Below are 288,358 nucleotides of genomic sequence, written 5' to 3' on the forward strand. Positions count from 1 at the left end.
AATGGACTGTATTTCAGCACTCAAAGTGCTTTACTGCACTTTACTCATGTGCACCCATTCACACCCATTCATACAGCGCTTCTATACACAGTGCTTATCGCACAGCATTCATACGCCCAGCACAGGCAGGGATTCAGTGTCTTGCCAAAGGACACTTCGGCACGTGGACTGTGGGAGCAGGGGATCAAACGACCAATTGAATAACATTTCTGTCATGTAACCTTGTGATTCACCAGTAATTAATGCAAAATACTATGGTGCGGACCTCAGTGACCTTGATGTCAGGCCATGGGGATGGAGATAGAGGATGGCGAGTTAAGGCTTTTGTAGAATGAAATATTTGTTTTATTCACATTTATTACAAACCAGCTAGATAACATAGTTTTTAAGACAGGTTAATGTTAGCTTGATAGCCTAGCTAGCTATAACTGATAGAATTGAAAGATTGTTGAGTGTATTAGGCCTGAACGCAAATAAATAGTTTGCTGGGGTCCACTATGATCCTCATGATAAATGCCATCATCCACCCAGGTCTGCTAGGTTATGCATGGACCCCTATGTGAACATCCTAAACAAGCCGAAATTTGCAACCGTACTGAATTCACGCGCCAACTGTGCATGCCCCAGGTACAATATATCCACTCACTGGAATGGAATGTGTGAGCATGTACGTGTGCCCGGAACAAGACCCAACTCTCAGTCGACACAGAAGACGAAAGATATAGTCAACCATTAATGGTTAGTCCACTTCATAAAAGCCTTTCCTACTGAAACAGTCAAATTAAAAACGTACTAATTAAAAGTTAGAGTGAAATAATAGTCTGATCTTAGCTTTAACACACGTCGACTGGAGAACAGCCTTTTTACTCATGACAATGATATTAGCTTGATTAGTTTTCGACAGCAGATAGAACTAGTCTTAGTGGATAAACAGTATTTAGCGGCTGTTTGTCTGTCACGGAAAAGATGATGGCGCATCAGAGGTTGGGTGTTGATAATAAACAAGATGTTGTATCTTTCCCCCTTTTTTTCTTGAGTTTTGCTTGGTGTTGATTGCAGAAATGTTGTTTATGGTGTTAACGTCAGCCTGTTTGTGTAATTTCTCTTGTTGATTTTTTATCATTGCTTGAAAATAATGATGTTTTGCTTATTTTGTGTTTGATGCGGAAAAACGCTGATTGGATGGAAGAGCAGATGTGTGTTGGCTGGCCAGTGTAGCTCATTGTGCAGTCTGTTGCAGTGGAGTCTATTAGGAGTCGTTTATTGGAGCTGCATGGCAGATTAATGCTAATTGTACCTCTGAATCCATTTACCGTCAGACAGACAGACAGGTGGAGAGAGACGGAGAAGGGAGAAGTCTAATTTAGATGCACAGCAGCTCAGCAATTTTACGGGGCCTATCGTACATTTAGACTTTAAAAAATGTATGAAGATAACATATTTTAACTGAATACACATCTAGAACTCAAAATACACCAAAGTTTGAAAGCAATATTGACGATAGAGAAGTTGCTTCGTTACATCTTGACACTATGAGCTATTTTGTAACATGTGCCCTTTAAAAACTTTTCATTTTTGACCTTTACCAACAGTATAACCGAGACAGTTGGAGCCTGAAGGGACTTTGGGAGTCACAAAGAGAAATGACACCTTTCTGGTATGTATGTATATCATAGGAGATGAGAAGTCGTAATTAAAAAATGACATTGACTGATTAAAGTATTAATATAAGCTTAAATTTACAATAGATGTGTCTCAGATGAGTATTCCTGTTATGTGCACAATAGAGATGCGCGGATTATCTCTGGCGATATCGGAATCCGCACGTATGCTTGACTCATCCGCCCATCACCACCCGCAGGAATTATTTTGTCCAATTTAGAGACCTGCACCCGCATGAGAATTCCACTGCTCAGCTGGTGATAATGTGGTAACATATCACACTTAAGAGGGCTGGTTTTAATTAAATTCACATTTATTCAAAGTAAAGTTGTTCTATTTTTTTAATTTGAAATGGTATTTGCCTGATTATGGAGCCCCTCTGGTGACATTTGACTCCACTCGACTTCATATGTTGAAAGGAGCCGACGTTATCACAAGCAGTGTGCTTGACAAGACTCTGAACCACTCAACAAAAAGCTAACTACTAGACCCTCGTGTGCATTGTTTGTTTAAAGACGATGTGCAGTGAACAGATCACAGTTCACGGGCCATGCAACGGATCATCGCCAGGTCTTACATCTGCATTTTCAAGTGCCAGCTCTGTTTATAAAAGTAATTAAGTAATTAAGACTGGCACCACTTCCAGCAGCTCCGACAGGAAAATGCTGATTACACCCTTTTACCTCATCTAAACAACATCTAATGATGTCATATCTAAAACACATCAGTCAGAGGGACCACACCAGGTCATTTACTGTAATACTTTATTATATTTTGCTGTTAATATAATAAGTTTGGTCTTGAATTTCATTTAAAGTGATATTCAGAGGGTCTTTAAGAAAAATAACAAAAAAATCAAAGTGTAAGTGCGGAACCTAAACATTCACGAAACAGATCTATAATATTATAGTAATGACAAGTTAACTAATGTTATCAGGCCTACTTTAGCCCCATCGAGCAGAAGAAAAGCCAGTTCCAAGTCGCCTTGGAGCCCCTCAGCAGCTTGCAGGGCTCTCCATCTCAGAAAAGCCAGACCAATATTGACTCTGACCATAAATCTTTCTTTGTCTGAGACCTTTTTGAGCTGAAGGAAGCCCCACCAGTGGTTTTATTTTATGTCTGAACATTGATTTATTCACTGTCAGTTGAGGCCTTGTTGTACTCACTAAAAATGCAAAATTGGCTTTTGCAGTATGCTAAAGCCGTGCATAACATGAGCAGAGCCTGTGCTTATAGTACATGTTATGAATGATTTTTCTACCTGATTACAATTTGATACCATTTTCACTGTAGCAGATTTTCATTCGCCTTTATCTGCCAATACATAGGAGGACACATCCAGCACAGGTTTGCAAAGGCAGGGCCAACCACAGGGCGCTGGATGATCAACCCACTGACTGACAGCATGGTGGCACCAAGGGATCCCTCGTCTTTGTGTCACTTGACTGACAGCAGCATCTGTGGTTTCAGGGGTTCACTGTTTCTAGTGGTGACCAAAAATGACAAAGAGCATATTGATAAAGAGCACCATCAATCAATCATTTACAGCCAATGACACCACTACTGACACACACACCCTTTAAGTGTCTTGTATGGTACAGATTTTGTTTGTGAAATTTAGTTGTTTTTTTTACAATACCGGTGCTGGTTCCTTAATAGTGCCAGGCAAGCTGGATGTTGAAATTTAACATATTAAATATTAAAAACGGTTTAAAATATACTTAACTTAAATTACCTTAAATAACCTTTCAATACACATGAAGATACCTGGTCCGCAATACAGATTAACAACAATTGAGTTAAACATTAATTTTGACAAATCAAGTCCCCCATAATTAGAACTTGACATTTTACTTTTATGATAATAAGGGTGGGTTAATAAATAATCTCTTAGATTTTGAGCTCAAATAGTGATTCATAAGTATCTCTAACGTCCTCTGCCACACAGACAGCACTTGATATGGACAGAATTAGACTTGATAACTTTTTGGCCGGTCTCTAAGGAGGACGAATTTAAATGCAGCTGCCTGGGAATTATTTATCTCAACTCCTGGGTCACTGCCATCATTCTGACTTCTGCATTTTAAATAACGCTGTGTGTGTGTGTGTGTGTGTGTGTGTGTGTGTGCCCGTGTCCTTGTAAATAAAACAGCAAATGGCTTCAGCTCTCCTTTCAGCAGGGAGGAGCTTGGAAATAGCAATACCTATTATAATAATAAATTGCCCATATCCGGACCTGTTGGGGCCCGTATATTAGGTTCTTCTAAGACGCAACACCCCATCTATTTTTCCAAAACTGAAAAATATATGAATAAGTAACCTGTCTGACAAACTGAGTTGAAGTTTTATTGGCATGACAATTACATTTCCTTGGCCCTGGTTGTATTTCATCATTTTCCTGTTGCCTGTGTAAACTTGAAATATTGTAGAAAGAGCCGTTTGAGCTATGCCTCCTTCAGCTGCCGTTGGCAGAGGGCATACATCTGCAAGTCAGTGTGTGGATGCATCCAATCATCAAAATGCTTGAGGCAAGAGATCCATAATGTGCTGGCAATGAAGATAAATGGTTCTTATAAACTCTCCAAGTCGCATCTTTCAGTTAAGGATTAGTCCCTGAAGTCAAGTCTGCGAGCTGAGAGTCCATCCCTCTCCTGCACAAAAGGCACTCATGGGCTTTAGACCACAAGTGTGTGGAAGTGTGCCCCTCCTGCTGGGCTACAATTCTGGTTTGATGAGGATTTCTACAGAGACACTTTCAGAAAAACACCCATAACAATCTCCTTCAGGTTCATCATGTCCTCTGTGCTTGTTTGTACTCAGGATCACGAGGGACTGACAGCTCCATCATTAGGGCCTGTCCTTCCCTCTTCTGCTAGGGTAAGATATTTCCAACACTTTGGTTTCACCTTGTTGTCATGTGTGTCCTTTCAGCTTTTTTTAGGCCATATGCTAATTATTCTTCAAACCTCCACCTTGCTACTGTCTCTGTCCTTGCCTAAATTCTCTCTCTCATGTTGTGATGGATGCGGCTTCTCCTCAGTAAGTTTACCCAGTCCAGGCTGCACGCTCAGGTGGTGCCATTCATTTCAGCGAGGTTGACTTGATTCACCCAGACAGAATGATTTGGGAGGCCAGCACTGTTGCTTTTTTCTTTTTTGCCTACCCAAATACATTTTACAAACATTTACTCAGACACTAATATACTGTTAAAGCCAACACAAAGATTTGAAATAAAGAGAAAATACTGTGCTGAAAATATCGACTTCCAAGAAACTTGTCATAACACAGTGTAATTGTTAAGCAATCAATAGAGACTCCAGGGACTCACTGTCCCTGGCAAAGAAGTAGTCTAGCGAACAGCACCCGTAAAAACCCAATATGTCATTTTTTTTCCACTGCACTTTTTGTATGGATTAAACAGACAAGATGCTTTGTGTTCGTGAGCAGAGAAGCACTGGTAGGATTTATCAGATGTTTGTTACTTTTGGACCAGAGAGAGACAAAGTCTATAATGATGGTGGTTGCATGACACAAATCCTGCTCCTTCACCCAATAAGCTGATTGGGTAATGGAAACAGAAAAAAACATATTGCGCCAATAGTGTTGGCGCACTGGCACAAACTAAAGATTGTGCATGTTTGATAGAAGTGTAACCCTTGGGGGGAAAAAAATGATATTGACTGGTGATTCACTACGTGCAGTGTTTGTGCTGGTGACCACTAAAAATACAAGTTGGGGCTCTTACACCATTAAGTTAGATGGGGCCGTGCCTCATCCAAAAAAAAACTTCCTTGAGGTATGGCCAAGTAGTGATGGGCATCACAATTCTTATCAGTGTACTGAATCACCTGCTGGGACTGCAGAGCCCCATTCACTGACCTGAAACTCAGACGAACGTTCTTCAGCTGTACACTAGCAAACTGAGAACAGAGAATTTAATTGGAAAAACTAAAACCGGTCACATATATTTTTGGAACACCTAATTATTAAATAAAACATCAAGTACGTCTTTGTTCTAGATGTCGAGGGGAAGAGAGTGGAGGATTCTTAAGTTTCACTTTCACTCAGGGCGTACATTCACTTCGTGATTCAGTCAGTGATACTGATCAACTGACTGCAGAGCCACTCACTGTACAGAAACACCGCTGATTGTTCACTTCAACTAGGGAACTGATTATGGACAATGGGATTGAATATACAGTTACAGATACAGTTCCTTTAACAGATTAAAAGCTCTCACCAATTTTGTATATCAACTATATTTCTGTGACACCTAATAATGAATAATAAAATATCTTACTTGTTCAAGAGGAGAAGAGGGAGAGCAGCAGATTGGAGGAATCTTATGCCCTGGCTGCATTTCTGGTGCGGAGCAGCTGCACCGTGGTTCTGCTGCGTGTCGCGGTTGTGTGTTGTTCACACTGGCAGTGTGTCTGCTGCAGCGTAGCTGCTGGTATTGCCTCGAATAAAAGTCGGGTTATGTACTCAACTAAATGCCAGGACACTATGGTATGAAGTCGTGCATCTTCCGGTCTTGCAATAACAATCAAAGCCTTGTTAAAACAAATGAATGGATTCAGTCAACAGAAACGCTGAAGTGCTTTTACTTTGAAATGGGTGCATGAAATGTTACAAACAGTGATGTTTGTGACATAATCGACAGACAAACATTGAAACATAATTGTCATATTCATTACCCTGGCTGAACTGCAGGCAGTCTGGCTGCTCTACTCTGTTAACACGAGGCAAAGATGAATAGCAAGCCTATCCACAGCCAGTGTGGCCCGGGCGTTAAGATGTGGGTTAAATAAGGACTCATGTTTGCTGTGTATTGTGTTCAGTGAACGTACTGAATGAACCATGGTGGGACACAGAGAAGGAGAGGCGCCCTTGTGCGACTCTGTGACTGAGGGCTGTGGAGTATGTGAACGTACTGAAAGGGTTTACTCCCAGTCAAAGATATGAGACCGTCTTTCATGTTGCAAGGCAGATTCCATCAGGCATTATAAACTGCTGCTATGGCCCCCTCGGTGGGGGTATCCTTATACTTGTCTACTTATCCAAACAGTAATGTCCCGTGTGTGGCTGACTGACTGAAAGCTCAACTGACCAGATCATTTTGGGAAGTGATTCAGTTCAGATTGTTCACCCAAATGATTTTTTTTTTTGAACAAAACATTTGCAAAAGACAAGACACTATTTCCAAGATTTCTCTGCTCTCCTGTCTCTGCTTTGATCATCTGGTCACCCTCTTGTTCTCAATGCAAAAGCAGTTTGTTAGGAATTGTTTAGACACTCTTGTAACCAAAACAGCTTTCAGTCTTAGTATCTGGAACTTCATTTTAGAAAAATTAAACAAGTTTATAAGAAGCTTCAGAGAAACCACGCAGTTAGCTGGACTGATGTGGCTGTACTACTGAACACTCAAACTATCCACTAAGTTATTGCTGAAAGGAAATCTCAGATTTTTTGTCACTCGAACAAAAGAGTAGGCGGTCAGTAGAATAAAAAATGTCTGTCCATCTGTGACAACAATGTGTTGGTTAGTTTCCACACAACTATCTGGGTCCGTCTGCAGCCGTCAAGGGCAGAGTGAGGCAGACAAAGAACAAGTGACAGCCGCGTCGGATTTTTAAAAGGAAAGCACAAAGGCTGAAATTCCTCGTCCGTGTTTTGAGGGATATATGGAGGCAGCTCTCTAAAAATAACAAGCATATTAAACATCGAGTCTTAAAACCCTGCTCATGAGAGACATTAATGATGGACTTCTTCTTAGCATAACATTGTAGATGTTTTATGTTGTGCACAAACAGACGATACCGGAGATCAACATTGCGATCAATTGGAGGAATACAGATTTTTTTTTTGAATGAAATCCACATGCTTGTTCTGTGTCGATGCAACCATGTGCTTAGTTGCAGATGTGCTTTATTTAGATTCAGGCACCATACAAATTGAACGGAAACTCAAAATTAGCTCTGTGGATTTATTTCTCACCCAAACCATATTAATAGTTTCAGTGACTATTACAAACTTTCCGCGAACACATTTTTTATGTATGAAATTTAACTTGGAACTCAAAAATGCTTCTGCTACGACACCAACATGCAGTAAATCTCATATGTACAAAAATATGTATATATGGAAACTAATTGGATGATAGACAATGTTCCAAATCTAAGAGACCCATGGACTGTATACAGCTGTGGACATGACTCTCGGTACAGAGAGTGAGACCATTGCCTTGCCATTGTATTATCTCACATGCCCAGCTGAGTCCCTGCTCCTCACTTGATTTTATAATGTCTCAATCGCTAGTTTCAAGTCTTCTTCAACCCAATATGATGTCTATTTTACACCAAATGGTGCCATTTGGTGTAAAATAGACCATAAAGCACGGAATGTATTTCAACGAGGATGCCATGTGATTGACAGCTCGTATTGCCCAATGGCTGCCGGTGATTGTGCAGTGTCCTCGAGCTCTCAGTCAGGCTCCACCTCCTGCTCCTCCAAATATGGTTACTTCTGGTTTAAAAAAAACAAAATGCCAAGCAATGAGTGACATCATGGTGGGTGGACAATATTATATTATATTAAATAATGAAACTCTATTTAAACTGTAGCTAATGTAGCTACACCACCTACATTAGCAGTCACTATTTGTAATGAGCTGACAACTATCAGTGAATTATTTTAACACAGAAGAAACTAACAAATGTCAAAGTTATCAGGCAGTTGCAGAAAATGCAAGACCCCCTTTGAGTTCTATCGATGTGTGTTCAGAGTGGGAGAGCAATTTCTTAAATTGAATTCACCTCATGCGGTATCATGGCCTGTCCTTCAACTCCCTCTCACCCCCGTGGAGGCCTTTTGGCTTTGTCCTGCAGATCGTCCATGTCTCTGACCACATCCTGTGATTTCCTGATGGTTGAAACGACATCCGGAACGACAAGTTGAATTACCAACGAGCCCTGTTTTGTCTGCTCACGTACACTGTAGACTGGTGTCTGCGTGTGTTTCCACAATGCTGTAGAGCTCATCACACTATCAACGCTGAAGAGTGGGAATGTGGCGTGTTTCACGTAATATGTATGAGCTGGCAGTGCTGACAAAAAGGAATTACAAGTGATGAAAAGAACAGTTATTAAAAAGGAAGGTTTCACAAAATACATTCATGAGAGCTCAGCCCTCCTGTCACTCAGCGTGCACATTTCTAAAGCGTTTCCTTTCCCTATTTGAATGACAAAAACAATGTCGCTTCCTGAAAGCCACGACCGAACTGCCCCCTTGTTCACCGCAAAGCCTCACCCGGCCATGCCCTCAAAACATCTCTGACCAACATAACATCCGAGATAATAAATCAATCAACCAAGCAAGCAGCTTTTTAACAGCGGGCACTTGCAGTTGTGCTGTGTACTCAGCTCCCAAACTGCTAAAACTCAATGTGAGAGGAAAGCTACCACTTCCCTGTCAGAGAGGGGGTTGAAATGGATAAAAGTAAAGTTGAGGGCAGAAGAGGTGAACAGGAAAGAGATTAGAAGTGAAGTTCTTCTGGTTTAATTTACTATCTCCCTTATCCTGTAATGACCCCGCTCCTTCTCTTAGCTCTGCCGGTTCAGTTATGAATATAGACGGACCTTTAATCACTTGCCTTATGTATTAAACAGCAGATAATGTTCATCCAGCCCCAGTGTAGTGATAACTGTGGCGGGGCAGCAGGTCGCACTAAAAGGCTCCCACTTAAAGCTTTAGCGGCAATATGTTTACTTCACAGTGCAGTTCAGGTGTGATTAACGCTCATTCTGTAGCGGAAGGTTTGAATCGCGGGTGCGTAAGTGTGATGTTTGCTGAGCACGCCAGCTGTTGTCCTCTGATAAAAAGCATGGAAGCAGCCGACAGCTTCTATAGACAGAGGTGTATTGGTTCTCCAAATCCACAGTTACCACACTTCTGACTTGTCCAATCACAGCGTTCCTTCAGTTTAACAGGAACAGCCTTAGTCCATGTTTAATCAGAAACATAGCAGGGGGGCAGACTGAAACTCTGGACGTCCTAAGGATTGAAATCGTCTGCAGACATTATCGAAGCTCAGCGAATGAATTCCAATGACTTTGATCAACACATTTTTCACGTACCCATGTGAAACACCTTGCAATCTTTAATGCACGTGTTCATAGTTCACAGATGTTGTTTACCGATGGCTTGTGTGACCCCATGACTTTTCCTACTGTGCCAAAAGGAAGTGTGTGTGCAGATGTAGGTGAAATTGCTCCACATGTATTGGTTGGATCGCCATGAACCCAGGATCGACTATGATACACTTTCATCACTGGTTTAATGCCAAAGTCTTTGCTCGCATTCTCTTTCACTAAATTCAAAATGTTTGCAGACATGAACTCCAGATAATGTCTGGACAGTAGTAGTCAGGCGTGTTCACAACAACAGGAAAGTCCCCAGAGCCTTCAGGGGATGGACCACCTGGTGCCGCGATGCGTTCTCTGCGGCCGTTTGAGGATGAAGCCGACATCTGCTGCGTAGACCGGGTTCTCCATCGGTGGGGCCGCTGAATTGAGACACAGCTCTTGTGTCAGCCTGTTGGTGATCATTTATCCCAAAGGAGCCCCTGTGCCCGAGTACATCCTGTGAGAGCTCTCAGTATCGCTGTAAACTCTTCGATAGACGGACGGATCTGTAGAGCCTTGTTGACCTGTTGCATGCACGGCCACACAAGCTTGACATAAAGTAGTGTTCAATTAAATTCAAATCATATTTACTTTCATTGTACCAGATCAAAACATGCATTATCTCAAGGCATTTTACATAGTAATGCCGAGACCTGTCCTGAAAGCCATTCCGCGGTTGGCTCGAAACTTGAACCAGGAGTGGAGAAATGTTTTCCTCACATATCCACTTTTCAGTATTGCTGCACATAGACCGGGGCTCAGAATTTCCTTTCACTCATTTTCTGGGCTCTATTTCTTGCCTACAGTGTCTGAAAAGCAGGGAGCACCCCTTCTAAGTCAATTACTACAACCACAGAACTCCCCCTGGTATTGATAGGTTTACTGTGGCCTGTCAAACAGATTTTCACAGCAACTTTGCTGCAAAGACATCCCTGCTTTCGGTAGGGCACCATAGTCAAACACTCTGCACTGATGTGATGGTAAACACTTCCTGTGACACTGTGACTTCTCATTCTTCTCCTGCCTGTCAGCGCAAGGAGCTGTTTTTTTTTACTTTGCGCACCGCAAGGTAAAATAAATTAACTGGGAGCAGAGAGCGGTGGCTAACAGTGAAGATGAGCAAAGAGAATCACGTAGTCTGTGAAAAACCAGCAATGGAATCACCAGAGTCCGTCATGAATGAAAAATAACATATGAATGTATTCATGTAGTAGAGAAATGGCCTTTTCTTCTCACTGTGTCTTTGCTGTTTATTAAGGTCTTATTCCAGGAGCGTAGTGAGCTGACTCCCTCCTCCTCTTCTTCTTCTCCCACTCACTGACTCCTCTGTATTGTCTGTGACGTCTTTCTATTGTGGTGTCCAGTGGAGACTATCAGAGGCAATGAATCTCTCTGTAGCATCACCATATCAGAAAAATAAAGGTTTTCCTGTAGTTTCCAATATCGAGCAGTGTGCCACATCACATTGTAGATAATTCTGGTGGCAAATCACTATTCAAGGTTTATTTGCCTGAAGAACCTCCTGGGTTTTACAGCCACGTCACTCCGCCTTATCACAATGATGTCGACTTTCAATACTCAATATTTCAATTTCAAAGTCCCAACAGCAGCCAAGCATCGCTAGTAGTTCCAAGGTCAAGGCTGGTAACTACCGAGCTTTTGCCATTAGGGCCCCGAGGCTGTGAAACTCCTTGCCTGAGGAGATTGGATTTGCACTTCACTTGTTTTTAAATGATTGCTTAAAACATATTCTTTTATAGGAAAGACTTTTAATGCCTGATTTAACTGGTTTTAATGGATGTTTAGTTTTTTCTAAATATTGTCCCTTGTGGTATCTTTCTTTCTTATCTTTGTTTTGTATTGTTTTATTCTGGTATTTTGGGAAGCCTTCTTTTCATATTTTATTTGTATTATTATTTAATTAGTCCTTAACCCATTTAATTAGTTAGAATGGGTTGCCAATACAAAAACAAGTTTTTTTCAGGCTGCAGCTACACAGGCAATGCTATTTAGTATGATGTTGATTTTCTTTGCATACAAAATATAGATCATAAAACAACCAGCCTCATCATGTGAATGGGTTTGTGTTAAGACATCCCTTCCATAAAAACAGTTTTGCAAAACCAAACTGCATCTTCTTCAGTTTTATGGGCCTGATACTGTGACACTGTGTTCTCGCTTGTTATGCTTGCATCAATAACAGGAAGTGTTATTAACAGGAGTTGGAACTGTCGACTGACTCTCAGGAGTCACGCAATTTGGAATTGATTCTAAAATGAGAATCAGCTCTTCCGCAGCACCTCTAACAACCATCCTCATTATAGCGGAGAGACAACATTTTGATGCTGTTTGCTGTTTCCAAATGTGATAATTGAAGATTCAAAAAGAAGGACAAACAATTATCTTACAGCTTAAATGAATCGCAAAGTGAGGGCACATCCTGCATTAGTCATGAGGCGCACTGTCTTAACTTTTTCTCCTGTGCAGCCTCACTCAGACATGGTTTAAAGCTGCCTTTATGCTCTATGTTTAGGCCACATTTGCAGAATCATGTCAATAGTCTGTTTATCACACACTCTGCATGGGGCCATGTAAAGACTCAAGTGAATTCCCTCACTCTCTTTCTTTAATCTTGTCTTTCTCACCCCTCTGCCTCTCTGGGAATGTTTCGGGGGCTTACAGCGCGTCAGTCTTGCCCGCGTCTCGGAGAAACTCTGAATTCGTTGCTCATATCGGAGCACAGACGCTGAGTTTATTAGTAATGCCAGCCTTGTCGTTGTTCTGTGCTGAACGAATAAGAGGCTTGCGAGGGAGGCTTATCTGTGAGAGTGCACACACACACACACACACACACTCGCAGGCGAACGGCACAATGCAGAAACACACAATCAATACAAAAAGTCTACACACGCGTAAAGCCCATGTGAGCATGCATGTAAGCACAGATAGGAACAGAACCTTTGACACACTTTTTAACACGTATTAACGTGGGCAAACTCATTAACATATGTACACACAAGCTCTCTTTGGTCACGCTGGAGTGTAAACAAGTAAAAGATGGTTTCAGAGTGATTGCGGCCTTGTCTTGTTAGGTGCTGCATGAATAAGGGGCTTGGCAGGGGAGACTTATCTGTTGGCACTGCGCTCTCTCCCGCACACATGCACAAACACACATCTACACGCTTTTGAGGCCTTATCGGAGTCAGGGTCGATAACATTGCGATGCGAAAGGGTAAGGAACTGATCTCGGCATGAATGGAGCATGTACCTGGCTGAGGAAGGTACTCATACAGGCAGATACACCCAGGAGCAGTTCCCTAGGTTACAGAGCAGATGTTGTGACCTGAAGCACAGTTCCCCCGACAAGGCGAACATGACTAACAACGCCCTCAGCTCTGTGATACGTACGTGGTGTGAGAGGCACAATGGCAGTGCACTGTGCAATATGCTTATGGCAGCGCACACCGAGGGCTGTTTGGAGGAAAACGAATGAACGCTCACATGATAGCAATCTGTTTACAAAACTGGAGGCAGTTAGAGCTCATTCGATCAACTACCACTGGTTATGATAAAAAAAGAGGACAGAAAAATATGTTCATGGTTTATGTGTTAATGTACAACAGAGTATTAGGGATTTTTGAGAATAAAGTTGCAACATTGTAACATGAAGTTGTAACCTTACGAAAATTAAGTCTTAATATTATGAGAATAAAGTTTCAATGGAGAAGAAACTCGTTACATTCATTTTACAATAATAAAGTTGTAATTATACAAAAAATATAGTCTGACTTTTATTACACTGAAGTCGTAATATTACTACAATGAAGTTTTAATTGAGAAGACATTATGAGTGAAATAATTTTAAGCGATTAAATAAATAGGCGGCAAGGTGAACCTTTGCTGTGCAGAGTTTCACTCCTTGTGCATCCAAAAATAATGAACCAATCTCATTTCAATATCAAGCAGATGTAACCAATGATAAACAATAGGCCACGGCCAAACATTTCCTGTGTGTGGCTTATTTTTCAGAATACTTTTCTTACACTATCTTTTCATAGTCCTGATACGTGTTGCTGATGTGCCAAAATAAGTATTTCATTACATATTTGTGAAACCTATATTAAAGTATAACTGAACATTTTAACGCAGGCAACAAACTGATCTTCTGATAATCCCCCTCTAACATGATATGTAGCCTTTATTCTTGAAAAATTACATATTTTTCTTGTAATATTATGACTTTACTCTTTTTCTCATAAAACTACGATTTTATTTTTGAAAAAAACTTTTTTTAATAATATCTTTGCATCATACAATTGTTACAAAAGTTTTATTTATATTACTGTGGTGACTGTGCCCTTTCCAAAAGTTTTTTCGCCAGGTTACCGACAAAAGATGTCAGGTTGGCGTAATATTTTGTGTGGGCAGGCACTTAAGGCGTCTGTAATGTCACTTCAAGTGAGATTTGCGAAGTGGAATAATCTATTTCGCATGACTTTGGTCCCAGACATAAGAGTCACCATTTATTTTTTTCCCATAGACAGTAAGCATGTTTGAGATTAACTGTGCCTTTCCTGAAAAGCTGACACAAGAAGGCGGCGGAAGCAGGAGGCAGCGACAAAAATTTGCATTCAAGACTGACAGTTTCCAGCAGCTTTCGGTGGCAACACTAAGTCAATGGAATATTTACATCCTGTTACAGCCAATCTCGATTTAATAAAATTTTATTGGACCAAGCACTCAGCGCTGAAGTTTACAAAGCATCTACTGGAAACGCTGATTTTCAGTTATCACTCAAATGCTATCAGAGGAAATCATGTTTCCTTACAGTTGGGTCTGAAAGTGCAGGTTTACGTCCACAAACACGTTTTGTAAAACGGAAAAATAAAAATACACAGAAAAATATACAGTACCTGCAATAATATGTAACTTTATATTCCCATGCACTGAAAAATCATAATTTCGTTTAGATTTTTAAAGTGTAACGTTCATATTGAAAGTGGGTGTTGTATAATGGAGTATTTTAGATTTCTGTTTCACTGTGCGGATGGAAAAAAAATAGATAACTTTAGGTTGTCACTGTGTGTGTGTGTGTGTGTGTGTGTGTGTGTGTGTGTGTGTGTGTGTGTGTGTGTGTGTGTGTGTGTGTGTGAGTGCATGCTTTGGAAAGAAAATGTTTCTCAGCCTTATTATTCCAGAACAAAGCTTACTGTGTCAGAGCTGTCAAAACTTGGTCTGCTAATGAACCTCATACTGTATCTGTAGATGCTTCATGCACTATAGATGATTCAACAGCAGAATAAAAGGCCAACTTTAGTGTTAAAGTGCTTCAGCAATGGACTTTTTTTCCCCCATGAAATTGCAATTGAACATTTAACAGTTTTCTTTTGCCGTTAATCATTGCAGTTTGAACATAGTGATTTGTTATAGTTAGAAGTCAAACTCATCTAAAGACTATAGATTAGTTCTTGACCTTTGAGAACGATATGTAATGACGACAATCCCATCCACTTCCTTAGCATTGAAGCTTGCAGGTCTTTACTCAGTAAATATAGAGCTGGTTCACAAATAATTGGAATCATTCAGTGTAAGTGTAATGCTCAATGGTTTAATTGCCCAGGAAGCTGCCAAAGTTATTAGGCATAAGTTTGAACAAGATTGCAGTTCGTTAATGAAGTGGGAAGAGAATGGAATGATATAATTCTTGGCCCCTTCCAACTATGTAGATGAAGATGTAAATCCCGAAAACCAGTGTACAGGAAGTCACCACACTGGAACCAATACCCTCACTACCAGCCATCATCTGCAACACGAACGTTCAGTGGTGAGATTGCATAGAGAAAACCTTTTAATATCGCCCTCCTGACCAATGACTACAAGAGATGGGTATTCAAGACCCGATCCATCCCACTGGTCTTTTAACATCTCCCCCTAGTCTTGGGCACAGGGCTTACCATAAACCTCACTGTGAGGTGTCTGCTGGTTCATCCAGAGGACACCACGTTTCCTGAGTTGAAGCTGTGGAGAACACCACACTGGGGAAACATAATGAGCCTCAGGGAAGCTGTGAGAAGACCAGAAGCAAGAAGCATCTTTGGCAAGGAGCACTATTCCCAACACCGCCAACAAGAATGACCCGGAAAGGAATTAAGGTCATCAGGCAAGAAACTGGCATCAGAAAGAAGATCAAAGAGGACATTCACATCACACAGCAGCCACTACCCTTAACAACCATGTGACCTTAGGCACGTGAAGCATGCTTCACGTGCCTGAGCCAGCTCTAGTTGCTGACTTAAAACCCATGAGATATGGTTGAAAGCTTTAATGTTAATTAAGAGAACCCATGTGCTTAAATTATCTTCATCAAATAATGAACGTTTGACTTTTACTCCCTTTGTCTTAGGGTCAAACTTTATTAAAAACTGGTCATAGACTCACTGGTGTACTGACAATATAAAAAAACATTATACTATTGTTTCAGAGGTGTGACAATTATATTTCGGTCTTTTTGGAGTAATGTTAATATATACTGCATGTAGCATAATGTCATCATTAAACATATTGCAGTGCAGAAACTCATAAAGGAACAGATCTATTTCTAGGCCCACACCAATGTTAACCATTAAGAACAACAGTTTTCCTGAAAAGCAGACACCCTGATGTGTTAAAAGCATTATTTGTTAAAACTATAGTAAATAACAATTATTCATATTTCATATCATTTGTAAGATTCAAGTAATTCTACTCAGTAAACAGCTCTTCTCCTTCAGTCTTTGGGTAAGCTGCTGCATATTTTGACTGCAGTTAGAAACCCTCACTCATCCTTTGCACAGCAGGTCTTTCTGTGCTGGCATATTGTCCTGGGTGCTTAAATTATCTCTAGTTAGCAGCTACTCTGAAACAGGGCGAACTCGCATTAACTTAAATTCCTCAACAGGATCAAATAAGGCCAGTGAGGGATTTGTCTGCTTCCTGTGGTAATAACAAGCAGTTTCACCGCAAATGCCAAAATATGTTCTTTTCTTTCTTGTTGTCAATTTCTCAAATATTGGATAATAACACAAATTTAATTACCACCACAAATGTATCATGACTACAGATGTGGTCAGAATGACCCTGAATAAAATGTTCCCATTTCCTCTCACCCTGTCTTGTATGCATGCGAGTGTGTTATAATCACTAAGGAGGTTTACTATAGATCCAGTTAACAGCTTCAGGACCTATTACATCTCACCACGAGTCAGTTCAATTCAGTAAATGATGTCGTATAATGTAGTGATGCATGCGAACCAATGAGATTAGAGACGTGATCTACAGTTAATGAATCATCATATGGCCTAATCAACGTCATGATGCTTTCATTATGAAATCATCATTACGACATTATATTTGTGAACAATGACTGATTGGGACACATGCAGCACCTGCATCATACAATAATATAACACCAGTTGTGGGTATCGCAACTTTAATAGTTTGCAGTCTATATCTTTGTTATGTGCCACCTTTGGTATTTGTTTATAGTTTATACACAATCCGGTTTAGGGACAGTCTTCTTGATTATATTTGATCTTTTTAGGATTTTATTCTTTAATTTTATTTTAACTATGCCACTTAGATAGCACCTTCTGAATTTTCTCTCATCAAATTGGACACTGAGACATTATTCATCTATTGATTGACTTTCTGACATTCCTTAGATTTATAATCTTTCCATTCACACATGTAGGTTTATGCTTTATACTGAGATTAATCGGTGTGTCTGACTTGTTTATTGTTTGGTTATTTGTGGCTGTGGCTCAGGAGATACAGCGGGTCGCCCACTAACTGGAATGTTGCTAGTATGATCCCTGTATCCTACAGTCCTCATGCCAAAGTGTCCTTGGGCAGGACACTGAACCCTGTCAGCAGTGATAGATAGAAAAAGCACTGTGTAAAGAAGCACTGTATAAAATGATGAATGTGACTTGTGGTGGATAAACTAGAAAGTGCTATATGATAATTTTATAAGAAGTCTTATAGTCTTATATCTTCTTATAGAAGACCCTAGAATATAATACTCAATATGTAGATTCTAACAATGTATGAGCTCAGTTAGCGTTTATATGGATTTCTTTAAGGTCGCAATTGTCATTTCTACATGGAGTGGAAGCTATTTAGGTGTTCTGTATATACGATTTGAGCTTTGTGTCTATCCACTCCTGCCTCTTTGCCAGTATCTATGGTTGTTTGCAGCCTGCAGCCATCAAAGTGTCTTGTGCCATATCTTCCTACAGTTTTCAGTGTGTTAGCAACACAACTGATAATTCTGACTTCAGGACAATTCAGATAATGTCATAGATTTAGACCCTAAATAAAAAAAAAAAAGATCTACACAGCACTAATGTAACAGCTCATATTTTGCATTCTTATGGGTGCACTTGTGTTTTCGCGAACAGCTCGGAACTATTCCATTCTCTAAATGCCATGTCCAAGGCCATCACTTCTCACTAAAGGAAACAGTCTGAGCAGGGAATAGAGGCGGTGGAAGAATTCCTGGATTGAGGCTTTAAGTCACTGCTGAGTTTGTGCTTTTCCTGACCACTCACCTGTGCGCAAACGGATTTCAGCCAATAAAACCTGCCACTGTCTGCAATAGCCATAACAGCTAATCAATAGCTTGATTCATAATGACAGAAGGCTGAAGCTGTAGCAGCTTACGTTGATACTGACAGTGCCTTTGTGCTTCCGATCTCCAGCCTTTGCCTGAGTGGATTGAGTGTGACACAAATACTACCAGGTTTGGGGATTTTACAGCTTTAGTGGCAGCTCGTTTTTGTGACAACAGTGCCTGACCCAGTCAAATTCTGGCAAGTGGAGAGAATTTAAAAGATAAGCTCGAAAGAATTGCAGGTTGATAAACACAATTCATTGGATGGCGGTAATGGAAAGTCAGGAATTGGTGAAGTTCTGACATTATAAGTTAAAGGTAATGTGTTGAAGTGATAGCACAAATATCTATATCTGTACCTTCAGTCCATCAAGCCTCATCTCGAGTTGGCTTGTTGGGGATCAGGAACGTTTCTGATCACTGATCCAAGCCTTACTGAGAGGATTTCTATCCAGCCATCCAATTATTTCAGTCTTACCACCGTTTCCAGCATGGTCCCCTGATGATCGGGCAATCAATGCACTGATCAGCACCACTGGAAGCCGACAATTTTAGTGGCTTAGAATGTCAAGAGCATTGGTCGGTGACCGGAAATAACAGTGCAGTGCTTGTTAGGAGAAAGCCCTCTTGTTTCAAATTTGTATCAACTATAGGTAAGAATGATGGTCTCTGTGTTCCTGATGTTCATTTTGGCTGATCTCCAGCAGTCCCAAGGAATCGTTGTGCCAAGACGCCATTACATTTACCACTGTCTATGGAAAGGGTGGCATAGTTCAGAGGGAAGATATGGTCTGAGGATTTTGTGCTGAGAGTCTACTTTGGATTCAGCCGTCATCCTCAGCAGAAGCTGTGAGCCAGTCATAATATATAATGTATTATAACTGATACATGCATATATTTTTGAACAGAATTCAAAAGAATAAAATCCTGGTTCATACCTTGAACCTCCACTTATTTATCCAGCCCAGAACTCACTCTTAAACTCTCTATACCTGTATTGTTTTACAAGATTCTTGGAGAGGAAGTAAGAGGTCAGCAGTATTTCGAGTTGTGGGGACTGGTCTGTGACATCATTTGCAATGTGGCCTATAGTTTCCAGGTACTGAGTTTTCAAACCACATTCGTGCAACAGACGCAGCCCCGCTCTTATATACAAGCTCCTTGTTTTGTCTCGGCTGGTTAGAGTCCTTCAGAATCACCCCGTTCTGTGTCACATCCACTCTCCTCCACGTTTGATCTTGTTGCCTTCAGGCAAATTTCCTGCCTGCATTTGTGCCATGTGGAAGAACATAAATCGCCGTCTGAATGATGAAAAACATCGCTGTAAAGAGTGATTTATGGCGCAATGAAATAAACCAGAGGGATAAATACAAAACGACTGACACATTTATGTACTGAGCACCTTGCATTATTATACAATTATTTTCCTTCAATATGTTTTTTTTTTTTAAAAGTGCAATATAAGCATAAATACTGGAGTAGTGATTTCCAGCTCTTTGTTAATGTGATCCTTCTACGCAGTCTGTGGGGCCTTCATGTAAATTAAATGACTTATTCGTGCCAGTAACCTGTGTCACATGATCTGAGTGTCTGAAGACCTGCTGTGAAACAATTAGCGCGAACGCCTTATGTGGAACAGTGTCAGTGTATCAGTTCATATTTGTATAAACATGGCAACATCACACGTATTGTCTGTGCAACCCTTTGCTGCCGTGGCAGGTTCCCTGCAAAGTAGACTGGATAAATCCTTAACACCGATTTGAATACAAACGAAATATATAACCGTGATCACAGGTTGATGCAGTGAGCGAGGAACGTTGTTGTGTGTCACCAAAGCTTACGTCTAGCTTCCCTTCCAATCTCTCACAAGGAAATTTGTGAGAGATTGGAAGGGAAATTCAATTTTTGTCACCAAAACTGATATCACATGGTTGAAATGTTTATATTTATAGCAAATTACTGAAGATGTGCCGTATGTTTTGGTTTTTAATCAATTGAATAATGATTTGAAATGTGATAGAAAGTGATTAGCTGACAGATGAATGTAATAACGTGTGTGTGTGTGTGTGTGGGAGTGTGTTACTGTACTTATATCTTTGTGAGGACCATTTTAAGCATAGACCCTACAGAGTGAGGACATTTTGACCGGTCCTCACTTTTTGGGGCTTTTTGAGGGTTAGGACTTGGTTTTAGGATTAGGGTTAGAATTAGCTTTAGGTTAAGGTTAGGGTAAGAGTTAGGCTTATTAGGCATTTAGTTTGGATGGTTAAGGTTAGGGTAAGGGGCTAGGAAATGTATTATGTCATTGAGTGTCCTCAATAAGAAAGAAGAACAAACGTGTGTGTGTGTGTGTGTGAAAGTTATCTATAGAATATAAATATTATGATTGAATATAATAAAATAGTGATGTTGTATATGCATTATATATCATATTATTATATTATATTATGTACCTGGCTGCATTTGGCAAGTCAGTTTAGAAGCAAACATTGTAGTGTCCTTCAGAAACTTTATACAGAAACACAATGCTGTCTCTGTAAACCTGTCAGGGTATATTGGCTGTTGATAGCTCCACTCTCTGTGTTTTATGTTCACCATATCCACCTTTTCCAAAGGCAAATCAATAACTTCATAAGCAGTGCATGTGGGAGGTCACAGCAGTGCATGTACACCGGAAAAGTCCTTCATTAAACCAAGACTAACTATTTTATATCATAACACATATACTGCGGCTGTGCAGCAGCCTGTGCGCTACCTTCGGTAACACATGTTTCGATTCCCAACGAGTGGATCCAGTTTGTCCGTAAAACGTCCCTCAACCATAACAAAGTGGTATTTCAGGACTGGTTTTTGAATGAGGACAAAAAAAGATTAGGCTTTAAATGGTTAACCAATTTTCGATCAGTCGCCTTTATGAGCGCCCAGCTTGCAAATGAATTGTGATATTCAGCGGGGAGCAATGCCATCAGCCCCCAGTCAATGTCTCAGGGACTTTAACAACCATTAAGAGCTAATCAATAAACTGATAGGGCAGGAGCCACGGCCCGAAGGTGAGATTACACCGCTTTATTGTCATGAGCAATCATTCTGAAGCGCTGATGTAACACTGCTCACATGTCGCACGATTCCCAATTGTTTTTTAGCTCGTTCAGGGAAGAAGTAATTATTCAAAATTAGTTGAAAAAAACCTGCTCTAACAAAGTCATTTTTATTGATCATATCGCATCGCCGCCGTCCGTTAGCCTCTCTGCTAACTATTGTGTATGTTCTGTCTGTGTTCACAAAACAATAACATCAAATATATATGAAATCTATAGGTAATGGGATAACGGCCTCTTCAGAATAACATGCAGCTCATTCTGTGCCTCTTGTAGGATTCTCTTTATTCTTTTACTTGAGCAACACTAATGCTTTTTACGCTCTGACATCCCCTCTGGGTTACACGTCATGTATTTATATTAAAATGCAATTAAACATTATTGGGGTTGAGGTCACATGGCATTGTCCCATACTGGATAAACCCTATTTCATTATTTCTTGCCATTGAAACATAGCTTGATTTACCTTAGATATAATCACCTACTTGATATAACTCAATAATTATCATTCAGGGTTTTGATAAATGAAGGGGATGCAACCCCTCCACCATTGGTTCGCTCATCCTGCTTCTACACCCCTTACCTTCCCCGGGACCCAAACCACAGACCTCCCAGTCTGTGCTCCCACAGATCACAATCAGGCTTATCAGCGGCCCACAGGAAACCTCATATCTCCAGTGTCGTCTCGTATGGCACAGAGAGATGATACGCTCCTCTAGATGTTAACAGAGGCATCAGTGCAATACACCCCCATCCTGCATCTTACAGCAGTGGCCACATGAACACAAAAACCCACTTTATAATAATCCAAATATTATCAGCCATCACTTGACTGTATTGTTGTTGTACCAAAGTTGTTATTATGAAAAGAATTATGTGTCACACCTTGTTATACCCCTTTCGATGCACGATCATATGTCGCAAATTGAAAACCACGTTTTTCGTCCATAACCTTGTCTGTAGATGAAATGGGCCATGTTCTTTAGAGTCCACAATCTATTTGGATTTACTCCTTCTCCTCCGCTTTTCGTCTCCTCTCTCTATCGACCTGTTTCTAATATTATGTATGAGAGCGAGGAGAGCTGCCATCACTCCCTTTCTCCAAAATATCAAAACGTCAGAGAAAAGAGGAGAGCTGGTTGAGAAGCGGTGTCTCTGGGAGTGATGTATATCTGGTGTTGAGGTTCCACACCTGTGGGCCAGAGAAGGGTGTCTGTCACTTCCTCTCCTCAGTGTCTCCCACTTTTAACAACGATGAGAGGGATGGTAGGAAAACAGCCTCTCTGACAAACGACAGCAGAGTTGTGCGAGTGCAAGAGAGAAGAGAGAGAGAGAGAGAGAGAGAGAGAGAGAGAGAGAGAGAGAGAGGCTTTCTACAACTTCCATGCAGCTGCGTAAAGCTACACAGGATTATCATGGCGCAGTCTGGAAATAAGTGGATCTGTACTTCAAAATAAAAGCCAGTGTTGGGTAATATTTGATTTGAAACCTGGTTGAAGCGCAGGATAATAGAAGTGTACGTGGTTTGGTAAAGTTGGTCAAACCACATACAACATTACTTTGTCATATTATTTATACTTTATATCAAAGCAAGTGAGAGGGACGGACTCATGCATTGTTTTTGATGACACGACCTCTGGATTTAACATGGTGACATTTTCTACAGGCTACACTTATCATGTGGTATCTGATAAACCTTTCTATTGTCACATTCAATTGTGGCACTGATAAGTTTCCTAAGATGTCACCAATATGAACGTACTGTTCCAATTCAAATGATGACAGGTCACTGATTATAATAGTTTACTTACAACGTGACATTTTATATATGAATAGGAATGCCCAGTTTTGTATACTTTTGTATGTAGATGTAACTCCACCACTTGTAAAGCCTGAGTAAAGTGCAAGACAATAGACACTTAAAAGTTCATGAAAAATACAAGGGGAAGCATGGTGGTGTGGTTCCTGGTTCCGATACCTGTTTGGCTGAGGTCTTTCTGAGTGGAGGTTGCCTGATCTTCTTGTGTGTGCGTCGGTTTTCCTTGGACAAGCTGGCTTCCTCACACAGTCTAGAGACATGCAGATTGGGGTGTGGTGGTTTGTCTGTATGTTGGTCCTGTGACAGGCTGGCAACCGGTCCAGGGTGGACCTCGCCTCACGCCCCAATGTCAACTTGGATTGGCTGCAGCTCCCCCTGCAACCCTCAGAGTACGATAAGCTTTATAGGTACTGGATTAACAAAAATACAGGCCTCTCCTTATTTAAATTAGGTTTAAGGTAAGTAAAATGCATTTCTGGATTACTAGACCTTCCCCAAGGGTAATAATCGAGCCACAAGCCTTTTGCCCATAAGCCCTGATATCATTATCTGCAATGTGTATGTGGTCACTTTAAGGTGCTTGAATTAAACATACTCATAAAGTCTATGGAGGGATTACAAAAAATCAAAAGAGAGAGAGAGAGCGAAAGAGAGAGAACTGGACTTTGCATGTTACACTCGTAAATATAACCTCTTTGCAAAGACAATGGGTGAAGGACACAACACACATCACTTATCTTATAGGGTTAGGGTTAGGGTTAGTGTACAAATCTAGAATTGTTGACGGAATGGCCGAAACACAGTTCTTATTGTGAAAAGCCTCAGAGGAAGTGTGGTGGTGGTGTTGTCTGCGAGCTGCCGGCGTGCTGCCCGCTGCGCTGTGTGGATTAGCGGAGCAGGAGAGAGGAGACCGGAGAGGACCGAGGATCAGCGGGGCTGCGCCGTTACGCGGGTTTATTACGGTGCGACTGACCGGGACACAGCCTTACCGGAACTATACAGACATATCCATATATATCCTCTTTTAATCTTTCCCTCTATTTTTTTTTTCAAATTTATTTTCTATTCGCTTCATCCGCAGAGGAGACGCACTGAGTCGAGTTAACGGAGGGTGAGCGAGGTATGCACAGACCGGGAGAGAGAGACTGAAGTGAAAACCCCCCCAAAATCTTCTCAGAAGAGGTTGAGCGGTGTCTCACACAGCAGGGGAGCGAGCACACGGGATTGTATCAGTGTTTTAAAAACACTACAAGTCGGACTCCCCTCTTCTCTCTGGGATCTGCAGACTTTTCCACCCTTTTTTCTTGGATATATTTGTTTTTCTTGTGGTGGAATTTTTTTTTTTTTTGTCTTCTTCTTCCTATTGCACCTGCACCGGGGCAGCGAGGAGAGGAAGAGGAGGAGAGGGAGGGAGGGAGGGAAGGAAGAAGCGAAAGAGGGAGAGAAAAGAGGCAAAGAGGGGAGGGAAATCATTTCAGGTCCTCTCGGATGGGATTCTTGGATGGAGGGATGAAACCGGGGGGGAACCGCGGGGAGGGAGAGAGCCAGAGAGGAGGGAGAAGAAGTGGAGGATGGAGCCGTCGGGCGCTGTGAGAATGCAAAGCGGACGCACCCTTCTGGAAGAGCGGATTGAACTGTAGAAACATCCGCGAGGATTTTACACCCAGCAGAAGGATAATACACACATTTACCTCAACACACACACACACACACATACAGGGCTTGTTGTGTTGTCTGGATCGAATCTGTGTGGAGTTACATCTGCGCTTTAATTATGGGATGTGGAAAGTTAATTGCGCCCTGACAGCCGGTGAACCAAAGGACCCGCATCCGGAGAGAGGTAAAGTTTCATCCGTTCATAATGATGGCTCGCTCCTGTCTCTCTCTCTCTCTCTCTCTCTCTCTCTCTCTCTCTCTCTCTCTCTCTCTCTCTCTTTATATATATATATATATATATATATATATATATATATATATATATATATATATATATATATATCTTCTGATTCTCTCTATCTATCTGTGTCTGTTGGATGGAGGGATGGAGGTGGCGGATCAGGGTGAAAGAGGTGCAAAGGTATAGAGTTATTTCTAGATCTTGGGCTGTACTGCTGAAATGGGGCGGTGTGTGTGTGTGTGTGTGTGTGTGTGTGTTGGGGTGGGTGGGGAGTGGATACAAGGTGCTATACTGTATGTTGGAGAAGCAGCAGTGAGAACATTGCAAGGTCAAAATTGAGCCTGGTTTAAGTTACAGAAGCTGTGTGTGTGTGTGTGTGTGTGTGTGTGTGTGTGTGTGTGTGAGAGAGAGAGAGAGAGAGAGAGAGAGGGAGAGAGGGGGACTTGTGCTTGCGTGCGTGCGTGCGTGCTCACGTTGTGTGTCTCCTGTCCAAGGTGGAGGCTCCTGGATGATTTTAGTAGCCTGTGTGAGAAGCTGGTCATGAATGCACACACGCACATCACACTGCGCCTCGGCTCTACTGTGTGCGCCACATGCTGCGCCTGTACCACGAGATATATATGGAGAAAGCGAGAAGCAGTGTATGTGTGCGTGCGTGTGTGCGTGCGTGCACAGTGTGTTCCTTCTTCTTAAACCCGCTCAAATGATAATTTAGACTCCAGGATGATTTCAGCAGCCTGTGCAGGGATGGTTGTTACAAAAGCACACACGCACAACACAATGCACCTCGGTTCATGCGCCACATAATGCACCTGTACCATGAGAGGGGGCAGTGTGCTCGGTTTGTGTGTCTCTGTTGTGTGTCTGTTTTCATATTTTTATGTGTGCAAATGGTACAAATAACTGGGCCTGTGGGTGCGCGCAACCGAACCTCTGCCCTAAACCGTGGTGACACTGGATAGTGTTATCGCGTCTGAGTTAAGTGCACGTGTAGGTCCCACCTCACTTAACAGCTTCATGGGGTGTGTGTGTGTGTGTGTGTGTGTGTGTGTCTGTGTGTCACCAGTGAATGGAGAGCAGGAGTTAATCCTATAGAGTCCGGGACATTACAATTGGAATGAACTCTACTATATGGGGGGGAGAAACATGGTCAAAATTCTATGTTATTATATTATATGTTAAAAATAATGTGTGGCAGCAGAGGTAGGCTGCTGGTGTCAGGGAACGCCAACATCCATGAATTTCAATGGCGCATGTGTATCTCCTTTCCCACCGACTGCCTGCCAGACTTGTCCAACCTACATGCAGTGTAGGATATGGCTGAGAGAAACGACACTGATACCAACAATCTCCATTCCCCGAAAAGAAAATTGCGTCGGATCACTTGGGATATCCTGAAAAACTGACGTATGGTTGTCCTTATGGATGGATTATCCAGTTCATGGAAAAAAACGTCAAGCTGCCAAAAGAGGAAACACACCAAACTTGTTCGCTCATCTTCAAATCATCCAAATCTGCATTGAAATGATTTTCTCCACATCTGGTCCCACAGCTACATCTGCTTTGTCTGTCCGACCAGTAATCTCTAATTTAAACACACACTGACCCTGATCTGACCCCATGAAGAAACACACACACACACAGTAAGGGTGGTAACAAAAGTGTGTGTGTGTGTGTGTGTGTGTGTGTGTGTGTGTGTGTGTGACTAAAGGTACAGAGAGTAAATTTCAGATAATCATTTCTCACGCCTTTGTTGTAATTTTTCATTATTTTCCTACTTTTTTTACAAACCAAACAATCCATTGATTTATGTAGAACAATAAACAACCAGTTAATGAATTCTTGAAAATAATCATTAGTAGCTGATGGCTACAAAGAGCTCTACCTCAACCAACTACAACAATAATATTCTTCTTTTATGTAAATGTTTGTGATAACATGTTTTTTTTTTTCAATTTCCAATGCATTTTCACTTGGAAGAGTAACTTTTACAGTTTGATATTGGTGTTTTTACTTAAATCAAGGATGTGATACTTCCCCAGTTTGTAACTGATAATAATGATAATTCAAGTCGTAGTAGTTAGAATAATTGTGAAATACCACAAATCGTGATATCATGATATTGTCAAAAATGTTAATCAAAGTATGAAATTGTTACAGTTGCATCACTTATTCACATGTTTCAGTGGAACTTATGAGGATTGCATTATAACTACTAGCATGAAAACGTTGCCTGAACAAACTCTGTTTTAACCGTGCACAAAACTGTAAAATCTAAAAAGTCTCTGCCTGTGAAAGTTTCTACAAAACAAAATTCTCTTCTTTATAAATACATGTTTTTCATATCGTATTGAAAGGTTGGTTTCTCCAGCCCACAGAAAGAGATCTGAAAAAAACTGGAGCTTTACAGAAACATAGAACAATAAGAATCTCTCTGGACACAGCGAATCCACCAAGGCCCAACAGTCCCCTTAAATCACACTGCACCAAACTTCCAACATTCATAGATATCTGTTGCCTAAATGTGCCTGATCATTTTTAAGACTGCATATGCTTATGTACAACATTTCCACCTAATGGAATGGAACGTGGAATCAGATGTGCCTGCATCTTATCTTAGTACAAATGAAACTGCGGGGATGGAAGTGTGGCTGGAACCTTTATGCAACTCTCAGCAGAAACAGAATTAGTAAAGTATGGTCAACCCTTAATAAAGATAAGAGGAGGCGAATGTTCCGTTTCCTCAGGTTCCAGAAGATGCATGTGTGGGACTTTAATAGTAGGTTGGAAATGACTAATGCAACAGCTGTATGCAGCATCACCGACCTCTATCAAATCTAATTCCACCTTAAGATGTGTTTTCCTGAGCTGCACTTGCCCTGAAAACACTTGAGTCTGCTTTTATATGAGTGGACATCACCGTGCACTCTGTCGGCACCTTGCTAACTGGTCTGTGAGGCCCTCAGCCAATGAGAAGTTGTACAGTTTTATTATAATGTGCAGTAAATCAGTGGAAATGATTATTTTAATCAAAGCTTTTCCCAAAGAGGGTCTCTGCAGTTTAATGCCTCTGTAATTTAGGTCCGTGACATGTCAACATTTGAAAATTGCCCTCCTCTCTTTCTTTCCCGTGGCTCCGTCTTTCGGCAGAGTGGAGTTACATCGGTCTGCACCGGTACAGTAGCTCGCATTGATTGATCAAGGCAATACATTTATGCACACGAGCCACTCATGCTGGCGCTAATGGCCCGTGGATATGGAGGCATTATGCAAATGGCCTCCCTGGCTCCAGAAAAAGGAGTGTGGGTGAATGAGCGAGAGAGCGAGCGAGAGAAACTGGTGATTTTCAGTCCATTTTAGTTGTGTTTAGCCCTCTATTTATGTCTGAAAGCAATGGTTGGCTGTGCCATTAGGCCCAGGATGAATCGCAACGCATTCGTGTTACTGATTGTTTCTGAGTTTCTCTGGGGAAAGTAAGACAGCGAAGAAAGAGTTTGTATTTTTCAGCTACATCTGAAATATCACCCAGTTCTTTTCCTTTTCATTTAATTTGCCTCAATGGCCTCAATGCTGTATGAGAAACATTTAAAGTTGTGCACGACTGAAGAATAAACATCTGGCCTGCTAGTATGACTTGCGGTTGTTTGTTTATGTGCATATGCGTTGCATTTTTATAATGAAAGCTCACTTCTCCGCTCCATAATGACATGTACAGTATAGGGCAGACTGAGATGAAGCAGAAGCAGCAGCCCTCTCGTCCTCTGTTTGCCTGTTCTCTCCCATTATTTCTGTCTCTCTTTCACCTCGTCAACCTACAAAACGAGAAAAAAATGGGAGGACTCTTATCATTCGGTAATACAGGGGAGTAAAGAGGCTGTGAGGAGTGTTCTTTATTCTTTATAGGGGCAGGGGGGAGTTTTATTATGCCCGTCTTTCTTCTTGCCCTCTGTTTATCTCGCTGCAACTCTCTCCTCTGTCTTCCTCTCTCCCTGTTTAGCTATCTGACAGAGGGCTGCAGGATCCTGCGGAGTGGGTGGTGGAGCTCTAATTCAATTTATTCTCCTGCTCAGAGACAGACAGGGAGCAGGGAGAGAGAGAGAGAGAGAGAGAGAGAGAGAGAGAAGACAGAGTGAGACGGGGGGAGAAGGATGGAGACCACAGATGTTAGGGAACATTTCCTATTAGCAGTGGAGAGGTAGGCTTTGTAGGGAGCTGGCCTGACGCTGTGACATCTGGACTGATTCTGCGTGCGACTGGAATTATGTGTGTGTGTGTGTGTGTGTGTGTGTGAGCCTGTGGTCGTTATCAGCTACAACAATATGTCCAAAAACTGACATCAGTGAGTCTGAAGAGAGAAAACAAAGACAAAACATCTCCCCCTTTCCCATTACTCACCCAGCCATTGGTTGAAACACAAACGATTTGACTTGACGTTTTCAAATGACCTCAGTTTGTGAAATGCCCACGGCTCAATTCTTACACAGCCAAGTACAGAGAGGGAACAGTTATATTATTATTAAATACATGTTCTATCACACCTGCATTTCATATGATATGAAATGTTAAAGTACCTTGGTTTGCCACATTTTCATTTTGCATACCTGTCACGGTACTGTACTGTGCCTGAGCATTTTATCCACTCACCCATACCATTCTATTCTTTCAGCCTGTGTGACTGGGCCTATGTTTTGACTTGACTGGTTTAGGTCTTGCCTCTCAAATCAAACTTGCTTGACCGAATAGAAAATTCCGTATCAGTATGATGTGCCTCAGGGTTCGATCTCGTGTCCTCATCTTTGTTTGTTGGGATTTGCCTCCCCTGGACTTTAGCAACCCCCGACCCTTTGACCTCAGTTTTTTGCAACTGGATGAAATCAAGTCCAAGGTCTGTCCTCCAGAAACTAAAGGTCAGGCAGACCTTGGGGGACCACACATAGGATTTTAAGCGGTATACAAAGTCATGGTGTTATTCGTACTTGGCCCGGTGCCCCATAACGTTTTTACCATCCTCAGTAGGCAGGCATAAGAACACTGATAGTTTCTGCTTTACTTGTGCACATTTCTGCAATGGGCAGACCATTTTCTAAATTTTTCCCGATGTATTCAATTTCTACATGCTCTCTCAATGCAAGTACACCTAAGAAATATGTATATTTAATTTAATTTACAGGCACTTGCACCCTACTATTCTGAATTAACAGTAAGGTATTCCTTTATTAACATGCAGAAACCAGGGCTGCTATAGTGTGTTAAAACGCTATTGCCTTAAGTAAATAGCCTGTTGTTGTCAGGGCGGGATTAGTCTTTGGCTGGCTGGTAGCTCTAATGTAATTCCTCCTTAAATTCCATTACAGAGTCTTTAATTACATTAGAAAGATTTGAATGCATTTGTTGTTGTTGTGTGTGTTTGTGTGGTGTTCTCTTGGAAATTCTTACTGTAACTACAGCTGCCGCCTAATCTTTTTAAAGGAGTTTATGAGGTTAACACATGAAATAGGGTTAGGCGGTATCCAATGTTTGATACAGTTAAGCTGTCCCCAAAGGTTCTGGCAGTATACAATATTACCAGCTGGTTCAACTTCAACTGTGATTATTTATCTTATGTTACATACATATTTTTAACTTTTATATGAAGCGCATATAATTTCTTTGTTGAACTGCATGTCTTGAAAGGTGCTATCCAAATAAAGTTGACTATGTTGCTGTTGCACTATCTATCTATCTATCTATCTATCTATCTATCTATCTATCTATCTATCCATCTATCTATCTATCTATCTATCTATCTATCTATCTATCTATCTATCTATCTATCTATCTATCTATCTATCTATCTATCTATCTATCTATCTATCTATCTATCCATCTATGTGTGTTTTCCATTTTTTAGCTATGTTTCTTTCTTTCTGTCTTTCTTTCTGACACTGACACTGGATCCTGCTTGAGGAGGCCGGTGGGAGGATGTGCGTGCGTGTGTGTGTGTGTGTGTGTGTGTGTGTGTGTGTGTGTGTGTGTGTGCGTGCGTGCGTGCGTGTGTGTGTGTGATGGCGTGAGCATGAGGAGTGGGTGACATGACAGATGTGAGACACCTTGGGAGATAATGAGCTGTGTTCAGGTCAGATAACTGTGGGCGAACGACAGAAAACTTCTGGCTCAGTGCCTGCAATTCCCGCTACCCCGTCTGTCTCTCTCTTTGTCTATCTATCTTTACATTATGGTAATCGACAAGTTCAAGCATGTTCATAGCTGATAGACATTCATGTCATTTTCTGTCTAATAAGCTCGACATGAAGACATAAAGAGCACAAGAACCCCCAAAAAAACCCCAATATTTTTTCTTTTCCCCTCTTATAAAGCATCTCACTGTCCTTTGGATTTATCTCACCCCGAACCACAGATGGGGAACCACTGTTTTAAATCATTGTCATTTTGGTTTGGTTATGGCTTCACTAATGAGTCACACAAAAATAAACTTCATCTCAGGTAACACTGAGAGTAATTTACAGTTTTTCAGTTGTGACTCGAGATCACCAGCAGATCCTGGACCCGTTTTCACCATCAGTATTAGGCTAATTATAAATATTGCAACACATATTTTCACCGGGGGATTTCCAGCACCAGACGTGGCGCTCAGTCTATGAAACTGGCCAACACTTCATAAAACAGGTTTTTAGACAAAACAGTCAAACGGTAGCTCCTCTGACAAAATCCCGAGGGTGACATATGTGAAACATCAGTGCACCACAAAGCTTTTTATAAACTGAGAGATGATTTGTAGTAATGCCATTTGAAAGAATTGTGAAATTGCCTTTGTAGCGAGGCAGAGCAGGACCAGAGCGAGGCAGTAACATTTAATAACTCCTCTTTCATACTCTGTGAAAACACTATGAGGATTACAACATATCGAATGAGATGGAAGAATGCAGTCAGATACGACCTGTGCTTCTTGGCCTTCTGGTTAGCCGTTATCATATGCATCCATTCTTTTTACCTTCAGTTAAGCTCCCTGACTTGTTGAGTTTGTGCAACTCTGTAGTCCCCAGGCTCTGCTAGCTAAGCATGTTGACAGTGTGTGTGCGGTCTGTGTTTACTTTAGAGCTGCATTTGTATGTTGAGCTAAACCGAGATGACGTGTCCAGGGTTCATTTAGTGTTGTCTCGGGATTACAGGCTTTCTCCGTTTCTAGCAAGGATTGTGCAAACATTGTTTTCTTCATGTTGTGCTGAATAAAGTCTCCCCTGCATGTATTCAATTGCTTGATGTGAAATCATGAAAAACAGCCAGAGAGAGCAAACAACAACACACATTCCCTGGAATACAAACCACAATCAACTGCCAGAGTCGATGCTGGAGAGAGATGGAGTGTGTTGGAGGAACAAAACAGGAGAGTCCAAGTTAGAGGTTGACTGATATATTGGTTTGCTTTACCTTTACTTTAAAGGACTAAAAATGCAAAAATGATACATTTAGGTTTCAATTGTATTTTAAATTATTATTTTCTTTTTCAAGTTCTATATATTTGGTTGTCCTTGTGTTTTGTTTTATTTGTGGATTGTGGTGAAGTTGTGGTGAAACTGCAAAATAGCATGCCTCAAATATGTTTATCATAAAAGACATTTTATGAATAATTGCTAAATATATATATTTAAATATATAGTGGCCAAAATATTGGTATTGAAAAATGTCACAGCAATTTCCTGACATTTAAAATAAGATATTCCGCTGGATGTAAACAATCTTTCATGGTTATGTGCCAGATTTCATACTTACATTAGAGCATTTTACCCGCAGTGGTCACCATGCTGATTTTCTTGGTCCGTTCGTAAACCAGTCAGGAATTTACATTTACCCCTTCACTAAACCTGAAGGGGTGTTTGAAGGGCTAGATGGCCACTACCCCTACATCACAGAGAGAAATGGGGCAACACTTCCCCTTCACGGCCACATGAGTAGGGCTAAGGGGTGAATTGAGACGGGGCCTTACTCTGAAACAGTGTCTACCTTCTATTTCCCCTTTCCACAAGGCCCTCTTTAAGAAAATTATGATATGTGCAGCCAGCTTAACATACAGTTTACAACACTGTACTGCTGGGCCAACTGTAGGTGCAGTTTATTATTAGTGAAATATATGTTTGTTTGTAGAAAAACACTCCTCTAAGGCCATTTCCATAAATAACAGGGCTTTCCCATGTGTCAAGTTACGACTTTAAGTTTTGGTTGTAAGAGCTTTATTAGGCAAGAAATATGACAAGGTTTGTATGGTGTGGTGGATCTTTCAAGACATCAATCAGATTCTTTCTATTCACAGACACATTTGTCACGCTGACATTAAAGTAGATGTAAGGCTCAGCTCATAGTGCTCGGCTGGACATGGAGATTATGGACAGTAAATCAGAGAATCTAAACATTTCCACTGGGGAAAATAGGTCAGTGCAGCAGCAGAGAAAAAAGCCTACAGCCCGTCATAGCACCATATATCAGGGGCTCAACGGCAAATATTTGAATTGTGGAGTTCTTTATGAGAAATAAATAACTAAACAATATACAGCTCTGTCTCCATTCGCTGTCAATCTCACTTGTCGCCTCTGTCAGAGCTGGTTGCTGTCCTCCTCCTCTCCTCCTACATCGCTCTCCTCATAACTACAGCTGTCTCTCTGACCCTCTCCTGCTGATTTAGCCGACAAAGAAGCACTGGTTAAAGCCTGGAAATGTTCAGAATAAATTCATAGGGTAACAAATGACAGACTGCTCAGCTTTCACACGTTTGTTTTCTCAGGTTTCTGGGTTTGCTGACATGAATGTGCGTGAGGCCAGACGTGATCACTCAGTCATGATATGCCCAAAATAGTCATGTGACATGTGTAGTTGGAAGTAATATTATCAAAAAACGCAGGTTTCCCTAACATCAGTTGAGTAATGAGAGCTCAACCTGCAGCAGTGGCAGCAGGTTAGGGTCATGTAACAAGATTGTGGAGCAATGCATCACAGTTTCAGTTTAAGAAACCATTACAACCTCAGTGACAAACAGTATGATACTTTATGGCAGGCAAAAGAAAATAGGGGGAAAACACTAAGTGGTAGTTATTTATTGTAGTATTACAGTTGGAATATGTAATTCACACATTGTAAAATTCAGTGAAAAACCCCCCGATGGGCCACTAGCTGTCGCTCTATGTGAGTGGGCTGAAATATAAGTGTGATGCTCCTAAAGAGCCCTGGCTCTGTAAATGAAAAAGAAACAAAATTGCCTCGGACCAAGTCCCACAACACTATTCCAGCCAGTCAGCAACAAGGGGGTGTGCCTTTATCTTCTGCGCAGAAGAAGAGAATAAGAGAAGGGGGGGGGGGGACGGTGGAGAGAGGCAGTGGAAGCGAGATGTTCTTAAGAACCATGGAAAGCTCCACCATGCAGCTACAAGTTGAAGTGGACACTTCAGGACCACGGACAGCTCAGTTGAAGCAGATGTTTCAGGACCATGGACAGCTCAGTGCAGCAGTTGGTGATGATTTGAGTTCAGTACCACAGACAGCTCTCTGTACTCACTAACATTTCCCTAATGTCAGTTAAGCTGTCAACTGACAGCAACATTGTTTTGTATTGCTCTTATTAGCTAACCTAAGGCTATCGATTTAATACACACTCAATCAAGCTGCTCACTTTGTATTACAGCAGAAATAAGTCATCTCCAGTTGACACTTTCATCAATGTGGACTTTGATTTTGAAATTATATAAAGTCAATGTCTTTTTATCTTTGCTACACCTTACATTGGTTGTATTATATATATATTGTGTGTGTATATATATATATAAACTGTATATTGTAGTGGCAGTCATCTCTCCATTACACTGACTGGATTTTCTTGATTGACTTTAAACTTAACCACTGTTACAACTTGCCTAACCTTAGCGTTAATCTAATCCTAACCAAAACATGAACAGATTTGTGTCCACACAACATGAGTAATATGTGGGCCACACACACACACACACACACACACACACACACACACACACACACACACACACACAGTATATTATATAAGTATTCAGCATAGACACCACTGTGACACATAATATTTGGAGACTGGTTAGTTGTTTCTCTTCTTCTATTGCACCTTGTCCACTACTTCATGTGACAGTGTGTTAGTGAGATGAACTGCTGCTTATGGCTGATACTCAGCAGAGATTTTTCTTATTTTGAAAGATTGTAAGGAAATGTCCCAGGGTTTGCCTCTGGATGGACGTGTTGGTGCGGGAAATGTTGCATGATGCAGTACAGTGCAGTGACTTCTGGGTCGTGGACACTGCAAATTACAGTATATGCATCTCTGGCAGACTTCACTGTACGTTTATGAACCATCCATGTGTTCATATTCATTGCATCTCTTTATCCTCCATTAGTCAACAGGGCCATCGAATGATTGGCACTGTTAAAACCCAGGTTGTTTTAGACGCATATTATGTTTTAGAAAAATTCAATGTGAAAAAATAATTACACACTTCTCACAGTTATTATCAACAACAATATAATTGGTCAGGATAATGATCATTTAAAAAAAAAAAACGGGGACCTGTAGAAAGTGAGGCTTTCTGTCATTGTAACTGCTGCAGTGCTGTGATGTTCTAATCAGCAGGACGAGGAGGTCATCAGTGATGAACGCTGTTGTTTTTTGGAGCAGAGGGACTGAAAACTGAGTAGATTAAATGGTGCATTTAATTAAGAGGCTTGGGATCAGGAAGTCAGAGATCAGTCTTGGCTCATGCCAGCAGTAGCTACATTTAGCCTAGCTTGTTAGCGAGTGCCATCTGTTCACACACAGATTAGCACTCCACAGCAGGCACTAGCATTGGGTGCATTTTTCTGGTTCAGGTCTGCATAGGCTGCTTTTCAGAAGACCTGTTCCCTTTCTTTCCTCCTTTTCATTTCTAAACTACATTTTCACTGTAGGTCAGGGGCAGTCCTGATCCACATATGTGTATTTTAAAAAGTTGGGTGGGCAAATATTAGAGAACTGAAAATAGCTTGGGCAGTAGGACAGATCATTTGTCAAGCAATAATGTTTGAGAATTAGGTTAAGTGTTGCAGTTAGTTCGAGCCTGTAGGTTCCACAGTAATTATTCAAGAACTCCTATCTCTGTGGTAATTTAGTTCACATAGTTCGAATGTGATCATGGCAGTTTTTATTGTTATTGAATAGCACGGGGACGTATCGCTGATTCTATCTGACATTCTCTTCCTTCCTCTCTCTCTCTCTCTCTGCTTCATCACCTGCTCTCTTTCTTTTCCTCTCAATCTCCTCATCCTGTCCTGTGTCTCTTCCCTCCTGAACTTTGACTGATGCAGCGTTTTCATTTCCTCTGTGTCAGTGAACACAGGATCAGTTGATATTCGTGCATACATGTTCCCACCCTCCACCGGGATCATCTTGCAGTGAAAAGCACATGTAGGGTACCACAGTTGAAGATGCATCTCAACCCTTCATACAAACTAAATTGAAAGTTTAATGTTTTGACTTTGGTTGAAAACTCAATCTGACGTGGAATGGAAGGAATCACCTTTAGCTAACTAGTTAATTCACCCAAATAAAACTAACTAGCCAGGGTCAGGATAAAATGTTCAATTTACCTGGATCATGCAGATGTAGCTGCATTTTATATTCCTTGAAAAAGTGAATTAACTACTATGCTAAGTAAAGATTCTGTAGTTACACAAGCCATGACGCCATTGACCAGATGTGAAACCAGGTCACCTACGTGTTGTATAATATTCTGACATCACCAAAGTAAAGTTATTGTTAGGCAGTTATATCATGATTCACATTATCTACTCCTCCGAAAAAATACAGAAGTCCGGACCTCAGTGACCTCAACAGTGAGTGTGGCCATTTGAATCACTGTTTTTTTTGTTTCTGAATTAAAACCACAAGGGTCGGCGTGACTTTTTGTGGTGGTGGACTAGAGAGCCTCCGGTGTGGGAATGTTCCCAGCGGGTAATAAACAAATGACAAGACAGGTGTTACGGATTACAGCAGAAAATGTATAAAAAAAAGTTGTGTCGGCTCGGTAACTGTGGAGCTCTTCCTTTGCAGTATAGCGTTAGCTGCCTCACTCTGGTGCTGCCCTTGAAGGAGGAGTGTTGCCACCAGCTGCTGCCTCCCCCATCAGACAACGTTTGCAGTCTCATTAATGTCACCAGGTTTAATCTGAAATATTTCCGAATAGGCGCATATGCTTTGACACCAAATCCTCCATGTTGCCGTTTAACTCTCTCCTCATTAGGTGATAAGTCTCTGCTACTCTGAGATGTGACTCGGCCATCTTGCTGCACAGAGCAGACACTTTCAGTTTATAATTGTAGCGTCGGCCTAAGTACTAAAAGTATTTTACAAAGTGGAGTTTATTTGATGGACGTGGACACTACCGCTGACACAATGAAATGAGCCAAATGGGGTTTGATGTCTATAAATAGAGAGTGGGTCCGGTGAGGAAGTAACGTAAACGCTGTGTGTCTGAATATTCCACCCTGTATGTCCGAGTTCCTGTGTCTCATTAAAGGGGAATTTTAGTACTTTTCAACTCTGGGCCTATATTTATGACTGTAGATGTGTAAATGAATCGTACAGATAAAAATTAAATAAATAAACAGCGGCAGTGGCTACAATGTTCTGGAGCAGCTGTGACACGTCGCAAAATGTCCACTAAAATACTTTTTGTTCCCGAATAAAATGGGCGAAAACGCCTAATTTTCTCTGCATTTTCTTTCATTTTTAATCTGATGATCCTCTTTCAGTACTTGCTGACAATTTTCTGTCTTTCTCCACATCGTTTAATGTAAAAAAAAAAAGCAATGACACTGTCGACGTTTACTGTTAAGGTCACTTGGAGGATTTGTGTTTGCTTTTCTATTTGGGAATGATCATTCTCTACACTTTGCAGTGACCTCACTTACTTAAGTCTGATTTGAGGGCATTTTCTTTGTTGTTTGCATCCAAATGTGTTTGTTCATTTTCAAAGATTCTTGTAAAGTGTTTTTGCATCATATCTACCGTAGGCTGCCCGCACTGGCTACTTAAGGTTTAGCCATCTGCTTTATAAGCAGGGATGACTTCCAAATCACTGCATCCCACTTAGCTAGCTTTTACACCAAATACTATAAATAGCAGCCCCGCTAATCCTGGCTGTTGGCTGCATTTTTATTTATTTGTTTTATTTATTCTTTCTACTTGGAACTAACCAAAGCTCAGAAAGCTGCTACTCACCAAAAACACTGAACTATCTGATGCCTTGATGTATTTGGCTGAAGGATTTGGATATGACTTGAGGCAGTTTCCAGTAAATTTGTGAAAAATTGGAGGATACTGTTTTGATGTTTAGCATCCGAGTTCATTATTTCTTGAGCAGTAATGAAAAACTGCACAGCGGGGGGGGGCAGAAAGCCCTGAGCAGACTGGCAGCGAGGGAGATTGATGAACTTGTTTGAAGATGTACTTGATCAGAAGCAACACGCTGCAACAAGCCTGCAGATAAGAGTTTGGATTTCAGAATAAGACCCTGTGAGTAGGTCCAGTGATGGATGACTTTAATCCTGCACTGGTAGTAACTTGGCTGTAATGCTCCGGCTGCTCAGGGTTCATGATTAAGCCCCTGGCACTTGATGACCAGATAACAGCAGATACCCTGGATTCCTCCTCTGGCGGTTTACAGGAAAAGGGAGTTTGACCGTTGACCTATTTTTTAGTATAGACTAAATTGTTCTATTTAATCCCTATAAGCTGTGATGAAGTCGGTTCCTGTAAAGACAAAACGTACATATTTGTGAAGACTTTGTGCATCGTAGTATTTAAGAATTAAGAATTAAATGTATCTTGCAACAGTTTTTTGTCAACTTTTAACCAAAACACACTGTTGTATCTTAGCCCTGTGGCTCAGGACTGTGGCTCAGGGGGAAGAGCAGGTTGTCTATTAGCCAGAGGGTCAGTAGTTCAATCCCAGATTTCCCCATCCTGTGTGCCGAAGTGTCCTTGGGCAAGATACTGAACCCCAATTGGCCCCACATGATGTGCGGTAGTGAAAGTGCTGCACATTGATGTGTGCACGAACGGGTGAATGACAAATCTGGACTTTCAATCCGTACTAATCCACGGGTTACCTTTGATACATGGACTGACCCAATTTCTTGCCAAGATTTTCTACTCTCACCACCACATTATCTTTGTGCCGACAGTATGACGTTGGTTAGTTCAAAAGACCAGTTCTTCTAATTTAGTATGGAATGTGATTAAAAACAACACGTGTGGTCAGTTGTGTGTTGCTGTATAATGTAATCAAACAATCAATGTTGTAATCAATCAATAAATCATTCACTTTTTATTTGTATAGCCCATAATCACAAATCACAATTTGTCTCATAGGGTTTAACAAGGTACCACATGCTCTGTTCTTAGCCCTCAGCAAGAGTGAGGACAAACTTTGAACAGGGACAAAGCGTAGGAACCTCAGAGAGAGTCACATGTGAGGGATCTAGTTTTAATCATAATCCACGATCAGTTGCCACCACAATCACGATCCGTGACATGGCTTCAGCCCTGATCCTGGGTCTGTAATTACAAAGTGATCATATGAGTTTGTTTCAATGTTGTGATATTTGCACAAGAACAGTGAAAAGTTACATATTGGACGGCTCTGCTTCTGGTCTGATGAATTAGTTCAACACTCCTCTGTATAATACAATGGGATAAAGCTAATGAAACTGTGTGTGTGTGTGTGTGTGTGTGTGTGTGTGTGTGTCCATACCCTTAAGGGCTGTTTGTCCCCAATAATGAGCTGTCATTTTGACTGTCTGTCAGGATGGCTTGACCTCCCAGCCACCCTGCTGACACACACACACACACACACACACACACACACACACACACACACACACACACACACACACACACACACACACACACACACACACACACACACACACACGATAAACGGGCTGCATTTAAAGTCCTTCTACCTCTTAACTACACCTCTGCTGTTAGTCCTCCTTTACAAAATGTGTTTTCTCTTGCTCCATTCTGTGAAGGATTTAATCAGAAAGAAAAAAACATCACAGAAAACACGGTTGTGATTGATCTCCGTGTCAGTAGCTAAACTTAGTTTTTTGGTTTTGAAATATTGCTGGTGATAAAAAATGATACCTTGGAAAAAGACTGAAGCACAGTGACGGGTTGGGTTTGAGAGTTGTGTGCGTTCAACCTAATGACCCTTAATATGTCAAACATGTACTTACTGTATGTTACTTATTATGATAATTCCGCCTCAAGCAGTTTAAAGTTAGCAGATTATTTCCCTCTCCATTAGATCTGACTACATTTCTTTCTTTGCAGCTTGTATAACATGATGTTCCCACAGCAAATGCAGAAGATCTTACACAGAGATGTTCATGATTGTGACTTTCAATCAGCCTTAGTGTTGTTATTGCTTTTGTCCATATGCTGTATGTAGTAAAAACTGCCTTTAGGCTACATTAGCCTCCACATCTTATGTGCAAACAGAGTTTGACATTTTTCTGAGCAGTGAGTTGCACTGGAGTCTGAATGGAAAAGAAGAAAATGCAGTAAAGGGAGAATTTTATGACAACCCCCCGTCCCCCTTGTCCTTTATTCAAGACACTCCAAAATACCCTGCTAATTCTTGGATGCCGTGCGCTCCAGCTTCAGCTCCTTGTGCCCACGCTGCTTCTGTGCCCGTGTGAAACGGCTGCTCTTGAAGTTTCTCTTCAGTTCTTTGATCTTTTTTGTGCAACAAGTTTGTCAAAATTCCCCAACCAATAGAATTCCAGGTGTAGGGTGTTAGGTTTGTCTTGGAGAGTCCTGTACGGGTGGTTACTTTAACATGAGCTCCTGCCCTCCACGGCTTTATACACAGCTTCCCATCAGAGTGCTTGAAGAAAAACAAGTGACACCTTGATGGAGCAGGAGTCCAGCAGATCTCTGGTCAACGTGGAGTGGCAAAATCAAGGATCTCAAGTTGTTTACCCTGTGGGAGCTATTCTGTGAGCACTCACAGATACAAAGTACAGCACGGATGGACACAAAACCTCTCCATATGTAGGCAACTATCTAACCTGGCACAAAGTGGGCTGATAAAAAGATGTACAACATTACCCTAGCTGCCCTCTGGGAGTTGAAGCGAAAGCATGACTCAACCATTTACCGGCAGCGCAGAGTGAGTCAGCACGTTTACGAGAGATGTAGTAGGCTCCTGAGACATTTTACCTCACCTTTGCACACGTATTTGGACACGCTGTGCATATGCTACAGTTTTCAGGATATGCTCGAGGATGCATCATCTAATTAATTTATAGTAGGGCTGTTATTCTGATGCCTTGCTCCCGGGCAGGTGATTCACTTTGGTGTCTGCGTTTCAGAGTGCACAACTTGAAAGGGTAACTCCAGTCTAGATGTTACATGGAGAAGCCTTGCTGCGCTGACCCCTACAGGTTGAAATGTACAACTTGATCTCACACTTGGATCGCAGTTGGGTGTGGTCGGTGTGCAGTGCAAGCATGATTATTACCTCTGCTAAAAGTTCATGTTTTCATTTGTATTCAGATGTTTGTTAGCAGGATTATGCAAAAACTACTTGATGGATTACCATGAAACATGGTGGAAGGTAGATATGGGCCAGGGAAGAACCCATTTCATTTTGGTGCACATCCAGATCAGGGGGCGGGTCCAGGAATTTTCTTTTACTTTCTTTAATATTGCGAGATAAGCTGTCTTCAAAATGTCCCTAGCTTTCTGAGAGGTGAATTCAAGGATATTGATGAAAACTATCTAGCACAATATCAAAATATAAATCAGGATCTAGTGAATTTAAATGTGATTTATATAAGGGGACTGTTGGGCCTTGTCTACTGAGTGCCATTCTATTTAATATAAATATATACCCTGGGCAAATGAACACAAGCTGAAACTCTGTTTTCTGACCTGCGGTATTTTGACTCCTCACCTTGCTGCAGTGACACAGCAGGAGCTTAATCCAGGGCGTCTCTGCCTGTAACCAGGCTGATTAGCAGTGTTTCACTGGAGCGCAGCCTCTCCAATCTCCTGGATTGTTTTCCAGTGCAGAAGAATCTTTACTGGTGCAATAAAAAACATAAAAGTTGTGTAAAACTGATTGTACATGTAATGTAACAACTAAAAATCTATAAATCTGCAGAAGAAAAAAGAAAGGGTATTGCGCTGCTAAGCCATAATTGAAAGGACATATTAAACAAACAATCCAACCATGCTTCAAACACCCTCGATGGGATTCATCAGTCTATTGTGGATTAGTTCACATTGTGGCATTGTTGTCTTGTGTGTGTTTGCTGTCTTAAACTGAGTTCTGTGACTGGTCTCGTAAAAACAATGTTTTCACGCTGGGAAATCAATTCAGCCCTTGAAGGAAATTCAGTGCTTTAAAGGCTAAAGGAATGCTTACTGGGTTGTATAGAAACCACCGATATAACGTTAAAGACTAGCAGTGTGTTTTTATTGCTCGACATATTGAGTCAACACACCAGCCGCTGCCATTTTAAAGACATAAATGAAGATGTGAATGCACAGCAGCACGAGTCAGTGAGAGCACCACGCTAATGCCTCTCTGCCAGGTGGGGGGGGGGTTGACCAGGTCCAGGTACACAGCATCACACAGTGAGTAACAGCCTGTGACCCAGTTGAGCTTTGTTTGCTCCACATGACCTCATTCTGACAGCATTAAAAAGAAACTGTCAATGCTACTGCAACTGTTTTCATCAGACACAACACAGCAAAAACTTATTAGTGCATTTTCAGTGGATTTATTACTGCTGCATTTCTATGTGCTCTTTAAAAGATATGCTGCTTTCCAGGAATGGATTCAGTCCTGTGAGGCAGGGTAATTAACTACCTGCCTGTCCCCTACCAGGAAGACACTGAGGTGATCATTCCAGAGAACTGACAGTGACACAGCAAAGATTGTATTTTCTGTGTGTGTGTGTGTGTGTGTGTGTGTGTGTGTGTGTGTGTGTGCGTGTGCATGGTCACAGGTGATGTTAAGCTTAGAGACAACTGGCTAGTTGACCTTAATCCTGCATCAGAACACAAGTACTGTTATCTCTCTCTCTCTCTCTCTCTCTCTCTCTCTCTCTCTCTCTCTCACTTTGTGTGTGTGTGTGTGTGCCAGTGTGTGTGTGCGTGTGTGTATGTTTGGTCGTATTAGATGTGTCATCTGCAGCACGTTAACCTACGCTCAGAAGACCCCACATACACAGTTTACACACAGTATGTGGTGAGATAAGCCTGTTAGCAATGCTTTGGCTCAAAGGAAATATCTGATTCTGTTCAGTGTATCTAGGCAGTTTCTCTCTCTCTCTCTCTCTCTCTCTCTCTCTCTCTCTCTCAGGAAGGGAAGAGGTGTGCATTAATGAGGATTACACAGAATCAGAAAAGAGAAATCCTAAAATGACGTTAACCTCGAAGAAACACATTTAGTTGCAGGATTTAGTGAGAGTTCAAATGTTAACACGCTTGAGTTAGTTGCTGAAGATGGTAAACTACATATAACTGCCAAAAAATGGACATGCTACTGTCATGAATGTAAACATGTTAGCATGAATTTGTTTTGGCTTATTGAAACTTGCACATTGTCTCTATTAGCTCTGGGTTTGTATGAGAGTCTGAGTGTGTTTTGTTTGTATGTATGTTCATATTCAAATTTGTCCCGCCACTGTTTCATTATTACCCAAATGTCTTTTTCCACTTCTGACAACATAAAAACATCTCTAACTTTGTGTGTGCAGCACTATTTCCTGCATCTTGCGCTACTGCATGCTCATGCTATGGTCCATAACATTTTTACCATCCACCCATACAGTCAGACATAGTTTATTTTACATGAGAATTTATATTAATTTCACTCTTAAGGCTGTGTACTTGTCCCCTGGATTCTGTTTCGTGTGACAGTGACCTTCGTGCATGTGCACCCCGTTACCACCTTAGACCTAATTCATTATGTGTGAAACGCTGGTATGTGTTCTAGTGAAGTTGTTTTCATTTTCCATATTTGTCCTGGGTTGTTGTGTTTGTGTGAGTGTCTCTGAGTTGAATATGTCACAGCCCTCATTGGCAGGTCTGTGTTTACAGCAGTTAAGTGTTTCTTGTTCCAACTCAACCTCTGCTTATATTGACCCAGTTTGAATTCGGAGACAGTGTTTCACAGTGCTTTGTAGACAACACTATCACTAATGACTAATCTCCCCTGTGTATGTGGCATTAAGCTTTATTCTTATCTTTCCTATCATCCTACCTTGTAGACTTGAGGAACCTGGGTACGTTTTTGGCAGGCACTTCACCGCCAGCCGTCCTCGAGGACCAGCTTTAATCTCGCAATAAGCCACTGTTGATCACCGACACCAGACAGCTAAATATATGGATTAGAAAATATTTATTTACCCCGATTTCTTCCCTTTCCTGGCGCGTCAGCACGTGTTTGTTGACTGAACTTGTCGGGGCACATCTTGTTGGTGTCAATATCACGTCCCCACTTCACTGGTTTGGCAGCTGAATTCTGCAGCCATTTCTAATCTCTCTCCATTTTGTCTCCGCTTTTCCTTTCCGATGGGAAGCGTGTTGTCTTTTCCTCTCGGAAGGAAGACATCACAGTGTGTTTGCTTGCTTCTTGACGAGTGTGATTCTGCATCCGTGTGTGTGTGTGATCATTATGTCGTGATCTGAAGCCATCTGGGTTGGCGGGCTCATTTGCATATCTGGTGTTAACCAATATAAATATTCATGTCTGGGGTCTAAACTGGTATGAATATTCATTTTGCCTTCCGGACGTAGATGGGTGGAGCGGCTGCGATTCCAATCAGCAAAACAGAAATCAACTCAACCTTTTGTGTGGTGGACGAGAACACTAGCCGATTGCCGCAGGCCTCTTGGTGTGCTCGGCGAGCGCCATATGTACGAGGATTATCACATTTGCTTTAGTCACATGGCGGCCATATTTGATGTGCATGATGCTTGGGAAACGGTGCCTGCAAGACAGAGGGACAGATGGAAGCAGAAACAAACTCAACTTATCTTCGGACAAAAACAGTGACAGGCTGAGATGACGCTGTTAAACGAGCGAGGAGCTGCAGGGCAGACTATCCACCATAGTCCAATTGAGAAGCTGCAGCAGCAGGATTCACACACAGAATCACATCATTGAGCATTAAGCTGCTTTCTGAATGTTTTCCTTAAAATATTTCCAAAGAGGCTGAATGTGAGAACGCAGCCAACCGAGTCAGCTGCTGCTGACATTTTCAGGAACCTTTCCTGACAGCTTCCCTGTGCAATGTGCAGAAAATGTTAACTTGGAAAGATAATTAAATTCCAAAGATTTGTTGGTGTTAATAGTCGATGCGTGTGAATGTTGTGCCTTCTGCATGTTCCACCCAGGCCCCACCCTTCGCCTAAATATTCCATTTTCCTGTTGTTGTGAACACGTCTGAACCCAAACAATCCCCTGCTGTGTTCTTTATATGTGAAAGGCAAACTCCGCAATAATGTCTGGATGATATATCCCAGATTTCCTGGCGCTCAAGTCTGAAAACAGCTTTTGTGTTATCACTAAAGAAACAAGTTGAATATTAGCGCAAAGACATTCAGAGTAAATTCTAATGCGTCATTCCTCTTGTTGTGTCCTTGGATTTGGTCCTTGAACAGCTCCGCTCTTCTTTACAATGTAAAAGAAAAAAAGTTGGGTCTGTATTTCATTTTCTTTGATTTCTATCCGGTCTGATGTGGATGTCTTTGATGTGTTGACTCCGTTCGGTGGATCTGCCTTGTGTTTGCCTTCTGTGAAGTAGGAGATGACTAATGTCATGGTGATTACGAGGAAGATAAATGGTGTATGAAAATTATAAGTAACGCCGGCTGGGTTGACAGCACAAAGGCACACGTCTTTAATTACGAAAAAGAAAACATGTGGCTTCACCCCCCGAAATATCACTTTGAAGTCTGAACCTGGGCCCACGAGTACAGTAGCTGTGCAGGCCCCAGGAGGCACGGGAATGTTACTTTAGCAAAGGAGTACAAAGACCCTGCATGAATAATATTAACATTAAATAGATCTTACCACAAAAGCCAAACTGATGAAAGGCAAGGAATCCTGGGTGGAGCCGAGGTGACGAGCTGAGTGCAACCACAATCACTGACACACCTGTCAATCAAACAACCACATTACTTGCACTCATTATCCCGTATGATATTCATCATTTCATACAAAATATTAGTTGGTGTTTATTCTACTACAACCATAAAATATTCAGTATCTACACAGATAAGCCGAGCTGGTTTCAAATTGGGTTAGTGTGCAGAAGGAAGGGAAAGGACACTGGATGCTCTCATGTTTGTACTTTGTACTTCTAAGACTTTGTGCTGAAAAATAGAAGCACCTTTTCAATTTGTGTTTGTCTTGTAAGTGCAGGATGGGACAGGGTGTAAGGGCTGGTTGCGGATATGAAACTGAGGTTTCAATCGACTGGAGTGAGCTATTGTAATCTTATGGCACGTTAAAATGATGTATGACCTACTTACAATGCAATGAAAAATGAAAAATACAGATGAGCTGATTGTTACATGTTCTAATCAAGTCATTGCACGTACTCATTGAAAACATATTTGTGTCAGTACAGCGATTTATGAAAAAGATATCACGTTTTTTATCATGCGCACTAATATAATAGTTACTCATCGTCTTTATTGCTATATATAAATATGTAATATGTTTCATCACTCATTAAGGCAATATCTCTCCTTATTTGGATAACTCTGCGTTCTGGCACAACAAGGATGCAACCATGAAATCTGCCTGAAGGCAACACAATCAAGCGTGGAGGCGAGTAGTGTTGTGACGTTTGTGAACGACCAGATTCGTTTTCAACGTCTGAGAGCCGTTCTTTTTATCAGTGTGCCCGGATTTCATCCACTGCCTGCCCTAAATTATTAAAACCCACGCCAGTGACGCTCCTCCCCTTTACCTGAACAGCGAAAAAACATCCCCCTCTCCGAGAAGGACAAGGGGGAGGGGACTTCTCACCCTCCATGCACTACATTGATAGCAGAGTAAGCGTTTGCCCTTTAATAATGTCCCATTGTTTCCCTCAGGATTGTTTCATGTGAAGCCATTTAACATCATCAGCAAGTGGTTGTGATCACTGTTAACCCCCAGGCAGTCTTTTATTTGTGAGCTGATTTTGAGAAATTAAACTGTCCTCCAGGCTATGTGCCAGTGATGTGTGGTTGTCTGCTATAAGGAAACTTTTGAATAACCATTTACTGTTTAAATTACCAAGTTGAATGAATAGCTAAATGACAGCTAGGTATCTGGCTGACGAATTAGTCTCCTTAATTCTGTTTGAATACTGCTGAAGCGCACGCTACTTCCTTGTGTCTGCTCTGTGTGTGTGTGTGTGTGTGTGTGTGTGTGTGTGTGTGTGTGTGTGTGTGTGTGTGTGTGTGTGTAAGCATATCTGGCTCAGCCCCACCCATTGTAAAACAGACACATGTGCATGAATTGCATTCAAGGCAAGGCAACCTTACTTGCATAACACATTTCATACAGAGGGTAAATTCAAAGTAAAGTTAAATCACCGGCAAAGCAGAGGGATAAGGTTTCACCTTGTGTATTTTTTGCAATGCAGATTATTGCAGGTCTGGCAATACCAGTGATTTAGTGTTGCTAAACCACACATGCAAGAAGAAATTCTATCGGTGGGATATCTAGTTTGAATCCAGATCTATTATATCGTCATCATTATCCTAGTGGTTACCTGCAGATCGACTGAGTAAACCCCTGTCCCATTTGAAAAGCAGAAAGGAACAGAGCCATAAGATCCGGCTCCCTTCAAAGAGCCATAATTCCCTACACTAGAGGCAAGTGACCGTGTGACACAGAACTGGGGAACGACACTTAACAGGGACCACAAATCCTCCCTTTTCAAATAATGCCGTAGTATGTGTGTGTGTGTGTGTGTGTGTGTGTGTGTGTGTGTGTGTGTGTGTGTGTGTGTGTGTGAGAGAGTGTGAAAAAGGGAGAGAGAAAAACATTATTTTGCTCTGCAGTGGGTTGAGTAAGTTCCATTTCATCTTCAGTAGCACACACACACACACACACAGCGGCTTTGGCTCAGGGGTTAGAGCGTTAGAGTGTTCTCTAACCAGACGGTTGGCGGTTCGATCCCAGTCTTCCCCATCCCTTGGTCAAGATACTGAACCCCAAAATTGCCCCTTCTCATAGAGAAAAGTGCTGTTTGGATGTGTGTGTGAATGGGTGGATGTAAAAATGTAGTGTACCGTGGTTTGATTGGTCAATAAGACCAGAAAAGCACAATATAAATACAGACCATTTACCAATTATCACACAATGCATTGTTCTCATGCGCTGTGGATACTGATTGGTATCTCACACATACACAGAGAAACTCAGATGCACAGCACTCTAACTTTGACACAATGCTCCACACAATGCCATATGCTCTCACACGTCCACTTAGATCCGGTACAGTACACAACCATATGTGAGAACATACAACACAGGCAAACACATTTTAGGACACCATAAATAAAAGACATGCACTTACTGGCAAGAGGATTTTACACAAAGAACAAATTGTGTTTGTCGGCATGGGCGTGGACGTGGACGTGTGTGTGTGTGTGTGCGTGTGTGTGTGCGTGCGTGCGTGCGTGCGTGCGTGCGTTGTGTGCGTGCGCGCGTATAAGCATGCACATATTTGTGGATGGAATGAAAGTACCTGGGAATCTGGGGGTGAGTTCAGCTTCATTCAGCCACACAAATGCTGCCCAGATCTGCACACTCACCCTGTCCCGAGTGCTTTAAATGAATACACTGTGGTGTGGGATGTGAGGTGGGGGGGCTCCTTGAAGAATGGAAATGAATTATTTAGTACATCAGACAAGAGGAAAGAGATGGCACATGAGAGAGAGGGAGAGAGAGAGAGAGAGAGAGAGAGACAAATGGACTGATGAGGACAGAGGGGTATTTTATTGTATTAGCAGTAACGATGATGAGTCCTCAAGAGATTGTTGAATAAAAGAAAACAGCTTGCCATCATCTTCCAAACCGAGGCTGAGAACACAGTGTGTAAATTTATTGAACCGATTTAACTCCCTCCCTAAATCGTGTTACCTATCAGTGGAAATCCAGATACGCGGAAATTCTGCATCTCTCCATCTTTGCACACATTTACGCTGTTTTCAGCTCGATTCGTGACTTCAGTCCCTCCAATGCTGCTCATTCACCCTGAATGTGGTAACGCCGTGGGCTGCTGAGCTGCATTTTGGTATCTGCTGGTAGAAGTTGAGAACAGCTCCTCTTTTCTAGTGATCTTTTCTAGTGGCAGTGCAGGCACCAGCCGAACAAATATCAAGTGCAGGTTTTAGCCAATCAAATCTGGTTGTTATTATCCTGTTCCTCTCCCTTAAGCATCACATGGACAGCTAGCATGGCATGACAGCTTTGTGTGTGGAATCCAGAAGTCCCTGTAGTAGTTGTGTTACTGTGAATGGGATCGTCATCATTTTAGAGCCTTGCAATAATTTTAATTAATAATAAACCTGCAAACCAATGAAGTTGAAATACTAGAGGAAGGAAGCGTTGTAGGTATTAACTGATCTACTCCAAAGCAGTTTAGTTTACATATGTAGTGTTGTGCCAGTTCACACTTAACATGAACTAGTTTAAAGGTCAGGTCATGCAGATGAAAATGAACTATTTCCCGTTCATAGTTCATTTTTTTTTTATTTTGAACTAAGTTCAAGGTTCTAAAAATGAACTAGTTCAGATTAGTTGTTCCATTTTTATTGGGATGATTTGGGATCATGTGTTTAATTATCAATCGATGGTGTCGGATCATGTCTGCATGTTGCTCCGGTCACCTTAACACTGTGTGTGTGTGTGTGTGTGTGTGTGTGTGTGTGTGTGTGTGTGCACTGTCTAGGAGCACACAAACACAGATTTTCGGCCGCCCCTGGTATTTCACATGAACTTGAACTTTCACTCTCGCTGGAGTGAACATAGCTCATGTTCACGTTCATCATATGTAAATGGTTCAGTTTATCGTTCACAAAAAAAATGAACGGCATTCATTGAACACGTTATACTGTAATATGTATACTGTAATGACAATGTACTGTTATCTGTATCTGTACTGTGTATTTACCACCTTGTTAGATACAAAGGAACGATGTTTGAATTGCTGGTAGTTTTTCTTATTTACTGAGAGAATGATTTTGCTGCTTTCATCTGTGTTTTCCTGACCTTGCTTTGGTACTGATACTTTTGTTTAGCAGTACCCTCATAAGTAAGGCTGTGCTCTAAACTGCCAACACTGCAGTTTAGCAGACGGACTGAAGATGCATTATCTCTCTGTGCAGTGTATGTTGCACCTTTAATCGGGTAAATAACTCGGGGTATGAAAAGTTTTGGGAAAAAAGCCACGTAATCCTGTAGTACTGTCACCAGGAGCGGGATAGAGAACGGATGAATGAAATAAAAGAAGAGGAACGCAGGATAAACAATGACAGGAAAACACTCTTTCATCCTGAATGAGAAAATAGAGAATGTAACCCAGGCTGGAATAGGTAGGGAAACAGAATACTGGAGTGTTTGTGGAGCCAGATTGAATTACATCATTTATTCAGCACTTCAGGAGAAAGAAGGGGGGGGGGGGTAAAGTGAGAACGAGAGGCCCTAAGAGGCTTTAAAATACCCTATAAGAAGTTTAATATCAGGTTTCCTAATCTTCTTTCTCCATTTCATCTCTCAACCATCAGCTCCACGGCTGCCAGCCGGTCACAGGGGAAGCCGGGCCCTACTGTACTACAATGAGGTAATTTACATTACATTTGTGCCATTTTTGTGCAGAGAAAACATTAAAGCTGATCCTCTCTTGGAGGAGGGCGCAAACATTCACCAAACAACTACGTCATAATGGAAGTTTGGCATCGAGTCACACAAAGAGGTTCATGTTTACTGTGAGATTGCAAGTGATGGAGGAGTATCACAGCAGGAGTGATCGGCTTTGTCTCGGTTTACAACCAGTAAGGACACATACACATATGTTTTACAGTCTTGATCTATTTTTTCCAATTATTTCAATTCATAAATGAACAATTCTCACCTGCCTGGTAGCTGTTCAACTGAATAACAATTTGAGGATTAAAAAAACACTATCAATACAATTTGAGATGAGTTACAATAGCCCAAGACTAAGTGATAGGATTGCGCTGGAAGTGCCAGCTGAAGTATTAGCAAGGGAAGGGAAATATGATCAGTATTATAAACTAATAGTTGTAACCTGGAGGATGTGTGGCTCAGGAGAACTTGAGGAGGTTTCTCTCTCTATTTGTATTCAGTAAAAAAAACAATAACAGAGAAAGGGAAGCAGTTAAACTGTTAATGCTGCAAGGAGCTGATTTTACTTCTTTTTTTGTTCTGTTATCAGACAACAGGACGAGTATGTAATAATAAATAAGTCATGATGTACTCATATAATTACTATGAGTACATTTTCTGTATTTATAAAGTTCTTTTCTAGTCTTAATGACCACTCAAAGCTCTTTTAGTACAGTTTTGCCATTCACACACACACACACACACACACACACACACACACACACACACACACACACACACATACACACACATACAGCACTTTCTCTGTCACACACAGTCACACACTGACACACGCTGCGACGGGCAATCAGGAGTCCAGTGTCTTGCCCAAGGACACTTCGGCACACAGAGGGATGAGCCGGGGTTCGACTACTTTCCTCTTTGTTAGTGGACGTCACACCCTAACTCCTGAGCCACAGCTGCCCCCAGCTACCAGACAGTCATACCTAAGTTGCTTCTAACAATGGAAAGAGAAATACACTTTGACACATTGAGCTGTTTGGTGTAGGTGTAGGTTACATGTTGGCTGATCCCCAAACTATCGTTAGAAATGTGGATGCATAGGAAAAACTTTAAACAAAAATAAATGGCTAATCAATGTAAACATCAACTTCTGAATTGGTGAACAGTTTTATTCAGTTGTTAGTGGACACTTGGCAGTTCATGGTATGTTTTTTTCAGTTTACTGTCAGATGTTTTGATTGCTTAAGTTTGTTTACTGGACAGAATCCTCAGTCCTGCAGTGACCTTCACAAGGTCACTCAGTTCACTGTGAACCTGAGGTGCAGTTGTGGATTTTGTGAGATTTGTCATATGAATGCTCAGCTGTCTCACTTGCTCCTTTTTTCAAGTCAGAAACTCTCTCTCAGACGCAGAGCGACGCTGCTACTGGGCAGAAGCAACGCGCCCCAAATGGAAAGGTGCATCGTTCATAGTTATGTTACGTTGGAGAGTAATATTGGTTTGGCTGTGAGCAGATTCATGCTGAGTCTACCTCACAGAAAAATGATGATGAGGCAACTTAACCTAATGAAACAGCAGGATGGAGTTTCTGCTCAATCATCCGTCAGAGATATAAATAAGTGGCTGCTGATTGGCAGAAGCTTCTTGGCGTTTCAGGAGAGGGCATAGATACAGCAGCTCCTCGTGGCTGAACTGGCCTGGACCACAGCGAGGCTTGTTCCTCTCCAATCAACGCAAGCAAAGGGGTGAATTGAACATTAGATTCCTGTGGTGAAGCAAATCTGCAGCGTAGCTTTGAGTAGAATTCAACTTTGGTGAACTTTGACCAGCGATGATTGATTCATATTTGCGTATTGTGTGACCACGCCCGAGAGATTGGACTTTACTGGGAGAAGGTTCTTAAAGAGACAGGAGCTAAAACAAGTGTTTCAGACAGAGGCTGAAAAGAGGAGCTGCAGCGATGGATATTTGCTGAACATTAGAATATTTAAAGCTTTCCAGAAACTAAATTAAAATCATGGACCTCAATATGAGCATTACATGTCTCCTTTAATCCAAAACACGGGTCATATGATGATCAATAAGTCAGATTTTCTCTTTTTAAACTGGCTGATTAGATAAGATGGTGATAATTTGCTCACATGCAGCCATTTGTTTCAGTCAGAGCCCAGAGTGACACAGAGAAGGTCCTGACAGAATAATGGGACTGCATTTCTAATTTGTCTCCAAACCTGCAGGGGAAGCCAGCGACTTGTTATCTGTTAGCATCTGTTCCATTCAGAATGACAAGAACCCAGGACAACACTGCCTAGACACCTGGTCACCTACACACACACACACACTGGGCCAGATGCTGTCCAGACACAGTAATTGAAAGGAGGAGGGGATGGACAAAAGGAGAGAAAACAATGAGGGGGAAAAGAGAGAAAAGAAAGTGTAAAAAAATGAGCAAAAAGATGCTTGTTAAGTCACAGGGGAGAAGAGGGGGGAGTTGGGACATGTGAGGAGGAGAGGTAACAGGAGACACATGAAAGAATGGATGGAGTCTCGGAGGGAATGGTGGGATATGCACATGGGATAGAGAGGGTGGCAGAAACAGCACAGCAGAGGTCAGAGTGGAAACTGTGACAGTTTGCATCACAGCACAGCACTGAGGACGAATGGAGACGCAGAGGGTCCATGGGGGAGAAGAGAGAGAGGTGGAGTGAAGAAAAGGAGAGGAAAGATGAAGGAGAAAAATCATTCAATCATTCATTCAGTTATTTGTCAGGCAAGGAAACTGTGTGTTTTGGGGGCTTTTTATGTTTTTTATGATGATGACAGGACAGTGTTTAGTGGTATAGCTGGGAAACCACGCAGAGGGGCGGGGGTTGTAATTGAACCTGCGGCCTTTTCAGGAGGTAAGCCCCGTGTGACATCACTTTGACATCGTAGCTAGAGAGAGAAAACCGAAGCAGTTACCAGGAGGGTTTACCACTGTAGAAATCCTGGCGGCTCTAAAATGGAGCGACACTTGTGAGCTAGCTCAGGCAGCCAACTTGAGCTGGGCTGCTCTAATCATGTGACATACCCCACCCTCCACATCCTCTGTGATACACACCATCCCAGTTTGTCTGTCTATTTAAACTGCCATGAGTTCTCATCGCTCCCTTTTGCTCGTCAAAGCCTCTGATGCTTCTGTATTGCTAGCTGTTGATTCAGCCCCCCCCCCCCAACACCCACCGGTAGACTCTGATCGTGGGGTTAAATATAATTTCTCATCACTAATGTAATCATAAGAAATAAACATCGCAAATGTGAGTCATCTGACTGAACTAATGCTACTCCTATAGATGGCTATGTTTCAGGGTCGAGCAGTTTTTGAACACATAAACCATTTTATAAATGTACATTCATTCAGAATGAGTTAAACTTAAACAATACTATGATGATTTGTGTGTATATATATATATATATATTTTTATATATTCATTGATTTACTGCTGCTTTACCAGACTGGCATGGACACGGTTCTGCTGCTTGAGCTCAGTGATTATTTTAAAGATTGTTTGCTGCTGGTAACACACAGTTTGATTGCTTCATTTGTCTTTGCCAAACCCCCCCCCCTTTCTCCCTCAACTCTCAGCTCAGTTTGAATTATCTCTCTCTCACTTCGATTCATTTTTCCATTTTCCCACCTGATGGCCACGCCAATAAAACGTGTAGAGAAGAACTAAGTCTCTCTCATTCGCTGTCTCTCTTTCTCACATACACACCCACACACACTACCCCTATGGCAGACTATCAGTGACATATGTAATGCATTCCCTTGCCCCCCACCCTAACCCTAAACCAAGCAGGCTACACACACACACACAAGCGCACACACACACACACACACATTCATGTATTAGCCTGTGTACTGCCTGTACAGTTAAATTCAGTTCACAGTGGGCAAGCTGGGAACTGCTTCGAAACCAATTCTCTAAATACCCCTCCTGTGCGTGTGTGTGTGTGTTCACAATGGGAATAACACAGCCGTAGGCTAACTTTGCCAGCAAGCCTCTTCATTAGGTTTATAATGATGTGAACAGAGACACAGACGGACACACGCTGAGAGTACAGACACACAGACACAACAGTGGTTTTGGTCTTATTGTGCTTCTCGGTACATAGAGAGAGAGAGAGAAGGGAGTGTGTGATGCCAGTAATTGCCAGAGGAATGACTGTGAAGTAACAACACACACTACTTGACAAGGTAAATTGTTACCTCCCTCATTAGTCACCTATTAAAAGTACCCCTGTTAATGTCATTATGCGTTTGGGGGGAAATCGGATAGAAAACAATAAACTGCCAGAATTTATTTCCCACTGAGTGGTGCACACATGCATTTGATAGGTCTCAGTCTCCCTGGCTGTGAGCCCTGCCGCTGTGTTCGTTGACAAACCAGGGCATAATGGATCCCACATAGCACACACACACACACACACACACACACACACACACACACACACACACACACACACACACACACACACACACACACACACACACATACACACAGACACAGACACACACGGGGGAAAACATTAAAGTGCAGAGGTATAATTGAGATGTTTCAACATGAGACAGAGGGAATCTGCGCACCATGGCACATATGCAAATTCAGACTAACAGTTCACAAACACACAACACGCCCAGGCACACAAAAGAAAGCAGTATCAGCCCGACCATTGGTCTCCCCAACAAAAGAGACGGAAGCTTAATGTGCAGAGGCTTTTAGTGATGATGACCAGGGGGAAATGTCCAGTGGATTGTATGGGCGGCCACTGTTACAAATATGCAAATGCTGCTACATTTACAAAATGTCTTGTCTGTCATTTACCAAATGGAAGAGTTTTTGTTTATTTAGCTATTTTGAAAATGTCCCACTTCATCCCCTGCATCCTGTCCCAGTAATTTAGAAAATTAAAGGATCTGTCGCTCGATTTAAAGTGAGATAATGTAGCGGCCACAAATGGTAATCTAATTACTGTGACCATAAAAAAAAAAAATCTAAACCAATTGCCATTGGGTACTAAACTGTAGCTACTGGGAGCTACTTTACACTGAAGCCATAGAGAAGCACCTGTCCCTCAGCGTTAGGCATGTGGTGGGTTGTTGACATGTGAATATGCTCCCACTGATTCAAACTCTAACAGAAGACAACTTTCAAACGTTAGAGTGTTGAATCCTCGTCACTGATAGCAGTAACAGAAAAAGTGTTGATCCCACATCACACTTTCACCTCAGCTACAGTAGCCAGTGCACAGTGTTAGACGTTATGCTACTTTTCAAGTAAAGCAGATGCCATCACAGTCTGGTCTTCTCACCTCTGACACACTAGTTAGTGTTAGTGTTTTTCTTTTACTCTACATAGGGCCCTCTGTTCAGACCTCGCTGCTTGTGAACTCACATACTGTACAAGAGCTGGTGCATTTAGCCTCACACAACCATTCTCGAAAATGTAGTAAAAGAGGGATTTTAGCTGCCAAAAAAAAGTAATGGTTGGTTTAGTAAATTTCGTACACATGATCAATTTATTATCATGAGGAGTCCATGTCTCTTCTGTCTGCAGATGTGGACATTATGCACAGAATTGCTGGTGAAGCCCTTTAAGGTCAGTAGTGTACAGGTGAATATGAAGGGGACCACACCCGGAACACATGGGAGCACATTTTATATGAACTGCAGGGATATTATTATAACTCCCCCTTCCTGACAAGGTCAGTGCCTGGAAGTCGCGTTATGATCTCTTAAATGAATGAGCTGAAAGTGTCAAATAAGGTGATATCTATTTACATGTTTTCACAGGATCCAGTGGGAGGTTAATTTGATTCCTTTGGTGACTCAAAATGCACAAGCACACCCTGATCATCACGATTCCTCTCATTAGATCATCATCAATAGAGGCCAGATTGGACACAAGATGTCAGTCGCCTCTGAATGCGACAGTGGATCGTGCAGCACCTCTGTTTGAACACGTTCTTGTCGGCTTTTACTTGTCACTGCACTGCAACTTTAGCTGTCACTTCATTTGTCATTTGTCCGAGGAGGGTGTTTTTCCTGAGCACAGTGTTCTTTTCCAGCAGAGACGTGCCTCACATTCATTCACAGTCACACCGATTTCTTGCTGTCAGGTACTGTGAGTTCCCCAATAATACGGCTCCAATCTAAGACTTGAAAAGCATTGTGGCACTTTCTAGAGGCAGATTTCTTTTCTATCCAATTCCACTTTTGCAACTTATTGCAGACTGTGGATTTTTTTTGTTTTGTATTTAATTCCCATGATAAACCCCAAAGTTACTTATGCTGCTTTCCAGCACCGATGTCCTGAAATCATCAGTAGGGGCTGTATGTGAGAACACAAATGTCAGTGTCGGATGCTGCGAACATTCTCCGTAATTTCTCCTACCAGACTCTCTGTAGTAAAATGTCTGGATGATGTCCAAGTGAGAATACAGCAGGACATTTTCCAGAGGATTCACCAAATACAAATGGCCGTATTGATGACGTTCCAAATGCGTGACGGAAAACAAAAGTAAAGAAGGACGAAAAGAGGAACCCTCCGGAGCTCATCTCTGAAAACAGCTGTCTTAATACATGAAGACCTGAGTCGTACTATAAACAAGCATCTAAAACCAAAGCACAGTTTGACAACAACCCCTTAAAACCTGAGGGTTTTCTGAACAGCTTAACCTTCACTAAAACCTTTATTTCTCAGCCTCTGAAGCCGATAGGAACATAAAACCACCTGAGAGCGTAAATCCTTGGCTTTTATTGCAAATCATTTCCACTGCCCTGAAAAAATGGATATGGCTGAAAACACCGAGCACATTTAACAGTTTAGTTCATTTTCGTTTTGTTTTGTAATTAATGAACATTAGGGCAAAGGCAGTGATTTACAATCAAAGCCAAAGGTTTAAGCTGTCAATTTGTTGTATTTGATTTTTCTATCTGGGAAGCAAAGCTTTTATTGACCCTGTTACAGCGTTACATCAGGTCAATCTTTATGTCTGGCTTTCGGTGATGCCGGCTCCTACTCTTCGAAATCCTCCCTCCTCCGCCTCAAGCACATCTCTCACCCCGGGCCTTGGCTGGCGACTCAGCAGGCGCGTCGACATCCGTGTCTAAATCTTCTTAGTCATGTTGGTTTCATCCTTGTAGCTGCAGTTACTCAATATACCTTCTCCCGCAAGGGTCTCCTGCCATTGTCTGAAACATTGTCACATGCTTGTGGTCAGCGACTGCACAGTAAACAATAAAGTAAATCTTTCTCATATTGCGTTTTTTTCTTTACCGACTTTAAATTCCAGCAAGTCAGGATGCATTTCACAAGTCATGGTGTCTTAAAAAACGATAGCATCATATTAAACATGCTAATGTCTGTAAAGGGAGCAGCTCTCCCTTGCTTTCTGCAACATGTATAATATTTAGCAAATTAAAGTAATGAGAGTTTACTTCTTTTATTTACAAGAGACCCGTGGACCCTCTTAAAAAGACCCCTGTGAAGCCCCAGACCCTTATATAGTGATCTCGGTCACCACCCCTCACTCTAAAGGATAGAGAAATAGAGAGTAAGGAGGGTAGTGAAACAGTGTGTATGTGAAGTTGACAGGTGTTAGAGTTACGGGGTCATTACCGCCGTAATCACCCAGTAATGACACACTGGGAGAGATGGGATCAAATCACTCCTCCTCTCCTTCTCTCTGCCTCTCTCTCCCTCTCTGTTTGACCTTGCAGCAATCAATCAGTAGGCAGACGATTCCTCGCCGTCGCAAGCTGCGCGCACCGCGCACATCTCAGTGTGGAGCTGAAAAGAGCGTTTGGCCGTTGTGAGCTTGATTTTGAGCTGTGCGTGAGGGGGACTGTTTGAAGGTGTGCGTTTCAGCCCCTGCGTGGCTTGGAGAGGAAAGTGGTTGTGACATGTGGCATGCTTAGTGGGCAGCAGTGTGACAGCGTGTTGCAGGGAAGGTGAACACACACACACACACACACACACACAGGTGCAACACATTGCAGCATCTGACAACACATTGTATTCACGATGGAAAGTAATAACATATCATAGACATGACAGAATCGTCCAACGTACCTTAGGGACCTGGAGGAATAATCACACGAGGTTTAGCTGGTGTTTCCACAACAGTAGCTTTACTCGAATGAATACAAACACTGCAGCTTCCCAGGTATGTGGGCAGAAACAGAAACATTCTTTTTCACCTTCAAAATAAGAGCATGTTTTGGTTTACAGATTGATCCTGTCACTTTATGAATCTAACCCTTGTTAAATCATGATGGTATTCATGTACAAACAATGTGAACAAACGTCTTCTTAACATTTTAACCCGTTTTTAACCATATGAATGATATGTAAGTGCTTTTAACAGTTTTGCATTACTTTCTTATCACACTACGAATGTTCTTACTTTGCAGGTTTAAATACCTCTGCAGCTTCCTCGCATAGGTGTAATCCTGATTTAAGCGTCATTAGTGGTCATGAGTTTCCATGAATTTACTGTTATTTCATACTGTGATCAACTTAAAGTGCATCGTTAGTAACTTGCCACAAAGGCACTGAGCAACCTGTCACCGGTGCATTAAGAGCTTTTAGCACTTAGCAGCAGAGAGACACAAAAACAAGTTGCTGTGCGGAGGAGAAGCGTAGAGCTATAGTTCTGCTGAGAGCTTCCTCCAGCCTTTTCCGGCTTTTATGGGATCCATACAGAAACAGATTTTCAAAAACAAACCCACATCCAGTTCTGAATTCGTCAGCTAATCTTTTTTAGTAGCTTGTTTGGTGGGAAATAAAGAAAGCTTTCTCTTCCACTACACGATGGATTGTTAATACTATTAGGAGAGTAAATATTTAAGCAGGGACTCGTCGTCTTGAGTCCCCTCCAGCAAACACTTGGCAGGTAGTTTTGTTGACTTGTGTATCCAGAGAGAGGAGTCTGTCTCTGAGCCTATCCTCACTGATAGAAATCAGCTGAACAAAGTTATATGGTGATGAGGTGCGAAGACAATGTGAAATCTGTGCTCGAACCAATGTGAGAAAAGGAGTAACAACCCCAGTAGGTCAGATTCCGGTGCCAGAAAGACCATTCAAGCATCAAGTCGTTGACAACCAGTGATAATTTACCGTTTTAGCCATTGGGTCTGAAATTGTTGTCAAATTCCCAACGAGATAATAAGTCATTCCACATTTTGTCACACACTCCGAAACAAGTTTAGATAATGGGTCAGTATTTGTACAAAAAGTAGCTAAAGGAATCTTACAGCCATCGAGGTCTTCTTTATGTCACTCATAATAAACTGCCAGCTATAAGTGTATGCTCATTTTCAAGGCATGGCTTTTTGAAATCAGCAATCAAAAGTCAAGCTGCAGTTTTAAGCACTTACAGTAGCTGTAGCTTAGTTATTATGGTGCTGGAGAAGAATTGCTCGTCTTTACGTCCGCTCACACTTTCTCATTAACGCTGATTCTTTTTTAACTACAACACAATGACGAGTTTTAGTTTGTTTGATTACAATCCATCCATCCAGGACACTGAAAGATAAAATGTCTTTAACTGTGGAGACATGCAGCTCTGTGGATGGGCTGAGTTTATGGTTGGTATTTTTATATTGGGGAGGAAGCAGACCGTCTTTAATTACTTGAATATATAAAGAGAATGAGGAGAAGTCAGGAAAGCAGCCTTTAAGTGATACTGCACACTATGTCTTTTTTGAGCTGTAAACTAAAGTGGACATGATTGTTCTTTGATGAAACACATTAATGCTGGTTTTAAATATTACATTTATTACCACATTTATATATATATATAAAAAAAAAATCTACATTTATGGGTTGACTATAGTTAAAAACACCACCCTGCGTTTCAAACCATCTTGGTCTTTTCACGACCAATGTTTACATAGAGTCAACCATCTGCCAATCACATTGACATATATTTGAAAAAGAAGAAGGTGGGCAGCTCTTCCTGTGAGTGGGAATCTGGAAAGCTGCGCTCATTTTCATATGAGACACTAAACCTCTAAACCACCACATCGTCGACCATTCAGAGACGTCCCCCAGGCTCTCCTGTCTCTCTCACATACTCAGACACTCACCATTTGAACCACTGGCTCAGACAGCCGCCTGTCCCAGTGGTTCAAACAGCTTGGGACGACTGTGGTTTAGGCCACCAGGAAACTCTGTAGGCGAGAAGCTTCTACTTCTTACAACATTTACTCACTTACACTCATTAGGGTGAATGTCTTATTTGCTTGATTAAAAGGCAAAAAATAGGGCAAGGAACTAAAGAACTCTAAGGATTGAGTGTGTATTTGTGCTGCTGTGCACCCAGTTAGTCAGCAAGTTGCACAGCCCCCCCCCACACACACACACACACACACACACACACACACACACACACACACACACACACACAGACTGTGGTCTCCGTGTCAAGTTTTAATCTGCACAGAGCAAAAAATGAAAACAAAGAGAAGCTGACAACCCCCCAAAGCATCAACCCAGAGGAATAACTGGAAAATAATATTTATTAGTTATAAATGGTGCGTGTCTCTGTGTGTTTGTGCAAGTAATTGTCAAGTGATTGTTAAATAATGTGCAATTATGCTGCAAACAGTTTTACACAATATGGTTTACAATATGCCCAAATTGTGAGTTTGTTTTGGACCTGATGGGTTTGAATGTGTAATGGAGTGTGTGGTGTGTGTGTGTGTGTGTGTGTGTGTGTGTGTGTGTGTGTGTGTGTGTGTGTGTGTGTGTGCGTATTGCCATGAGAGGCTGACCAAAAAATAGCAATAAGTTTTAAACCATAATTCACAGGACCAAAGCTCTCAATTAAAAGAAGTTCACTTCATCTGTTAAAGTTACTGCAGGTGTAAGCATTCTTTATGTGTGTGTGTGTGTGTGTGTGTGTGTGTGTGTGTGTGTGTGTGTGCGTGTGTGTGTGTGTAACCTGTGCTTTTGATTGTGTATGCAATTTTGTGTGTTTTCAGCTCTCATGTATCACCTCCTGGCTGACATTGCTGAAGATGCTGGTCTGATTAATCACCTCACACACACACACAAACACACACACACACACACACACAGAAAAAATAAAGTACACACACTCCAGAGTGCAGTGTAATTCAAGGTTATGGTCTTTACCTCTGAGAACACCAGAAGGTTGTTTTTGGCAGAGTAAGAGTGTTTCCACTTCAGGATCTTGGTGTGAGTGAGTGTGTGTCCATATGTGAATATGTATTTGCTTATTGTTCGCCCTGTGTTTGAAATAATCTGCTCAAACAATTAAAAGCTACGGAAAAACAGTATTTAAACTACAAGTCCAGGTGAGAGCACAGAGAGAAATAGGGTCAAAGAAGGAAGAAAAGTTGTAATCTCTTACATTTAAAATGGAGACAAAGAATAAAAGAAGGATGATGAATTTTCAGGGACAAGAATCCTTAAGTGTTTTAGCGAGCGGGAACAGGAACATGGTGACCTATTTTAAACAGAACACATCCTGTCACTAGTGTTAGCTCTTTTTTTCTTCTTAACGACAGGGAGGTGGCTGCCATCAAAGCTACTTCCACAAATCACAGTAAAGTGGAGGAGGCAAATGTAACAGAACACCTAAATGGGATTTCAAAATCCTCAGCATCAAAAACACCCACAGCTCTGAAGGAGGTCTTAGCGGCTTAAACCTTTGAATGTTGCGGCGAGATAACCCTGTTGAGAGTACGGTCGTTATTTTACATTTTCATCTCTGAACGCAAGGTTTTTCGGACAGACCGAGGAGACACGCATAAGAGAAGAAGAATTTAATTGCCCCAGTAGAACTGGCCTCTTAATGAGCCACGCGTATCAGCCAGAGGTGACTGGAGGATTAAATGTTAATACTGTTGAAACCAGTTTTAAGCAGTGTGGAATAAAAATAATTAAAGCTGCTGTAATCAGCAATTTCATATCAGCAATGACTGAATGAAGGAAAATGTATATGTGCTGAAAGTGATGGGTCCACAGATAATTACCACCTGACTCTGAAGTGCACCTTAAGGAGGACATACAGTGTGTGAGAGTAGAGATGTTAACTCCCTCTGACACTGTATGAGTAAATCATCTGAGATGGGAAACCAAAGCTCATCATTAATGTGCTCACACTGTACGGTCCGATTGTCTGACACGACTTTCTTTCTTGCTTTAAAATTGCTTCCAGCCATAAACTTCATTTGCCGATCGTTGTGTTTTGACATTTTGCACAGATGCGACGAGGGAATCGACACCGAGATTTGGGAATCGACTCCTGACTTTGTTCTAACTGTGCAGAGCATTCAGTGTCAGGAATTCATCTGACTATCCTCAGAGCGTCTGATCACTCCTCAGACCCCCTGTGCACTGCACGACAAACGAAGCAGGACAAAACTTTGTTCCGACTCTATAATGGGTTTGCGTGTCTCAGAAATCGGGTCAAGATAGGGCTCAAATCGTGTGTATGCCTGGCTTTAGCTGCAGTAGCTCATTTTAGCTTGTAAGTGTTGTTTTCAGCTGCAGCAATGTGTCTCTACAATTGCTTCTCCCTCAGGACACAAAGGGCGTCTCTACTGCTAATGTGCGATGCTAGCTATCCATGGAATGCTGAAGGGCCCAGGTTCATTATGACGGCTGATGTCAGCCAGTTCCTGTATTTGCATGTTTAATCTGAGTTGATTGGCTCGTGCCTGCAATTGAGTATTTGTTTAAATGCGATTTGATTAGCTGTTGCCTGGCTAGGGTTTGAGCTGGTTTTACAACACAGTTTATCACTTGTTAGTTATATTACCTAATCTCCTACATCTAACTCTTTGTTTTCCTTTTTTATTTAGAAGTCTTAATTTTGTTCTCGGGTTTCTGTGACTTTTACCCCCTCTCTTGTAGTTTGCCCAGGATGTAACCTAACTTACTGGTATCTGTTCTCAGGTATGCTTCAACTCCAGTGACCCGCTAAGAAAACAGGAATAGCCAAACCAAAGTAGATTCACACACACATCTTAGATTATCGTCTGCAGGTTTTACTCTGAACTCTTTTTTCTTTCATTCCCCCCAGTTGGATCTCATGAAATGAATCATCCAAACTTGTTCACTATCTGATTCAACGCTACATGTTCATCTCTCGTCCCCCAAGTTTGACCTAGCACAGTATCTAATGGTCTGAACTGTCTCTTCCCTACTTCTGAGCCTCCTTTTGTTTGTAGGTCTCTATAAGGTTCAGTGCTTCTTGCTTTATATTAGCTGAAGACACATTGCATTTACGTTGATCAGTCATGTCTCTGATCACCTCTCCAGATTCCAGTCTCTTGGCAGCTGTGACAACTTTGAGTTTATTTCTTGTCAATGCCAGCAGCTCTGAAAGAAAGAGACATTTAGAAAAAATAGCACAACAGAAATATGGTTAGAATGAAATCAGATGTACTGCTACCATACGTTGAAAGGGAGGGATAGCCTAGTAGTCCCTCAGGATAGTTCCCTGTGGTTAAAGAGAAAGGATAGGTGTTGCATTATAGAGAGGTGAACGAAGCGACAAAAGTAAAGGCAAATTTAACATCAGCAAGACAAAGAGATGCCCAGATAGGTCGAATATAGTCAAATGCATTTTAAGCAGCGGCGCAATCTCTGTCTCCTTCGCGAGCCTTCAGTGTCCGCCCTGATGACAGAGCGAGACTGTGAGAGCGAGAGAGACGGAGCAAGGCAGAGCAAGTGTAATGTCATCTCGGAAAGTGAGGGAGGTAAAGGCTACGACCTGTGTATAGCTCACAGTGCCTGACACAAAGACTGTTAACAATGTAATTGCATCACTGTCTGGCAGACAGCCCAGCTCCGCCGAACTCAATATAATACAAGCAGCTTGGTCAAAGTCCTACAAGAGAAAAGACAGAAAAGACATGAGCACATGTCCCAGCACCTCCTAAACTAATACAGACACAGGCTGTTCTGAGAGGCCCTGGATCTGGAGGTCTGTAGCTTTGTACCGGGCTCAGAGTATTACCTGGTCCTTGAACAAATTCAGACAAAACCTTCTTAGCTGAGTTGTATTATTGGTATTTTGAAAATCTTGTTCATCTAACTCAATGGATTTCGCAATTATGTAAAATCCATTATCTTGTTGAAATCTTGAGGAATTCAACACTATTGAGGTTTTGTTTCTGAGCTGGCATGTAATGTTTCACCCCGTTTTTATAGCATCAAATAAACAACTAAAAGCAGACTGACAGGAAAATGAACACTTGGACAAATGTGATAGGAACAACTTAAAGTGACAGAAACCATCTTTGTGTACATTGTGTGTGAACTTTGACGTTTTAGTTTGGTCCATGTCCCAGCCACTAACATGGAGGATGCAGGATTTTGACCTATACTGCAGCCAGCCACCAGGTGTGATCAAGATGCTTTGGCTGTCATGGCGTACATCTTAATATACAGTCTATTGCTATGTCCAATAGCTTTTGGTGGCTAATGTTAGCTCACGTTAATAAAGACAGATATGACTGTGTTAAGACAGTACTGAGTCACTTTTCTCACTTTAAAAGTTGTCTCTTTATTTGCTTAACCATTTAACATGTCAGAAATTATATCGTCTTAAAAGTGCGTGACTTGGGAATCTTGGGAACTAAAGGCGGATTTAATGACGTGATCAAATGTGCTGCTGTTCATCCGTAGTAACATTGTATCGCTTTAAGTCTGCAAAAGGATGAAAACTGTTTTTTGCCTCCAAGTGATGCTCTCTCTGTGTTTGTTTAAATCAGAGGCCTGGGTAGATTAACTCACAAGCGAGGCTAGAGGCAGAAATTAGCAGCAGGCCCCTGATGACTTCCTGTTTATGGTAATTTTATCACACACAAATGTATGTAGGCACTATTTATATTTTGACACGGGCCAGGCAAGGGAGGAAGACAAGATATCAAAAATACAGGACCTGACTTGGAGCATTTAACATGTAAGGTCTTAGATTATTGTGTTCTATTATGTCTGGGAGATTATTTTCTTTGTGCACTTTGTTATCCCAAAGGATTATCAAAAGTCCAGTTATCGATTGTAGACCTGATTACCTCAGTTATCGTCATATTGTCAATAATACCCTGTTTTCTCTGGGGTGTTTTCTTCCCAACGGTGTTACAGTGTTGTGCGTGACAACGGGTTTAAAGTTTAAAGAACCCTTTGAATCACCAGGTTTTAAAATAATACTCTGTTAAACTGTTAAAATTCTGTATTATTCTGTTCTATTTCTTTCACTGTACATTGTGATTTTGTTATTTAATATTTTAATGGCAAAGTAAAAATTAGTACAAGGCTCCATAATCTGTTGCGTGCAATAGCTGGGGTGAAAAGTAAGGTCGGCTGTTATTCATACAGAGGGTCACAAACATCATAGTAACCAGATGGTAAGTGTTTCCATTATGATCTTATGTAATACACATATAGGTAGCGTGGACCTACATTATTATGCAATATTAGTACATGGATTAGACTAATCCCTCCGTGGATGTATCATACTGAGGTTTATGAAAGGCATGATGTTGGCTTAAAGGTGGGTCATGGGCAACAGGCACAGATATCAGATCAGAGGAACCGTCGGTTATGCACACAATCAGCATTTAAAGCAGCTTAGTGCTGGGAGTATTATCCATTCGCAAAAGAGACAATGGATAGAAGGCATCAGAAGCTGGTATATCCCTGTTTTGTATTTATTTTGCTCAATAAAGAGCTTGAGATCCAGTGGAAAAGCTCTCAAGATAGGATGTGGACCTTTGCGCTGAGAATCTCTCCACCGTGTATTCTGTCATGTTCAAAAGAGACAAATCATATGTTGTTTGTAACAACATATGATTTTGTATAGCATATGAAATAGTTGCATTGGCCTGTAACTTCAGCACACATGAATTACATGGATCATACACATGACTTGAAATTATATGATGCATATATACTGCATAGGCATGTGATTATTGCTCTGTCACTGTCTATATGTTGAGTTGTGAGTGTGTGTGCATACATAATGTATAAATAGACTGTATGCAGCTCAAAAGGCAGAGCAGAGAACCAACCCTGCCAGTTCAGTGGCTTCCGATCCACTGGGGCCAGCCGTCCACAGAAGATGTACAGTAACCAGTGAACCTTGACAGGCTGTGGACAGAATGCCTTCCATAAACCAAAACACACTCTTCTCTATTTTTTTTCCAAAGCCCCCTGGTACTGGGATGCATGAAATACACATCATGTTTGTACAATCAATTTGGAGATAATAAATCCCCTTCAATCCATTCGTGCAATCATTCAATTCAAGTAGAACTCTAATGCAGTGATGCAACGACTTAGAAGTAACATGTACAGTCGTCAGTGTGTGTTACTGTTTCCCCCCCATAGGCTTGAAGTAAACACAGCAGAAGTAAACATATGAGGGACATATGGGTGTTAATTGGCTCAGGAACCACCCACACAGGCTGAACAGGCCACAGATTGTGCACCAGGACTGTGGGAACAACAAATCAGATATTCAACCGTTTAGCTTGCCGGTTTGGGAAACTGTTTTGGGTTTCTCTACAACTATTATGGTCTTGACATTACTATGTGAGGTGCCTTAAGATAATGCCAGTATAATGCTAACCCCTAATTTATAATAAAATACAATACAGTGAATACAACAATGAGGAATTAAGTCTAAAAATTAAAAAAGCGAAAAAAAAGTGTAACTGTATTGTAAATGAAATAAAGATATAAAGTGTGCACCGAGTAATGCAGAACCAGTGCCTAAGAGTAAATATGAATAGAAATGAGATTAAGACAAGTATGAGCATAAATTAGGCAAGTTACATTAGACGACGGTACTAAACAGTGGCAGTCAGTAGAAGTTGAATAATGAAGGAGTAAGTAAAATGGGATATTGCATTACATATTGAAATGGAGCGACGCCTGCGAGCTAGTTCAGGCAGCCAACTCGAGCTGCGCTGCTCCAATCATGTGACACACATCATGTGACATACCTCACTCTCCACAACCATCTATAATACACACCCACCTTATCAGGTGGTCTATTTAAGCAGAGAGAAATTTCCCATCATCCCCTTTGCTCGCACTGCTGCTGCAGTATTGCTACCAGTTGCTTCAGCCCCTCCACCACCCCAGCATCCACCTGTAGGCTCCGACGGGGGTTACAAGTATTTGCTCATCACTCCCATCATTCCTGTGTAATCATATGGGGGAGTGATTAAGTTGGAGCCTAGACGCCAAACACTAAACCTGTTCTACTGCTGCAATAAACGTTTGAACGTGAGTTGTCTGACTGAACTACAGTTTAATTGAAATATTGCACATATATTAAAATCAATTGAAATATGAAAAAAAACTGTAATATTACATATATTTCATGTGCATGTATGTTATGATTTATCCATACAAATACAATTGATATGAATTGATTGAAAATTGCATAAGCCACTCCTAAAACTGTTGTGCAATGTTTGCAAATCTCAGTCTGGTTTTACTCCGATCATTAAATGGCAGTTAAATGTCTTATAGCTGATTGGGTTGTCATCAGGTAGAGCTTGACCACATGAAAATACAGGTGTAAATGCACCCAAGATGTCCTGAGAACAATCAGCCCAACAACCTCCGGAAGTGGTCAGGGACACATTGTGATCACACTGAACACGAGTGTACATGCAGTTGTGTGAGTGGAACAATCACAATTGACTGTTTCCAACCAGTCAGGTAGTCAGCTAGCAGCTATTAGCCAGTAAACACATCAGTCCCTAACTATGGACGTTCTTCAAGACCGAAATGGAAGTGAAGACGAGACCAAGTGTCTGTCTTCTTTTTGATCCAATGAAAGTAAACAAGTTAAACTTGGCAATTAGTATCACAATCAGCTTCTGCCCCAGCATCGCAAAGCTTCACAAATGGCTGACATCTTCTTGTACTCTTCCTCTTTTATTTCTCTTTTGTTTTGTTACTTGGTTTTGCGGACACCCACGAGTGAGAGGAGGATTTGTCAGAGAGAGAGAGAGAGAGAGAGAGAGAGAGAGAGAGAGAGAGAGAGAGACATCAGATCTCTATTATTTGAATGGAGTCATCTTTCAACTGCTTCCTCGAAAACCTCTTTCTGACTGTCTGTATTTGGAACGCATTACTGGAGAGCCATTCATCTGATCGGCTTCGCACTTGGCACATGTATTGTTAATGGCACGAGGATTGCCTTGTTAAATTTGGTATTATTTGCACTCATTATATGTCAATCATTTATAAACTTCAAATAAACAGGCAACCAGCGCTTTGTAGCAGTGGTGGCTGGGACTCATTAAGTTAATTGATGTTGTCGATCACGACAACGGATTCTCCAGTTTGGGGTTGTGAGCGTCACTGAGTCGAGTTGAACAGCTCTTTTACAGTTTCAGAGAGAAAGCTCCAACATGCATTGCCACAGCCCAGGCACACAGCCCATTCCAAACAGACAGGTTTGGAATGGGCACTGTACTAGTTATGACTTAATGGCTCGGCCCGGTTTATCAGGCGAGATGTGGAAAAGCAAATGTGTGTGGATAAGCAGTCACAAGCGCTTTAACTGCTAATGAGACTTGTGGGTTTTGGTACTGATCTCAAAGGCTTGAAATTGATTCTGGCCCTATAAGTTCAACATCAATTTTTCATTTTTCAGGGTTTAGAAAATTATTTTCTAACTGAGGCCAATAACTCATAGATCAGGTCAATAGCTTGTGAATTACAGCATTGAATTAAGGTGGAAGAAATGAGTCAATATGTGAGGAACACTGTTCAGCTGTTGGTTTACATCAGCAATCAAATGCACATTTTACATATAATTAATTCCAATCAGACAGCGTGTGTGTGTGTGTGTGTGTGTGTGTGTGTGTGTGTGTGTGTGATTTTGATCTTAACCTATAGCAATGCAAGGTGATGTATCTGTTTATCTTTTCTTTTATTGATCTGCAAACAAACAATAGCTGTCAAATTAATGAAGTGAAGTACGTCACTATTTAGTGTAAAATTAAAGTAGCAAAACCATTACTCAAATAAAGTACAAGTACCTCAAAACTGTACTTAATCACAGTAATTAAGTAATTACTATATGTACTTCAGTTACTTGCCACCACCTATATGTGTCTGGTTTAATGCATGTGTTTTCCTCTTCATCTGGGATAATATTACCAAGTGAACTGACACAAATGACCAACAGTTCAGGGAAGTGTAAGAAAGAGTATCCAGACTTTTATCAGGGGGGGTCTGAAACATGTGACCATTTTAGAGCGTATAAATGTGGACAACCAAAGAACCATCACTCAGTAAAATTTGTTTCAGTGAATAAATAATGATAAAATAACAAACAACCTGAGTGGGTTTCACCAAAAATGCATCTCAGAGTTATTTTCAGTTCATTATTTGAAAATATCAGAAAACAATTCAAGATATTCATCAAAATGTCACAGGGCACTTGGTCACCTTACAACATATGTGTTGTTTTTGACAAATCAATCACTAATCAACATGTACATGTATTCAGAAAAGCACTTTTAAAGATAAAAATGTATAACTGGTTCACAATGTGATGCAAATAAGGCTCTACTAGACTGCTCTTACTTCCTCTATTCCTCTATTTATCCTCAGTTGACAGCATAACTGTTCTACCAATATGGTCAAACTCTCATTATTATTTCCCTGTGGGTGCTCAGGGTTTTCCATGCGTGGCAGAACACCTCACGCTGATGAAGTTCTCTCCTCCACTTCTCTTGGTTGAGTTTACAGTCTGTGTTACCTTATTAGCGTTTTACCTCAGGTCCTTTCCCTTTTTTTCATTTTTGGTTTTTGATACAGGAAGATATGGGAATTTCAGCAGTTGCCCAGAAATGGGACTGTTGTCTTGGGAGTCATTATTGCTGAATGTGTGCTCATTGTAACACGTTTTGGAGTATCTATCTGCTGAGAAAGAGAAAAGAAGAAAACATTCTAATTGCTATTATCAATAACTGTCTTAATCTTTTATCATATCCCTCTTATTTTCAAAACTGCTCTAGTTGAACCACTCAAAATAATTACAGACATGTTTCAAAACTCTCTTTCTTATCCAAGATCCTTGAAAAAGCTGTGTTCAAACAATTAGTAGCGCACGTGACAGACAACAACTTATTTGAAACCTTCAAACATTTTGGTCCCTCCACAGTAAAAGAAATGCTCTTCTGAAAATCTGCAATGACCTTCTGTTGACTGAAGATGCTGGAAAAAAATGCTGGTAAATCCTCCATCCTTGTTCTCTCAGCGTTGTTTTCAATTCTGTAGACCACCACATACTCAGTGACAGACTGGAGAAGTGGACAGGAATCACCCACGTGCCTTTAAACTGGTTCAGGTCATACATTTCCAACCAAGTCTATGACTGGTGTTTGACCAAACTCAATTAACGTAACTCACTTTATAGTGGTCTAGTAGTCTTACTCAGAAGTCAATCCCCCGCTACAGTTAGTCAAGAATGCTGTCGCTCGGCTGTTAACACAATCGAAAAACTTTAACCATATCACGCCTGTTTCAGCATCCTTGCACTGGTTGCCCTTTTACTTTAGGATTGAGTCTTTTAATCACTTTTAAAGGCAGGCATGGGCTGACCCCTCCCTATATTTCAGACCTTTTATCTCCCTGCGAGCCAGGACGCAGTCTGAGATTCTCTGGTAAGGCATTGCAAAATCTAAGCTTAAAACCAAAGGAGATAAAGCCTTTGCCGTGAGGGATAGATTAGACTAGCAGAATCAGTTACCTTTTTTATTCGCATGATGTCTATGATGTTTAATATCTGTATCTTTTTCTTTATTTTTTAATCCGTGAATTTTAAATTGTTTGTTGTAAAGCACTTTGTTACTTGTATTAAAAAGTGCTATACAAATAAAGTTACTATTATTATTTTCATTATTATCTTACTCTCCCTCTCAGTTTTGCCACACCGACTCTCCATCCTTCAAAACTTGTATTGCTCTTTGGTCAAAGATGAAAACGTGGCTGGAATAAAGACACAACTTTTGTCCCAGATAGACAAACATAGCTCTCACTAGCCCTCACACACACACACACACACACACACACACACACACACACACACACACACACACACACACACACAGTGTGTGCATAATTATGTATTTCTCAACCAAATGTCAGTGGACTTCAAAAGGACATCAGGCAAGTACATAGACACGCACTGCATATCCCATTATTTTCAGAAATAGGCCAGAATATATTCTGGAGCTGTGTGTGTGTGTGTGTGTGTGTGTGTGTTGGCCGGTTTCACAGGGCTGTAGATCAAAGACATTTGTGTCTCTGTGGTGGTCTGTCTTCTCCCTCTTTCTTCTCCGACTATTTGCTGTTTCTTTTTTCAAGGTTTGCAGAAAAGATTCTGGTTGAAATCCAGCGCTGCCTCTGTAGCCTCCACCAGATAGCATCAAATCATCTTTAACTGAAATCAAATAAACAGCATTCACATGGGAGAGGGTCAGGAAAATCACCGTCTCTCTGTTTGGTCTCACCAACAGAGTTTCCAGAAGCATGGAAAAGTCTGGCTGCACACCACCTAACTACCGGTTTGGCAGCAAACAGCAGACATACAAAGTTAGCAGCCAGCTGGCAAACATAGTGGACTGTTAGGTTGTGAAAGACCCACATATTTCCCACAGCAACTCAGGTGAGCGCAGAGCCAAAGAGAGTAAATATTGGAATTGCAGCCGTTGAATGGTCAGAAACACGACTCCAAGCGAGCCCTAATGTTGCTGTGTGTCAACTCTATAGGCAGCTGTATGTGCTTACACTTTTACCATTTGAAGTTTATGAGGCGGTGATATATGAATGTTGTTTACAGCTTGATCCATTGTCCACGGTCGAAAATATCCATTTGTTGGAGTCAACATTTTATGCAGTCCTGTTGTCCTTGTCAAAATGTTGGTCCGTGGTATAATTTATGCTCAACTTTTCCGTTTCCATCACAAACACACTTTTCCATTTCTAGAACAATGAGTTGTGCACCTTTTTTTGAAGATACTTCTGCATTATGACAAGCCACACACGGAGGCATGCAGTCAGTGACAGTATTAAAATGTGCAGATGCTTTTAAATGCATGTGACCTGCACACTACTGTTTGCAGCATAAACAATTTGAACAGCATTGCATTTTCTTCCTCCTTCCAGACCTCAACATTCACAAATATATCAAATGCTTTGCAATCAAATTTATATGGCTCGCACAAACTACTGGTTTGGCATTTTATTTTACTGACTACACAAATAACCCCTTGTCCAGGATCTGCAGCCTCACTGTTGTTGTCTAGAAAACAAACCGAAACCTGCGTCATTGTTGTACTGTTTTACTCTCTGGTGTTTAAAGTTAGGGTTAGGCTTAGCCCTAATGCACACCTACCAGCCAATCAGAATCCAGAATACTCAGTGTAAGTGCAAGTGTAGTTGACCCATACTTCCCTTCCATAGTAAAACATAAGTAAATGCATATTCACAGTCATTTAGGCCTAGTTAGAAATAAATACCCCACTGGACAATTAACTAATAAAATACTGTGCTCACCTTTGTTGGAGGTAAATAATTCCTCTTTTGCTTTCAACCAGAAAATGTGTCTATTTTCAGAAAATATAATCTCACCCTTTCTGCATGCAGACATCTGTAAACTGCCTTTACATCACACCGTCATCCACCTCATTCTTATTCCTCTCTCTCGCTTTATCTATTTGTATGTTTATTTATTTATAAAGAAAAAACATCTGCTTGGCCGTCCTGTGAAAATATATCCAGCCTGACGTATCACCAAAATGCAGCTCAATGGATTTAATGGTCTGGAACAAATAACAGCATTATTCTGAGTGGATTACACTCACGCATGCCTGGAACACCTGTTTCCTGAAATCAGAAAGGCATAAATCCCAAATCCCAAATGAAATAAATAAAGTGAAATGAAATGAATAAATAAAACTTTTGTTTTTTATTTTACCATGGGAGAATAAGCCTAAGAGCTAAAAAAATAGCTTCCTTCCTCACTGGCAGGTCGGATGTTGCCCTCATCATTTCAGAGGGGGGGGGGGGCGCTGCCTTCAGGATAACCTGACCTGCTGCTCCCTTCCCAGACTACCTGGTAAGAGAGCTGCAGGTCTGACCAGATGGAATTTTCCGCCTGCAATCGCTGCTCTGACTCATCCTTGCCTCAAATGAGCGTGCAGCAGTTCAAAGAGCAGCAGAAGTGTCCTCCTGAAAGAAATATAAAGGAGGCTGTGGTCAGGTTGACCTGCTTCCTGTAAGATTAGAATCTAATTATGTGCATATTATTTTATTGTCCGATGTAGATATCTCCAAAATGAGTGGACCATGTGTCACCTTTTTTAGAGCTCAATAATAAGCTATTTGAAATGTAATAGACTTATGCAATCAGTAGAATCTCCAACAACAACACTAAAATTGTGTTATCTCAGCTTGTAACCGACTGAAGTCCCATAAATAAAGTATTTCCGCACAGAAAGCGAGCAAAGGGCATTTCACACAGCAGTGTAACACGAGGACCCGTTCGCAGGATTCTCTGGTCTGTTTCACCAGATTTGCGACATGAAAGTTGCAATTTGCCACACGAGAAAATCCCCTCCAGCTTGTGTTGATGCATTAGACTGATGAAAGCAAATGTCGTATTTGTAACCCAGGCATGAGCATGCAAATGTCCTATAGGATGTGCAAAATGATCTGCAAATTAAAGATCAATCATTTTTCCGACAAGGAACCCAGGAACAAATGTGGTGAAAAGCATTCTGAGAAAATGTTCCACTTTGCTGCAAAATATAAAGATGTGTCTAGGAAGAAAGTTGTTCAGCAAGTCAAGTTCCTGCAACTGAGTATTATTATCTTTGTTTAGCCTGCTCCTTGTCTTTTGGATTAGTTTATAAAACATTTTCAACAAAATAGTTCATTGAGACATCTTTGAAAAGTCTTTGGTTTGTCCAACGTGTATGAAAGATTTTTGTCACGCAATGTTTTCGCTACATAAAAAAATCGAATCAAAAACAATTAGTATTCAAAGATGTTGCAGATCATTTTTTCTGTCTAATCAATTCATTGAAGTATTTTGCAGTATTTTAAAAGCAGTGTTTGGCAGTCAACTTGAAATCTGATCATCTGATACAAGTTTATACTCTGCACAACAACACATTTGATTGTCTCAAAATATAAAATTATGCAGTTGGCAACAGCATTGATAATTGATTGTTTGTTTAAGTCATTTAATCAAGCAGAAATACCATCTATTGATTGAAATGTCTGTGTTGTGTATAAATTTAAATTAAATTGAGTCTTTGGGTTTATGATCATGAAAATAACCAACCGATCTATGACCTTTGATCTTTTGTCATGTCATACAAACGCAATTCTATCAAACTGAGTGGATCTATTTATTTAAAAAAAAAATCATTATAATGTGAATATGGAGCTAAAAGCTAATCTGAGACTTGTCCTGAATCAGATGCGATTGGATGAACCCTTCTTTCTGCAAACGTAAATCCACAGCGAATATGAATTCATACAAATATTTCTGTGTGAAAAGGCTCAAAGTGAGGTGGCTAATTCAGGCAGAGATCTTGGGAATTGACGTGTCTTGTTATTCTGCTGAGAGGGACGTTATTGTTCCAAAACAGTGAATATGTATTAGAAAATTAAAATGAGACGTCTCAGCACTTGGCCAAGAGAGTGTTGAGTCACAGGTATCGATCGACAAGCCTCAATCCTCCCACAGTTTATTGCGGCCATTCTAAGCTACGGAGCATCTGTGAATGCAATGTGCATCTCTGTCGGCAATAGATTAACAGAAACCCAAAAATGGAGGATTTGACTCAGGAGATTTAGTTTTTTCAATCTTCTTGCATCAGCATCAAGATGAAAAATCCATGTTGTGGATCCCACTGCTGATAGAAATCTGCAACATGACAGGATTTCTCTTTTTTTCTGACTCCAATTAGCCAGTAGCTAATAAATAAATGAAAGACAAATCTGGGCTCCAGCTGTAGTCCAAGTTATTTTGAATTAACCGCCCCATCTAAAGTTTCACTATAATAAATGACATGTTGAAATCGTATACAATATTTTCTATAGATGCAGATGATCAAATGAATATATAGAAGTTGTTTGATACAAATAAACCAGATACTCTGGAGTTCTGTTATTGGATCTCAAACAACCCCACATTTCTTTCATCAATCGTTAACAATAAGAGGTGGAGCAGAGATCCACTACATTATGTTTAGCCAGAAATCGTCTCTGATCCACTGTAATCCCAAGTCAACCCGTGTTCAATGACGAACGACCCTTGGAAACAGTTGCTGAGGCGATATGAATCTCATGTTCATTAGAAGTGGCGAGTCTGTCTGTGCTATGCTTGGACTGTTCTGGAGCAGCAGACTTGCTTTGATAAAAACATGACTCAGGGAAGGAGGTGCTGTGAAGTCCAGAGACACAACAGGCTATACTTGAGTATCACTTGTGATTTGCGTGTTGAAGAAGAGCAAAAGCAGACATTGGGAGGGAGAAAGAAACTAAATGTCTTTCTTCTGGGTCCGAAACATTACAGTCTTCTGTAGAATACTATTTGGACTATTCATCCAAAAGATATAACACCTTTTTGCTGTGTTAGTTGGTATTGCTGGTGGTATTAGGACACAGATAGAGCTCTAAAATCAGTAAGCTAGCCTTTTGCAGTGTGTGTTTTTTTTTTTGCTGCTTCTGTTAGTGTGAAAAGAGCTTAAATGGAGCTAAGTCTCAGCCAACTGGATTTTATATGAAACCCTGCGTGCACTCAGGCCCTACACTTCGCTGTGTTCTGAATGTGCAGCCCTGTGGGAGTGATGCTTGAAGTTTAAAAGAATTGGGTGCCCACTTTCGTTGCCCTGCTTTCTTACTTTCTCTGCCTCTGTGTTTACTGTTTTATGGAGGTATTTGCGGCGAGTCTTCTTTATCATTCAGGTGGAGTGCACGGCCTGTCAGGTGCTTAAGGAAACCAAAGCATGGCTGTGTGGCTTAGACTCCTCAGGTAGAGGATCACTTTTGTGTTTTTCATCGTCTATATAACATAGAAAAATGTGCTTTAAGGTCCAGTGTGTAGGATTTAGGGGATCTATTGGCAGAAATTTTATATAATATTGTAATTGTATTTCCATTAGTGTGTAATCACCCAAAACTAAGAATTGATGTATTGTCTTATACCTTAGAATGAGCCCTTTATTTAGTCAAAAATGAGTTAAGATTACTCTGACTAATCTGCCTTATCATTTTTTTTACATTATTATACCGTAGAAATGTATCATTCCAATAAAAATAACAGATGTCTTCCAGTTTTAATCTTTAATTGATATAGTACATATACAAACTTCTTAAAAATGATGATCGTTTTCTTAAACAAAAAGGATTTTAATGTGTAGAAGAAAGAAACAATAAACATTGTGGATACTGCTTTTTAGTTCCCTTACTTTTACCTAAAGGTATTTTATATATAAAGCTTTATCAATACAGATTTTTTAGTATTTTTTTTTATTTCTTTAAAAGAAATATATATTTACCAATCATAACCAAAACCTTGGTCAGGAAGTTGTACTTGTCTCTACTTTCTTGTGGACAAACTACAGACGAGTGACACTGTTTTCAAACGTACAGCATCTTTATCTTTGGCACGACTCATTTACTGGCTGATATATAGATGCTGATAGTAACAAATCAGTCATGTTGGTCAGGCTCTATATTCTAATGCTCATGTGTTTCTTCAGGTAGAACAGTAAGCCTTAAGTGATTTCATTAAAACGTGTCTATATAACAAAATGTATTAGCCAGCCTGAATACATTGAAAAGAACTGAGTTTGTTAAGCATGAATATGAAGGTAAAGTTTACAAGCAGTTTTTTAACCTTGTAGCATGGAATACAAAGGAGTTTGATCTTGATTCCTCCGAGACAGTTTTGGGTTTTCGCCATGACGAGGCCGCTGTGGGGGTGGATCGAGTCAGATGCACTGAGGGATGATGGGAAGGGAGAGGGAGTCGGGTGGGCAGAGATGGATGGATATAGAGATAGGCGAAGGGAGAGACAGAGACAGCAGTCCCAGAGATGGAGGGATGAGGTGGTAAAGGATATGACAGATGTGGAGATGAAAGATAGTCCAGCTGGAGAAACACCCCCCCCACTCATCCCCACACTACTCAACACAGATAGATATACACACTCTCACACACACATGGTAAGGTGTCATCTGGTGTTTACATTTGTACAGGGAGCTATGTGATATAGAATAAAAGGCTGCGGATAATGGAAAATTACTCTAGGATTGCTGCCTTGTGTACCGTTTAAAAAAAAAGAAATACAAAATGCTCGTTGTTATTGTAAGAGAAGGATGCCAAAAACAAAGTACCAGTCCAACTTGTTTTCTGCATTTAAAAATGTCGACCTGTGAAGAGTCCAATATGACGGGGCCGTCTTGAGAGTGTATTCTTCTGGTTAACGCTAAAGGTTTTAGAACCAATATGGCAGACATCTCACTTCTATTCTTGCCAGATGCATTTGTAGAGGTGAATCAATTTTTCCTCAGGGGATGTGTAGTTCTCAGTGCTGCTGAAATGATCAGTTAATATATTGGTTCCTTCATAGACACCATTTTTTAAATAATTACTTGTTTGAGTGATCTGTGGCTTTATGGCTGTAAACCCTTAAAAAATAAGGATTTGAGATCTGTCGGCTCATCTTGGGTATTTATGATTACATTTAGACATTTCATAGGCATTAAGATAACTTAATAACGAATCAGAATTATCAATATGATGGCACAATAGTGATTGTTACAACCCCAGTTGTTCACAATCATATGTTAAGCCAATGTACTTAAGGCTTTGTATGCAAATGAAGTTGATGCCATGGTGACTACAGCTGGTGAACATATTGAAATGAAGAATGAGTGCAGAGCAGTTCAGTGTAAATATCACTTGAAGCAAAACAAAGAAGCCATGCCAATGTTTTGGGTTCACTTCGGGAATGAAAATAGTCCCATTACGAAATACCAGAAGCGTGCAGCCAAAACTAAAGTCAGTCCAAAGCTGTTGGTATCTTTCTTCTAAACTCACAGCAAGGCCCCGTACACACCGAGTATTTACATGTTTTTTTGGGATCTGATCACAAGTGGACAGCTTTAAGTACAGGTGTGAACACACTTAGATCGGATCGCGCTCCGATCACGCCAGACAACATTCAGAGGTGGCATATAGCAGTGTGAACGGAAACCCAGGGCCACATATGAAGGACCTCCTGCTCAGCTGACCTCCTCTCAGCCGCTGCAGTTTCACTATGAATCAAACATATTTTTTTCTGGTATTTGGTTTGTGACCTTCCATATCAACACTGATCCCCACATCATGATCGATACGTTCCTTAAATTGGAAAAATCGTTATTCACAGCACAGCTGCACAAGATTCATTTAGCTCCTCTCTCACCACTCTCTGTCTCTACCTCTCTCTCTTGCTTGCTCGCTTTTGCAGACACACACACACACACACACACACACACACACACACACACACACACACACACACACACAGGGTAGTCAGACTGAGTCAAAATGTAATGTTAATACCAGGTGTGAACAGGGATGGGTTAGAGATGAGTTGTCCAACACTATGCAAATAAGCACTTAGTCAGTTCCTGGGTAACTGAGCTGCATTTGAACATAGTCACAGCTGGTGTTTGTTGTGCTGTCTTCACTGTTGTCATCGTTTTTTGTTCGTGTGTGTGTGTGTGTGCGTGTGCGTGTTGGCGATGAGTAGTTTCACAGCTAATGCAAGTTGTTACTTTGCAACAGTGAGCGATATAACATTCCTACTCAATGTGCCTGCTAAAATGCACTATGCCTATTCAGATACACACTCACGCACGGAGTTGTGTAACCACCAGTGATTGACCACACCTCGGTTATGTAAGTGCTCTCAGTAGTACTCTACCAGCTCTGTGGTGTTTCACAGTGACTGGATGAGTTAATGTGAGTGAACGCGTGGGAGCGTCCGCGCTGTGCTCCATTACAACTGAGTGGGTTTGAGTCAAGGATACTGCTGCACTAATTAGACTGATCCTCCAGTTCACTGTGTTCACTTGTCCATACCTGCCGCCTTCTCTTGCCCTGCAAAGATAACATGGCGCGTTCGTAAGATCATCTTGTCGCCAAACAATTAGCGTCTTCTTCATCTTCTCTATGATTCTTTATGATTAGGTGCAACTCTTATTGCAGTATCAACAATGAGAGAAGACCCAAACAGAGATGTGACAAACTAATTATACAACTAGAATAGCACTCATACCTCCGTCAACCCCCCTTCAATTAAATTATGCTGCACTACCTTTTACCTTCCTCGATATCAGTCCCCAAGTCTGACAATGGTATGGAAAGTGAAAAAAATTATAATTTAAGTAGTTTTTGCTTAATTCTACTAACTATTGAACAAGGCCCATCAGTCTCCTTATGAAACCACATTTCAATTTACAAGATCTATATATGTATTTGGATCTGCATCAAATTGTACACACTCGTAAAAATGTGTCCCCTAAATATTATTCTCTGAGAAAACACAGAAAGGTTGAAAAAACGCCCGATCTCACAATATTAAAGAAAGTGCATCACAATTCTTGGATCGTCCCTCTGATCTGGATCCACACTGAAATTTAGCACTGTCATACTTGGGTCATGCACCATCCCTCCACAGCATTTCATAGATAACGCTACTTTTTGCGGTGAGGTTATATAATAAAATGGAATCAACTCACAAGGAGGTGATGCAGGCAAAAAGTTTGTAATCTGATCAAGCAAACAAATCAAAGCGGAGCAGGCAACAGATCAGGGGTCCAGACAGCAGTCCAAAGTATCATACACAAAAATCAGCTGCAAACTGGCAACCCAAACTAGTCGAGGAGCAGGCAATCATCAGCAATCCAACATAGGGAAGCAAGGTTCATACATGAAGAGGCACACTTGTTAGAACACGAGAGTGCATGTGTTTACAGAGGTAGTAAAGACAAGCTGGTACTGGAGAATGGGCAAAAGCAGAGTATGGGTGAAGCAAGATGAACTGGAAACTGAAATAATTGACCCGATATAAACAAGGAAGTCCAGTGAGGAAAATCCACACAAAAAAAAGTCATTAGGAAGCAGATCATAGGTTGATGAGAATCTTGTATAACCAAGACGGTTTTTAATTATAACAGTCGTGTGGTGGCTTTATGAATTAATGTCGGCTCTTCCTCCAGAGCCTGTTTCTATTGCCCCTGTTAACATGAGCTGCAGTCACTGTTTTGAATCTGTACTTAACAAATTGTATTTTCAACCTAATTTTTATGTTTGTTTGTTTTTCATAACCAATGCCTTATAACATTTGTTTTAAGTCTCATTTGTTGTTTTATTTAAAATCCGCGCTTATTTTCTTCGGGCACCAAAAAGACTCCAACGAGCAGTTTGTGCGTAGACATCCCAGCTCTCAGAAGCTCTGCCTGCTGCTGTTATATTTATCTCATGGAGGAGCAGTGGTTGCCCTTGGTTCTTATTCTAGCTGCTGTTCTGTTAAAAGAAGGAAACAGCTCAGGACAGAGGAGAAGCGGAACACAGCGAGAACACAGCGTTGCTCTGGAGCTTTTTGCAAACTGCAAAGTCAGAGAGGCTTTTATTATTAACTATTCAATGTGAATGCATTCATTACTGGGTCTTGTTTTAGCACAGCTGTTTCAAACACACATAATCCACTATTTGCGATATACAACCTTTGTTCAAATATCTACTTGACGCGGCTTCCGTTTTATATTTATAAGATTAGAAATGAATAGAGGGCGCAGCCATTAATTCCCTCTGTACAGTCCTGAAAAGACCGAAAGCTTAAGCCGTGAATCTGCACTGCAGTGCTGTATGCACACAGACAAACGGCAAAGACACACACAAACATACAGATGCTCTCTTCCTGCTTACTGACCTGTTTCAATAATTCAGAGGAGCGATGTGCTGGCTGGATGGCAATAGGCTCTATCCATGGACTCGGTCAACCGTTGCACACAAACACTCGCACAAATACAGTGTTTGTTATGTTTGGCAGTTTTTACATCTGTGGAGCTCCACACACCAAGCAAGCCTCAGAGATTTGATTCCATAAGGATATGACACCTGGGTTCACTCACAGAAAAGAAATGTTGCTACTACTTTGTCTTTTTCAATTATTTATATAGTAAAGCAGTGAAAGAAGGGAACGTTTTAGTTACTCACTCATGCAACAAAAGATTTTTAGCTGCACATGTTAGCTCCAAAAAATTCAAACCAGTAGGAACGTGTTGTTTTTAAAACAACATAGGGTTGTTGCAAAGAAAGCATAGCTGCCACATTCAGGAGCTAATCTCATCAGGATGTAAATATATATATATATATGGTTCAAAAAGCAGATCTCAACTAGAGCTTTTTTCAATAATCCAAACATTATTTGGCAATAAATAATTTATCTTGTGCCGATATTTTACAAAATTAACTTTTTCCTCCGTGTTTGGGCCACTGCATCTTAAATCACTAAAAGTGAGAATTTTAGAATTGCCTTCCAAAGTGCAAATTGTCAAATACTCCAGTTACCTGTCCGTACATAAAAAACAGAAAGTTTAGATAGAGATATTTTGTAAAACGTCGGCCGTGTGAGTGAATATTTTTTTTAAAAGACTACGAAAAATAAACTATTTTAAAAGAAAACTATGAATTCCTAAGAAATTCCATCTGTACACTACTATAATAATAGAGCCTGTCTCACTCCACAAATACTCCCAAGGCCAACCAACAGCACATTGTAGTGTCTACACTCATGGACTTTCATATCTTATTCAGATGCCCCAGACAGAGAGGCACCAAACTCCGACTCATTTGCGTATTACACCAGTGGTAAGACGTAAGGACACAGTGTGGGGACAATTGCTCATGTTGCTCTGATAGCGTTTGTATATTGTTTCACCTTCTGGTCTCCTTGATGCATCAAGTCTACAATAAAATCTTCTGCATAAGACATCCGCTGCTGCCTGAGTTCTCCTTTCACCAGCTTCCAGAACACTTCCAGTATGAAACCCAGTAATGACATAAGTGAAACCTTTCCCAGTGAACCTCAGTTGGTTTGAAATGTTTCCTGTTGGCTTGTTTGCTGTCTCACTGTACGTTTTATGGACATCAGCTGTGTCTCTGCGTTCAGATGACAGATTGGACGTAATAGCCTGATGCAGGGACAGGATGTGTAGCCTCTATAAAAGCAGACGACACTGTGTGCGTCAGCATGACCAGGTTTCCAACCAGATGTCATCGGGGGTAAACTAAAACAAACCTCTAACCTTGTTAAACAATAGTCCCGTTACTTCCGCCAAGGAGATTATGTTTTCATCAGCGTTTGTTTGTCTGCTGAACAGATTGACATGAAATTTTTATGGAGCAGCGGGGCCTGACCCGAGGATAAAACCATTAGGCTTTTATGCGGATCTGGATAAACGGGTGTAACCAATAACTTTTTGGCGAGATAGGGCGTTAGCCTTGGCAGAGCTCTGTGCACTCCCCGAGCACCGTTCTAGTTTTTATTTGTTTATCTTATTGTAACGAAAGGCACGTTACAAGTAATGCAACTATTTACTTTTGCTGTTGAGTCAAAAATATATGTAGTGTAGTTACTTTTTTTAATGAATAGTACAGTGTGGAATAAGTAATAAATTGTACATTTAAAGTAACCATTTTGTCATATTTGTGATGTTACCATCTTGGTTAAGATCATTTGGGGTTTTAACTTGAATATCTATGCAAATCAAACAAATTAGTTTCGAGAAGTCAACACTTTCAGCCCCATGTGTCACAAAACCAGACATCTGAGAACTCAGTGGCTCGACATGAAACACTTTGTAATTTCTCAGTAAAATGATTTATTCACGTACATGTTCTCTGTACCGCTTCCTTCACATATCGCTCCACTACCTTTAGGCTACTCAAGCAGAGGTCTATGTAATTAAGTGAAATATGGCACCATGTGGTAAAATATGGGCCAGCATGCACCTCGTGTTACTGTCAAATTGTTAAAGCACTGTGCGATGGCCGGCTGGTACGTACAGTGCGTCCTCACTGTGACTGCATGAACCATAAATAAATGATGTCTGTGGCGTCTCTGTGCTCTACCCATGCTATGAACTCTAAGATAAAGAATAAACAAGCAGATATATCACAGACTTCCTGCACACTAGTTAAGCCTTTTTCCTAGGTTGGAGTTATATAAGATCTTGAATAATTGAAAGTAATTATATTTAGGAGACGTTTTTTCCTTGGACAGATTTTTTGGTTCTCGTCTCATGCGGGTGGGGGGGGGGTTCAGCAAGCCATGTAAAGTGACTGTGGCATTTCACTCCAGGTACCTGGTCTCATTAAAGGATTAATGCTCTCTTCTCAAGATCCAGGCCCCAAAACTGAGGGAACGCTTGTCTCACCCCGGGGGGGCAGGCTCATTAGGCTGCACCAGTTGTCTTCTCACACTGGGTATCTTACGAGAAGCAAACCACTGACCCAAGGATTTTGTAGAAGGGGTTGTCTGGTGCAACTTTAATGCTTTGTGCCGTTATGGATCACATCAAAGTTTAATGCTCGGATTGCTGAAAAATGTATTTGATGGCAGCAGACATGGTTTTTTTGGGACTAATATTTCACAAGGACACAAAAGCTTTTATCATAAAAGCAGGAGTGTGTTTTTGACAGGTGATATGGATCAGATTAGGTGAATGACTTTTATTTGCCTGTTTGTTTCTATAAATAGGTGCTGCAACAAAGTTTGTTGCGGAGTTATATAAGAGCCTTGGACTAGATTGAGCTGTGCACACAAATTGGTTGCACAAAACAGACAGTGATTAATTCATTAAATCAACCATGTGCACGGTTAAATTTACTGCAATTCAAGGTACTGCACCGCTTGCACTACTCTAACTCCAAACTTTCAAAAATATACCCTAATGCTGTCAATAGCTGCAATAGATGCCATAATTCACCAGCAGATCTCACTCACATGTTTTGGACCTGTCCACATCTCACAACTTACTGGGACAAAGTTTTCAAAGTATTATCAGACTCCCTCAGTCTTAATCTCCTACCCAATCCCTGGATGTGCATCTTTGGTGTTCAGGGCGACGGAGACAAAACTTTAATAAATAAACACAAAAACATAATCGCTTTCTCAACCCTCTTGGCACGAAGGGGAATTTCAATGGACTGGAAGTCACACCACCCCCCAAATTGTTCTATGTGGCTGAGGGATTTGGTGTTCTTCTTAAATTTGGAGAAAATTAAATTCTCGCTGCTGGGCCACCCTGAGACATTCAAATCCACTTGGGGTCCGATCATAAAATACTTTGATGAATTGAAAACTCTCTCTCTAGAATTATGAACCTTTTCCGTTTCCCTTAGACTTTCCTTCCCTTTTTTGCACTTTTTATAAATTATTATTATTACACATTACACATTGCTGTGGGTGTGTGTATGTTTTTTCTTATTACATTCTTGTTTCTTTTTTCTTTTTATTTTCTTTCTTAAAAACAATATCATCTTGTAATTTGTAAACTATTTTGCTTAGACTTCTTGAGTTACTAATATTGCAATGTACTTTCTGCATTGAGGCAGTGTGATCTGTTTTGGGGTGGGGGGAGAAAATGGAAAAATGACATGCACATTGTATCATTGCATTCCTTGTGCTGTTGAGAATAAAAATAATATACAAAAAAAACAAAAAAATCAACCATGAAGTCATTTGTGTTATTTAGCTGCAGTGCTTAATATAAACCTAAACCAGCGCACGTAGCATCTGCAATGCAAAGCATCTCTTAGCATTTGTCCTTTTGAGGTGCCCGTAGATTTAAAAGCTCATGCCCTTGCATTAAAGGTGTGGTCCTGCATATTAAAACAGAGTCAATCACATCTGCCGCTGTCGGCAGATTAGCTGACAAAGGGGCACTATTTTACCACCGTATAATTTTCACTATGGGCTTCTGTGTATTCCCAAGGTCATAGTCAGTAGAGGGGTAGAATAAATAAATTACAACCCTATGCATCATTCAGCTCATGTTACCAGTCTATCTCGTGTGTCCACCTGCATCCAGCTTTTTAAAGTGCAATATGTTTTCCTGATAAGCTCTTAGATAAGTGTGTTATACCTCCGCCGCTGTGCATCACGTCAGTTGTGATCACAGTAGTAAGTAAATGAATAACTTTTGCATCGACAGGCAAAGCCGCGATAGCAAACCAATGTCAGATTTAGGGAAGGTAGATATTCTTTATGTGATAAAACGGAGAGCGTGCGTTTGTGCTGCTGTCGGCAGATTTAATTATAGTTCGACTGTGATAACTCTTTGTGTGTGTGTGTGAGATCCTGCTGATACCAGACACCGCCACACTATTGATGTGAGAACAATCTCCAACTCTCCTCTCCGCATCTATCTTTATCTCCTTCCGTTTCTCTGCTCTTCACTTTCACATTCATCCCCGTTGTCCTGTTTCTCTATTTTTCTACGTTCCTTCACACTCCACCGCTTTTTTTGTAACATCACTCTCTATCTTTAACCTTTTTTTCCACCATTGCCATCCCTATGCCCCTGCTCTTCATTTTCTTTTTAGCCCTGTCCGACTCCTCACCCTCCCTTTCACCTTACTCTTTGCCCTCATTCTCTTCCTCCTTTGCCTCGTTTTGATCCGTTCCCCTCCCTCCCTCCATCCCTCCCTCCGTCCTGCTGGCTCAGCTGGTACAGAAGCAGCCTTTGTTTCGGCTGTGCCCTCTATCCTTTGAAGGAGGAGTGCTGACAAGCGAGAGGGATGGGAGGGAGAGAGGGAGGGGGTACAGGGAAGAAGTGAAACCTGGATGTGCAGGAGAGGAGAGAAAAATCCAAATGGGAAAATGGGATAAAAAGAAGAGGAGGCGTGGGAGGATGAAGAGAGGCAAAGGGGGAAAAGAGGGGGCGGAAGGTTGAAGGGAGGAGAGGAAGGAAGAGGGATATCTTTGGATCAATGGTCGGTGTTGTTCAAGTCATTGATACCCAGTAGCAACAGCATGTGAGGGCAGATTTACTGTGTGTGTGTGTGTGTGTGGTGTGTGTGTGTGTGTGTGTGTGTGTGTGTGCGTGTGTGTATGCTCTCAACTTTTCCCACTTTTACTTGGTTCAGTAGTTCAAAGTTGCAAAGTAAGCAGTTTCTGACCACACTGGAGGAAACTGTACACCTCATACTGTGCTTTCAGCCAACAAAATAAATTAAAAAACAATAAAGTGGACAACAAATGCACTATATAAGATGTTGCAGGCCCAGAAAATATGGTGTCGAGACACAGGTCAGATTTTATTTTAGTAGACCTATTGAAGACTAATTTCTTCTTCTTTATTTCCTGTTCTCTTCAGTGAGTGAGACCTGAGAGAAGATTTTGGACCTGCACCCTCATCCAGGATGTTATAGCGGTGGTAACATGTGATACCTGAAGCAGAGTGTTAACCGCTTTTACGTCTCTGAAGGTAAGTGTTGTTTTCAGCATGATTTTACTGAAAGGACTAGTTATGAAATACACTCATTCTTGTTGAGAGTTAGATGAGATGGTTGACAGCTTTCTGGTCTGTTAAACGTGACGCTGCAACTAGAGCATGAATAACTTAAGGTTACCATAAACACTGGAAACTGATAGAAACAACTAGTCTTACCTCACCAGCTTCAAGTCAAGGTGACCCCCACCTCTGGTATCATGCTAGCACACTTGGGTTTGCCTTGGGTCACTGTCAGCCATAAAAACTGATTGCTAACATTGGTGATGGAGCAACTTTATGCGTGACTGCAGCTAAAAAAAACAAACTTACAACACTGAGGCAATGTCTCAAGCCTTCCTAAAGGGCTAGTAACATCTGTTTTTTATCCAAAAGCATCAAACTCTACTTACAAGCACCTTTAAAGCTCAGTAGGTACTATAGGTTAGTTACATCACCAGCTTTATGGCTCCAAATCAAAGTAAGGAGCCTTCTAGTATTACGCTTTCACACTTAGCTTAGCCTTGAAGGTTTATGGTAGCATTAGAACAGTCTGGACCCACTCTGCAGAACTATGGAGAACATTCGTAGCCTTGAAACTCAGTGCTCCCTGCTCATAAAACAGGTAACTAGCGGGGATGGAGGTGACGGAGCAACTTTTTCTGTGGCTGTAGCTCCAAAAAAAACGTTGCACTCTCCACAATGCCACCCTCCTAAAGGGCCTGGCTTGGTTTGTTACACCGAACTCTGTCACAAAAGTTACAAAATCTACTTACAAGCACTTAAAGCTAAATTGATAGTCAGCTACAATTTTTAGTACAGATATTACAAACGAGACAAAAGGTGCTGGTTGGTGAATTTTGGTGTTTGGTTGCATGCACGGCTGCATGCAGTCTTAAAGCTTATCGTGAGCTGACATAAGAGAGGAGTGACGATCTTTTCATCTCAAAACCCTTATTACTCAAAATGTTTACTGACATGTATTCCTCTGACAGTTCTGCTGTGGAAGCTTGTTAGACGAATTGTGCTCCACTTAGGAGCTGTTTGCTAAACAGAGGGAGACTTTATGTGGGTCAGAGCAACTGGCCTCGGATGTGTTACCTTTGGCCTTGTAGTGGAAAAGGAGATCTAGTGGAGAGTACGTAGTTGTGTGTGTGAGATCACCGTGGAAAGTGTTAGCCCTGCCTTGCCCTGTAGTGGAAGCTAGTCTTGTTTTAACTAAGTGTGAATGTGTATTGGATACTGAGCTCGCCCTGCATTGGCTGTTTCAGGAAGAATACGCAATACCTTTCGTCTTAACCGATGCTGTTATGGTTTTCCTCTTCAAACGTTATCTCCTCACTAATGGTTTCATGCCACCCTGTCATCTTCATATCGGCTTCCTTAGTCAGAAAACCATGTCTATCCTCCTTACCCCCTGAGACTCCGCCGATAATCCCCGCTCCTCCGTGCCCTCTCACTTTCTCTTTTCCCTTTCTTCACTCGGCTGTTAGATCTACACTCCCAACCTCGATGCGTCCCGGTGGGATGTGGCTGACTGCTGAACTCAGCTAGAAAGGGGCAGGGGTAGAGGAGAGAGGGGAGACGTGTGGAGAGGAAGGAGGGAGGGGGGGGTAGAAGGTAGAGAAAGTCAACACTCTGTTCTATCCGTCCATCAGTGACACGAGGATGAGATATAGAGGATAGTGTGTTTACATCTGTGTGTGTGTGTGGGAGCTATACATTCCCCACAATGCCTGAGGCAGATGTGAAATCTGCTCTGACCAGAACAAATTGCACACACATGAATTTGAAGGGTGTTTGTGGAGATATATTCATAGCCAGAAGGTAGAAGATATTCACAGCATGCTATTCAGAGCTCTTAACTTGGACCAATGCATGGTTTTGTTGTGTCTCTGTGGTGTCTTCATCATTTCCCATCATCATCATCCTCTAAAATGTTGCATTTAAAGTAGGAGTGTTCTTTCCACTCATGGTAGCACACTGGAATTCTTTGTTGACATTTATTACATCTCATTACAAAATCTGGATCTCTTCATTAAATGCTCACATGGGAAATTATAAATTTCTGACTTATGTGGAATTTGTATTCACACTTTAGAGCACCGTAGTTTGAACCCTTTCATTACTTCTAACATATATAGACTCTGTGTTGGTTTGTTACCTCAGCCAGGGAGATTATGTTTTCATCTTCCCTAATGTTTGTCTGTTAGCAGGATAACACAAAAACACCTTGGTAGATTACCACACAATTCTATGCAATGATGCGATATGTATCAGGGATGAACTATTTCTTTTTCATTCTCTTTAACACTGCAAAATTGTGATTTTATTTTTTTTTTCTACTTAGTCACCAATTTCCTAGGGAATGATTTATGGATCTAGATGAATTAAATCACTTAGGGGGAATGTTGGGCCTTCACAGTTCTCTACTGAGCCATTCTACTTTGTTTATTGGTCAAGGAAAATGTCAGATATTATGATGTGACCTGTTTGAACGGGTTCTAGTTGCTGTTTTTTATCACGTCCCTTTACGTTGTAAAATAATTTTTCCACATTTTCATCAGTTTCTCAAGAAGTAATGTTTGGATCCTTATGAGACTGGTTTATGGTTTTGAGTTCAGTGGGTTTGTACAGTCTGGTGCAGATGATCAAACTCTTTTGTTCTCCTTTTATTTTTCTATTACAGGAGCTCCACTGACATGTTGTATTTTGACTGTGGCAGAGGCGGATGGCCCTGAGTGGCGTTCTAGTTTCAGACAGTTTGTGTTCATCTGTCTTTCTCTATACAGGGCTAAGTATTATTCTATTGTCACAACCTGTCTAGACTTTAGACATGTTATATGCTTTTATAAAGAGGTTAGGCTGCTAGAAATATTATAAATTGGCATTGGTCATGAACATTTTCAAGAGCATATTTCAGATTTTTATCAAACCACATGAATGTATAGAGAAATATCTATGTTCCAGCAACTATGTACCTTTACTCAATTACTGTATGCAAGTACAGTTTTGCAGTAATTCTACTTGACTTGAGTATATCTATTTCCTGTCACTTTATACTTCTTCATATTACATTACACACATTCAAATATTGGAAATATTGTGATTCACTCCAAAACATTTAAACTTTAGATACCACTTACTTTGCAAATACAAAATATGAACACAAACAATTGATTAAAAAGTTGTCAAATTGTATTATATATTACTGGAAGCTACAGAGAAGCTTAGAAAGTAGGTACAATTTGCTTTGCTTTCACCAGCTGCAAAGATATAAATGAAAAGCATCTAAATAATTATAATAAAGTGATACATGTCATTGACTAATATTAATTGCAGTCAGCAGATTAATCGAACATAAAAACAATTGTTAGCTGCAGCCCTGAAGGCATCATCAGCTGATTCTTTTGAAGTTAGAAAGCTGATACATCAAACAGACCAAGCTGTACTCAATACTGATGAAGAAGTCTTTAATAATTCATTTTATATTGTTCTGTGGCAGAAGTATAAGTGACAGTGTTCGAGAATTCAAATAGATACGAGCAGCATGCAGACTGTTAAGATATATATATATATAGCACAAACTCTTTTGTTTATTTGTTTGTTTGTTTTGCTTGCTCTTATTGCTTCGGGGAGATAGAGGGAGAGAGAGAGAGCGAGAGAGATGCACAGACAGACAGACAGAGAGAGACGAGAGATCACACAGCAGCCTCTGTTTGTTTTACCATTTTAATGAACATCGTTCCACACGTCAGAGTTCACTCAGAGGCCTGTACACTGATGAGGGAATGCAACCCGCAACCCTCCAGCTCCTGACAGCAAATAATGCCTCTCTCTCTCTCTCTGTTTTTAGCATGATTGTGTATGTGCTGCTCAGCCATACATATCAAAGTAGGTTCTCTGTCCTCTACTCACTTTGATGTGGATGGATTGGAGGGGTTAAGTATGTGAGGTGGAAGTAAACTGAGGAAAGGAGGTGGGTGGCTGGGTGTGACCTTTCCATTACCTTCTTCACATTTGACCCTATCAGGAACATACTTTCGCTCTTCCATTATTTTACCTTTCACTATAATCGCTTTTTAACATTTTGAAGATGAACCTAGTGTTATTATTATTTAGGATATCTCTTTTTTTGTTGCCTCCTTTACATGTTCCCTCTCTGCTTCTCTCCTGATTCTCTACTCCTATTTCCTTTTCCTTCATATTTGTTTTCCTCTTCCTTAAATCTTTTTTGAAATACGACACACAATCATTATTCATCTCGTCGTTACCCCCTAATCTTCCTTTTTGAAATCAGACGACCTACCTCAGAGTCCTCTTTTTGTCATTTCTTTCCTATAAAATAGCTTTTAATTAGAGTTTTCCTTTTTGTTGCTTTTACTCATGTATCTATCCTCAACGACCATGATCTCCGGTCCTTGATTGTACTGAAACTACCTCATGTGTAGCCTAATGTGTAATTACACTCTGTTTTTACATCTGTAAAAACTTTGTTATAAATGCTACTATTATTAATATTTTCTTCTTTTTTCTTAATCACACACTGTCCTTCTTCTCTCCTCCGTTTACCTCCTCTTTACCTTTTTCTCTGGCAGCATAAGTGTGTGTGTGTGCGTGTATGTGTGTGTGTGTGTGTGTGTGTGTGTGTGTGTGTGTGTGTGTGTGTGTGTGCTTGTGTACTGTCTCCCAAAGAGTTGAAAGGCTGCCTGGATCCCTCGGGGCAGGCGGGGGGGGGTTGGCAGCCAAGACCTGCCAAGGGCCAGCCAAGCCTGGGTCACCATGCTAACCTGCGTCGCTTCTGTCCCCCGTGGGATAATATGTGTTAGGAGGTGTTAAGGAGGACTAGGAGAGGAGAGGAGAGGAGAGGAGAGGAGAGGAGAGATAAAAGGGAAAGGAACCCAAAGCAAGGGGGATAATTCATACATGAGAGGAAATGCAAATACATAAGACACACACCCTGAGGTAGTTAGTTAGTCATGCTTAAGACTCCCTCTCCCGCTCTTTCCCTCTGTTGCTTTTGCGTACAGTTGTTAGTCATGGTGAACACTTCTAAAGTGGTCTTTACTTTCCTTTTCAGTTTTTCCCCCCCATCAGCAGCAGCAGACAAACACTCTCAGTATGACACCGACACAACAACCACAGCAATTTACCACGGTATTATACATCTACACTATTACTTTGAAACAAACAAAAAACAATAGTATGAACACAGCTGACTGGAAGTTTGTGGACGTTGAACGTAAGAAGGTGTCAGGTTGACCAAGCAGCTGCAGCATAGAGGTCTCTGACGTAATGTCACGGTCAGAGTATGAAGGCAGAAATGAGGGGTAGATCTTCAAAGGAACTTTTGCCAAAGCTTCAGTAATACAGCAGCTAGTCAGCCATAAGCAGATAACGTCGCATCAAGGGACATCTGGGTGATGTCTACAAAGTTAAGCTGGGTATAGGCTGGGCGAAATGTTAAAGGGATAGTTCACCCAGAAAAGTGTTTGAGTCCACATAACACTTTTGGAGTTTCAGGGGTAAACAGTGTAGCTGATTAGTGACCTATCTTTAGACGTAATAAAACCACAGAAAAACCATAACATGCCCTCCATACTGCTCGTGTGGTGTCCGCAAGCCCCGACATTCATGTTTGACTCGAAACAAGGTCATTTCCACCCTGTTTTAAGATCAAAAGTCCACAAGAAGTGGCTAAGCTAGCGGACGTTAGCATTAGTGAAGGTCCCCGAATGCACCTCGTCGGAAGATATCAGCGGACATTAAGGCTTAAAAATCACGACGTAAATGACCTCGTTTCGAGTCGAACTTGAATGTCTTGGATGATACCACACGAGCAGAATGGAGGCATGTTCTGTTTTTTTCTCTGTTCTGTTACGTCTGAAGAATCGGTCACCATTGACCTCAATTGTATTGGATTCTGCTCTAACACTGTTTACCCCTGAGACGCGATAATGAGTGAATTTTCATTTCTGGGTGAACTATCCCTTTGATGTGAAACTCCAGCTCACAGTGTACAAGTAAATCGTCTATGATGAGAAGCCAGAAACACACTGTTCGGTCTGGTCGAATTCATCAAGCCACAACCTGACTGCTCAAACTGTCTGACTAATGTTAAAGTAGAACAAGAAGAAGTCGACATGTGCCATTCTGCATGCAAAAACATTTCTCTTGAGCATATGATGTGTGAGACATCACATCCTGATGTGCTCGTCAACATGAAGATCACTGTCAGCCATTGGTTATGGAGCTAGCATCGTGCAACCCTAATACAGTCGTATTTATATCAATACCTAGTGCACCAAGCAGCCTCCCTGCAGACTGGAAGAGTGACGTGTCTTTGTTTGGTTTGTGCAGCCCTTGGTGTCATGGAAGAGATTTTATTTCTCAGTATGAGCACAGCCATCAACTGCTGAGAAATTCCATTGTCTTGATTATAATTTTATTATTCTCGCACACCAATAAACTGCGAATATACTTAGTTTAACAAAAGAATAAAACAAAATATTACACCTTGAAATAGTTGATAAGTGATTAATCTCAAATGCAGTAGATACAGACCATTAGTGTAACTGCTGCTGTTTCACTTTGGTGCTTAGCAACACCATTTTCTGTTTTCTGTTTGCCCACACATCAAAGTGTGATAGGGTGATGTATGTTTACATCAAATAAATAAGCTGTAAACTGTGAATTAATCTCTGTAAATTAGTACCAGACACACATTTTAAATGTATTTACACTGTTGTATACCAACAAACACTGCATATATGCCACCGGCTTCAACAGCACACAGCAAACACTTTATCTACTCTCCTGATATTTGCTTAAAACACGTACATTTGTCATCTTCACTGAAGCATAGTGATAGAAAATTGATTTGCAACATGTTTCAACATTTACAGAAAATACCTGGATATGGGGGGATGGACAGGAAGTAATAAACCTGTATCACTATGATAGTAACTTCCATTCAGCATGACCACATCTTCATATGTTCACAGCAGTGATACTAAGATGTGATGGTACCACTTATTACTGATTTTACAGGTAGAACTCAGTAGTAGTAGTAGTAGTTGTACTTGTTTTGCTGAATATGCTACTACAACAAAGGGATATTGTAGATAACACAGACAAAGCCTCTTATTTCTGAAGCATTAAGGCCATTTCTGCTTGTTTGTGAGATTTGGAGATGCAATACAACTTCACAAACAATTCCCCTCCCTTTCATTTTGTTATCCGTGGTATAGTAAGTGAGTTTCCGTCTGTATCATTGCCTCATCACACTGCAAACGGCTGTATTATCTCTGACTTCCTCTCCAAATTACTTAGCTATTCTCTCTGTCTCTACGCTGTTCTTTCACCGTAGGCAGTGGCAGGAAATGGAGTGTGTGAAACAGGATGTGAGGGTAGCCATACTTGTTTATTTTCTACATGGAGCCCCGAGCCTGGCTGGAAACCACTGACAGAAGACAACAATGGACAGAGACAGTGAGGCCCGGCAGAAGCTGGACTTCACTCTGTGCTTTTTTTGGGTCCGTGATGACATTTTAAATTAAAAAAAGTTGAAGAAAATGGAAAAAGTTATAAGTCATAAGCAAGAATGTAATAGCTTTTCAGTTAAGGAGCACAGATACATACTTTCTGACACTGGAGCGTGCTTGTATTTAATATTAGGATTTATAGTTGTTATTTTTTATGTGACTTTGACTTCTAAGAACAAAGATATTAAATAAACCGACAACTCCACACAAATTATAATAATTTCCTTTCCATAAATGATGTTGATGCTGTCCACTGATTTTAGCAGTGGCAGGAAAAATAACACTTGATTTTATGTCGGATAAGGTTTATTGTCTTGAGCCAACCTGGATGTGTGAAGAGTGAGTCTTTTCCTAAATGGTTCACATACTATAGGCCAGGACACCACTGATTCATGGTGAAAATTAGGTTAAATGTTTTACTTTGAAAAACTTAAAATGTAAATCAATCATTTTTTCACCTAAAATCACAATTGTAAGCTTAAGGTGGCACTAGAAAGAAAGTCAGGAAGTCGCCGTATAGTCAGCAGTATTTATCCAATGGAGACCATGAATACCAGGATGAAGAAGTGCACTAATCCTGATGTTCAGTCAGACGAGCCAAGAATCTTAGATTGCAGACAGATATATATTTCACGTAAAACTATTCCAACAATATAGATTCTGTTGTACTTACATTGAACATTAACAGTCAATACTGATTACATTTTGCTGTTCAGTTTTCAGTTGTTAATAAAATTCAAATTGTTATAATAGAAATGCATGAAGACAAACACAGTGTACACACACACACACACACACACAATCAACTATTGTGTGTGGTATTCAGGATACAGTTTCTGTCGTCTAGCACATTTCAAACTATGATATTGTCAGAGTTTATCTTCTCTTTCCAGTCACCTCTCTTCAACTCTGCTCTCTTCTCTCTATTCTGTCTGAATCATTTCAACTTTATCTCCCTCTGTTTCCATCAGTGTCAGCTCCATCACTCTTCCTTCTCTGCAGCCCTCACACATTTAACACTCTATTGTGAGACGATGTGCTGCTGGTGTTGGGATTACATCTGTACATCTGTCTCTATCAGCACTGCAACCTTTGTGTGAACACATTAGTGTATGTGTGTAATATGTGCATGTAATAGATGTGTGTGTGACTGCTCTTGCATCTTGTGAAGGTACAGACAGGGTGAAGAAAATGTAAACTCTGGAATCGCTGCCATTTATACAATTAACTAATAGACCCCCCCACACATCTGTTCTCTATTTCATGACATGACAACAGTGAAGCAGGGGGTATTTCTCTAGTTACCAGGGAGTACTGTTACCATCAGATACAATCGGCTGGCTGGCTTTCACCAGTAGGTGAGCGGTGACATCGGGATAGTTGCACAGTAAGGGACATGGTTTAAATGTCCAGCCACCACCTCTTAAAGTGATAGCAGTATGAATGCAAACCTGACTTAGTTTGAACTGGCCAGGTCCATGGTGTTGGCAACCACTCGACGCCACAAATCTGATTAATTCAATAAGATATTAATTAAAGGCCCAAAAAACCATACAAATATTTAAAAAAATATAGAAAATGGCAGACTTCCTGTTGGGTTTAGGGCACAAGGAATAATTATAAACAGATCAAATAATAATAGCAATAATAATAATAGTAATAATAATACTATTAATAATAATAAACAGTATTTTTATAGGATCCTTGCACTGGTCGGTTCTCGGGTCCTACTTATATGCTGTGAAAAATTGTATGAGGTTTGGTGGAATGCATTCAGCAGAAATGATCTCACGTGAATATATGAACATAATTATCGCACAGCTCAGGTTGTGTCACATCCACGCTTTAAATGCTGCATGAGTTGGTGTGAAACTTGTGCAACATTACTGGTTATATATTCCCTGTTGAGCTTTTTATGGAGGTCTTTCATTAATGCGCGTCAGATGCTGCACATTTACGTTCCCTCAGATGCTCCCTTTTCCCTTTTAAAACCCAGTGTGTTCAGTCAGACAGTTTGCAGATGCTGCTCTTCCTCCCCTCAAGCTAAATGTGTCTCTACCGACATGTCTGGCTCCTTTTCACAGTTCTGGCCTCTGTTGTGCTCTGCTCCTTTTTATCTCCTCTCAGATGTTCCTCCTTTTTCTTCCTGATACGTTGATCCTATCTCATTTTCTTAGTCTCTCAGGCAGTCATTATCATCCACCCATTTCTGCCTTTGTCTTTCTAAATAATTTCTTATCGGGTACTGTCTTCTTTCTTCTTAATCTTATTCTGTCTTTGCATTCGGTGTCTCGGCTCGCTGTTTACTTCGCTGTCGGCCTATCTGCATACCTTCCTCTTTATATCTTCAACGTCTCACATCGGTATCTTTCCAGTGGTAAAAATAGATGCCCAGAACACATTGAATTCTTCACAGAAAGACGGTTTATTCAGTTTTTACCTTGCATACTGCAACATGTTTTGCTCTTGATTCCTAGAGTTATTTACTTTGGTTTTCAGTAAAGAGCGGCAGTGCCCCGTGAAGCTTTAAAAGCCGTTCCAGAGGCTTTTGCACACCTCCAATGTGTGAAGCCTGAGCCGACTAGATAATACTGTATCCATATCCATGTCCAGAGGCCACCCCTCAGTACACAATCACATGGTCTCTTGAAAATATAAAATAAAATGCTCGAAGACGAATATTTTGCACAGATTCAGACAGAGCCATCGAACCATCAGGTCGCTTTATTTTGTGATGTTGTCCACGGAGAGTCTTATTTCCTAAACTATAAACCAAACAGTCCAATCATAGCTTAGCAACTGTAACTAAGCAGTCAAAATCAGCGGTCAACAACTAAAATGGAGTGGTCTGCTTCACAACATTGACATTTGTCTTACTTTCTGTTTGGATATTCTGTTCTTTGAGTATTTGGTTGATGTTTTCGAGAGCACGGGCAAACTTTGTTTGTTCACAATGTATTGGGTGCAGTTTTGGACAGGTCTATAGATGTTGTCTGTGTAGATGTGATGATATCTCACCAATGATTGGTATGTCACTATATTGTCAGCTCAATGGTTACTTCATATTAATGAATAGACTAGCCAGGTTTCCATCCAACTGGAGCACAATTTTAACCAAATTGTAGGAAAAACTGTCAGAATAAAATGCAAATTAAAGCCTGTTTCCACACACTAGCGTTACTACCGTCATTAAACAGTTGCAGAACAAGAGTGATGGAAATATGGAATTTCTGTTTGTTTCATGTATTTATGATGTTTTCCTCATCCGTTCCACACATATCTGATGTGTTTTGTTCCCTGTGATATTCCATATAACTAGTGGAGGAGTCACATGCTTTATTGTGGAAAGAAACAGATGTACTGATAACAATGAAGGAATTGTAGGCGGCAGGGTCTAACCAGCATTTGTTTACATTTGTGTGAAAGACAATGTAGTTTCTGGTCTTGGGTTCAAGCTTTTCTCTGACAACATTTTTGTTATCACACATAGATTTGAATTTGCACACAGTGGTTGTGTGTTCCAAAAAGAAAGTGTTCAAAATTAACAAAATCTGATCTTAACACAGACAGCAGCTGTATGATTCAAAACGAGATGAGTTGGGTTTGTTCTCCTCTTCATCCCTGTTTCCTCCTCATTCTCGCTCTCTGCTGTTTTATCTCCATCTATCTGTCCCACGTTGCCGTTGTTAACTGCTGATGTATGTGGAACACGAGAGAGAGAGGAAGTGCTCTGTGGTTGTCCAAATATGGACGGAGATGACTGTAATCACTGGAGAAATATGTTGTCAACTCCCTTAGCAGGAAATGCACTGCCTACGCTTTCTTAATGACTCGTGCTTGTGTGTGTGCGTGTGCGTGTGTGTGCGTGTGTGTGTGTGTGTGTGTGTCAGCACAGGCTGTAGACTTAAGTACAACTTACAGCGTCATATGGGCTGATCAATGTAACCGGCATAAAAATATCAACAAAAGAATAATCTGCCCTTGCGTCTCCTGCCTGATGCTGAAGCAGATAAACAAACAGTATAATGATGAAGAGCTGCTCATATTTCATCTTACTTTGACTCAGCGAAGCCGAACTGAACTGTTGAGTTAAGAGGTGACCATCTTTCAAATATTATGTTCAGCCTTTGGCTCAGACCTGTCTCTTCTACTTCATAGCCGTGCAGCAAACGTGTTATCACTCTGTGTGTGTATATTGACTGGCTTATTAATTCCAGCAACATTTTCTGATGTGCAATGATACAGCAACGCATTCTGTTTACTGTTTCTCATCTGGTTGGCAAGCAAAACAGATAGTGGGTGGTGAGGGCCCCGTGTCAGGTTTTCATTGGTAATTAGAGTTAATATCACACTATTTTGTTTTGAAACAGCGTCACTTTGGATGCTGCTCAGGAATCATAATGAGGAAAAGCTATTACAGTATTGACGTGTGCTTTTGCTCTGACAATTCCCTCTTTGCGCTCCAATCAGCATAGGGCTTACCATAACCGCCTGAAAGCAAACATTGTTGCCGCCACGGAAAGGGCCGGTGGCGCTCAGTCCCAGGTCCCAGAGGCACATTTGCAGTAGGGTCCGGAGTAAATGATAACATGAGGCTCAGGAGACAGAGACACAGCCTTAATGGTATCTTGACCCTCCAACCTGAACTGTGAGTCTCTGAGTGCCTTTTCAGCTCAGCCCTGGGAATTCATCACAAGGCCCAGGAGCTGCATCCTCTGAAAAGTCTCCAGCCTCACCTTAGTGCAGCTGGAGCAGGGAGCTGATAGTGAGTGGAACAATAGTTCCAAAGACAGATGGACCCCTGTCAAAATAGTCATTTGAAAGAAGCACAGTTTCAGTTTATTAGCTCCACACATTTTAACTGCAGCAAGTTATTGTGCCATTGATGGTTGCTTCTTACTTTTGGCGATCCATACAGCCACCATATGAGAAGCCTTCTTTGCTTTCTCTGAAGTTGTGGCCAAGTTCATCATCCCTGTTTTCTTGCGGTTGTATTCCTTGCTCTTGTGCCAGGAAAAACTTGCTCTTGAACTCTGGGTTCTCTGTGATCACATATCACTTCACCTTGGCTGGATATATGGCTTCATTCGCTAGAACCTGAAGGCACATGGCGCATTTTGGTCTTCTGTGGATTTTCTCAATAAAACCAAACTCAAGATATCTGTTGTCATATTTTCTCTGTTAAGCTGGTCTGGGCTTCAAATCAGTTGAAGATGTGGACTGACTTAAATATCTATTCATGCTCACGAGCCGATAGGTTAATAAGCAAGGCTGCAGCACTATGAACAGTGCGCCACATGCATCCTGAGCGTTGTGAGTGATTCATGACAGATTTGTGTCTTTGTAACAATCATATAAGAGTTTCTATTGGCTATCTATATATGTTTTTTTTATTGGTGCAATGGTCCCCATCTGTAGATATACACTATGAAACATAATTGTCTTTTGATTTATTGCAAATCAATAAGAAAACTCATGCGAGTCCTCGGAACCCACTGAGATGCACTGGTCAAAATTTGTCGACAACTGGACTCCGATCTGGATGGTCTCTCTAAATCAGGGGCCATCATGCAAGAATTTGGCCATAAACATTGTTAACTTACAGTCAATGTAGAGAAGTGACACTTCCATACTTCTTGAAGATGTGAAAATAGAACCTTGCCTGTTTTGATGCCTGATGGACGTGGAAATGAAGTATTTTCTTTGGATCAAGATCATTGGTTTCCTAGATGTTTTTACAAGATGAAAAAAGTGAATCTAACACTCACAGTAAGTTAAGTGGTTAGCATCAAATACAGGATGTGATGAGCAAATGTCAGGCAGTACAGAATTAGGCCATTTTTAAATGCAATAATTAACAGGGCATACACTCTATATGACATTTACATTACCTCTAAGTGACATGTCTGTCTATTGCCTTGCAGGTGTTTAGGTGTTTTGCGTTTCATGATTGTAATGATTTTTACCTCCACCAAGGAGGTTATGTTTTCACCCCGTTCATTTGTTTATTTTCTTTGTTTGTAAGCAAGATGACACAAAAACTGCAGCACGGCTTAGCGTGAACCACGGTGAAAGGATGCAGTACGGGTCAGAGAAGAAGACATTACTGTCTTTCAACATTTTCTTTGATTTCTCAAAGAATAATTCATGGATCTTGATGAAAACGAATCAGGCATGTTTACGAGACTTATATTTATGAGTGTGGATCTGAATCTGGATCTGGTAAATTTAAATGTGGTTTTATAGGGGGACTTCGGACCTTGGTGGAAGTTTGCTCATATCAGTGTGTTTCCATTGCACTTTGTCACATTTTACTGTCATTCTTGTTGTTTCCAAGCTATCAAACGTATATGTTATCACTCACCACATCTCTTATATCAGCTGGTTTGTCTAAAACGCTATTATCCATGTCACCTGATGCCCACCAGCCAGCCTGCATTCATATCGATTTTGAGACAGGGTGGCGAGATGGTCTTACAGTGACAGAGATCACCTTGTTCTTCTGCTTTTAAGTAAATGCAACTACGTATGCTTTCTGACACATTCAGTGGTTTGACGTCCCTGTGCTGAGCATTAAGCTGCATATTCAGCACCACGGAGAGCTCCTCCCTGCTCCTGTTCAACATGAACAGGCGACTCAGCCTCGGTGGCTGAGGATGATATTCAAGCAGCACTGTCCCTCAGTCAGACACTCAGCTTCTTTACACATCACGGCCGCAGTAATACTACACTAGTTATCTTCAATTCAAGCACCATCAAAAATAACTGTGCTGTGACTTTTACAACACTCACATTTCCATTGGGCAGCACAGATACTTTTAACTCGTTTTTTAGGGCAGGTGAATCCAGTGAGCAGCTTTTGGAGACGTGTGTTGATAATTGCGGTCGACAGATTGAGTTTTAGGCTCCACTTGAACCGGCATTACATTGGAAATTCAAATTTCATCCATTTTCCACCATTCTCGTCACATGGGAATCTGTCTCATGTCGGCACAGCTCATATTTAAACCTGGCTGTGTTGTTCAATCAACATAAAGTGAGTATGAGCTGATTTTAGGCAAAAAAAACTCCTTGAAGATGACATATGATAATTAATAAATTGAGATGTTCCAGAAAAGTGTTACACGTCATATAATGTTACAACTATGTTAATATTTAACACTTAAACACTTGCTACTGAGTTATCTTACAAGTAAAAAATGTCACCTCTTATAATTATGGGGATGTCTGTTGCTAAAATCCCTAATTATTCATGCTACAATGGAATCTTTTTAAAAGATTTAAACAAGAGTATGTATAGATAAAATGACATTTCAGAGGAATCACAGGATATAATTCACACACACACACACACACACACACACACACACACACACACACACACACACACACACACACACACACAAACACACACACCTCATCTTTCACAGTAGCCCGTGAATGATTCTGATACTGTGAAGTGACAGGTAGCTTTTGATGGATAAATTTAGATTAGTCACACTTCCAGGTATTAGGAAGTGATCATACACGGCTATTGGAATGTGATGGGCTAATACACACACACATGCACACACACACGTGAACACACAGGTGCAAGCTGTATTTAGCCTAGTTATTGTGTTGGTTATTTTTGTATGCTTGTATTGTGCACACATGCAAACAAATTGCATAACCACACACACACACACACCCCCACACACACACTCGGTAGTGATCTGTATTTAACCTACATACTATGGTGATTAGTCATTGGCTACAAAGTCCCTGACACATCAAAAGCAACATGGCATTTAGATACACGCACTCACCATGAGGTTGGCATGACACTACTTAAGACATTTTGTAACTTCCCATCTATGTGAAGAGTTTTCAGGGGGTCAAATTCAGGTACAGAAGTGCAGCTGAATGACTGAACATATCCACATAGTTTTCCAGAACTCAACTTTGAACGAATTTGACACACAATCGACACACAATTTAAAATATTTGAATAAAAAAAAACATGTTTACTTTTTAAAAAATCCACCACAAAGATCCACCACTTGAAAGAGTCAGAATCTGTAGAAAAAGAAATAAGACTCGGATTCTGAACTTTTTGATGGTTCATGAACCCCCATAACCCTGCCAGGAAAAATAAGCAAATTTAAGCTGAAATCATGATTATGTCATTAAAATCGACATGTTTATTTGAAAAAAATTAAAATTCTTTATTTAAATAGTTTTATTTAAACAAACATTTTAAGAAGGGATTTAAAAGAGGAAACTACTTGTCATCTCGGAGACGAGTTCAAGTTAAACTGTCAAATCAAAACAACCTAAGGCCAGTTGCAGAGCTGTGTGAGTTAATGTGAGGAAGTGATTAAATCAGTGTGTCGGTCCGGATGCGTCGTCCCGACTGACACTATTTGTTCTTTCTACTGTCGACTGTATGAGATCCAGAGGTGACACATCTGCTGACTGACCCATCCATCTTGTACAGTGAAGGCCTCCAACAGAACATGTGCTGATAACAATGTGGAAAAAGCTTCACTTCTTTGCTTTAGTAACATATTCTGCAGGTCTTAAGGAAAGGAACTCACATGGAAATGACAATGTTTTTCAAAGTTGAGGATATTTTGGTATCACGCATTGTCAGACCAGAATATTGTGGAAGAGGAGGTCAGTCTACACCAATAGTAAATCTTAATAATCATTTTTTTTTTAATTATTTCTCAAATGGATTATTTTGTGTGTGTTTTTTATTAGAATTATCGTTGTTTCTTTTATTCCATTTGTTGATATCATCCTCACGTCCTGAAAGCCATCAATAAATAAAGTTGTCTGGGGAAAAAAAGAAAAATGCTGGTTGTCTGTGCCCCCCCCCCCGCAGGACGGCAGAACCACTTTTCCACTAACACTCACTGACATCGGGCTTTTGTCTGCAATGGGAATGGATGCAATCATCATTCACTCCCGAGTCAAATGATTCTGCAGTGGACGCAGCTTTTTATCATATATGGAAACGCGACACCTGGGTGAACACGCCAATTTCCCGACGACAACGTTTATGATGGTAAACATGACGCACCGGGGTGAAAAAAGCTGAAAGGTTAACTCCTCTGCTGACAATGGGAAACAAGTCAATCACCTTTGTGAAAAAGAGATACAATAAACATGACCAATCATTCCTCTCAGACCGTATGAAATGATTGGCTGGCGTACCTCTCTATCACTTACCAATCCTACCTGGGCTCTCACTGTGCATGACCGGCGAGACATACTCTACTGAAGCAGAGACAAGAGCCAGAAACAGCGGATGTCATGGAAAAGTCGTCTTCTAGCAGTTATGGGTGTGCGTACGACGAGGGGGCCAAGAGGAGGTGGTGGGATGTTTTGGTTGCATGATTTCAAAGTGCAGCCTGCTCTTGTCAGCTCCTCCACCACTACCAACCCTAGCGTCAACAGCTTCCACCCACACAACAAAGACTACCCGCACTTTTCAAAGCATTTAACATAAAACAAAACAGAAAAGGTACATATTCCGAGCCAATGTGGTTAAAATGGTTTGTTGTTGCTGTTTCCAGCTTCCATTGTTCTTGCTGCTGATTTACTCTGTTTTGAAGTATTTTTTCAAGTGCGCTGTAGTTTGAAGAATGGCTACATAAATAAAGATGTTTTTTTTATTATTGTCATAAATAAATGCATGTAGTCTGTCTTCTTCCAGAAGCTGTTTTACATTTATACAACTGAGCACACACACACACACACACACACACACACACACACACCCAGGAGCTGCTTAGTACAACTTCACACTGCTGGAAGGGAGGAGAGGACGAGTGCAACACTCACTTGCATGGAGCGAATAAACGGCGTTTGATTTAAAGTAATGGCACGTGTGTGTATCTGCTTTGGGGAAATAAAGCGCTGGAAACAAAGCACTTGACCCCCTCTGTTCACTTTTAAGTACTCAGTCTATTTGTATTGCCATGACACGATGGGACACAGGGAGCAAAGTAAACACAGAGAAAAAATCTTTATGCAAGTTTAATATTTCCATCCTCCGCTCTCTCTTACCCGCCGTGTCTCTTGCTGTGATTTACCTTTACTTTCTGGTTATGCATTAAATTTGGCATTTGTGTGTGTGTGTGATTGTGTGTGTTAAATGTGCGGTGTGTAAATAATGAAAGAGTGTGCTCATGTTTGGATCAGTGTAAATTATTTAACCCAGGCCACACACACACAAGCTCATGAATACACTTCATCCCCTGCGACGTCCTGCCCGCACGCCACAGCTCTACCTGTCTCTTTCTGTCCGCCTGTCCCTCCGCACGCTCGCTCGCTCGCTCTCTGTATCTCATTTCTTATTGAGGATCCTCGTTTGAAAATTACACGCTCAAGACGACTTTTTCTTTTTTTGCAGGCAGTAAACATCTCAGCGGGCTGGCTCGGGACCAGCAGTTACCATAGTCGCTTTCAAACTTGACCGTGTCTGAAGCACATCCTCCAGCTGGACTCGCACGGGGGAAGGAAAAGTCTTTATTTAGTAACTTTGATAACAGCACGATGCAGGAACATTAAGAGCAGGTCCCAGGGAGGAGTCCACGGTTTATTCAAGTACATACTCCTGCTCTGTTTTATTTTGGCTCTGCCTTGTCATTTATATTTTACAAGTTTAGTTTGCAGAGCCACTTTGCTTCTTTTTCTTTGAGCCTTGTTTCCTGAAAATCAATCAATCTCAGAAGTTCTTTTTTTTAAGATTTTAAAAAGCGACACTGTCACAATAGGCTGTTAGTAGGCTGTCTGTCAGCCGTGCTATATATATATATATATATCTGTGTATATGAAAGTCATCAATGAGAGTTCTTACTTTTCATGTACAAAATCAGTTGTCAATGCAATTCTCTGATCACAGTGAAACAGTTAGCACTGTCGCCTCACAGAGAAAAGGTTCCTGTTTCTGTGTGGAGAAACCTCACGACCCATCACCCATTTGTCATTCTTTGCCTACAAATACACAGCGGATGATAAAGAAATGTCAAATGGGCAAAGTGTGTGGGGGGGTCTATATTTTTCCTCTAGCAAATGCCTTTATAAAATAAAAGATAAACACAACATCCCCTTTATACGTTTTCAGTCTGTCTGTGTGTTTATCGGGCAGAACAGAGAGAGTAGAGAAGGTGAAATACTAATTAAACAAACGTTTGTAATCAGCCTCTCTGTTGATGGCCATTGATAATGAGCTCTGACTATTGATGAACCCGCCAATATTGTGTTCTGACTGACACACACACACACACACACACACACGCACACACACACACACACACACACACACACGCACACAAAAAGGGATTTTAGGTAAATTAGGCTACTGCTCATTAATTACAAAGTAATGACTATAAATGAAAAAATAAAGAAGGTAATTACTGAGTCAAATTGCCAATGAGAAAAAGTCAACCTCAACAGGAACCAAAGAAATATATCGAAGCAAAAAAAGTGGATATCAGTAAAGACTGCTCTTTTATAGGCTCTGATATTTCTAATCTTGAGAGTTTTCGATTTAAGTTTGTGTCTCCACAAAGACAATGTGACTGAGCACAATAGTGAAATGTTCTGCCAAAATATTTGTCCTCTCAGTACAAGATGCACTCGTAGTGTTGACAGCTTTATTAAACTTGTTGTGGTTATGTGCAGAGTCTCACATCACTCTGGTGGGTGGAGATGATGCTTTGGTTTGATACAGAAAAAGCTCCCAGTGACACGACATGTGTATTTACACTTAATGAAACCCAGAGTCTTCCCCTCACGTTAACCAAAGAGCTTTTGTTGCAGTAACCTTAACCACAGAGTGGCCTGTGGATGTGAGAATCCTGCAACATTATTTATTTATTGCTGTTATTTAATGTAGTGCTCTGGAAAACAATAGAATTTCCATGAGACAGTGCGGGTGGGTTGTTGGGGGGGGGGGGTTAATACCATCAGCTTCAGGAGTCCTTGTTGTCTCTGCTGCTAAAGATAGTTCTTCGCTGCAGAATGTGTTCTTGTTACATTCAACACCTACAGTTAAGGACTTTAGACAGGTAATATAAACAAGTGACAGAATAAGTTATGAAGAGACAAGACTTCAGAATAGAAGTCTCTCTCTCTCTCTCTCTCTCACACATATTGACAAACGTCAGAAAAAACATAGTCGAATGGTCAACGACATTTTGGGAAATACCAAATGCAGTAGTCGTGAATGCCTGTACTGACTGTGGAAAAAGCTAACTCCCTTATTTTGAGAACTATCCCGATCTATATCTAGTTTGTTTTTCTGTGTTGTAAGGGGATTTTAAAGATGCTGTAGTTACAAGCTTTGGTGCAGTTTCAAATTTCTACACTGCCCAAAGAGCGTTGCCCTGATCTGTACAAATTAAATGTCTGGTTGGATCCTCTTTCAAGTGGAAATCTAGTTTGACAAGAAAATTGAACATTCAAGTAATTGACATTCAACGTAACAGCCAGAACTAGAGGGGCTGTTGGGGATTATCTTGGCTGCATGTTAGCTGTTTGATTGCCCCTGCACCAACACAGGGAAAAAGTCAATAGTGGAGCTGTGAGGTGCGAGGAGGCGGGCGGGGCGGGGAGGTGTTTCGGAAGAAGGATCAGCTCCTCCTGTAGGAAATATCCTTTCAGTGAGATTTTCCATTCCCTGTGAGAATTTCCCCCTTTATTTATAATTGTTTGGGAAATAAAAGATGGCTGCTTCCTGATTATCATTTCAACCGCGATACCGCTCGCTCTCTCGCTCGCCGCCTCGTATCTCTGCTGTCAAAGGCGCCGGTGCAGTACAGTAGAAAATAAGATGAGAGGGAGACGGGCACAGAGATGAGAGCGAGAAAAAGATTTATGTTTCCACGTCCCGTGTGGCTCTCACTCCGGCTATTTTCAGACACAACGCACAAACACACACGTGAAGGAACAATATGTCATTACAAGCTAATACCATTATGTGTTTGCCATGGCCTCCCACCACTCTTTGCTCCGCAGGCAAACCCCATTTACTGATCTGCATACAAACAAACAAAAGCAAGTGTGTGTGTGTGTGTGTGTGTGTGTGTGTGTGTGTGTGTGTGTGTGTGTGCCTGTTTTGTTACGTCTTTGGAGCCTTTTCTGGTATAAAGACCAATCTTGTCAGGACCAGACTGTTTCTGAGGTCGTGGTTAAGGTGGTTTGGGCCGTCCACAGTGAATATATTCAATGCAAGGATAGCTGCACAAATTGTGTGTGTGTGTGTGTGTGTGTGTGTGTGTGTGTGTGTGTGTGTGTGTGTGTGTGTGTGTATTCTTATGTAAGCACGCAGCCTCCTCTTGCCTCGAGGATGATGATGGAAAGTGTGTGTCATCCTCCCACTTCTCTCCATCTCGCTCTTTCCCGCTCTCTTTCTCCACCCATTCAAACCCAAGTGCTTTATTGGCACAGCGGAGACAGTTCCAGGGTAACATAACCGTGCCAACATACACAAACTCCCAATTAATTATGAATTTCAAACGCATATCAACAATGATGTGCGCCTTGGGTTTGTTCCTCAAACAGTGACACAGTGTCACAGTGTGCGATGATTGCATTGTTGTGCAGGACTGCAGAGTGGAGGCGAGGGAATGATCCTGAGGGCTGTCTGGAGACACTGCAGTTCCTCTAAACAGCCACTATGAGAGAATGAGGCTAGGTGTCAGTGAAGCAATGAATGATTAATGTCAAAAAAGGAAAAGCTTCACTGGTCCCTGTTAGACTATTTTCAGATGATACTTTTGCATGAATCACATATAATGTGACGTCTCAAACTGAAATGCTTTAAGCTGTTACAGTTATGGGAGAGGAAATAGTCCCTCTCAGTGAAAGTCAATCGTTGGGTGTCCATTAGGCATCCTCTTCAGAGCACTTAGCCTTATTTAGTGCAGCAACTTGCGAGCAATTTGGTCTCACTGTTCCCAAATTGACCAATCACAGACGAAGAGAACAGACGAAGAGAGGCACGTTAAACTGATCGTTTATGGGAGGACAGTGTGTAATGGGAAAAGCATTGTTTGTAATGATGAAGCAACAAAGAACGGTCACATATCTAAAGCTCGGCATAGCTTCATTGAGATTTAAAGCTGTTTCACTGTCCATCCCACATATCAGCGGCAGCAGGCAACTGCTCTCTGCTAAAGTCTAGAAGTCACTCTGCAATACCTTAAGCAATAGCTGCTCAGCATCAAACAGCAGTCATCCACAGTTAGCCATTAGCATTTAGCAGCCAAAGAGTCAGAAATGTCCCTTATTGGATGGTAGAGACCAAAAACTGAGCTAAAACAGATGTTGGACTTAAATTCATCCAGCAGCTAAATTAATGCTTACACTTCTCGATGTATATAAGCAACTGATGCCAAACAAATTGACGTTATTAACAAAAAATGAAACAATATTACTGGTTTCACTGCCCCTTGGTGGCCTGCAAATCAGTTAGTAGGTTTCAGGTTTGAAAATATAAAAAGTAACTTAATTTCCATTAATCTTGAAGTTTAAAAATCTCAGTGTTATCGATTATCTTCTAAGAGAGGAAAGTACACAAAACAGTGTTATTTCCCCATGCACGTTTCACTTTGCATTAATTTTGTAAATCATTCCTCTCAACTCAACTTTCATATTACAGAGCAATCTACAAACCTCTTGGGCACTAGCTGTTAGAAAATCCAGCTACATTTGAGCTTCTACAGGTAAACTGGTATTTACTGGTACTTACTTTTAATCATGCCCTTTAATCATGCCCTTGCTAAACAAACTATTTTGAACAAAATAAATTACCAAATAATAAACAGATAAAGTAAGCAACTATAGCTAGTGAACTTAAATGAATTTAGCAACTGAACCCTAAAGCTCCAGCCTCCTTCACTGGTGGTGGAGACCAAAACACAAACAAAAGGAGAATACTTCACCAAAAACATGAAAGAGGCATATCTATCAGTCATTGAATAATTACTTTTTTTTGGTACATGTTCTTGGTTTTCTATTATGTTTTAAAGTAGTTCTGTGCTGATATGCACTTTATTGAGCTGTACAGCTGCTAATAGTGACATTTCAAAAGTTTGTCTGTAATATTCTGGATGTTTGAATGGAAACATCACCCCTTGTCCTGGTCTCTTTTTCTCTTTGTGTCAGTCATATGTGATCTCTTTCCCTTCTACTGTATTTCAGTCCATTACTGTCACTATATGTCTCCCTAATATGAAACAGCCTGACCTAATTTAGACTGCTTAAATATAATATTCATTTCCCCTTCCCAGTCCATGATTAATACTTTTTTTCACTCTAGAGAGCCTGTTATGAAAAGGTCCTTTTTCTGTGTACCTCTCGTAGTCTTTTATTCTGATTTCCTTTTTAGTCATCTCAGTTTAGCCAACTTATATTTCTTCACATTTTCATGAATTTTCCGAAGTATTTTTTCACTGGAACTTCAGTAGATTCTGATAATCAAATATTTATACTTACTGAGGCTATCATCCCTTATGGTTTTGCATAGTTTTTTATAATTGGACCCTTACTTCCCAAATGAGTTCAAACTGCTTAAAATAGGTTGAATCCGCATACATTTAGAGTACACGGTATTTGTAGCGCAGAATATGTGGGAAGGAAAACAGTCTCTTACTGCCGGAAGTCACTCAATTCAATTTATTGAATTTGTAGAGCGGTAAATCACAGTGTACGACACAATTTTGTTGTTTAAATGACAGTATATTGTAGAAGTGTCTGAGTAGGACTCACTAGCTCCGGAGCATTAACACAGGTCAAGAGAACAACCCTTTCCATACAGGCAGGCACTGTACTGGATTGTAATATGGTTATGAACCCCCAGACATGCTGTACGTCGGCTATCCTTTCCAAATAGTCTGCCCAGAATTCCTATGCCTGAAATAATGTGGTTAAAATATCCTGGGACTTTGCGAGGGAGTGAATGTGTGGGTATATGTGGGTGTTCGCTTGTGTGAATGAGACAGGAAGAGGCAGAACTGTGAAGCTGAGTATATTTGGCAGGTTTGGTCTCAGAAGGGACTTAAGCCTGATTGTTTAAAGCAAAATATGAGTTGCCATCTATATGCATGAGTATAATAAAAAACTGCAAATCTGCCTTGTGCTTCCTGAAGCATAAATGTCTTTAAGAACAATATGTGTTTGCAATGACTGGATGTGTTATTTTCTTGCACGCATCCCAGCCTCACCTTAATTCTTCTGGTGTGAATTCAGTGCTGTGGCAGTTTGGGTGACAGAGTAAAAAAAATTAACATATTAATATGTTTATTTAACATCAAACACATCTGTGCCTCTGAGCGGATGAAAACACCGACAGCAAAGAAAATTAGTGATTTGGAGTAAGTGCTCACTGTGTTCCATATGTTGCTGCATTCTGTTAAGATACGAGATAGGAAAAAGACAATCACAGTGTTTGCAGTAAAAAGACAATGTTGCATTGTACAACCGACACATGCTCGAGGCTCTTTCACACCTATTTGGTTTGCAGAAGTCCTTTTAACCCTGGAGTCGTTTGTTTTGGTGTGTGAGAGAACTGTAATCACAGTGGGACCTTGCAGAGGGGCTGGTGTGTCAGTGCATTTCAGAGCAGACCTTGCAGCTTTGAAAGTGTAATCCACCGCAGCTGCGGAGAGGAGCTAAGCATCACGTGCGTCGTCTACTCTGAGTTAATGACACACTCGCGGATTTTGTTGTCGCACCTCATAGTGTATTCAAAAATTTGCTTTGTTTTCCCACATTTTCTTTCGTCCACAAGCATAAGTTGTAGGTTGTTGAAATTCAAACATTTGTTTAAATGAGGGGGACATTTTGACCTGTAATGTCCTGTTTGAATTCAGAATAAGACCGTCTGAAGTACTTTGTGTCCTGATCCAGCAGAGGGAGTTTACTATCAGCGTGCCCTCTTGATCAGTAATATATCTTGTTGTTTTGCTTTGAAAATCGAGGCCGCTAGGATGCAAGGCCGTCGTGAGCCTACAATAATGACACCAGAGCATTTGAGAGGCAGCGTGTGGAAGTAATTTGGATTTACACCTTAGACGGCAAAGTAACGATCCAAAGTGAGGCTGTTTGTCTCCTTTTTACCACGCAACTGCTGCATAACTAAACAGTGGACTCACAGAGCAGCAGAGGGAGCAGCACAGATGAGCGGAGCAACAGCGAGTGTTCAATCTTGTCTGACTGTATGTGTGTGTGTGTTGGGGGTTTCGAATATATTCCAACAAATAGTGTCAAGGCGAATTTGTTCGAACTTGATTATTGGAAAACCGACAGCCCTTGTAGCGTGTGTATGAATGACTTTAAACTTTCAGGAGCTCTACCAGTTCCTGCTTCCCCAGATCCTCCTCTTTTTGCTGAGCCAACACAAGATAACCATTAATATTTTGCTCAAGATAAAACGTTATCAATCGAAGTAGACCCCTGCAACCTTTAAGAGTAAAACCAGGAGTCAGAAATCAATGGTTGAAATGGAAGTTGACCTGGACCTTCTATCCATGTCTTTCCACTGATCTTTACATGCATTCATTCCACCTCCATTTTTTATTTCACTTTCCTTTTGAATACGAGAACCTTTAGGCTTTAGTCAGAAGATCCTTCTTGGTTCTTCTGTCCGTTTCTAAACGAATATTGCCAAAACACGATCCATCAATAGTGCACAGCATTTCAAAAGGGATTCAGTCGTTTCACACTGTACTGTAGCAACGGCTGAAGCTGTGGCCAACGCTTCTTTCATCCTTTTGTGCTGTGCACCCAGCTAAAACACAGATGCCCCAACAAGCCCAAAGCCTATTAACCTGAAGAGAGAGTTGCAGAGGATCAATGCTCTGCCCTAGAGCTGTACTTATGGCTCCACATGATGCCTATTACTTACCTGCTACACATTGAATATGCGACAGCTGAGCTAACGCTGCTGTATGTCATAGCATTACAGCTCAAATTTCTACTGTGAAAAAAGTGACCTGAATCCTTTCACCCTGTGCATCTTTTATTTATCTACTCCTCATGGTCATCCAGTATTTTTTTCAATGTGTAGGGATTGCGCAAAGATTTTGTTGTTGTCAGAATTTTATACCTGTGTAGTTTGATGGGGATGTATAGCGATGTAAGGGCATAGACACAAGACTAACTGGAAATCCTCTTAATCCATTCACTTAATGCACAGTAGCTCAGACTGGAAACACATTCAAAGGTTCAACCGATGCCATAGTAATTGCAGTATGGGTCATAGAAGAACCCATTGAATTTATTAAATTCTGAAAAAAAATCCCTTTCTTTAACATTACGAGTGTTTATCAACATTTATGTTGTTTTCTCGGGAAATAATTCATGGATCTTGAAAAAACATTTAGGGGACTGATATGTGAGTGAGTGTGATTTGGTGCAGATCCAAATGAAAATCTAGATCTGGTCAATTTAAATGTGGTTTCATCAGGGAATTGTAAGGCCTCGGTGGAGGTATGCGCCCTACTGAGTGTCATTCTAGCTGCTTTAACAATAAGCAGTAATGCAGCACTATTATTCATGCATTAATATTTATTATTATCAGTTCTTCTTCTTAGAAAAGGACATTCAATCTTATAGATCGTTTTGTGCGTCATAGCTCTCATGTGTTTTGCAGCACTTTATGTCGCAAGTTATGTCAAAGGAAAAAAAGTACCAGAAACAACTGAAATGTTTTTGTCAGCTGAATGTTAAAAACTACTAAAAGTGTTTCCCTTTAGATGGCTTTTCATTAGACATTGACCCTGTGAGCCTGCACATTGGTTCTTTGGGCTAAACAGCTAAACGCTAACACCAGCAGGGCAACATACCAAATTTAATGGCAATCCATCATCAGGGAATCAATAACGTTAAATTACTGTTTGTGCAAAATTTTAAAATCACAGAATCACAAAGGTCAGTCGGATTTATCCTCTGGGAACCATGTGTGTTTGTACAAACTGTCTTGAAGTCCATCCAATATATATTTAGCTTCTGCACTCTGTACAGAAGCAGGGCAACCGCCACCCAGGCACTCTCTGATCCACTAATGTGGCTAAAAGGTATTTTACATTAGTTATTCCCCTCAGTTCTATGACATGCACTCCACTGCCAAAGCATATCTCACATGGTGTAATGCTGTTGAAACAGCTTCATGCTTGAGATTTTATCCCAATTCAGTGATGAATGGACTTCTATACGTCTTAAAATATAGGTGTTGTATTTTAATGTCCTTTATCTTCAATAAAACAATGAGATGAGACGCCATTTCACATCAGATACTCTTCAGCGGCACTGATGTATGCACTCGTGTGCCTTTTGAGGGATACTGATAGGAATGTTATGGCTTTGAAATTGTCTTGTGAACACGATATCATCTGATAGCCAGTGATGGATGCACTCTGGTGTGTTGTGAAAAATAGTTCTGTGCTGTAATGGTGCGGAAATAGCTTTGTAGACCAGATATTACACAGCCCCATCATGAATCAGGCACTTAGAGCACCACTGTTAGACTCTCAGTGCCAAGATCTCCCATTACACATCCTTCTCTCCCGTTTTCTTTTGTCTTTCAGTGCTTCTCCCACTTCTCCCAGTTGTAAACATAATGCATAAACTCCTAAAATCAATACTTAAGTACTCCATGTATGTTTGATGCACATCCAGGGTTTACTGCTTTGTGTGCATTATATGTATAGAATGTTTGCATTTGTATTCAAGAGTTCCAGGAGTAAGTGGGTAAATGCATGTGCACGCGGATGTGCACGTCCATCTGTGCGTTCTCTCATTCCACTGCTATCAGACTGACCTTGGCAGGAGCGGCTCGTATTCCTGGCAGCTTGTGTGCTCCAACAAATCATCCGTCTGGCTGTATCTGCCTCTGATTGGTTTGATTCCATCCGTTAAGTCCAATTCAGTCCTGATGGGCGAGACGGAGTGATGTAGGAGGAGGAGGAGGCAGGTGAGAGAAGGATTTCTCAGCCTTGATGCAGTAAAAAAAAAAACATACATGTGCTAAACCACTCGCAGGTCTCCGTGAGTGAAGTGGATGAATTGGAAGTGACTGATCGCTAAAGAGTTAGCGGGTGCAACGAGGGAGACTTTCCACAACCACGCACAGAATATAATTTGCTCCTGATTTGAATGCAAAGCACTGATGAGTCATTGTGTTATAGGGTTTTGTTTTACTTGTCTGTTTACTGTGTGTGTGTGTGTGTGTGTGCGCGCATTTGTTTGTTGGTGGTAGGTTGCTCATTTGCTCATATGGGCCTGGTGTGGGTTTGCAGGGTTTGCCTGTGTTTGATTTGCGTGTCCATGGTGTGTGTGTGTGTGTGTGTGTGTCTGAGAGTGTGTGGGTGTGCTCAGTGCAGCGGTCTCAGAGTGAGCTAATTGAATAAAGAGTAATTGTGATGTATTTAGGCAGCTGCTGACCCCTGTTGTTCAAGTGGGTAAAGCCATTAGCTTAAGCATAAGGTTTACTCCAATGGACACACCGGAAAAAAGAGTGGAAGCTGGAGAACATGGAGGCAGCGGGCTGGTTAAGTGGCTTGGGCATCGATGCTTTTTTGTTATGCATTAGATGATGGTGCAAACAAGAGAGGTACAAGCCTGAAGGCACAGTAGACCACATCAAAATTATTAATTCAATTGAGAAATATAAAAAAAACAGCAGCTAAAAGCTTTTCCAGTAGCAACAGTAATATACTATAATGTCCCAGCTTTAAATGTGTAGAAGACCGAAACTAAGTGTTTGTCCATGTCTGTCTGGACTTTACTCTCAAAACATTTTTTTAATGTGTGCAGTACATATCCCGTTATTACTGAGGAGGATTCATGAGTGAAATCAACAAGGGATTTTAATATTTTTACCTAATGCTGTGTTTTGTATCATAATAACAGTGAAAACACACAAACACTCTAATAATACCATGTTAATGTCCCCTGGCTATTATTTGACCTCATACATCAGGCTACATACATAATGGATGTTTTTAATCTCACAATACAAATGAATTTAATCTCATTTGTTTATGTTCAGTTGAGAAACTCTCACCACAGCGTCCATTATGAGCTGCTCTAGAGCTTTCAACCACATCACATTGTTTGCCACTGATCTGCAGATGTTTACATTTCGTCTTTGGTTGAATTAATTTATTCCATCCATCCATCCATCCATCCAGCTTATCCTTTTAGAGTCATGATGGTTACTTGGAACCACTCCCAGCTGAAACAGGGAAAGAGGCCAGAGTACCCGGAGGAAACCCAGACGCAGGGAGAATATGTCAACTTGAAAAAAAGCAGAAAGACATGATTTGAACCAGGAATGTTCTTGCTGTGAGGAGACAGGGTTAAACTTAATTTTCCACAATCAAAAAAAATAAAAACTTAACCAATGTATGGCTACATAGAAGGACAAAAAACATCAAGATAACATTTTAGCAAACAGTAGAAACACTGTGTCGTTAAATGTTTGAGGCTTTGTAAAAAGCTACTAAATGGATGTTGTGGTGAAACCGGCCAAGGTCAAGAGTCAGCTCTGAAACTCAGCTCTTCCCCTGGGCCCTTCACAATACATAGGCCCAGTGTGAAGCTGATAAGGTGGATAATTCTGGAGATATGTGAGCTTTTTACAGACAGAGAGGCAGAGGTTTCTGGGTTATACGGTAGATGATTCAATGCCAAACATGGTAAGTGAGACCAAATTACCAGTTTTGTAATTCAGGTGAACTGAACCTTGCGTTATTATTTTTTTTCCCATTTAATCCCAAACCTAGCGTATGACAATTCAAATGAGACAAATGCACATCCACATTCTGCAACAATTCAGTCACCAATTTTACAAATATATCCAATATTAAATTCAAGTATAAATATTATCTTAATCTCTCCATAAGAGCTGAGTACAGCACAACAGAAGCATCAAGTGATGCATCGGAATAATCTCGTATTATTCTGCTACAACCAGCAGGAATGTGAAGGAGAAATCTGCATAAGCCTCTGTATTTGCATCAGCATTATAATATCTGTACAGTAATCTAAAGGGAGAGATCGGATGTTCTCACCGACTTGAATGTGTGGAGGTTGTGGTTGTGCCTGGATTCAGCTGCATCTGTAGCAGTAAACAACGTCGCTCTCCACCACAAGAGCCTGGTCCTCCGAGACTGTTGGAGAACACTTTGACGCATTGGAGTGTTTTCCTAACTCCGACATGACTAATCTGTTTTAACGGCACAAGTACGCTATAGGAAACGACCTGACACTCCTCAAGCAGAGAGCCCTGCAAACCACTGCATGGCACTTTAGGAAGGCAGTGCTGTCCCCTGCTGCTAATGGCACATCTGCATCATGTCGTCATCAGTCCCAATATAATTAAAAAAGACCCTTCATCTCAGATTTCTTACTATGAAAATGTTTTATTTTTATTTTTACTGAGACCTACTTAAAGGTAGGGTTGGTAAGTTTTGTTTGTGTCCTCTCTTTACGTCCCGACAGACATCCATAAATAGTCGTATGGAAAAAAGAAGAATAAGAGCTGGTGTCTGTTGCCCTCACAGGACTGTAAAGAATGAAATGTGTGGCTCGTCTTCTTGCAGTTGTTAGTGAATGTTTACATGTTTTGGAGGCGTGGCTTTGACAGGAGGGCTGATGGGAGGTGGTGGGATGCATTGTTTTTGAACATGCATCTTGCTAGGTGTTCCAGGATCACCAACCCTAACTTGAACACCTTAATATTGACATTAAATAGCTTTAATGTAAAAAACACAATCTTTGTAACAACATATATCCCATTTGGCCTGTTCCATTTCTTAAATGATGTTTACATAACATGAGCAGTGACAGCCTCGGTCCAGGTCACACAGTTCGACTTACAGCTCCACGTCTGAGAGGTGCATTGTGGGACTTCACATTTATAAGGTTTCACCAAACCATCAAATGGAAATATCCCACATCTTGAGAATCCATTAATACACATTTCATCAAAATTCATCCTGACACATTTATTTTCTTATGACTTGACATACCAGCGGGCTACTTCTTAATTATTTAACCAAAAAGATTGGTGAAGCGTAGCTGCCATAGAGAACAGAGAAGAACTTCAAAATTCAAAAAGACTTATTTTCTTTCAAAGCTATACAACAAACAAGTGCCAATTTGAGCAAGTAATCATAATCTTGACTATAAATAGGTAAAAATAGAATGACTTTAAAAGCAGCATTAAGTGTAATGTAAAAAATGCTTCAGTAACGATAAATGTAAGTATATGCACATGAAAAAAACTGTGTGTAGTGCACCCTAGCATTTTTTATTAAGGCAGAAACAGTGGGTTCGTTTGAAATACAGAAATATGTCTAGAAATAAGCTGATTATTCAGTCAAACTGAATCTGTGAAACTCAGTTAAACGTCAGGTAAAGTTACCTTATAACCACATCAGCCCGGCAGGCGGTTCAGAGGAACATCGTCTAATTCTGATGCTGTTCATGCACTGGGAAAAAAAGAGCAAAATTGGTTTCAGCTTTCTGATTTTCCAGTTCACCTGACCGTATCACAAACTGATGAGGAATACATGCATATACAGTATATATATGTATTTTCATTACAAAGAATATGTAAATCTCTCACTCTGTCCTCTTATAACTTGCAGTATCAACACACAGTCAGATCCAATTTCATTTCACATTCCGTCGGTAATTAGTCTCTTTTTTCTGTGTTGTAGCCTCAGGTAACGGAGTCAGTCACTAACCCCATCTCTGAAGTCAGAAATGAATCAAGGCTCATTTCACACCTTTCACATGTAATTACACAAGGACATTAGTGTGACATTTACAAGATCGTACATGATGAATGATTTCCACCTGACCTTCAACCTGCAGTTTACAGGGATTTCCGAGTGAAAACACAGCAGTGAGGTTTATCAGATTATGGATTATGCAATTTCATTCAAGACAACACATGTTTGAAGCAGCCGAGATAATAACACAGCAACAGCCTTCATAACGTTTTACCTCAGCTTCTAGTGTGAAAATAAGGGTCAGGATAAAAGGGGAAATTTAAATTTAACTTGCTCTTACATTGTAAACTGTATGGTTTGCTGTAAAACAGATGAGCCTGAATGTCTCCCTGGCTAAATGAATGTGTATTAAGTGTGAAAAAGCTGATCGGTTGCAACAAGTGAACAGTAATCTTAAATCGCAGCTTCTTGGCAGCTTCAAAAGACTTTGACTGTGCGAGCGCTTCCAAGCCATCTCTTTCAGCTGCCAAGTCGTTCCACTGGTTATCCCCCGTGAGATTTGAATGCAGCCTAAGATCAGTTTCAGTATGTGGAGCGTGCAGAGAATCCCGTTGAGCTGTCCAAGAAGCCGGTTGTTCATCGCCCAGCGAGCCGGGGGTGAAGCTGGCTCCGTGGGACCTTCCGGGGGACTGGGGTGTCCGGGTGGAAGGCTTTCAAAGAAGTGGATAAAGCAGGCTGCACACGTGTGGAACAGAATCGTATTTTACACACCCCGCCGCCACGAACAGAGCTTAAATTTGTCTTCCTTACCCATACTCCCTTTGGTTAATTCGCCATTCCATTTGATCCCAGTGGTGCCGCATGTCAGTTTGTGTGAAATCTGATCTCAGGATTAGTGGAATATTCATTTGTACAGCCCAACCATCTTCTCCTCTATGGTTGAATGTGGTTTTCGTGTGAAATATACATGTAATAGTGCGACTGCGGCATCATCTATCCTTCCTCGTCTCCTCGCGCTAAATGAAATTCGTCCCTCTTCCCGTTTTCCCTTCACACCTCAGCACTCATTTTAATTAGCTCCCTCTCTGATCTCTCTTTTTTTCCCTCCTCTCTCCCTCTCTGATAACTCTCCCTTGTTTCCTTTTCCATTTCTCTGTCTCTCTCACTCATTCACCCTCATTACAGTCATTTCTCAGTCTAATTAATGAGCTGATATCTGCTTTGGGGTTACAAAGGTCATGAGCTCTCTCTCACTCCCTCTTTTTTTTTCTCTCTCCCTGTGTATAGTGCGAGTGCGTATGAGTCATCCAGCGCTCCATTTAGCCGCCGCTCTGTCTTTATCCTCGTCTTTGTTTGCGCTCAAATGGAGAGCGAAAAGGAAAACAGGGATTGTGTGACCTCCGACATCGCAGCAGATTTCAGCTCCAGTAATTACACACAGACGTTAGACGTGATTCGATTTAACGTAATGTACATGTCCCATGATGCAAAGCTCCAGTTATCTCACACTCAACCAAGACAGCTGATGAAGCTGAAATTGCGGCCGCAGGTTTGATTCCGACCTGGCTCTCTGTCCCTATTTCTCTAAATAAGGAAAAATGCCCTAAAAATCTGTTTTCAAAAAGACCAAATCCAACAATGCATCAATAAATGGATGCATTATGAGACAAAGGGCCCCTGGGCACAGACGTGTCACCACCACACCATCTATTTTTTCCCTATTTCTAGTCATTTTGTGTCTTCTCAGTCAGTAGGAGTCTTTTTTGACGTTGCACCTTGTACAGATTGTTGAGCCCTACGAGGCAAGCTGTGTGTGTCTGCACCTGATTGGCCTGTTCAATAATCCATGCATGATTTCTAATAACATGTGTTGCCTGTGTATTACACTCCTCATGTAGCTTGTTCCTTCTGCCAGAGAGCTGTGTTACTGGCCCAAATCTATAAAACCATATTTGCAAACTAATTTGCAAATCATTAATTTATGTATTAACGAATAAACTATTCAGAGTTTTCCCAAAATATCATCTTCTCAAGTAGAGTTTACTTTAAAAATTTGAGGAAATAGGTTGCCCTAAAATTTTTTAAGTAATGGAACAAGAAAACTTGAGTTGATTTAACTTAAAAGCTTTAAAGGCTAGAATTGTTATTTTAAGTTCAATACACTAAATGCCAAATTGATTTAACTTAAAAACAGTTGTAGTCAGTAGTTTTATATACTTAAAATATTTGGGCAAATATGCCTGAAAATGTTAAGTTGTGTGCAATGAAAAATGAGTTGATTAAACTTGAAATCATTTGTAATATCAAATACTCTGCCTTATTACTCTACTTAGTTTTGTTAAGTTAAAGTGAGACATTTTTCCTTTTCTTTTATAATTTGTTAAACTACAATAAAAAAATGTAATGACAAAAATGCATCATTTTTCAGTTGTATTTGTTTGATCATACAATATGAAAATGAAGGCACATTACACCAGTTTTTAGACAACTTTTGACTTGTGAATGAGTGTTTTTCATATACTTAGGGTAATCGAGGTGCAGGGCATAAATTAGGCCAAAAAGAAGGCAGAAGGCCTGAGGTACGTTTGCCAGGTTGTCCATCACCACGCTCCCTTCCAAGATGATCCCTACTGTGGATGGGTTGAGTTGAGGATTGTCTTCATCCATGCAGAGGATTCCCACTGCAGTTTGACTGTATGATCCGTTCTCGTTTACATCCTAACAGAGAAAGAAACAAATGGACAAGCAGAGGACATAATTATGCAACCTAGATTATGTAGACTATTATGAAAAGTGTTGCACAAAAATAAACAGCACAGACAGTAACTGGTTAAACTGACTTCACACACCTTATTAGTTTTTTGTTGCTAGTCAGCTCAGGCAAGTTTACCCACTTTCAGTCCCAGTCATACTGAAAAGATGTCAAATACTGCTCCCAGAAATTTACTCGAACTCCTTAACAACAAGCACACTCAGAACTCCTCACTTAAAAACAATTTAAGTCAAATATAGAAGGACTAATAGGACTTAAATTTCTGGGAGCAGTTTTTCCACAACTTTTAAGCATGATGGAGACTAAAAGCAGCACTGCAAATTGTTTAGCCAATTGGGAGTCCAAGTCTGATGCTATTCAAATGATTAAAAAAATTAGTAGTTAGAAACTAACCCGTGAAATGGTAAAAACAAATGTCCCAAGTACGATTCAAAATTAACAGGAATCCACACGCACGAAGAGAATAGCTTCACCTTCTTCAGTAGCACGACACGTACAGGCGGGAAGGTACCTTCTTCTTCGTTGTCGTTTTCGTCCTTACAGGTGCATCGCCACCTACGTCGCAGGGTGTGTAACAGCATGACTTTGACCTCGAAGTCAAAATGAGGATATTAAACCTACCTGTATTTGGTTTAAATAATGCTCTGTGAACCTGTAACTGTTTGTTTGACAGGAAAATATTAACTTTTGAGAAATATAATGAAATTACTTAAGGTGATACAATTTGGTGTGTCATTCATTTATCCACAAAACTCTTAATATTATCATTATTAATAAGTCACTAATAGTTCATATTTAATTTCAATTAGTAAAGTATTCTGAATACTGCAGCTTCTCCTTGATATAAAGATGTGTGGTCATGAAATAAAAAAACTTTATACAGCCAAAACTTAAAAATGTTTGTATATTTCACTTAAAAGTTATCCACCCACTGCATTACTAACAAATGCAAGTATATTCTACTTCAAATTCGTACAATATACTTACATTTGATAATAATGGTATCATACTTACATTTTTTGTGTACATTCAAATTAAATTTTCCAGTTCATTTGTTATCCGGGTTTACAGTGTACTGCTTTCATCCTGGTGGTGTCTGAGTGTGGTAATGTGATCTTGTACTGTGAGCACAGCACATAGCAGATAGCACAATCCAATCATTCTTTACAACACAAGTTATACAGGATGCTTTTAATCGTAATTGTGGTTAAACTATCGTGAAACTATATACATGTCTTCAGTAGAGGTAACTTGATCCACCAACAGAAAAGTTGAACACACATCTGATAAAATATCTAAACCACCAACCATAACATGAGCAGTGATGGCCTCAGTCCAGGTACCACAGTTTGACTGACAGCTCCATGTCTGAGAGGTGCATTGTGGGAACGCTGTGTTCACACCACAGATCAGAGCAAACTTCTCATCTTAACACCTTCACTGTTTGTTGCTCAGTGCGGAGGAATTACAGCTCTATGACATTATCTATTCCTCTATTAGGCATTTATTATACGCCTTTTCCACCAAGGCAGTTCCAGGGCCGGTTCGGAGCCAGAACCTAATCTGGAACCAGTTAGTAGTGTGTCGACATCCAAAAAACTGGCTTTCGGCCACAAAAACAGGTTCAAGAGTGGCACCAACTTGTTGCTGATCTAGAAGAAGGCACCGCCTACGTTAGAGGCTGGGGGCGGGATCATCATGACCAACAAGACCAACCCAAAAAATTGTTGTGGCCCAATGGGTTCGGATCTCACTTCCCTGCTCTGTATGCAGATAAACACGACATATGTGTTGGTGGAGACCAAAATATGTTGTTTTTACTCTCTCTGAGTAATGTCCATATGTCCGATGAAATGGCGTGTATGTGTGTCCGCTCAAGACAAAGAGGAGGAGAGCGAGAGGAGTCAGTTGCAGCTATGAAGAAAGATTTTACTGATTTGAGAAAAGTATCAATCGTTATGTGATGATCAGTGTTGATAATGAGGTACAAACAAATCAATGTTCGTGGGTTCATTTATACAGTTGAGGTGTAGAGACATAAACAGTGACATAAGGGTTGACGCGGCTCTAACCCTTGAAAAGCAAACTCTTTCTTAAAACCAAGCTCCGAACCAGCACCAGCAGTCAGTTCACTTTGGTGGAGAAGGGTTAATTTAATTTCATGTTTCTCGAAATTGCTGCATTTTATTTTGAGTTTTTTTTGTCACTGATTCTCTGCTTGTATTGCTGTGACAGATTGTAGTTTTAATCGTCACGGTCTAATAACACCCTTTATAAAGGGTTTATAAGCCACAACTAATGGTTTTATTAGTGGTTGATGAATCGTATACCAATAATATATTGAAAGCTCTTACTCAGAAACACCTCTGTGTTACCACCTTGTAAATGACATCCCTCTTGCTAGGGTTTAAGCTTATTTGGTAATTATACCTTTTAAATGTTGTTAATTATCATTGGTTTCCTCTAGAATTATAAATGCTACAGAGTCATTCATATTTTTTTTCATTGACCCTTTGTGATAATCAATATAAGAGCTAAAGAGATAAAGTAAGTGCCATGCCAAGAAAGTCTGCATTCATCATTCACAACTTGAAAGTTGTGCTCATCAATGGGTAATAATGTTCTATGAAGCACTAATAGATTGCTATTATCAGTTAAGCTATTAATTACAACATAAACCTTTTAGAAAGGTTGACTGACTGGAGAGCGGTGAAGGAATCACACATCTCTCTGCTCTCCTCACCATTCTGCAGCTCACACCTCTGTTTACATGAGACAGTGTGAGAAAGGTTCAAAGAGGTGAAAACCTCATGTTGTTTCACTCTCACGTGTGTACGTGAGAGTGTGTGCATGTGTGTGTCTGCGTGTGTGTGTGTGTCAGCATGCATTTGCACTGTGATCCCTTTAATCCTGATTCTCCCACGTCCTTCAAACACCACTCAAGGTTGCCATTAATGAGCATTTTCTCTCTCCCTGCGTCATCCTGTTCTCTCTCCCTCTTTCTGTCTCTCTCTTTTTCTCTGTAAACCTTTCCTAATTAACTACAACACTGATGCTTACTAATGATGTCCAGTGTGTGTGTGTGTGTTGTTAACGTATGAATATATTGTTAAGATTTGTGTAAGGGGCCAGGGAATGCATTATGTCAATGAATATCCTCACAATGTGTGTGTGTGTGTGTGTGTGTGTGTGTGTGTGTGTGTGTGTGTGTGTGTCTGTCTTAGACGCTGCTGGGCAATGACTAATAAAGATCTCCTGTGGTTTGATTAGTGATGCCTGAAAGTCAGCGGTGTGGTCTTTGGGTTCATGTAGTCAAGTCTGGTCATTAATATTTTTATCTTCATCAAAATCAGATTCACTGCAGTTGCCAAGTGTAATTAGTCTGAGATAATGAGCTATATTGATATGCACACATATTTAAAGTGACTCCTGATGCATACTAACAGAGTACCTTAAACTAATCCTCTCTACACTGCCCTTATCTTATCTACTACACTGTATAAACATTCAACTCGCATTAATGAGACGGGCATATAGTTTATTCGATTCAGTGGAGGGTACAGAGGATGACAGGAAGTTTATTAGTTCAGCACAGCATGTTTGAGTTATAGAGAACTGAAGCAGAGTTTTTCTTGTACTGCAGACTGACGACATAAACACTAGGGAGATATACGTTTATTGCTTTACTTCTACTACCTAGTGCTAGTGCAGTGCCTGTTCTAAACCAAGCTGTCTATGTGAATGGGCTGTTTGCTTGACCTGTGTTGATGCTCTGGAGCTACGTCAGAATTATTCCTCAGTGAGTCCTCCTCAAACAGTTCTACAATATACGGTCACGTTTTATTGTTTGTGTGCTGGACGTTGTGTGTGCAGAGCTTTTTATAAACAGTCTGTGGTGCAGAGTGAAGTTAGAAAACTCTGTGTTCATCCTACCTGGTTTATCAGCAGTGGACATTTTCAAGTCAGTGTTTTTCATAAAATGATGTTCCATATAAAGGATTTCAGCAACAAAACTTTTACTTTACTGAAGCAAATCACCAAACAAGAAGGTATTCGATGAATGTTGTTGCCATGACGTAGATCTGTACCTGTTGCAGCTCAGTCCTTGTGCTGGCGATTTTGGGCTGAGGTTTGACCCAATTGTCGACAGCCGCTGTAGTTTATCACATAGACAGGACATGGAAGAAGACATGTTCAACTAGGTCCACAGACTGTTAACATGTTAGCCCGCCCCCAATGTCTGCTGCAGAGCACTGGTCACCTGGTTATTAAATGTTTCTTACTATTGAATGTATCACGTGTCCAAACTGCACCAAATTGGCACTGAGCTGAGTTCCACAAACCGACAAATACAGAGACGTTTGTGGAATTAGTAGGTAGACGGCATAACTGTCAAAAGACAAAAGTCCGGTGATGTTAATTTGTGCTTTTCTCCCTCTGTCTCATGTTACAGGTGTTGTGTCCAGGTGGGGTGGTAACCATGGAGAGGCTGTTGCTGTGTGTGATGCTGGCGGTTGCCATGGCGGTGCGGGCACAGATCTGCCCAAAGCGCTGCGTGTGTCAGATCCTGTCGCCCAACCTGGCAACCCTGTGTGCCAAGAAAGGCCTCCTGTTTGTACCGCCCAACGTTGATAGGCACACAGTGGAGCTCCGGCTGGCTGACAACTTTGTCACCAGGTAACAGCAACAAAAGTGACACATTCAAAACCACATCATTTTAATGTTTTATACTCTGCAGGTGCTGCTTCTGTTAACACCCGACTACGATTTTTGATACTGAGGCTATCCACATAATGCCTTTTAGTTTTAAAACATCAATTTTGCTATGTCAACGCCTTCCGTTCACACTGTAGAAAGAAATTCCCAGCCGCTAAAACAGAGACTTCAGGAAAAAGTGCTGGACCCATTTTCTCTCAAAATCACGTTTTAATCTGGATGAACAATAAATGGAGACTTTTGAAAAACAATTATGCAGATTTCCAGGTTTCAGTCTGAACACCGGCTAATGCTATACCGCTCTTAACAAATTATGTCCAGTGCTAATTGCATTACAATGTACAATGGTTAGTTCTGCTGGGAGAGCAAGTTACAATTCAAATCCATTGATACTTTCTACAAAGTCTACTGCTGCCACTAGAACTTCTGCTTTTGTTAATGTTATTAACCTTGGCAGAACAATCATGAACAGTTAAAAAAATACTTACTCTTTAATATTGATATTCAAAATACTTTTCTATTCTATTATGACTAAATCTGCATTTAAGAAAAAAAACACTGAAGTTTAAACTGCATGTTTGCTTCCATGTAAGTGCAGTACTGTATACTGTGTCTTAAACAAACCAGTGTGTAGGATTTAGTGGCAACTTGTGCAAATGGCAACCAACTGAATACGCCTCCCCTCACCCCTAACTTTCTAAGCCTTAAGGTCCGTTCTGGTTCTACTGTAGAAATATGGCAGCCTCCATGGAGGAGGACCCGCTCTTCATTTTAATATTAACAGCTCATTCTACAGTAATGCAAACACAATAATTCTTAATTCAGATGATGTACACAAATCAAAACAACACTAATAATATTATCTTTAATTTATGCCAACAGAGCCTCATAAATCCTACTCATAGGACATTTAAGCTGCTTTCAGGCAGGCACTGACATGCATATATTCCTGAAGGGATGTATGTGAGGACGCAAATGTTCAAGTCAATTACTTGCCATTGTTTGCAGCATCAAGCAATTGACGGCAAAAATGTCTGGAAAAAGGCTGAGTGAGCCCATCTGAGAATACACAGGAAACAATTCAATTCAAACAGCAGAAGCAAGTGGGGTGTGTTGATGAAGTTTCTACAACGCGAAGGACCAAAAACTGAAAAAATAAGAAGAATTCAATTTAACAAGACGAACCATAGAAGGAGAAGATGAAGATGTGAAATTGGAAAGACAACGGTGGGGCTGACACAATTTATTTCATGTGCCTCCTGCAAGATCTGTCCAGGTGCCACCCCTCGCCTTACTTTTCCAGACTTTTTCATTTTGTTGTGAACGTCTGACCCGGAGATCCTCCGTGTACAAAGTCAGAAATGTCTGAAAATGGCTTAAAAGTGCTACGTTTATCCTGCTCAGGTTTCTCTGATGCTGTACATCCATGAAATTGGTCCCTCTTTTTCCTGTCTTCTTAAAATGTTTACACTAACTTCTGACATCTGTGGGAATAAATCTCTAAAACTTAAACAGAATAAATATTTGGTTAAATGAAAGTAGTCAGAAAGTCTCTACTAAGACGTTGAACCTTGAAGTAAAAGATGAAGAAAATGTGTTGGCGTGTGTACAGTTTTTCTTTAATGTGATAATTAATACTTCACTGACATTCAATTATTAACAACCAGTACTACTTAGTGAATACTTGAAGAAATAAGTGTACTAGTTCGGGAAAGTTCAGTCTAAACATGAGAGAATGCTCGGCTTCAGAGTCTGATCTGTGAAGTTATCGGGCGACAAGTTTCTGCGCTACAGACAAATAGATCTTAGAGTATTTGGACAGTGCAACATCACGCAGGGTCCTTATCCGCTGGCACCAGAGAGAAATGAAACTCATTTGAGGGTTTAACAAGAAAAGAAGCACATTCTTGAAAAGGCTGCAGAGTATGTTACGCTTGATTCGTCATTGGAGCGGCTCAAGGCTGTGTCCTGATGGCGTTGCAGTTTCGGGATCGTAGTCTTTGGAGAGAGACATTCACGCTCACACATATTGAATGAGCTGAAAAGATAAAAAAGGAATAGCAAATGTGACTTCTGTTTTAGAATGAATTCCTATTTTGAATGTTGAAAGACTTTCTCCCCTTTCAAGTCGGCTGTGTATGTGAACACTATTAACGTGAGTGACAAACATGAAGCAGGAAGCTCAAAAGGAATAGTTGTGTGGATTTTTCATCCATAATTTGACTCCGGCATCTTCAGCGATTCTGGGGAATGACTGTTGATATATGAACGAAAGACAGAAAACAAATACACCCGTCCCTCCACTGTTCCTCCAGGGGCTCCACCGCCCACGTTCATGCACGGGTATTGTCAGGGTGCGCCGCTGATCTCAAACTGTTTGACTAAGCACCCACAGTCATTAGCAAACAGGACAACACGATGCTGACCGAATGTGAGCCAAAGAGAAGGAATGTTACCCGACTTTCATGCAGAAACTGAGCAGCCATCCCTTTTCATCCCTTTCAACTCCCAGTGGTCTATCCCCTGTTCAAACGGCTCGCTGTTCTTCATGCGGGTTCATTAAAGGGAGGAAGTTCTATGTCAGCGTTGGAGATTACGTGTCGGACAAACATGACAGCTGTTCTTTGGGTTGCACAGGGGAGTTGCCTTGGACCGTTATTATTCTCAGTGTACATGCTGCCACTGGGTGATATCATCAGAGGGCACAATGTTTGTTTCCATAGTTACACAGATGATACACAACTGTACATTGGTTCTGAGCCAACGTACTGCGCTCCATCACTAAATTTCTTTGTGCAAAAATACATGGATGAGCAATAATTTCCTTAAGATTAATGAGGGTAAAATTGAAATAGACAAATGCTGGAAAGATATTTTGGGTCAGCTAACTCCTTGGATTTACTCAGAATTGACAAGACTAGGTGTTATCTTAGACTCTGATCTAAGTTTCAAGGCCCACATTAACAAGGTGATCAAAACTACATTTTTCCACCTTAGAAACATAGCAAAGGTTCGGCCATTAATATATCAGACAGATGCTGAAGAGCTGATTCATGATTTCAGTTCTAGCTGACTGGATTACTGTAGTGCACTCTTTACAGGCCTCCCAAAGAAAACAATAGAGAGACTCCAGCTCATTGAGAACTCGGCTGCTCGGCTGTTAACCAGAACCAAGAGGAGAGAGCATATTAGTATTAGTTGACTTTAAGGTTCTCCCGCTCACATACAAGGCTCTGAATGGGCGAGGACTGAGTTACATAGCTCACTCTCTAGTCAACTAAATATATTCCCTCCAGAACACTGAGATCATCTGCAGCAAGTGTATGAGAGATGCAGCTTTTAAACTATTCTCCAAAGTTATGGAACAGCTACGTATATATCAGAGAAGCTAGTTCAGTAAACACCTTTAAAAGAAAACTTATAACATTTCTCTATACTTCAGCCTTTAACTAGATCTTAAACTTGCCCGCACTTATGCGCCCTTTATAATTTGAATAATAATCACTTTCTAACTATTCTGTTTTTATGCATTTTTGTTATTTTATTTCATTTATTTTTTATTTACTTTTCTTTTATATATCATTTCAACATGTTCTTTTGTTACTTAAAATATGTTGTTTTTTATGGATTACATTGTAACGTGTTTTTATCTATATTGTATGTAAAGCACCCTGAGCTGCATTTCCTGTATGAAAGGTGCTATACAAATAAAGTTTAATATTGTATTATTATTATTATTATTAGAATTGTTGGTGTTACTGTAAACCTAGATAGTCATAGTGCTGGAGGAAATATCCCCATTGATAAACAGTGTGTCTGTCCTTTTGCTGATTTAACTGTTCTCATCTATGTCCATAGTGTGAAGAGGAAAGACTTTGCAAACATGACACGACTGGTCGACCTCACATTATCCAGAAACACCATCTCCTTCATCACACCTCATGCCTTTGCTGATCTGGAAAACCTCAGAGCCCTACACCTCAACAGGTTTGACCTAGCACAGGCTCATTCCACTTTATCGCCATAGCTGCAGAGGCCTGCGGGTTATAAAAAAAGTTTTCATTTCTTTGACCTCTTTCAGTAACCGCCTGACGAGGATAGGCAACGACACGTTCAGCGGGATGTCGAAGCTCCACCACCTGATTCTGAACAACAACCAGCTGATGGTGATCCACCAGGGAGCGTTCAACGACCTGCTGGCGCTGGAAGAACTGGACCTGAGTTACAATAATCTGGACTCTATTCCTTGGGAAGCCATCCAGGTCAGGATCTCTTTAATCTGCAGCATCCTTTTCAAACCTGTTTATATCTGGAGGGGTTTGTAATGAGCCAATCCCAAGCACAATAAAAAGGCCATAAAACATTTTTGGCCATTTCTTTGAAATAAAATAGAAAAAAAGTTTTTATGGGCTTTTGGACAGAACAGAGGCCATTAATAGACAATTCAATAAGACTGCATGCACTTTGCTATTGATTGTTTCACTTGAGATTCTTTCGTTCCTATGTTTTTTCATGGCTGACAGTAAACATTTTATTAGCGCTCTTTGTCAACAGACAATTTTTATGTGATCTAAATGTCACAGCCTCTGTGGGTCATCATCCTGAAGTATTCTGCAATCTGAAAAAGAATAGGGAGCTGCTGTAACACTGAAAGTTTCCACCCACAGTCAGACATGTTAATAATAATATAACGTAATATAGCTTTACATTTATACCTCCACTGTAGATCAAGGAAAGATGCTTTTCAGACAAATGTCACATGTATAGCACCAAATCAAAACATACATTTTCTCAAGGTCAATATCTTATAATATTAAAGAGAGAAACAGTTCCCACAATAAGCAAAAACTTACTAACCTGAGCAAAGTCTGAAAACCATCTCCTCAAACCTGAGGGTTTCACTCAAACTTTAGTTTCTCAGCCTGTGAAGCAGAAACATGAAATAAAAACCATTAGCTGCATATTGTAAATAATGCCTTGGAAACTGGATATGACTGAAACACATTTGTCACCATTTTCAGGTCATTTGTTATGTTTTTATTGATTTTGTATGTTTCGAGTGATTTTTGATGTGGTTTTTATTTCCTGTTTCTGCCACAGAGGCTGAGAAATAAAAACAGGTTCAATTACATCAGTCTTTACTTCTGGTTTGATGTGACAGTGGCTCTCACTCGCCTACTGTTGTTCTTGTATATGTAATATAATGTAATGTAGAATAAAATGTGTAACACATCATGCTCAGATGTTGTGCTATGGATTGCTAGAAGTTTGGGGCTACAACTGCAACAATTGTGTTTGCCCGAAATTAAATCTATTAATTTGTGATGCCGTAAAACGTGAGCGTTGTTCAGCAGTTGCAGCTGATACATTCGGTTCCCCGTTCACCGAATATATGAGCATGTTTAATGAAAGCTCTCCTTTAGCATGTTCATGGCTGTGGGAGTGGAGAGAGAAAGTTACGTAACTGTTGTATTCAAGCACTGTCAGACTGATTGTTATAAGTATAATAATAAGTGAAACGTAGAGCTTGTTTGCTGTGATGGGCTGATGACACTTGAAGGATAGGCGATATAGATAATGGATGGATGAGTCTGAGTGGCAGTTAGTTATCTGCAGACTGAAGACAGAGCGGAAAGCACAAACTAAGGGAGAGAAAAGACACAAAGTTTATAACATCTTCAACAACTAAAATGAGAAAATATCCAAATGTGTGAAGGTAATAAAATTCTTTGTCTTTCTCTTTCCAACAGAGAATGACGAGCCTCCACACGCTGAGTTTAGACCACAACATGTTGGACTATATTCCTGAGGGAACCTTCTCGCTGCTACAGAAACTCAACCGGCTGGACGTCACCTCAAACAAACTGCAAAAGCTTCCACCGGACCCTCTTTTCCAACGAGCACAGGTAGCTACCCTACACAAATTATTCAAAAGCAACAGAGCTTTGGAATGATGATAGAAAAACAACAAACTGCAGAAATGCAACTCGCCAATAAGTTGACATGGCGGAAAAAAGAGCAAGTCAGTCAGTGGGGGAAATTATAGGAGGGACAACTCTCTCTAAATGTTGATAATTTGAAACTGCTTCTAAAAAATTCTTATTTAGTTTCTGGTCCTGGTGATGTAGCCACTCATCCATCATTAGGGTTAAGGTTCCACAGCAAAGGTGGAAATTTGAACTGAAAATTTACTTTTTCTTTGACAGCTAAAGTTTTTAAAAATGCAATTATTGTTTTACACGACCAGGTCCTGGCCACGTCGGGGTTCATGACGTCCACTTCTTTCGCGCTGTCATTCGGTGGGAACCCTCTCCACTGCAACTGTGAGTTACTGTGGCTGAGGAGGTTGAACAGGGAGGACGACCTGGAGACGTGCGCCTCACCGCAGCACCTCGCTGGTCGATACTTCTGGTCCGTCCCCGAGGAGGAGTTCCTGTGTGAGCCCCCCCTCATCACCAGATTCTCCCATGAGATGAGGGTGCTCGAAGGGCAGCGAGTCGCACTAAGGTATCAGTATTAATACTTAATTCCTACAACCACTCTGCACTCATACGCACGCACACACACACACACACACACACACACTCACACACACAGAATGACTTTCTCTTTTAATTTCTGTTGTTGTCCATTGTGTTTTAAGCTGCTCAAGAATATATGAAAAGTCTTCTGTTCACTGAACCACAAAACAAGGGCATTACATTAAAATTAAATGTAACACAAGAGGACAAAACAACAACGGGACTGAGAGATGAAGACAGCCCCATTTGCATATATATTAGTTGCATGCTTCCAATCATGACACATGTTATGTTTTCAAATATGGAGATTTGATGAAAATGAGAAAAAGAGGGCAAAGAAAATCAATGGGAGGACATTACTCTGTCTTTTATTGTGTCGTCTTCATAAGTAGAGATCATCAGAGTCAACGTATCTCATATTTTTAATCTTCAACATTAAAATGCAGAGAACTTGCAAAAAACAAGGACGTCTTGACAATGATTTCTTAATGCAGATACCTTTTTTTTTAAATGCCTCTGATATATATGGACAGGCTCTGTTGCTTGTGTGCAGAGCCTACGCACAATGTGACCCTGCAGCAACCAGGAAAACTACAACATTTCCTACATTTTCCTCAGCGTGTATCCTGTTTTACTTAATTAGACCTCGCTGTTGTTACAGGAAATTACCTCGACATTTCTGCACAATAGACTTATAATTTAATGGCTTAAAAATTATAAATTACTGCAGCCATGTGAATTCAGTCAGACACCTACAGAGGATCATTGTTAGAATTTACCTAACCTCCAATATTTAACCAAATTGACAATAGTTCCTTTTTGCACAATGAACTAAATGGACTGCGTCAATATTTATGACTGAGCCACATGTGTCCTTGGTTTATTTTACTGCATAATAATCAAATTAAACCATTCAGCCAATCTTAATGATTTGTCAAACTCATTTACAGTCAGTCACTCACTCAAATAAATTACTTTAACAAAAATATTCTTCAATTCTCAAATGTAATATTAAATCTCATCTTATTAACTGTAAATATACATATCTTTTGTAATATCTTATAATTTTGGGGGTTTTGGGACAGCTGGTCTGGGTATTAAAAAAAACATTTTGAAATGTCATCAGAGGTTGTTTTTATTTTTCTCTTTGCCAAGATCTACATACAACTGTACCTTTAACTCATGATTGATTAATAAAACAAATACTTAGTTATAATTTATTTTGACAGCTTTGCTGCAGTGCATTATAACATAGAGTATGTGCTGTGTCGACACAGTTCAGATTTTCTTCCCACTTTAGGTCTGAGAGGGAAAGAATGTGAGGGATTCCAGAAACCACCATCAAGCATTTACCCTACTGTTGACCCCATTCTGTCATGTTTCTAATAAGTTCCACTCCACCGGTTTTCATTCCTTAAAGGTGTAAGGCAAGAGGCGATCCGGAGCCAGCCATCCACTGGATCTCTCCAGAGGGCAAGCTGGTGTCCAACTCCTCCAGAACGTTGGTGTACTCCAACGGGACCCTGGACATCATCATCAGTACTGTGAAAGACACTGGCTCCTTCACCTGCATCTCCTCTAACCCCGCCGGTGAGGCCCACCAAACGGTCGACCTGGTCATTATCAAACTCCCGCATATCTCCAACAACACCAACAACATCCAGGAACCGGACCCAGGATCTTCAGACATTTCCACGTCGAGCCGGGGCGGGGCCAACGGGAGCAACGTGACGGGCGACGTGAAGGGCGGGGTGGACAAGAGGGTGGTGACGGCCGAGGCCACGTCGTCGACAGCGCTGATTAAGTTCAACTTCCAGAGGAATATTCCGGGCATCAGGATGTTCCAGATACAGTACAATGGAAGCCAGGACGACTCGCTGGTGTACAGGTAAGACTGACAGGACCACTACGTCATGGTCAGACTGTTTGCACAATGTGGAGGTAGACGATTACCTAAGTCTGAGCTCTGCAGATTAGATTACAGTAGATTAAATGTATCTTTAATGATCCTGATGGAAAATCTGATCACAGGTATTAGAAACTTAACACAGGCTAACAGCAGTGATAGGAGGGATCAACAAGCAGGCCTCAAGTTCACAACCAGGGCACCGCACGAGTGCTACAAGGGCACTACACAGGGACTACACGGGTACTACGAGAACTCTACGAGGACGCTACAATCCTCCGATCCTACAAATGAAATACATACAAAAAGGACAGCATGCACCCAGCCTTTACAATTGGAAATAACTGTGGTAACACACTGAAAAGAAAAGGCAAGTAAAAAAAGTGGTACGTAATGGAGCAAACAGGAGCCAAATTGCAGACCCCAGACTAGATAGAAAAGAGGTTTACAGTCTTTAGTAGGCAGGTTGGCAGGTAAGAGAAATCCATATCTCCAAAAGAACAAAGTAGAGACAGGAGGAATGACCAGGGAGCAGAACAGAAGCACTTAACTAGATGGGGTAAACAGAACTCTCTTGGCCCGTCCCGCACCCTTTCACCAAGTTTCCGTAGAATCTGTCCTGAAGTTTTGGTGTAATCCTGCTAACAGTTACATGGAGGCATACAGCCAGTAAATCAAGACACACAAGGCAAATCATTTCAAAGTTACAATCTCAGAGTCCATCCATTCTCCAATTTAGGGCCTATCCCAGCCGACATTGGGTGAGAGGTGGGTTGCACCCTGAACAGGTTGTTTCTGTATGTCGGCCCTGAGACACACTGCCTAACAGCTGTTCACGCCTACGGGGTACAGGATTGTCCTCTAACCAGAAGGTGGGCGGTTCATCCCCATTCAGCATGCCGAAGTGTCCTTAGGCAAGATACTGAAATGAAGTCTATAAATTCAAAAAGAAGTGTAACACCATAGGATAAATCAAAAGAGCAGATTCTAACACAAAGAGAAATATGAAATAATGAAGTGTGAATTATTCATTAGCGTACCCTTATAAACACTTTCTTCTTGTCACCCTGGTGAAGCTGAAGACAGTGCATTGTCTCATCAGAGCATAGGTGCAGACTTTATGTCACAGTCTATGACACATCAGTTCAAAGTAGAACAACATGAGGATGAAAAAAACAAAGACTTGCGGAGACGTGAGAAAGTTGGTGATGGAAGAGAAGACGTCGTCTCACCCTCGCCTGCTGACTCACAGGCTCACCTGCCCTCCCTTGTCAACGGTGTTGACAGGGAGGGCGCCGCTCGTCTTTCTTGACTTTTGCCATTTGCTCAAGATAACAGAGATAAGATGGATCTCGCTGGGGATGATTGTTATTTGAGCTAAATATTTACTCCGGCGAAATGGGGGGAGTTAACAAACACAAAGAGCCTTCGTAGGGAAATCTGCCTGTATTATCTGCCTTTCATATCGCTGATAATCCCCCAAGCATACTGCATCGGTACGCATCATCATCATCATCATCATCATCATCATCACAGAGAGCTGGCAGAACATAGGGACTGACCGTCTGGGTCACAACGATGACAATTCCCAATGGCTGTTATAAAATGCATCTCCGAAGGCTGATTCTTTTTAATTATTTAACTGCAAGCTATGAATTGTAATCTTTAATCTCTTGCAGTCTTTATCTCTGTGCCTGTAATTAACACACAGAGATCACCCACATAAGAATCTGCTGGTATTATCCGCCTTCCACATTATTCCTAATCTCTGTTCATAATTCATCAGCACTTAACCCTGTTCAGAGGAAGCATCGCTGAGAGACGGCGCCGATAGGTTTGTAGCCGACATTCTTCTCATCAAGATAACGTCGTCGATCACATCCATCCATCTCTTTCTCTTACTCCCCTGTTCATTCACCAAGCACACTAAAGCCTTTGTGTGTTTGACGGATTTTCACCCTACAAAAGGCCACGTTTGTACTTTTAGCCCCAGACTTTAAAACACTTGTGCGAAGTATTTAGTTAGAAAGCACAGAACAAAACAGCTTCCTGCGGAGGGGACATACGGAGGAGATGTGATTAGAAAGGCTTTCACCACCCACCCCACATCAATCAGCGTCTTTCTCTCTTTCTTCCTGTCTTTTTACCCTCCCTCTCTTCCTCCAGCTCTACCATCCTCCTCTTTCTTTAAGTGGTGAAGTCGTTTGTGTGTGTCCGTGTTGTTTTGCAGCTTTCTTGTCTTTAGATACCCAATTGATTTCCATTCAACACCTCTGCTGGCGCACAACAGCCGCCCATTGATTGTGCTTTTTTCTTTTCATTACCCAAACACAGTGAAGACAAAGAAGAGGGCCAGGGAGGGAGAAAAGAGAATAGAAAAGAGGGGTGAAGGGAGAAGAGGAGTGGAAAATGAAAGGGAATGACAGAGGTGTCAAAGCGAGAGTGGGAGGAAAAGCGGGTGACAGACGGGAAGACTGATCTTGTTGTCACAGACACAACTTTTAGTTTTCAGCTTCAGTGAGAGATAATTGATTTGCGGCACATCGACATTTGTGCACTTAACTCTGCACCTCCTCGACATAATGTTGTTGGGCGGAGGAGGAGGTTCTGTACGTTTCCTCCAAACTCTCTGCTTAAACTGATGAAAACCTGATTGATAGTTTAATGCGCGTACGGACACATCCTTCCTGTTCTGGACGTACTTGCTGCACTTCTGGAATGTTGTAGCGCCTGATTGTGTATTGATCCCTCGCAGGGAAACCCCACCCACGGCTGCTTCCACAGGGAGGTCAGGGTCAGCTGCAGAAAAGCACTTGCGGAGCTGACAGGGATTCAGTGTCTTTCTCGAGGACACTGGAGACAGACAGGAACACAGTTCCGCTGTGTTAATGTCACTCCTCCAGCTCCAGTATTATATTTCTATTCCAGAGGGAGGCCTGTCGGTCACAGGAGTAAAACCCCTGCAGAGCAGCAGGCTCACTGCAGCTCAGGTTTTCTTCAGAATCGAAACAAGTTCTTCAAGCAATGATGAGCATTTCCTTATAATTACTATTAAAAACGCTGACGCATCAATCATCTTTATATCTAAATTGCATTTTAATCAAAGTGCCATTTTCAAAGAGCCAGTTTTAATTATATCATGCATAATTAATACAATCTTATCAAGCTGCAGTAAGTGAATGATGTACTCTGCTCTTAGTTATTGTGAGTTGGTGAAACAATAAATATGAAACCTTGGCTGTTCTCTAGTCAACTAGTCAATGAGCTTCCTGTGTGCAACTGGCAAAAAATGTTTTTTTGTGAAAGAGAAATGCCATTCTGAATTATTACTGATGTTTAAAATGATTACTGATGGGGTTTTTTTACACATGAGATCAACATATCTACAAGATTGCAAATAATTGCGTAAATGATAACAGGTGCAAACATGGTAGAGGCAGTAGTATTTAAATGAGTTTTTTGTGCGTGCGTTACTGGTTTCCGCCATGGAGCATTACGGAGAGCAGAGTGACCACAAGCGCAAAGTGAAATTGAATGCCATGGAATTGGAGGTGTTAGTGGAAGAGGCAAACAAACATGTTGTTGAGCTACAGCAAAGAAATATTATTGTAAATTAAAAGAAACTCGATATCTGGAGAGTATCTGCGAGAAAGTAAATGCTGTGGGTAGAACAAAAACCAATGAAATCAAGAGAAGATGGCAGGACATAAGAGGTAATAAAAATTGCTCATATTAAGACAAATTAAACAGGTGGGGGTGCCGGTGGAAGAGATGCGTCTGACCAATATTGAGCAGGAGGTGAGAGCTGTGTCCTCTGTGGCACGAGCGCTCAGGCTCCACACTCTGATGGCCGTTAGTGCCATGGCAGGAGATGGATTAGTTTTGCTTCTGTCAATCCAAACATGTTTACACGAGCAGAAAAAAACAGTTCTCTCCGTCTTCTTCCGCTGTGGCGGTCAGCAACGTACTAAGTATAGACGCAGTCACAACCACCGCAATTATTTTCAGGCTTTGTAAATCACATTGCTACATTAAAGTATTCAGCATCTACTCCTCCGGGCAAATGTACTAAATGGACAGCGCCTGTTATTCTTCACGCAGTCCTCAGTGCGCACTGATAGTAGATCAGCTTGCATGTTTTTTTGCGGGTGAAATCAAGTTTGCACATGTTTTTACATGTGCAAACGTTTAGTAGATCAGGCCCTATACCTTTCTGTAATCCTTGACATGTTTTCTAACCACACCAGAAGAAACAATTGAGATGTCATATTTAGAAGAGACATGGCACAGCTTTTGGGGTTTTTTGTGCCAAAAATGAAATATGAAATGCTGAGTTTTAAAATCTGGTACGGATCACTTTATAATCTGGCACACTTGTATTATGCTTTAAAAAAGCCTAGATCACGTTGCATTATGCATGTCAAGCTCAACATTAAACATTTTTTAAAGCATTATGAAAAAATGTATATTATTCATAGAAATGTCATTATTTCATATTACCGTTATATCTTTTCATAACCCTTTGATACACAACATCGGTCAAAGGTGAACAGACTCCGTTTTTATTTTCTAAATCTTTGCAGTAAATTAATTTCCTCTTTCAGTATTCCAGCTATTCCTCAATAATTTGTTTTTGATCATCACAAATCCTTATTACATTTTTTCCTTTCTTACTTTTTGCATAAAAATCCTTTTTGATCACTACCCTTCTAATGCACAACATGGGTCAAAATTTACCCATATTCATTTCCTGTGTAATTTCATGCATGGGTGAGTGTTTCTTTGCTATATCTTTGAAATAAATGTATTTTATTATTTAATATTCCAGATATTCATTAAATAGCTTGTTTTTGATTACCAGAAATCATTACAAAACCTGCACTGTATCTTTCCAGCATGTGGATCCATTGAGGTTTTTAATAAAACTCATTTACATGTAGCATGACAATTCTCTGCTACGTCTACTCATTAACTCCAATATATTTTTTTCTTTGTCCTTTAACGTGAAACCTTTTATATTAACCTTCGTAAATGGAAGCTATAAGGAACTAAATTGAGTCGTCCCTTTTCTGAGCCTCGGCTGTTAACTCCTGATTTCATGGTCAGGTCAAGGTAAGGCTGATGTCGCTGACATAATGTGCCGACCTTTTACACATGACCTACCACGGCAATCTTTGGCCTTTACACCTCGCTGGGTTTATTGAACAATTCACAGCCGTTGTCGATGATGATAGTGAAACTCACGGCGAGCACTAATGTCGACGTCCATAAAACCGCCACAGAGTGGAAGTGTGCTCTAGTTCACATGAAGAGGAGATAATTGAGGGTTCTGATGATTGCGAGCCATTGTGAGATCATAGAAAACATGAATTCCCCAATTATGAGATGAACAGATCTATTGTTTTGCTGAAGAAAATAATGATGGTTAAAAAGGCTATTAAAAATATGTGAGCCTTGAACAGAGAAAGTAAGTTAGAGGGATGGAAATAGCTTTTTAATGAAGTTGTACTTGATTTGACATGATAATTGCATGTTTTATTGTTTTTTGATTAATAGGACCTCTTTAATAAGGTGCCAGCATTTTCCTTCTATTGTGGAGCAGCCCCCTCGTCGTAGCTCGCAGGTCTGTGAGGTTTGAGAGGCATGAATGGCTCTCCTTTGTCCCACTGCAGAGTGAAGCAACCTGATTTTTATTTTAGAAAAGATTAACAGATAATTAAACATGTGGCAAAATGTATTTATTTTAGTTATTTTCTGTTCCTTCAGGGATGAACGCTCATCTTCACCCCTGTGAAAGTCCACATGACCCACTGCTCTTAATGGTGTTTAAAAGCCTTTATCCACACCTACTGCGATAAATACCCTGAACTGTAATATATACATAATTGTTGTATCATTTTGTCAGGTTTAAAGTATATGAAAAATGTTAAAACTTGGAAAATCCGCTAATGGAATTTAAATTCACAAAAAGGATGTGATCTGAGTTTGTAGTTTTCCAGACTTTTAATCTCTCACATGCTTATGAGAGAGTCAAATACAGGGTGGCTGTGTTATAAGGCCAACACAGGATGTAATCATAGCAATTACAAAAAGATAAACAATTATACTATATCATTATACATTTTTTTAGTAATGCAAGCATTACATGCGTATAGATAGATAGATAGATAGATAGATAGATGGATAGATAGAGCATCATTCACTATGATTGCATGAACACCAAAAACCTTTCCTGAATAAGTCATTATTTTATTTATTTATAAACCACTAACATCTTGCTTTTGTCTGAAATGAGAATGGATTCAATCGGCATTCACTCCTTGGTCATAGAAACTCTACAGTAGACACAGGTTAGTTACGTCTTCAATCAGTAGTGTTTGAAACATGACGCCCGCATGAACACAATAATATTAATTTCTGCTTTACTATGGCAGTGTAGACGCTGACTCTGCACCTTTTTGGCCGCAACATGATGCCGTGCATTGAACCTCCAAGCGATCTGAAATCGTTGCCACTGAGTTCGACCGGGGGAGTGAACCAAAAGATAACAGAAAACTCCTTTAATGGCAACAGGAGAGGAGACAATTGCCTTTCTTAGTGGGTTTATGTATATTCACTAACTCAGGGCATGTATTGGCAACTGCTCTGAAAATATGACCTTATTCAGGTTAAGAAAAATGCTGTTTATATGACAGTGTCGTACTCAGACTATTGTCTTAATCAGGTTGTTATCTGAACATTGGTGTCAATGTAAACATCTCTATGGTGAGTGAGCTGCTATACAAAGATTGTGAAAGTTGACAGTGTCACTAAAAGATAAACCAATCAAGCTAAATCAATAGAATACTGAAGCACTGTTTGTCATGCTGTAAGAATAGAATCAGGTTCCTCCACAACAGGCCTGCAGACATCACGGCTCCAAAATACTGTGTGTTTGTGCAGAATCTCAGAGTCTTTCTCAGGACACAAACTCTCCTCTGACATTTACTAAGTTACATGAGAACTCGCACGCAAAAACCCCATCCGCCCTCCATCCTCCAGCCCTCGTCTGCTCCGCCTGTTGTTGTGTTTTATTCCTTTTTCCGCTGTGTTCTTTCAGCAGTTGTTTTCCACTCCAGCACACCCATCGAGCTACAGGCGCTGGTGGCCATTTGCCAAAAAAAATACACATCAAGCAAATTGTGTGGCAAGCTTTTTTTTATGAGGCTACACACGGTGGGGTTGGGGATGAATCCAGTCTTTAAAAAAAAAAGCCACCCACCCTCACACACACACACACACACACACACACACACACACACACACACACACACACACACACACACACACACACACACACACCCAATGGTCCCTGCAGGTAAAACACCTAGCTCAGCTGTGCTTAAGGCGTGAAAGAACCTCTGCCTTTATCATGCTGCAATGTTCCAATTCTGATTTTATAGCACCATAAACATATCGCGGGCCTAATGTAAGAGTGTTATGGTTATAAGTAGTCTATGGGGTTTTAAACGCGGCTAAGTCGTACAGCGGGAACTACCACAGCAGCGAGGAGGAGGAATGGGGAAGCAAAGAGATGGGAGGAAAAATGGAAAATGAGATTGAAAGGAAGGCAAGAAAAGGAAGGGAGTATTAAGTGAGTATAGATGAGTGAATAAAAGATGGTGGAGCGTGAGAACGCACGGGAGGAGCCAACCACAGCATTAAGAATAGATGTAGATGAGTCAACTAAACTGGAGGAATGGAGCTGAGGTGGGCAGATGGAGCTCTACACCCGGCTGCAGATAGTGCTGAGAAGTCTTCCCCGCATCTGGGACAGCTCCTCGCCGCTCGGCACTTTGACATCTACTCTGCGGTGCGCGTGTTTGCACTGAGCTCAGCAGTAACGAGATCTCGCCGAGCGTCGAGCATCCTCGCTTTTTTTTACCAGAACCCCTGCTAGTCCCTTTCATTCCTTAGAAAACCTCAGACTTACCCTCCCAGCTCCTAATTAAAACTTTTTTTATGATTAATTGCATGTTTGCTTTACCACAATGGCCAGCATAATACCCAAATCCTTCTCAGCTCCACATTCAGCAGTACATAGATGGCGATGTAGACACTGACTGGGTTTTATATGAATGAAAGCAGGTCTGCCCTTCATAATGTTCACTTGACATTGTAAATAACTTCAAATTAAATCCGGCATTACATTGAGGGAGTCTAATGTGACCTGATAAGGGCCAAACAAACAGCGCTGATGTCTCTGTGCTCTGTTTTCATAATTAAGAGAGTTCTCACAGGGAATATTTCAACATAAAAGAGCTTCTCTTTTTTTTTTCCTCCTAAGCTATTTCAGTGTGCGAGGATGATTATGAGCAAAGCAAATCTAAGGGTGGGGGATAATTAAAGTTTTTAAATAATTATGCAAAACTCTGGCATTTCAGTGAGCTGGCAATGTGTGTTACCGGAAACTATAATATTGTGACTGTAAACTGTTTACTGGTGGAAAAATTACCCTGATCAGTGTTTCCCAAAGAATTTATTCTATGGTGGTAGCGGGGGTTCGACTGCTCGCATTCAAATGTTGCTGTGACAGATACACAGACTAAAGTGTAAGAGACAAATTTTCACATAAGAGAGAGAATTTTATTCCATGCTCCTTGGGGATATGTACACAACTGCAGCTGAAACTATGAGGTCGGACTGTCTTCGTGTACGGTAAAAACATTTATGGACAGTAGCAAGCACGCCGCAAATAGCGCTGCCCACAGCTGCACAATGCAGCAATGCCCAAAACACCAAGTGTTATGTTATTATTACAAGTGTAAAAACATTAATTCATTATTAAACCAGCAGGAATATGGCTGGCCGTCACAGTCTAGATAAATAATGGGAGACACTGATCTTCTAGGTAAGTTATTACCACCAGTGGGAGCTGTTCTTTTTCTTTATCAGTGCAAAACTTTCCCCCCCGAGTCTAACTTTGTGTGAACTTTAAACATGGTTGAATGAATACAAATGTACGGGGGGGGGGTTGTTAGCAAAGCCCCACCCGCCCTGAGCCCACTACCCCTGGTCCGCTTCGGACTACGAGCTGTGTGGATGCTTGTTAACCATTAGCTCCGGCATCAGGGGCATTATGCATGGTAACACAGAGAGAAGAAGCTAGCTGTGTGCAAGTGCAATGTTTTCTGTCTGCCTCAGAGACTCAGACCTATTAGCATGGCGTTGTGCCATCTGCTGTGTAAGCCACATTAGCTTTAAGGTCAGCAGTAATGGAGCAGAAGTTGAGCTACCATTAATCCTCTTCACTTTGTGCTCAGAAACCAGTTATTCTTTCACTGGTTTGATTGCATTGGTGTGCTTTACAGAGGGCTGTGCTGTCATGTGCGAGCGTTTGCTTGATCGCTGATGAAATGAACATGAAAAATGAAATGAAAATGTCATGTCGCTCTTTAGCGTATGCATTATGTAAAAGCTAAAGGAAGCAGGTGGGAGCGTGGGGATAACAGATGTTAAGTGCAGTGTAAAGAAACTTTTTTTTTTTTGTCTTAAACTCAATATGGCTTTTTCGTGCTATTTTGATGCAGTATCTGACTAAGTTTTCCATGATGCAGGCTATTTGATTTAGATTTGCATTTGTATGGGAGCCTTTTGCCAGAAGCACTGAATACCATTTTCTGAAATAATTGGACAACCTACTTTTGGATATCTGTGACCCACATTCTGGTCCCTTCACTGTTTGAGCAAAACTGCAGAGGAGTGTTTTTCCATTCAAACACCTCGAACAAGAGTGGGTAGAAATAATGCGCTACTTATATTACTGAATTTACTTTACTCCTTTAGTTTCACAGATACATTTAAGGGACGCAAACAGCCTTCTGATCAGGGTGTTCTGGCGCTCTCAATCAAATCACATGATCCTCATCAGCAGGTTGAGTTTCCTTTGTTGTTGTGGATTAAAAGCAAAAGCTGTTTCACCGTGAGGTCATTTTTTTGAGTGGAGCTTTTTTTTCACATTATATGATCTTCAACAGCAGATAGAATTAGGAATAATAGAAATTTCCTCTAATTTTGGTTAGAATACACAAGATTTGAATAAAACATACGTGTCAGATACGAAATGATGACACATTTTGTGATATTGGCAGGGTTTTTTTGGTTTCCTCTTTGTGGAATAGTTTTTAATTTTGAGAAATATGCTTATTTGCTCTGTAGTGATTTAGATTAGAAGATCAATACCACTCTTACGTCTCTATGGATAATATTATGCCTCAGTCAGCTTTTAGGTGAGCTTAGCTTTGCAAAAAGGCAATACCAGGTGACACTTAGCATGGCTCTGTGCAAAGGATGACAAATTCACATAGCAGCACTTCCAAAACTCAATCGTTAATGTTAAATTTGTATTCTGGGAAGTTACTCGACTCAACCAAGAAATCGTCCAGTATAGAGCCCACTGTAAAATGTTGTTTTTACTCGTCTGTGTTTAATAACCTTTAGAGGTTGTGCGCTTGCAACACTTGTCCTAGCAGGCACTTTCTATTGGGAAATGTCTGTCTTGCTTAGGCCTACACATGAGGTGTCTCAAGATTTTGGAAAATACAATTGTATTGGGCACCATAAAAGATCACTTAACATGAATTATTTACATTTATTGGACCACAAACATTATATTAGTTCACTGTTTGTCATTTATTCCTCCAATTTCACTCTTTGCTGTGTTTTTATCCAGAATTGAGTTGCAAATAGGGGAAATTGCACTACTTTATATTTTCTATGCAGACTGAAAAGTATTTTAAATGTATAATTATTGTAACCATAATATCTACCATTATTCTAATATCTATGATTATTATGTAAGGGTCACCAAACGTTCAAAAGCCGACAACTTCCACTCCACTTAGGAAATGTTTAAAAAAAATAAACATTCCCCTGCATTTTTAGCCTAGAGCAGTGAAATCCATTTAAATTGAAAGTTGTTCACCCAGTGTTACACATGGTCAGACTGGGCTCTGCTATGTGGAAGCCACTGACTGAAGACTACGGCTGAGTTATTAGTAGCTCTGGCCCCTTATCGCAGCGCTCCAGGTCGACCTGGAAGCTCTGGTCTTGTGTGTTGAATCATTGCCACGATTGCCTTTTTTTCCTTCCTGGAAAAATGCACATTTGTGGCCTGTAGCCTTTGTCCAATATTTAATCAAGTGCAATGGCCTGAATAGAACAATCTGGTATCATAGTTCACTGTTCTGTGCATGCAGGCGATCATTTGTCCTGAGACAAAAAGCTGAGAGCGACTAATGGAGATCACACTGGCCTCCTGGCTTTGTCCTGGCTGGAGTGAGGGGAGCAGATTAACACACGCACAATCACACGTGCACGCAACACATCCGTGCACATGCACACCCAATGCGAGGTCGGGTTTTAGCAGCTTGTAGTGCTGTATCGGTGATGACTGTGGGCAGGAGGCCAGACACAGTGACAGCCACTGGGAAGAGGAGGCTGACATGGGAGGAGACGATTACTGTAATGGAACTCGCACTCGCACATACACACACACACACAAACACACACTCACACACTCAGTATGTACTGCAGACACATGTAGACATAAGCACACAAATGCAAACTCATAGAGGACCATGCACACAGACAATGAAACCCAGAGACACACACACACACACACAGGCGCCCTGGGCTGAGGGTTTGGCAGAGTGGAGTAGATAGATTAGTGTAATAGTCTCAGCCAAGGAAATCATCTGCCCACTGTGGGGCTTCAAATACTGGCAGCAAGATCCAGCTCAGACACAAAGAATTTTGCCACAATGAATGAGTCAGTTTGGATGAGTTCACAGTGCTAACGGCTCACACCGTCAAGAAGCAATCATATGCAAGACCCAAAAAATAAGAACAACGCAGATTTGCATGAAAATGTATTTTGTGTAGTCAGCGTAGAGCGGAACAGAGTCCAACTATGCCACACATTGTCAGTATGATGATTGTTCCATGTGTCTATGAATTATAAATGATGACAGCTTGGCCTTACACATTGACAATGAAAGCTAACCATGCAATAAGAGTTTCATTGGCGGGAGCAGCTACTAACTTGGGTTTCGCTGAGAGACGGTCCAAGTGGGTCCAGGAGGAGGCAGCGAGTTGACGGTTTCTTGGAAGCAGGTTTCGTGTCATCTATTCATGTGGAATCATGGTTAAGCAGTAAACAAGCAAGCACACATAATCAGTTTTGGTTTTTAACTCGCCTTGTTACGGTTTTCAGTATCGTTCACTGTGAACAAAGCTTACTGATCCGTATCCAGATATTGTAAGATTCATCCAGACTAATCACTATACTATCTGTATTCTCACTACAATGGAGCTATAGGATATTCTAAGAAACATAATAGCAAGTATGTTCTTACACTGATGTAAGGAGAGGAAGCTGCAGCAGCGAGTGATAACGTATCACTGTGAAGGGGTTGGAATGCACTGGTTGTTATCTATGGGGGAGTGTTTTGTACGTCCTCAGAAATTAACGCAACGTGTATGCAAGATGCAATACAGACATATTGGAGGAGGAGGCAGCAGGGAGTCGTCAACAGGGTCAATGGGCACGTCATCAGGGGCCCGACAGCTACTAACATGGTGGAGAGTTTTGAAGACAAGCTTTCCCCGACACGTCTGACTAAGGGGTCTGTCATACCACCTTCCTTTTTTTTTTCTTCTCCTGGATAATACAGTAAAGTCTCTGTACTGTATCTGGCTGTCAAGTTAATTGCTGGACATTCACATAAACTCTCTCGTCCTCTTGAGTTCGAGTCACCCACAGGATGGATGACGAGAAAAACTCCCGCCAAACCGATTTAAGCTGGGTGGGCGGGACAAGCAGTCAGACACTTAGATCCGTCTTCTCTGACAGCCTGAAAAAAAATTGATTTTCTATTTCTTCCTTTTCTATTTTTCCATCAAACCATTCAAAAATGGAAACTTGGAAGAACTGCTTCAAAATCTTATTTTACATTGTTCTAACAAAAGAAAATTGGAAAATTTAATTCAGTTTTCCAATTTAAATTTTTTAATTTTGAACTTTAATCTAGTAAGTGTTACAGGGAGTTCTGAAATATTTCCTATAACAATCCTCCAATTATATTGTAGAATTTGGCAATTTTTTACTGAATAGAATTGCTCCGTTTGGGATTGAGATCATTGTCTCACTTTTTAAGATAAATACAACATTTATAACACCCACCGGCGTTTCACATTAGAATCCATTACAAATTTTAAAAATCTCATTTTGTCTATCGTTAATAAAGTTATTTTGATGGACTGACCCCCGGTGAGGCACAGCATTTCCCCTGCTACATTTATCTTGTAGTTCACGTTGAAAACAGTTTAGTGCTTGGTCATTTTTTGCATTCATTAACTCAGTAATTGGCTTTACACGATGAAAGTGAAGCATTATGCAGATTCTGTGGGGATTTCGTACCCATCACCACAGAGACCAGCTAACATTAGGGGAGCAGAGCACTGAATGTTTCTGCCATATGGTCTCATATGTCATATTTCAGTGGAGCAACAGCCTGAAAATAACTCACCCTCTGACCATTTATCCAACCGAGGATCTGGTTTTGAATCGGAGGTTGTTGATTGATCAGATGATGTCAGTGAGATAGGAGCTGTCGGGCTGTGCAGCCACAAGAGGCTTTCTGGGTAATGGAGAGATTTGATTGTCACAGGTCTGACTGCAGCGCTTATTTGCTAAGGCTTGGAACCAGAGGTCTTCAGGGTGGTTTTTACATTTCGATAACCGTTTTACTTTTTTTTTTGAGATAATAAGGAATCATCAAATCTGCTTTGTTTTTGATATTTACAGCTCTTCATTATACAATATTTTCAACCTTAGTAGATTGTTAGGTTCTTATGTATTGTATGTTTCAGCAGGGATTTACTTCATGTCCCTTCCAATTAGTTTTATTCTCTGTTGGAAGATGACATTTTACAGTTCATAGTAATCAAGGTGGTTTATATTATATTGATATTTAGCATTATTGTTTCCTATTGAGACTACAGGCAATTGAACAAAAAATAAAATGCAAAGTCCTAACAAGGACAGCTGAGTAAATCTGTGTAATGTCCCTTTTAAGCATGATTTTGGTATTTTGGTGTTTGTGCGTAAATGCCTCATCTGCCTTGTGTGTGCATCTAGTGGTTAAGGTCTTGCTCCCAAAATGTCCAAATCATGAGCGAATCAAGAGGTAGCGTTGTTTAACTTCAAGAAATGTCCCCACTAACCAATGAATATTCATGCACTTATATAAATGCACATCTCAGACACATGCAGTATTAATGCATCAGTGAACAATGGTCTCTGTTGGAGAACATAATGGAGAGCAGGAGTTATAAAACAAACACAAAGATATGAATGCTTTACTAGTTGGTGTGACACACGACCACACACACAATCGTGAACACAAATGAGGCCAAAGGCCACGGCAATAATGTGGAAATTAATCTCTGTCTGTGTATGTATGTGTAGCTGCTTGTATGTGAGCTTGTAATTACTGGTGACATTCACCCCTATCATTAACCTGCACACTCCGATGTCACTGTGCGTGTGTGTGTAAATGTGTGTGTGTGTGTGTGTGTGTGTGTAGCCAAGGTTTACCACCATACTGATGAAAGCATAAAGAGCAGCATAGGGGTGAACTCTCATGGTCACCCAGTGTTCGCGTGGCCCTCTTAGTATTCATGATGTCATATAGATGCTCACACACACACTCTCCTGCGGCCTTGTGCCACTGAGGACACACTGATGACCTACAGCTAAATCCATCCCCTCGCTCTTAATACTAACCATTAAACCTCAACATGTCTCAACTCAAACCCTAAACCTGAGGCTTAACCTAGGCACAAATAGCCCTCTGCTCCTCGAGAGGCCGCGCGCTGTGAACCAACCGCCCTCAGTGGTTCTAATGAGGAACTCCATTAGCATTTTAAAGAGGAAATCCAGGAAAGCTGACAAGCAGTTTTGGGGAGGCTGAAGGACAAATGTGCAAATCCTTTAATCAATGTGACAAGTGTCCAGTGAAGAATAACCTACATTAGCTCCGGGTGAAACTTTGTGCTTGGCCAAATTAATTTAAGGATTTCCCTTTGCGTGTTTTGCTGTGGATTCTGACACCAAAAGAGGATGTTATAAAGCAGAGTGTTACTTGGTTGGAGCACAGTTTGCACGCTGAGCAGGAAGGGGCCAGCGCAGTGATAAATCATGTAATTGGACTCGTGTCCTGCTGATGACTTTTGGGGTTTCAGTTTCTGAGGGCTCAGCAGCCATCAATACACAGTAGAGCTGAGTGCGTTGATTCTTTATCAATTTAATTTAATACCTCATTGTTAAGTATTGTTTCTTTTGTTTTGTTTTTTCTAAATTCCTCTCTTTAAAAAATATATATATTTTGTTGTCCTTTTTCCTCAGGGCAAATTGTTTATTTAGGTTGTGCAGAAGGAACAGGAAACAAATCATACAACATATCTGCTGTGACCACATATCATCTTTTATCCTGTCAGTGCCCCCAAATGACAATAATCGGGAGAGACAGGGTTGAAGAGATCTGTTTAAAGTGGCTATAATAAAATAATAAATATTACCTTCAACTCCACAGAGCACTTCACTATCTGTTAGCTCATTGTTTTGGTAATAGGGCTTCAAGCTTTAACGTTTTGGTTCAGTCTCTGTTCTCCTCACTGTTGTTTCCAGTCGCAAACCCACTGTAGGCTAACTGTTCAGCCACAAACAGCAAACAAACACAATTAGCATCTAGCAACAACTAGATGATTGACATTGTGCGACATTTAGCAGCTATAGAGGCAGGTATTTCCCTCAGGAGTAGGTGGAGACTAAAGCAGAGCTCAAAGACAGTGAACATTGATGTTTAAATAGTCAAACGTTTGCTAAAAGATTCACCACACTGATATCTACAGTACATAACATTAACTGAAAAGGTTGTACTATGTCGTGTTGAGTTTTTTATGCTGGTGATTGTTGTTGTAAATTTAATATTTGAACCAAGGGCAACTTAAAAGAATGAGCAAGAAGTTATTTGAGGACATTTAGGGATATCACATGGGCTGTAAGACAGATTTTAGTTTCTTAGGATGTTAAGTCCAGCTATGGAAATTTCCAGAATTGTAATATTTGATGTCAGGCCATATAAATTAATATTTCCAACATTATAAGTCTAGACAAAAATCCTAACTGTGTCTCCCTTCCCCCTTTTGTATTCCACAGAATGATCCCCCCATCGAGCAAGAACTTCCTGGTCAACAACCTGGCAGCAGGGACCCAGTACGACCTCTGCGTGCTGGCCATCTACGATGACATCATCACCTCCCTGACGGCAACACGAGTGGTCGGCTGTGTGCAGTTCAGCACTGAGACGGAGTACATGAGGTGTCATTTCATGCAGTCGCAGTTCCTCGGCGGGACCATGATCATCATCATAGGAGGGATAATAGTGGCCTCGGTGCTCGTTTTCATCATCATCCTGATGATACGGTACAAGGTGGGTCGCCCTCTGTCGCTCATAATCCTCCCTGGCCACAAATGAGAGAGAACGAGAGGAGGCAGCTTTTCATTATGTGAGCCAGTTGGCGTTGCTGTACTGCTGTTAACACAAGCCATTCATGGTGTTCACTACCAAGATACAACACAGCAGCCAACAAATTCCATTGATTCTCTATCGTTCTCATGAAAGTTTTCATTTGCCCCTGTTTGTTTACTTTTCATGGTGAAAAATGGCAACAATCAGACACTTCTATATGCTGTCAATGATTGATTTACTAAACAAACAATTACATCACAGAACAGAAGCTAATTCCAACCAATAACATGTCATAATACTGACGCAACACATTAATCCAGATCCCTGGCTGCACATTTTGCTCTGCAGGATTTACAGGGATTTGGAAGAAGTTCATTTTGGTATCATTTTTTTTGTTTAAATCGATTTTCCGTTTGCAACTCATGTAATTCTTAGTCATGTTTTCAGTTTTTCAGTTGAGTCATGATGTAAAACTAATTTGTTTTCATACTTTTTACCATTTTACCCAGTCACAAGTGAAGGGGTTGACCCATGGGGTTTTATTAGGGCTGATACTAATTATTAGTCTTCAAAGAGACTGACAACCAATATGTGGGACCAACATACAATTGCGGTACAAATACAAATCTTGATGTTAAAATAAAAAATAAGATAGTCCAATATAAAACAACTGCCACATCAATGTCTATGGACACCATGGAGTCAGGTAGTTTCTATTATTGTGTCCTACTTATACCAGTGAAGGTCATCTAAATAACTCAGCTCTCCAGCACCACAAGCTGCGTCCTACAAAATGATCATGTAGTTCAACAACTGTTTGTTGACATTGAAACCTGTGTGAGGAAGAATTTAATGAATTATTGGACTTCATCAGTTTTAGCTTGGCGTATCTGATACACTGCCAAAAAAGGTGTAGTCAAAGTACATGTTAACTGACATACTTCGTACTTTAAGCTGATTGCACTTTTTGCACACACAATTTTATTCTCTAATCACGTATAAATATTGACTTTAGCTTCGCAGTTAGCGATGCTTCTCTCTCAGTCTGTCAGAATTCTCCTCCTCAGTATCTTGGATCAACAAATGAAATTGTTGTTAAGATTGAGTTGTGTTTGGAACTTCATCGTAGAGGAATGTGATGTTTACTGAAACTTTGCCATTATCTGCTGCATCACCGTCGACACAGCTCAGCTCACTCCCCAGAGCTGCTCCAGTTTATTTCCTATATGCCCATCTGTGTATGTTCACAGTATTCGTCGGTGTTGATAGGGTATTATTACTAACATGTAACCAATCAGATGGGACGGAAATTGCTGCTGACCACAGAGTGGTGACTTTGGACAGGGAGACATCAGAGCCAAAGTAGCATATTATTTAATGAATATGTTTTAATATTGGTGTGATTATCATACCAAGTAAATACACTGTGCAATATTAATGTTGTTCATAATATTTATTATAGTTATCTAAATCACTTTACTATGTTATGCTCTTCGCACCATGTTGTATTGACTGTACTTCTATTGCTTATAATAATATTTGTATTGTATAGTTGCTTATTCTTTTCCATTTGTATATTTCCTTTGTAAATCTATTTAACAGGCACATTTTGATTCTAGAATGACACTCGTTATTTAGTTGTGCTTGCGCAATGACGATAAAATTCTCGAATTTTTCATCTTAACTACTACATAAAAATGCTGAATATGCAAACATTTCAGTCTGGAAAGGATGATAACCTCCCTTTTCCCTTCTGTTCTTTCCTCAGGTGTGTAACCCTGGCGAGGGTGGAAAAGGTGTTTCTATGTCTATGACCAACGTCCACTCACAGACCAACGGGCAGCAGTCGCAGGGATGCACTGTGACTCCCAGCGTCTCTAAACACGGCTCAATCGGATTAGACGACCTCTCTGGAGGCACAAAGAAAAGGAGCGGAGCAGCAGGAGAAGGAGTCGGAGGCAAAGATACAGTGACTCAGTTGTCCGACTCCTCCCTGCCTGACTGCTCCACGGCCACGTCAGTTCTCAGCCAGCCTTGGGCGGCCAGAAGCCCGACTGCAGGAGTTGAGGAACGGGAGAAAGCAGGTGAAGATCGAGCTCAAGCTAGCGCCTTGACGCCAACCGGCACCACTGGTTCTCTGCCCAAGCCAAAGCGGAAGCCCGCTCCGAGTAAGCCGGTCTCGGTTTGCTCGAATACCTCGGCTGTCCCTGAAAATCTTGCCTCCCCTCGACCTGCCTCCTCCTCCTCCTCCTCCACTGCTTGCTCTGTGCTCCTCCCTCCCTCCCTCGGTCTGGAGAACCTCAACACCAACCGCAACAACTCCACCTCCCTCAACCAAACCCCACCTCCCTTTGCCCCTACCCCTTTCTCCAGCTCTCTCAACACGCCGAGCCCCGTCCCTTCAATAAGATTCAGAGAGACACCCATTCTGCGTCGGGCTCCACGCGCCTCCTCCACCACCACCACAACTTCCTCCTCCGCCAAGTACCAGACTCTCCCTGTTGAGGAGGGAGGGAGGAGCAGGGCAAGGAGGAGGAATTCTCTCAGTGAAGGAGGCTCAAAGACTCGATCTAACCCTAACTCCCATCAGGGAGGAGCAGCACCCAAGTTGGGCCGCATAGTGCGTAACAAAAGGAGCCAATCAATGAGCGGGATGCTGCTCCTTAAAGATGGGGATGGAGACTCGGACAAAGGGCGGTGTGATTCAGACTGGATCTTAGAAAGCACAGTTTGAACGGGAACACGATGGAACATGAAATAAACTTTGGTTTACCCATTATTGTTTTGTATGAGTGTGTGTGTGTGTGTGTGTGTGTGTGTGTGTGTGTGGGCGTGGGCGTGTCTGTGTGTGTGTTCGTTTGGATTTGTTAATAGACGTGTGAGTGAAGTTAAGGTGTGTGTGTGTCAGACACGTTTTTGCCGTTTAGAATGTGTGTTTTTGGTGTGTGTTCATGTTAGTTACGGCTGGATGAGTGTCTTCTGCGTCCAAACTGTTGGGCATTTTTCAACCTGTTTTTTTAATTATAATTTTTCATACTCTTCACGACTGTTTGTATGCAGTTTACAGTTGTTGTTTTTTTCACTCTGAGACAGTTTCCTAACTGTTTCGCAGTCGGTCATCCAGCGAGTGGATCACTTGCCTTGTCTCGTAGCGTCCTCGAGTCGTCTCATCGGTTCCACTTTATAGCACAAAAAGAAAACTAGACAATGGGCTCGCCACGTCTTACCCAGATTCACACTCACCTTATCTGAAAATACCACGAAAAGGGAATATTACAGGAAAGAAAAAGAAAAAAGCAACAAAGGATAAATAACACAATACAAGAACTGAGCAGCGCACCTATCTCAATGTTCACGCGGCCACAGGAAGTGTGCGTCCACGCGGTGGCAAGAGAATAGCAGTCGGTGCCTTCTTTTGCACTAACAGACCCTCTGACACATGATACAACCGGATCTATGACTCCACCAAGGCTCCATGAAGAAGGGATCGAGGAAAGAGGGGGACAAACAAAGGAATAGAGTGATTTCACACATAGCCTTTCTTACCCACTGAGGAGTACGGACGTTTTATTGACTTACGGTGAGACACAAACTGGGACAACAAGTATCAGACGGACAAAGACTTTAAACGGACCTCTTATGAAATTGATATTTTTTAAAGCGAAGAATTACAAAAAAAGAACATAAAAACCTTGCGAGCTTTTCACAGACTGTGGTTTACTACGCCCTGGGTTGGTCACGAGCTCCTGGAAAGCTTCTGTACAGAAAAAGGCAACATGTACTGTGTTGTTATGTTGTGTAAAATAAAAAGGGATAAAATGAAAACTGGAAATGGGACATGTGGTTTTTTATCGTGTCGTAGTTGCAGCATTCTTCCTGAAACTGTAAAAGTGACCTGTGTTTAACAGAGTTCTGTTTCTTCGCACCGATTTTTCTAGTCTGTGTTTTTCATAAGGTTCATCAGATTTTGCGTTATTGCTGATCACGTTTGTGTCGCAAATATAACTGATTTATTACCATGATTTACTTCACTGGTAAACGTTAACTTAATTTTTTCATACATAACATGTCGACTATTTTAGTTTACATCTTTTCAAAAGGAAAGTTCTGTAATTCAGCTTAAAATAAAGCATTGCAGCAGCAGAACAAACGACAAATTGCCAAGCAGGAACTGATTCTATGAATGTAGTTGCCAGGTCAGAGATCAGTACCTACTACCCCCTTGAATGTCTGTGTCAGTCCAATATGGTGAGATAAAAATAATCAAATCATCAAAATGATGTGGTGGCTATTGAGCTGCAGTCCGACCCAGTTGCCTACTGCTGCTGAAGTTTATCCGAGGAGGTAGAAGAAGACACACAACTTGGTCCACAAACTGCAAGTTAGCACGGTGCCCCGCCCCACTGACTTCTACAGAACACTAATCGCCTGTTTATTCAAATGTTAATATTGAAGTATTGCATGTTCACATCGCACCAAACTCGATTTTATTTGAGTTTCACTCTACAATATTGTAATCACTGGCGGACTGAAACAATAATACAGGCCGGGAATTGGACTCCATCCCAGGCCACTGCCACCCTCTTCACTTAAACCACCAGACCACTAATCCTGTGGGCTAAACCTATTTGTTGATGTAACAGGTACCAGACTAGTTATGAATTTGGCTTCTATGTTCATCTAGGAGGAAATTTATCCTGATCACAAAATACCCCCAAAAATGTGACTGACGAACAAGTAATCTGTGCTAGCCTGCTATTCAAATTCACCTGATGCCTATTTTTATATGCTTAAGACAACAGACAATAACATTGATATTGTAGTTTAGGGTGCACTAAGACCTAACATACATCACAGTCCATAAAACTGACAATCTGAATTCCTGGTCAATTTTGGGACTAGAAAAATATTGTATCTCCATCTCTAAATGAGATGTGTTATCTTGTCATATTCTAAGATTTTGCTTTATTGCTTTTTTAAAACTGAAAATGCTATTTTTCAAATCATTTTTGGATCCCCATTAGCTTCCACAAAGTGGAACTTATTTAATGATAGCTAGCTAGCCATACTGAGTATGTCGTGTTTTATTAAGTGTTTTTATCTGACCTGCTGCTCCCTTACTGGCGAACATTTCCGTAATTTTTTGCTGCTTCTGCAGCCAAGGCTTTTCTTTTTCTCATCCTCTCTCTCTCTGCTCCACCTTTCCTCTTCTGGTGCTGACTGCGGTCAATTTTGACTGACGTCACTTTCAGAACGCGGCTCACGCTGAGATCTCCGCTGGGTTCAGTGCACGGGCGCACTGGGCTTTCCACTATGTGGTGCGGCAGAGGTTCATGCGGCACCACTGCGCTCTGAACACTAACACTAATTCTAACCCTACAACCAAGTCTTAACCCCCAAACAGACCTTTGAAAAAGTGAGGACCAGACAAAATGTCCTCAATACGTAAGGTCAAGTCAGAATGGTCCTCACAAATATATCTGTACAAGAACACACACACATGAATAAACTGCTTTATTTAGAGCAGATAATCTAATTTCCATTCCTCCCACATTTTCCTGAGTGCAAACACGTTCATTGGAGTGTAACAGCTTTTTAAAAAGTGCTCCCATGAGCCTTCTACAGTGTGTCAATGACTAAGACTCATGGGAGATGTTGTTTTTGAGTGCTGACAAAAATAGTCATTGCATTATCTTTCTCAATATGATGAGGTGTAAATATGAAATGTGCAGCGCAGTAGTACATTTGACTGAAAACCCAGGATCACAGCTAAAAACACAAAGTAAAGACCCCAGGTTACAGAAAGCTGCTGAGTAACTAAAGTGAGACAGAAGAGGAGGCAAGACTTTATCTCACTTTTACTCTCACTCTCTTACACAACACTCAATCTATATAACAAGTGCTGATTCTCACTACTTTTCAATGGAACGTATAGTTGTGAACGTGTGAATGACTAATCCTTAAAAATAACTGTTTTACACTCAGACCAGTATGATATTCAACAGCAACTAAACCAGGAAGTTAGTAGAAGTAGCCACATGAGGTCGTTTTCACACTTGTGGTTCAGTTCAGAGAAGAAAGGCTCCAATAAAGAGGCCAAAGATTCACATTTGAGGATCTGACTGAAGACATCCAGGTAGAAACTGGATTAGAAAGGAGACTGGTATAGTTATTGTGTGGTAGCTTTTTAAAAGCAAATGTATACTTGCGTCCACATGATGATAAGTCTCCGTGTAATTCATTCACGTACGGCTTCATTTAACCCACAGGATGAAAAGAGTAATTCTGTCACATGCACTAGTCTGCTTCACATCTACTAGACATGTGTCAGTAACACTGCTCTCAGATGCACTGGTCCAGCTCACAGTAATAAAATAACCTAGTGTGTGCAGAGTTAATTACCTCACTTTGGAGTGTCATATTATTGAATTTACAATACCCATGGTGTAATAAGCATCTGACTCATGGGTGATGATGTTGGCGGTGACGCGTTTGTTCAGCCTCGGTGTGGAAGAGACTGGGTGGGTCTCACAAGCTTTAAATCCGGACTTCAACCCACCTTTCCGTCTTAAACACATCCAGGAGTAAATACTGTAAAAAGAGTGAGGTGGCTCACATGCACAGCTCATCATAAACACCTTCAGGTCTGTTAACATACATCAGCACCTACAGTAATAAGGCGAGCTGGGGGGCCACAGCCAGGGGGGGGGGAAGTCACTTTCAGTCAACATCAACGCAGGAAATTGATTCACTTTGCAATTAAATTACTGAAAATTGTTTGACATGAAACTGTTCTGACAGGCAACTGCAAATGGATGTTCTCACTTCAATTATTAGGCCTCGCTGTTTTAATAAAGCTGATGGAATTGACTGAGCTCATGGTGAATCATTCCTGACCTTCGTGGGAATATTCAGTATTTATCCTGTGTTCTCAGAAGAACACTTTGGGCAAAACTCTTAGTAAGGAAGTCACGTGTTTTTACCCTGACAAAGTTGTTTAATTAAAGAGAGTGAGATACAAATCCAAACAGCAGCAGGATTAAAGCCAGAATTACCCCCACTATCGTTCTCCTATCACATTCAGCCTGTCTCCTGGGTTTTACATTTCTAAAGCCGATGACGCCAGTAGACATCAGGTGAATGTTTAAAGAGGAACCCGAGTGGCTGGAGAGTCATACGAGAAGACGGGCAGGGAAACAAATGACCTCCCCCATAACTCCCCTTGTTTCATTTACGTAAAAAGGCAGTTGCCTCCGCGGTACAGCTGTTACACAGCCACAGTCCTCCACTTGCCTTAAAAGTGTGTCAGCAACGTCCTGCCTCACACCTCCTTGACTGACCTTCCAATGCCGTTCTTAAACTGTAAATGCTTAATGTTAAGAGGCTTTAGAGGAGAATATCCCTCTCTATCCCCCTCCGTCGTTTGCTCTTCCTTTCTGCCCCCTATCTTTACCCCCCCTCTCTCTCTCTCTCTCTCTCTTTCTCTCTCCATCTTTCCCTCATTTATCTTTTTATATTTTGCGGATTTAGCAGCAGCTTATAAACACTGCGTGAAAGTTTGTTGAACAGGGGAAGAGGCTTAGAATAATAATGTGGGACGGCTATAGGCCCGTACCTGACTCAGGATTTTGTCAGTGGAATTTGATTTGGCCGTTTAACACAAATATTTGAAGATTTGAAGACTGCCTTCCCTCAGCCTTACTATGTGCTTTGAATTAATGTATGTTATGATTTATATACAAAGGAAATTGAACTGAATTGAACTGTCGAGCTCAGTTGAACTTTGACTCTCAAAACTGCTGCACCTGTAGCAAACTGTCAATGTAAACAAACCTGTTGTCACTTTATTCGGTTTAATTTGTTTCTCCAATGTTGGCCTACAAACTGCTTGAAAGCAGTTTAATGTTTGATGACAGTGGAGTCTGTGCTACAAATAGCTGACAGGTGATGCTAATTAACTCGTGGTTAACAACCTAGCTGGCTCAGAAAGCTTTTTCTCTTTCCCCGTTTCTTTATTGAATGAAATGAGCACAGAGAAAAGCTGTTGGCACATGGATAATAACTGTTAACTCACTGGGTACCATAGTTCACCAACTAGGCCTTTGAGTAGACCAAAGGCTACCAAGCCTGTAGCAGGAGCCTTAACACATCCATGTTTCAGGTTCACTTTTTACTTAGAGCATTGAGAGCGATCCAACTCAATAAGTTTTATTGTTGAACGACAGCAAATATGCCTAAATAAATAAATCTGTATTATTGCTGCTCTGTATTGCTGGGTTGTATCGTAGCACTGACTGCATTTTCCCTCTTTCACTATGGCAACCCGAAGTCAATACATCTGCAAACCATCCAAGAATATTCAAGAAACACAGCAACACAGCACAGAGGTAAAAAAATCTTCATCGGTTATCTATCTTATGTATATAACCGATGGTTTCCATCCATCGGTTATATACATATATATATATATACATCTATACATATATATACTGTACATCCTACCCAGTGAGGGTCGCAGGGGGAGTTGGAGCCAATCCCAGCTGACATTGGGAGAGAGTAGAGTAGCAGAGTATCACAGGGCTGCCATTTTCAGACATGTTCCTTACACACATACAGCGGGGGGGGTTCTCTGGCCACAACAACAACAAATGCTCAGCAGGATTCAGGTGAGGGGTGGGGCAGCAGGTAGAGGTAGGAAGTAAAATATGAACTACGCTGCGCTACTATGTTTTTGTTTACAGCACTTTGACACTGGCGTTGGCTCTTATCACCACAAACTCTCTTGACATCTTCGTCTGCGTCTTCTACGTGTATGACGCTGCTTTTTCAACTGGATTTTTGCCTCTGTCGCGTGTTAGAAGCCTCATCAACAGGTCACGTGGAGAAAAAAACGCTTGCACTCTGACATTTGCTTTCACACATACAGTATATCCCCTCCGGAGAAAATGGGGAGGAACTCAGGAGTTCAGTGCATGTCTGAAAGCAGCTTTAGAGAGACAAACAACCATTCACACATTCAAATCTACAGACAATTTAAAGTTTCCAATCAACCTGAGCTGCATGTCTCGGGAGGAAACAGGAGTACCCAGAGAAAACCCAGAGAGACAAAGAAAACCCACGCAGATATGGGTAGAACATGTAAACTCCACACAGAGCCTTCTTGCTGTGAGGTGACAGTGCTAACCACATCACTACCATACCAACCCGGGATCAAATTGAAGGTAAGAAAAAAAAGAACAGTGTGGATTACACAGGACGGATGGAAAGTAAGCAACACAAGGCCAGGGTTACATGTGTGACCTAATCTTTTCATTTGAGCCCAATAATCTTGTAAAAGAGAAGTGCTGGTGTCAGGAAGAGAATCTGAGCAGCATCCCGCATATCCAATCCCCGGGTTGAGACCTAATAGAGGGCTGGGTACGTTGCAGAGGCTGTTGGGAGCTGAGCCCAAGAACAGTAATTTAATGGAATTGGAAAAAAAAGTATTTGTCTACAGTGTGGCTTGTAGCAGTAACCTTAGCCTGGGAAACAAGGACGAACTTGGAAAGCTGTCAAACTGTTAAATGAGATCAGAGGGGTGGATCAGGCCCAGGGTACACACATTTACAGCAGAGTAATCAAGTCTGAAGGAGGGTGACTGTCACTCGAGCCTGCCTGACCATCCCTTTAAAGTGAGCTTCAAAAGCACATTTGTGAGTGTGGGCTTTATGTTCTAAGTCTCATAGTTTCCATGTAATGTACTAATCACAAAATAGATGAATTAGTTGAGGTTCTGAGAAGCTGCTGATTTCCAGGAACTAAGATTAGAGCTCAATTTAAAGCCAAGTTAATAATAATTTTAATGTTCATATATGAATGGGAACGTTACTAGTTACTTAGTGCATGTGTTGTTATGGTTGGTGGTGCAAGTTATAATTTATAGCCAAGACATTATTAAAGTCAACAAAAATGAATTCTGTTTTCTCCCTCTCTCCCTGTGTATGTTATCTATCTGTGTGAGAGAGAGAGAGAGAGAGAGAGTGAGAAGAGAGAGAGAGAGAGAGAGAGAGAGATCCAGGTTGCTGCATATTAAGTTCCACCAACACAGTATCAGATGGTCGTCTCGCTTTCAGCATGCCCCCCCTACCTTCTTATGCCACCCATATGGTTATATGAGCATCTGTGTAGATGTATCTCATCAACATAAAGAAATATAAACACACACACGGGTTTCTTTGTAAAGTTGTGTGGAAACTCACTGACATAACGCATTCTTTTGCCTACCCTGCCCTAAGCTGGTTATTGACCATCTAAGTATATGAGCACGCACACACACACACACACACACACACACACACACACACACACACATCAGAACAGTTAGTGTGTACTTGGGTCAGTACACAACACCATAGTTCCAGGAGGCACATATAATTCAGATTGGGAAACCTACCGCTAAGCCACAGGACATTGTGTGTGTGTGTGTGTGTGTGTGTGTGTGTGTGTGTACGACAGACATTATCTTTTGCTCATGATGCCAGAAGGAATGCTTAATGAGTGTGTCAGCATGTGCCGGACCAACTGTGGTGATGTGTTTGTGTACAGGGAGAAATGAGCGTCAGTGTGTACGAGAGGCAGGAAGCGTGTGTGAATGTGTGCACGTGGAGGGACCAAGTGAAGCAAACATCACCTCAGCATCACCTCAAAGGAAAATAATGAGGTTTATTTTTAAGCGTTTCCCTGTTAAGTAAGTGTCAAGTGAGCAGCATTATTCTCATATTAAGAAAATGGAATGCACAGAGAACAAATGAGGCTCTACAGCAGGAATTTGAAAAGCTGCTGGCGAAGAGCTTCAGGTTCAAACTCTGCTACAGCAGAACAGTTACTCAACTAATCACCTAAAAAAGGTCAGCAATTTACTTTGCAAAAACGATCTCACTATGTTAAAGGGAGGGAAATAAAATCCTCGAAAAAAACCTTCATGATTTCTTCTTTAGGTCCTGCCCCATCCCTCAATAAAATATTATGGAAATCAATTCAGGAGTTTTTGAGTAGCTGCTGACAGACAAACCAATAACAAATAAAAAGTAACTTTGACATATATAGAAATGTTATTAAAATACAGAGTATTAAGGCCACTTATAGGGGGAAAAACCTGAGATTTGACAAAGTCAGCATATTAACAGAAAAGAGTTGCAATTTGACGAATAAAATCGTAATATTATAAGATCAACTCATCATTTGGGGCTTGGTGTTATTTTAGAGGGAGAATACCAGAAGATCCTGTCGTCTGGGTTAAAGTGAGGAATCGGAAGCAATTTTTTTAATCTTTCTTTTTCTCTTAAATTACGGTTTTATTCTTTAAATATTTTTTCTTGAATGTGGCCTCAATACTCCGCCGTACTTTTCAATTCCCCTCCACCACCACTATCAGCCTGAAACAACCAAAAGGCCACTTCCAACTAACCCAGAGCTCAGTGCTATGATGAAAACACCAGGTTTTATATATCGTAGGCAGTTACGGATTACTTACTGATCTAACCCTTGTTTCTAAAACAACAGCTCTCTTTATTGTGAGGTTAAATACCCTCTGTTACTCCAGTTGTCCCATCGTGCGCCATTTTCACTGCCTGGGTAAAGCTAACGATAGCTACCAGGGAAAACAAAGTGCTATCCTCTTGCTGTTTTGGTTGCACAGCGGCAGACACGCTTCCTGAGTGGTGTAAATCAAGCCTTCATTTTTCTGTGAAATTTCACGCTTGGTGTCAAGACAAGAAAATAGTGTTAGTGAGGCTTGAAGAGAACCAATCTAAAGGGAGGTTGTGTCATAACTCTATCATCTTTACATTGTGCAATCTGCGTTTACTTCATAATGATAAGTTCAAAAAAACGTGATGTCGACACGTTCGACATCATAAAAAACTCATTCTCTCCTGGTATTTAGTTAACTCGTGTTTGAAATGCTTTTCACGACAGATGGGAGAAACAACACCAAGATCATCCACTGAATAAATCAAAGGTCTGTGAGATGAGGCAGTTTACATAAACGGTTGTGAGAGTGGGTCTGACATCAGTTATTGTCAAGGACTTTGTGACAGTGTGTCGCCTTGAGTGATTTCTGTATAATAGGATTCTACACCTATGCTTTAACAGGTGAAATAAACACTGATGCTCTGCAGGGGAAGAAGCAAATGAAGGATCCTGAATGGGAGGAAATAAAAGTATCACAGGGAAAGATGTCGAAATGACACGAGTACAAGGCAGAATCATAATTCTTAGATAACGGCCTAGATTATACACACCACGTATAAATCTGAATGTCCTCTTCTGTCATTGATGGTTTTAGCTTCATTGTGTAAAATCTCAAGGTGACTTGCCAACTCAACTGAAGATATCGAGGTCGTTTTTTCAGATTAAAGTACATTTTGCAATTGCTATAGAAACAAGGAAGAACAGGGATATTTATAGCAGCCTACCTACACAGACCGAATTATTTCAAAGAGGAGGAAAGTTGGTATGAAATGCATCCACCTGTTTTACAGCACAATTTGGAAATTCGAAAAAATAAATAAATGTGAGTCCGATAGAAACAGACAGTTTGCCTTTCACATATGAGAAACACATTCTGTGGTCACACTAACACACAAACCTCCAGGTGACGGGTGGCGCTGCAGGCAGGAGGGAGGACAAAGAGTCGAAATTCAGCTGCGTAAATCATGTAATTTAAACTTCGACACTGGTTTAGGCCCATATCACCTAGAGCTCTATCTTTCCAAATTGACATCTTCTTTGGCGTCTTACGTGACACCTACTTTTCATTCTGAGATATTTGTATTGTTTTTTTTTTACATCTTTTTTACATCAACACGGCCACCCGCTCGCAGTGAATCCTCCAAATAATCTCCTGCTGTGTCCTCGGATGGACTCATTTGAACATTATCCAAAGCTTTTACTGGGAGGGTGGCAGGAAGAACCTCTGCAGCAACTGACTTGGACATTTGTATTCTCAAATACAGCCCCTCTTGATAATTTCAGGAGATTGTCTGGAGTTCGGTGCATGTCTAAAAGCAGCTTCATGGGTATGTACTGTATGTACCATCTTCCCCTGATGACACCAACACATATGCAGCTCATCCGCTGATCGACAGCAGAATATCTACCCTGGTCGTGCTCCCAGTCATCGCCAGTTCGTCCTCGATACCACAGTGGTTTCCAGTACAGCTACACTGCAACAGAAATTAGACACCAATTTCTATGCCTTTTTTATTCAGACTAGTTTCACATTTTCATGTCAAATGATTAGTTATACATTCTTACCATAGAGACGCTGCAGAATCCTATTGAAACACCTCTGAGTTACATCCAACGAGTTTCCAAGGAGCCTCTGTGCAGGTAGGTGGTCCTCACCAGCTCAAACAGGCCAGACCTAGAAAACACATTCATCGGATTTAATTTAAGCTGTAGCCTACTGCACAAGGTTAATAGTCAACACAGTAAAAAGTAGCACACATGTGGACAGATGTTATTTCACTTTCTACTTTCTTCTCCCTTTCTGTTGATTCCCATTTGTTCCCAGCAAGTACTGGTCAATGCACATTTTGCTCCATTAAAAATAAAACTTTAGCCCGAAAGATTCAAGTATTTGACACAGTCCCAGAAATAACATTCAGCAAAGACACTGACATATAAATATATACTTTAGATTTTTCATTTATTTCACTGCCTGTTATTTGAAACCATCTCCTCCTCTGCACGTCTTCTTACTCCTACTCCCAAACAGTCTTAGTAAACAGCTCTAAGTGTGTGGACCGACTATTGCCCACAACTGGATGAAAGTATTAAGAAGTGACTGGCTCAGCAGCAGATTGTGTTCGCCTGAAATTCTGCTCTGTCCCTGAAAACAAAATACACACTATTGCTCTTCATCACCGCTACCCATTGAATTTGACTTGCCAACCAATTAGTCACGCAGCTCAAGCTTTAAACAGAGGCTGAATGGGTGAAAGGAGAGCACAAACACCTTTGTGCGGCACCACGCTGTGTGGAGGATGTCTGGCTTGCTCATGCATCACGTACTGTTAAAACCTGAGACAGGAGCCGAGCGCCAAATACACCAGAGAGGCTTTGGGAAGGGGGATATGGGACTTGACGGAGGAATGAAAAGACTAGGCAAGTGTTGGTACAACCGGAACTCTCTCATCTATTTCTCCACCATTTCCTCCCAAATCGCCCTAAGTGTACACTCTCCTGCAGCCCTCTCCTGGGGGCTCAGACTGATTTAAAATACTCCATGCTGTCTGACTTTTTTCCATGCAGTCGCTCCCTCTTTCAATTCGAGGGTGGAATGAAAACATAAAGATGGGTGGCACAAAAAAAAGGAGGGATTGTAACAGGGCAGAGGGGAAAGTGGGGTGAGGAATAAAGAAGGGAGGAAATAAGGAGGTTTGAGTCCATATCTATTAACCAGGGGATTGGATCATAGTGAATTGAAATATGGTCTGCACGGCTGAAAAGGATTAATCACAAGCATCTTTGGTAAATGTAGTGTCGTCAACACAGCATGTTTCAAATACGCAGGATTACCAATGCATTGCAAACCTAGACTGTATATATAGATGGACAACATGACAGATCCATAAAGTGAAGTCAAATCATTTGATCGCCCTCTGATGGCTGGATGCAGTATAGGTCATAAAACTCAATCTAGACTAAAAAGTATTATTGTACATCTGAAATGCATTTTTGTCAAAGATGTTTTTTTGGCATTTTTGGTAGTTCTTAACACATTGATGTGTGTTGAAGTGTAAATTTGGGTTTAATTAGTTATTTGATAGTATAAAAACAGGTAGAAACATCAACATTGACAACTGAGACTGACCTTGATACAACTCCTGAATCCTACGGCACATACTCTCGCCCCAAATTGTGTCCAAAATGCAAGATGGCAGGAAGTGGAGACGTGTTGTCCATCTTTATACAGTCTGTGATTACAACCAGGAGAGCTTAGCCTGTTGGCATAACAACTTGAAGCAAGGAAGGAAAGCCCGTTCTAAAGTTATCTTTAGTATTTTTGTAAAGTTTTGTCAGGTTTGTTTAACCATAATGTAAAAACAACCAGTTTTTACCTTACAGAGCTCAGCTTCCCTCATTCCCACTCTTTATGCTAATCTAAGTCAAACGTCTCCATGCTCTAGCTTCATATTTAGCTTACAATACGTCTCTTAATCCTCCCAATATCCAGAAATAAAGGCAAAATATCTGTCATCTTGTGCATTTGGAGCCATAGCAAACGAGGAATGGGGCCGCGGTGAAGCGGCCCCACCGATACGTGCGCTTGACCAATCGTGAGTCAGTCACAGCTATCAATCACGACATGTCACCTCGTTATTATAACTAATTAAACCTAAACTTAGCAGACAAATTAGCACTTAAACATATATCAGTGTGATAAGAGCTACCTAAAATGCCAGAAATGTTGAGATCCATGTACAGTGTTCTTTTTCTATTTAGATGGTCCATGTCCCATCCACTAACATAGAGGAGGAACGATGTATGGCCTATACTGCAGCCAGCCACCAGGTGGCCATTAAGACTCTAGCTTCATTGTTGGGGAGACATTATGTCATCCATCATTATCTACAGTTAATGGTACAGACAAGAGAGTGTTATCAACCCTCTGTTCAACTCTGCAAACAGTTCATAAATGTATGCCAACATTTCTAAAAACACATTTTCTATATTCTTTCAAAATGGGGTTTTATAACTACGACATTGGGCACGATGTACCAAACCAATGTTTCACAACTTGTGTACTGTATATACACTCATGTATAAATATGTGCATTTTGACGTCTTAAGTGAGTAAAAGTCAGTGCAGAAATGCACACAGCCTTGAAGGCCTATTCATGGTGTCAAGTTTATCATCATGATGAAATGAAAAGAAAAACATGTTTACCGTTCATATGGGCTAAGCTTTGTGACTAACAGAATGAAGCTCCATAATGGGCTACCATTGAGTGCACTGATGATTAAAGGGGACATAGCATGCAAATTCCACTTTGTTAGTGCTTCTACAGGTTAATGTGGGTATCTGGCATGTCTACCAACCCAAAAACTCTGGGGAAAAAACACTCGCGCGTTTTGTTATAGTTCCTCTAAGTCAGAAACGTCATGCTTGAGCGACTCGATTGAGCTTCCTGGGTTTTGTGTCGTAACAAGGAACTGGAAGTCTCCCTACATGGTCTTGGCCCACCCCCACCTCACCCCCACCTCAACCCCCCCGTCCCCCCACACTCGTCAAACCGGGTTTACACCGGAGGCAGCGAGGCTGCGAGGCAGCGCAGCGCCGTTCCCAAGCACGCAGCCGGGCTGTTCACACGGGACGAGCATTTCTCCGCTGGTCAGCTCGCGATTCACTCACATGTGGCATTTGTCTGGATCGTTGGGACTGGGAGGCTGCAGCAGCTGCTCGGGAGCGACCGCTCGCTCTCCCGTGCGTGAGCTGGAGTTTGTGTCAGCGCCACACAGCCAACAGTGTGGAAGACTTCCGCAGTGTTCAGCGCTACTGCTTGAACCCCGACATTCAACGGGTACAACAACAAGCGGAGAAAGCAGAATCACGGGCTGACCTTATATACAGTCTAGGGGCTGACCAGCGCGGAGAAATGCACGTCCCGTGTGAACAGCCAGGCGGCTTGAGAACGGCGCTGCGCTGCCTCGCAGCGGTCTTCCACACAGCCAGCAGTGTGGAAGACTTCCGCAGTGTTCAGCACTACTCAGCACGCCGGGTTACAGTAATTACGCCGGGTTACAGTAGTTACGCCGGGCGTGGACGGAGGTTACACGGACGCGGAGCGCCGCTGCGAGGCAGCGCAGCGCCGTTCTCCAGCACGCAGCCGCCTGGCTGTTCACGGGACGAGCATTTCTCCGCGCTGGTCAGCCCCATAGACTGTATATATAAGGTCAGCCCGCGATTCTGCTTTCTCCGCTTGTTGTTGTACCCGTTGAATGTCGGGGTTCGGGGGTAAATGATGGTCTTCATAGCCCCCCCCTCTCTTTCTCTCTCTGTCTGTCTGCTTGTGTGCTTGTAGTGGATGGGCAGAGGGGGACATTTAATTATGTGATTGGGAAAATTAAAACTCCAGGACAACAGAAGGGAATACAAAGTATGGGATGCATATTTGATAATTTATATCATATAAAATATGTAATTTATATCGTTTAAAATCATGGGGGAGAGGAGGAGGAGCTGGCTCATTAGCATTTAAAGGAACAGGCACTCAAAACAGGTCACTCTGTGGAGGGCTGTTTTAGACAGGGTAAAAAGGGTGCTGTTTTATATGATCCTTGTGGTATTTTGACCAAAGTATGTTACAGACATTTCATTAAGACCCCAAGGAACCATATCAACTTGTGGTAAAATGGGCATGCTATGTCCCCTTTAAGTGTTGAATGATACTGGCCTATATGGGGTGAGCCATTATATCTAGAGGATTATTTTGCAGATGAATATGTAAACGAAATGTCCAAATGCAGGCAACATAGAATAAAGGTGAATGGCCCGTAATTATATAACGCCATTTTAGTCTTGTGGATAACTCAAAGTGCTTTCCACTTCAGGTGTCATTCACCCATTCACACATACATTCATACAGTGATACTATAGGCTGCACTTTTTCTATCACACATTCACACACTGCCAGGATGGTCATCAAGGGCAATTTGGTGTTCAGTCTCTTGCCCGAGGACAACGCCTGAGCCACAGCCTCTCCTAATGTAACACGATTCATATGTTTCTACTACAGATACAATACATTGCTATTCAATTACTGCAGCATTATTGACAGACATGGCAACAAGAGTACTCAAATGGTACACTCAAAATGGTCAAACAGTTGAGTTTGAAACGCTGCTCATGTCAAATGCTGCCGTGGATTCAGCAAGTTATGATCTAAGCTAAAAGCACTTCTGTCTCAGTGTGTGTTTCTGGAGGTTTATTTGTAATGGGCATTTGTAAACGTCACACTTTATACTGACACATGACTGAGTAATGACTCCAATTTTTGACGCCAGTTGGATGCTCCAGGTTTTGAAGAAGCCTTAACTGCCTTCCCAAGCTGCATGTCACCACCGCCGCTGCTACTGCTGCTACTGCTGCTACCGCTGCTACTGCTGCCGTTGGTGAGCGGGCCTGAGTACAATACCTTACTTCCTGCTGTTTTTACAACCTCCTGCAGTATCTTTGCCTCGTGTCCCCCGTGGCACTTTTATATTACATGGGACTGATGTTCAATAATTTCTGGCTGTTGGTGCGTAAGCTCTCTGTTTTGGATGGTTCTCTCTCTGCAGATGAAAAAGAAATAATGCAAAGAGACACAACAGAAAATTGAAGTCACAAGCAGACTTTGACGCCCTGCTGCTAAAGTGTTTGTGTTCTGAATCAATTAGCTGTCGGCTGAATGTTAACACGTCCGCCCTCACTCCCTGAGCCTGCTTGTTTACAGCCCCCTTGTTGTGGCTGTTTAGAGGCATGACATGGAGGGGAAACTGTACAGATTTGACAAAAGGAAGCAAGAGACGAGATGATGGAGGGATGGAAGAAGAGAAACGTACTTTACTTAAAGCCAAGTGAATTCTTTTTTATTGGGGTGAAGATAATTCCTCTTGTTTCCGATGCACTTTCATGTGTCAGTATTTATTAGAATCAAGCTCTGGTGCCTGAAAAGAAAGCAGCCAAAAAAGAATCACGTTCTAAGGAAGTTAACCCATAACTCTGGCTGGTTTTTGCAACATTTATATTCCAACTTCACAGGGAATAGTGGATGAGTGAGTTTGATAGATGAAGAGTGGGTGCGTGGAAGAGGTGGAGGGAGGAAACACGGGTAAACACCCTGAGCTGTGGACCTAATATAGCGTGAAAAGGGGAGAAATTAATGGATAGAGGGCGATGAAGGAATACAAAAATGTGGGAAAGGTAAACAGAGGCTCTCTCTCAGGTTCCATTCCAACAGCTCTCCGTTCTGCTGTGATTTCCTCTCCTCCCCTCCCAGTCCTTCTCCTCGCCTATTCCCTCCATCCCAGTAGTGCTGGCAGCATTTGCCAATTTACTCCACTCTGCACTGTGGCCGTGCTCCTCAATCCCTCTCTGCTGGGGGACGAATGAATGGTTAATGGAAAGATGTTTAAATGGACTCTGGGAGGGGAGGAGGGTGGACACGTTTTAGACTGACAGGGAGGAGAAAAGAGGGGTGAAAAAAGATAAATGAATACATGTTTTTTTAAGTAGAAGGGGGTGGTGGTAGAGCAGGGAGTGGTGGATGTGAGGAGGGAAAGATGAAAGAAGGAATACATGTTTTTTTAACGCTCAGCAAAGGAGGTGGAGAGAGGGAGAGGAGGCGAGTTAAAAGTTCTTCAGGGGCTATAAGTAACATCCAATTGAGCCACAAAGCTAAAGATTCCAATTAAGACATTTTTTGACTATTGTTATTAAACTTTAATACTCCGAAAAAGCTGTGGCCTTGCCTGAAATCTCTGTGAGTTAACTTATGCTAAAGCTCGATAATAAAACTGCGAGCGTGATCTCTAATTCAATATCCTGATAAGGTGGAATTAAATTGAATTAAACTTTAGGCCACTTCTTCTTATGTTGGTGTACGTAAATGAGTAATCCACCAATTTAACCTTATGTACACATATATGTAGCCAGGTGGGAACATTTTTGCCTCGCTGAACTCACAATGGACAGCAACAGAAAATGCTGCAGAACCAGAGTGTTGTCTTTTTTATCCCACACATTTTCCTTCCTTGACAAAAGCCGACGCCTGCATTTCCCACAATGCAAGTGGACTGCCAACAGTGTGAGTCAATTTGTCAGCTCCCTCTGGAGCTACAAAGGGCTTTGTAGAAACTTTCTCCACATACAGTTTGCAGTAGCACTCCCAGAGACCTGTAAACACATTCCCCCTTTAAACCATCAATACTCTGTCGCTGCCACGCCTGCTGCTGCTGCTGCTGCTCATACAGTATCAGAAGTTGCACCCCCGCACCCACTCCCCTCTTCATGCTGTGTGAGCTTGATGTTTGCTCGTGGGGTGATGCCAATTATCAGTGCTGTACAGATTCTAGAGCACATTCCCATAATAATAAAGCCCATGTGGGTTGGATGACTGAACTTGTAAGGTTTGTGTTGGTGCACTGCTCTGTTAAATAAAAACAACACGCCTAACGTCACGTCTTCACCCTCAGGTCACAGATAAGTGCACTGGCCATGTGCGTGCTGGTGTAAACAGAAAGCAGATCATCTACTCTGCCTACTTTAGCTGTTTTCAGACAAGAACTGCGGAGACAATAGTTTGCCTTTCAAACACCAATTACAAAGCAGGACATTCTCCTGTCAGACGTGCTCACAACAACACAGGAATCTCTGCGAAATGCTCAGCTTACTAAACCAGATCCAGATCAGACACAAATTGCCGTTCAATGGGCACTCACCGATTGCTGTGTGTGAACTCTTCGAAAAACAAGACTTGAAGGCCAAAATTACATTAAACATTACCTGCATAGGGCTAGTGTCAGGTCCAGATAAATTAAAAACAGTATCTCTCGGATTCTGGTCGGGCTCGGTTCGTGTTGAATGGGTTCAGACACAAAAATGTGGCCCGAGCTGTGTCCGATACCATTATGATGTCCAAAGAAGTGCTTCACCTCTCCACAAGCTTGATGTGTCATTTTGTGATCAGGATGACACAGAAGAGCAGGAGTCACCATGTCTGTTCCCATGTGTGTTCCTGTGATCAAACATGGTGTAGATTGGTTTGGACACCAGACATACGAGTCGAGGCTTTCTCCAGGTGAAAGATCATGGAGTGCGTGTGACCCCCTGTCGTCAGTGAGTCGTGTAGTATGAACTCACATCAACTGCAAGGCTCCTAATCATATGGGAGTGGTGTGGAGTGAACTTGGCTTCAGGGAGCTGTGGTGGGGAACTACTCAGAAATGAGGCCGGGCTTCTGTAAAGCACACTTCAGGAGAGTGAAGAATGGAGGGAGAGGAGAGAGCGTGTGCTGGGAGAACAAATGTGAGGAAATAGAAAAAAAAGAGTTGGCAAGAGTGAAAAAGGATGGCGGGAAGATGTGTGGCAGCGAGAGAAAGTAGGGAAGGAAATGGACCGGGGTGGTTGCAAAGATCAAAGTGTGTTGAGTTGGCTTTTTGTTTTATTAGTCTAATATTTCCTAGTGCAGGGCAAGAGGAAGTGATGAAGGGAAGGAGGAAGAGAGGAGGAATTTGCAGGATCAAAGCGGGGGGGGGTTGTTTACTGTGTTTTGTTGGGTGTGCGCTGTTTGAGTGTGTACTTAGAGTGTGTGTTTGTGTTTTTAATGATAAGTCAGTGTGTTACCAGTGTTAATGTGGCAGACCTGGCTTACAGTTTTTCTCGATTGCTTAAGCACGATTTTTAAAACAGGGCCCGGTGTTTCAAAACACTACACACAATTAGCAGAACACCTCAGATCCTTTGCAAAATTAAACACTCTTGTAAAAACTATACACTAATTTATCAAAACCATATTTTGTTACCATATGAAACACACACGTTTCATATGACTTAATTCTGTTTGAACCAGTTACACACTGCTGTTGCTAACCTAAAACACTTTTAGCAATTCTACTTCTCAGTGATTAGAGTACTGTAAGTGAAGTACACAGAGAAAGTGCAAATATACAATAAATTCCAAACCAAACACTACACAGACTGCTGAGTGGAAATTATAATTAATTTCTCTCCATATTCCCAAATCAGTCAACATGTCAACATGGAAAATCACAACAAAACATGTCCCAGTTTTCATGCTACTACAGTAGTGTGCATAACACTGTAAGCTCAGCAAATATCAGACAAACAGAAAACTCTGTATCCAGTACAGGTTACAATGACAGATTTCACTGTATATCTGCTAAGATTTGGCTGAACTCTTAGTCCAGCCTCCCTCAGCGTCAATCCGTGGTTCACAACATGGTCAACTAGTGTTGCGCGAATTTAATTTGATAAATTTGGTCCTCTTCGTCTTTGAGCACGTTCTCCTCCTGCTTCATGTCTTCCTGCTTCTCTTCCTCTCTAACTCCACCTCGGCCTCTACCTCTGTACGGCCTCTGCCTCTTCCTCTTCCTCTTCCTCTACTCTACACCTCGGCCTCTACCTCTGGCACGGCCTCCGCCTCTTCCTCCTTCTCCTCCTCCTCCTCCGTGGATTCCCCCTTTCACCCTCACTCTTCTTCTTCTTCTGACTCCTTCCATTTTGGTTGAAGACAGGTGAACTCACCTGCTGCATTTGTATAGTGCTTAAACCTGATTGGTGTGTCTACAATTTAGCAATCATGTGTTTGCGCACCTGATGGCTGTGTTGAACCAATTGGCTCATAGGGGGCGTCATTTGACAGTCAGTGCTTTGGAATTGCAAGGAAGTGACATCATGATATACTTCTGTGTCCAATGTATACAAGTGTGTTTAGTGTTTTGCAAATCACTGTGTGTATTGTTTTGCAAAAAGTGTGAAGCTGACATTGTGCTTATAGTGGTGCAGAGCTGGGCCGATGTTTTGCTCCTTGAGTGTAAGGTTTTGATAATTGTGTAATACTTTTGATTTTAGTGTTTATGCAATCGAGAAAAACTATAACATTCGTCCTGAGGGATCTGATCACAAGAGGACAGCTCTAAGAACGTCAGTTAGCACCTGGTAGCCTATTAAAATCCACATGTCCCCAGGGACACACGTGTGTCCTTTTTGTTTCGCAAAGACTAGATGATGCTACTTTTAGCCAGTCTACATATATGTCTGTTGTCAATGTAGTTGTGTAAGAGTGTGTGTGTGTGTGTGTCGTGCATGTGTGCGTTTGTGTGTGAGAGAGAAATGGAGATATCAGAACTAGGAGGGGCCGAGTGATTTTACCCATTTGAAAATCTAATGAATTGTGGTGATTAATATTCATATTGTAACCATATAATGTGAAATATTGAGAGTTGTAAAAATGCTTTTGATTCATTGTGAAACGGTTGCGGGTCAGAGGACGTCTGCTGAGTAGACGGTCCTTCAAAGTGACCCGGGACACATTCACGTTCACACTGCGAAAGGAAAGTTAGCACGTGTGTCCCAGACCACTCCCCAATGTGGTCCCAATTGGATCTCAAATGCATCCTCAATGTGTTTCACCCTGTGTTTAGAGCTGTCCACTTGTGATCAGGTCATTTAGTCCAGGTCTGAACAGGGTCGTTGAATGACAGAACATTACGACTGATTATAGATTTAGGTGGATTAGTTATTTTGTGTGGATTTGTTTCCTTTTTATCTATCTGCACATGTACTGTGTATGGATTAATGTATACCTCTATATTGCTTTTTACAAATATATATAACATATCTTCAGTTTACCACCATGAAGCAAAACCTTATTGAATTGCCTTTATCATGTGGTTTATCTCTTCTGTTGTGTTTGTGCCCAATTGTATTTGCTGCATTATCAGCTGGTACCTTACCAATCTATCAGAAACACACATTGTGAGTTCAGCATCAAACTATCAACACATAATTCTTATGTAGAGTACCTGAAATCTGCACTACTTCATATTTTTATATTGACTCTGGATTTAATGTCTGTTATAAGAATGGTCCCTAACAACCCATGCACTCCGTACTTCCCCCTATGCTGACAGTAGCATTTTAGCATCTTTCGGCTCACATTTTCTTTTGATGTTGCAATTGTGTTAGAGTTTTTTAATCACTCTATTTATAACATCCTATAAAAGCATCGGCTGATTTTGCAAGCAGCTAATTAAGACCCCAAGTTATATTTTTTGATGAGAAACATTTTGCGGTTGTGTGAGACACCACCAGCCAGTTATTCAAGCAAATGAGTCCAAATCTTCAAAGTTGAATTTGTGCCTAAATCAAACCAAACCTTTACTACAGCAATTTCACAATGTAAACGATTGTATTTCTATATTTTCTTTCAGTATTTTGTCATTTATTTATTTAGTTTTTTACTATTATGGACCTATAAGTCTGGCACACAAGTGTATTGCTGTCACACCAGAAAAAGGAAAAAAATATCTGTATCATGTTATGACGAGAAAGGTCATGAAAAGTATCTGATCATCATATTATCAGGACTTTTTGGATCAATAAATAATAAACTAGTATGACAAGGAAGAGACCATTCATATGTCTATTGATTCTGGTGACCCTACACTGCACAGGAGTGAACCCATCAAATATTTTTGCAATATGTGGTTTTCGGTGTTGCATTTTGTACACAATCCCTGCCCTGTCTCACTGCCTCCTGTGCATACAGTCTAATGGTTTACCTCCCGATCGGATTTGGGCCTGTTTTGGTAAAAATAATGCTTTAGCTGGTTGTTTACATTACTCTGATTGGCAGAAGGCTTCGCTTGTGTTTTAACGACATTTCCTTTATTAGTTATTCCAACTTTACCGCAGTGTTTCGAGCCAGCGCATGTAATGTGGAGTGTACCTCCACCTGAGAACGGGATGATCTGATAACTGGAAACTTTTTATATTATAACAGGAAAGATTACCACGTTATAACGTCATCATTTTTCACATTATAACGTTATATGGATTGTTTTATTTTTTCAAAAACAACATAAAAGGCTTGATTATCATTTTTTCTGCACAATTTTTTGCAGTTCATTTGTGGCATATCTCCGGCTGTTGATTGGGCATTTATTCAGTAAACGTGTCTTTCGATCCTATCAGAGAGTACAGATCGATTACCTGTTGTTCAAAATGGAGGAATCGTTAAAATGTATCAACCCCATTTGGCAGTTTTTATGTTTGTGAAACGTGCTCATCACTAAAAAGCACATACGCATATGGTGGGTTTAGCATTTAGCAGAAAACAGAAAAGGAGAGTGAATGTTGGACGGCACATTCATCAGCTGAACATAAACATGACTCCAAATTAATGTTGTTTCATGTCTGCTAGATCTTTTTTTCGCTAACACAGTCACAATAACGTGCCACAATGTGCAAGTGTTGTGTTAACAGCCAGATACGCTGACCCCAAGCAAAAAAAATCAATTAATGCAGGTTTAATAATAGATAACAACTAGATTTATAGTGCTCAGCAAAATCTCTCAGACTGTAGCTTTTCTTGAATGACTCTCTCAGACATACCATTATCGTTGAGGTAATCTTGTCCCTGTAATTATCACAGAAACGCAAGTTGAACAGTTACACATTTGTCCAATTACTGACAAAACATGATAGGGAAATAGATATTGTGTTTTCATTATGGCTTGTGAAGATAAACAGGCTTACACTGTGCTTTCTTTACTGAGCAGAAAATGCAACATTTTCCAGGGAAAGGTAACACTTGTCTACATTTCTATTCTCTTGGCACTAATGTCCATGAAATTTTCAAAATAAGTCTATTTGGAGGAAGGAGAAGCAGCACTGCAGCCTTGACAAACTCAATCTGTCACCGCAAATCAGATAAATCTAGTAACAGACTTATGTATATGACTTGTGGATGCCACAGTGCATTCAGAAACCACATAGAAGTGTTTCTATTTCTGCAGAACGGAATATAAAGAATGACTAGAGAAAATAATCTCCTGTCTTCTTCCCGTCACAGTCACCACACAGGCCTTCATGTAACAGTACACCCTAATGAGAAAAACAAAAAAAACCATGAGCAGGGCTAAGTTAGGAAACCTGCGGCACACTCTGTGCAACACGATATGTTGTGTGCCGTGCTACAGCGTGTCTGAGCTGTTTCAGGGATTTTTGAAAATAATAGGAGCCTATGATGCCTGTGAGGTAACTTAATCCTGCAGCAGCTGCAGTCAGTTGCAGTGTTGTGGTGAAATCCAGGAGGGGTTTAGACTTGGGCTTTATTAGCTGTATGAAAAAACATAGGTAGATCCGTTAGATGCTTCAAACCAGGTCATGTATTCGGTATCTGTGTGTGCTTGTTTGTGTGTCTGTGTTTGCATGAGTGCAGCGACAGTGATGTAATTAATGCTGTTGGCAAACGAAAAGAGAAAAACAGAGGACAGACAGATGCACGCACACACAACAGACACACACACACACACACACAGACACACAAGAGAAGAAAGCAGAAGAAAACCAAAGCAGGGCTTGGCAGTGAAACCGTCACTAACACTTAGCAAACACAGCAGACGCTCCAACACCTACTGACCCAACACTGAACCCACTGTTTGTGTATGTGTTTGTGTGTGTGCATGTGTGTGACTGTCCCCATTGACTGTAACTAAATCAGTCTGATTCTAAAGCTTATGCAGAATTTACTTAAGTTTAAAAACAGAATTTATTTTAATCTAGTTACCTTCTGAGGCTTCGACTAGATTGCTACTGTTATATTTTTCTTTTACGTTTTCCTTTTTTTGCACATTTTGAACATTATGTCTCAAGTTTTCTGCATCTAGGTTTGTCAGAGACTATGGAAAGCAGAGCTTTGTTGACAGACTTTTCATATTCCTCAATTAGAAATCTTTCAAGGAGGAACATCACAAGATGAAATTGAATGAGCTGTAAGATGATGGCCTCTTGCTGTGGTTTGGGCAAACCAGGGTATCTGCAACATGTCATTTCATGAGCATTCAAATTTATATATTACTTTAACATGTTATGTTGTGTAAAAATACTTGAATGGTTGAGGTTAAGTAGCCACACAAACAAAAATGGCTCATAGCTCTTTAAATGTTTCAGTTTCTGGGCCCTTGGGTAAATATGCCAAATTCTACCCAAATGTGGAAATCTAAATTAATGTAGTCACACACGACAGTACCTTGACCTCTGAGTTTCAAATCAACTAATAAGATTATAGCAGATTTATTACATATAGTATGTGCTGTAAAAGAAGCATTACATGAGGCCCTGTATGTAACTCAAAGTGCTTTACACGATAGAAAGAGATCAGGCAATTACAACAACAGTGAAAATACATCTTTCTATGTTTGAAAAAATAATAGAGGATATTTCAGATGCTCATTTTCAACATGGACTACAAGAGAAACTACTTCATATCCAACTTTATCCAGTCCTGTATGTTTTATACTGTGCCATGCTTTGGAAACCTGACTCTGGGAGACAGGAGTAAGCTTGGTCAGCTAGTCAAAGTTACCAGCTAAATTTTTGAGATAAATTAAGTTCAGCTCTCTAACCTCTATGACCTTCATGTTTTAAGGTCTTAAGGTCCAGACCATATAGAATTGTAATGACCTCAGTTATACAGCGTTACTACAGGACTAAAATATTTAAACTCTTCTAATATGCGGAATTTGCACAAATTATTCCACTAGTTCACCTTCTCTTGCAAACTAGACTTTGGCTCATCTTATGTAGGGATCCTGTGTTGTACTGTATTTAGTCCCTGACATTGTGACAGGTTTGATGGTTTGCATGCGTTTTGAGCAGTGATTTGTTTTAATGCCTGGCTGCCACACCACTATGCCTCCCAGAGCAGTGCAGTTTCAATTTTCTTTTTTTCCCAGACTCATATGAGTTCACCATGACCTTTGAACATGGAAATCTAATCAGTTCATCTGTGAGTCCAAGTGACAACTGATCAACATTTGAAGAAAGAAATGTTTAAGAAGCCAAAAACATGTTATGTGTGACCACCAGGACATTGACCCTTGTCTGGTCAAATCTGATCAGTATGTCCATGAGTCTATTGTTCATGAGGCCAAAAAAGGTTCTTTCATTTGTGAGTGCAATTGGACATTTGTACCAATTTGAAAGGATTCCCTGAAGGTTTTTTAGAAGATACTGCATTCATATGACAAAAAAATGGGATTTGTAAGGTCACAGTGACCTTGACCTCTGACCACAAAAATCGATTCCGTTTACTCTTCAGTAAAACGGAACACTTTTACAAAATTTGAAGAAATTCCCTGGAAGGCATTCTTGAGATATCATGTTTGAAAGAATGGACTGAATTTATGAATGTATCAACATAATGCCTCTGGCCACTGGCTGTCCCCAGTGTGGAGGCTTAAAAATCCTAAGAAAAGTCTTGGGTGTATATAAATTCAACCAACCGTGCTTATGTCTTTATATTTTGTGTGGGCAATGCCTTTCAGACAACCCGTCTCTTCTTTGAATCACAGGAATAAGTATTTACACGCTTGCCAGAACATGTAAGTGGGTACGACACTTTCCTCTTACCCCGAAGTTTGCATCTATCTTTTTCCAGTAGTTGAAATGTTTGTCCCACCTTTTTGTTTGAAGTCCTCAGTCCTACGCTCATGCTTTTCAGATGGCATCAGGAATATGGCAGATGGAGCAGTGTCACAGATTAGGGGATTAAAAATGAGGGATTAGAGTAATGCTGATTATTATGTGGATTATTTAAAAAAAAAACATTTTTCAGTACCTGATGAAAACAAGATTGAAATAATCAGTAGGATTTATTTTTTTAAATTGTCACATTAAATAGAATCTCAAAGAAAAGGCAGAGGTGTGTATTAGTGCCTAATGAAGAACTGGTACCTTCCATCTAGATGGGCAGACATTGTGGTTTTCCAACTGTCAACCAAGAACAACCCCCTCCATTGTTTTCTCTTTAAAAGGACACGTCTGTAAAGTAAACTGAATCTTTTGAAATGTTATCTCTTGTGGAACTGCCGATTGTGATCATATTAGTTGGTATTGCTGTCTTGTGTCTTGTTAGCCCACATGGACTTGTGATTCATCATTTCAGTCATATTTCAAGCGAAAGTGCCCCAAAAAAATCCCTTCAGTTGTAGCTCCTCCGTTGAGGTTTTGCTGTTGTTCACTCTCTGATATCCTGTGTGTCTACAACAGAGAGGCAACAACATACTCAAAGATTGTGCCCTAAATTTGTCTGATTTCTCATATTCTTTTCTTTTTCTTCATTTTCTTCTCTTTTCCCCACATCCACAGACAGACATTTTTAACGCATAATTAATTATTTAATTATATTGTCAATCTGGTATGTTTTATTTAGGTATTTAACTATGATAATTGTATATCAATTAAGTTTACTATATACCAATACAAAAACTCAATGTGATATGACACTGCGAATGAAAAACAGAGTGTTAAAACAGATTGATCAGTTAACGTTTTCAGTCTTCTATCATGTTATTCCATGCAACTGTGTAAAATGAATACTGGCTCAGACCTGCACTTGAACTGCATCAAAACACACCAGCTGAAATACCGTGATGTGACTTGTAGCACTCGATGTTCGGACGTAAGTGAGACTTCTTCTCATTCTTTTCTCAGTTTGCTCACTGACACATGGCCACACCAGACAGGGGCAAGTGTCTGAAACCTCCCCATCACTTGAGGTTTTTTTCCCTCCACTGTTAAGCAGGTTTGGAGGGGTGCAGCTGGAACTGCAGCTTACTGATGCTTATTTCCCCCCCACAAGGACATTAGAAGTTGAAAGGTGGCCCTCAGAGCTCAGCGTTACTGCAACTTAAAGATATAAAATGTAACATTTCTTCATAAAAATTCCTTAAACGAATTTTTAAGGAATTTTGGAGAATGTTGGTTTGAGCTACATTTAAGCTCTAAGAACCGTTTGAACGTTTTGAGGATGCATTTGAGATTTTACATGAACTAAAATTACAGCAGGGCACAGCATGTTAACAGTATCTCTAAGCTGGTTCTTCCTTCATGTCGATGTATGTGTCACTAATTCTGCACCAACTAAGCCAACACTTTTATTCTATCTTTACTAGCCCAGAGAATACAACCCATCCTGCTGGTCAGCCAAGGTCCCCTGGCAGGAGCTTGTGAAGGAACCCGCTGTTTGGTGGGGTGTCTGTGACATGTCCACCCCAGGCCTCTTGGTTTGGTTTGGTGGTCTGATTTTTTATGAGTCATGGTTCAGTACAAGCAGCGAATGCAAAGTGTTTCTAACTTGCTATGCAGTTCCACCTCGTCATCTCTCCAAAGAGCAAAGAAATGACCTGCTCTTACTTTTCACCATTGTTGTTTTTCCTATCAAAATATTTTCTGTAACTAAGCAACCAACTGCAGAGACAACAATCTGCTTCCTGTTTACACCAGAACATATGTTATCTGGTTTGTTAGCAAGGACAGAGATTACCTCTGGTATGAAGCTAAAACGCCCGTCTGATCAAATGAGACATCTGCGAGTATGGACGTGTGCAAATTGAGACAAAGTAAAACTGATGTCACAAATATTTATTCCTTTTAGCATTAACAGAGGCCATCACTGCTCAATGATGGTCGTTATTGAGATTTAGTATTGACTATCAATGCACACATTCGTGGTTATGTTCAAATGTTCATCATACATAATTACTGACATGATGTGTGCCAAGGAAGATGATTTAAGGATTTATCCCAAGACAAAGGTAACACTGGACATTTATACCTAAGGATATCACCTCATGCAGAACTTGTAGAGTTATGTCTCATGTTTTGTTTGAACTATGTAAACTTCATCCGTGTGGATTTCTTCTTGAATACATGCTGAGAACGAACATTTACACAGAACTTCAGTGTCTCAACTGAGAATCATTGTCTCGCATGTGTGAATTCAACTTTCCTCAGGGAGTAAAAACGTCTCCATCATCTCCAAGAAATAGCTCTGACCCTCAAAGCTAATGAAGCTGGACTGTATTAACTAAATGTCTGTGTTATCCAGAAATACAAGCGTCAATCTGTGGAGAGGCATGTGGAGGGCAGGGTGCCACTGTAAATGACTGAATATACTTCAAAACCATGACTATCTGGCTAACTTTGCAGCTCGGCCTAATGTTTGAATAAATCCTCTATTTAAGGCATAAAGGCCAAGTCTCAACAGAAAGTAAAAACACAGTAGACTTGGTGATTTGGTTGCATAATGTTAAGGAGCCAAGACACAAGAAACCAATTTTGCTTAGAAGAGGGTACACCACGAAATTTCCAAGCGTCAAATAACCTGAATACCATTTAAGAAATGTTAGGACAACACATTATGTAGAAAATTGTAGAAACCTGCAACGTGGACTAATAATTAGTTCTTCAGGCTTTTTAGGACCCCTCTACACTATACATCAGTTAACAGCATCAATAATTTTTCACTGCAAGATACATCTGATGACATTATCCCCTACCTTTTATGACTGGAAAGAGAAGATCCTAGATACAGCTAGAACAAGGGGCATTTCCAATGTTCTCTGTATTAGGCACTCAAAAACTTTGGAATAGAGTGGACAGGAGGCATAAACGTACAGCAACAAAACATACAGAAACGTGTCAATGTGGCTGTAGCCCAAGTGCACATCGACTAGTCTATCGGAATTCACGCACTAGCCTCAGTGAGTGTACGCACAGTGTACTACATGTGAGTGGACTGACTGAAGTATCCAATTAGAAAAACAGCATCTGATTTTCCCCGTCTCTGCCTCCGGTCTTGACAGGTGTCAGCATAGCAACATTCCACTTCCTCTAAATTACAGTGTGGCAGCCAATCAAACACCAGCAGTGACCCTGGAGAGGAAGTGATAACAAATCCGTTTAAAAGAGGAAGTTTGAATGTCTGTGTGTGTGTGTGTGTGTGGTCGTGTCAGTGCCACTGTTTGGTGATGCAGCATTGAACACTCCTGGCATACTCCTGTCTTGTTAAGCCGAGACCTTTGACTTGAGGCTGTCTGATCTATTTTTCATACTTCTGATAGCCCACAGCCTCCTCCATTTTCTCATCCCCCTTTTCTTTACCTCTTCTTCTCCTAGTGCCATTTATACTGTCTACTAACATTTAGCAAAGTATCTCTTCTGCACTAATGGCTTAATGAGACCTCTCCCTTAAAGGATTTAATGTACATTCTGTTTGTCTATGAGCCTTTACAATACAGCATGCCACCTCTTTTGTCTGACACATGCAGAGAATATGCAGAGTTTAATGGGCTACCAATGAGCACATGTTTTTCCGTGACAACTAGTGTACATTAGTTTAAGCCAAGCTTTTATCATATTTATTCAGTTATTTGAATATACAGTTTCAATAGGGAAAATGGATGGAAATTCAGAGCTGGGAAAGAATGTTGTCATTAACATTGTTAACACTGTGCTACATTACAGAGAACATAACAACCTTAACAACAAGTCTTTAAAATATAGGCCTGAATTTCATAAGCACATCAAAGCAAGCTGTCTGTTGATTTTGAATGTGTCGGCAGAATTAGCAAGACTGAACATTGTGTTGATGAATTTCATAACATCACAACACCACTTGTTTTAATGTTGTGGCTGATTTGGTGTATAGAGAAAAGCATATTGCGCACAAATGCACAAACATGCGGTGATATAAAATAGCTTGTCCATGCAGTCATCACAAGTACTTGGAAGCTCTGCAGCCTAAATGAAGAAACAAGTTACAGAGTCGCTTCACAACTTCGCCAAACAGACATGTGAGCAGAAACAGACATAAGCGAAAACAAGATCTGGCCAACAGGACAAGTGTAGCAAGAGGGTAAATCTAATAAGAATTGTACAAATGATGCACTCCTCCAACCTTTTTTTTTTTCTTTTTCGAAACACATGAAATCATATCAATTTATCAACTCTCCTTCTATTGCCAACCATTAGCATTCATTTGAATCCAAATGATCCCTCTGCAGTCTTCCTCTTTTTCCTAAATGCCTTTCTTACAACAAACTCATTAATTCTTGTTTATCTCTGTGGCAGTAGGCTATCGATTGATCTCTGCAGCCTTTTCATCAACTCATTACTTTACTCCTGTTTAATGGTTTCATTCTCCGCTCCCTCCCATTGTGTACCTCGTGCTTCATACATGTACTGTATGGTAACAAGGAATGAGGTTATCGTTCGAACCGAACCTGTTTCATACCCTGCTAATGGCCATTGTCTTTCTTCTTTATGCTGCTGCTCATTTAAAACTAACCACTGCTGACCATAGGAGACATATCAAATCTGTTTGTTTCACATTTTATCGTTAGTGAGGACATTGGTTTGTTTCTACACTTTGTTCAGTTTTAGTCATTAAAAAGGTCTCCAGTATCTGAGTTTGAGAAAAGCCTGGTGATAAGATGTTGGATAGAAGACTTCCTCCATCCAATGAAAAAGCTGCAGAAGGAAAAGATTCTCAATTCTTGGGTAATTATTTCTGGATAAGGGCCTAATTGCTTGTCCAGTCGTCATTGATCTGAAGTGTCTGGCTGGTTGTTGTTTCAGCAAGCTTGGTTTTATTGGGATAGCATGACATTGTTTTACTTTTGTTTTTTTTTTGTATAATGAGGAGGACGCATCACAGTTTGGTCCAGCCTGCAAGGCAACCAGGGGCTGACTGGGACAATAATTCAGGCCGGGAATTCGACTCGTTTCCAGTCCACACTTCATGCAAAGTACCAGACCTCTAATTTTGTCGGCTAACCCTATTTGGGTTATATCACTGCCCTCTGCCATCTTTTCAGTGATTTCATCTTTGCCAAGTGCCATAAGAATCTCCATTTCTGTTGCTACAACCAAAACATTGAAAATATGATATTTCCAAGCGCTTTTTAACTTTAAATATTCAGATTGTCCTGATATTGTCTGGGTGAGAATCTGAGGTGGTGAACCTTCATTGTGAAGTGAAATTAGTCTGTGGAAACAGGTCGTTTCTCAATGTCTGTTATTTTGTTGCTTGAATAAATTTTTTCTTCATTATAAAGTTTATTCACACAGTGGTAATGAGAATTCTAAATAGTTTTGTGAGACTTCTTTAAAATGAAACATTTATTTAGAAAAATATCACTATGCATCAAGAACATTAAAGTCTAACAATTGGAAAACACACAAGACATTGTCTTTGTGCTCCACAGGCTCATGGGTCAGGTGCCTCGGAGGAGACTCAGCAGTGCTCACTGAGAGAGGAGGAAGAGGAGGCTCAGGAGGAAGAGGATGCTCAGGAGGAAGAGGAGGGGCAGGAGGAGGAGGAGGAGGAAGAGGAAGACGATCCTCCCATTCCAATGAAGAGCAGGCTGAGGAAGCAAGTTGAGAGGGAGCGAGAGAGGGAGAGAGAGAGCAAAGGATAAGAAGTTTTGATTGGAATTGCAAACTGTCTTAGACTTTAACAGTATTGAAAGGCAAAGTCAAAAAGACAACAGCCAATCAGAGATCTCCTGACGAAGATGTCCAATCAGATTCGTCCTATTGATGGAATGTCACTGTCAATCAAAATCAGCTTTTAATTCTATGTTTAAAACTCTTTAAAACACTTGTAGTTGCTTTTGTCTTTGTGTGCGTAAACTAATCCTTTATTAGTCCTTAGTCCCACATGTGAATGCCAGTTAACTCTTACATAGTGTTTGGGTCAAATGACCCTTTTTGACATTTGACAGCAGTAAAAATACGAACAATACCCTGTCATTCTTTTAGCCTGAAATTTGATGACTTTTCCTAAAGTCACACCAAATACACAAAAAGCTTGTGTATGTGTATGTGCCACAAAATTTGCGGGAGGAGTAACTGGACAAATAATATGTAATGCGTGACATTGCATATTGTCATGCATTACATGTCATATGTAATGTTTCGCACTGTGATTCATTGCCTAGTGATTGGGCCTGAGTTCAGCGTTCATCACTTCATCAAAGTCCGCTGTGCTTGACGGTTGCGTGGCGCACGTCGGCAGGCCAGTTCGAGCGTCAGGCCACAGGGAAATGTCCTGGTGCTCCCGATGGCCGGTCCGCGCCTGAAGGCAACGCATAAATACAAAGACAAAAAAACAACAAAAACTATCATTCCAGCTGTATGTCTGTCAGAGTCTGGGTGAGCGGGATTCACTGTTATGTGGCATAGCTGACACGAAGCATGGTGACTGTAAAAAGGTCACAGCGATCTAAAAGCCAAAGCGTCATTAAAGCTGGAAATATGCATTTAAAGTGGATGAGCTCCAAGGAGAAATGTTCTTGGATGACTTTAATGCTCTTTAGCTAAGTTTGGTCGCCTTACAAACAGCTTTAATAAGAACACATTCGGACAAGACAATATCATGCGGTCAGGTTTTGTGAAGCGTGAGATAAAAACTTAAGGAGCTGAAAAAGAATTTGCAAAGAAGTGCCTTGTTATGAAGTAGCCCAACTGACCATTTATGTAAGTGTGATTACTACTAAGTTTAATGCAAAGGAGGAATTACTGTCGTTGCAAACTGTTTTCTGCAAACAATTTGGAGTAGCATCATCATCACTACCATATGACATCAGCCACAGAGTTATCTGTGCATAATTAAACAACATATAACATTGCATATATGTGTTCAATAATATAGTTCTGGGTGGCCTTTAAAAAAGGTGTCCTATCCTTTTTATCAGGATTTTATTTCCATGTTCTTTTCAAATGTCCTGAGATGACGTGGGTTTGTGTATTTCTGGCCATCAGGGGTTATGCTTTAGCACTACATTTTCATTTTTCACATGCTCAGAGTTCAAGATTTGGCGCCAAAGTACTCCCCTGTGACCTGAGTTAATGTAGGCCGAACCCACTCAGGATGAAGCCCTTCATCATCTTGTCATCTGGTCCTGTGAGGAGTAGGATCCAATCACCCGCAACTCAAATGTTTTATCTCAGCCCACTAAAGGAGGTTTGATAAGTGACTTTTGGCCGCGCCACAGTAAAACCTGCCTCATACAAATGGCCTCAACTGGCTTTGCACTGCATGAAACTCCTGCTGAAACTCAACTTCATCAGCTACCTGTGTTAGTACAAAAGTATTGATTTGTAATTCTAACTACCAGTGTCTTTGCTTTGTCCAAGCAGTGTATCTACTTTATATTGACTTGCTTTTGAAGACAGTTGTGCTGTTGTTACAGTCAAAGAGACAATAGAACTGAATGTAATTGGTAATGCTCTTATGTCTTTAGCCTCAGGGATGAGTCACTCCCTGTGCAACACCAAAACATTTAACTGAGTTAGAAAACTTTTAAAAACAAAAGTCAATACGACAGATGAATGGCTGTGCTTTCAAACAGCACAGGCTGAACTCACACTATCATCACAGGGCTTCGGTGTTTTGGGGGAACCATGATTAAGTGTGTGGCATTAAGTGCAATACCACAGTTCCTCAGACAGCATACCCTGCCATACATTAGTAAACTCCTCCAGTCCAAATTACAATGTGTCCTTGGGCAAGATATCTGAACCTCAAAAGCCCTGCTATATAAATACAGTCCATTTACCATTGGATTGAACAATGACGATGTCTACGACATATAACTAAATAATGAACACACACACAAAACCGAACTTCAATGACCCCTCAATGACCTTGTTAGTCATACAGTCATTCTGTCTAACCCTGTTACATATGCCATTCTGTAACAGCAGAACATCATTCAGAGAAAAGATGAGCAGTGAGAAAAACACAGAGAGAAATTCACACATTGAAAACAAGTGAAAAAGAAGAGGAAGATCCAGTTCAGCTCACCAGCACAAAGGGGCAAAACTGCACTCTAGTATAATGTAGCCTGTATGTCAATAAAATAGGAATGAGGAATGAGTTCTCAGTATTAGTGAAATAAAATGTATTATGTACCTGGAAGGATAGAAAAGGAGATGAAAAATATATAACTTTCCTTGGAAGCAACATTATTGCTTACACTGTATTGTGCTTCTGAGCTGTGAATATGTTGGATATTTAAGAGAAAAGAAGTGGCGAAGGACAAGGTAAAACAAGAGAGGGCAAATGAAGAGGAAAAGACACTTCCAGTATTCCAGTCCATTGACCACAACTGACAAGGCCCTTCATCAGTCCACCAATATGCTGATCCAGCCCATTGTGCCGGGATCTCTGAAGTGGTTTTTAACACTACGAGGAGGGGAAGCAGAGAAATAGCAAAGAGGATTTAAAGACAAAGATAGAAAAAGGACAAGGACAACTCAAATGAGTCGGAGCAGAGACTGCATTCAAATTTAATGCAGTCCAGTTTCCTGTCCAGGGCACATTTTGTTTCCTGACTCTGTTTACACCTGGTATAACAGTGTGACCTACTCTTTATCTGATCTAGGTTAGCAAGAAACTTACAGCTCACATTCACACACAGAGCATGCTCTGCCATAGGAGTGTGATGCAATGTGGGAAACGTGAGATGGAGAAGTCAGACAAAAGCTAAGTCAGTCAGTTCATCACTGTATGTCTTCATTATTGTCACCATTGGACCATACCTTGTCACTTGTAGAAATGTCATTAGCGTGGGTAAAACAAGTCGCCACAGCAAAGTGTTACATGTTGTAATTGCCATCAATGTCTTTATTTTATCCCATTTGAATAAAAGAAGACATTTTACCACAGTCAACATTTAAAATTATTAATTGTGATGTTTGTATTTCACTGAGACGGTGGAAGCTAGCATGTAAGAGGAAGCTACTTAGCCCACATCGCAAACATAAGCACTACTTTTCATTGATGTAATCTCAATACCTACTGAGTCACTAGGAGCTCCTGCATACTTGCTGCTCTGTTTCCTACATTTAATAAAGCACAGGTTCTAGATATGATTTGCAGACTCTCTTTTGTGGCTTTCCTGCGGGTTCCTGTGTTTTATGCTGGATTCCAGACCACGAGGATGTTGAATTTTGCGACTTGAAATTTCAGAATTCCGACTTTGAGGCTTTCCAATGAACGGTGGTGGCACAATGTCAATTGAAACAAACATGGCTGACCGTGAGAAGCTGATGATTTTTGGCTTGCGATGAAAAAATTAAACTGTGACCAGTGCAGCGTCCGTTCATACATAAACAAAGCAGAGGAGGGAAAATGACGCATGAGCCAACAGCCGCCATTACACATTTTATCTGACGGCACTTTTATACTTGGAAACACATTCCAATACATAAGAGGGAGAGATCACACTGTCACTCAATCTCACAAATGAGGGAACAAAAAGTCCAACAGTGGATAGACGGGCCTCAGCGCTACAGTATCTACGTCTCCATGAGCACCGCCATTGTTGTGTGACGCCAGACAACTGATGATTCTCTTTAGGTTCCCTGAGTTCACAAGTCGGAAATCTAACTTTGAGTTGGGTTCCCTTGCACTTTTTCAAGTAGGAGGTCGGAAAAATGTCCACATCCAAGTTGTCTGGAACGTAGCATAAGTCTAATGTTTTGGTGAGTTACCCATTTACCACAACCTCCCCAATTGACTTTGTCTTACTATGATGACACAGATTTTCTCTTGCTTCTCACTGACAAGCCTCTAAAGCTACTAAAGGGTTATGTGACATGAACATAAACATACTAAATGTTGCTTTCAGCCTTTTTCTAAATTGCTGATGCTACCATATTTTTGCTGTATAGATATTTTTCCCAGGAGTTGGAAGAGGCTAATGCTGCTCCTGTTGAAATTATAAAGAGGTGACTACTATAATCATTTTGCGAGGCTTTATGTTACTGTTGTGTTTACAGTTTGTTGTTCCACCCGTTTGGCCAACACATGTGTTTATACAGGTTTAACTATGACGACATACTTTCGCTAATGTGTTAACTATGAACACAACGTAACCCTGACCTAACCTCATACTTATTGTTGCTCAACCATAGGACTGTTCAGTTAATGATAATGTCGTTAGTCAAACTAAAGTTGCCACAATATAATAAATGATAGTGAGCATTGTAGAGGGTTTTAATATAAACATTTAATCATTATATTATTTATTTTTAAACATAGTGTGGCTGTTATTCCGTAAATCTCATAAATGAGATGCATCCACAATGCAGATTAGACAGCAATGCATATTAAATTCAGATGTAAATGGAGGGAGTGATTGGATTTCTCATTATCCACAGAGCATATTCTCATGCAGATCCCATTTTAATATGAGGTGTAAATTAAGTCTGTCTCCCTCGCACTCGTCTAGCTTTCCCTTTGCTGCGACTGGATTAGTGCAGAAGTGGACTCCTCATCTAAAGCTGCCAGTGGACCTCTGCACCAGCCGTGGCACTTTCATTCAACCTGGTGATATTAATGGGTCTTTGGAGTATTTAAAGGTGATAGGAAAAAGAGAGGAAGAGAAAGGCAGAGTCAAATCGAACACAAGACAGCAGATGAGATAAGGAGATGAAAAAGGCCTGTGCCTCTTTCACTTTCTCTGTCCTGAGTGATTTCCACTGAGATTTGAATCAAAGGTACTGATTTAAAAAGGTAAACATAACAACAGATATCTACTTCAAGTCAACTGAACAACAGATTTATGTGGCTGAATTCCCGTCTCGGTATTTTACGTCTTCTATGAAGAACTGATTTATAAAGGCAGGATGCAAATGGACTTCATAAGGTTTCGTCAAGGGGTTTATACCTGCTGTCATGTTTTAGAGGTTACATTAAAAAACATATTTTATATCAGTCAATAAAAATAACATTCCAAAAACACAAGAAGATCAAATATACTGTCTATTATACAGTATATAATAAATGTTTATAATATGTTTATGATATGCCTTATCATCTCTTAGGTAATTTTTTTTTCAACTTTTCAGTATAGTTGGATTCCTTTCCTCTCATCATCCAGTTGTTCGGCAGCCGTTTCCAGAAAAACACTTCCGATAAAGATTCATGAAGACACTGCACTACCTCCCCGGTCAAATGGCAGAGAACAACAACTGAGTAGCTGGTGGAATATGAGGAGATCGATAGATATGATGAGAGAAAACACACTGGATTTATGAGTCTTTTGCACATTGCCTGTAGCTTATTCATGAAGCCATAACATGTCAAAAGTCAGCGTCTGTCAGCCTATTTTGATAGTTTTCTGCCTCCTAGTGGCTAATAATTGATGAGTGCATCTGAGGATGATAGAAACAAACAAAACCCCTGAGAGGAAGTGCTGCAGAGGAAACAAGAGCCGAGACATCAGAATATCATGGAAGTGTCAGCAAGGGAGGTACTGATGAAAGAGTCCAAAGAATGAGATGATAAAAGATAAGAGTAAGTCAAACGCTTTGCTGGCGGACTACATCGACATCTGTCTCTGTCTCTTTCAGTCCCATGTGACTTTTATCTGGATTAGTGCCAAAGGTGATTGACAGGCTCACTAATCTTACTGGGGGGGTTGACAATCCAGGATTTAACACTCGATAATTGGCCTATCAGCCCAAAGCTTCAGCTGTTCGACTTGACTTAAGTGACACATATAGAGCCTTGTTGAAGGAGGGGGGGGGGTTCATGGGAAAATGTGTGTCTGTATGTGTGTGTGTTGGAGGGGCACTGGGGAAGTATGCATATGTAGCAAACATATGTGTGTGCGGTGTAAGTGGCTCAAAAGAATCCACTCATACAGAAGCTGAAGGGATGTGTGTGTGAGGTTTGAACTTGTGTGTATGTGTGTCACTGTGTACAAACTGTTGTGTGTTTGAGTGCGCCTGTGTGATGACGTGCACAAGGACTTGTGGCGCAATGTGTGTATGTATGTGTGTGTGCGAGAGAGAGAGAGAGAGAGAGAGAGAGAGAGAGAGAGAGAGAGAGAGAATGATACGGTTCTTTGCAATGGATTCGGTCTGCTGGTGTGTGTGTATGTGTGTGTGCGTGTGCACAGTCATGATAAATGAGGTGTTTGTATGTGTGAGAGAGCATTCTGAGAGTGTGTTTGTGTTTTTCTGTGTGTGTGTGTTGTGTGTGTGTGTGTGTACCGGTGCATGCAAGGTACACCCCCCCCCCCCGTTTCGCTCTCTTCCTGTGTGTGTGTGTGTGTGCGCACGCGTGTGTGTGCATGTGAAATGGACAATTTGCTGCAGGACACCTGACATCAATCACTGTCACATCTCAGCCTAACCAAAGTACCATCACTGTTACCATGTGGTTGTCAGCAGGGGGCTTTTAATTTGCCAGCCCCATCACAATAACATGATGTGGATGGGCTTTTATTTTGATGTCTAGATGGATCATGGTTTACGTCCCTGTCAAAATGAACTGTCCGAGAGACTAAAATCAATAGGAGGCATCGCCTGTGTGAGGCCAGAACAGCAACGACAAATTCTGAGCATGAACAGTGTTGTGGATTTGACTGGGGAACAGTTTCAGAAAAGGAAGAGGTGGCCTCATGTATTTCCTGTTGACTTCTTTACAGAATATGTTTCTTCAAATACATTAGTTTACATGTTTCTCAACCAGCTTAGCATGTTAAAAAATAATCAACTAATGCTCATATAAATATAGTGCAGTAAAGTTCGACGGCTGTTAGGAATTGTAGCAAAGAATGGGCAAAAGCAGAAAAAAACATTGTGAAGCACCTTTTCCACTGGTCAAGAAAATACCCACTAACATCTTGCTTTTATCTGCAATGTGAATTGATAAAATCGAGATTTGCTTTCGGGTCAAATGACTTTGCAGTAGACACTGGTTTTAATCGGCTCCAGCTCCGGCTACATGTAAAACTACAGGCGAATATGTTAACTTGGAAAGACGAGTTTTGAGAGGTTTTGGTGATATGGTCAGAGACTGGTGTTGATGTGCTGTACACAAAAAAACACTGACGTTTAACAAGTCGTCAGCAATAGATAATATATAAAGCCCTGTTAAGACCGAAGAGCTAAAAGAAAAAACAACCCGCATTTTTCCACTACAGTGGGTTCTTGTGAGCTCAAGCTACTAATACAGCTTTTACACACACTAACACTGCTGTGTAACCGTTTTTAATCAGGGCAAAAATATTTACACATTGTGGTTCGTTTTGGTCCAGAGGAGCAATACATGGTAGTGCGTATTACTGTGATCTTTGGAGTTTTTTCCGTAGAGATTTTGGACCTTGGGGGACATCTTGTGCTGCTCAAGCTGCATGATGTTTTCTGGAGCAAATGTGAAATGCAGAGATTTGGGGTAAGCTAGGTTGAGAGCATATATGTATCCTAGAAGGAGGGCACAAGCTGAGGCGACTGAGGTCAGTCCACTTAGCACCTCCACGCCCTCAATGATGATGCCAATGTCTTCAGGTGTCTCCTGAAGTCCTTCCCCCTCTTTGCGAATAACAAATACTGCCATGGTGAGCTGCTCCAGGTACTTCTCAGCACTTTCAGCTCTCGAGTCCTACAGATGGGTACATGACACAAAAACCAAACATCATTGGCAGCACTTTGCACTGTTATACAGTAACGATGCATTAGGTAGGACAAAAAATGCACCAGCATGTGTCCTAACTCAATTGTTCTGATGTTGCATCTTGATTAGAACATAAAATTATGTCTCCCACCCCAATTTATGCACAATTACTGTGGACAATGGCTAGGTAATCACAAGCAATGGTATGGATTTGGTACAGGTGCAGCCACATATTCTCTTTTATGGCCAAGTCCACTATTAAGATGATGCAAAAGGGTGAAATTGAAGTTGAAAAGATATTTATGTTGATATTTTACTGTTGAAAGTAATTGAAGTACACTTTATGTCTGGTTTGTTTCGGTAATTTAGACAAAATGTGCCTGTTTTTGGTTGGTGTGCAAATGTGCATGTGTAAGAGTTAGATGCTAGTCTATTTCTTGGCTCAAGCTTCCACGCACAACAACCAGCTGAGTTCAGTCTAACCATTTAACTTTTTTCACGACACCCATATCGATATGAAAGTAAGCAGAATGATACTAATTAAAGCGAAAGTTCCGATTTTTTTAAGTGCAGTTGTACAAGGTACTTGAATTGGGGTCGGCAAAGTCCTAGTTAAAAGAAGCATTAGGTATATAATCCAGGATATTTATGTATGTCCCGGGACAAGATGTACTGACATGCATATTTCTGTTAAAACTTACAAGATATTCCTTGATCAGATCATCTGCATCTTCTCCCAGGAATATTATGAGGGCTTTCAGGAGACACTCTCTCCGAAGAAGAATATCCTCAGTCTCGGAAAAAATTATCTTGATTAATTTTAATTTTCCAAATCTCTAAAAACAGATGTCTTAACTCTTACAGCTAAACTCTTTCATCTGCTTAAAATAGGCATTTGTGATTGTGGAGGACGAAAACTGACTTAAGTATAAATAAATGTATAAATAAATAAGGAAATAAATAAGAGTTTGTAATTAAAAAGGACATAAATAACAATGTCTTAAATTTATTTCCACATTTATTTATTTCTGTCTCCGTATGCTGTCCTGTACATAATGTCTCATTACAGCCTTGTTACTGGTACTGTATCACTCTATCCTAGGTGCATAACTCACATCCAATGACTCTTAGGTCCAGGCTTGAAATAACCACCATCATTCCAGGGCAAAATCATGTCAAGAAAAAAAATTATATTCGATTAATATCAGGGAACGGTGAAATTTGCAAAGAGATCTCTTTCCTAAAGTAAGTTTAATATTTACAGAGGAAAAAATTCAAAGGCCCTGTTGCAGTGCAGTCAAGGGTCAATAAAAAGCCCGTGTTTTCTCTGTGCTTTATGGCTCTGCTGTGGCAGATGGAGTGACAAATGCAAGGAATGTAGTGCTAAAAAGACTACATTTGGAAGTTATCGACTTGCTTTGTCTAAGTCTGAAAGATTGAAAAATTCTCATCAAAGCTTTGGCCACACAGAAGAAACGTGTTAAGTGAACAGTGTTTCCAATGTACATCTGAAATATAAATAAATTAAAATAAAATAAAAGCTGTTGTTAAAGCTCAAGTTAAAATAGTCATGTTAACCACTACATGACCTCTACGGTTACTGTTGAAAGTATAATTATTTTTGCTCACTTCAGAAGACACTGCCCTGTACATACAGTCACATTACATTCTTGTCAATGGAAATGAAGCTCTTCATTCTTGGATTTTAACTTACCTTAGGTAAATCTTGTGTCCTGGCCTCAAGTAACCACTGTTAACCATCAGTCTGGAACAAAATCATGTTAAGAATATAAAAGTCCATTAATACTACGGGGTGGGTATGTTTCTATTCAGCATCTAGTTAGAGCTATGTACAGTTAAACAGTATTACATGTAGGTTGATTGTAGGCTCTTTACAGAACAGAATGGAGGACTCTATATGTTAGCATGTTAGCTCGCTAATCTAACTTGGCAGCTATGTGCCGATAAACGGCTACCGCAAATTACCAACAAACATGAGTTATATAATAGCTTGGCTCTTATGAAAACGTAACAACATATTCAGGGGAGAATTTAATACCTTACATGATATATAATTTGATAAGAAAATATGATTTTTATCGTGCATTTGACTTACCTTCTTGTATGAAAAGGAAGATGGTGGCAACTGGGCCAAAACATCCCGCCGGAGGAAGCAGACTTTGACGTCAGACGCAAAATGGTTAACTTTGAGAAAACTAAATGAGGCACTTTGACTTCAATAAGAAATGTGGATTAAAGGAACAAGCTGTTTTATTAAGTTGATAAAGTACACAAATGTGGACTGCCACCACTCAAGCAGAAAACTAAGGGAGATTCATTCAAAACTTTACATTACTTCAACTATTACTCAAATTCACTTTTTAGAGTATATATCTGTACAGGAGAATAGTGCCTGTCTAATTCCAAAGATACTCCCTTCTCTCTCTAAGCAGTACCCAAGGTCAGGTTATAGATAAACGACCAACCAACAGTACATTGTAGTGTCTACGCTAAGACTTTCATATCTAACTCAGATGTGCCAGACAGAGAGACACCAACTTCAACTCTCAACAACTTCAACTTTTTTGCGTATTTCACCAGTGGTAAGACGTAAGGACACAAACTGATTTAGGAATGCACTCTTTAGGTTTAACTATCCATAGGATGTGAACACCTACATGTAACATAGAGAGTGACAGCAATTCTAGCCATTCATGGATGTGCTGTTATAATGGGTAATGCAAGTAGAGGAAGATATATGGAGATGCTGTGGGAGACAATTGCTCATGTTACTCTGTTGGCGTTTGTATATTGTTCCACCTTCTGGTCTCCTTGATGCATCAAGTCTACATTAAAATCTTATGCATAAGACATCAGCTGCTGCCTGAGTTCTCCTTTCACCAGCTTCCAGAACACTTCCATAACAATATCTATATACCTATATCTGTATCTATATATACTTATATCTAAATCTATATACATGTGTGTGTTTGTGTGTGTGTGTGAAATGTAAACTCCAGAGAAAAAACTTACCCCATTTTCCAGACATTCTGCAAGGTTCATGTCTGAAAACTGCTTTTTTCTGAGCAAGATAAGTCTTGTCTGGTGTTCATGCATAATTTGTCTGCACACCTAATGTTACATAATCATGCACAGGTAGCATGTGAAAAGCTCTGTAATGGAGATGAAGTGAGCTGCATTGGTGGGACTGAGAGAGACAGAGAGGTTAGTTAAAGAGCGTAACAATGAAGCCTCTACCTCCAGCCCCAATTAGTCTGAGCTGCATCAGTCTATGTGCTACTGCTGCAGTAATCATGTGAAAAGGATATTACCTTCAGGCAAAGGGAGTCTCAGTGCAGTTTCAATCCAGTAAACAATGTTTTTAGGTAATCCTCTCCCGTATGTCCCAATGTTAACAATAGCAGCCAAATGCATGAAAGACTTCAGGGGGTTAAAAAAAAAAGAAGAAATCCTACCATCTGTTGCAGATGCAGCTGGTGTTTCATTTTTATGAATACAGTGCTGCAGCACAGATGCATATTGGAAATTAAGGTACAGAGGTTTAAGACCTGATACTGCTATGTGCTAAGCTTGAAATATTACATCTAGAGATAATGATTAAAAACTATTTGGAAATTGTGGCATCTTTGTTGTCAGGAGAAATCCATGTCCCTTGAAAATTGGCATCTGTCACCTCTGTTTGTGAACTACGTCCCTCAGCCTCTGTCACTGTACGTCTGCCCGCTGGAGCTCGCTCTTTATCGTCTCTCTCAGCCGACGGCTCCGTGAAAATGAAGTTTTCTTCATCTGTTCCTGGGCCGGCAGATGGTCAACTCTAATTTACTCTCACCACACTTACGAGGTCTGGCTGTGTACACATCTCACAGTCACGAGAGTCAACACTGCAGACATGTAGATCTTGTACATGTTGAGAGTGAAAATAACAGATGGTATTATGATTATTTTTTAAACCGCTAAATACATACATTAACAAATAGTAATACTTTATTTGCGGACTAAATGCTTCACAGGCATTCTTACAGAGAAATTAATACTTTGTATAATTAGTTTTAAATGTATTCTTCTGAGAATGTTGTTAAAGTTTGAATTCAGTAAACATTACAACAAACAGAATATCATAGTCCAGACTTATCCTTATGGGCCAGGCACCACTGCAGCAATTAGACTTGGTCCTTGTGTGCCAACTTTCCTCTGTGACCAGTGCAGATGTTAAACTGGGCTGATCATCAACCTCCTTTTTTCTCTGACAGTGCCAAAGGGAGAATAGCGGTAAGAAATGAATAAGGCAGCCCAAAAAAATAATATGTATTATAATTATTGTTATTACTAAATTAAAAAAAAAATTATCGAGTATAGGCTCTTGTGCTATATTTTAAATGGTTGTGACTGATAAGAGTGTTACATTCCAATTTAAATTCAAATGTCTTTCACGCCCACGAGGTGAGAAGAACATTTGATGCAGCATATTATCCCGCTTAGTGTTTTCTCTTTGACGACAGCCTCATTATTTACCATCTGTTTACAACCTGTCAGGGATGTACTGAATTAATATTTCTGCAAATGGAAGAATTGCAACTTAAATCTGCTACACAGCTGTCTGTAGAATATTAAATAATATTATGTTCTTTGTTAAATATTCTTAAGACAGAATCAAGGCCCACTCTGTGAGGTCAGGGTTGGAGGAGGAATTTACCTCTGTGCACAGGGGAGGAGTTTATTCAAAGTTTAAAGATATCCAGTGGGTGTATCCAGCCACATCTCTTTGTTTGGGACCATACAACCATGCACCAGCTTGTTTAGGTTTATTGTGCCAATTGTTTGATCATTTTATATTATCAATTGAATTTTGTCTATTATCTATGTCTATTCTATTATTCGTCCTTACTCACTTAAAGTTTATGATGTTTACTAGCTCCTAACATTTGGTGATAATATATAAGAGAGAAATGTGTGTTGATCCTAATGAAGGCTTAAGATGTTTTGTTGACTTAGTGGATGCATAACCAATGTAAGCAGCTTTGTGTATATTATATTCATTTTATCACTTTGTTTAGTAATGGCACACATGGTAATAGGTTCATTTACATTGTTTATTGTCCAGAAAAATCATCCATCCCAAAAACTTAAATGGCTCTTAGATCCATGTGTTTGTGCACACCAGCTAAGAGATCTGTGACCCAGTCACCTATAAACTACCTATACCAATAACAGTTATTCAGTACCTTCGCCATAAGTTTAGAGTTTTTTTACTCTCATAAACTTCTTAGATAAGTATGGAAGCCTTGAATGGTAAAATTATGTCCATATTTTGGAGTTAAATTATTTTTATATATTATTTTAACCAGTTGTTCTGAGATACAACAGTGTATTAGGGTCATTGATTGAAGGTTTATATATATATATATAAATAAAGGTGCCAGGCAGAAGGGTATGCGAGAAAACATGAGAGTTTCTGACATTATGGGTTATGTCAAAAGTGGGGGATTCACTATCCTTCCATAAACTCGAAATCAAATACCTTCTTGACTTCCTCTAGCACAGCTTGACTCATCATCCCTCCTATCTAATGCTTATTCAATCTATTATTAATATACAATGTGGCAGGCTTTATTTTTAGCTTGGTTTTCCCAAGAGGGAGGCAGAGAGAAAGAAACAGTGAGCAGTGTGGAGGGAGAAGTAAAGAATGGAAAGTCAGGGCAGAGGGAGATGGTTCGATGCAGCCAAGAAGCTACTAAAAGTGACAGTATTTTGCCCTGTCTCCGAACAGAATTAGACTTAAACCCTGTCCAGTCAGTGCCCAGAGGAAGGAAATTAACAATCTGTCCGTTCATTTAGTGGCCTGTCATTTCCTGAGGCCTCCCGGTGCCTGCGAGGAATCTTAACTAGGATCAGACATGTCAGCAAGAGGGAGACGGAGAGTGACGAAGGCAAACAAGAAGGGGAGATGGGGAGATATTCTACGCTCATTCCATAATGCTGGAAAACTGATAGAAATGTTATCTCGTTAGTATGTAGGTCAGTATTTAGGTAGTGACAACCCTGAATAGTAAAAGTTCAACAAGGAAGTGTAGGAAAAGATTCATTACGGGTAAGCACTTGGACAACAAAGATAAATCGCAACATATGTGGTTGCTTCCCCCATTTGACCTTTTAAGCTGGTAAATGATCCAATGCTGGATGACAGGTCTACGTTTTTCAGTTTGTCTGAAAATACAGAATCTCAGTTTGGAGGATTGGGACCTTCTTTTGCTCTGGGGCATTGAAGATCAACACTTTTGGCTGAACACATATGCCACATTAGTCAGATTTACTGTGTGTGTGGGAAAAGTGTATTCGAAGAAGCTGCACGCAATTCTTCCTCCACAGTGTTTCAAGGGCTTCAGATAAACTCAAATGTGTGAATGTTTCTGAGCTGTTGCTTTTGACTATTGTTTAGGGAAGATGACGGCGATGCTCTGGAAGACACCCACGCCATGTCAAGTGAAGAGTTCCTGGGAGGAAAAAGGATTGTCGGGCTAGAACAACAACACTAATAAGAGCAAGGACCTAAAATTTTAAACTGGAGCCATTGGCAGATACATACTGAGAGCACATATTGGTATGTTGGCTCATATGACATGGAAACACATGCCTGGAGAAACTCAAAATTAGACATGCTGGAAGAGCTTGAATGGATGAAACGAGAGCTGCACACACAAAGACAACAAACCCAAAGGTTCTTTGTTGGACTTGATCAATGAGGAACAAGTTCATCTTCATCTGAAAAGATAATGAAAACACAACTACCTCTTCGGCATATTCTCAATCAAAAGCCATCGTCATCACTTTTGAGTTATATTAAAACAATGGGAGATGATAAGGAATCTTGCTCTGCACAGTTAAAAGGTAAATCCTCTCCACTGCATATTATGGTCAAGGACACTGGGTAAGTCTGATTGACGTTACATTTTCTTACACCAGACTTTTGGACTCATCTGTCCATCCTGGTACTCGTACAATTTAAGATATTTCTATAATTAGGGATAATGTTAGAAACAACTTCAATGGTGGACTTGCAGAGGTTTGTTTGCATGCCTGAAAAATCCATGACGTTTACTGCCTAAAAGAAACATAGTCCACACACCAAGTTGCAAACCAATGGACAGATGAACAGGGAGGTGATGGTGAAAGGAATGCAAAAGGGGTCATGATAGAAGTGTAGTATATAAATATAGATTTTTATGGCACAACAACCACAAACACTTACTGCATCCCTAACACAAATGATTCTGGTTTCTTTGAGGTTTTGCTCCAAAAAATTCATAGACATACATTATAAATAAGGTTATTATGGTAGTTGACTCTAACGGTTTTAAATATTAATGTAATAACAATGTCAACAGGAAATGGATGGGGTGGGATGACAAAGTAAAAACTATCATCCTAAAGCTTATGGTTCTGTAGAGAAACTAATGGCCTCATTAGATCTAACAGACAAATAAAGGATCAACAGGTAAGATACACCTGGTGAAGGTTAAACCAGGAAATTTTATTAGATTACCTTTTGGTTTATTAATAACTGATCACTTTAGTCACGCAAACTTTAATTTGTGACTAAACGTGTTTGGATCGTGTTTGGAAAACATGTTTACCTCTGATCATAAAAGCTTAAATTAAATTTTATGTTGGCTAATCCTCTAAATGCGGAAAGCTACCGAGGAAACAAAAGCAAAGTGGACACAGTCCTAATTATGTGCCATATTGTTAAAATGTTTAAGTTTAAGGAGTTTTAACTTTTAAGTAGAAGATGCACTCTAATGCCAAGGGAAAACCAATGTACTCAGAGCTGTCTACTTAATGATCAGATCACCCGGGACAGATGTTGATGTCAGGTACACTCAAAAAAGGGAACAAGGTGGTTTGTTTGCTTTACATGTCTTTTTTTAATTTATTTTCAGCTAACATAAAATATTTGTGAGGTTAACATATTATTTTCTAATAAAGTCCAAGCTATTTTGTCTTTCGTTATCTGTATGAAATATAAATATTCTGTTTAATCAGAAAACATTTTGTTAAGTCAATTAGGCTTGAGATGCTTGAGTCGTAATACGACCCCAGAGAAAAAACCCTAAAGAATAACACTAAACTGCACATGCGCAAGGGGGCCATGAAGAGAAAACAGCCCTGTTTTAAAAATGGGTTGGTGGGGACTTGCTGCTAGAGGTAACAGTGAAACACGCTCAGGACTGTTAAATGCCCAAACACTGCACAGTGGTTTATACTACCATGAGACAGTACTTCCCAACTTTCGAAACTAAAACTGGAATCCACCGTTATATTTTTTGGTGCAGTGATTGCGAGTGTGCTGCCAAAGCAGCACCGTGAATTACACCCTTATGTGTTTACAATTGATTGCTCTTGTTCCTAAAATATTAGAAAAATTAAAAACTGAAAATGTCTCAGCTTGGTCAAATAAAAAAATCGATTACAGAGCTGTTGTATTTGATTGCATGTGTTCCCAATTAAATGCTAAATTCTGACAGAATTAAATCTTACACCTATTCTTACAATTTGTTTTCATACTCGAAATGTCTGTAATGTGTTTAGTGCAGTTGCTTTATTGATTAATAATCATTTTATTTGTATAGCACTTTTCAATACAAGCAACAAAGTGCTTTAAAAAAAACAATAAGAAATTCACAGACAAGAAAAAACAAAGATACAGATAACAAAAGTGATAAACCTAATGCGATAATAGCTTTTTATATAGATGTGTTTTAAGAAGAGAGAGAAAACAGGAAACTGATTCTGCAAATCTCTTCTGGCAGGTTGTTCCATAGTGTAGGGGCCCTCACAGCAAAGGCTCTATCTCATTTGGTTTTCAGCCTAGACTTTGGAATGGCTAGCAACGCCTTACCAGAAGATCTCAGACAGCATACTTTGTGCCCCCTGGTTCTATATCGTATAGGCTTCGCCCTTTAAGGCTATCGCTAGAGGGTTTATCCCTCGCGCGCATGCGCAGCACTGAAAACTTTAGTCCATGTCCACCAGCTGTGGGCCCCACACCCGATCAGTTCCCATTTTCTTCAGCGTTAGCATGAACAAGCACGGATCTTCTATGATGTCTTCCAACATCCGCATATGCCCCGTCTGCCAGACCGGGTACATAATGTCGTTCGACCTGCACACCCACTGCGAGTCGTGACTGGGACCAGAGCACGTCGGCTTGGCACTAACTCCCAGAGCCAGTTGTCCTTACTGCAGACACCTATCGGAGCAGGAGGAGCGCAGGTGAGCGGATGCCTTTGCCGATGTCGCCGGAGACGGTTTCTCCGCTCCGGGGTATTATTGCTTGGACGAGGCGATAGACTTTTTCTGTCAGGGTTTTGAACTTATCAATGTTTAGTTTCATCGGTTTCCAAAGTGTTTTCTGTTTATTAGTACATCCCTGTGTTTCATGTTTTCACACTCCGGGTTCTGTTTCCTGTCTTATTTTGTAGTCTGGGTTCTGGTGTCTCATATCTAGTTTTACTTCCTGTCTGTGATTGTCTGCACCAGTCCTCATGTGTTACACCTGTGTCGAATTGCCCCTGCCTTCCCTGTGTGTCTGTATTTAAGCCTCGGTTCTACCCTTTGTCCTTGTCGGATCGTCGTCGTATGTCTCTCGTCGTATGTGTTCTCGTGTCTACCCGTATACCCGTCCTAATCTCCTGTCCTGTCCTCCTGTCCGGATCTCCTGCCCTGCTCTCCCTGTATTTCTGTATCCCGTGTCTCCTGAGCCTCTGCACCTCTGCACCCCCCCCCGTGTAAGCTTCCTGTATTTTCTCCCTTTGTGCTCCCAGTTTTGTTCGTTAAAGACTCTGTCCCTTGTATTAAAATTACACTTTAAGTTTCAACTCTGCGTCTGGGTCCAACTGCCACAGCAACTCTGACATTTTTGACAAGCAAGGACTGGAGTCTGATGACTCCGCTCCCGCTGGTCAAGATGCACCCAACGATCCAGCTACAGCTCCCCCCCACGAGCCGGAGGGGTCGGAATCATCGGACCTCCCGCCTGCCTCCACTCCCTTGACGGCCATTGGCGCCCTGGTTAAAGAGCTTCCTGACCTCATCCAGAAAGCAGCTGCCTCCAGGAACCTGACGGTGCCATCTTCTCACGCTACACCCCCGCCGGATGAGATGGCAGGTGTTTTCGCCCCAGCCTATAAGACCCGGCGCGACGCTCGCTCTCTGGCCCCGCTTCCCTGGCATTGAGGCTTATCAGTCCGGTTCAGCAGAAGAGCGGGGCAAACTAAAGGCCCCGGTTTCCTCTTACGTGCCCATCACAAGGGTGGTGGGATTCTCCGACCGTGGTTTCCCTCCAGTACTTCCTCTGGAGCCGAGCCTGGCTGCCGTGTTCGGGGTCAGGATGAACGCCCTCCCCCTTGAGCCAGATGATCGCGAGACTGTCGGACCGCTCGCATCAGTGTGCCGTCCAGTCGCCAGCAGTGGCGAACAACGTGACGCTGCTAGCCCACTGGATGAACTCAATGGCCATCGAGCCTGACGTCCTGCCCGATCGAGCAGAGGAGCTGGCAAAGACCTGCAGCACGCTGTTGTCCCTGAGTGCCTCCATTGCTGTCGCGTCTGCCCACGTTACCGCCTGGCAGACGATGATATACAGAAGCATCTGGCTGGGTCTCTCTAACCTGTCAGAATCCCTCAGGAAGGAGCTGCTGGAAGCCCCTATTAGTCCTGACGGACTGTTCGGGCCTCGTCTCCAGACTGCATTTGAGCACATGCAGAAGACTGTGGATGAGGCGGACAAGATCCGGAGGCACATGTCCCGGTCCAACCGATCACAGGATCACCGGTGAGACCGCCGAGATCCTCAGCATCAGCGAACGAGACGTCCCGCGACAGCGGCAGCGTCTCGTCCCCCTGCTCAGCCCCCTCCTCATCTACCTTCGCTCCCGGCTGCACGGCAGGCACCGTGATGGGGAAACAAGAGTCGGCGGGTGGCCTGCTCCTGGTCCAACCCCCCGGAGGAACCTCCCAAGAAGCAGGGACGACGCCAATGACTTGTGGGGGGGCTATGTGTGCTGTTAATAATGTGGAATGTTTTGGAATAAAACACAAACATCTTCCAAAGAAAAGCAGTATATCCTTTAAACAGTCTGTCCCAGAGTCTGCTGACTCTGCCGTAACTGTTACACACACATCCCCCACACTGTGTGAGCAGCTGCCAGTAACCTCTCGGTTAACAGGCAGCGCGGACTCACGGCACTAAGCCAATACATCTCCTCTGTCACACGAACAGAGTGTCCCTCCACACTTTTTTCTCTTGACAGTAAGTGTGACCATGAGCCCACGAGAGCCGTCGCACCAGGTCCAGCCTAACCCCTAACCCTTGCTCTGAACATTGTAGTGGAAGGACCTCACAGCTCAGACTTGCAGCCTCAGATAGAAATATTTGACGTGCCTAATAAGACCCGAAGAAGACCCAAGAGGGTCGAAACGTCGTCAGGAGGATTTCATAAATTTGACCTTTTAATAAAACATATTTCACACTTGATTACATATATCTCACTAATAAATATAAAAAATAGTATTATTACACCCTTATTATAAATTATATTTCATTATAGACAGATAACCAAGGAGACTGTACAAACAACTATAAATCATCTATAAATAAATAAATAAATAAATAATAAAAAACCACAATCATACATAACACAAAATGAGTTACTCTAACCAAAACAATGAGGGATGGACTACAGTGAGATATGGGAGGCGACAAGGTCGTCCCCGTCAGCGAAACTGGGACCAGGTAGCCCCCTGGGGGAAGGACCGTGCACCTTCCACCACCTTTAACAGGAGGCGGGCTCAGTTCCCCTATCCTACCCCTAACCAGCTTATGCTAACATCTACATGGCAGATTGGGAAGAGACTGTCCTCCAGAAATGCGAGAAACTCCCAACCCAATACTTTAGGTACCTCGATGACATCTGGGGCATCTGGACCCACCAAAAACAGGACTTCGATGGCCTCTATGGCACCACCATACCTTCATCACGGTAGAACCAGCGACACACGAGTAAACTTCCTGGTCACCACGGTTTACAAAGGTGCAGACTTTGAGGAAAGTGGGAAACTGCAAACAAAAGTATACTTCAAACCAACCGATACGCACGCTTTGCTACATAAACAGAGCTTCCACCCAAAGCACGTGTTCCCAGGGATCGTCAAATCTCAGTTACTAAGATTCAGTAGAATATGCTCCAGACAGGAGGATAAATGTGAGGCAGAAAGGACACTTTTTTGAACACTCAGACAAAGAGGCTACTCCAGGTCCCTTCTCCGAAGAATAAACAACCAGGTCCACCAGGATACGGAGACCACAAGGACTCCAGGGGATGAAGAAAAACAAATTATCCCCTTAATCTCGGTCTATTCAAAATATACCAGGCAGGCCAACTATATGGTAAAAAATAACTTCAAAGAGACGCTGGTAAACACCACACTGGGTCACAACTTCAAAGTTATTTCGGCCTACAGAAAAAATCCTAACCTCAAGGATCTACTAGTCAGAGCCAAACTAAAACCACCAATGACAGGCCCAGAAAGACTAAGGGACCCGAAAGTTACCAAAAACCAGACAACAGGGGCAGTTTACCCACTACCACAAAACATCCCCATGACATAATCAAACTGCGTTTATGTCATCCAATGCCAAAAATGCCACATGCAGTATGTAGGGGAAACACGCAACTCCCCAAGAACCCGCCTCTCTCATCATAAGTACAACATTGTACACAATCACAAAGCCGAGACATACCTGGTCCAGCACTTCCAGAAACACGGATTCAGGAACTTGCGCATGAGAGGACTCCAACACAACCAGGACTGGACAACCTACCAGAGGAGACGGGCAGAGGGATATTGGACCAACAGACTTGACACAAGATTCCCAAACGGACTGAATGAGAAAGACACCTCATAACAGGTCAACCACATTAAAGATTTTGGAAAAATGTACATAGTTTTCCTTATAAGAAACTTGTTTTGTTACAGTGAAGTATTGTTGAAATGTTACTAAACCTGTAAAACAAAAATGTAAATAGTTATCGCTCAAAAAAATGTTTATCAACCTCAACACCTGTTTGTGAAGGTACTATGTTTAAAAATTGTATAAAGTTCAATACCTTTTTACAAAAAAAAACTAAATAAAAAAAAGAGGGATAAAAATGATGACAAGATGGGACAAGTTCAAAGCCGAAGGCCAAAGAATGGAACCACCAGTTTCTTTTCATGGCCATAGCCAGAACAAACCCAGATCTGAATCCCTCCTAAAACAAGATAATGGAATAATTTTCATACAGGGGGAAAAGATCCTACTGCTGGAGGTCAACACCCAATGGAAAAATAGATTCTAAAAGGAACAACTTCAAATCTTATCAGTTCAAGGGGCCGGAGTCCCCTTTAAAACAATATAAGGGAATATTTCACTACAACGCCGTTCCCACGCCCTGCCCAAGAAACGACCTTCCAACTCCCAGAGGTCAACCACCGGACCCTTCTGACCAGCCTCTCACGCTCTCAATCCCCGAGGACGGCTCTCGACCCGATGGCTCGGCAGAGAAACGGGCCCAGGAGGTGGCAGAGAGGGAGAGACAACTGGTCAGTTACCTGATGTTACGCACAGCGCCTGGCACGCTTCCCACATCATTGTCAATAACCATGTTGTTGTCTGCAGGCTGAAGCTGCCCGGGCTTCACAGACCTCCTCCAGGCAGACACAGCCGGCAGAGAGATCAGTAGCTTCAGTAGTCAAACTTTGTGAGTATCAAATTTTAAACTTAATTTCCAATGATGGCTGTCACTTACTTGGCCATTTTCACAATGAATGCACTTTGTATGTTGTTATGTGTTGTGTTATTACACATGCATTAATATAAACGCAGGATTTTATTGTTGAAGTAAAGTAATGTACTCCCTCAAAATTGTATACAGTAATTGAGTAAATGTAATTAGTTAAATTACATCATTGTTTACAAAAATGCTAGATTTGTTTTCTTTTTTATCTAGATTGAGGCATTTTTCCCTGTCAATGGTGAAAACATAAAAATGTCCCCTTCTCACAATGTTAAAGAAGGTGGGGGAAAAAATCCTGGATCCACACCAAAATTTAATAGATTATATTCCAAACCGTACCGCATCCTTCCACCAAATTCCGTGGTAATCCATCCAGTACTTTAATGTAATACTGCTAAACAATTGGTGATGCAAACATAATGTCCTTGGTGGAGGTAAAAAATGCAAACCTGTTTTGTTAGACCACATTGTTAACTAAATCTTTTGGGGTATTTATATGTGAATCGGCAGTTTAGTTGTTAGTTTTGGACTATGCTGATCTATAATCTTGCCAATATGTAGGGCTGCAACTAACAACTGTTTGCTGCTGCTGTGTTGGCGAATAAAGTAATTGAAAGAAATATGTTGGGTTTACCAAATTCTTTTGTCTGGAACCCATTGACAAACTAGAATTATGTCAAACTAATACATATAAAGTAAACTGGATGAAAACTTAATGTTTTAATCAAATTAACTCAATTATACTGGTCAACTTCTATAAATAAGATATACAGTGAAAGGTCTAATGTAAAACATGTAGACTTTAAATATATTCTTTGTGTACATACAACATATTGACTTAATTTAGGCATTCTTAAATATGTGTCATAGATCAGAAATAATGTTTTTTAATTGGCCCAGATCACAATAATACTTAAACACAACTTTATTACGTTACATTACCAATTAAAGTCAAGTGTGAGTGTATGAAGGGGGTCATTTAACTTGTTTAATGCCAATGCCAACATTAAAGCTCATAAGGAACATGAAAACAATTATCTATATAAAAACTCAAGTGCTCAAATGTCTACACTAACTAAATGTTGGTCTATCCATAATTAGTCCAAAAAGAAACTGTACAGTGATTCAAAATGTAAAATAGTTTATAACACTGGTGAAGTCTTAAAAAATGTACATTTGTAAAGAGGTTTGAAACAAGGCTGTCCCCTGTCCCTCTACTTATTTAACCTTCGAAATTTAAATAATTAAATAACAGAATGGTATTTCAACCCCATGTGCCCATAAGGAAGAAGTTACAATCTATCTGTTAATTTAGTGCCTCTGTCGGGGTGGGCAAAATGTCAAGCGTGAACCCAAAAGCACGACACAGAAACAGGTTTACGGAAATACAAGAGTTCAGGGTTTATTGGAACGATCCGGGGGTCAAAAGCCAGGTAGTCAGTCAGGTAGCAAACAAATCCGATAAGGAGCAGGCAAAAGGGAATCCAGGGTCCAGAAAGCAGGTCAGAGATGAGATCAGGCAAAACAGATAAAGCAGGGAAATCGCTGGAAGGCTAGGCACCAACACACTGGACGATCTGGCAGAGAACAAGGGAAATGAGCTGGTAGATATACTGGGCGAGTAATGACTAATGGAGAGCAGGTGAGTCTGGGGGCGGGGCAGGTAATGGGATCCGTGTGACGACGTGATGCAGAGCAGAGGGGAGTGGCTGACATCTTAAATGACATGAGAGTTAGTGATGCAAAAAATAAGAAAACAGACAATGGAACTGTTAAGATCTGGCTGAAGTCGTGACAGCCTCATCGCTTCCTGACGCCTCTTGGCTCCTTGCTAGGAAACCCGAAAACAGCTCCAAGGAGCAGACATGTCAGTGAGAGAAGGAATGAAAAGGGAGATTCTACATTCATTCCATATGGCAAAGCTGGTTGATACGTATCCTTGTTGAGATGCAGGTCAGTTTCCGGGTGCTGAATTACTGGGGAAAGGGGAGTTCACGACATTAATGTCTTGGACTCCCTGAATACAAAACGCTTCAACAAGGAAATACTTTAAAATGAGTCACTCCCTCCATTTGCCCTTATGGACAAGTGAATGATCCAATACTGCATGTCAGTCTTTTATTCTGGGGTATATGACAGAAACATTTTTCTCTGGAAAGTTAGTCTATTTTACTGTGTTGTATATTATCTTGAGAGCCGTTTTCAGGCATGACATGACAGTAAAGTCTGGAGAATCGTGTCCGGAGTTTGCCCTTCACACATGCACAACATCAACAAATCCTCTGCATTATTCTGGTGAGAGGTGAAGCAGCTAGCTGCAACAGACAGGCAGGAAGTGACATATTAACACACGCAGACACTTATTTAAGGTAGTTCTTGTCACAATGATGTTTGGTCAAGTTTTCATTTTTGGGAAAGTTTGTTTTTAATTACGTATTTAATGCCGTAAAACTGAAAGGAAAAACACGAAATGTCATGATTGACAGCTGAGACTGACTCACTATTGCTAGTGTGCAGACTTTTTGTTATTTTGGCCATATTTCTGGATAGTGAGAGGAATTGAAGACCTTATACACAGTGTATCATTGATAGAAACATAAAACCAATAGCTGGAATCAGGTAAATATTAACAAAAATCTGAAAATAACCTGGTAGTCCTAGTGTATTGCCCTCACAGAAGAATGACTGGGTGCCCACAGTGTCCTACATTTCTGATTGGGACGTTATATCTTAACATCACAGGCTTTGTCACAGCAGCAAACACATCTTTTGCAAAAAATGTTAATGTCGCATTTGTAACTGTGGACACGTATCCATAGCTAAACGTGCTGCCTGGTGCAAAGTTGGGAAGCATGACATATTTCACTTAGATTATCCTTTTTTTTCGTGGTTTCAGTTATATTGCCTTTTGCCTTTATTCATCATTTTGCCTGCAACATTTGACAGAGAGGACTGTCACGCTTTGCTTTGTGTCTTACTCTTCACTTGTGGGGGGGAAATACATTTCATCACGCAAAAGAGCTTTTACCTCTTTAGATTTAATATTTATTCATGTCCTTTTTGGCTCATCCTCACAGCTATACAGCAGATTGCTGTCAGTTCATATTCCTTTAGGTTTAATTCCATCTGGCAGTAAATCTGTGAGCTCTTTTTAAAGATGTCATTTTTGAGTAATGAGCGGGGGAAAAAATTGAAAGCTGCTTTATTGCCACAGTTTCACCCAAGTGCTCGGCACCGAGACATTTCTACATGAAAGGATCGATACATTCCTGCTTCACACTGGTGATTCTTTATGCCAGCAGGTTGAGATTCAATATGCATTCATGTCATTTTCATATATAAGATGAATGCCTGAATACTAAAAAGACAGATCTGCACCAAGGGCAAACTTCCAACCTGAATAAGGCATTCAGGAATTAGTCTGATATCACAGATAGTTTCATCTTCAACACACAAGTCCACATACAATAACTCATATTATACCTCATCTGTGAGTGTGTCAATTAACAAGTTTGTCACATTAAATGCTGTGAAAGTGTGTTGAGTAGTTGATGCAGCTTCAAAATGGAGCACACTCTGTGATACCACACAGAAATACAAGACTACCATGTGTCTATGCAGCTACAATGTTGGTTATGTACTGTAACTCTAGATTCTATGAGTATAGGTGCAGCCCTTCAAGGCTATGGCTAGTGGGTTTATCCCTCGCGTACATGCGCAGCACTGAGAAAACTTTAGTCCACGCCCACCTTCTGTGGCCCCCCCCAGTCTCACCTTGAGTATATATTCGACTGAGACCGGGCGATCAGTTCCCAAACAATAACCTATTCTTCAGCCATTAAGGGAACCAGTGATGCCCAAGACTTAAATGGGGCGAAGCTCGTTCTTACATACGATAACTTGCTCTTCAGTGGAAGATGTTTGTGTTATATTTCAAAACATTCCACATATTTTACATCATTTTCAACACACATATCCCCCCCAATCAGTCATTGTCGCCACACTTGCTTCTTCGGTGGCTCTTGGGGGGGGGGCTTCGGCCCGGCCTCGTCCAATATATACTCAAGGTGAGACCAAATTTGGTTGGCAAATTTGATGTGTAATGTGAGTAATTCTTATAAAATTAATACTATTAACAGTCTGTTAATATTTATTATACTTCAGCTGCCTACTTGGTTGAATTACAGCTGTTTCTTTTTCACCTAGATTGCAATAGATCGTGGATATTGGCCACATCTGTATTTTTTACAAATCAAAGAACGTAAAGTGCTGATTAGCAATGCACTGGTTAAAAAAAATGTGTGTTCACAATGTCTTAACACAACCGTACTCAAGCTGAAACTCTCCACAGCTGGACTCCCTGGTGTTTTTCCCTTGTTTCCCATGCAGATCTAAATATCCCCTCTCACTCCACTCAGTTAATTAGCAGGGAGGCACTAATCAGAAGCACCAGGCCAATGTCCACTGTATCAATACAACAGCTTTAGTGGGAGGAATCAGAGACTTCCTGTCTCTGCATGTGTAAATCTCTTATTCTATTGATATCCCCTCTGCACCATCAGCAGACTCCCCACAATGGCATTGATTTAACCTGAGTCACACTAATCAACTAATCAAAGAGTCACAGATTGGTTGACCAGTTTCATAGGCTGTGACAGCACACTGCTCAGTTGGAAGCTCTGGAAATAAGACGATTCCAGTTCCCTACATGGTGTGTAAAGTCCAAAAATAAACAGTATGTCAGTGATCATGTCTCGTCAGGGAGAGACAGACTGGCTGCTTTAAGAGAGAGAGATAAAAATGTACGAGTTTCAGAGAGAGAGAGAAAGAAGTAAGTATGTCTCACAGTCACTTAGTACAAGAGAATTCACGAATCAAACAAAAATATAGAGTAACCAAAAAAGGTTTTAATGTTGCAGGAAATTAGATTTGTTTTACAGAATGAATAATAATGTAGACAGTTTGTACACTCTTGTTTTAAAACTACTTTCATAACTTTCTTGGCAATAAAAATTGTGAGGGATCCCTCTCCCAGGATGGACAGAAGTGCAACTGATGCCCGCTTTATCAAATCTTAAAATTATCCATTGCCTGTAACCTGCTCATGGGAAGACTCATCTTCAGTGCGTTTTCATTCGTCTGTACGAACACCACACTACGTGAACACTTTTTTAGTGGCAAGCTGCATGTCCGTGCCACAGACTCTTGAGCGCTGACCTCTCTGTGTTTGGAGTACGCCTGCATGATCTGCTTCATTTCATCTTTCTCATTGACGTTTTTTTTCCGCACTTCACTAATGACTTGATTCAGCGTCTGAGTCATCTCATGTTCCGGCTTGGAAATGTATGACAACATGTATGCGATGCAGCAGTACTCGTCAAGAACAAACTGAATGTCCATGTTAGCGTTCCATACCCTCAGCAAATGGATATTGACCCAACAGTCGATTGGACGACGCTTCATCACAATGACATTGCCAGTGGTTAGATTCTCAACAATTGTCCTGAATTCTTGGTAGGTCAGTTTGAATTTCTCCAGCAGCTCTTCCAAAGACATGGGTGGGTTCTTTGATTCGTTGAGGAAAGTCCACAGTGGTCTGATTTTGTCCATGGCCTCCATTTGTATCTTTCGAAGAGGTCTGATGTTAGAGTTGGACTTTTTGCCTTCTTCACTTCACCATCAACCTCATCATCTTTACGGTCGTCTGGGAAAGTGAGGACGGTTTTGTCCATGGGTGTTCTAGGAAAATCAAATCTGCACACGTTGTTGCCTTTTTTGCACGATTTGGAATGATTTCGGCTGTGAACCTGAACCTCACACACGATTTTGTGGAGCTCTGGGTCAGGCATCTGGCATGTTATATACTGGTTGATGAACTCGCACACTTCATCGTCCTCCTCCTCTCCAAACTTGGGTGCATCTTTAATCCAAACCACCAAGTGGATATGTGGGCTTCCTCTTGCTTGAAACTCCACTCGATAGAAGAAATCTTCTACTTCACCAATGGGCTGTCCATTTGACAGGATCAGATTGTTCATTAGTGCGTCAACCCTTTTTGCAAACATCCGCATTACAGTGACAGGGTTGCTTCGTAGAATGTCACATTTTGCATTCCAGTCGAGCTGTGAAAAGTCAACACTTTCACCTTGTTGAGGTTGAGGTGTTGTATTATCTCTATGAACTCAGGCCATCTCATCTCAGCAGCAGAAAACGTGATGAAGAATGTGGGCTTGCCCACCTGTCTGACCATGGCATACTGATCTTTCAGCGCCTTTTCCCAATAAGCTGGAGTGCCTCGGAGAGGTTGCATGAATCGAGTTGCGTCCTTGTTCGTTATGAGTTTTTGCACCTCGTGATTATCTTGAAGCATCCGGTTGGAAATTTTGCGTCCATCTCTGGTGAATGGTTTACCTTTACGCAGTTGTATTGACATGCTGTTTTTGGCCATGTGGGTCACAAACTGCGAAAAGAACAGGTAACTCTGGTCCATTGCAAACCTCCTATCTGCTGAGAAGAGCCTTGCATTAAAGTACATGCTTGGGGACAGTTGAATCGGCTGGACCTCATCTAATGTGTTCTGTCCAGTTGGCAACAGAACAGGGAAGGCCATGGCTTCTAGTTTTGGAATAGCGAAGAAGCCAACGGGTTTGTTACCTTGGGCGGGCGCAATGCTAAATATGCCATCGCCGTATGATAAAAGTTCCTGGGCTATGTCAGGTGGCTGCATGCAGGTGTCCAGGGCCAGACCAGGTCTAAGTTCCTCCTTTTCCTTCTCTGGGTCTGATTTGGACTGATCGACCTGTTCACCATTTGCATCTTTATTAGTTTCCATTTCTGGGTTCCTGGGCTACTCAGCCCATTGTGTCTCATCTGTAGGTCTAACTTCCTCTGGGTCTAATTTGGACTTATCAGCCTCCACTGGCTGATCATCAGTGTTGAATGTAGCACTCTCATCAATTGTAATGTCTTTATATTCTGAGTGCATCTCTTTGAGTGTTGCTAGTCCTGCTAGCACATTTTTCACGTTGACAGTATAGAAGTACTGATGCCCTTTGTACTTGATGTTCCTTTCTAGTTTGACCTGCAACAGCTGGGCTTCACCGCTGGGTCTTGGGCGACCGTTCACTGTTGCATTCACTGTTGCCATCTGATGGCACACACACAACTGCGCCATGTACTGCTCTTTGCTGTCCTTTGGGTAATGCAACAATTTTGGCAAAAGGCAACACTTTGGCAATCAGCTGTCTTTCAAGCACATGTAATTCACTTAACTCTGGTGGGATGGGTGAAAGCTCTAATTCATTTGCCACTGCCATGGGTGGCATGCTTCCTCTTCTCAGGTGGCTGTTGCACGTGTGGCAAATCCATTCCTGCTGTCTTTCTTTTGGAACAGTACAAGTAGGCAAGCATTCAGAGTCACAAACATGAACATATTTTCCTGTTAAACAAGCTGCTACCACATGAGTTTTTTTGACAAATTTGGACCTGTTGCAATGCACAACTTGATTAGAAAAACGTGCCCTGTGGCACACTGTACAGATATAGGTGGGGCCATCCTTGATTTTTTCACAGAACAAAGTCATTGCAGCTTTCATCACCGGGTTGATCTCAGGCTGGGGTTTAACTACAGGCTGTGGAGTTTTGTGGATTACAATTTGTCTGTATTTCCTTCTTATTGTGAGTGCACGCTGCAACTTGTGACGAATGTGAAATTCAGCAGTGGTAGCCAGATTGTCTCTTTTGTGGCGAGTACAGCGCAGGATGTGATGCAATCTGAATTCAGGGTCACCTGGTTTTACAATGTTGGTTGTGTTTTTGCCTGTAGTCCTGGTCACGTGCATATCTGGATGTGATGTAGGTTTTCTTAGTTTCTCTGACATCAGAATCTATAATATATCTCTGGGCTATGTATTTTTTATGCCGGATCTGAAATTCAAGACCTGTCTTGTATCTTCTGACAGTGCATAACCTCTTTTTGCCTTTAACACAAGGATCTGCGTATTTGTGTTTTGATGATAACAGTTTTTGAGTGCGGTAATGGTGGTCTTTGGTATATTTAGTTCTCATAGCCTGCAATTTCTTGATCCGAAATTCTGAACGACTGGCATATTTCATTCTTTCATTTTGGTTTCTGGTGATGCTAGTCAGTTCACAGGGAGTAGATTTACTTGTACGCATTGCTTTTCTTCTACGTTGTTTGTTTAGTTTTGAGACATTTCTTCCTGCTTTCAGATTCAAGTCCAGATCTTTGGCTTTGCATGCATTATATTCTGGGCTTTGAGCTTCCACACTTAGTTGTGCTTGTGGGACAGGTGAAGAAATGTTGAGCATGTGCACATTTTGATCAGAGATCTCAGCAGTAACAGTTTCTGCTTCTGATATGTTGAAAGCTGTTTGTGACTTTGTTTCTGGGGTTTGTGAACTTGTGTCTGGATGAGGTACAGCTGTAGCACTTTCTGGGATCTCCACATCAGCTGCCTGCCCAGGACGTTCACTGGAATTGACAGATTGAAAGGAAATGGGCACAAACTCATAGCTGGCATAACAACCACGGTCTTGAAACAGCTTGTGCAGGTGGTTGATCAAGTCACTCAGATGATTGAAAGTCAGCATAACTGCAGTTCCTTCCGGTTGGGGAAAACCTCGTCCACTTCTTGAGAGAGAGTCGAAGAGTCCAAAGCCTCCTGATCTGTCGCGGAACACTGCAAAGCACTCTGGAGATACCAGGAGTGCAGCATGGCTGACTTCTGCTGTCAGAGCCTCAAGTTGCTTGGCAAGAGGCAACCAACCAATCAATCAATCAATCATCAATCAAATTTTATTTGTATAGCCCATATTCACAAATCACAATTTGTCTCATAGGGCTTTAACATGGTGTGACAACCTCTGCCCTTAACCCTCAACAAGAGTAAGGAAAAACTACTAAAAAACCCTTTTAACAGGGTAAAAAGAACGTAGAAACCTCAGAGAGAGCCACATGTGAGGGATCCCTCTCCCAGGACGGACAGAAGTGCAATAGATGTCAAGTGTAAAGGAGAACATCAGAAAGATAAAGGTTTTAGCAGCATTGATAAGGGTAAACATTTTGAAGCATAACTGAAGGTCAGTGAATTGGTGGATTATTGTCAGTAATGGTCGAGTATCTGATGAGAAATACTATGTATCAAGCAGTCCTGCTGCAATCATAGTCTATGGTCAGCAGCCAGCAAGATCATGATCCACCATCAAGATCGGATGCCACTATAGTCCACAGTCATTGTCCACTGCCGCCATTAGCCGCCACAGCTCACTGAAGACATATGCACGTTATAGATATTTGTGTCCGTTAGAACTTGCTTTGGCATTTCCTCATCCGTCAGATGGTCATCGACGTAGCTTTGATCCAATAGAAGCTGGTTTTTGATTCCAACATAGAGTGAATCTCCCTGTTCAAGCACACTGTCAAGGTGGGTTGTGTTGAACCGTAATCCCTCGTTGTGGTCAGCCAAAAAACGTGAGAGCCATACAGGTGCACTGATGGTTTCTTGAGAATGCACTGTATCTGTCATTATTCTGACTGTGACTGGCCCTCACTGACCAAATGGCTCCTCTTTGTCTGTTTGGCATCTCAAACTTCGGGTCTTCATTTGCCCAGTGGTCAACCTGATCAAAGTATGAAATGAAGGATTATTATTTAGATTTATCTTGTATTTTGCACACAAAATGAAAGCTTTCATCAACATCTTTAGCCAGACCTACATATTTAAAGGCCTGTCTCTGTGCAAGTACATCAGCAAGTGCAAATTTGAGATGGCGTGCTGTTAAGACTACAATTTAGGTGGTGTCATCTTTTTTTTTTCCAGTGGAAAAATACTTTTGAAAGTCATGATAATTGTTTTAGAATAACCGAGTAATTATATTTCCCCTATTAGTGTGTCACTGATAGGCCCTGAAAAACTACACCAATGACTTTCTGGCTACAACCACTAGTCTCTTACATGAACATTTTACGTACCAAAATTTGAAAAATGGTGAAGTCACAACCTTGCTTTTTATGATAGCTGTTGTGATGTTAGCTTATGTTTCCAAAAAGACATCAATGTCAATCAATTTATAAGTAACCACAGTGTACAGTTGAAGACTAGAACATAGATTTGAGATGTTTTTTGGGGGAAACTTTGGTGTGTTTAGAATGTGTTTGTATTTTTAGGAGTTGAATACATATGTTCTGTGTCTATTAATTATGGAGGACAAAAAAAAGAAAACCTACCTTTACAGCTGGAGAACGGGAGCCAGTGGGTGCATCAGTCCTCCAAACATGACTTGGATGTGGAGGGGTCTGTTCTTTGGGAACCTGATGGCATGAATTTTATTTATTAATGTTTGACTTTATTGTCAAACATAGCAGTCAATTGATAATTATAAAACATTTGTTTCTGCAAATCAAGTATTTATGACTGGTTGACTCTTAACATTTAAAAAGTCTGGGTTCAGGTCATATCTGTGTCGACTGTAGCAAAAACAAAGGGTGTGTGTGTTGTGGTGGTGGAGACTTGCCTTTTTAGCTTGAAGATAGGATCCGCTGGGTGCATCTATTTTCTGGAAGTTTGTTGGCTGTGGAGGAGTCTGTGTTTTAGTCATCTGATAACACAATACCAAGTTCATGACAATGTATTGTATAGATGTGCCTTAGTGTGGGGAATAACAAACCTACCTTTCTAGCTGGAGAACGGGAGCCAGTGGGTGCATCGGTCCTCCAAAAATGTCTTGGTTGTGGAGGGGTCTGTATTTTGATAACCTGATGGCATGAATTTAATCTATTAATGTTTGTTTTTTTGTCAAACATAGCACTACTTGTTTTTTATAAAACATACATAATTGTTTCTGCAAATCAAGTATTTAGGATTAATTGACTAAGTAAAAGTCCATACCTTTGGAGGTGGAGAATTCACAGGGGTGTGTGACTGGTCCGTTGTCCAGAATGGTCGGGCTGGTGGAGGGGTTTCAGCCATCTGATAAGACACAATACCAAGTTTGTGAAACTCAAGATATTGTTTATTGTATAGCTATACCTGAGAGAGAGAGTCTGAGAGAGACAGAGATAGAGAGTGTGTGTTGTGACAGTGATGGGGACTGTGTTTCAGCCATCTGGTAACACAATACCAAGTTCATGACACACTGTGTTATTGTATAGATATGCTTCAGTGTGGTGAATAAAAAAAGCTCACCTTTTTAGCTAGAGTAGGTCCATCCGTCTTCCAAACATTTCTTGGCTGTGGAGGGGTCTGTACTTTGGGAACCTGATGATACATGAGACGTATCACTTACATACAAATATAATAATATATAATACAAACTATTTGCATTACATTAGGACAATCACATCAAATTCAGCTACGTATTTATTGTTTAGGTACCACGGGTGGGCTGAGTGGGGCTGGATCAGCCAGGTCGAGCTTGGTCCAGCGCAATTTTTGCGCCTGTGACCTCTTTCCCTTCCTCGGCATCTCTGAAACAATTTGGGGATCAAAAACAATTGCCTTGTAACAAAATTTAAGTTCAGAAATGTCAGTCTAAATTATGTATGATATTTTATTATTCTAAATACCTTCAAACAAGTTTGTCGTGTCTGTGTCCAGTCGATGATGATCACAGTGAAAACAGAAAAGTAGTAATGTAAGGAGAAAAGAAGCAGAATAGTACAGCAAGGTGGATAGTTATAAATCTATGCATCCAACATACTCACCAAGATAAAAATATTTTACCGGACGCTGGTCTTCCTCGTCACACGTTGGCCTGCAATTTCGGGTACAAGTTAAGAGTTTGTGTAACCTGACTGACAGGTGTGCTTTCCCCATTTTAATGTCCTTTGTGTAGTACATGTTCTCGTCTACTCTAACGTACCGTGAAAATCCAGAACCTGTGAAGGATGCCTAAACAGAGAAACTCACAAAATATGTTAATTTCAATAATATGAAATTACAAATGCTTTGAACAAAAAATATTTTGTCTTTATAACTACAACTCTACACTAGCCCAAGAAGCTAAACTAAAGTATATATATCTAATCTAAACCAATCTAATTTAACCTAATTTAATACTTCCCTCTAATCCCTAATAATAAATGTAATAAGAAAATTTAGATTAGCCTGTCTTGAGGATGCTGGACACAGGAACCTGAAAAAGACCGTACAGTGAATTACTCCTGGGTAGATATCATTGATGACCAGATACGACAAAGAATGACTTAATGTGCAACACTCACAATGCTGAAGGTCGATGAAGGGCTGGATGCAGGAGGTCGATGAAGTGCTGGATGCAGAAGGTCGATAAAGGGCTGGATGCAGGAGGTCGATGAAGTGCTGGATGCAGAAGGTCGATGAAGGGCTGGATGCAAGAGGTCGATGAAGGGCTGGATGCAGGAGGTCGATAAAGGGCTGGATGCAGAAGGTCGATGAAGGGCTGGATGCAAGAGGTCGATGAATTGTGTCTATAAAAAAATTTGAAAATAAAAGACACACGTGAGTATATCAGACTTGTTACTAAAATAGTTGGACAAGATGTATCAAAATCATTGATTATTATTTAAATTAATTATCATAAGTACACAAATGTAGGCAGGATTTTCTAAATATATTTTACATTGAAGAAATAATTGTCTGCCTTCAAAGTGAGCTCTATATCATCAAATCACCTGTCATGATTGGATGACTAATGAAATAAATAGAAACAGTCAAACACGTCTATAGAAGCATGGCCAATTGTATTGATTTAATACATATACACACAAACATTAATAATATGCATTTTCATTAGTATTTCATGCTAGTGACAGTATTCAACCAATACTCACCGGTAAAGCACTGCTCAATAGCCGTGAATCTGTGAGTGAAATAAAATATTAAACCATTAATGGCAGTGTAAAATTACATAAACACATACACATTGAGTGCTGTCAGTCATCTCAAAAACAATCTTAGCAATGCTTGCACACACACTGCTTTAATGTTACTTAATATATAATCACATAGTGGTCTGGCCTATACATTTCTGGTAGGCTCTTTCACACCTACACTCACAGCAACTACTGTACATTTTAGTCAAACGTCATTGAGAGCAGTGAAATCTTAAAATCATTCACCAATCAAAGCAATCACTGCAAATAGCAAGCAGGACACACATTTAGTGCTGAGTAAAAAACAGTGTTGCAACAATGTCCCCACTTAAAGGTTCAGTGTGTAGAATTAAGTGACAACTAACAGTAAAGTTGCATGTTGCAGCTGAACACCCATTGCCCCACCCTCCCAAATATAAAAGAGAACCCGTATGAACCTTCAGTTGTCATAAAAACTCAAAAAAGGTGTTTAGTTGGTCCACTCTGGGTTACTGTAAAAACATGGCGGCCTCCATAGAGAGGACCCACTCCCAATGTAAATATAAAGTGTTTAAATATTAAGTATTTAAATATAAAGGACTCATTCTAGGATAAAGAAAACAATTTGTACAATTTAGATGAAACACAGTAGTGAAAACACCACTAGGATTATCTTATATTCAATTTCTGCAAATAGATCCCTTTCACCTAAATATTACACACTGGACCTTTAACCACATATTGTAAACGATGCTTTCTGTCGTCTTGTTCCTTTGTAATGCACAGGGGAACAAAGAGCGATATAATGGTAATGGTAAACCACAACTGGCAACATAAACTGTGAACTTTCTCATCTAATCGTCGGGAACCTTTGGGGGAACTCTGACCTCGTGTGACAGTATTAGTCGTCCGTGTGAAACAGTGGCCACTGAGCAGTAAGGGCTGGGCTACACATATCCGCCGGCAGTATATAGATTAAACTAAGCTTTAAGGCGAGTGAAGGATTTTTTGGTCCACACTTTACACGCGCACAAAAACACCTGCACCCAAAGCATGGCGCTGAAGCTCGGCGTGCGTCTGGAGGAGGAGGGTGTATTCACCGACATAGCTTAACAGAACAGACCGCTACGTTCAGACTTCTCTGAAGCTTCTCTGTCAGCCGAGAGAGAGACGCAGGCTCCCGCTCTCTCTCGCACGCCCACTCACTACAGCGTAAGCCTTCCGTTAAAGGAGCTACACTGCTAATGTAACACATGCGCACCTAGCGTTAGCTTAGCTTAGGTTCCCCGTCAACTCGTCCTCAAACTCTACAGAAACCAAATAAAACTCACCAAACCTAGTTAGTCTCCGTACTGTTTCATAAAACCACTCACACTGACGTCGGGTCGAAATAAACACTTAATTCAGCGACTTAATCTGTGGCTAAAGGTGTTTTTTTTACTCAAACTCATGGAGTTATTTTGATGAGTACATTTGATTTACATTTAAAATAAAAATAATAATAATAATGTTATATATAAATGAAAAATTAATCCAAACAGAGAAAAAGGAATGATTTCTCCTCCCCAAATATATAAGGCCTATATGCAAAGTGATGCCCATAGGATGAATGTTCTTCATGAGAGGTGGGGTGGCTCTTAAAAGAGCCGTTTTGTGGTCCTTAAAAGGACCGTTACAGCTCCTCGGCCAGTGCAGAGCGGATATTGGCCAGCAGCAGGTGGTTTCCTTCTGAATTGAGGTGTGTGCCATCGCCCAACAGGTGCTGCAGCGTAATGTTGTTATGGACAATGCACCGCATACCCATATCCAGCATGAACCCGCGCATGACGGCATTGAGCCAGCGGCGTGTTCGCTCTATGGAGTAGCCACTGGTGGCTCGCTGTGTCCGCCAACACCGCCGAGGGAGGATGTCGGAGAACATCAGAAGGGTCCCCGGAAAGAGAGCCGCGACCTCCCTGATGTCCTCCTTCATCCTCAGCATCAGCTACCGCCTCCCCTGGCCACGGAAGCCGATGCTGTTGCCCCAGAGGTGGATGACGAGAACCGCAGGTAGGTCGTCGCTCTCCGCCCGCTGCCGCCGCAGGAACGGTAGCAGCTCCTCCCACTGCCGACCTCCTCTCCCGAACCACGACACCTTGTAGGCCGGCGCGATGTCGAGGTTTCTCCGCTCGCTCAGAAGGTGAGAGCGCAGCCAAGCAACGATTGAGCTCCCAACAATCCACACACTTTTTCGGGAATCCATGGTGAATGACCACCTCCGCCGCAAACCCTATTATTTATATACCCCGGTGGGGGTGTCAACCTGCCGCGCAAATGTGTTTTGTTTATAAATATGTAGACTCCAGTGATTGGCGGACTTGATTCACTCCCAGTGATAGACAGTTAGCTTTACAGAATCCAAGTTGGCTCCAATTTCATAGACAGAGCGGCACATCCAGGTGAATGCGCATGCAGCTCTGAAGAAAGAGTTTGCTCATCTAAGAAAAGTATAGAATCTAACACTGATCATAACATATTAACACTGATATATGTTATGATCAGTGTTAATATTGTGGCGTCAGGTTTAAGTTATAGCGGCTCAGATACGTCAGCTGTGTGTGTATGTGAGAGACACGCACGCGCACACACAGACGAGCAGAGGAGGATCTTGAAACTGTGAAACAGTTTATTCCATGTCTGTGTATTTTTTATGGAAAAGTGGTGACAGGAATCAGAGGGGGCCTTGACACAGACACGAGATCTGCACCTTCAAGCACAAGCAATGTCACAATATAATCTAAAAATATACAAAATGAAATCCATTAATTCTGAGCTAACTGAGATCAATGCAGACGTATCAAAGATCAAAGCTTCCATTTAAGTGACTGAGGTTATGGCAACAAGACACACTGTGCAAGATGCCCTTGTCTGTGGAAGCAGATGTGTTTTGGAGGAGCAGGAAGACAACATGGAGGAAAACTCTGATTACGGCCCCTCAGATGGCAGAGCCAAATGTCATTCGAGTCAAATCATTATGGTTTTTTTTTTTATCCAAAAGATGACAAAAGGCTTATTTGAATCTATCTGCCAGTTAACAAAATGTTTTATTGATTGAAAAATGTATTGATTGGCCCTTTAAGCAAATCCATGATCTTATCTCAGCAAATGTGGACTTGTGATGTTAACAAAGGTCCCTGTAGTTAAAATCCAGCATCCTGCATCCCCTCTATGTGTTTTGTGTCGTACCAGCATACAAGAGGTTTATTTAAACATTATTATTTTCAAATGTTCTGGGTGAAACAAAAGTTTTTGAATATTTTGCCCAGGGCTATAGTAATGACTCGGCAACGCAGCCCTCCAACTTCTCTTCAGCTCCTAATGGGTAATGCCCCTGATCCCAAGGCCAAATGTAAGAGTGTTGACAACACTTACACAGGGAGGCTGTCAGGGGCTTTCCTTGAGCCAAGCCCTCCGGAGAAAAAGGGATATTTTCAGATCAGCATATGGGCATGGTCACTTTGGCTTTTTATCGCCATCCGCCCCTTGTGAGAAGGTTTTCATTTAATTGCTGTCATATTATCCCATCCTTGTATCTGACATCCTGATTCTTATTAGACAAGTTTGATCTTTTCTAGGGCAGTCTCCGTGTGAAGGTGGTCAAATAAGTACATTTTCACAGCGATATTGTATCAGGTAATGTGATATGTCGTCTGAAAAAAATATGTATATGCGGAGACTTACCGGGTGCTTCAGTCAGTACAAAAGACACACACTGTCTCCAATGACTCTAAGGACACACTGTGGTGGAAACGTTTGCAATTACATGTCACTCAACACATATGGACCTGTTTTGTGGGTCTCTGAAGACCTTTTTCCTCCTCAGAGACTCTAACAATCCACACCCAACTCAACAGGAATCCTCTGAGAATGCTTGTGATGGAAGTTTTCTGGATGCAATATACAAACGCTAACAGAGTAACATGAGCAATTGTCACCTCCAAGTCTGAAGATGTCTCCCACAGCATCCCAATTTATGTCCCTGATCTTGCATCACCCACCCCAACAGCACATCCACGAAAGCATGCATACCTAACCTTTACGTCTAGCCACTGATGTATTACGCAAAAGAATTGGAGTTGGTGCCTCTCTGTCTGGGCATCTGAATTAGATATGAAAGTCCATGAGCGTAGACACTACACTGTACTGCTGCTAGTTGCACCTTTATCTATAACCTGACCTTGGGTACTGCTAGGAGAGAAGGGAGTATCTGTGGAATGAGTTTTGCTGTAGTCTCTTCATGGTGAACAGATTTACTGTATGAGGATGGTAAAAAAATTCCCTCACAATGCTGATGTCATGTTTCAAAGGAATTGATTGGTCAGTGGAGCCTTTATGCTGCATGATCTCTCATCTGCAACTTAACCTGCTCCGGACCAGGTTAGCCGTTAAGCATAAGTTACCGTGGTGATTTACCCCGAGAAGAAGTGAACAAGTTTCGTAGTACTGGAAACCCAGAATTTACCTTGAAGTTACCTCGGCAAGCACAAACCTGGCTTCGTATTACAGGGCCCTGGAGTGCTGCCATGACAACCATACTAATCAGCAGCTTGATTGTCGTCACAGAATTAATTTGCAACATGGAGACAAGCACGCACATACAAAGCAACCTATCGGGTCTGGGAGGTGTTTGTGTTACGTATGTTTATAGGATAGTGTCAGTTTTGCTGTTATTCTGCAGAGGCAACACGGACTCTCAGTCACTACTACAAATTGGTACATATTCATAATACAAAGACAAACTTGATGAGCCATTTAAAAAATATTATTATTTACAACAGTTCAGGCTGCAAGAAAGTGTAAAACAACAAGAGATTTGAACCTGAACCCTGAATGTACCAACCTCTGATAATTAGATTTTTTTGTGAATATAATCTATAATAAACTATATAATCCACTATTTGTGACTTTTCTCACTCGAATAAAAAAATAACCAGCAGTCCCACTACCCAGTACTAAAGGATTCTCATTTCCAGCTAGTATAATAAAAATGGATGGCAGCTCAGGTGAGTAAGTAAACACATCCTTCACTTCAAGCTCTAGGAATTCTCATCCATTTTTATAAATTTCTTGGGCTTTTTTTTCTTGAGCCTGAATATTTTTTGTTTCATGTAAATTCACACTTCCAAGGTTTGAGGAGAAGTCTGAATTTCAACAACCTAACAACTGCTTTTGGAAATCGTCCAAAAATCCTTGAGGGGGTTCGAGTGTGGATGACATCAGGCAAATCGTCTCTACGGTAGAATTTCTTCTTTCATATCACACAGGCTCAGGTCGACTGCATGAGCATCCAAGACCTAGTCAAATTAACATGGCAAGTTGGCTTTAAGCAGAAATCACTGTCAGAAAACTAATTGTGCATGAGGTTTTCATCTTGCCGGTGAGGTTTTTAATGCATCTGGCAAAGAATGAACCAACAAAATAATTTTACTTGTGTGAATTTATTAACTAATAAATGTGTTAAGACACCATAGTCGCTTCTGGTTTAAACTGAAATATCTCTATTGGATGGACCACGGTTATATGTTATACAGATATTATTAATCTACATAGGACCTTCAATACTAACAATAATACCAAAAGTTTTTTTGTGTGAATTGTTTGGATGGATTACCATTCAATTTGGTGCAGATACCCAGTGTTACTAGTGGAAGAATCTAAGGAGGATTTCACACCTACCTTGTTTGGTCCGGATCATACAATTTTTCTGTTTAGTCAAAAAAAAAGTTGCCTTGGACCACAGTCTGGACCAATGGGCCAAAATTTACTCTAAAACAGGTCTTGGTTGGGATGAAACAAACCGTTGTTTGGTTTGTTTGCAGCGTTACAAAATTGTTTGTAGTAATACCATAATGATATTAAAGGTGGAAACAAAACATAGTGAAGTCATTCATTTTCCCCCATTCAAATAGAAAGACTGCTTTTTTCTATGCACTCAAAAAAGTCAGCAAATACAAAAGCTGAATTGAAAATACACCGATGTCAGATGCACGTCTGTCTACAAACAAGTATAAGTGCTGGAAGTCACTAAAGATGAATGCACTTCATTAAGTCTTACAGACGGGAGCATTAGGTTATAAACTCTGGCGTTATTACAAAGCCAGAATAATAACAACACAGTGAATAAATATGTGTAACCAATCAGTCTCTGCCACTGCATTAAATAAAACGTGTTTCTTAGGGAGGTTTTTTTTTTTTTAACAAGCAGCCAAGCAGCAGCTGTTCCACACTGAATACATGTGGGAGTTGACCCTCCTCCCATCAGGTGAATACAGACGCACATACTGAAAGGCATACACTCAAACAAAACTACAAATCTACATGTAAACACACACACACATCCACTTATTATATTATATCCACGTATTATTTGATGATCACATAGCATCTAACTGTACAAAGTGGACACAAACACACACACACACCTGCAACGACACTTGCGAAGGCTCAATTTGAATCAGAGAGCTGAGAACATTTCCATGCATAATGAGGCCTGTTCACATGTGAATAATTGATGGGAGAAAATGGATTTAGGAATCCATTGTAATTTCTCCTCTGAACAAAATAACCAGCTTCCCAAAACAAGACACTGCTAAAAAATTAATACCTGAGAGATGGCATCAAGGGATGGAGAGTGTGAAGGTGTCAGCAAGAGTGAGAGTCAACATAGTTTAATGTTAATTAAATCAATATTCACATTTACTTGAAGCAGCCTGATGTTGCCCTTCACGCTTCCTGCTTGCTGGTTCCCTCTGCTCCCAACTCACACCTCTTCTTCAGCGGCTGTGGCTGAGGGGTAGAGCGGTCGTCCCCCAACCTGAAAGTCGGCAGTTTGATCCCCAGTCTTACCCATCTGCATGCCGAAGTGTCCATGGGCAAGATGCTGAACCCTGAATTGCCCCTCATAGAACAACAAAGTGCTGCTAATAGAATGTGTGTGTGTGAATGGGTGAATGTAAAACTGTACTGTAAAGAGCTTTGAGTGGTCATCAAGACTAGAAAAGCGCTATATAAATACAAAACCATTTTACAATTCTTCCCTCTGCTTTATCTGTATTTTGTTCTTTCCCTCCCTCCCTTCATCCTCTTTTCTTCACCACCTCTGATCCTCTTTCGCTCTCATGCAGTTCAAACATAGGACAAGGCCAACATTGTAGCATGGGACTTTTTGAAACCAGATGTGGATATTAGTCTTTTATATGCAGGCAGTTTACTTTATAGAAATCAAAATCAAATGTGTATACTTACACAGTATGGACCCAGATTTTTACTCAAATAAATTCTGAAGGAATTAATTCAACACACACCATAAGGTTGACAGGGACAATTTGTTCAAGTGTTAGTAAGTGTTAATATAAATGTAATAGAATTGTTTTAGTCTGGAGGAAAGTTAGAGGAAAGTGAGGACATGGAGATTCTCCACAGCATCAAAGTCAGACTCAAGCTACGGTCTATGTGTTTCTATTATTGAGCACCAGCAGGCTGCAAGTAAGTCCACAATTCTTTCTCCTAAGGTGACAGCAGTTTCGTGTCAGCACTTCATGCATATTACTTAATACTTAGTAACATATAAATCCAGAATCGAAGAATAGCCTCTGCGAAATTATTGAAATACCACTGCAAACCATGTGGAAATTAGGCCGTAGAAGAAAAAGAGTGTAAATCTTGAACACTGTTGTATAAAAGGAGCACAGAAGTATACAGAAAACCCAAACACTTAAACCAATATTTACGGTTTGATTCTTATTACACAGTGGAACACCCCTAACCTGGGGGTTATCAGAACTCTACACCACTGGGCTCAGAACAGGCTCACGAGGATAGAAGGGAAGAAGAAGGAGGAACAACAACACATTTAAGAAGCACTTACAGCAGGTGGTTAACCAGACTGGGCCTTGAACTAAAAACCACAAAAAACTGAATAACAACAATAAGCAAAACCACATTGTTAAATGTTGGGATTATATGATAGAACCCAGGAGGATCTTTGAGAAACACACTGCATCCCTGTGCACTACAACTTCAACTTCAGGCTTAAGCAGAGTAACGTTATGTATGCAGCGCAGTGCATTCAGGAATACACAGACCTGTATATGTACAGGTCAGGACTCAGCAGTCTACCTACATCACAAAGACAAAAGATGCTCATATGAGGACAACAATGTCCACATTTTGACCAGATGGTTTGAAAAGGTTGACAAATGTGTGATGTTAAGCGTATGGGCATGTAAGCCTTCAGGCAGTAAATGCCTTGCTTTTTTCCAAGCCAGCCAGACTGTTTACTTCATGTCTCCTCTTTCACTATCCAAAAGAGCCTGGTGTCCATTACTCTGGAGTTTTCGAGCCCCTAATATTGAACGAAACATAGACTTTTGGAAATGACAGTCACCCGCATTGACTTCCTCCAACAACTCGACTATCAGCAGTGAATACAAAGCTAACGCTTACTGCCAGTAACAGTTCAACCTTGTTGTCGGTCCAGGAAAAGAAATCCCTGTTCCTACTTTTCACCACTCCTTTTTCTAATTTGTAGTATTTTATTCAAATAAGCAACTGTCTCCAGAGTGGACACTGTGCTTCCTGTTAAAACTGGCACCTGCATGACAGATGCATATGAATATTCATGTGATATGCATTTTAAGGTGTTAGTATGGACTTAGATTATCTCTGACACTGAATTAAAACACACATCTGGTGGGATAGAGATTTCATTTCAAAATGAAAATGTCCTAATGTGGATGTAGCGAGAAAGAAGCCATCTACTTTGAGCTAGAAGGACCATCACCAACAGACTACGTGCTCTACAACACCACTACACACGTACAATCCTGTCCTGAGGTTCCCAAAATGCAGCTTAACATCTGTTCACGCCATGATTTATTAACTCCAGAGGTTAAAAGTCTAAAACTCTTCCCTAGACAGTAAAGCCTTTATAAGACAAGGATATCCGCACAGTTGGGTTTGGCCTTTCTCCGGCGTTTGCCTTTCACACATGAACAACACAACAGGAGATTCTCCACTCAGACGCATTCACAACAACACAAATTGATTTGGGTAAGGGGTGGCACAGCATGCAGAGGCAGGATGTAAGGTAGTAATTTGCTTCCTGTTGAGCACATCGACAGCGGCGTCCACCCTTCACATCTTCACCTGCGTCTTGTGGGTGTATGGCAACACTTTTTTAATCCTAAAATATTTGTTTTCTTTTGGGGGGGGGTTCTTTCATATTTTGCATCCGTTGCTGGGCGGATACGTCAACAACACCCACATCTCCTTCTGTGTTCTCACGTGGGCTCATTCGGACATTATTCAGTGTTTTTGCTAGGGGCTGGCGGAAGAAACTCCAGACATTTTCCAGAATTCAGTGCATGTCAGAAAGCAGTGTTAAAATGAGGAAAGCCTTTCAGATAAAAAAAAGTGAGATATCTTCATGAATCTCAAATAATTCCAGCGGCCTTTTAACGTTATTGTTAAGCATTAATACTGAGCACAGGTGACATGCAGTGATTTAACAGCTGCCAGGAACTACATAGCCCGTTTCTGAAGTGGATGTTTCGGGTAAAATCTTCCATGTCTGCCGAATATAACCATGTTTTTTTCCAGTTGGAAACCACATCTAAAACTAAAGCACAGAAAAGAATGTGTCCAGTTTGGATCTGAGTGGATTCATGCTGTTGCTGTCATGCAATAACTTGTTAATCATGTGCCAAGCGAAACCTACAATCCCAACAGACTGCTTTTGTTTTAGCAGTCACACATGACTGATGAGTCTGTGAGTGAGTGCATACAACGGTTTGTGCACATTAGCGTGTTTAACAGTCTGACAGAATAATTCGCATTTCTCTTTGGATCGCTTTGAAAGCCTCTGTAAATTTCCATTAATACCCCGGCTCATACCATATTTGTTCATTTTGTTTTATACTTAGTAGTATCAACATATTATTCAGTCTTTCATTTTTACAAGGCTCTTTGAAGGTTGATTAGATTCATGCTGCATTTACGTCATGTGGGACAGATGGTGGAGATGGGAAATACTTTAGAGTGTTTACATCATCGAATCAGTTGGCTGATTAAAGAGTTTGCTTTGTGAGCTCTAAAATATGGTGCATTGGCAAGAAAACAGCATATTCATGGTGTACAATAGAACGTCCGTATATTTCAGTCAGATATATGAGCTTTCAGGTCTTAATGTTGACATAAATGCTAATATGAACAGAATCCCTGTAACACTGATAAAACATGAACACAGAATCAATCATGGTCCTTGAGCGTTTTTTAAAATCTTTTAGTGCCATATTTCTCTTTGGCATATACTGTTGCTTCACAACAATAATGTGCTTGGTTAGAACCCCAGTTGGAGTTTACATGTTATCCTCTCTAAATTAAACTTGGGTGTGAAAGTGAGAGTGAATGGTTGTTCGTCTCTGTTGGTGACCCTGCAGTACATTGGTGTCTTGTCCAGGGAAGGGTTGTATATCGAAATCCAATGCCAATCACACACAGTTTCTTTCACGGCTGCTACCTACACATTCTCTACATGGATCATGCAGCATGTAACATTAGCATACAGTTAGCTAGTAGCTACCGCAAACTCGAGTCAACAAATGAGAACAAAATGCCTAAAGCTTAACAGTCAAAAGCGTGGCTTTAATTCACGCAAAATTCCGACACCAGTAGGTGCAGCATTTGTTCTGTGTAAACGGAGGGACACGGAAAACTTTATAAAGCACCTGGCGACACACGGATGCATTTTAAAGCAGAGGGCACTCCGTGTTTGACTGCTTTCGTGACTTCATGTCAAGCAACGTCGAGTTTTGAGCTGGAGTATTTTACTGTATTAAGCCTTGAAACTGTTATTTATTGTTAAATTATTGTAGTTTAAACTAATAGTTCATATGTTAAATTTAACTTTCATATTTATTTATCTTTAACCTTTGTTTTGTGAAAAAGTATTGGTTTCAGGGCACTGTTTAGGTACCGGTACCATTTTTGATTTGGTACTGGTATTGGAGAAAACAAAAAAATACCCAAATCTAGTCCAGGGTGTAACCTCTCAATGTCAGCTGGGATTGGCCCCAGGCCCCTGAGACCCTTGCAGGATAATCGGTACAACTGGTGCATGGATGGATGGATGATTTGTTGGATGGCTTGAACTGTTTACTCTCATTATTTTTCCTTGGTAGTAAGGTAATTGTTATAGTTATTGTGGCATTTGCAGCAGCAGCAGCAGGCAAATAAGTGTTAATAGCATTGGTAGTGGTAGTGTGTATTAGTATGTGAGTCAGAAATGCCTGTTTTATGATGCAGACTGTGCTCTCCATATTTAGTTGACTGCTGTCGACTTTGTTGACTGACAAGCTGCCGTCTTGTCTGTCAAGTGTTTGCTGGCCTGGAGCTACAAGCTCTTCTTCTTGTCAGTCAGGTAGGCTGTGCTCATCCGACAGGCTGCTGGCTGTGATTCGATGGCTCGCATCGCACTCATTCCTGAGTTATACTCTCAAGATTTTGCAGATGTCTTCAAACAGCCGTTCTGGAATCCAAATGAATACCTGTAAAATGCAAAATGCAGCTAAATCTTTCAGTCGATGATTCAAAGTCAGGGGAGCACATGCCGCAAAAGAGTGGAATTATGAGTAATAAAAAACAGACCGCTGAACACAAATTCCTGTGTGCTAATTTTAACCGTGCTGTTTGACAGTTGAGCTCATTTCCATGATCATACTGAATCACTGACCAAAATGAATATAATTACAGACCTGAGAAGGGCTGTTGAAGTTAAACAGTCTAACAACATGCGGCAGAAATACAAAGGCTGATGGGTGCAAGTCTGTGGCTTGTATTGAAGGAGTTCATCTCATGATTTTAAACAAATTTTGCAGTTTCAATTATTTTCAAAATTTAGAGATCAACCACAATATCGAACCCATATCAGTGTAGGTATGTACTTTGAGTGATAGAATCCCTTTTTGTGTTCTACGCCTTTAGACTTCCATGTATTGATAGAAAGTTATTGTTCAGAATCAATGATAGATAGTACACTATCTAGCCTCTATCATCACAAAATGCCTTTTGTTGCTGTTCCACTGATTTACACATTGTCTGCCTGTCTGTGAATACAAACAGGTTCTATTTCACAGCAATTCTAGCCCCTCCAATGTAGTCACCTTCCTCAAAGTCAGAACAGGTACTTCTGCACTGATGTGAATTTTCAGGATCTCCTTCAGCAAAACGGGGTTGGAGATTTTTTTTCCTATGAATGAGCATTTCAATCTTTATAAAATCCTTGAAGAGCCATATTTATTTACTCATATTAAACTAACCTCTCGAAAGTTACTTTAGCTGGAACTGCAACGCTTTGGTGATGTGTCTGGTGTCAAACGGTAGTGATGATGATGGTACTTGCACATGGTGTTCGAGGTCTGTACCAATCAGTTTTGAGTGAACTGATTCTTTGCAGCACTGTTTTGAAAACAGCTGCGTACAGCAGTAGGGGGTACACAGATGCTAACTTCAGTACATGTCTCCTCAGACAGTGAAAATCCTCAGGATTTACAAACAGTTAATAGAACTCAAACAGAGGGAGGCTGTTGAACTGAGCTCTGAGCTTGTTGTGCAGCTCAATGATTTCATGTTGTGAGTTGTCAGCCACATGAGCTGGTTCTATGGTTAAACAGCTTAATAAATAAATGCAGTTCCTATTGTTTACTTTTCATTTCCTGAGACCTCTTGCCAAATGCCTGAAGGAGTTTCGCAAACTCAAACGCATATCCAGTCGTATCAGGATTTTGTTTTTGCAGAATTGGAATAAATACACAGTGTTTGCACACAAATGCACAAACCGCGACTGAGGTTTCAGTGACTTTGCCTTTAGCTCACTCACCAGAAAACTTACCAGTATAACATTACATTACATTTCATTTATCCAAAGTGACTTACAATAAGTGCATTTAACCATGAGGGAACAAACCCAGAACAGCAAGAATCAAGTAAGTACAATTATTCTTCAAAAAAGCCAAACTGAAAAAAAATGGTTATTAAACATCATCTTCTTAACCAAAGTGTAGTTGGTTGAGATGTGTCTTTAGCCTGTGGTGGAAGATGTGTAGACTTCCTGCTGTCCCGATGTCAATGGGGAGATTGTTCCACCATTCATTAAACAGGACAGCAAACAGTCCTGCTTTCGTTGACTGGCTAGGTGTCCCTTGAAGTGAGGTAGCAGCTAGCATAACATAACATTGTCTCTTTCAGAATTTGTTCTTAAGAGAGCTGCTTATTGGACACTAAACTCTGCTAAAGAGTGTTAACCTTATCAAAGAGCATTTGTCCTTGCAACTCATTTAGATTAGTTGCATGTTTCCAATGGTAAAAACCCACAAGATTGGCCTTTTTCATAACGGGGACTGTGTCCCCGCCAACAAGGCACACTGGCTTTTTTGTCCAGTAGTGATGTGTTTAGTTTACCTTGACTGACCTGATAGACATCCAGCCAGAGGGGATCTCTCTGAAGAACATGTGAGTCTTCTATTTTATGTTTTCTTTTATCACAGAACAATGAATTGCTCTCATGAGAATGTTTTTATTATTTAGTTGCTTATTTGTACTCATGAATTGTCCGGTAGGCTGCATCAGACTGTGATTCAGGACATATACAGCCTGGAGGCTTGAGGTTCCCTACTCCTGGCTTACAATATACTAAGCGCAAAGACAAGTGATAGGTATGAGTCTGCTCATGCCTATCACTTTTCTTTGACAGCTGAGCTGAATTACTGGTTTATCTTTTGATTAACCAAAAAACTAAATCCACACAAAGAGACACAAAGAATCAGCACAAAGAGACTCTCATGGCTCTCATGGTTTGGCCACAACAGGCAGCTGTTGTGGCCAAACCATGAGAGTGAATAAAACCCAGCAAATTTGCAGTTCAGAAAGAAACAATTCGCTAACTTGGATCTCCTTATTGGAAACTAAACCTTCGCTAAGTTTGGATCTCCTCCCAACTCTGCCTCTGTACTTGATACACAGATGTCAGTGGTAATGATCTTCTCATCCAAATGACAGAAAGAAATCAAATACCATATTAAATTCAAGATATTTTTGCGAAAGATTTAAGGAGATTAGCAACAAATCTATGTTTGCTAAGCCTGGAAAAGCTAGAAAGAGCAGCCAATCACTTTATTCAGGCGGAATTAAATGATTGGTAATGTTTATTACATTTCTGTGAGGACCACAGACAACAGCTTTTTGCCACAATACTTTATTAAAGGTTGTAAGGACATGAAGAGGATTTTCAACGAATAAGATAAAAAGTGTTTCAGAAACAACTTACCAACCAACCTTTAACTTGTAGAATCTAAACATAACCTTCTGTTGTTTTAGTTTCAGTCTTCTAGTAAAATATCCAGTTCTTAAGGAAAGAGCAATGGGGAGTGGATAGAAAACACTGTCCACTAGTAGGACGCTGAGAGTGAATATGTCCCCATCTGCCAATTTTATTTTCAATTGGGACAACATAAGTCCACATTGATATTCCTGTGTCATCGTCAGTAGCATCCCAGGTGGCACGCAGCTCTTGCCAATAACTGTTAACCTCTGACACCCATCACATGGGAAACAGATTTCCTTTTGGGGGCTGCGGATTTGTGCAGGGCACCCTTTCAATCACACACTCATTCTGGCTCAACTCGCCAAGTGTTCTGAATTATGTAGAGAAAAGTGACAGAGGGAGACAAAGTGAGGGGGAGAGAGAGTGACTGAGACGGACCTTAAGATGCTGTATGACTCGGTATGCCTGAGGACCATGTTTAAATAAACATCAGACAGAGAGGGAAGGTGAGAGCCATACAGAGTAATACTTGGGGGATATTCCGCTCCGCCAAGTCATACATTATTCCTCTTGGCTTCTCGCATGTCAGGGTGTCCCGATTCATTCTAGACGTCCATATTGATTCTCAGAAATGAACATACCTACTGTGAATCTCCTGCACTCTCACGTTCCCTTTCTTCTTCATCTTGAATTTGAGTCTCTTGAATTTGCCTGCGTGCAGTAAATAGGCCACCTCTGAATAAACAGCCCCAGTGTTGTGGATCTCGCTCTCATCTGTGTATGACCCTGTATGCAGCCTATCCTGTCTCCCTGGTGGACTCTTTCTCTAAATATTAATGACCACTGGGAAAGGCCGAAGGTGATCGTGTGCTACGCTCGGTCAATTCAACTGTCGGACCAAAACATGATGACCATACATATACATCAGGGCGAGGATTATAAATATGAAACTGATGAGTTTAGATCTTAGATTCACCTCAGAGCATCCTGATGGGACAATGACTGGCTGATCAAGTTGAAAGTTGGAGATTTTCTTCAGAGGCTGTGACCATTTCACCTTTTAAATTTTTTATTCGTGAAATGGTGACAACAGAAAGTGACATACAAGTTTGATGAGATACACAGATATATGTACATAATGAAAAGACATACAGACATAACATAAAGCAGGTCAAGTGATGTGTATGATAATTGAGTGATTAAATAAGGGTTTCTGGAGTAGAGATGAAATAGTGTGTGTGTGTGTGTGTGCATGAGAGGGATGTCTGCATGCATCCATAGTACATGTCCATGTTTAATTGGCTTGGACAAGCTGTGGTCTGAAGTGAGGAATGCGGAGCAGAGAGAGACGGAGAATGTAGTGTTTATTCTGTAGTAATAAGAAATATATGATGTTACTGTATATATGTCACAAAACAATAAATTAAAAAACAATACATACATACACACATGAGTGTGCAAACACTGTACTGTCTTTGGGGAAATTAGTGTGCTAGAATCTAACTGTTTCCATGCCATAATTTTAGCCACGTGTCTTAATGAAATCAGATTTATTAGAATCAAACGATTGAAATCATCAAACTGTTTAAACAATTTCAGCTCTGCTGTGTCATGAAGTTGTACCTGTCTCAAAACGCAGCTAATGAGCCGTCATGTAACACAACAAAAAACAATTAGCCTAGACGAAATGCATTTTTACCTTACATGTCACACAAACATGTCAAAAATAAGAAGTATAGTCCAATTATGGAGGTTGCCTCATTAAAATCACTGCTTCGTTATGTCACTGCCAAAATAGGTTGGATGTGGTTGAAGACACAGAATGTATTGTCCAGCAGTTTTCTCAGGTGTACACCTAAATGATAAACTGGAGGAATTTGTCACTAGAAATTGAGCTGATCCATGTCAAGAAAGTCAGAGAGGAGCCAACCCGAGGTGGTCTCAAGAAAAGATGTCAGACTGTGAACACATGAACTCAGTGGTGATTTTATTAAGCCTTGCTATAACATCTCACTTTTACCAAGCTAAAAATATTCTATATTGGTGTCATTGTCTAAAATATATTATTTCATTGGTATGTCTACTGCTTTAATGGTTATAGGTAAGGGATGTATGTCCCCTACTGTTGCTAATACCAACACCAAAAGTATAATAATACTGTATGTAGATGTTTGGAAGTGAGGGACCAGTTTCAGTTATATACCAGCAGTAGAGAGAAAGCAGTTCTGTTTCAGTGATTCAGGTAGAAAACTACAGTACTGACATTTTGTGTTTCCCTGAATCGAGTCCCCACCTTCCTGCTGCAGAATATTCACATGGACACCATTATCTTGGTGTAGGTTGAAAAGTGTGCAGCAAACTGTAATCTATATTATATCCAGAAAATGATTAAAACCACAATATTACATAAAAGATTATTTATATTTAACAAAATAGTTGAATTAAACTTGCTTTGGGAGACGATTAATGTGTGCCTCAGGGTTTTATAATCAAATGAAGGTGAAACAGATAATTACCCATCAGATTCATATTTATCTACAGTATTATATTAAAATTGGTTCTACAGATTGTGCCTCCTCTGTGGCCTGCTCTTAATAACCTTCAGAAACGCAAAGAGAGAAAAAGCAAAAGTAGGGAGGAAAAAAGAGGAGCAGGAGAGTGAGATGATTAACAGCTTTGAACTTTAACTGATGACAGGCTGGTCATATGTGATTAGCATACTATATGAATAAGCCATTCTCTCTGCTAATAAGGCCCCTGTGCCGCTCTCCCTCCCCCCCATGCTCTTTGCTTGGGTGTGTTTGTCTTGTCGCCAGGGTTTTTGTGAAACTGATTTGAGGGAGGAAAATGCTGTGGGAATGATCATCTAGAAAGCTATCACCGATGTGGACCGGTGAATCACCAACAGACAGAAGGCCACTGACAGACACTGACTGAGTCTGGACTCAAGTCCTCTCCATCATCTATTGACCCCTCGCCCTTTGTCTATTGTACCTTTTGATTGGCCAGACACCAACTGCACTCTTTGGAATCAGTATAAACATGATTTAGCAAAGAAACTCTCCATGACACTGACTATGCAAGAGCTATTTTTTGTATTTATTTTCACAGTATTGGATGGTAGGACAATATTCACAAAGGAAAGTGTACCTTATTCTGTCAGGGAAATGTAGGATTTCATTTTTGGTTATAATATAAATTTAAATGGCGGTGCAAGAGGTATTCAGACAAGTAAAACGGTAACAAGACTAAGTCTAAACCTAGTACGGTATGTAGCTGGATCATGTATAGTCAGTGTGCAACATAGAGGATGTAGTAGTGCATAACGTGCTGTGGAACCACTGTAAACAACAACTAATGTCTGTAGATGGTGTGATATGTTATTCTGTATTCATGATGTCATTGAGTTGTATATGCATCATGTCTAGTTCATGTCAAAAATGTAGCTTTGTGCTTTGTTGAAAAAAGGCACTAAATTGGCTGTTGACATTATAGACGCTTCACGGCACGCCAATCAACTTTGAAAGTACAATATCCAGTGAGAACATTTTACACTCAGCCACTCGAGTGGCCCCACTGATATATTTTTTATGAATTGCATGAAAAGATTGTTATTGATGCTCCAGTGTGTAAGTAGCACTTCATATTTTATACTGCTACTTTATACACAATTAACAAAAGTGGTTTTGTGGTTCCCAACACAGGACACCACTAGACAACTGCAAATATAAGGTTAATTGTGTAGCAGTAGGGTCCTTCATTATTATATATACTTGGGGAACAGGTGTGAAAATCTACTTTTATTTATTTATTTTGTTCTGACATGGTGCAAGTACCTTAAGCGTGTTCTCTTTCATGAAGTTACCACTAAGGTACTGGGGACAGATAGATCTGTGTGTAAGAATACTGGTTGGTTATTTGATGAAGCTACCATAGGGTTAAATCAGCCAGGGTCAAAGAAGAAACAACTAATACAATTGACAAGTGTTCTAATCTTTGATTTTTTTGTAGAATTATTGACATTTTGACCACTTTCTTTCACACGAGAAGAGGTCCCATGTGCTAAATTATTGAACTTGTAATTGGACAAGGTTGGGAACCACTTTTGTACCAAAATTTGTACATATGGCTTTCAGATCAAGATAGAAGTCAAAGAATGAAATAACATTAAATAGAAATTCAAGCAAAGTGCAATGTACTTAAGTAAAGTATTCAAGATTCAAGACTTTATTTATCATGTGCACAACAATTAAAAACAGCAGTTGCTGGCAACGAAATGCTTGGGTCACAGGCTCCCTTCTAGCCATTTTTTTAAATATTGGAAAAGCCACACAAGCAAAAAAATTAATTAAAAAAAAATATATAAAACTAAAATATAATATATAGAATGGAAGTATGGAATGGAAGTATCAAAATAAGATGTACACCTAAAATATTAATTATAAACTAAGATAAAGTACATTAGTACTGAGTAGACTGAATTAATGAATGAAAGTAATACTGATAGGTAGTGCAAATATTGCAAGGTGCAAAGTTTAGAGGAATGACAGTCTTATGGCAGATTGGAGGAGTTTAACAGTCTTATGGCCTGGGGGATGAAACTGTCTCTGAGCCTGGTGGTGCTGGCCCGGATGCTGCGCTGCCGTCGGCCAGATGGCAGGAGGCAGAGCAGTTTGTGGCTGGGGTGACAGGGGTCTTTAATAATCCTGTTGATGGAGAGGGGGGGGCGTGTTCTTCTCCCTGTCTCTTCCTGTAGTCCACGATCAGCTCCTTTGTTTTGCCGACGTTGAGATGGAGGTTGTTGTCCTGGCACCAAGATGTCAGGGCTCTGACCTCCTCTCTGTAGGCCGTCTCAGAGTCGCCGGTGATCAGGCCTATGACGGCCGTGTCATCAGCAAATTTGATGATGGTGTTGGAGCTGTGGGTGGCCACGCAGTCATGCGTGAACAGGGAGTACAGGAGAGGACTGAGCACGCAGCCCTGGGGGGCACCGGTGATGAGAGTCAGGGTGGAGGTTGTGGGGCTGCCTATCTGCACAGCCTGGGGTCTGCCTGTCAGGAAGTTCAGGATCCAATTTCAGAGGGTGATGTTGAGCCCAAGGTCTCTATGCTTGGTGACAAGCTTTAAGAGCACGATGTTACTGAACTGTAGTCAGTGAACAGCATTCTCACATACGTGTCCCTCTGTTCCAGGTGGGTAGGGTGAGGGAGATGGCTTCTTAAGTCGACCTATTTGGCCTGTAGGCAAACAGCAGTGAGTCCAGTGAGTCTGGGAGGGAGGAGGTGATGAAAGATTTGAATAACCGCTCAAAGCACTTCATGATGGTGGAGGTGAGTGCTACTGGGTGGTTGTCGTTCAGGCAGAGTTTGGGGTTTCTTTGGAACAGGAACAATGATGGTCTCCTCTAAGCATGTAGTTATTGAAGTAACTGCTTAGTTTCTTTCCACCTTTGTTTATGACATAGATTTTATCCATCAATATCTCAAATGTAAAGCATTGACTCGGTTCAGTTTGCCCAAACCTTCAAGCAGAAGGGGAACGATTATTTCACAAAAGGCTAAATGAGTGCAACACAGTTTGTGGTAGAATTAGAAATGAGAAGCAATGTGAAGTGGTCCATGTTTTCTAAATGTGTCACTCCCGCCTTTGCATCGCTGTCTCTTCACTCTCCCACAAACACAAATCAACCACACACACACACACACACTACAGTAGAACCAATTAGTGTCTGAGTCTGCTTTGGTCTAACTTCAGAAACACAAGCCTTTGCCACTGAGCTCCTATTTGTCCCACTGGGCCAGACAAAATTCATCAATTCACCCGCTTTAACTGAAATTGATTGTGACTGCTTACAGCAGCACGTCTCCTGACACATTGTGCAGTCTATTCTGGAAAAGAGGGTTCTATTCATTTTTTTTGAATAACTTCACTTTAATAACAAACAAAAGGATCGGAGGCTTATGACTTTCTATGATAGTTCAGAGTCTGTCTGAGGTTGTGATTCTGACTCGCAATGTTTTGTCACATTTCCCGACTGTCTGTGTTTGCAGAAGACGACTTTGGGGACAACAATGAGAAAGTGACTCACAGAATCAGAGTCTTGTTTAGGCACAGAGCAGCATGACAACTGTCAAACTATCTTAATATTCCTCTTTCCACAGACTCCCTCTGTCTCTCTTTTTCTCCCTCCCACACAATATTATTTCAGCTTCTAATGCATGCTGTGCACATTTAGGACAAAGGGGATGAACAAGAAAGACAGAAAGAAAGAACAGTCAGTCAGATTCCAGTGAGAGGATCCTTAAGTCCAAGTCCTTCTTCCCCACCGTCCTGTCCACCAGGAAGTGACACCCTGACGTCCAGTGGGATGAGCCACTCCATGAAGCACTGAGTGACATGACTGTGATTTCAGGCTTTTTGGACACCTTGGCTGGTTGTTCGTTAAAGACTCTTTTCTGTGGCAGAGACAAGTGGGTTGGTAGCGATTGAATGAGAGATATATTGAGCTGTATAGCTGTCTGTCTGGCCATCCGATAGGCCTTGATTGACACGAGGCAGAGAAGCTACAGTGGATCAGCTTGGATGGGAGCAGACAGAGGGAAGGCTGCAGCGACTGATGGATAGGGCCAATACAGACGGGTCTCCAGGCTGATGGGATGATTTTAAAACAGAGGGCCGAATTGATGGAGGTGATCGATGGTTTGGGCCTCTGAGCAGAGTTCTGTTAAGATGAGAACAAATGGTCATGAAGGTTTCTGATAGCCACAGCTCCGTCTCCTTCTCCATCACATCTCCACTAAAATGAACTGTTCACTTGTCTGTGTCGATCATCCATCTGCTCTGTCTGTGACAACATAACACAGCTTCTCCTGAAGGTTCCCTCATGTACAGCCGAATAACTAATAATATACCAGATCGTCTTCTGTTTAATTTGACACCATGTTGCAATTGCTCTCATAACAAAACTTTGTAGTCCTACAATCAACCCGAAAAACAGACCAATGAAATAAATAATTATATTTATTTAGCTCCATTAAAACATGGCTCTTGAAACTGTTAAGGGTATTTTGAACTTGTGAGGTTTAGTCAAAATGTCCTCACTTTCCCAAAATGTCCAATAGCAAAAGAGACAGAAGTTTAGAGGTCTCTCTCTCTCTCTCTCTCTCTCTCTCTCTCTCTCTCTCATTGTTTGTTAACATTAGATATTTATATATATATATATATATATGCTACTGTCCCATCTCGGCTCCTGATTAAACATGTTCTTGTCTGTATTTCTCTGTATTCCCCATTGTTTGCTTGCTCAGTTGTGAGTCATCCGTCTGATAAAAATAAAGCAGTCAGCTGTGGAGCATCAGAGGATCACACCTCTGTTCTGTTCACATTTTAGAGAATGTAATTAATCATTTCTGCATTAGCGATGTGTCATCTCACCAGCCGCAACCCGACGCTACTAATCAGTGTTAACTTTCATAACACAACCCTTTTAAAAGCCAGGTCCGCATGCATCTTCTCAGATAGCTATTTTAAGGCCAGATTATCAAGGTAGAGAAAACTCTGTGTGTAACAAGCAGAGTGCACAGGTGTTGACACTTAGACTAGAGATGGACGACACAACAGCTAAAGACAAAGCGTGAAGACAAAGCGTGAGGACAAAGCGTGAAGACAAAGCGTAAGGACAAAGCGTGAAGACTGCTCCCTGATGGCTGGCTGCATTATAGATCATAAACCTCGCCTCCTTCATTTGACAAAAACTTGTGCCCATTGATTGAAATTCTCTCAAAGATAGTTTCTGTGATTTTAGTTTGTTCTTATTACACTGATGTAAGTGTTCATTTTTCTAGTAAATTCGAATTACTTATTTGTTGATCCTAAAACAGGATGGAACGTAATGATTCACATTTGAGTGATTCACAATTGGTCAAGAGCCTGTATTGGCAGAACCTTGCTACTGCAAAGGAAGTGAAGATGCGTTGTCTATGCAGTCTCTGGTTGTGTCTTTGTACATGCATATTACCATCATGATAATGTTCCCATAAAATACCCATGAACTGTCGTCAAAGCAGGTTTTCTTTGGTACCTTTCCACTGCCTGAATACAGCAATGCTCCACCAGTGTGTCTGACTACACCACAATTTAAGACCAAACACGCCCATGTGCACCCAGAAGTGCAATTGCTATTAAAACAATGGATCAGCTGGATGGTCTGGAGAATGTCTGACTTAGTCCAGAGTTTGACTGAAGAATCTCATATGTTAAAGGCAGACACATTTACAACAACACAGAGATCTCCGAGGCGTTCCGGTGAGGGATGGTGCAGCATTCAGGAGCCACGATAACATATCAATTCCGCTGCCGCAATCACGTGTTTGTGTCATCAACATACACACTCACTTGCAGTATATCCTCTGCATAATAGCCTCCTGCTATTTTCTCACATGAGTGCACTCGGATATTTTCAAGACTTTTTACTCTGGCCAGAGGCATTTGCGTTCTTACATACGTAGATGTAGATTTATACTTAAGGCTATATGCTTATCTGCAGCCCTGGTAGCGCCTATAAAATTAGCCAAGATAGTTATGGTAATACTTGTTACACCCCCGTTGGAGCCTACAGGTGGATTCTAGGGTGGTGGAGGGGCTGAAGCAACTGACGCAGCAGCAGGGCAAGCAAAGGGAGTGATGGGACATCTTCTTTGCTTAAATAGACCGCCTAATAGGGTAGCAGTGTAATATAGATGATTGTGGAGAGTGAGGTATGTCACATGATTGGAGCAGCGCAGCTCCAGTTGGCTGCCTGAACTAGCTTGCAAGCGTCGCTCCATTAATGATTGTTTAAATCCAATTGCCTGTAACTTCTCCCTCATAACACTGTGTTTTTTTTATTTATTTAGGTCCTGCCAACCAGATATAGGATATACATGGACTGGTGTTGTTCTGAGATTTGCACCAGAACACACTTTCACACTTGAGTTAAAAATGAGATGGTGTGCTCTGTTATCGTCACTTGTCAGCGCTTGGTTCAGTTTGTCATTTGCTCACCACTAGTTGAAAATAAATTAATAAATAATTATGTATAAAGTCTATTTCCTCCCAGTGAAGCTCTGTTTGTCTCAAACAAAGTTTCTATCTTGAGAGATGCTACGCTGTTAGTCTTTAGCTCTGTCCCTTTGTGAAACTTCCTGCTAAATGTTCAGCGCTGACGTGCAGAGAACAGCAGCGAGTCAACAGGAGGTGAGAAAGCAGCATTTGACTGATGGAGCGACTGACTGGCATGAATCTGGGATCTGATGTGGCGTCACTGTCACGCTGTAAAGTAAACAGCTATGTCAGACAGGACCCCTAAGGACTCTGGGAGATTCAAACTTTACTGGTTGTACATTTACTGTTGAAACTTTACATATATTGTTGTTTTGTACAACTTAATAAAACTGAATCTTTCAGGCAACTAGATCTCGATTATTATATACTACTGCAAATATAAACCTTTACTGTCACTCCTCCTTTGCCAGTATTAGAAGCAACTACAACTAAAGAATGATAATCAAATCATATTGTAGAAATGTATTTGATTTAAATGTATCCTCTTCTACTTTTATATTCTATTATTCACTACTTCTCTCTTACAGTAATACACATCACACAGGGAATGGTCAGAAAGTCTCCGCTACTTATCTACTTTATGGGGCTTCTTTTTTATAATCAGCAGTAACCATAGAGACCAAGGCTGAGCCAGGACGCAGCAGAGATAACAACTGGAGGAAGGTGCTTCAGAATCTTCAGAGAGAAAGAGTTAACTGCCCCCCTTTCTTCACTCGAAAAATAATAATGCCTCAAACTGTGACTTTATGTTTTTCAATGACACATTTAATCTCCATGTTGCTTTGTTACATAAGTTCAATGTAAAGGGTCACATTTAATAAAGTGGTCTCTATCATGTTCAGTTAGTGTAAATAAATGAATGATTTGATTAAATAAAGTCTAAACTTAGACGTAAATATCTAAATGCACTATTTAATCGTATATTGAAATACATTTGAAATACATGAAATACATAAAATTTAAGTTTTAGGCACAATTATTCTTTCAGTATTCAGTAAAAGAAAGTCTCTCTCTCTGTCTCTCTCTCCATATATATATACTGTATACATGTATAGACTTTTTTCAAGGACAGTTCAGATTTAAGGTGAACAATTAATACTATGTTAACGATGCAAGATACAAATAAATGCTATTGCTTCAGACTTTGTGTGTCTGCAGACATTGAATTCCTCACAAGAATTCCACCACAATATCAGGTAAATATGAAATATTGTGTTTGTCTTGCTTGTGAGGAGAGTGATATTTCATCCAGTGCAGCTTTCAGGTAAGTTTGGACAAGATAGAAATCGGGAGACTTAAAAAAGTAGAAATATCAGGCAGGCTCAAGCTGAATACCCAGACAGGCATTTGTCCTTGTAACTTCACTTTATTAATAATTCAATAAATATTGATCTATGTTGAGTTTTTTATCTGAACTTGGCGACTCTGTTGTATCACGGCCGTCCTTCGGCAATTAATAATGACAACCTCCAGACAGCCTCTGGAAACGTTTCATGAATGGATGAAAATATTCTCTAAAAGGGAAGACGACTGGACAGCTGCTAGTTACTTCTAGAAGCAATCAAGTGGTGGCAGTGGGAATTCCCAACTCATGTGAATTCAGCATGAAATCCTGCTTGAGTCCTCAGCTACTTCAAGTCACAGTAACTGGGAGTTAATGTGATGTCGGAAAATAATGAGAAAAATGACCCCAGCAGGAAATTGCTCGTGAACACCATCTCAAGGTGGAACAGTAACAGTAAGTCTGGGACATTTGTCAAACACGAGTTGTCAGGTCGCTGACGTCATCACTCAAAAAGCAATTAACTTTATTTGCTGATCAGCTGTAAATAGTAGCTTCTAATGTGATCTTGTCAAATGTGTAACACTTTGGTAAATGTATGTCCATCACTCAAAAGCACTTAAAACCATACTTATTGCTAATACACACAGTTTTATGATTAGTGTGTGTAACGTGTTTTAAATTATTTATATCCCCGTCACAACTGATCCTTTGTCTGTGCTCTTCATTATCATGCAAATATTGGAAAGAGGTGTCAAAGTGTTGAACACATGAATCTTTACATTTTCTCGACATGTTTCTTCCACATTCCAACTTCAAAGCACATGAACACACCGAGTTCGAAACAATGACTTCACAACTCTGGAAAATGGGACCTTCTGAGGAGCCTGTGAATTGTTTAGATATAGCAGAGCTAAGATTTCATGTAAAGACATATTTAACAATCTGAAGGTGTGGAGTTTGAAAACATGGCACCTCTATCTGTTGCATTAACGTATGTGTCAGAGCTTTAGGAGCTCTGAAAATAGTGTACCACCTTTAAAGAAATGAAAAGGATCCAGGCCAAAGAGCACTTTCATTATTCAGTCTTAACACGGGCACAGGAATCTGCAGAAGTGTCCAGAGCGCTGCTGCAGGAATCATCGCTGAATCCAGCAGGAGGATGAGGGAGCATCACTCCACCAGCAGCCTCGAAGCTTTACAGCACACTGTATCTTAAAATCCGCACAGAGTCATTACATTGACTTGCACTCTAATACCCAACCAATTTACTTCAACTTTACACTCTGCTCCACCGAGGCCAGGCTTCTTACCGTCCCCGTCATTTCAAAAATGTGAGCAGGTGGTAGGTCCTTATATTTTATGGACACAGTCTGCCTCGCCATGCTCTGGTATTAGAGGCAGAGCAGTTCTATTTTTAAAATGAGAGGCAAAACCTGTTTACCTCACTGTGTCCTGTACCTGACCCCACCCCTCCACACACTCACACACACACACATACACACACACTGCTGCTGTTTAATGATCAGTTATATAGCAAAGCCAAACATTGTGGCTGTTAATGGCAACACACCCTGACACCCAATGAGACGTAAATGATCATTACATAGGAACGACCCTGATGTGTGTGTGTGTGTGTGTGTGTGTGTGTGTGTGTGTGTGTGGTAATGAAGAGAGAGAGAGAGATTGACTGGACTATAACAACAGTGCTACCTCAATCATTAGCAATGTTTAGAGCAGGTCCACATGTGCATGTATCAGCCAGTGAGCCAAATCAGAAGGAGTTGTAAAATAATGGGACATGAAATTAACTTCACTGTTGGAGAGCTGCAGGAAAACAGATGACTTACTTATTTCCTGAATGTCTAAAGACTTTCTCTGGACTTGATAAAATGCAGGTTGTTAATGCTATAGCACCTGTTTTGAAAGCTTGACATGGTGAATGGTTATTTTGCTGCATTTTGCATTCACAATCTTTTCCTTGCCTTCCCCCCAAAAAAATATTTTATTTGCCAAATTTTCTATATTTTATTGTTTTAGCTACACACAATTGTTGCACAAATGTATTACCTTACATATAGAAGCCTGCATTGTCGTTTGGTGAAAGTCCTGTACCCTTACGTCAACCTTTGGGGGAACCCTCCAAATAAGGATGCATCTCTCGCCTCACCTTTCCCCTTCCTATTGTTGTACTGCATAGGAGAGGTACTGTATGTGACATTTTGGTGATCCAAGTGTTTGGGCTCCACATTTGTACAAAATTGACCGGAGGATTTATTATTTGGCTGTTTTGTCAGAATTAAAGAAAATCGCAAAGACATTCATGGTCCTGCACTTTCATAGAAATTACAACACAGATATCACAAGATGCCACCAGTTACATTTACAATTATGAATCATCCAATATCAATGTTTTGTCTGGGAGGAAAGATCCCTCAGATGGAATGTCCAAAGTGTTGGACAAAAAAATAATTGTGTATTCAAAATTTTAGCATAATTCTCCCTGGATGAAATCTCAGGTAAAAGGTTTGGGGTTCAGTCTCTGTCGAGGTAGAGATGTTGGTGTGTTGATAAACGTTAAATGTGACAAAGTTCAATGGTAACAGAATAAATCATGGCAGACCTGAAGCATGTGACTGATTCACTGAAGCTTCGGCTCCACCAAAGAGATGACAAATTAAATCAGATCTGTGTGAAGCGATAAGCAGACTGTAACCTTCTTCAAACGAGTAGATGAAACAAACATAAATGTCATGACATTTCCTTCATTGTTTCTCTGTTTGAGGTCTGACTGCTGCTTTTTTAATCACATCATCTTCTTACGCCTTGTGTTTCTGTGATGCTTTAATGCTCATTCAACCTTGTCAAGGCAGATTTGAGGCACCAACATGACCCTTGTGTCCCAAGGAAGAGGAACTCTGAGGCCCGTTCTTAGCAGCTGTACTGAGGCAGCAGGGGAGTCGCTACTGCTTGCACCACAACCAAGTGCTGAAGGTAACAGCTAAGTCCATCTGCAGCACCATTGATACAATGAATCTTCCCAGACCAACAATTTGTGGCATCACATTTGTGAGACCGGGAGAAAATCTAAGATCAAACATGCTTTCTTAGAACATCTTATGACTGGCAGATGACAGTGGACCTGGGAACTCAGATTCCCTGAAGACATTTCGGAACCACCTTTAGACCAGACGTCATGCTGGCCTCAGGAACATCCCAGCAGGTGGTCATGCCGGAGCTCACAGTCCTCTGGGAGGACAGGATATAGGAGGCCAGGGAAACAAAAAGCATAAATATGCATAATGGTGTCGGAGTGCTGTACAAGGGTATGGCATAGTGATGCACGGATTGCAGTTATACCCGTAGACCACGCAGTTGATTCGCAGGTTGGGCCGGTAGGGTTGTAGAAAATAACATTTCTGATTAAGTGTGGATGGGTTTGGGTGAGTGGAATCATACATCATTAATGTGTAAAACATTAATTACATTCTCTAAAATGTGAACGATAAAGAAAGACAATCTTGTGCATCCCGCAGCGAGGGCTGCAAGCGAGCGCTCATTCAGCGCAGCCGGGCTTATCACTGAGGTCAGATGGAGTCTAACTTTTTGTGCAGTTTGCTAGTCAATGAAAACACAGGGCCCTATTTTTAGCCAAGGGCACACCGTGCAAAGTGCATCTAAACGTGACCGGATGCGCCTTGCGCATCTGAAAATGGAGAGAGATCAAGATCTACTGGGTGTGTTAGTGGCGGGATAACCAGACATTGTAAAAAAAAAAATGATAACTGGAGACAGTTTACAGATTTAACTTGTGACAGCCCCCCTCTCTCCTCGCGCAGTCAGCCCTGCCCAAAGTGACAATACACTGTTGTGCGGTGCGCAATCTCCTTAAAGGGAAGGAAAAGGGAAGTTGAAAAGAATATCTGGTTGGTTAAGTCAATCCCTGCTGCTAACACACTCCGTACATCTCAATGTTTCAATCTCTCCCTGTTTCTAGATGCACCAGGCGCACCCTGTCACCATTTTGCCAAATGCACACACTCACGTTCTGTGCCTCATGGCGCACAATGTTTTTATTGACTATAACTACTATTACTATTAAAATTGTAAACGCCTCCACAACAATGTGGACTTAATTGTTAAAATAATTGTCAATTTAATTGAAACCAGCCTTCGTAATGGTAACATGTTACCATATCCTCACCAGCAAAGTAGAATGTTCATGCAGAAAACAATTCCTTCGGGTGGGTGCTGGGCAGATGAGTCAAGCATACGTATGGATTCAGAGTGTCGATCTGTGCATCTCTAGTGTGACATGCATTGTACGGGCTCAAACAAGTGGGGGGCAGGGATTTGCAGCACAAATGTCTGTGAAAAGCCTACAGCCTCCTGGGCAGCACTGGCCCAGGAAAAAGAAAAGCCATCAGCAGAGCTTTAGAGACAGTAGTGAAAGCCTTAAGATCAGGAAGGACAAGCTGTTGGTCTTTAGGACTCAGACTGGGAACTGTTGACTGGATGACCCCACATTCTATCACTGATGATTACTAGATGATAGAACAACCAGTGAGTGGAGACATACACCATCAACTATTAATCTGGATTTGTCTAAGTCCACAGTAGTGCATACATTAAAAACTTACATTTTACTTAACTTTACATTAACTTTACTCTACATTTGGATGGAAACCAAACTCTGAGAATAGAAATGTCAATCAAAACAAGAGATATTTGGAAATATCCTATATTTCCCATGCTGCAACTACCATTATAATTGTGTCTGCCTACATTTTCTCCATGTTCCTGGTTTCTAGGTATTCCGTAAAAAAATATTGCCTCCAAGGCCAAACCAAGATAATCATGATGGCATCACTGTGACATCACTGACTCTATAGTACCCCTGTCCATCTGTGCACCCTTCCTCACAGGCTGTGTATCACATACACTGGTAAATTGTTCTTTATGTTTCAGTTGGGGTTTTGCCTATTTAATACTCTTTAGTGCAAAGAGAACAAAAGGAAAGTGAGCAAATGTACCCTCAGTGGCCCCTTTATTATGAACTAGTGTACACCTCCTTGCTATAGTGCATCTAATCACCATATCATCATCAAGACACAGTAAAGGGGTTGTTGTTCCAAACATCAGAATGAAACAAATGTGATCTCAGTGATTTTGGCTGGTTTGAGTGTTTCTGAAACTGCCGATCTCCTGGGAGTTTTACACCCAAGGTTCTTCTGGAGTTTCTACTGAGAATGGTGTGAAAAACAAAAAAATATCCAGTGAGTCGAACATTCTGTGGGCAGGAACGCCTTGTTCCAACAATGGGTAAAGCCTTAGCAACACTGGGCAGCAGAAAATGGAACAACGGCCCCTGGGAGTTTAAGTCCGATCTGTGTATTGTTGTTGACCATGTTCGTCACTTCACGACACAGTTAACAGTCTCTACTGGCTACTACCAACATGATAATGCTCCATGTCACAAATTACATTCCATCAACATAAAAAGTCAGTTCAGTGTATCACAGTGGTCTCTCCAGTCCCCTGCTCTCATTCCAGTCAAACACCTTGAGGATGTAGTGGAATGGAAGATTTGAAGCATGAATGTGAAGCCGACAAATCTGCAGCAAACGTGTGATGCAATCATGTCAACATGCAACAGGATCTGAGAGGAATGTTGGTTAAATCCTTGCCAGGAAGAATTCAGGCTGTTATGGGAACAAGTATTTAGCTGCTTTCAGACCTGCACTGAACTGCCATTCTCCAGAGGGGCTCTGGAGGCTTTCCTGCCATCCCCTAGTGATAACTCAGGATAAAGTCCGAACGAGCTCATGTGAGAACACATTAGGAGATTCTCTGGGTGATTTAACATGAGCGAGTGAACCCATGGATGACATTTGTAAAATCTCAACTTAGGAAGACAACGATATAAGAGTTTTTGGTTATACAGGCTGTCATTGTGCTGTAAGACCTCCGTAGAGGAATGTATACGTCCATGTCCTGCCTCTGCCTGCTACATCAACCTCACCTGAACGTTTTCTGTGTTGTGAATGTGTCTGACCAGAGAATATCCTGCTACGTTCCTCAAGTCCGGACACACTTGTGCGGACACACTGCAGAGTTCATGTCTGAAACCTGCCATTGAAAGGTGCACCTGAGTGTATATATATTTTTGAGTTTCTGATGGGTTTGGCTGCAAGCTGGCACCTGTCAGAAACAGCTGCTCATTATTGGTAGACAATTTGACAGAGGAAAATGTAGTTATTTAAAGCTATAACTTGATAACTATGTTATTGCTGTGTCTGGTTAGACTAAAGAAATCCCGAGCAGTGACAGTAACTACAGTTCTCTTTATCCGTTAGTGGTGTTGTAGCAGATGGAAAGGAGAGGTATGCACATCTGGGGGGTATGCCTGGAGAAAAACAGGCTGGACTGCCTGGAGGCACGAGACCCAGTGAGGCGGAAGAGCTCAGATGTTTCTGGTGGCTTGTTCTCCACTGCAGGGGAACAGTTGATCAAAAGAGGCTGAACCTGGCCAGTCGGTCACTTGATGTCCTGAAGTCCTCTCTCAACAGGAGGCCAGAGCGGTTTGTGCCTATTTAGGGCAACAATGCCTATCCGCACTTGGTGAGCACTGTGGGTGGTCTCGTACTGAGTGCTGGATATGTGAGGGTGTCATGAGAGAGGGCGTTTTCGGGAAATAGTTATAAGCTGTCATGTACGTCTCTAGAGCATATGTTAGCCAGGTGTCAAACCAGAAAACAAGGATGTTTGCCAGAGCATTTCAGGGGGAAAGGAGCAGGGAAAATGGATCAGTGGGTGTAATGAGAAAAAAAATTGAAGAATTTAAGAGAAGAAAAAGCAAACTGATGGTAAAATGTGGTATGAGAGAATATAAAAGTATGTAATAGAAAGGAGGTGAGAAACAAATGAAACAAAGGGTGAAATTAAAGGTGATAAAAATGAGGATAGAAGAGAGGGGGAAAAGAGTGAGGAGAGAAGAAGAGTGGGGTGAACAAACATCTCAGTTTCTGTCCAGCTGCTTAGGAGGGACTGCAGTATCTAACGCGCACACACACACACACACACACAAACGCTTGGACGAACGCTCAAATACGTGCATGTCCACACACACTCTCACACACCATAGACAGCCCATTCTGCCGATGGCTGACACAGATACTGCAATGCAGAGAGAGATGAGGGGAGGGAGCGGGGAAGGGAGGGAGCCGGCGAACAAGTGAGCAGGGAGAGAAAAAGCAGCCAGAGGAGGAGAAGAGGGGATAGGAGTGCGACGGAAAACGAGGGAGGGAGGAGAAACAGACAAGACAAAGAGGGGAAGAGAAGGGCGGGTGAAGAGGTGAAAGAGGAGAGGAGCTGAGGAAAAACATCAGAGAAAAGAGAAAGGAAGCGGCTGATATCAGGGAGAGGAGGAAGGTAGACTGAATGGTTTGTGTGGTCGAGACAGAGGAATGCAGGCACAGCATAAATGTGTGCTCTGCTCATTCAAAAGCACTGAATGTGTAGAGTTTCCTTTTGCCAAAAAAAAGCTGAATGAAAAATTTCACAATTTCAGAGGGACTGCTTGTATAATTTCACTGTAACATTAAACCATTACAGCGCCACGGTAAGTCATCAGAAACCACTGCTTGTTAACACGGGAACTGTCAGCCTCTACTGGCCAACATTGTTTAACTACAGTGGGAATCCTGCTGACTGGAGATTGCTCTTTAAACAAGAGAGACAGTGCTGAGCTTAAGGTTTTGGTGATTGTACTTCAAAAGGTCCAGGATGTAAGATTTAGGTGAAAGGGATGTATTGGCAGAAATTTAATATAAAATAATCCCAGTGATGTTTTCATTATTGTACAAATTGTTGTTTTATTTACCCTAGAATGGGCCCTTTATAATTGAATATGGTATATTTACATCGGGAGTGGGTCCTCTCTATGTTTTTGACAGTAGTCCCAACTGGACAAACTAAAACTGAAGAACTGAACTAAATTCTACACATTGAACCTTTAAAGAAATTAGAAGGAAAGTTTTAGTTATGCCCAAGTTTGTGCATCAGTTCAACTGCTTTATGCTGATGACTCACAAAGTTAAAGGAATAGCTCAACATTACAGGAGAAACACTTTCTTGCCAAGATTTAGAAGATAAGATTGATCTCATGTGTATATACGCTACACAGCTCAGTGAGGGATGAGCCCATCTTTTACTGGATAAACTACCAGGTAACCTAAGTCAACCTAAGTCAATAAACCAACGCCTCTGAAGCTCAAGCAAAAGTCATTTCTTGTTTACAAAACAAGGCACAATTACTTCATATATGTTTTTTCCCCATCTTTCTCCATGAGCTTGCTAGCAACTATAAACGGAAACAGTACAAACAGCAAAAGGTACGAGCTAGACAGAAGAAAACAGAGGCAAGTGCTAATTCAATTTTTTAAATGCAATTACAACAATTGATGAAAGCTCAGGTTCTGCTCTCCAAAGCACAATGTTGAATAAAGAAAAAACCTCCATACTATGAAAAAACATCATTGTAAGGCTGACGTGCAACCACAGTCTAGATTCTGCATATTAGTGTTGTGAAAAACCTGAAATCACAGGATTTTGAAGCCCGGATAAAATCGTGAAATTAGGTTATAGACAGATTTATTTTGTCTGTAATTAAATGAATGAGGCTATATTACAGTCATCAGAATTTCTGTAGTCGACATGTGCATGATTAGGTTATGCTCCTTCACTTGCACACTGTACAGTTGTAACCTCCTGCCAACCATCTCTCCCTCCATGCTACCTCGCTAAAATTGATACCTATCCAGTTTGTCATGTCCGGCAACATTTCACGACTCTCTAAAGATTGATATTAACTTTGGTTAGAGGAGAAAAATGGATGCTGGATGTGATACATGTAAGGTTTGTTGCAAAACCAATAAACAATATGGTGGAGGCAGCCCTAACAAGTCATACAGAGGGACTGAAGCATATCCATCATGATAAGACAAGTGGAGAGATGCTTACATGAGTGTTTCCGGTCCTGCCACAGGATGAGATGTCTTTGTCAACATGACTTCGCTTCTTGGTGGGAGTGAAATTCAAAGGACAATGAACAGAAGTTCTTTCTGAACAAACCTCTGCTCAATATTGGCCCATATTCACAAATCACAATTTGTCTGATAGGGCTGAACAAGGTGTGACATGCTCTGTCCTTAACCCTCAAAAACAGTAATGAAAAAACTACCAAAAAAAATCCTATTAACGGGAAAAAATTATGAAACCTCAGAGAGTGTCTGAGGGATCCCTCTGTGGAGAGGTGTATCAGTGTATTTTCTACAAAAGAAAATGTCCGATAGAGACGAAAGGAGCATAAATGTGTTGTCATGATGTGTGAGGAGGTTATAATGTATTTATATCTTCTTTTCTGGGGTTGTTACAAAGCAAGCTACTGGGAGAATAACCACACAGTGTGTCGCTTTTACTGGCTTTTCAGAGAAAGTGCTGCCTGTAGAGGGGATAACACCAAATGCTGTGAAACCTTGATGTTGAAATTTTGTCAGCATCGTTGGATCCAATCTGCCACGGACCACATGTGGCCACATGTGCAGACATATGTTCCTTGAGGAGATTTACCAGAGCCTAAATGCAAATCATATCAAGAAGTGAAGAAAAGCGCATCTAATCCACTTTTCCCTGTCCGGGCTGCAGTATCTGGAAGCATTGCTAAGCAGGTTACTCCATTGTTGAGAGAATGAATGGACAGACCCATGCTTCCTTTCATGACTGACTGACACGTTCCAGTTATTCAAAGGTGAGTCTTCTTACTGTAATTTCAAGCGTGAAAGTGTGTGAAAGTGAATTTTGGACATATGGAATGTGTGTGTGTGTGTGTGCACTTGTTTTTTTCCCCTCTTAAGGACCTTTTCCAGTATAAACACTGACCCTGTCAGGACCAGTAGACCTCATAGGGACAATAGCCTGGTCCTAATGAGGCTGACCGGTGCAGGCACACTGACACAGACTCAGCTGATTTCGCTGACCCTCTACAATTTAAACTTCTTCTTCTTCTTTGTTTGGTTTATTAGGCGGTGGCAACCAATGTCAAGGTGCATTAACGCCTTAAGTTGCATTCTTCTTCTTCTTCTTCTTCTTCTCTGCTTGGCCCATGTTGGTTTGTTTTTAGCCACCTCCAAATTATCAACACTGATTAACACATAATGATCTGCCCGCTGAGTTTCTAACTCTCATTCGCGCTCACATGACACACACACACACACCGACACACGCACTCACACACACACAGTGTCATCAGATACCCCATCACACATATTGTCTTTTGCACACAGAGTGGTAAAGTGTGATCCGATCACAAGGGGTCACGATAATCACACCCTCACACCTTCTAGACCAGCAATGGATTTGTCTGGTCTCCGAACTGGCCCCGGATCTGCTGTGGTGGACAAAGCCATGTGTGTCAGGGAGGGCTTTAACTTTTTAATTTGAAACTCGAAACATTCACACAAACATGGGAAGAAATGTCAATATTTGATCTGATCAGTTTGATATTCACATTCAACAAGTACAAAAGTCTGACAGTCTAGTTTGCCCTGTGATCCAGCAGAGAAAATGTCACTATCAGCTTGCCCCTATAACCAAGGAACTTTTCCTTACTGTGAAGATCACAGTAACACTAACGAGCAAAACTTAGCAAATACAGAATAAGATGTCAGCCATTATATTTCATGCCTTAGTCTTCTGTGGCTTGCTCATCTTTAAAGCACTGCATGTGACACAAAAATAATTCGACTAAAACAGCTAAACTTAATGGATAATTGTGTTTCATAGCAAAGTGGTTAAAGCTACAGAGATAAGTGTGAAGATCCAGCAGCTTTGATTCAAAGGCACACAGAGAGTGTAGTTAGTCCCAGGCAACAAGTAGCTCGGAGGCAGACGGATCCAGGAAACACGGACACAAGGTTAGAAAAAAAAAAAACATGGTTCATGTCTGATCTTTATCCACATCTCCAACCTCTCCCCCGCTCTTTTCATCTCCTCGTCTGTCTCTCACCATCTCGCTTTGCCTTCTCTCTTTTGCGTCCTGTCACACTCCCACTCTCTGCCCCTCGCTCTCTGTGTTTGTCTGGCCCCCGCTCTGGATGATCCACAGTTAATGCAGTTCATTAGCTATTTTGTCAAATGACTTCTCTTTCTCGCTCTGTGTTCATACTTCCCTCTTTCTATGTTCAACACATTAAGCTATCATCCATTCATCCATACAAATATCCATCTTTTTATCCATACATATATCCATCTGTTCATCCATACATGAATTAATTCAGCCACAATGAACAAGCGACGATCTGCCAGAATAAACCACTTTGTAAGGCTGTCACCACTTGGAGTGTGTATGTGTTTTTTTCCAACGAGTGTGTGTCTGTGTGTGTTAGTGCATGTCTTTTTTGCATTTATCTATTGCTTTGATTGATAGGCTGCTTTGCTGTATCTATTATTGACATAAGTATGTGTGCTTTAATGTTAAAGTATTCACAGTGCCATTGTTTGCCTTTAAGTGTGTGTGTGTGTGTGTGTGTCTTACAGAGATTTATGAGCTGCAATATTCTAAGGAAACTGCATAAGAGATGCAGTAATAACCAACCTGGGATGCTACAGTAAATATTTAGAGACAGATAGGAAATGTTATCTCCTGCTACACAGAATTTGTCCTTCTGCCTTTGTTGTGGAGTTGAGCCTCTGTGCGGCTCAACAGAAAGTTTAGCATTCAGCTCAAATCTACATACAGCACACTTTTACTTTAGGACTATAGATGTGTGCTGTGGTAGAAGCAGAAAATAGGTTGAACCCTGGTCCTGGCCATGCAGGGGGTGGGGGTTCTATTCAGTATACATCCATAGGGTTGACTGGCTGTGAGTCACAGCTTCTCCAAAGATCTAAAATGTTGTTTTTCTGTTGAGCTGCTGTGTTCACATTATTCACAGGTTCAATATTAAAAAAAAACCTTTTCACCATTCTCTGGGAATGCTCTGAGTTTGCTTTGCCCGACTTCTCCCTCTAGCTGTCAGATCTGCAGTCTCTGAACAGATGTCTGATTAAGACCTGCTTTGATTAATACTTCTCCCTCACCAGATATTACACATGCAGTTAAATTCCCCACAAAGACTTTCAGTCTCAGTGAATTGTATTAGATGTACAAATAAACTGTTTGCATCCTCCCCTCCAAATATTTGGCACACTTTGCAGGGATTACTCACAATGAAAACCAAATTACATAATCATGCCGATAAATCTGCAGTAAATGAAGGCAAGTCAAGAAGCAATATAAAGTAATCAACAGCCTGGTAACATACTGTTATTTTCATGTAATATGATATGTAATATGATAATATAAGTGTAATTCCTAGCTCCCTGGTCTTGATGGGGTAGAATCCGCTACAGTTAAGATCTTTAAAGTATTAGGCTACATCCATACTATTAAGTTTTCATTGAAAACAGCATTTTCGAACTAAAACGACCTGTTCACATGGGTGTTTTGACTCCGATCAGTTTTAATCACTGTCCATTAACACACATCATGTGACCACTCACTTGCACTGTGGGCATGTGTGTGCCGGTGAACATGGATTGCTTGAATAGTAGTTCTTCTCCTACCCATATAAACAGTTTTATAATTGTAAAATACAGAATTTAACTGAACAACAGCTGTTAGGCAAAGACAACTGCGTCAGCATTGCCTGTAATTGATTATCCCTGTTGTGTTCTACATTGGTAGCCAAGGATAATGCTGGTTGTTTTCATCCAGATGGGGCTAATGTAATAGGAGCTTGACGAATCAGGGAAGCTTACGTGGTGACCGAAAGGTCCAATCAGCAAGCAGTTGGGAGTGTCTATAGGGGCATTTGACTTGATGCATGCTGGCTAGAATTTTTTTCCGGCTTCATCCAGCGCTGCAAAACGTCACCAGGTCAGGTGATCTTAAAACATTGCATAAGCGAGCCGGCTGCAGTCAGACCATGCAGTTGCTCTCCTCCAGCTGCAGCACCTCTGTGACGTCACAACTCTGCTCTGATTGGCTGAAGGCTTCACTGACACGCATGACGTGTGTTATGTTTCAGTTCTAAGAATTCAGATCTGTTTATCCATAAATGTAAGGTGTTAAAACTGAACCCTCTTTTTGTACCTGCAAAATGTCCAATACAGGAATAATATCAACCTTTTACCTCGTAATTAAAAATATATATATAATATGTTATTATATATACGTATATGATTGTGTGAATATATAATATTCACTTAATATATTAGCACTTGTAGTGCAAACTGTTGGTTTTTGTTTGTTTCTTTAATGTTATTTCATGTGTGCCTTATTTTGTATTTCTAATGGGCTGATTATTAAAAAAGAAAAAAAATTCTCACTATTTATCTCCAAAGATGATGCGATGACTTTTCCTTTCCTGACATGGTCACACTACAGTTTGTGCAAAAACACAGGTATTTACAAAGCAAGTTTGATTTGCAACAAAAAAAAGCAAACGCCGCAAGATGGGCCGTTGTTCTCATCTCACCGGCGCTATGAGAAGTAGAAACGGAAGAAGCATGAAGTGAATATACAGAAACGTTTCTTTTCCCCTGATGACCTTGTGGGGCCTTCACCACAACGGAGCGAGAGAGACCTCTTGGAGAGATCTCTCCAGCTGCTAAATGCTTCATTTTGTGCAACAGATATTTATAATTTATAACAGTGTGTCTGCCTTCAAGCTGGGAAGGTAACCTGAAAAGGATCTATTGGAGTTTACTGGCGAAAGAGAGCTTCCTGCTGAGGCTCCACACGAGGGTAAATGGGACCAGTTTGCAGATTGTAAAACCAAAACAATGAGCTGAAAGAACCGGAAAATGCAACTTTTTCCATTGTTTATGCCAGAGTAGTGACACGCGCAGCTTTGAAGTCATACTGTCATTACTGGTACCACTTTCCAAGCTACAGTAAAGTTGTACACGTACAAATGTACTCTAGTGCTGATGATCTAGTTTGTTCTATTGGACCGTGATTCATTACACTGTAAGGTTGCTGTTTGTGAAGGTGTAAGTTGCTTGTTGGATGTGTTTCTTTCAGGTCAGTACAGCACTAGGCCGATAGGCTCTGTCTACACTGTTCTCTGCAGCCACCTCTGTGCAACAGAATCATCACATCATGATTGCCTCTGTGGCTTTTGCTATCTTCAACCACAGGGCTTTGAAACAGGCTGTAGCAGCTGAGCTGATAACGGGGGCTTCCAGTCACAAGTGAGGATGGATCCTGGTAAACTCAGAGTTACAGAGGCAGGAGTGCAAGTTATTTTAAATCTTAGGATATGATGAATTTCAAACTCTTGATTGCTTTGTACATGAATACATGAATAGTGCTGGGAGGTAGGGATGGTACATGTAGCGACACCAGTAGTTTCAAAGTCCTGCACACCCACATACTGTAGATGTTTTCACTCGTGGCTGATAAGAGCTATGCTGAGATTGAGGTTGGGTGGAGCAATTATATATATACGTGAGATGTTTTCGGACATGACCTGCAGAATTGGGTGCGGACATAATGTAGAAATTCTGCTGCAGTGGTCATGTTTTTACTTCACATCATCACCGGCATTGGCCCTTTTCACACAAACTCTCTTGACATCTTTGTTGGTGTGTTCTACCTGTGTGGCAACGCTGCAAATACGCAGGCTCACCTATTAGCTTTCCACCCAACTGAGGAAGTGGAGGAGGAGACGAGCGGAGCAAAATTCTTCAACCTCGTCAAAGTCATCTAAACAAACTGGATGTCATGTCAAACTGGATTTTTACAAAGAGTGACAGTCCTATCAGCTGGAACACTCAAATTCACCTGAGTGGGATTCCTTTGACTACATTAGTAGCTTTTGAGTAGCCAAGTTTCATAATCATGAATGTTTCCAGGAGCAAGCTATTCTACCACCTCCATTTAAAAATAGCAGTTTGAAGGAGCTTCCCCAACACAGCTCGAATCAGTGCGATGCATTTATCTGTACTGTTGAACAAGGCTTCTTACTTCTCGTGTTTTTTCCTGGATCTGACACCGAGCATTAGAATATATTTCTATTCCTTCATATATTTTAGTAATATATTGTGATGGATCAACTGGTCATGCTAATACACTACTCATGCTGCAAACATTCCGAATTTGAAAATGTCTTTGCACTAATCAGTTCTAATCGAGAGTAAATAGTAAGAAAGGAGGCCATGTGATAGAATCCACTCTTTCCATGACGCCAGCTTAAACAAGTGAATGAGGACGTCGTCAAATGCATTCCTTTGTTTTTATCCTTATTGGAATGAATGAAGCTTCTCACAGGCAAGCTGACACTGTAGATACAAGGTTGGCAGGAGTTGCTCAAAAGCTACATTTAATTGAACTTGTTCTTTCCAAGTCTGACTCATGCACATATGCTTGCCCATACACACACACACACACACACACACACACACACACACACACACACACACACACAGGCAAAAACATCCCCTGAAAGCCTTAGCTGGGTCAAAGAGGCAGCAATTAGGGATTTCACACACCATCACCTTAATTAGAAAGGAGAATAGGGACACAAACAAGTTAACACACACAGTGGTGGCCTTACACATGGATAAATAGACATCACTTACACATACAAAGTTGATTAACAGATGTTGGTTGGAGTCACACTGGAGGAAAGGACGAGTCAAAAACACTGTGTTAGAGGATACGGAGAGCTGAACAAATCAGGAGAGACAGACGGAGACAGGGAGGGACGTGTGAGATGTGGAGACATTGTCTACTCCAGACACAGGAAGTCACAAAGCTAACCCATACACTAATGAGGGGCCATGCTAATTGAGGCGAGTAATTAATCAGTCCTGCTGCTAAATAATCCAATTCCAGCCCCTGTGTCAATCTGTCATACTAATAGCTATACAGTCACATACCCACACGATTTAAACACACACACACTGTAGCTAAACGCACAAGCACAGAAGTCGACTTGCAGCGACACACACACACACACACACACACACGTGTACACATACTGTCGTTACAGACTGAACATGTACATTGACAGATAAGAGGTGCATACATAGTCTAGTGCAGTGGTCACCAAACTTTTCGAGCCCAAGATCACTTTTCGATTCCAAACGTAAGCCAAGATCTACCACCCCGAAAAAACCCACTTAGGAGGGTCATATTTATAATTTTTTGCAATTTCTGTTAAAGGCTGAACGTACGAGCATTAATATACACAAAGAGAGGCAGTTGTGCAACTTTATCCATTCAATGCACAATATTCACATTAATATATATACTTAAGCTTCAGTTCAACAATATGTTCTGCAGAGTTCTGCTACTGCAGCACAATGTTTTTACATATAGGCTTTGACTTGAATATGGCCATAAATGTGACTATTTCCTTTCCTGTGTACTCAAATAAATACCAGTACTATAAAATCTTCTGCTCCTTCAAATATTTCACAAAAAAAGAATGGATTTGGTCAAATGAAACACTGGAATCCTTTTATTTTGAAACGCATACAGAAAGTGTTGCAACCATTTATGTTTGTGCCATAAATTCATCAGATAAACATTAAAACTCCGGTAAAAGATAATTTTCTGTGTTTATTCTTCTGTGAAACACAATGTTTATCTGTTTATGTCACAAACATATTTTCAACACTTCCCGAACCCGTTTCAAAGTAAAAGCACTCCAGCGTTTCACCTTCTGAATCCATTCGTTTGTTCTACGGGGCTTTGATTGTTATCGACAGACTGGAAGATGCACATCTTCATACCGTAGAGTCCTGACATTTAGTTTAGTACATAATCCGACTTGTATTGAAGGAAATGCAGTAGATAAACCAGCAGCTCCGCCGCCAGTAGCGGACACACAGCGCGTGTGAACAACATACAACCGACACACAGCCGATCTGCGGTGCAACGGCAGCCAGTGAGTCCAGAGATTTACGGGGATCAACGGTGAAGACTGTAAAAATCAACCGGTAGATAGTGATCGACAGGTTGGCGACCACTAGTCTAGTGTCTCATTGGTGAATTCATCCATCCATTAATTCTCCTCACTCTTTATTAGCCTTCCCCCACTGGTTCATAGGAGTAATAGCCCTGGTCGGCGACACAACAGTCAATAGGAACTGTTCATTATTCTACCATATTTACCTTCAGTCAAAAGTCAAAACATATTTTCTATTGTGCAGTGGAAAGATTATTTATTCATCCAGATGCTTAGTTGGTTGTGACTGCCCCAAGTCTTTACTGTTGTTTAACTAGTGCCATGTTTTTTTCTTTAAATATTTTTACCAAATCAGTAACTTTAATAAGTTCATAGTTAATGGTAAATGATCTGTATTCAAGGGCTTTTTTAGCCTTGATTACCACTCAAAGCTCTATACAGTACAGTTCTGCCATTCACACACATTCATACAGTGCATCTATGTGCTGCCATTTCTTCCACATCACTCTTACAGTGCTGGCACAGCTGTCAAGGCACGACTGGGGTGTCAGTATCTTGCCTAAGGACACTTCCGCTGACACTCTGGTTAGTTAACGACCTGCTCTACCTCCTGAGCCCCCAATGAACAGATATCCTCCTCCCACGAGTCTCTGAACGCCACCTCCTGGCACCTCCCTTTCTGTCTCTTTTCACAGGATTACTATTTGTAATTCTTCCAAAGGTCTTACATCATTGCCACCAATTGCTAAGAGATACTCGCAAAACTTTAGCTGTGTTTTTTGTTTTGTTCTGCACTGTTTTCCAGCATTTAGCCCAACTGGTTAGGACTCAGTGACAGATCATGAAAAACACAATATAACGAGACAGCAGAGAATGATAGTATTCCTGTTAAACTAGTAATATACCAAAGTTAATGAGACAATGATTTATTAATTCATTTTCAAGTGGAGCAGGATAGGTGTTGAGAGAGTAAGGAACAAAGAAAGGGATTTAATTTAAATGTTGGCAAATATCAGTTTATAGCTCATAAAGCCTCTTTTAATTCCCATTCTGGCAACATAAGTGAAAAAAGGATAATCCATCCACAATGTTGCCGTGCAGTTATAGCACAGGATGTTGAATTGCAAAATCATCATTGTCAGTTGCTTGTTTACCTCATTTTCATGAGCGGTAAAACTACATGCAGCTTCGAAATGCTGAATGGAAGTACCCGACCCAACACTCTAAGCAGAAAAGGTAAAACTGTGTTTGTGTATGCATATGTATTATTAGAAAGAGACAATGAAGTTTGATTTATTCTATACCCAGACTTTTAAGAATTAGAAAATCCGAGAAAAACAGACCTGCTGCAGAAAACTGCTGCAAAACTTCTTGAAAGTCTTTTTGAGCTTCGCTGCGTTAATCTAACATGTTGAGTCAGTGCGAGGTCCCAGTACAGTGAGATACATCAAGGCTTGTCTGTGCTGGTTCATTTATGGGTCAAATCAGAGTAATGTGAACAGCATGAAAAAGTTTACTTCTTTTATATATTTGGTATTGTGACACCTCGTGTTTCCGAGCTGGTTATTTTGTGCGCTTGTTTGAGGCGAGAAGGGAATATGCTCCAGCAAAATGTTAAACACTTACAGTTGGATTTAATTGGCTCCCAATGTGACAGAAATAACTGCCTGTATCCGTCTCAAGCAGCGCAGAATATTTCCAGAGAGGATCCTGTGAGAGTCACTAACGATTCACGGTGCACTTTGTCAAAGTTTGCAGAAACTTTCCACGACGATGAAATAACTTAGTGAGACAATTAATTTAAAGCCAGTATATTCAGAAGAGCAGGACACAATGAGAGGGCCCCCTAACAAGGACACTTATGTAGAGACATATCAGTGCAATTACAACAGTGCATGACACAATGGTGCAGTGCTCAATATATTGGTAATGAACATAAACAGTACATTAAGGTGGACGACACGTCTCCACGTCCTCCCACTATCCAGAAATGAGGTCAAAATATCTCTGACAGAAATCCTGCCATCTTGCACTGATGATGTCATTCGGAGTGTGCGCAGTAGCGATCGGGGTATGCAGCCGTGATAGTGAGGTTTGTTTCAGATTACCATGAAACCTGGAGCAATTTTCAGACATTTACACCACTTTCCCAGGGAATAATTCATGGATCTTGATGAAAAAAAAAACAGGCATAGGGAACTGATACCTATGAATGTGTGAAATGTTGTGCTTCAAGGGGACTGTTGGGTCCTTAATCTCTTCTGAGGGCTGTTCTAGTCACTTCAGCTTTTAGATTTTTCAACAACTGAAACCATCACTCTATCCCACCACTGTATTTTGATTTTCACATGAACAATAAGTCAGATCAGTGTGTAATATGAGTAAATTCGTATTAGAAACCAGCTTCACAGTTCCTATACAGTGTATGATTCCTCAATATTGGTCCGGTTCTTTGGACTCAACTGGAGTACACAGTACAGTTGGTCAAATAATGACCATTTGTACCACAGTGGTATAAATTGAATAATCCGCTTGTTCTGGATAAGTGTTTGATCAAAAGAGTTCTCATCAGTGTCATCAGGACACTGGCCCTTCGTTGAATTTGTGAATGTAAGTACATAGACCAAATTGTGAATATTTTAAAAGTAAAACTGAAAAAAACTAACAAAGAGAATCCAAATATCTCAGGATGAGAGGGGCCATACACATAGAAGAGGCCAACGCTCGTGTTGATGTGCTGTAAACAACAGTTGATCTCTGTAGTGGAATTCATCCTGCCTCCTGCCACCTGCCTCCTGCCTCCTGCATGCTGCGTCACCCCTCACCTGAACACTCCGGAGATTTCTCAGTTCTTGTGAACCCATCTGAACTGGAGAATCTCTTGCTGGGTTCTTCATATGCTGAAGGGAAACCCCATTACACGCACATTTTCCAGAGTTCATGTCTGAAAATTGCTTTGGAGAACATTGCAAGACGCGGTGAGGTTCACAGCTGGATTAAAAAACATTCAGTTTTTTTAAAGGATTGTACTTAAGGGACCCCTGTTTTTATTTTAAGCAATCATTTACCATTTTCTCTTTCCTTGCTGTTTCCAATCCAAACTTCTCTCTCAACACCAACTCCTCTTCTGCAGATTTAAATCCCAGTTGGCTGAAATGTTCCCATCTCATTATGCATTTAAAGCCCATTAGCAGTTGCATGTTGACACAGCACGCATACGTCTCCCCCACTCGCAACTCTGACGCACTCCACTGTCTACATTCTACTTCTACGTGACTTCACAAGTTACATACATGTACTGTGTGCAGTACATATAATATTTACATTGATTTGTAAGTGGCATGCAAACGGTGCACATCAATCTGGAGCAGTATTAATACACACACAAAAAATCAGACATGCTGTACACACGTTACATTCATTCAACATAAAAACATGACATTACAATGTACACACAGACACACACACATGCACCAATAATTAATAACTGCGCATATTCATATTGTGAAACCTGTGCGTGTCTGTCGTCAGACTCTAAATTGTACCTGTCATTCTCAATCTCATTCTCTAACGATAGCCAATCAATAATACAGGAGCCACTCTCCGCTTGGCACACACACACACAACAAGCTGTTATAGCTTTCCTCAAAGGGCCTCTCACTCAGCTGACGTCATTCACTCATTTCATTGCGTCTCTTTTCTTCTCCAGAAGACGAATATCTCACATTCATTACGTTTGAACACTATGGCACAAATCTCTCCTTTTTCAAAGTGATTAGCTTGACATTATGAATCTGTGAAGCCTGAACATTTGAAAATATTTGACAGCAGCAGCAGAGCTCGAACATCTATAGGCAGAACGCTCCGATCGAGGCACGATGCCAAAACAAGGCCGTGTACTTTGACTTTCATTCAGCTTAATGTCTGTATTTAAGCTCAAATGCTTTTCATTCAATCTCCAAACCTGTCACACTCATCCAACATTGCCTTAAAACATTACGTTAAAAGTACTTATGGTGAAAGAAATAAAACACAGCAAAAGATTGAACAAGTTTAGAGTCAGAGCTCATTCAAGTCGGTCTTGGACCAGCTCTTAGCTATACTGCTATAGGTCGAGATTGTCAGAGTCCTTGTGCTTTATCGTTTGCAGATCCAGGATCACAGCTGCAGCCACATCATGGATCATGATCCTGGATTTTGATTAGAACTAGATTGCTTAGCTATACAATATGTCTACTCAAACAAACTGCCCTAATTGGCAATACCTCTATCCTTATAATTGTCATTACTGCTCCCTTCATCTCTGTCGGACATTTGCTTTTTGTATAAATACTTTAAAGGGATAATTCACCCAAAAATGAAAATTCACTCATTATCTACTCACCACTATGCCGATGGAGGGGTTGGTGAAGTGTTTGAGCCCATATAACACTCAGGGGCAAAGACGAGTTCTCGTAATACTCATTGGTTCTCGTGAGAACTGCAGTTACCGCAGTAGTAACTAGGAGGAGGATAACAGCGGACGATTAGACTAAAAACCTGGTGTAAATGATATTGTTTCGTGTCGAATTTGAATGTCGGGGCTTACGGAGTGAAACACTTCACCCACCCCTCCATCGGCATTGTAGTTAGATAATGAGTTAATTTTCCTTTTTGGGTAAAGTATCCCTTTAAACATTGATACCCCTCTTCATTTATGTTAGACACTCTCTTTTCTCATGAATGTTGTAAAATTATAATTTTACACGTGACATTTATTGCACTTCTGTACGTCCTGGGAGAGGGATCCCTCACATGTGATTTGTGAATATGGTCTCTACAAATTCAATTTGATTGATTATTTTTTCCCTAAAATGCTATTTGATGTATAATTATTTGATATATTTAAAATGTATGTAAAATGTATTTATTATTTATTTACATCAACTCAATATGATAGAAAACTGTTTACTCGTTAAATCTGACCCTTTAAATTGAATTTATGTATTAAGGTATTAAAATTGTATAGGTAATTTAAAAACCTAAAGTTATCATATTAGGCAAAACAATTCTGTGAGTGTAGCGTGACGTCATGTGAAAGGATTTGTCTTGGATGAGCGGAAACTGAGGTCATGTACAGTATTCTCTGAAAATCCTCTGCTTCATTTAGAGAGAGTTAACAGAGTTTACTGACAGGCAGAATGAAATCGTTGTCTTTCTTTCCTCTTTTACTTGTGTGTAACTTTGCTGAGGTGGATTTGTTGGCTTTTTTCTAGAAAAACTCTCTTCTCTCTGTCACGCGCAGACTTGTAGGCACACAAACACTCAAACACACAAACACACACAGACTTATGACTTCACCTTTGTTTTCTATTAGATTTCAATTACTTATTCTTCACCCCAAACAGCCAATGTAGCAGCTGCACTGATGTTATGTACAGTATGCTACAAGCTAGCTAGCAACAGACAAACTGACCAAGCCTTTATGGAATTGCGCCTGCGTCTGTCACCATAAACATCAGTTCTTTGACTTCTCTCTATCCAGTCACTAACTATTCTCTCTATAGCCGCACGTTCATGAAGTCAATTTAACAATTCAAGTTGTAAAGTTTTCAGCAAATGCAGAATATCTTTGTATTATCATTCCTGGCAAATTAGTATCTTTCTGTGAACTATGTTTCATGTTGCCTCTCGATCTTCTGATTAGCACTAGAAGAAACAGAAAGTACACTGGAGTCTGATGGGCACCACATCATCACCCTGAGAGCTGTGTCACACCCAACAGTGATGTCACAGTGTTCCTGCACCCTAGAGGACAGGTCTACATCACTGCAGTAGAGTGATACAGTGTATAAAATTCAGTGCATACAGCTGAGATACTTTACTGTTATTTTTTTTTTTTCCTCATCAAACAGGGGCTGTGGTTGAGAGGATGTGTTCCTATCACAACAGTTTGTACATCTAAAGCTGTTTTCAGACATGCACTGAACTCCTGAGATCCTCCGGAGAGAGATCCTCCGTGGTTCAGTGTATGGGCTGTATGTGTGAACGCAAATGTACGAGTTTCTGCTGACTTTCTCTCAGTTCGCAAACCCCCCCCCCCATCATGGATCTCATGTGAGAACACATGCAGGAGGTCCTCAGTAAGATTCACCGCGAACAAGTGGGGGGGTTAATGATAATTTTAACACGCAACAGATGTAAAAACTGAAAAAACGGACACAAATATCCCCGGGTTGAAAAAGCGGTGTCACACACATAGAAGACACAGACAAAGAGGTCAATAAGGCTTTTGGTGATAAAGGCAGACACCGGTGTGGATGTGCTGCAGCCTCCCACCTCCCCCGGCGTTGTTCAGGTGTGAAAGGAAAGCTCTCCAGAGTTCCTCCGAGGTTGTCAAGACAATATGAATGCTACTCGTTCTTTATCACAAGTTAATAAAGAAGGGAGAAAGAAAACAAAAGCAAAGTGTAAAAAGTGAGGGTAGAAAAAACAAAGGGCAACAGCATAACGAGAATAAATTCAAGGTAACAGATGAAAAAGGGACTGTGGGAGAGGGTAAATAAACACAAAATGATCTCTCTAAAATAACAATTTGACTATTCACCATCAGATTACGATGAATGTATTGGTTATAAAAAACTTCTATGGTTTTCACAGAAAGCTCTTTTCGAGTTAATGCCTATAAGTTAGTTCCATTTACTGACAAAGTGCAAATAAAGTGTTTTACATATACAGCTCTTTTGGAATAAATAGAAATATAATGTCGTAGTTACTGCGTTTGAACTAACGGAGGAGGCTCGTGTTGGCCTTGACCTGACATTTTCCATGTAAAGTGATGTTTCATTGAGCAACTTAAATCCCCTCAATTCTCACTTGAACCAGAAAGCTGTGAGATCTAAGACAATACTGGCACCATCTGCAGCAGCACATGAATGATTCATGCACAGCTTACTGTCCATATGGGTTGTATACAAATCAGCCGGTACTGCTGTAGTACTCCACTGCCTTTGGCTGATCGTGACATGCAACAAATAAACATAGTCTCCTGCTTGCAACCATATACAGAAATGGGTTGTTACTGTTGTATAGAAGTAGTAGCATGTGCTTTTAGAATATGAACTCCATATGAGTCTCCATACGTGTAAAGTTCTGCTGCTTTCTTCTTGTGTTATGTAAACTCACGAGGGAGCTGATTGTCGATGGTGCACATGAGGGCTTGAGAGGTGAAGAGGAGGAAGTGCCAGCGGATGACTCGGTGTAGGATCGTGTTAGAGGGAGTGTAGCCGTCACAAGGACAGCACCGTATTAGATCTCAATGGTGAGGGACAGAAACGATGGAGACGCCAAGAATAAAAGGCACGAGGTCGGGAAGAGGGGAGGACAGATGCGTGACAGCAGACAGAATGCAGACAAGGAGAAGTGTTACGGCAAGAGGAGCAGATTCAATAATTACTAACACATATAGGAAATATCCACATTTTACACATACTTGTTGATGTTGTACTGGATGATATTGAGGTCGCTTTTACATGGAATTTTTTAATTCTTAAAAAACTGAATGTTATTAAGTTAACAGGTGTTAAGTCATAAGCCAAAGTACTGCTGAGATGCTAGATACAAAATCTAATGATCACCAAAGTGAAAAAAATTCATCCTGTGGGGAACATGAATGTGTGAGCCAATTTTATGAAAATCAATTTAAAAGAGACATGGTAGTTAAAACAACAAATATGAACCTCACTGTGCTGCTAGAGGAAAGAAAAGGTGATCACCAATCTTGGAATCATTAATGATAATGTTTAATCAACATCTCTTTGCAATCCATCAACCAACCAAATTCAGGGGTGTATCCTCTTGGCACCATGAATATCTAGATTTCTCTGCCATTTGCTTGATATTTTTATTGATATTATTTGATATTTTCTCACAAGCTTTGAGGTCAAATTGATCTGAGACTCTAATTATCATGGAATACTAATCAAGATCTTGAAGAGGGAGGGATGACAGACAAGCAGGTAGATCGATAACTGTCTATTGCTCATGTCTCTTTCCTCACTAGGCCTTCTGTGGCCTGCTTTCCACATGGCTTTACAGTGTGACTGTGATGGGATGAGTGTCAGCTGCAACCTTCACTCACTCCCCTTGGAAGGACAGATGGATGACTGCGTGCCATATACTCAATGACACAGAGAGATTGATATGAGGGAAGGAGGGAGAATATTCTGGATGGAAAGGCAGAAGTTAACCACTCATGCTTGATTGATCCATCTAAGTGTAATCCACACTAAACTAAAAGTATCATATCAAGCACGTTCAGGCTGGCAGTGAAATACACCCGACAGTCACCATTTCCAGCAGGAGCAGCTGGTAGTGCTTTAGCTGCTGGGCTGCTTTATGGAAGTGAAACAGCTGCACGGTGGGAGCACTTTAAAGGAAAATTAAGAATAATTCATGTTTATATATGTCATATTTTATACAATCCTTAAGATTGCAAAATCTGCAATGAGAGAGCAGCTATTTCGATGCTGGGGAAGGTAGCAGTATTACTGTTATTGTCATTTAATGTTAGCACCTGAAAGTTTAAATTATTTACATTTAAAGAATTAGCAATGGTTAAACCCCAACCAAATTCGTGAAAGTAAGACAGTTTAATGGTACAAAGACGTCTGCTACATAAAACCCAAAGTACTTCCACACAAGTTTCTGTGTTGAGGACGGCTTTGCTTGCTTGCTTCCTCTATTTTCATAGCGAAACAATGTAACATTACTGGCTTACTTTGCCAAGAAGTCAAGATGCACTGATCATGGAGAGTTCTTGTCCACACCATCATTCCTGATGAAAATCTACCTGTCGTTCGTGGATGAGGTGATGTATTATATATTATTATATATATTTATTCACGTTACACAGCAAACGGCAAAGAATAATTGTGATCCATTGTAAGTGAGCCGACCTATTAAACTCGCTAGAAGTGCGTTTTTCCTTCATCTTTAATTTGCCTCGGAAATTAGACATTGCAATGACAAAATCTTCTTCACAAATATAGAGGTTTAGCCATGTTGTTTATTGAAGGTTATTTCCTTTGGTCCCCCATCAACAGCAGCCAGGTATAAAGCAATGAAGCATCTCATCCTGAGAGACCCAATGTTTATTCTTGAAAAAAAAAACTAACTATATACTTTAAATGTTAATGGTAATTGACTGGCGCCCAAGGCTTTAATTCCAGCCCTGCATGCCAAATGACTGTGGCAGAAGGTGCAGATACATGTTTCAATATTGCAGTAATTTCACAAACATGACCCTTTCTTTCGTTGTGATTCTTACCTCTGATTCAAGCACGTCACAACCCTGCGCTCGGCTCACTTTGGATTGATGTCATATCATTATTTACACATTATAATGTTCATCCTTCACAGTTAGCTGGTATCACTCTGCTGAAGAACTTACAACTGCTGTGAACTCATTCATCTGATTGGCAAGCAAAAATCCATTGAAGAACCTTGTCTGCTTACACACAGGAGAATACAGAGATGCACACGGGCAAAGCACTCTATTCAAACTCAAACAGATGGCTGCACATACAAAACAAGACATGGTGTCATCCATTCTGGTTAAGTATTGTGTAGATTGTTGTTGGCGTTTAATTCTCTTTTTCTATTAGGTCTACAGAGAGAACAGAAAAGAACCATTTAACACTAATCCTCACCAAGTGATCCATTCATTTGTGTGCAGAGAGATTTAACGCCAGCTCTCAACCAAACGAGGCCGGAGTGAAATGGATACCGTCGTGTCTGTGGGAATAAATGATGAAGACTGAGACGGAAAATAAAGTGATTATTTTATCGTCACATGAAAATGAGAAACATATCGGCCCGAGCTCTATTCAACGGATTGATGGGGTAACAAATTACATATGTTTCTTTTGTCCAATTAAAAAGACATTGTTTGCACATCCATTCACTGTTTGTTACATTGCAGCAGCCTACACCAACCATACAGTTTAAGAAGGGTAAGGTAAAAGGCGGAGAAGCAATGATTCTTCTGTGTCTGGTTAAGTTTGAAATTTGTTTCACACCCAAACGTGATGTCACAGGGTACTGGACTACACTCGTAGGTCACTGCAGCAATATGAGAACTAGATTTTACTGTGTTAATTTACTCTTTAAAGCGAACATCTATTTCTTAGTTGACTACTTAATTTACGTTCATGGACCCTTTAAGCCTTTTAATAAGACTGCCTAGATGCAGAGGTTAGTAGCACTTTGTGCCAAAAAGTTTTGTATTTTTGTGTGTTTTGTCTCAGTGTTTTTCCGCCTCTTTATTAAAGAGTGTTTTCTGTTTAATTATTACCTCGTGTTTCTTGTACTTCCTTGTGTTTGTTTGTCTGAGTTGTTTCGGTGTGGCATGTTTTCTGTTTCCTGTTTTATTTTGTAGGCCCTGCTCCCAGTGTGTTTTCTTTCTTCACTTCCTGTCTGTGATTGTCTGCACCAGTCCTCATGTGTTCCACCTGTGTTCAATTGCCCCTGCCTTCCCTGTGTGTGTATATAAGCCTCTGTGCTTCCCCTTGTCGGTTCGTTGTCTAAATGTCGTGATCTCCTGTGCTTTGTCGCCTGTGCTTTTTGTTTTGCCTCGTCTCCTGGGCTCCCGTCCTCTGCTTCTCTTCGTTTGCCTCCTGTGTTTTCCCCTGTGTGCCTTTAGTTGTTTTTTCTGTTAAAGACTTTTTCCATTAAAAATACACTTTTTTGTTAAACTCTGCATCCTGGGTCCATCTGCCTCACCGCTCCCTGACAAAAAGCATGTGTTGACATGATAGATATTCACGTTGAGGGTTTGTAGAAAGTTGGTGACAATGTGCCTAGAAACAGCAATACACTACAAAAGGTAAAGAAGAAGAAGACGACGAAGAAAAAACTGAATTTAACGAAAAAGATTCAGTGTCTGAGTTTTTATTTATTTATTTAAAACTCACCAAGGAACACCAAGTGAACATCTTGTCTCTTCTCTCAGTCACGTCTAGTAGCTGAAGCTCTCACAGTGCTGCAACATGTTTACACCTAAATGCACCTAGATATCAAGCTGCAGTGTAGACAGTGTTTACCCACAGTGTAAAATAAATGAATTCCTCAGTTGTCAGAAGGCTCATACAAAGGACGATTGTTCTTTATTAATGTTTTGAGTGTCTTAGTTTATTTCATTCATTCATCCAGTCTGGTTTGTCATCAGTTCAGACCCAGCCACCCGCTAATTGAATCACCTCCCTTGCTCTATCTACCTCCCCACACACCTGTTCTCCATGTCCCCATAAGCTCCACTCTATATATACTGCTCCACTTCCTTTTGTTCTCTGCCAGATTGTCTCAGCGCCATGTGTCTTTCCAGCATTGTTCTTGCATAAATCGAGTTAAAATGATCCTGTCGTTTGACCCAGCTTGTTTAACTTGGATTCCGCCTCAGTGTAGCCCTTTTTGTAAAAGTTTGCCTGCCTGGATTGTTGTTTGCTTGAACATTTTTCTAGTAAAGACTTTCGAACTTTCACCTGCCTCCAGAGTTGTGAATTTGGGTTATTTTGTTCCTATTTTGAACTGTGACAGCTTTATATTAAGTTATGATATGTCATGGATAACAAGTGTATTTTTTTGTTAACTGTATGACTAATAGTGTGTTATCAATAGTTAAAATGATTTTTTAATTTGTATGTTTGCACTGGACCAAATGGCCTCTTGAAGGCTAAATAATGAAGAAACCTTCAGTTAATGAAAAGTATCAGCACACAGTGTAGAACATGAGAATCAAGAAAGTAGTTCCATCATTCTTCCAAAACACACTAACTACATAAAGAAAAAAATTATACTGTGTGCTGAATATACACTGTACAATAATTTTAATATAAAATGTTATAATACTGGATGCACACACAACTGTTAGATGTGGGTAGATATTTCGATCGTAGCCAGAGGGCTGATCTCTCCATTGGGCCTATGAATTAACAACAAACCTGTCTTGTGGCCCTCACTGGAGCTATGGCAAAGAGAGAGGGATGGATTAGGAGTCATTGCATTGTTGGACAAACTGTGTCCATGTTTTACTGTGAACCTGAAGTCCTGGGTTCACGCTCACACAGAAACCTCTCCTGTTTCTCTCAAAGACAATGTCTCCTGCTGAGACACAGACGCACAAGTTTCAACTTGATTGTGCTGCCAAAAACTACAGTATACTACGGATAAGGTGACGGACATTGATGGAGTGACTGTGTCTGGTACTTTTTAACAAACCCGCATTATGGAGTGAGGCGACAATGATGGAAAATGATGGATAGCTCTCTGGCTGGAGGAGGGATGTGGGGGAGGGGATCTGAGATGAAGAGAGACAGGCTGGAGATGGAGATGCAGTTCTAGGGTGACTGATTACTGGAACAGCATCTGATGTCATTTTTACATCTACGACTCCAGCTGTCAGAGATTCTGTCCAAATATTGGCCTTTGTGGAGGTCCCTCCCTCTTACTGCTGTTGTCCAATAATGGTCACGAAATCTAGCTTGGTACTGCGGGCCTGTTCAGCTCCATATTTCTGATCATCAGGTGTAGTAAGTGCAATACTTCTTTTTCTTTCTTAATAACTAAATATCATAGGAGCCAAACCGTGAGGAATTGTTTAAAGATTGCTTGTGTCTGACATCATTATTACGTCACTACTAAATGGCATCGTTATAATATGATATGGTTAGCATTGCCTAATAGGGGTATCCAGTACACACAGGGTGTACGTCATCCTTCTGATGTATTTTCCTTATAAGTATGTGCTTCTAAAATGGAGGAATGAAGGTATATTTCTAATTTGGCAGCTTTTTTAAAAAACAACTACTGACTTGTAAGATGTGGTTTGGAGAAAGCACCAGTGAAGATATCTGATAACCATTACAAGTTGTAACATTTTATTAAACATGTTGTGTCTTTAGCCCACTCAGCCCTCAGGCCAGTCTGTGTTGTCACTAAGCCTTTAATCATTTGACTGTGTGTTTACTGCACATTGATCTGGTTTCTATCTTAATAGCTCTGATTCAAGGCTGTGAAAAGCCTGTGTGTGTATGTGAGTGTGTGTACATTACACATGCATTGACATGCATCTGTTTATGGCTTATGAAATGTTCACAGATAATTAATCTCGAGCTATACCTAATTTTTTCACAGAAAACACACAGCTCAAGAGGCCTTGTATCAAATGTCAGGGCACTCAGACTTAATCAGTAATTCTTATAGGAAATATGGGATTTAATTTTGTTTGTTTGTGTTGTGCTGCTGGGTATCGAGCACAAATATTTACTATCCATCCATTCAATCATTATCTATATCACTTATCCTTTGAGTGTTGGAGACAAGCTACTTCCCCGCTTCCCCCTAGGTCAGAAAGATGTTTGATTTTCATCATCTGGTGGTGTGTGTGTGTGTGTGTGTGTGTGTGTGTGTGTGTGTGTGTGTGTGTGTGTGTGTGTGTGTGTGTGTGTGTGTGTGTGTGTGTGTGTGTGTGTGTGTGTGTGTGTGTGTGTGTGTGTGTGTGTGTGTGTGTGTGTGTGTTAAAATAAATGAGATTTTGTGCTGCGACTGGATCGGGTTCAGTCTACATCCTGGACATTGTTAAACTTTACACCCCAGCCCGACCACCCCGCTCTGCATCAGCCAATCGGCTTGCTGCTCCCTCACTGCAAACCAGCCACTCAACAAAATCACGCCTGTTTGCTGTCCTGGCTCCCAAATGGTGGAACGAGTTCCCCAATGGTATCAGGACAGCACAAAGTCTACACATCTTCCGCCCCAGGCTAAAGACACATCTCCTCCTACTACACCTTGGTTAAGATGATGATGTCTAATAACCATCGTCAACTCTCTGTTTATATTTAAAAAAATAAACAAGTTTAGTTATGCCCTTATATATGGCACTTACATGTGGCACTTGTGGTTTGGCTTTTTTGAAGTTTATGTACATACATGATTCTTGCTGTTCTGGGTTTGTACCCTCATGGTTGAAAGTGGCTTTGGATAAAAGCGTCGGCTCAATGATATGTAATGTAATGTAAATAATTTGAAGTAATAATATATATATATATATATATATATATAAACATTTTGGTATATATATCATTTTTTTGCCCCATATTCATAATAAAATGAATATTTAATAATTAATTATAGAATGAATATGAGAACTGATTCACATTAAATTAATCAGTAGGAGAGCAATCTCTGAAACTGTGGCCTGTACATTTATACTGGTGTATCTACTTAGCAAGCAAGGCAGCATCTCAGGGAAGGTGTGCATAGGGTTACCTGTCAGATATTAGAGGCAATGGCAAGGCAAAAGCTGTCTCATGTGAGACAATGCTGTCTGCAGTGTTTGTCATGCAAAGTAACCTGATGATCAAACACAAATTATACCTAAAAGCTGAACATTGAATAGTATTTGATAGCCTGAAAGCTAGGTCCCCTGCAGCAGCTGCAGCTAAAATAAGCAGCACGCCTGCCACACTGAAGACAATGAACCCTCCCAGGAACAAAACTTTACGTGAAGCATCGACATTGACTTCAAGTTATTTGCCAGTTGGATAAATTATGGTTGAAAAACACGTTCTTGTTCATTGTTGTTTTGCTTGGACTTTGGTTAGCATTTTCTTCTTCTTTCAGTTTAGTGGCAGATCTTTCAACATACATTTTACTCCGCGAGTGTTACATCCAGCCCTGCATACTAGTTAAGTTGGCCTGATGTTTATCATTTATTCTTCTGTTCTGGGTTGTGATTGGTTACTCATCTCTCCTCTCGTTTCAGACTCCTCACTCCCTGCCTTGTGTGTGTGCTCCACCTTGTTGATTGTCTGCTCCTCCCCGATTGTTTGCACCTGTTCCTCATCACCTAGTGTATTTAGTCTGTGTGTTCCTGTGTCGTGTTGCCAGTTCGTCTTTGTTTCCGCTGTTTCAAGCGTCCCAGCGATTTTCCATGTTTATTAAGTCTCTAGTGATTCTGTGTAATCGACTCCGCTTTTGCTTCCTCCCTGTCGGTACCTCTGCCTGTTAAACTGTTGTCTACCCGTGTACCGAACCTGGACTGGATCTTTACCGAACCCTGCTACCGCCTGACCCTCTTCGAAATTGTGTGTTTGTTATTGGACTGCCTCACCTGTGTATCGAACCTGGACTGGATCTCCTTCGACTTCTGCTGCTGCCCGACACTTATCGGTATATTGTGTTTGTTACTGGACTGCCACTCCGTGTACCGTAACCATACAGTAAAAGTTATTCTCGATCATCTCTGTCTCCGAGTCGAGCATTTGAGTCCTACACCTCTCAGTACATTACAGCGAGGTGAGATTGCATTTTCTGGTATTACAAAGAGATCAAAGCAGTGGAAAAAAGTACCGTTGGTCACTGTTACTGAACTCCAGGAATCGGAACTGGTACCAAATTGATTAGAATGTGAATGGTAGCCATTCTTTCATTCCTCTTCAGCCAGATCCTGGAGTAGTCATGTTGTTTGAGAGGCCTCCGTTGTGTGCTTTACTTTGATGGTGTTCAGTTACACTACCTTATTATAACCTGGTGAAAGGCCTTATGGATGGTGAAATGCTTCATATTTTAAGTAAAAAACAAAAATAAAAATGGTGTCAAGAATCTCAATCTAAATGGAGGGAGCCACACTGACATCGTCGACTGTTAATAATTGAAACACTAGCAGGCACACTGATATTTCCAATAGTGCCTCATGAATTAAACATGATAGAGCACACGTCAGCACTAGAGGTCAGGAGAGATGAACTCGAAAATGTTAAATTGTCCTATTTTTAGATGCAAAGTGCCCGAGGGTTGAAGCGGCCCCTCAAACTGCAACCTGTTTTCAAGGTATTTTTTACACTATTAGGAATTACCCAACTACAGAGGTGGAAGGCAGAAGCACATACCTTTCTCCTCAGGGTGTTGTGACAGTAGCAATAATATCAAGCGTTGCTCTGGCTGGTGAGATAAATTTTCATGTCAACTGGATAGACATTTTGTGAAGTGGTGCTTGAAATAAACACAGCGGAACATCTGCAAGGTGGTGGTACTCAGACAAGTTAGGAGGTTCACACAAAGTGACTTTATCTCAGCTGCACGTTACGAATGATTCAATACAGTTAAAAAGAATCACAGTTAAATATGACTGTAAACACATCTGCAGGATAGAGGAAAAGCATTTGTTGAAATACTTACAACTACCTGTGTTTACAGCCATGTTTGGACCTGCAATTAACATCTGTGTAGTAGAAAAAATTAACTAAGTATGGTTGACAAACTATTTTGGAATTAGAAGTAAGTTTTTGCAGCCTTGTCTAAAGACTTTTATGACCTGTATCTACATATATAAACAAACTGTTCAAATGCTTTATGACCTGAGCTGTTTTATGGTCTGAACTGTGTATGACCTGAAAACTGCCAGACCCTTTTGCCACTTATTTACCCTCCAAAGAACGAAATGTATGTCTGCTAATCTCCTTAGGAAACGCATGTAAATCAGTGTTTGTGTTTAGATTCCTCTCTCTCCTGCACCTACAGAACCAGTCTTAACTGGTTCTGAGAGATAGCCTTAGTCCTCCTATATAAGATGCTTGCATTTGAGTGTCCTGCATCTTCACTCTGAGATCCTTGTGACTCTCTGTGTTGATCCTTTCTGCAGAAAGCCCCTATTAAAATACACGTGGATAACTTTGGTGTTTCCAGCCTCTTGTATTTCCATCACATCTGTCCTCAGAGATCCGATAACAAAAGGACAGCGTTAAGTTCCTCTGTTCACACCTTACATTAAATTGTGTCCTTCAACTTCAGATTTATTGTCCCTGAGGGGAAATTTGTTTTGCAAAACAAAAACTCACAGGAAACATAGGCACACAGACTCGGGAAAGAAAGAAAAAGATTAAAATACATCAATACATTAATACATCAAATAACAGAAAACTGAGAGCTTGTAAAACCATCAATAAAACCAAAAATAAGACCCTCATCAGTCATCAGGAGTGAACTGGAAATGTCTTATTAAATAGGTCATCATTACAATAGTTTGATGGCCTGAGATATGGAAGAATTGTTCAACCTGTTGGACTTAGACTTTGGTCATCTATATCCTCCACCAGAGGATGTCGAGGACATTGTAAGATGTCTTCAGCCTGAGCTGTAGCTCTCTTACCAAGGGTGAGAGACAGGTCAGTTAACTTACACCAATGATCTTACAGGCAACCTAATTGATATGTTGATCATGTGAGCGAAAATTCTCACTGTTGGCTTTAGGATGAATATATAAAACAAATCGGAGGGAATTCCCATGGGAGCTAAAAAAGGTGCACGGAAACTGAAAATTATTCATCAGGAGTGCATATCGTCTCTCTTATGTAATTGCACCACAGTTTGTTTAAGTAGAAACAAACTCCACCTCCTCGTGATTCCCGTCCTGAATGTGTCTCCTGTGCCTGGACGTCACTTACCTGCTCTATGTGCAAATATTCACGTAACGCATTTGTGTTTGTGAATATCTAATTATCTTGTTTTAACCCAGCCTGAGTTTGTCTGATTTTGTGTGTGTCGGTATGTCAGCACAAACCTACATCATTTAAATGTATGTATACTTCATGAACCAGTATTTAAGGTGTGTTTGTCAGGTGAACTATCTGTGCTCCAGGTGTTTGTTTGTAATAGGTTTCCCAAATGGAACAGCATTATTCATACATTTCATTTGTTATGTGTAAATGTATCCTCAGTGTTGTCTATATGATCTTAAAGTCATTTTTGCTTTATCCTGCTGAAAGTGCTGACAATACAGAAAGGAGGAAAGACTGACTCTTCTATGATAAGTTTCCTATTATGTTCAAAGTAAAACTTTGGTCATATTTTTTATGGCAAAGAGATAAATACAAAAAAAGATGAACATAAATAGGACTTGAAGGAAGTCACAACAAAAGCAGACAATGGAAGAGAAGCCTGAAAAAGTGAATTTGAGAGTCAGCATGAATGATAAAAAGGGATGTGTAGGGATGAAAAGTGGAAGAGACGACCAAAGAGTAATAAATAGAGGAGAAGAGAACGGTAGAAACAAGGAAGAAAAAGACATACGAGAAAATGACAAGGAAAAAAAAAGAAGTGACAGATGAGAACAGTGAACCATGCTCCACGGCCGACAGAGATACTTTGCTGAAAGACAATAACAGAAGGAGAGGAGAGGAATGGAAAGAGAAATAGAGGTGCAGGAACAGTGGAGCATAAAACAGGACGGGAGAAAGGATGTGAGATGCCAAAGTGGTGGGTCAAAGGAGAAAAGAAAGAGGTGAGGTGTAAGGTGGAATGAGCAGAAAGACAAGTGGCGACAGGCGAAGACACAAGGGAGGATTAGAGATAAAATGGATGAGATGAAAGAAAAGAGTTAAAAAGAGGGATGAGAAATGCTTTAGAACAGAGCTCCGGATGATTTCTACCTGATGGATCCGGGTATCTGGTCAATCAGCTTGTCTCGCCGCCGCTGCGTCTATCCCCACACGCCATCTCCCGCTCAGCGCCGCTGTGAGTGGATTGATGGTCCATTGAAGACACAATGGCCTCTCTCTCTGTGTGTGTGTGTGTGTGTGTGTGTGTGTGTGTGTGTGTGTGTGTGTGTGTGTGTGTGTGTGTGTGTGTGTGTGTGTGTGTGTGTGTGTGTGTGTGTGTGTGTGTGTGTGTGTGTGTGTGTGTGTGTACTCTTGACAAAAGCCTTCATATGCTTTTCTTCCACGTTCTTGTACAACTGGCATACAGAGAAAATGTTAACACTCTTTAGAATACAGAGCCTCCGTCAAGGTGGAACATCTTCAAAACCTTGCCTCACATCTCACCATTACATATCTAAATATTTTCCAAACAGAAAAAATCATTCACTAGGTATGTTTTGTGATACAATATTGTAAGAACAGCGCACACAAAAGGTTTACCTATTCAGATAAATAAAGCACCATTCCCCATATTCATACTGCAATTTTCCTCATTAGCTGTCTATTGGCTAATAGCTAATGTTTTATCGCCGAGATCAAGGTTTCAAGTTCTGTAAACGTAAGGAATGTGACGAATGATTATTTCACAGCTCCCTGATTGAGCTATCTGGAGCAGAACACACATAAAACAAGATAATTAGATGTATATCCTGATTAGGAAGTCACACGAGAAAATCCCTTTTTCTCGTGTGACTTCCTCAAGTTGTTGCAGTGAGGTTGCCGGGCAACAAGTTGACCTTACCAAAAGTAGTATAACATATAACCCCTGTAAAGCCATAACCTGGCTTTGGCTTTTTTTATGTATTAAACAAGAGATGTTACGTGATGTGTTGACAGGATGTCTAATATTTTGTACCTTATTGAAAATGAAGAACTTCTGGGACTGTGCCTGTCAACTTTTCAGCAAATACATTAAGCGTTAATGCTCTTGTAATGTAGTGAGAGAGTAGATTGAACACACGTGATGTTGTTGAGCATCAGTGATGCTCAGTTTATTATATCTGAAGTGTTAACAACTGGTGCTAATAGTCAAGGAAAGATGCTGCTTTCGATAATATTTCTGTTAGGAAATCAAAATCTGCCAAGAATATTCATCTACTATTTGCAAGATTTGTTTTTCTGTAAACAAATAATGTTTGAAACGCTACGATTAAAGCAATTAATAGTTTTACATGAATGGTAAATGATCTATATTTATATATTGCTCTTCTAGTGATGATGTCCTCAAATCGCTTTACAGTACTGTTTTTGCCATTCACCCATTCACCCACATTCATTCACAGTGCATCTATGTGCACCACTTTTTATTTTACAGATGTTATTTGAGGTAATTCAATCTGGGGTAACCTTGCCAAAGAAAAAACTGGGATTGAACCAACGACCTTCAGGTTAGAGGGCGACCTGCTTTACCCCCTGAGCTACAGCCTCCCCTGACAAACTTCAACTTCAATCATATGACTGTGTAATGAATAAAACGTCTTTAATGGTGACAAAACCACAACAATTATCACCACCTCTGCTCTTCCTCTTAGCTCTACTCTAACTCAATAACAAATCCAGTGTTTTGACTTTACTAATTGCAGTATCCAACCGCAGCATGCAGTGAAAAAGGTTTGGTAACCCCACTATACACCAACTGCCCAGCTCATGTAGGTGCCACACAAACTTAAAGCCCCTACAAGGAGTTTTTAACTGGTTATGAAAAGGTCTTATTTCAATATTGCTACAACAGCAAATGGCAATCAGGGAGAAAATTGGCTTTTTCTATAAACTATCCTCAATGTCTGCCACCGGGAATGATTACCTGCAAAGTCAGACCAACTGTTTACGACAGTCAGGCTGGAAAAGCCTATGGTTAGGTGAAGGGAGAGGCAACAGGAGCGGGGGAAGCGAGCCGAGCTACACGCTAGGCTAATAGTCAGGCTAAGGGCGATCAGAATGAGATTTACAATACATTACCTCATTGCTATGCATCCTGCATACAGCTGCGTGTTTGGTGTGGTTTGATATTCCAGCCAACCTTAAGCCCCTATACTGTACATTGAGTGACTTGGTATGTCTCAGATGTGATGTTCCATTTGCCTACAACAAATTGATTCATATTTTATGTATCTTTATTTTTATAAGAATGTGTTGAGTATATCTATGAACAAATCTTTAATCTGAACAAATAAAGTATATTATAAAGATGCAATTGTATAATCATCTTTCCCAACTGCACATAAGTTTAAAGTGAGTCTTTTCTTTAAATGATCTTTATCAGGAAGCTATCAGAGAACTAATCTGTTGCTGAAAAAATTGAAAAATAAAGATATCATGCAAAAACTCTACGCTGAAAATCTGTTTTGTTAAGGACCTGTGCAATAGAACATAATCCAATACAACAGCTTGTAATGCTGATGTTATGCTGACGGTGTATCGGATGGATGTTGATTCAGTGTGATGGTATTTTTTCAGACCAAAGTAAATGGTGGTGTTGTTTTGCACTGCAGTTTATTGAGAGTTTGATGTGTTTGATGTGTGTCTATGACGCCTTTACAGATGCACATTCCAAAACTGATCTGCATTGATTTTAGTAATGAAATGTTCCAAAACAGTGTCCAGGGCGCAGAGAGCTGCGAGCAGCCTCAGGTCCAGTGGTTAACAAAACTTTCAGGATCCACATTCATATCCACTTGGCCGGCACCCCCCGCACCAGGAAGTATATGTATTTAGACAGAAATTAACCAAATACAATTTTAAAACCTCTTATATTGAATGCTCACAGGTGCTTAAACTCCAGGAGCATTGTATGAGGAAACTATTATTATCTAATTAAATTATGTAAAACATTTTTATGTAGGCTTTTTTGTCTCAGGATGTTGGACGGAGCGGCCCCAGCGCCCCGTATTAACCAGCTTACACTGTTACAAATGTTGTTTCTTCTTTCGGTTAAACAGTTAAAGATATTGAGTATTTGCAGACATTCAACGATCAACACCTGAATCCCGTAGGTACTGTTATTATTAGTGTCAGGGCTCAGACATTAACGGCAGCTGAAACCAGATTTCAAATCTGTTGAGTTTCTCTCCTACATCCTGATTGGTTACCAGAGCTGTTAGAGGCTGTACCTTCAGGAGTAGAGAGACAATGTACCTATAGATCACCTCAGAACGTCCTGACTGTGTGTGTGTGTGTGTGTGTGTGTGTGTGTGTGTGTGTGTGTGTGTGTGTGTGTGTGTGTGTGTGTGTGTGTGTGTGTGTGTGTGTGTGTGTGTGTGTGTGTGTGTGTGTGTGTGTGTGTGTTAAATGTGTCCGTAAACTATTTGTCATTTAGGTGAAGAACACTATCGTACTGTGTTTCTTCAATCAGATTTCTTGTCTCTCTCTCTCACACACACACACACAGTTAGTAGGAAGAGTTGCGTTAGATCTAAGATAAAGTGACTGTGCTGACAGACTTCCTCCAGGCTGTATCCAGCCTTCACATGCCTTCTTCAGCCGGTTCAGCCTTCTCCTGTCCACACCACTGATTTCACTTGTCATACATGTGTCAGCTGCAAATTGACTGACAGCTTTCACTGTGATTGGCAGCCCAAATGGCACATGCCAAATTCTGGCTGCAAGGTAGTCAAAGAAAGCCAACGAATTGAGTGATTAACATCCTAACCCATCAGTCAGGAAGAATCATTATGAAAGATATCCTTACAAAAATGATATCAGCGGCCAAATTTTGTTTCTATACAAGTAAACGGCAACACCATATTTTTGTGAAGTCGGAAATATATTGATACTTAACATATCAGTCAAACGTTCACAGATTTTGTTTTTACCAAAATATCTGGTTTGCTGCACTGTGTAGTGAAAAGAAAGTTTGATTGTGGAGCATTATCAAAACTTTTGCTGGGAGTGTTTCGACTCTCGAAGCTCTTCTTAACTTACATCATGACTTGGATATGAAAATGTTAATATGACCCCCGCCCCTGCTCCCCCTCTCGACACCCTCACAGCTCACCTGCAGCCCAGGAGCCTTCTCCAGCTACTGAGCCCCACCCACAAATTGACAGGATTGGTTTATTTGGTTTGTGACATCACAAACCCTGGCTGTCTGTCTATAATGTGGTGGCTTATTTTGCTCAAAATATATATTTTATCATATAAAATCACAAGGGGGGAAAAGTAAACATGCTTAAAAAATAGATTTTCCCTGGTGCGGACTTTAAAGCGTCAGCTAAATTAAATGTAATGTAATAATACAATATTTCTTTAAATTACTATTTGTGTTGCAGTTGAGCTGTAGAGACATCATTTCTAGGAGACATGGTTGCAGCTATACACACAGAAATGTGTAGCTTTTGTTTATGGAACATAGAGTGAAAAAAATGCTGAAACTTAACAAAAATGAAAAGCAAAAGCATTTGATATGAGCTTTTATATTGAATTCATGGCTTCCGACAGAAATGACATGAGTTTAAAAAAGGCAGCACAGACATGAAAGGTTCTCAGGCTGTGTGTGTGTGTGGGGTCGCAAGTGTGAGTTTGGGGAAAAGTTAGAAGTTTGACACTGAATTCTAATTAAATTCTCTTTTCTTCTTTTTATAAACAGATTTCTAAATTCAGATAATGGAAAAAGTGTCACATCTATAATATACTAACACACCTCCTCCTCTCAAGGAGCACAACAATTCATTTAGAAGTTAAAATTGCACACTGCAGCCTTTCTGTGGCATTTTCTGTTTTGTCAAGATAATGATGCATAAAGTTACTGCTGATATCGCACAAACCTCCTGTGCGGACGTCACAACAAAGATATTTTGTTCTCCCTAAGTTGATAAAGTGAGTTTAAAAACACATTTATTCTGTCCGAAAAAGTACGATGATTTATTTGTTTTGTTGCGGTTATCTCAGCACTGAATTAGTCATGTCTAATTCAGCACTGTATATATCCAGCTAATCTGTCCCAGACTGAATGATGGACATAAGTCCATGGACAGAGGGTACTTTTTTATTGCTTAGCAACTACTTCAATCCATTTCAGAGAAACTGCAACCTTAAGCGTGTTCTTTGAGCTGTAAACTAAATTATATGACTGTTCAAAGCTGCTTTTAAAATCACATCTCAATTTATACAAAATCTACATTTATTGGTTGAACATTCCTCACCCAGCATTTCAAACAGTCTTACATCTTTCAGGGCCAATGTTTACATAGAGCCAACTGACTGGAAAAAAATCTATGTCATGACATTTATATATATTTAAAAAGTCAACACCCTCTCATCAATGGGCTGCCTCCCACCACCAGTGACCACTCGTGAGTTTGAAACTGGAAAGATGCGGTCATTATCAAATCCATGATGAAACCGAAGCCCTAAACCACCACGTTGTCTACCATTCAGAGACGTCCCCCTCCCCTCCTGCCCCTCGGCTGTCTCTCTCACAAACACTGTCAGAACTGTTAGCCGAGACAGCCCCCAGGTCGTATATTTCATACATTTCTAGCTACGGCTCCCCCAGCACTGCCTTCTAAAGGACTTGTGAGACAATTAGTGCTGAATTAACACTTTAAAGGTTTCATTCATTCTCAAGGAACATTGCCAAAGAGTCACATGTTCTGTGATGTAAATATTTGCTGCTGTTCTTTGTCATATATGACTGAATATTACAGAAAGAATTATGAGAGGCATTGTTTACTAAAATGCCTGTAACTGTTAACGTGAGTGTGTACATGTAGGTGTGGCTGTCTGTATATAGAAGTGTGTCTATATTTGTCAGGCCTGTCTGTTTTTATTCAGCAACAGATTCAATACATGTGTGTTTTCTTTGCAGGAGAAATCTCCTTCATTGTTAAATTGAGATTATGAGATTTGTACATGTTCCATCACCTCCTCCGACTGCACTATTGTTCCTGCTTTGTGAGACTCAACACTCAGAGGCTGTAAAGACACCTGCTGATAGTAGACACACATCACAGTGGCATGAAGCCTCATTAACAAACACACAGCAGGTCTCAATGAGTGTATTTGCTCACAGCGCTTCATCTTGACAATAACATTTTGTTGTCAATGTGAAGCTCTCATAGCTGCCTTAGGGGGAATCTACATACAGCACTAATGTTGGATTCTTCACACTTTTTTAGAAATACACATTAATATGTTTTCCATCAGTCATTTCTGTCATGTCAGAGACACGACAGCTCATAAAGTGTGTGGTGCTGCTGTTAGAGAAAATGATGAAAACAGTGCGTCACCCTTCTGTGAGTGTGTCTGTTAGTGGTGGGAGCAGGAAGAGAGGAGTCAGTGTTTGACACATTCTGTTATTAGGTGTGTGTGTGTGTGTGTGTGTGTGTGTGTGTGTGTGTGTGTGTGTGTGTGTGTGTGTGTGTGTGTGTGTGTGTGTGTGTGTGTGTGTGTGTGTGTGTGTGTGTGTGTGTGTGTGTGTGTGTGTGTGTGTGTGTGTGTGTCACTAGTAAATATCAGAGGAAATTAGTTGTCCGGCCATGATGGACCAACCATCTGTCTCCGACAGCGAAAACGCTGGGATATGAAAAAAAGAGAAAAGATGGAGAACTGAGAGCCCTTGTAAATGAGGGGAAGGTAGGAAGACAGGAGGGAGGGAGGAAAATATAAAAATGACGGAGCAGTGACATGAGACAAACCACAGGAACAGAAGGAAATGAACAATAATAATAAATGAATGAGCCATTAAATCCTGTTGAGTTCGGACATAAATTTGCAGGAGCTTCTGTAGTTTCATTCATTACTGAAGTGATCAAATCATCCATTCGTTATGATACTTTTTATCATCAAAATGTCACTACCTCTCCTCCTGGAGTGCAGTCTGTTAACTCTGCATGTGCTGCTGCTTATGGAGTTAAATTGAATGCATATTGTACAACTTATCAAAAGGGAATAAGACTGATGTGTTTGGTGTGGATTCTAAACCAATCAATACAGAAACTTTGGAGAGCGCTAAGGCCTCAATTGAACGTTCAATAACTTCAAAAGACACACATTTACATTAGAGCATTTGGGTTCATTTTATATGACACCATGTGTGATCTTCTCCCTGGTTTTAAGAAGGTGGGATCACCATACCATCATCAGATGTATTTGGTTTATTTAGCTTAAATTTTTTTTAAAACCATGGTCGCACATAAGATACAAGTGCAAAGAGCAGTGAGTATTTCTACTCTGAAAGGACACAGCATCTCTTCTCCATTTGTTTGTAGCAGGTTTAAACTTTGTGCATCATATGTATCACCCAAATATTAAAATGTATTTCCTTTAGTCACAGTTCACACGTTTATTAATATCCGTCCAATTTATAGAATAAGATGAAAAAGTGGCTCTGCCATGTGCTAGTAAGCCTCATTCAGGAAAAACACCCTGTGGTGGCCTCTATGGTTTAGTTCATCGACTTACATACGCAAACAATACAATATTAGCAAATTACTCTTAATCTGCAAACCACAGAGTGAGACCAAATATAGCAGAGAAAGGAAATGAGGCTAATCTCTGCTTTTCCTCCCTAACCCACCGACAGTCATCACTACAAATTACTGTAAACAAGAGCAGCTAGTACACAGCCTCAGTAATTGACTTCCTGGATGCTCTAAAGATTAGTCAAGACAAAATATTAAACATGAATAGACTGGAAATGAAGCCGTGTTCAAAAATTGCAGAACCTGTACATGTGAAGCCTGGAGAACATAACAAAGA

At 40.9% G+C, this 288,358-nt stretch overlaps 1 protein-coding gene across 2 annotated transcripts; it reads left to right on the top strand.

Annotated features, from left to right (window-relative positions):
* The first annotated feature begins 24,310 nt into the window (after positions 1–24,310).
* Positions 24,311–155,471, top strand: lrfn5a (leucine rich repeat and fibronectin type III domain containing 5a). Of its 2 annotated transcripts, XM_035167136.2 has the most exons (11): positions 24,311–25,252; positions 51,168–51,223; positions 87,761–87,871; positions 126,383–126,606; positions 130,504–130,632; positions 130,727–130,907; positions 132,396–132,551; positions 132,893–133,152; positions 134,587–135,054; positions 151,334–151,607; positions 153,415–155,471. In XM_035167136.2, the coding sequence occupies exons 4-11, from the start codon at positions 126,410–126,412 to the stop codon at positions 154,378–154,380; spliced, it is 2,631 nt and encodes an 876-aa protein (XP_035023027.2). In that variant the 5' UTR covers positions 24,311–25,252; positions 51,168–51,223; positions 87,761–87,871; positions 126,383–126,409; the 3' UTR covers positions 154,381–155,471. The 2 variants fall into 2 exon arrangements, with proteins under 2 accessions (XP_035023027.2, XP_035023028.2); XM_035167137.2 differs by lacking the exon at positions 51,168–51,223.
* The last annotated feature ends 132,887 nt before the right edge of the window (positions 155,472–288,358 follow it).

The sequence above is a fragment of the Hippoglossus stenolepis genome, chromosome 10, assembly GCF_022539355.2.
Source record: "Hippoglossus stenolepis isolate QCI-W04-F060 chromosome 10, HSTE1.2, whole genome shotgun sequence".
NCBI classification, from domain to species: domain Eukaryota; kingdom Metazoa; phylum Chordata; class Actinopteri; order Pleuronectiformes; family Pleuronectidae; genus Hippoglossus; species Hippoglossus stenolepis.

Excerpts from the sequence above, each read along its gene's own strand:
- lrfn5a (XM_035167136.2), top strand. The coding sequence starts at position 126,410 with ATGGAGAGGCTGTTGCTGTGTGTGATGCTGGCGGTTGCCATGGCGGTG. Across the intron at positions 132,552-132,892 it reads CTCTTTTCCAACGAGCACAG|GTCCTGGCCACGTCGGGGTT; the intron begins GTAGCTACCCTA and ends TTACACGACCAG. Across the intron at positions 133,153-134,586 it reads GGGCAGCGAGTCGCACTAAG|GTGTAAGGCAAGAGGCGATC; the intron begins GTATCAGTATTA and ends CATTCCTTAAAG.